The following is a 288,358-nucleotide window of genomic DNA, read 5'->3' on the forward strand; positions in this document are numbered from 1 at the left end:
GCTTAACACAACCGAACACCACTCAGTTCTCATCTGTCTTAGCATTCGCCTCTTTTGACTTTATTGGCAAAAAGACATTAAATTCTAAGCTTCCTTTTTTTCATCTTTTCAAATGTCACCTTTCACATTGCGGCATAACTAGAATGAAACACGTAAAAAGAACTAAGCCGGAGTTTTAGGTGCACATCATTCATCTTTTGACAAATTTTACTACCTTAAAAAAACGCTATATACTGTTTACTAAGAGACACAATATCTGAGATCAGCGCAATCAAATTAAACAGTAATTAAAAAGGGAACACAGTTTGGATATCAACAACAGTTATAAAATGATAAAGGACCTTTTATCAAATTACAGTTCTTTATAGACATAAATTGGAAACCTGTAATGCCAAATTACGACCAATGTTACCATCATTTAAGCCAGAGAATGTATATATTTTAACAAAGGGCGTAGCTTGGGAGAACAGCAACGGGCGCGAATAAGTTAAATACAGTTTTCCATTACCTTTGACAAGAAGGTTACAAACTTGCCCCACTGGGCAGACTCATCATTAAACAACCATGTAACTAAGGCGCAAAGGCCTGAATTTTAGAATGAACACTATGTACGCGCAGAATGTCAGGACTAGGCGCTGCCTCTATATCTTCAGCGGAAAATCCAGCGCTGTAGCTAACTTTAGAAATCAAAGAGTGAAGACACAAATTTTAATATGTGGCGCTGCAGCCTTTTCTTTCTCCTACATTTTTTTAAATAAGAAAAAGGTTCAGTATCAAGGAACTCCACACTCGCAAGACGGGTCACAGTTGACAACGCACGGGCAGAATGCTCGGCTAAGATAAATCCCTTAAGCACGAAGTTTAAGGCACGCAATGCAGATTATATGCTTTTCGTCTTACAAGATTTGACTGTAACACCAAACACAGTAAACATAACCCAACAGGGCGATGACCTGAAAAAATGAGAAACAACTAAAATCAATTCTTTCCATCTAGGCACCGCGTCCAAGAAATACGGTCAACTGTGGTCAAACCAAGAGCGAGATCCCCAAAACCAATGTCGTTACAGCCCCCAACAGTAAAAGAAAGGGGGGTGGGGGGAACTGCCACATTAAATAAACTACTAAACGAAAAGAACGAGGTGTTTCCAACAGGGGTAGCTTCCCACAGTAAATAAAGAAATCTTGGCCAAGTTTATACATATTACACTACTACTAAAACAGGGGGTACCAAACTAGCATAAAAATAACAGGCCGCTTGGACTCTTAGAATGAGAAAAACATCAGTTACATAAAAGAATTACTAGATTGAAATTACGTATGTTAGCGAGTGGCGATCTCCATTGGTCGTTTAGGCCTTTAGAACGAGGAAAACAGCAGTTACATGAAACAATTAATAGATTACAATTACGTAACTTGTCTACCAGCGACCTCCTCGGCAAAGACAGTGCAGGCCAGTGTATCGTGTAGAAGCACAGATGCGAAGGCACTACGATCCGAGGCGCTGGAACAGACTAAGTCTGGACTACCAATGCACACTCAACACTGCTGCAGTTACACAGCTCAGCGTGATGGCTAAACTGAACAAGCATTATAGTACACGCGCACTGTGGGAAATTTGGAAATTTGTGGTAAGAACTTATGAGACCAAACTGCTGAGGTCATCGGACCTGAAGCTTACACAGTACTGAATCTATCTTAAACTAACTTACGCTAAGGACAACACACACACCCATGCCCGAGGGAGGACTCGAACCTCCGACGCGGAGAGCCAGGTGACCCGTGACAGGACGCCTAAGACCACGCGGCTACCAAACGCGGCCGCACTGTGGGTATCACAAAAGATGGAGGAATAAAAAAAATAATTCCAAAAGTACTGCCAAGATGGACTTAGAAACCTAAACAGCCAGAATTAGCAACTCGGCTCGGCTGCTCTCCGAAGTACAAAGGCACCGTTAATGAGCCGGGATCGGTGAGCGGGGAAGGGGGGAGGGGGGGGGGGGGGGCTCTTACACGGCCGGAACAAACACGCTCACTTGTAAAAGTTCGATCTCCCCTTTCAGACAAGAAATGGGTTTCTTGGGGCCAAAATTCTCACTAGGCGAACAAGTAACAAGGAAGGGACTTAATTCCGCGGCCACGAATCAGCTACCATGCGCAACTAGATTACCACACGACAAATCGATCATTTCCGGAAGGCTTGAATAAGCTGTATTCTAAGAAAGTCGATGTACACACACGAACTTCCCAGTGCCCAAGGTCAATATGCCTCGCCACAGATTCGAGCCACATCACCCCTTTGATACCGAGAGAGGAGGGAGGACGTCTTCACCCAAGCACCACCGGTCCCAGTTCACTATTCCCTGCAGCAACACCTCGCTTCCCCTATAAGGACACCACCACTACGCCACTACGCCACGTAGGTAAATAGTGCACTCCATACCGCTGCTGCGAACTCATGCAGACGAGGCAGTCAATTTGTTTAAGGTAAGGCAGCCGTCATGGCTCAATTTTGACTGCATGTTACGTAGCTAGACTTCTGGTACAAGAAGCCATCATTTCTGCCAACAGCCTTATCGAAGAGGGCAGAGGAGGTGAAAGAGTTTCAGGGAACCCTCTTGCCATTGGGTGGGAAGCTATTCCTAAAAGTGAGAATAATTAGCAATAACCAATGCTATGGCGCTGCAGAAGGCTATGGAGACCATGACATGAAAGATGCATAATTGGTATCTACAAGAAAAGTGCCCTATTACAGGTGACGCGTCACGTAAAACCAGTCAGAAAACTGATGACTCCTCCCCCAAATAAGGTAATTTGAATCATTTACATAGAAGGCAACGTAGAAGACTGCTAGACGGAGGACTCTGGTTCGATCCTGTTCTTGGAAAACTGTTAACGCAGGTTGGAAGAGAGCCGTGGAACTACGTGGCGTCGTGCAGCACTCATATCCAGACTGCTTAAGCAGAGAATGAGGCTGCAGTCAGTGGCTATACCAGTGTCCTGTCGGACGAAATTGTTTGTTCCTGCGTCGATTTGTAAGTCTCCGTCCTTACACTCGCGTGTCATTGTGAGGGACATGGAATTGGTGTATGGCCTTCCTGACACATTTAACAAGAACTTATACGAAATACACTGAAACAAAAGTAATCACCTGGAAGACAAGGTCGGATGTTAGTGTAAATTCGTACTTGTACACACCTTCGGCATATATGCAAATGAGTAGAGTTGCAATTTTCTGTGACTGGTAGAACACTCACCAGAGTGCGTTTGGAGTGGGAAAAAAGAACAGCTGACGAATGGCGACGCACTGCGTTCAGCGATGAATCAAAGTTCTGCACTGTCTCTGATGACCATCGCCGACACGTATGACGCCTAACTGGGGAAAGCTCCAATTTTTTCAGTCTTTTGGAGAGGCACAGATGAGTTGCTCTATATCTACATTTACATTCATACTCCGCAAACCATTGTATGTGGTGGAGGGTACGTTGTACCACTGCTAGTCACTTCCATTCTTGTTCCACTCTCAAGCAGAGCGAGGGAAAACCGATTGCCTATACGCCTCTGCAGGAGGCCTAATTTCTATTATCTCCCTTTCGCGGTCCTTGTGCGAAATGTACTTTGCCGGCAGTAGAACTATTCTACAGTCAACTGCAAGAGACCGTTCTAAACGAGCATCTCCGAAACATCCGTTTGTTCATCGAACCGGCGATAACAAATATGACAGCACATGTCTGAATTGCTTCGATCTCTTCCTTCAATCTGACATGTTGGGGAGCCCAAACATTCTAGCAGTACTCAAAAATGGGCCCTGCAAGTATTCTAAGCGCGGTCACTTCCGTACATAGGCTACGGTTTCCTAAGATTCTCCCAGTAAACCGAGATCGATGATTTGCCTTCCCTGTTACAGTCCCTACCGGCTCGTTCCCTTTCATTTTGGTTTTCTATATCACGCCTAGATAGTTAGTCGACGTAACTGTGTCCAGTAGCATACCACTAATACCATATTCGAATATTACAGAACTCTTCCCGCGGATTTGCATTAATTTACATTTTAATGCGTTTAGAGCAAGCTGCCCTTCATCACACAGAACAGAAATTCTGTATAAGTCATCCTGTATCTTTCTACTCATTCAAAAACGACACTTTCCTATACAGTATAGTGTCATCAGCGAACAGTCGTAGATTGCGGCTCGCCCTATGCATGAGATAGTTTATGTATATAAAGAACAAAAACGGTCCTATGACATTTCCATAGGACAGTATTGTTGGCATCATCGTATCTGATGAACACTCTGCCGGCCGATGTGGCCGAGCGGTTCTAGGCGCTTCAGTCCAGAACCGCGCTGCTACTACGGTCGCAGGTTCGAATCCTGCCTCGGGCATGAATGTGTGTCATGTCCTTAGGTTAGTTAGGTTTAAGTAGTCCTAAGTCTATGGGACTGATGACCGCAGATGTTAAGACCCATAGTGCTTAGAGCCACTTGATGAACACTCTCTGACCAGGACAACAAGCTGGATTCTATTACTTTAGAGGTCTTCGAAGTACAAGAAGTCTGAGAACCTATTCCGCATGCTCAGTGGACTAACATTAATAGTCTTCAATGTGTCGTAGTGATAAACGCATTTCGGAAACATAAGAATATTGAATATGCCTGTTTCCCTTCATCCATGTTTTGCGGGATATCGTACGGAAAAAGGGCAAGCTGAGTTTCGCACGAGCAACGCTTTATGCATCCGCGGCGATTTGTGGACAGAAACTGTTGTAACTCAAGGAAAAGCTTTCCATTCGAACTTAGAATATGCTCAATAATTCCACAACAATCTCTAATTTAGAGGACCTCGTAGTGGAGAGAGACAGAGAGGGAATTAGAGAGAGAGACGCAAGATAGATGCCTACAGCCAAAGAATATAATGTATAGGAAAGTACAGAGGGTAAGAGGGGCTTTTACCTAACGTAAGTTGGATACGCATATCCAAGCACCATAGTGTTTGGGAAAGTACAGAGGGAGAGAGGGGCTTTTACCCGTCATGACCACGTTGTTGTTCTGGTATCCTGGCAATGCGCCTTTGAAGACCTGCTGAACAGTGTGGAAGTCGGTAATGGCCGATAGGCGGCACTGCAGCAACTGCGTGCGCTACGGTCGCCGGTGTGTATGCGCCACCGTTTGCCACCCACGCATGTCCGCTCGGCGTCTCAGGGCTTGCGATCGTCGTTAAAAGCCAGCAGCGAGGCCGTTTCGTACTTTATCTGTGATTTCACTGCGTTACCGTTTATAAAGATAAGCAAAATAATTGTGACCACCTACCTAAAAGTTTGTCGGTCAACTTCTGGAATTCGGTTCAACAGTCATTCTTCATCCCATGGATTCGACAAGTACTTGATAGGTTTCCAGAGGTTTGTGGCACCAGATGCCTAAGCACAGTTCACACACTTCCCGTATCTTACGTCCGGTTGGTTCGTGGACGCGGAGCTGGCGCCCGATAGCTTCCCAGGTGTGTTTCTTCAGATTCAGATAAGCTAACATCAACGTGAGTTCACTACCACCACCATTGCAGCACGGTTCTGGCCTTGTGGCACGAGTTATCCTGCTGGAAGATGCCATCGCTGTTCAGGAAGACGTCAAGCATAAGGGGTTACTGTTGGTCTCTAATAAAGTCGAAGTAGTCCACAGCTGTCATGGGCCATGAAAGCCCAGATGAACGTCCCCCACGACATAACATTGCTGCCAGTGGCCTGCGTCCCTGGCGGTGGCGAGTTGCAAGCCGTTGAGCAGCCGTTCGTCTGGATGACGGGGGTCATCCGATCAGGTGACACGATTCCAGTGACCCACGGTCTAAACTCGATGATCCCATGCCCACTGTGATCATAATTGACGATGTTGTTGGGTCAACTTGGGAACACGTAGGGGTCCTCTGCTGCGAAACACCATGTGCTCCTAATGGTGTGCTGCAAAACACTTTTTCCTGGGCCGGCGCTGTACTCTGTCGTCAGATCTCCCACAGATCGCCACTTCTTCTGCTTTTAGAAAGCGGTTTGCCTCCGATCCCTGTTCTCTGTGATGATGTGTGGATGTCCAACTTCTGGTCACCTACTCGTGGTTTCAGAATTTTTCAATCACTTTCCATAGATGCTCGCGACAATATCACGCGAACAGCCGACGAGCTTCGCCGTTTCCGAGATGCTCCTCCCAGACACTGGAACACAACAATCTGGGTTTCATCAAAATCGCTTAAGTCGGCTGATTGTCCCATTTGCACCACTTATCGTCGCTGGAATAATTTAACATTCGTCTATGCTCTACTCACATACTTCTCTAAACGCGTCTCCTGCCCTCAGCGCCACCAGGCAGCTTAAAACCTCTCGGTGAGCAGTCGTCATGAGTGTGGGTCTCGCTACGTCTTAGTCTTCAATCTTGGTCTGCCCTTTAGACTTGTTACTCTGTGATGCCATCTCCATTCTTTGTCGTTCTCTCTAGTTGCCTTCCTGTTGTACTCTTGATACTGACTGTCAACGCTATCAGCCAGTCAACCACCCATCATAGTTCTGAAGTCGGTCCAGGACCTGTCCGATTCTGGTCAGTGTAACTGGCGACGAAGTAAAAGAATAGCAGCATTCTATAGACGCCAAGCTAATGCAACTGGAACAGCAACAGCTTACAGTTTCAGGGTTCCTAACAGGTCCAATCTGTGTCACTTCCCACATGGAGACCCGCTTGCCCGCGTTACCAGCATTTACGATGCAAAAAAGGACTGGGTCACGCGTTTGCAGCTGCTAAAATAGCACTTCACCGCTTTTCAGGTTTCGGATGCCAGTCTCCAGCGATAGTTCTTCCTTTCTTGAGCTTCCTCGGATAATTTTTTTCTGCTAAAGATGTTTTCTCCACTTTCGAATGCAGCTGCCCTCACTTTCGAGGAGATATGTTCCTTGCTGTCCAATTATTATTAACTTCGATTCAATGTGATCGCATCGCGCTCGAGTTCCATCAATACCACTAGCAGCCTGGTAAGTCGTACTGCTCGCGGTTGGTGGATCTGCAAGGATTGAGTCGAAGTTACGATTTCATTTGCACAAACACGGTTTGCAAAAACTTCATATGCTGATTCATTGACCCAAGATGTTGTTGTCCAATTCGTTCATGGTCCTGAAGCTCATATTGTAGCCCTCAAAGTGGACAACCATTCTTTGGACGGTATTTTGAAAATCACGCACTCTTTTGGCTCGCACAGGCTCCAAACGAAAGCCTCCTGCTTAGGTAGAGAACTTCCAGCCTCCACCTTGTGGGGGGGGGGGGGGGGGGCGGAATTCTCGTAAGTCTTCCTCCCATTGGCGGTGTTGTGATTCATCGATTTTGGACATCTCAATGGCCTCTGAACAGCCTATCAAACCATGTCAATATAAGCAGCGGGATCTCCTGTCGTGTCCTGACTGTTTCGCGGCACACCAATGGGGGGACTGTTCGGATCACTGGGCACACTGCACAAGTTTTGCGAAAGATGGGCATCTCCATGCTATTTGTGACCTATCGACTCAGTCGGATGCCACCCCCCGACATGCATCATGGGATGGTGCATGAACTTCAGGCAGTTGTTTCTCATGGTGATTTTTCTACTTCTAAGTTGTTTATCACCATCACAATTGTAACCCAGAACATCCACTTCCAGGTGGAAGCAGCAGCTACTGTGATCTACCTCCACCTGTATGTTTGTCTTGGTTCTCCTGTCATGACGCCATGATCCCGTCCTCCTGTCCATTTGTCGCCTATGGTGACAGTATAAAATCAATAAAATAAAATAAAATATTAATTATTAATTATGTATGATAGTGATTGGATGTAATTAATATTTGCTTATCTGGAACGTGGACGTTTAATTATTCGGTATCAGACGCTTGACAATGGCTATTTCGTAAATGTAATGTTATTCGTAGTTGACCGTGAAATAAGACTCAAATAATCGGACTTCGTATTTAAATCGTTTCCAAAGACTGCTGCGGTAGGTGCGGACACAAATCTAAATCTCAATATTAGAATAATTTGCCAGCCATGTCAATACGTCGTACAGAGGTGACTGTCTACTAAACATAAAAAGTTTACACAGTTAGTTAAATCAGATATATTCAACGAATAAGCCTACAGTTAAGTAATTCTACTTACTATCATAAATATAAATTCTTTACAGAATCGAGTGCCTAGTAAGATTGCAACTCGCAGTGTTCTTATATAACATCAAATATGGCGGTGTGCCAGTCAATAAAATATACATGCTTCCCGCACCAGTTGTACAAGACCTCTCCTTCTTAATGAAACATAAGAGTATCGTAATTGTGTTTTGTTTTATCAGCGACACAGCGCTGCAGTTCTGTGCCATAGGCTTTATTTATTTGTCACAGATTAATTATTTAATTAAGATTTCGCGTTTCCGAGGAAACTCACGCACGGCATGCAAATGTGCCTTTATAACAGTTTGATTCCTCCTTGGGGTCCGTTCACAGACAATGCTACATACAGACAGGAAATCAGGCTGATAACTCTGATTGTTGCTGGTAAGCACACAGCTGTCAACAGTTTTGGTCTCAATGCCTACTCGCTGTTTAGATTTTCCATCACAGACGAAGTTTATTCGTCTCCAATATGGTTCCCTTCTAGGAGCTCGACGACCTCTGTACCGCCTTTGCTCCTATGTTTGAACCCAGCCTGGGATGCACCACAGATTTCCATAGCTCCTTACGTCAATATGCTGCGTCCCATTTCTGCTGATCGTGAAGTCTTTCTGCCTCTTTTATGTTTTGCCATTAAACAAGAACGCGATCACCTCCACGCATGTGGGGCAGTTGATCATGTCAAAACTAGTGCTTGGGCCACTCCCCTAGTGGTGGTCAAGAAATCCAACGGCTCTCTATCACTATGTGGAGTTTTTAAATTGACGATCAGTACCCAGATCCAGGTCCAAAACTACACCATCCCACATCCAGAACTTGGAGATGAATGTTTCTCTAAGACAGACCTTGGTGACACATATTTGCAGATTCCTCTGGATGAGCAATCGCATTGCATAATGGTCATCAACACTCTGTTTGGCTTATACAAATCCAGGTTCTTGCCCTTTGGGATCTCTTCCATTCCAGCGATTTTCCAGAGATACCTGGAACAGTTAACCATGTCCATTTCTCCTTATACTATCAAGACGACTTAATCGTAATGGGCACTATGTGTCAGGATCTCTACTACATTGTGTAAAGTAGGGTGCAAGGGCCACTTACGCAAATGTCAGATTCTTCAGGAGCAATGCCTTGGCCACTTGGTCAACAAAGATGGGATCAGCCCCACTGAACGCAATGTTTCTGCCTTTGTCTCTCCACATCACCCCCAAAACCTACAGAAACTGCAGGCATTTGTAGGGAAGGTAAATTATTATTCTAAGTTCCTTCCACAGACGGCCAACATTTTGCAACTGCTTAACCAGGTTGTGGAAGAAGGGTGTTCAGTACAGATGAACAGCTTCCTTTGAGCATGCTGTCACACAGCTGAAGTGCCTTTTGCGCTTAGCGCCCTGCCTTAAGCCCTCGACTTTGTCGCGTCCACTGGTTTTGATCGTGGATACTTACATCTACGGCATTGGCGCTGTGCTGGCGGGTAGGAACGATGACGGAATCGAGCTGCCAGTTGCCTATGCGTTAAAGACACGACTCCTTCAAAAGAACTGCTCGCAGGTCGAGAAGGACGGTTTGGCGATTCTTTTTGCCATTAAGAAGTTCCACGTTTACCTTTTTGGGACCAAGTGTATCCTCATTAAGCACCACAAGCCGCTAGTGGCTCTCTTTGGGCCCCACTCTCGGATTCCGGAGTGGACTGCACAACACTTCCAGCATTGGGCGCTCTTCCTAAACTCCTACACGTACACCATTAAATACGAGTCCACAGCACAACATGCAAATTAGGATGTCGTTTGTTATCTTCCCTCATGACAAGACCTGGCATTTGACTGACAGGATATCTCCTGTTTTCAAATCGATGAGGAACGACAGCACACCTTGTATGGATTTCGTATTACAGCCACTCACATCAGTGCAGACATACGCTGCAACACCATCTTGCACTGGATCATGCACTAGATGCTACATAGGTGGCCCACAACTTTTTCAAACTCTGCCGATTCTGAGCTCCATGCATGGGTTCGCATCTCCCACAGTTTGGCCACTATCTCTGACATTGTCCTGCTTGATGCAGAGTTAATACTCACTGTGTCGTCGTGCCAGCTATTCTGTGCCCCAATGTTCTGCACCTCCTCCATCATAGGCACTGGTGTATGTCTTAAATGAAGGCCCTTGTGAGAAGCCATATCTGCTCTCCGGGACAGAACAGAGATGTGGAGGCCATGGTGCACAGCTGTTCTGTTAATGCTCAGCACCAGGCAGCTTTGGCCCAGTCTTTCGCCCCCTGGCCCACCCTCCATCATCCCTGGGATTGCATTCATCTGAATATTGCTGCCCTTCGCTGAGATCTAATATCCCAGAATTGGTACTCGCACTGAGAGTGTCTCAAAAAATGGCTCTGAGCACTATGGGACTCAACTGCTGAGGTCATTAGTCCCCTAGAACTTAGAACTAGTTAAACCTAACTAACCTAAGGACATCACAAATATCCATGCCCGGGGCAGGATTCGAACCTGCGACCGTAGCGGTCTTGCGGTTCCAGACTGCAGCGCCTTTAACCGCACGGCCACTTCGGCCGGCGAGAGTGTCTCTCTATGTTCCGTGATGAAAGGGCGCCTTATGCACGAGTGTCGAAATTAAAGGGCCAACACATGCACCTGATGGAAAGAGTGCTGCTATGGACTGTGATGCCAATGGAGGGTCGTCACATGAAGACAAGAAGGCAGGACAGGGCAATCAAAGTGTGGAGAGCAGATTGCGGGTTTATGGGGAAGACACGCTAGAGAAACACACGAGGATTGTGGCTGACTTTGGTGTGTCTGGACGCTATCGTGCAAGTGTGTGTGTGTGTGTGTGTGTGTGTGTGTGTGTGTGTGTGTGTGTGTGTCTATTTCCTGTTGCTCGTCTGTGGGTGCACCAATATGTATGGACTTCAGTTTTAGAAACAGTGAGCATCCTTGTTAAATTGTGGTCCGAATTTCTTAACAGTGCAGTAACTGGTTATCGATTATGTGTGGTTGTGTGCCGTTACGCTAAATGACGTTGCCATTATTCCACCCTTGGTGGTAGTTAAAGTGCGCTAAGACGGGGTTATGAACTATTGAAGTTTATTAATGGTTTAGCCTTCTAAAAGGGGCTCTTTCATTACGTCCATTCAATGTGGTTGTTCCTTAAGTTTGTAAGATTCATTAATTTTCACCAGGTTCCATTTTCTCAATGAAAGTTAATGGTATTTATAAGGCAGGTTGTTTGCTAGTAATCAGTTTAATTACGAGGTGCATTCAAGTTCTAAGGCCTCCGATTTTTTTTTAATTAACTACTCACCCGAAATCGATGAAACTGACGTTACTTCTCGACGTAATCGCCCTGCAGACGTACACATTTTTCACAACGCTGACGCCATGATTCCATGGCAGCGGCGAAGGCTTCTTTAGGAGTCTGTTTTGACCACTGGAAAATCGCTGAGGCAATAGCAGCACGGCTGGTGAACGTGCAGCCATGGAGGGTGTCTTTCATTGTTGGAAAAAGCAATGGGTAAGGATTACGCCCTCGCTGTCCCAGAACATGGACACCATCATTTTTTCAGCACTGGCGGTTACCCGAAATTTTTTTGGTGGCGGTGAATCTGTGTGCTTCCATTGAGCTGACTGGCGCTTTGTTTCTGGATTGAAAAATGGCATCCACGTCTCATCCATTGTCACAACCGACGAAAAGAAAGTCCCATTCATGCTGTCATTGCGCGTCAACATTGCTTGGCAACATGCCACAAGGGCAGCCATGTGGTCGTCCGTCAGCATTCATGGCACCCACCTGGATGACACTTTTCGCATTTTCAGGTCGTCATGCAGGATTGTGCGCACAGAACCCACAGAAATGCTAACTCTGGAGGCGATCTGTTCAACAGTCATTCGACGATCCCCCAAAACAATTCTCTCCACTTTCTCGATCATGTCGTCAGACCGGCTTGTGCGAGGCCGAGGTTGTTTTGGTTTGTTGTCACACGATGTTCTGCCTTCATGAAACTGTCGCACCCACGAACGCACTTTTGACACATCCATAACTCCATCACCACATGTCTCCTTCAACTGTCGATGAATTTCAGTTGGTTTCACACCATGCAAATTCAGAAAACGAATGATTGCACACTGTTCAAGTAAGGAAAACTCGCCATTTTAAGTATTTAAAACAGTTCTCATTCTCGCCACTGGTGGTAAAATTCCATCTGCCATACGGTGCTGCCATCCCTGGGACGTATTGACAATGAACGCGGCCTCATTTTAAAACAATGCGCATGCTTCTATCTCTTTCCAGTCCAGAGAAAAAGAATCGGAGGCCTTAGAACTTGAATGCACCTCGTACATGGTACCTTTTGTGTGATGGATGACTGTGTTTTTGGGGTAATCAGGACTCACATTTTCTGAAAGAAAGAAGCTCATCTCTAGCAAAATTAACTGTGCAACATTTATTTTCGTACATTCAATAGTTGTACTCTTGTAACCAATGTTCTCTTTCAAGGCAAAGGCGAAGTACCAGCCGTTAGTAAAAGTAACTGTACATTAACTATCACTGTGCTTTATTGGTATATGTTAACTATAGTTGTACGTTAAAAGGCAAGCCTGTGAGGGCAGTATGCGTGAGCTTTCAGCCTCAAGCCTTTTAAGAGTGTTATCAGGCTTGAAACTGATTGGTGTTTCTCTGTTTTGGAAACTGTGTTTTTTTTTTTTTTTTCTTGTGGTGACATCCTCTTTGTACAGTGCCATCTTGTGGAGGGATAGGCTGAACACATGATTCTCAGTAACAAGGGTCAGTTGCTGGATCAGTATGTATTTGATGTTATTGTATGCTTTTTAAATGTTCAATGGATTCACCTTCATTCTTCATGAGATCTTAATTGGTTGCCTATGGTGCTCTTAGTGTGGGTAATTTTTTAGTGATGCTTGCGATTTTTTTATTTTAGAAGTTAAGATTAAGCACTGGATTCTGAATGTACTGCAGTTGCGTAAAGATTTAACTAAACAATTTTTCTAGTGGGCCCATTAAGTAACTGATGATTATGGGACTGCTTTATCAGAATGGATTAATTAGTTAATTAATATTTGTCTGTGTACACCAGGATATAAAATTTTGAGGCTGATTATGACTTGCTGTTTCCTCTGAGATATACGCTATTTCACCTTTACATGGTCGAGAGAACTTATTGCCAACGTGTATGTAATAACAGTTGTTAGAAATTTGTTACTGTATTTGCTTAGGTGGTATCAGTGGCTTCCTGGATCCCCATCTCCTGTTATCACATTTCATGATCCACGTGGCTCATTTTTCATGGACGCTTATTCTAACTACCGTCCGCCGCCGCAGTGTAGAGGTAGCATTACCAAAAAAAAAAAATGTTCAAATGTGTGTGAAATCTTATGGGACTTAACTACTAAGGTCATCAGTCCCTAAGCTTACACACTACTTAACCTAAATTATCCTAAGGACAAACACACTCACCCATGCCCGAGGGAGGACTCAAACCTCCGCCGGGACCAGCCGCACAGTCCATGACTGCAGGTAGCGTTACCGCTTACCACGCAGGGGTCTGGGTTCGATTCCTGGCAAGGGACTTGGTGTTGTGTGTCCTTCATCATCATTTTCATCATCATTGACTCGCAAGTCGCCGAAGTGACGTCAACTAAAAAGGACTTGCAAAACGGCGGCCGAACTCCCCGAATGAGGCCTCCCAGCCAACTATGCCATACGATCATTTCATTTCATTCTAACTACCTATGTGTGGTCAGCATGGGTCCACCACCACTGACACCACTCTTAATGCTCTCGTCCAGATTCTCTCCATTGAAGGGATTCCCCCCACACCATTGTATTAGATATTGCGTCCCATTTCATGGCAACAGCTTTTGGGTAGTTCTGGACCACCAGTGGCAACAAGCATTTGTTTAGTCCATTGTTTCATCGCTCCTCAAATGACGAAGTGGAGCATATGGTTGGTACATTTGAGCAATAAATGTTGAAAATGGAGGGTACTCCCATGACTGTAGCCCAGCAGAGCTCACCCATGGATGGCAGTCACATACACTCCTCCACCCCCTGGTTCCACAGTAGAAGGATCCCCACACCAGGCACATTCAGTGCTTTCTGCTGATTGCAGCTATATGGGCATGTTCATAAGGGCGAAATCCTCCTGGGTACCAGCCATGGTGGTTGCCACCTGCAGGCAGTTTCTTATAACAGTGGACACTCGAAGGGGTTTGGAGCACCAAAATACCAACCAGCTCTGTCTGTGCCTACCAACTGTCCCACCATCGCCACCGTCACCTCAATCGGTCCTTGAATGCTCACCCTTGCCGCTCCCGCGCCTGCTAAGGTACAATTTACACTCTAGGGCTCCATCAGTGGTTCCCAAGAATGTAGGTATGGAAGCGAAGGTCTCAGGGCGACCTCCACCCTCTTGGCCATCGTCACCCACATGGTCCTTGTCCATGCTGTTTGGCACTGCAGAGGTTTCCTCCCTACCAGCAGGCTTCTATGCTGGGCCTCAACATATGCCATCTCTTCACCTTTCTCAACATTGTTGGGGATGCTTCCAACCCCATGCACCCATTTCATAAGGGAGGAATGGTGTATCCCGGTCCGATGTATTTGAAGACCCGCTGGATGATATGGACATCAATGTTGGCTGCTAGGTAGTACTGCTACAGTTGTGGGCTCCGTGGTTGCCAATGTAAGCACCACCATTAGCCACGCCTGTCTAGCTAGCCTACCAGGTTCACAGCCACCTTTTAAAGCGAGCAGCATGGCCACTCCTTACGTTAGGTGTGATTTCTCTGTGTTACCATATAGAGCTCGCTACTCATCTTTGTCTTGGTTTTGAATTCGCTGTGTCTTAGTATTCGTTCTTGGTTTGCCCTTTGGACTTATTATTCTGCTGTGCCATCTCTATTGTCTGTCGTTGTCTTCGTGTTATCGACCCATTATTCTTTGGCTGCTCCCTGTTGACGCTCTTGGGCAGTCAGTCAGCCACCACTGGTTCTGAAATCGTTCCCAGACTTGTTCAGATCTTTTCACTATACTTACGATGAATCTATTGACATCATTCAATTCCGACAAATTATACGCCGCCCGACAAAAAAAAGTGAAGCACACAGGAGGGGAAGAGGAAACGTTGTGGGTTGAGAGGGTATATGAAGTTTTTTTTCAGTTATTACAAAATCGAGTAAGATTTACAAGCAATTTGGCAGTATGAGACCAATTATCATAATAATAATGCACCCCATATGGCCTAGACGCATGCACTGATTCAGGATTCGGCTGGGAAGGCTGCAATAATACCGTTGTATCCTCTCCTGAGGAGGAATGGCTCACAACTGTTGTATCTATTTACTCGAGTCAAAAGCTTTACGAAACTCTATACATCACTCGAATGTACAATATTAAGGGATACTACTTAAACAACAGTATCCACAACTTGCAGTTTGCATGGTTATCGTAACGAACTAAAAGATCTCATCAATCTTCATCACTGCATGATTCAGGGCAGCATGGACAGTGGCACAGGTGATCCTTTGTTGGTTCTCCTCCGCATTCATATTGTGTCAGTTCTTTGGAAACTCCCCATTTGACAAGGTTGTATGTAGATTGACTAACACATGATCTTAGCCTGTTCAATGATCTCCAGGTGGACTGTTCAATATTACCAGTTGGTCACACCTAGCTGCCCACAGTTGTTGTCTGGCATCATATGGCGACTAAGGAAACTACTTCTGGATTTAAATCTAGCTCTTGGTGGTTGACAGCTATGGAGAGAACGTAAATAATTTAGTTCAACCTTTTTACTTCCAATCTCTGCAGCTACTTAACAACATATATCAGTATGTATGATGCCTGCCGAGCAGTTAATCTTATCTGTAGATGTCGGTTTCACACAAGCAGTTGTCAGTCATGCAGCTTCATTTATTGTTACGAACACTTGCTTTACATGGTCAGAGCTTACCATATGCAGCACGCATAACCCCCTGTACAGAAACAGAGTGCCAAGACGGAGGTTCTGATGAAGTGACGTTGGTGTGGTATTGTACAAGGATTGTGGTGTCATAACAAAATCGGAAACCACAAAAATTATGGGGTTTTCGCTGCAATCGGCACTGACGAATGGGAGGCGCTGACAGAGCCTCACCCTCACTCCCAGCTCTGCATTCCTACGTCAACAAGGCCAATATATAGCCGAGTAGAGGAGTGCTCTGCATCAGCTTGTGACCCCCGATCAACAGTACATCGACTAGTTAAGACTCATGTGTTACTAATTTTCTTAGATGGAACTGTGCGTTGGAACAATGAGAACTTTGTACTTCAAGAGAAGAGTCTAATAAATATGTGCTCCAAATGATGCTTTAATATTCAAAGACAGTGTAAATATTAGGCACATTCCTGTGGCAATGTATTGTATAAAGTTACGTAAATCTTTTTGTCAGTATTATGAAAAGAATAGTTGCTACTCACCATGTAGCGGAGATGCTGGTCACAGTTAGGCACAACAAAAATACTGTTACAAAATGAGCTTTCGGCCAACAAGGCCTTTGTCAAAAACGACAAGTCACATACACACACACTCACACATATGCAACTCATTCACACATGACCACAGTTTCTGGCAGCTGACATCAGCATCTCCACTACATGGTGAGTAGCAACTAATCTTTTCACAATATCGTTACATTCCATCCTGGATTTCCCATTGTTTATAAATCTTTTATCATTTTTGTAATAGAGTGAACTATTATTTCATATTTTGTAGTTCCAATCAATCTTCTCCCACAGCAATCAAAGAAACCATAATGACGACTGGACGATGAAAGTTTCATCAGGTCATAACAAACGGCGACGAGAAAAGTCGCCTCCATTGGACGTCTTTAAAGCCGACTCGCCTGCTGCTGATTGTTTACGACTTGGACACTTGATTTATTCTTTTGAATTGGTGTGTTGTATTCCATCTTTCACCTTGTATGCGCCACCACAGGAAATATCTCTAATTTACCTTGCACAGTTTCAGGCGCTCACTGTCGGCCAGTTGACGTCATTCTTGAGTAAGCAAGCAGCTCCACAGTCGGCAATTGTCCCAAAATTTCGTCTATACCATAGCCAGAAAGAAAAATGATCGGACTACCAGGCGCAAATGAAGGCCCATTTCGCAGCCTACAGAATAACAAATATGGAGTGCAATGTTTATATTTTGGTTGATGGTTGGTCCCGACATCTACTGCCTAGATGTCAAGTTATGTCCAAATACTAGTCCCGAAAAAGTTGCATACAACGCTCTGGATCAAGCTTCTGATAGTTCCATGTAGCAGCTGCAAGGTTTAATTCTTTTTTACCTGGAGCAGCAACCCATTCAGACAATAAAACAGTGTGTCCAGAACTCAGGCATTGTAAGTTTAAGTGTTCCTGTGGAATTGACTATAGTGATGTCATGTTATATGATGAAATGAATGTATCGGACACATGCATTCAAGCTGCAGTCCTCAAACTGCCAAACCCGGATTTAAAAACAGTTCTGTCTATTACGGAATCTCAAACAACTGTGGACTCAACAGTGGTAGATTTAGAGATTCAATGTATTTCATTTGTTCATAGTGCACCAGACACTCTGTCTAAAGTACAGAATAATGTTAAAGTGATTAAAAATAGAGGTCAGACGAATAGTACGAATACAGCAAGTAGAAGTAAAAGCGAACACATTTAGTCTGCAGTGCTTCTCGAAACATGATCGGAAAGATGTGTCATAATGCACACTGCTTTTAATGCACACGAGAAGGTCACATACAAATGGTGTATGTACGTGGAAAGCAAGGCCAGGGCAATAGCCGCTCTCAAGTGGGTGCATGGCAACCGCAGCTAGGCTGTCAACAGCTTCTTACGATTTAGGCCTGATACTCACTCAGGTGTGAGCCAGATCGTCATTGGTTGGTTGGTTGGATGGCTGGCAGGGGAAGGGGATCAAACAGCGAGGTAATCGGTCCCATCAGATGAGTGAAGAATGGGGAAGGAAATCTGCCGTGCCCTTTATAAGGTGAGCCAGCCCTCACACTTCCACATTGTGGAAATCTTCTACGCTGCCATGAGAAAGCAGGTGAACTAACTTTTTGTTCAGTTATCAGTGGAATAAAAGACAATTTAGTTACAGCTGGACACTGTTGCTTCTGTTTCCCTGATTAATAAAGGCACGTATGACAGAATTGGTAGCCCACCACTACAGCAGTCTACATCTACTTTGTCTGCCCACAACAGACAAGTAATTACCATCCTTGGTGTGTGTCGTTTGGCAGCAACTTTTCACGGAATAACAAAGAGTGTTTCATTTCATATACTCAGTTCTAGAAACAGTGCAAACATTTTTAGGTTAGATTTATTTGATTTGTTCAACTTGTGCATTCAAGACAATGTGTTGCTAACCAGTATTTCAGTGTCCCATAATAATGTTTCTGTCTTGTGCAATAAGTACAGTGAACTATTTGAAGCAGGTTTAGAAAGGGCTAATGCTCTGAAGCGCACATTACAGTGAAAGATCCCGCACAGAAGCAATTTTTTCGTGCGCAGACTGTCCACCATTCACTACGTGAGAAAGTTGCTCAGGAACTGCAAAGGTGGAATGACAACAGCGTTATCCAATACGTTTCAACAAGCCATTGGGTGTCAAGCTTGGTATTTCTAAAGAAGCCGTCGAGTGGTTTATGTCTGTGTGCTGATTTTAAAGAAACAATATACCTACAAACTGTCGTGAGTTCGTTTCCTCTCCCACAACTGGAGGACTTGATGAACAGACTGGGTTAGGGCAAATGCTTCTCAACAACTGATTTGCTTGAGGCACATTTACCGTTACCAATGTTCTAGCAGTTCACACAATACTTTGTGACAAACACTCACCTAGGTTTTTTTTTCAGTTTCATAGGCTACCATCTGGAAGTGCTCAAGCTCCTGCAATTTTTTAACGGTTCCTGGAACAGTTAAGAGCATACGTCCCTTCCTGTACAAACCATTTGTGAGTAGGCTGTTTTGGTTTTTATGTTGCTAATACCGCGTAGCGCTCTGTATGAAAATCACTGACTGTGCTGTATGCAGTCTGTGGCTGGTTGGACTCATTCTTGGAATATTTGCTTGTGTAGTGCTGGGCAGTTGGATGGGAACAGCGCATAGCGTTGCGCAGTTGGAGGTGAGCCGCTAGCAGTGCTGGATGTGGAGAGAAAGATGCCAGAGTTTTGAGAGAGCAAACGATCTGGACATGTGTCCGCCAGAAAAAGGAAATTTGTAAAGATAGGTGACATGAATTGATAGATACATGTACGATGACTTTTGAACACTATTAAGGTCAATAAAATGTTTGTTCTCTATCAAAATCTTTCATTTGCTAACTATGCCTATCAGTAGTTAGAATCTTTTATTTAGCTGGCAGTATTGGCGTCGCTGTATTGCAGTAGTTCGAGTAAGGAAGATTTTTGTGAGGTAAGTGATACATGAAAGGTATAGGCTATTGTTAGTCAGGGCCATTATTTTGTAGGGATTATTGAAAGACAGACTGCGTTATGCTAATATATATATATATATATATTGTATGTCAGTTTAGTGATGATCAGAATAAGTAAAGAGAGAAATGTCTGAGTACGTTCAGTTTTGCTCAGTTGTTTGAAAATCAAATAACGTAGAAGTTTACCAGTACATTGCTCAGTTGTTTGAAAATCAAATAACGTAGAAGTTTACCAGTACAGTAATTCATAATTTTTCTAAGGGGACGTTACATATGTCGACCATTAGCTGAGGATACTTCACTGGAATCTTCTGATTTTTTCTTGTAGTTTGAGTTATTAGTGTAGTTATTGTTTATTGCTAGCGCGTAATTGTAGAGAGAATTTCGTTTGTAGTTGTAGTTTTTCATTGTTAGTACTGTAAAACAGTTGTGTCATGCATGTAGAAATGGTTCAAATGGCTCTGAGCACTATGAGACTCAACTGCTGTGGTCATAAGTCCCCTAGAACTTAGAACTACTTAAACCTAACTAACCTAAGGACATCACACACATCCATGCCCGAGGCAGGATTCGAACCTGCGACCGTAGCGGTCGTGCGGTTCCAGACTGTAGCACCTTTAACCGCTCGGCCACTCCCATGCATGTAGATTTGCACCAAAAAATTCGCGGTCGTGCTTGCAATTAATTAGATTTATTTTCAGTGCTATGTTAATGTGTTTCCTTGTTTTTGCTCTTTAAATTGTGCATTTCCTGTTATCGTGTGAAATACGTGACAATTACGGCGTGTGAAAAACGTAACACTAGGCTCCCAAGTAGATTGGGAAATGATAGTGACGTCGAGCGGAGCTTATCAGCACCACCGTGTAATTAAATTAACAGTCATTCAACGTAGTAATTTGGTAACTGTGCATAGGGAAGTGGACCAGACGGCAAATATCGGTGTAGACAGTGAGACAATTAGTGAACAGGGTAGTATTGTCGATCGATCGGTTGGCAACAGCTCGCCTAAGGAATCCGAAATAACAGGACAAAATTTTGCAAATACTTTAGATTCAGGTTTTGCGTCCTCACCCTTTTCCCATATAAGTCAAGATACGTTTTCTGTTTTTCAAAATACGAATGCTGCCGGTGCAAATGCACTGCCGATAGGCACAAAGGAACAAGTTCCAGACACTAATACGTTGTTTTTGCAAATAATGCAACAGCTTAAAAAGTTAGACGCAGTGGAACAAAATCAGAGACAAACACAGCAACAGCTTCAAAAGTTAGACTCAATGGAATAAACGCTTGAACAAATGTGAAGATTTAAATGCAGAGTTACTTAAAATTGAATGTAAATGTCAAAAGTCTGCAATGACGTAAAAACAAATTTGTGAGCATTTCAACCTATTTTTTCGCGTCATGAAAATGCATTACGGAATCACGAAGCAGCCATAAAAGAGCTGCAAACTATTGTTCATGAAAATCACACCTTGCAAGCTAAAATTGACTCAGTTGCATCTACCGATTCTGTTACGCAACTTGCAAAAACTCAGGAAAACTTAAAGGACACAGTAGATACGCTTTCAACACAAATGGACACTCTGAAACTTGGTTCAGAAAAACACACTGAGGAATTCAGTTCATTATCGGAAAAAGTAGCCGAACTTTCGGATCAGTTCACTAACTTATCTACAAAAGTAGATGATGATCTGAAAGACACAAGACCAGTACCCTTTACTGACACAGAAGGGTACGAACAAATTAGAAAATTCAAACAAAATCAGAATCAAATTAATACGCAACACAAAAGAGAAATCCGGGAAGTACAGCATCAGTTAGCACAAGGATTACAAGAATTATATATTTCAGAGGAGATTCACGCACCGACACGGGAAGAGGGATTCAGAAATAAGGAAAAGTCACAAACTAACAACACAGGGTATTTTGGAAATTATGAAAGAAATTGGTGTGGTGCACCGAATTTTGAGGTGGAACCGCCGACACGGCGTAACAATGACCGATATGCGACTCGCCGACACGATGACTTTGACTATAAGCTGTTCATTACTACAAATAAATTCAAAACATTTAAGAATTCCGGCAACGACATTCATCCACAAGCATGGCTTCATCAATTCTTTCATTGTTTTCCTCCCAGGTGGTCATTAGAGCACAGACTGAAATTTATGTGTGGCTATTTGGAAAATGAATCTGCTATAAGAATGCGTTCGCTCATTCACGATTGTCACAGTGAAGGAGAATTTTTATCATGCCTTCCTCTCAGCATATTGGTCTCAAGCTACTCAAGACCGAGTAAAACATAACCTCATAATGATGAAGCATTTTGAACAGTCTGAATTTTCGAGTCCGGCAAAATATTTTGAAGACATGTTGCACAAAAATCAGTACCTGTCAAACCCATACAGCCCCTCAGAACTCATCCGCATTTGCTTAATCAGTTTGCCTGAACATTTAAGACATATTATTTTGGCAGGACGTTGCAAAGACGACATTGAAGGTCTTCAGGGACTTTTACAAGAATTAGAAATTGACAAAGACAGTTGCGCAATACGAAAACAGGAAAATAATCATTACAGGTCGCGTCCGTCTCAATTTCGTGACGGCAGAAACAATAACTGGACACGACAAGGCTATTCTTACTACGCAAATCGTGACCAAAACAGACACCAGCCGTATGACAACCGTTGGCAGAGTAATAATAATTACCTGGAAAGATCACCTCTCCGCAGGAATGACTATGACAGAGACAATCAGAGAAACAGACAATATGGGAACCAAAATAATTATTATCAAGGGAGACAGAATAACTTCTGACGCAACAGCCCACCGCACAGTTACGACTCAGGGAGAAATTCTGCACCACTTAACCTACAGGAAAGAAACTACCGACTTGACGACAGACGATATAATCATAGCGACAGACCTGAATTTGATCAGAACTGGCGGGGTCCAAACAGGGCAGGTCCCTCTCGGCAAGGTGAATTTGTGGAAGTCAGGTCTCCTAATCCCAATAATGACGTGCACCAACAAAGAGACAGTAGACAATGACTCGCACCACAGGCAGCCGCATGCGCCGGCTGGCTCAGAGAAAAATAACATTGACGTTAACCTTGAGAAAAATTTTAGCATTCTTTGCAGATGTATACTACATGATAATTGCAGTTGAAACTCTGCGTACTAGGAAGAGTATAGGTTTACACCACATTTCACATGTAAAACCGTTTATTGAGAGACACTCTGCTTTTTAACTTAGTCTTTGCTATAAAAGTTTTCACTTCACGTTACTAGTACGCTTTGTCACTCTTAAAAACTGTTAACATGCAACAATGTTTTGAAGTTAACTATCCAGTCAAGAACCTAGGGAACTTATTTAGACAGTAATTACGAATGCATTTTTATAGTGAACAGACGACACAGTGTTATTGTGTGTACATTCTTGCTTGTTAGTTGCAGAGTTATGTAACGACTATAAGGCTTACATATTTGGAACATATACCACTAATGAGATTTTAATGCAACATTTTGGTTTACTTGAAAATACATGCTGGATTTAAAGTACTTTCTGTGAGTTTACAAATGACTTAGTATTTGGTTTATTTGACAGCTACATGATTATACACGACACTACTAATGAGTGACAAAATTTACATTGTTGCTTTTGTGCTGTATCTGTTTTATATCTGTACAATTTTTCTGTATTATTCTGGAAAGTTAAACTTGTTTTAGTCGTAACTTTGTGCTATAGCTTCAATGAGACAGCCTTTTCCGTAGCACAACAGTACGTAACAGTACAGTACTATCTTGATCACGGCAATATCTATACGCAAAGCATTTCACTTTTGTTTATGACAGGGTAAGTACATTGACTTCTGAAGAACTTTGCTTACAGACGACGATAACGATGACACTTGGCACATTTTTACCGTTAAGTAATGACAGAAATTTTCTTACAGCAAGGTGTACAGTTTAGCGCTACAGGAAACTCATTTGAGTGGTTAATTTTTGTACTTGGAACATTTTTTTGAATTATTAAGATACATAAAAAGGTTTTCGGTGACACATTTCATTCCATTGCTGTAATCTGTAACACCTGAGAGTATAATTACATTAATCCTCAGTGGGTACATGCCTACTTTGTGTACTAAGCGGATGGCAAGTCCTAGGAGCCCTAGCTAAAATGGTATCTGCTTATACAACTTTACATGTCGGTACCATATTTCTCTAACATAGAATTACACAGCTATCTGATCATTTAAAAGAGACAAACAATTTTTTGCCTACGTCAGTGAATTCACATTTACGAAATTGTATTTTGTCTATACTTTGTGAACTCTTCATATTTTTTTGGAACCAGTGTGATACTATGAGAGCTTTGAATGATGTATTTGGTATGGGATCATGACTTCTGAAGTATGTTTGAGGCAGATGACTTTACTGAAACGAGCAGAGAGCATTTCTTTAGGTTTTGAGATTAATGAAGAAAGCTAAGACGTTTTTGAGATTTGATTGAGGTGTTATGATGTTATTATTGCGACGACAATGTGTATTATGCTGTTGAGATATATTTATGATCAATAAGATGATGCTATACGAGGAATGTGACTATGTTTTTATATGTATATGAATAATGGAAAGAGGTTAGGGACACTGGTTTGTGAAAAGGGTGTTGGGAACCAAGAATCATACTTTAAGAGTTACGAAATGTGTGTACATGCGTGAATGTATCACATTGCCAACGGAAGTTTTTGGACACTGTTTTATTTATGAGATTTTGTTTCTACACATTTGTAATGTAAATAATCAACCTGTGAAATTTTTATACACATGAGACCGTCACTGTGGCAGAAACTGCTGTCATAAATATTTTAGTAAGGAAGGTAAGTGACCTTAATGTGCTGTAGGCACCCAGCTGCATGACAGTCACCTGGAAAAAAGCCATTAGTGTGGGCCTTTCAGAGTCACAACGAAAAAAAAAAGATATGCCATTAACCTCACTATTGACATTTCTTTGTAGAAAGCATCGTAAATACGACACGCTCATACTTGAAAACATATGATTACAGTTTGGAGCTCATAATTTCTGATATTTACTAAAATGTCTAATGAAGTGATGAGAAATATTTTACATCTATACGGTTGATTATGACTACTGTCTGGTTGAGAGATTTTTTTTTACTGCCTTATGAAATGCCATATGGTTAGTAAATGGCATTTCATGCTTTGCTTTATATATATATTTGCTCATTTTGTTTAATATCTAGTTTCTAGCTGCACTGCACCATTGGTTAAAATAAAATGTAATAGATGTACTAAAACATATATTTTATGCCTACAGATCCAGTAAATAATAATTTTATGATCTACTTTTTTAAAAAAATGGGGAGCACAAATCGACATTTCCCTTCACTGGAATTGCATATGTAATGTTTCCAATGACTCGGTAACTTGTATGGTAGAGTAAGTTATTGTGATGCATTACTCTAGTGTTAAGATGTGACATAGGTATTAGACATTTCCTATCTTTACTGTAACATTTTTTCTGCTTGAGCTTTGTTATGTTTAGGTATAGGTTACTGCATTTGCTGCTGCTGTTTGCCAGGCATAGTACTACTGAATTTCACTTTGTATTACTTTGTTAAGCCAGTTTTACTACTGATTTATTTTTCTTATTGCTGCACATTGGCTCATATTAGTTGTAATGTTGCATTTGCTTTGGTAATTTAGATATACTGCTGATTTCTTTGCCAATCTGCATTTTTTTCCATTGCTGTTGGTTTTGATTGTTTTGTGCTGCTGCATTGCCTCATCCCTTAGTTTATGCATCTGAGCTCAGTAGATTTAGTCAGCTTAAGCGAGGGTAGGCTATATAAGAGAATGAGTTGTGATGAATTGGAAGAAATGCATTAAGAAGCTATAAGAAAAAGGTTTGGCCAAACAAGCAGTGTACAATGAGGAATAATTATTTTGAAAGAGATTATGAACAAAAAAGTAGGGTTTATGGACAACAGGTTGAGGTAGGATTTGCTTGGAAACAAATGATGAGGTAAGATATGGAAAATACAGAAAGCATGCTTGGATAGGACTTTTTTTTTTTTTTTTTTTTTTTTTTTTTTTTTTTTTTTTTTTTTTTTGCAGGAACAAATGTTGAAACAAGAGGAAAGATCTATGAAACGAAGTTTTCGGTTGGACTGCAGTAGCAAATGTTACACTGGAAACAAACCCTGTCCTTTCCTTTCGTGTTACTCCACTATGTGTTTGTGTACCCTTGTGTATTTGTGTTCTTCCTATTTTTATGTGTTTAGCTGATAAGAGTTAAGTTGTAGAATTTTCTAATACTAAGCTACATTCACTATGATGAGGAATACAGTTATCCTCAAATATAATTTGCATTAATAATATGTTATTTACTTTGTAATATGTTATTTACATTATTTATTCTGCTCTGTTCTAATGCTAATGTGTGAAGCTCATGTTTCAAAAACTATTCTCATTATTTTCTTTATTTACTTACATCATAATTCCTGTAAAACTGATGTATATGTTTATTTCTATTCTTTTGTAAAGCCTGTATTACTACAAATGTTATCTGTATTATTATGTTCTTTAATTATGTATTTTGTACTTTTGTAATTGTATTCTCATGTCGTAAATTTGTAATTGTATAGATGCCAGTTCTTCAAATTAAGTTTCATTTCACTGCACACCTTTCTGTTGGTCTTAGTATATGCACAATATGTGACAAGTAAAAAAAAGAAAGAAAGGGGGCTGTTAGTGCTCTCACATGTGCTGATAATTCAGCAGTGGACTGGTTAACAGCATTGCTGGTTCTAAGGACATTCCAAAAAGTTTGTGAGTGCACAAGTAGTGGTTCATGGACTTGTTATATTGTCCTCAAGACTCTTCTATGGTGGTTGTGCAGCCGCACAGTTGTAGCAGATGGCTGCTGGCCATCTGTACAAGGACTACAGTGGGTCTGCACCTTTGGTGGCCCACCAGTACCATAATCTCTACCAGGACTACAGTGCGTCTGCTCTGTGATGACCTACCTACCAATATTCTTCAAAACTTCAACTGACACTGCTGTGGTTTTGCTCTGTTGTGGCCCATTACCTGTCTGCATGTCAAGTGTCAGCACTCTCTTTCCATTGGAAGGACAACACTACTTCTTCAAGACTGCATGGAAATCCACTACTTCTGTGTGTATTTTCTTTTACTGCTCAGACTTCGTACTACTGTGATGAATGATCAGGACTGTACTTATGGACTGTGAGAACAATTTTTGCTTTTGACCAACATTGTATCAATAAGTGTGTGCATTTTATACCTTTGTTATTGTAATCATGAAAAATTTTTTCAAATCAGTGTTGGGCACTTCCCAAAAGAATTTGTAAAATTTTTGTGGACAGCATGGGTGCTATGTAAGTAGGCTCTGTGTTAAAATCACTGACTCTGCTGTGCACAGTCAGTGGCTGGTTGGACTCATTGTTGGAATATTCGCTTGTGTAGTGTTGGGCAGTTGGATGGGAACAGCATGTAGAGTTGTGCAGTTGAAGGTGTGCCACCAGCAGTGATGGATGTGGAGTGAGAGATGCCAGAGTTTTGAGAAGTTGCTATAAGCGTACGATCCGGATGTGTGTCCGCCAGAAAAAGGAAATTTGTAAGGATGGATGTCATGAATTTATATATATATATATATATATATATATATATATATATATATATATATATATATATATATATATATATAAATGATTGAAGCGATTTCACAGCTGTACAATAACTTTATTATTTGAGATATTTTCACAATGCTTTGCACACACATACATAAACTCTAAAAGTTTTTTTAGGCATTCACAAATGTTCGATATGTGCCCCTTTAGTGATTCAGTAGACATCAAGCCGATAATCAAATTCCTCCCACACTCGGCACAGCATGTCCCCATCAATGAGTTCGAAAGCATCGTTGATTCGAGCTCGCAGTTCTGGCACGTTTCTTCGTAGAGGAGGTTTAAACACTGAATCTTTCACATAACCCCACAGAAAGAAATCGCATGGGGTTAAGTCGGGAGAGCGTGGAGGCCATGACATGAATTGTTGATCATGATCTCCACCACGACCGATCCATCGGTTTTCCAATCTCCTGTTTAAGAAATGCTTCTGCTTTAGCCTTTTCCGTAAGATTTTCCAAACCGTCGGCTGTGGTACGTTTAGCTCCCTGCTTGCTTTATTCGTCGACTTCCGCGGGCTACGCATGAAACTTGCCCGCACGCGTTCAACCGTTTCTTCGCTCACTGCAGGCCGACCCGTTGATTTCCGCTTACAGAGGCATCCAGAAGCTTTAAACTGCGCATACCATAGCCGAATGGAGTTAGTAGTTGGTGGATCTTTGTTGAACTTCGTCCTGAAGTGTCGTTGCACCGTTATGATTGACTGATGTGAGTGCATTTCAAGCACGACATACGCTTTCTCGGCTCCTGTCGCCATTTTGTCTCACAGCGCTCTAGAACGCTCTGGCGGCAGAAACCTGAAGTGCGGCTTCAGCCGAACAAAACTTTATGTGTTTTTCTACGTATCTGTAGTGTGTCGTGACCATATGTCAATGAATGGAGCTACAGTGAATTTATGAAATCGCTTCAATCATTTGTAATAGCCCTCTGTATATATATATATATATATATATATATATATATATATATATATATATATATATATATATATATATGATTTTTGAACACTATCAGTGTAAATACATTGTTTGTTCTCTATCAAAATATTTCATTTGCTAACTATGCCTATCAGTGGTTAGTGCCTTCAGTAGTTAGAATCTTTTATTTAGCTGGCAGTATTGGCGTCGCTGTATTGCAGCAGTTCGAGTAACGAAGATTTTTGTGAGGTAAGTGATTCATGAAAGATATAGGTTATTGTTATTCAGGGCCATTCTTTTGTAGAGATTATTGAAAGTCAGATTGCGTTGCGCTAAAAAAAATATTGTGTATCAGTTTAGTGATGATCAGAATAAGTAAAGAGAGACATGTCTGAGTATGTTCAGTTTTGCTCAGCTGTTTGATAATCAAATAATGTAAAAGTTTACGAGCACAGTGATTCATAATTTTTCTACGGGTACTTTACACATTTAGACACTACCGTGGGTGCGGGTCTTTCTGCGGCTGGCCTCAAGTGCAACAATGAAAAGTGCTCCTTCTTCCAAGAAGAACTGAACTGCTTAGGTCACATAATAAATGCACTGGGTATACACCCAGATATTTTGTATCTGTCTGCCATTAGAGATCTGTTGGCGCCCCATAACATTTGGGAGCTCCACCCAGTCTTGGGGAGTCTCACATATTATATCAAATTTATTCCTAACGGTGCTGAGATTACTGCACCGCTTAATCTGCTGTGCCGGAAAAATGTTCGAATTCCGCGGTCCAAGAAATGCCGGAACGCATTCCTGCAATTGTTTGATTCATTTTCACCCAGCGTCTTCTTATAGGATCAGAGCAGTGCTCTCCCATAAAATTCGTGCTTCAGAGGCACCTATTGCTTTTGCCTCGAAAACTCTGAGCAAACCGCAGTGTAACTACAGCCAGTTTGAAAAAGAGGCATTCGCCATTATTTACGGTGTTACGAAGTTCCACCAATATTTGTACGGTCGGAAGTTCTGTTTGCTGACGGATCATCAACCTTTGGTGGCCTTTTTAGTCCTGCCAATCCGATCCCACTTCGGACAGACCAAAAACTACAACGTTGGGCTCTGATATTGTCTGATTATCAGTGTGAGCTCTTGTATAGGCCCACTGTCCAACATTCGAACGCTGACTTGTCTCGATTACCGGTCGGTACCGATACAGCGTTTGATTCATCTGAGAAATCAAGTTTTCAAATCTATTCTCAGGAGTTTGAATATCTTCAAAACTTCGCCCTCGAATTTCGGTGTGTTGACAGAGCAACGGCTTCTGATGCAGTTGTTTTGCAATACGTGCGCCATAGGTGGCAACGTAGCTTGAAAGAAATTCACCACCCAGCGGTGCATCGCTACTCTTCGCAAACCACACGCTATCCGCACGATCAGGAGCGCTGCTGTAGCATACAGAGAACGACGATGCTGAGGTTGTGATTCCTCACTCCCTACAGCGGGAAGTTTTGTCTTTAACGCACCTAGACAATTGGGTCGTTGTCCGCAACTCGCCAGACGTCGTTGTATTTGGCAGGAAATGGAAGTTCAGTTTGAGCAAATTACCTCTCGTTGTAAAATCTGTGCGGAACGTCAGCTAGCTCTGTCGCAACGCCTGTTTGAGTAACCACGTCCGTCCGGACCGTGGTAACGCATTCATATTGATTTTGTGGGTCCATTCAGGAACACGCGATAGTTGTTAGCGATAGACGCTTATAGTAAGTTTCTTTTTGTTGTCCTAATAGCAGCCATTATTACTGCAAGTACAGTATCAGCTTTGTCTTCTATTTCCTGCCTTGAATTTAGTTCTCCCTAAACTGTATGATTAAATGATGATGGCATCCTCTTGGGTAAAATACTCCGGAGGTACAATAGTCCCCCATTCGGATCTCCGGGCGGGGACTACTCAAGAGGACGTCGTTATCAGGAGAAGTGAAACATGGACGATAAATAGCTTAGACAAGAAGAGAATAGAAGCTTTCGAAATGTGGTGCTACAGAAACCTGCTGAAGATTAGATGGGTAGATCACATAACTAATGAGGAGGTATTGAATAGAATTGAGGAGGAGTTTGTGGCACAACTAGACTAGAAGAAGGGATCGGTTGGTAGGACATGTTCTGAGGCATCAAGGGATCACCAATTTAGAACTGGAGGGCAGCGTGGAGGGTAAAAATCGTAGAGGGAGACCAAGAGATGAATACACTAAGCAGATTCAGAGGGATGTAGGCTGCAGTAGGTACTGGAAGATGAAGAAGCTAGCACAGGACAGAGTACCATGGAGAGCTGCACCAAACCAGTCTCAGGACTGAAGACCACAACAACAACAAGGCCATTGTCCCGGAAAATGGCCCACAATTTACATCAGCCGATTTCTGACTGTTTGTGTCACCAGCACCATAGCAGTACACCATGTAACCACTGCATCTTTTCGCCCTCAGTCTAACGGTGAAGGTGAACAGTTCGTTCGAAAGTTCAAAAGTCACATGGAGAATCTCAGTTCCTCCCACACATGGGAGCAGGAGTTGCAGCTGTTTCTGTCCTCTTACTGATCCTTCCCACATGACAGGAAGTGGCCGGGAGAATTGTTACAAGCTCGAAGGCATCATACTCAGTTGCATCTTCTGCAGCCATCATGGAAACAATTCATTCCCCAAGGGCCGGCCGGTGTGGCCGTGCAGTTAAAGGTGCTTCAGTCTGGAACCGCGTGACCGCTACGGTCGCAGGTTCGAATCCTGCCTTGGGCATGGATGTGTGTGATGTCCTTAGGTTAGTTAGGTTTAATTAGTTCTAAGTTCTAGGCGACTGATGACCTCAGAAGTTTAGTCGCATAGTGCTCAGAGCCATTTGAACCATTTGAACCATTCCCCAAGCCTAGACAAAGTTTCAGCCACAGAATGAAGTATTTTACAAAGTTTCCGGAAAGAAACAGCATTGGGAGCTTGGAATCATTACCAAAGCAATCGGACGTTCTTCTTCCGTCATCCTCACATGTGCTGGGCTACTGCGGCACCACCAGAATCAGCTATATCGCGCATACAACTATGTCAGCCATTTTGCCGTTGCTGCGCTTCCAGATGGAAGCCAGTCGTGGCCGGCACATTCCATTGTGGTGGTTCTAATGGCTCTGAACACTATGGGACTTTACTGCTGAGGTCATCAGTCCCCTAGAACTTAGAACTACTTAAACCTAACTAACCTAAGGACATCACACACATCCATGCCTGAAGCAAGATTCGAACCTGCGACCGTAGCGGTCGCGCGGTTCCAGACTGTAGCGCCTAGAACTGCTCGGGCATCCAATGTGGTGTTCATGGAGATCGACACCACATCGCTCCTGCCGCCGCCGCGGCTGAGGTCATTGGCACCCGGCTTGTAGTGTCTAGGAAGCCTGCATACTCGATTCGCTAGACAAACAATGAAACAAGTCGTATTAATGAGTTTTATTACAATAAGTAAATTACAATACTTAGCTTTGGCAATTACACAGATGTGCAAACGGCGACGTACAAAATAATAAATCTCCTTCAGTATAGACAATCCCAAGTCTGTGCTACATAGAGAGTACAAGGGAAGTGACTAGGTTTGACACTGCTATCGTAGTCGCTAATCTTGAAGCTGCTATTGAACTGGGCCGTCACCAGTCTGTTGTGGCGCTTATGTCCCTTTCACATAGGGGCTGCTGCTGTTGTGTTGACGCCCCGGGGAGGGGTCGGTCAGCGTGAAACTGGCTGACTTCTGCTTACAGGCGTCCCTTCTCTTTCGTTCCCGACTGGAGTGCCGACGCTTCACTTTACGCCTTAACATTCCTCCCCTGCAAAAGCGACGGTCCGTCGTCATAAAAGCAGCACAACAATGGGAAGGAGACAGGAGCGTGGACGATCTGAGGGACCGGAAGCTGTGGCTGCAGGGGACGTCAGACTTCCGGTCGTAACACGCCATCGGGGGGAAGAGATACAGAAGGATCAATGCACACATGACAGGGGCGAATTTGATTGTGATGTCGGCGCTACAGTCTGTCTGGGCCTGGAATGAGATACATGCATGCGCCAGGTCGGCGAAGGATCTCGTCTCGCGCCCACCGTCTGGAGCTGCTAAAAACCCTGAAAAACATCATGCGCCGCGAAGGGATACTTGCGGCCTTCCTTCGGCGCCGGATGCTGTGAAGGGTTGAGCAGTGTCTGATGGCGATGGCCGTGAAGCACTTCCGCCGGGAGTGGTCCATCTCGTGGATGCGAACGATAGGAGGCGAGAAACAGTTGCAATGCTTGATTCCTGGTGTGTGCGGTGCGAAGTTTGGCCATCTGCTGCTTGAAGGTTCTGACAAAACGTCCCACTTCGCTGTTTGACAGTGGATAGAATGATGCACTAGTTAGATGCTGCATGCCATTACATATACAGAATGTTTCAAATTCGTTGACGTGAACTGAGGGCCGTTGTCTGACACTATGACTTCAGGCAAACCTTCGAGGCAAAAAAATAGAGGACAATGCCTGAACTGTGCCACGTGACGTTGTCGATTTCATTGGCACAGCGAAAGGTAATTTGCTATAAGAGTCTACCACAATCAACCGACGAGTGTTCTAAAAAGGACCCGCAAAGTCCATGTGCACACGTTGCCATGGTGATTGCGACTTAGGCCAAGAAGAGAATGTTTGTGGCAGAGCGGACTGATTTCCCGCACATGCGTAACACAGTGACGTCATCTGTTCTATTTAGGAGCCCATATCCTGCCAAGTACAGAGTCGACGCGCCAACTGTTTCGTACGAACAATCTCCCAGTGTCCTTGGTGAAGTAACTGCAAAACTTCTTTTTTGAAAAAGCTTTAGGGATCAACACACGTGACTGTCCACTGTCATTTTAAACAAGAATCACACCTTGCTGTGTAGCGAGGGTATGCCGACGTGCAAAGTATCGGTGCACTACAGAGTCCTTTATGCTATGCAATGAGTGAGGCCAAGATGTGCGAGTGTATTTTAGCAAACGTTCAAATCTGAATCAGCTTCCGTGGCCTGTGCAATTTTCCTATATTTCAGAGGAAAGGTTTGAAGCAATTCAGAATCGTGAGCATCGATGTGACTAGAAGGTGCAACAGAAGCGTCAAAATCTGTATCAGGGCCAATCGGAAGACGTGAAAGTGTGTCTGCATTACCATGTTGGGCTATCGGACGATACACAATCTCGTACTGGTATTTAGACAACAAAGCCCATGTTTGCAGTTTTCGGGCAGTTCGTACAGGAATCGGCTTCATCGGGTGAAACAAGGACTACAGTAGCTTGTGATCCATTACTAAGTAGTAGGATTTTCTGCCATATAAGTAGTGGTGGAATTTGGTGACACCATACACAACAGCCAATGCTTCTTTCTCTGTTTGTGAATAGTTACTCTCAGCTTTGGACAACACTTTTGGCACGAAAGCAATAGACCTGTCTTTATCATCAATTCTGTGCGAAAGCACTGCACCGATTCCACAAGAAAAAGCGTCAACTTGCAACACAACTGGCTTGTCAGGATCAAAGTGAACCAAGCGTCGATCACTGAGCAATCCATTTTTTAGTCTTTGAAAAGCTTTTTGGCACTCATCTGTCCAAACAAAGAGGGCGTTCTTGCGACGTAAGCGATGCAATGGAGCTGCGATTTGTGCAGCATTCGGTATGAACCGAATATAATATGGTTCATTTTCCCTAAGACTGAGTGCAATTCTGTGACATTGCGAGGAACTGGCAGGTCACGTATGGCTAACAAATGTGACTGAAGAGGATGTACACCTTGACTGTTTATGATATGACCAAGATCCTGCAACTCAGGTTTTAAAAAATCACACTTGTCCAGTCAACACTTTAGTCTTACATTGGATAACACACGAAACAAACCATGCAAATTTGCAATGTATTCTTCAGGTGTACGACCTGCTACGATAGTATCGTCCAAATAGTTTCAACAGTTTGGTACTTGAGCAGTCAGGTGTTCCAGATACTGTTGGAAAATGGCGGGCGCGGAAGCACTGCCAAAAGGCAAACGCAAATATTTAAACGAGACCAAATGAGTGTTCACAACACATCTTCATCTTGTGGTATTTGAAGATATGCATCACGCAAATCAATTTTGTAAAAGTAGCGACCAGCGCCTAATGTGTCCATGAGATCCTCTGGGCGTGGCAGTGGATAAGTATCAATCACAGTTTGTGGGTTGACTGTAGACTTAAAGTCAACACAGAAGCGAATGCGACCTGAAGGTTTGTGGAGCAAAACCAGTGGGCTTGCCCACTGACTAGCTTGTATGGGCGCAATAGCTCCACTATCTTTCACTTCTTTAAGTTCAGCAGCCACTTTGTCCTGTGATGCAATGGGAATAGTTCTAGCCAAGCAAAATTTCGGGTAATCATTGTCTTTCATAGTAATATGAACAACAAAATTGTCAGCCTTGCTTAAACCTTCAGAAAAGAGCCCAAGTAATTCTTTCAGCAAGCTACACTGTCTTTGGCACTGAATGCAGTCATGGACAACACATTATCCTGAATTTTAAGCAAAAAAAAGAAAAAAAGTAGCATAGTGGAAGTCACAGTTCGTGTCTGCAAGCGATATATGGCAGGCAAAGTAAATTTTCCGAGAACGGGAATGCCTTATTCATTATAAGCCGTCAAGTGTGTGCTCGCTTTAGATGGGCATGGGAAGCCTAAAGTTTATGTGTGTTACGATTCAGTAATGTAACAGAGGCACCTGTGTCCAACTTAAATTTCACACATTTTCCACTAATAAGCAAGTGAACAAAAAGTTTGTTGGACTGGCGTAGCTTTGAAGAAACTGTTTGATTGTTAGTTTTGCGAATGCCTGCAGCAGCCTTTGAATACACTGCATTGATTACATGGACCTTGTGACTAGATTTTTGTGAATGAGCATAATTCTTACGTTCATTCCATTGCAAACATACGGATTGTATGTGACCTTTCCTTCCACAAGTTTAGCCCTGTGCTTGTCTGGACGGGCAGTCTTGGTGTTTGTGCTGTGAATACCACCGAGGGCATGACGTAATTCTAGCCGCCTGTTTAAAGAACTGTTCATGCGGCGTGACATGTGCGAGTTGTTGCTGCCTACTGGACAGATCGTGAACAAGGGCTGACTAAACCCGACAAATTGGTGGCTGCTCAAATTTATCGGCCGCTACAGCACCTGAATGATTCTGACACCACAGAAATAAACGATTTTTCACTGCAATCGCACTGACGAGTGTACGATGCTGACAGAAACACATTCTCACTCCCAGCTCTGCAGCATCACTGTAAGGAGTCGGCTATACAGTCGAGCATGTGAAGGTCCAGCCCCAGTTTGTGAAATTCCTTTCAAGCTTTCTCACTTTCTAATAATGTTGTCCACATGTATATGCAGCATCACCTTGTCCCCCACAATGATCACTTGACATATGACGATCTTCATGCCCCTAACACAGCCTATCTCCTCTTGCAACGACAGTAAACAAGAACAACACTAACGCATTCTGGTGACAATTCTAGCTGTCAAAGAGAATCATCTACATCCTGGCTGGTGATGCATACATACACATCCAGCTGTGTCTTCCACGTACTTCACTTTTTCTGTTAGCAGTGAATCTGAGTGATTTTCTTTTCTGTCCGGGTTTGATTTTATACTGGGCTGTTCAGTACCAGGAAAAGCCCAAGAGCAGGGGAATTCCGTCATAGCCATACAGAGAGTACCTATTACATCCAATTACGAGAAGAGCCGTGAAACAAACTCAGAGAAACAGTGGCCTTCATGTCTGAAAGTAATGTCTGATGACGTCTGATGAGATACAAATGAGAAAGATTTTCTTTCTTCATGCACGATGGTGCCTTAATGTATCCGTTCACTGTGAATGTCAGTGTTGAATGTGTGTGGAGTTCTAGGATCATCCTTATGTGTTAATAACGATGAGGGAGAAGTTGAGCTATATGTTCCCATTCGGATGGGCACTGTGGAGAGTTTTGTATTTTAACCCAGAACACTGGCGCAGAGCCTGGTGATGGGGACCTTCTGAAACAACTACCGTCTAGTCGAGCGCCACTGCAAAAGCGTTCGTTAGTAGTCTTGACTACAGAGTTCCTATTATGCGCTCTGTGTGATTTGTACCCTGATGGTACCTAGGCAAATGCACAGTTATCAATCCAAAAATCGCGTGAGCACCACCTTGGACTGGACGAGGCAGGAAAGAAATCGATAGTTCAAATGGTTCAGATGGCTCTGAGCACTATGGGACTTAACTGCTGAGATCATCAGTCCCCTAGAACTTAGATCTACTCAAACCTAACTAACCTAAGGACATCACACACATCCATGCCCGGGGCAGGATTCGAAACTGCGACCGTAGCGGTCGCGCGGTTCCAGACTGTAGTGCCTAGAACCGCTCGGCCACTCCGGCCGGCGAAATCGATAGTGACTTTTTCAAGAGAACCATCCCGCTTATAGCCAGGACCACTGGAATACAGAGCTTCGAATACTCGTACAGCCTTCCTGATTTCAATTTACATAAATCACTTCAAGCAAAGTCCACACATGTTCGATGGGATTTAAGTTGGGGGAGGAGGGGGGGGGGACGAGCTAGCCAGTCCAAAAGCTGCTTATCCTCTCTTTCCAAAAGCTTCTGCACCTGCACAGTTAGATGCGGTCGCACATTGTCATCCATAAAAATGAAATCAGGGCCAAATGCTCTCATGAAAAGACACACATGGGAAAGGAGTACACTGTCGAAATAACGTTGACTGGTGAGTGCACCATGTTCAAAGATTTGGGGGTCAGTAAACCAATGCAACATTATGCTTCTGCACAACATGACACTTGAACTACCAAAAGTATGAAGTTCGACAATGCTGGACATAACCTCATACGGCGAGAGATGGGCACAGGCAATGCGCCCAGGTGATTCAGGTGTCATGTTTTGGGAGGGCATAATGTTGCTTGAGTGTACTGTTCTTAAAATCTTTGAATACGGTACGGTTGCCAGTCAACGTTGTTGTGACACTATTCACATTCCCCATATGCATCTTTTCAGGGGTGCATTCGGCCATGACTTTATTTTTATGGATGACAATGCGCGACCGCTTCAAATAGCAAAGGCAGGGGTGCTCTTGGAATGAGAGTATATTTGGCGAATGGACTGACCTGCTCATTACCCTGACTTAAATCCCATCCAGAGCGTGTACACTATGTTGGGGAGACGTATTGCAGCAAATCCAGATGCACGATCAAACGTCCTGCAGTTGTCAACCACGCTGGTGGTGGAATGGAATGCCTTATCAAAAAAGCTCTTTTGCAGCATTGTGGCCATCATGGCAGCATGCTGAGAGCACGCATTGCCGTCCATGGTGATCACACACCCTACTAAAAAACAAGTTGTGCTTTTAGTAATATCCATGGGACCATCATGAGTCACAGTGACTTCAGTGTAACTATTGTCTTTGAATAAAAGCGTCATTGCTCTTCGCCTGACTGCGTATTAGTTTCAGTTACCTTATGTACTATGCTTGCAGACGTTCTTTCTATGTGTGGCCAAAGTTTAATGGAGCTACTTTACTTCACGGTGACACATCATGTTAAAGTTACTTTCGCCCTTAAGTTTTGCACATCAGTGTACATCCACAACACTACTCCACAAATCATTATCAAGTGTATAGTGAACGTTACTTCCCATTGTACCAGGTACTGGGGCTTCTTCTCAATCTATTCACATATGGGGTGTGGAAGAGTCATATCTAAAAATGTCTCTGTGCGAATTGCGGTAGTCTAATCTTGTCCTTGTGATCCCTACAGGAGCGACCCATAGGGGATCGTAGGATATTCCTAGGTTCCTCATCCTTCAAACTTTTCAAGTAGACTTCCGAAGAATAGTTGACATATTTCCAAGTGTCGTCCTGTTTGGGTTTTCAGCATTTATGAGATGCTCTCACGTGGATAAACCAAACCTATCACATTTGGTACTGTCTTTCTTTGTATACGTTCATATTCTCTGTCAGTCCTATTTCGTATAAGTATACAGTAGTATTCTGGATTGCTCACACGAGTTTTCACTAAGCACTGTCCATCGTGGACTGCATTTTCCCGGTATTCTATCAATGAATGGAAGTCGGCCACCTACCTTCCATTCCACTGAGATTATGTGACCATTCTGTTTCATATCCCAACAAACTGTTACAGACAGGTATTTGTATGACGTTAGTGATTGCAAAAATATACCCATACCTTTGTCGTTAGCAACCATTAAGGTTTCATCTGCCATTAGCGCAGATTTTTCAGAAATTCCGTGGCGCTCTTCAGTCGCAAACGGTTGTGTGACCAGTTGAGTCGCCCTCCTCTTTACGTCCAGTATCCCTCCTTAGGCTTATTTGGTGTGGGACCCATGCAGTCGAGCAATATTCTAGAATGGCTCGCAAGAGTGTTGTAGACTGACTGTATTATACCAGTGTACTACCAATGAACCAATGTCTGTCATCTGCTTTACCTAAGACTGGGTTTTGGAATGTTTCCATTTCGTATCCCCACAGATTGCTACAGCCAGGTATTTCCAATTTACTAGAAACTTTATCGTTAGCGATCATTACGAAAGTATTTGTCGTTAATGTTTGTGGCTACTCACACAGGAACTACAGGATAGGTGTCAACCACGACTTGATGACACTGTTTCCTTGGTAATTGGTACATGGAAAACAAATTAACGATAATATCACACAAAACAGATTATTTGTTACTGAACGGAAATGAAGATCGAGAAACCCTGAAATTAGAATAAATGACCAAGCTATGAAGAGAATACAAATGTATAGGTAATTCGTTATAAACATCGACGGGAATGAGAACTTTCTTACACATCGAAATCCCAGTACAGTAGCTACTGTAAGGGCACTATAAATTGGTCCTAGCCCCTTACTACTGATCGTTAAAAGTCGGCACAATTCGGAACACTTCGTGTCGACTATTCTCTTTTTCGTACTGCTGTCGACCTCAGCGATCCCAATGTTGTGACGCTGACGAAATGGTGCTGTGCTGTCTGCGTGGACGAACGATTAAATGATTAGTAACAGTTACTGTACTACATTTACAGGGTGTTTCAAAAATGACCGGTATATTTGAAACGGCAATAAAAACTAAACGAGCAGCGATAGAAATACACCGTTTGTTGCAATATGCTTGGGACAACAGTACATTTTCAGGCAGACAAACTTTCTAAATTACAGTAGTTACAATTTTCAACAACAGATGGCGCTGCGGTCTGGGAAACTCTATAGTACGATATTTTCCACATATCCACCATGCGTAGCAATAATATGGCGTAGTCTCTGAATGGAATTACCCGAAACCTTTGACAACGTGTCTGGCGGAATGGCTTCACATGCAGATGAGATGTACTGCTTCAGCTGTTCAATTGTTTCTGGATTCTGGCGGTACACCTGGTCTTTCAAGTGTCCCCACAGAAAGAAGTCACAGGGGTTCATGTCTGGCGAATAGGGAGGCCAATCCACGCCGCCTCCTGTATGTTTCGGATAGCCCAAAGCAATCACACGATCATCGAAATATTCATTCAGGAAATTAAAGACGTCGGCCGTGCGATGTGGCCGGGCACCATCTTGCATAAACCACGAGGTGTTCGCAGTGTCGTCTAAGGCAGTTTGTACCGCCACAAATTCACGAAGAATGTCCAGATAGTGTGATGCAGTAATCGTTTCGGATCTGAAAAATGGGCCAATGATTCATTTGGAAGAAATGGCGGCCCAGACCAGTACTTTTTGAGGATGCAGGGACGATGGGACTGCAACATGGGGCTTTTCGGTTCCCCATATGCGCCAGTTCTGTTTACTGACGAAGCCGTCAAGGTAAAAATATGCTTCGTCAGTAAACCAAATGCTGCCCACATGCATATCGCCGTCATCAATCCTGTGCACTATATCGTTAGCGAATGTCTCTCGTGCAGCAATGGTAGTGGCGCTGAGGGGTTGCCGCATTTGAATTTTGTATGGATAGAGGTGTAAACTCTGGCGCATGAGACGATACGTGGACGTTGGCGTCATTTGGACCGCAGCTGCAACACGGCGAACGGAAACCCGAGGCCGCTGTTGGATCACCTGCTGCACTAGCTGCGCGTTGCCCTCTGTGGTTGCCGTACGCGGTCGCCCTACCTTTCCAGCACGTTCATCCGTCACATTCCCAGTCCGTTGAAATTTTTCAAACAGATCCTTTATTGTATCGCTTTTCGGTCCTTTGGTTACATTAAACCACCATTGAAAACTTCGTCTTGTTGCAACAACACTGTGTTCTAGGCGGTGGAATTCCAACACCAGAAAAATCCTCTGTTCTAAGGAATAAACCATGTTGTCTACAGCAAACTTGCACGTTGTGAACAGCACACGCTTACAGCAGAAAGACGACGTACAGAATGGCGCACCCACAGACTGCGTTGTCTTCTATATCTTTCACATCACTTGCAGCGCCATCTGTTGTTGAAAATTGTAACTACTGTAATTTAGAAAGTTTGTCCGCCTGAAAATGTACTGTTGTCCCAAGCATATTGCAACAAACGGTGTATTTCTATCGCTGTTCGTTTAGTTTTTATTGCCGTTTCAAATATACCGGTCATTTTTGAAACACCCTGTAAATTCCTTATGCAATATGCGACACGATCGCAGATGTTTACTAGAAGTTTTGATTGTAATTTTTCTTCTACTCATTGCATTGTATTACAACAGCCTTAATTTAATTTCATATTCCTTGATACAAATATGAACAACAGTTGAAGGTGATCGTCTCTATAGTGCGCGTTCACGAATCCATGTTACTTCCATGTCAAAAAATATATCACAGCAGCTGCTTGGTACGTTCATGCACACCCATGCGTTGTCAGTATTGGAAGTAGTGGAACAGAAACAACAAAATATTCCCTATCTCACATCCTCTACCTTGCAGGAGCTGAGCTAAGTACCCGTTTATCTTGAGGTAGGCGGTCAAATACTCAGCTAACCGCCGAATGAACCAACATAAATTAAAATTAAGCACATCTTGAAATATTATTGTCTCTATAAGTTTTGTGGTTATTTACTGAGCATGAACATTACACTCAAGAAGTTCTCAACGTTAGTTGTCGTTTTCGTATTCGGCTGTTAGTTGCCAGAAGCATATTATTGCAAATTACGGCTGAGAGCCGCAGGACACAGTTTGACGATCATCCCGCGACTGACACTTTGTTCACATATTTTTGGAAGATAAGTTGTGAATACAGACCATAGAGGAATTTCTTCCATTTCAAATGTACTGTTCTGAAATATTCTCTACGGGGACATTACTACTTATTAGAGAAATTTCTTTGCTACGCCGACAACCTGCGAACCGGAAGTATAGTGAGACTCTGTCATTTGGGCCTACGAGAGTTAGTTTTTTTTGTTTGTTTTTTATGCCTAGATAACTGTACTAACATATCGTTGCATGTATTGTAATAATCATTATATATAATTATCCACATGCAACAATATCTCTACGCAAGTATCTAGGCATGGAAAACAAAACAAAACAAGCTAACCTGCAAATCTCGTACGTCTAAACGACAGAGTCTCACTGTACTTCTGGCCCGCCAACAGTTTCATTTTCTTCCTTATTTTCCCCCAGTACCAATGCAAGAATCTGAAGTGTGCTATGTATTTTCATAAGACATATTTCAGTTTGGGCTATGTGGATTTGCGAAAATAGAATACCAGTTGCAACTGTGGCAGTAGTGCTACCGTTGGGAAACAAGCGTAAGGATTTTTGTCGCCAGTAATAAGTGCCTCTGAGAACTACAGGAAAGAAACCACATGTCGTTGAGAGGTTAAAGTGTATCTTTATGTCTACAGTGCCCCGAAAATTATGGCTGCAGCAAGGGGCTTAATAAACTTGATTTGTATAAGAAGCGCTAATTTTTCCGGTTTACAATTGTTACACCCATTCCAGTGCCGTTTTATATTGACTTGTGCAGGATGTGGACGAAAATACGGCGAGGGATTGTTATCACTCCGCGTCGTACAACAACCAACGAAGTTTGTGCCGGGTAAGTCACATGCATGTTTTCTCATTAGGCGCATAATTTTACCCAGGTTACACATTGAACCAGGTTTATTTTTGTAGTAAAAAGGTTAGAATTTGTAACATTTATGTGTCCCATAAATATTAGAGAGTGTCGTCCCTGGGACTTCCAGATATAGGCATTGTCTTCTGCTTGAAGTGTAGCGTTATTCAGTACTGCAGTGTCTTCGTATTTTGCATATCGCTAGGAGCTATACCTGCAATTCTACTAACTCAATTGGATGTAACCCCATTGATGAAACTGTACAAGTGGAGGGGATGCTACACTGACATTTCGCGTATATTGACTTTGGGGCGGGTAGAAAATCTTCTATGTTAGAGTTATGTATGAGAATCACTACTATATTATTATATTGTTTCTATTGCTTGAGGTAGAGACTTATAGAGACTTATTCCAGTGTGCTTATAGTGAACATGCTGTGATATTAGGGAAATTAATGAAAATATTTACTAATAAATATTGTTAGCATTTTGAATGCACGCTATTCATATTGTACCGGCAGTTACAGTTACGTAAATTCCCGTCTGCGTTTAGCAATGAGAGAATACTATTTCAAGAAACATTTTTGATGTGAACAAGACCTTCGCTTTTGCTTGTAAACAGCTACTTTCTAGGATATTACAAAAGAAATCACAGCATGAGATAGTGAAGTGAAGTGATTTATTGTGAAAATTTATGTCAACAGAAAGCTGTCTGATTTTGTAAATGCGATTTATGATTTCCCTTGTCAGGTTACATGTTGCGCAACTCGTAATACAGTTCAAGTCAATATACTTACAAGCTATTTATCGTATCTGCACAATACAGCCACCAATATAGGGTAAAAAAATGCATAATAACTATAGTCAATTTAAGCTCCAATATCAGAACTAGCTTAGGAATTTAAAGTACATTACAGTGACACCTATTATTTCTTTTGTACATAACATCATAATTGCCTTTGGCTGTAAAAGCTATTTATTTACAGTATTGAGATTCAGGCCGTGTTGCAGCTGTCAGACTGTACAACTGTGTTTTAGCACATGTCAAAAATTAAGTCGTGTGATATGTATGCATGTCCTTGTCATATCTGTCTGATGGGTATTGTACTGTTTTTAATATATTTAAATGAATCACACCAAAATGTTTCTCGCATACAATGTCTGCACGACATTAGATTTTGACAAGTCTGAAAGCACAGTTATACCACTTGATAATGTTCTCAAATAGAGATTGCAATAATGCATATCAATCACTCTTACACTCAGAGGTGACTGTGATGTTATTTACAAAATTTTACATTTTATTTATTTATTTATGTATTTATTCTTTGCCCATGGACTCCAGCTGAAAATCCAGCTGAGAGTATTGGGTGTGTCATACAATAGGCTATTTACATCAAACTTGATTTCATTATATATAAATGAAACAAATAATTAAACAGAAATAGTCCATAAGCATACAAAGGTGTTACATGTTTCACATTAGCAGTTCGCCACTGTACCTCCGAGGATGTCTCCCGCAGTTGGAGACGAAATGCCAGAGGAGAGTTTTATACTTCGACCACAGCCTATCAGCCCGGAAGTTTTAAGTGAAGATTGTCAACAGTGTTTCATGAAAAGATCATCACCCTCTGTTTCGGGATTCCCATTTGAGTTCATAGAGCATATCTGTAATACTCAGGTGTTGACTGAACCTACCGGTAACAGATCTAGCAGCATACCTCCAAACTGATTCAATGCCTTCCTTTCATCTCACCTAGTCGGGATCCCAAACACCTGAGTAGAACTCAGGAAAAGTTTGCATGTGTTTCACATGCAGTCTCCTTTGTAGGTGATGTACATGTCCGTAGAGTTCTCCCAATAAACCAAAGGCAAACATTCACCTTCCCTAATGTCAAGCTTATTTGATCTTTCCATTTCATACCACTTTGCTAAATCACGCCTAGTCTTTTGATCGATGTGACTGTCAAGTAGCTCACCATCAAAACTATATTTGAATATTACAGGATTGTTTTTCCCACTCATTTATATTGAATTTTATATTAACTTACATTTTTCTACATGTACAGTAAGCTGCCATTCATCACAGAAATTACGTCTTCCTGTATCCTCCTACAGCCACTCAGTGATGACACTTTCCCATAAGTTACAGTATCGTCAGCAAACAGTCACAGATTGCTGATTAGCCATGGACAGTCCTACCACACTTCTCTCAGGCATCCTAATGTTACCCTTGGCTGTGACAAACACATACTGTTGGGGACAATGTATTGGGTTCTATTACTTAAAAAATCTTCTAGTCACTAACATATCTGAGAACCTAGTCCTTCAGCCCAGACCTTTCTTAACAGTCTGCTATGGGGTACTGAAGTAAATGTTTTCTGGAAATCTAGGAATATGGAATCTGCCTTTTACTCTTCATCCAAAGTTCACAGGCTATCACACGAGAAAAGGGCAAGCTGAATTTTGCATGAGTGATGTTTTCTAAATCCGTACTGGTTTTAGGACAGAAGCTTCTCCATCTCAAGGAAATAGTTATATTCAGACTTATAATATGCTCAAGAACTCTGCAACCAACTGAGATTTACAGATATTGGTCTGTAATTTTGTGGGTCCGTTCTTTTACCCTTCTTATACGCAGGAGTCACCTGTGCTTTTTTTAAAGTTGCTTTGGACTTTGGGTTGGGCAAAAGTTGTGCAATAAATGCAAGCTGAGTAATGGGAAATACTGAAGAGTACTCTCTGTAAAACCTAACTTGTATTCTTTCCAGATCTGGAGGCTTATTTGTTTTCAGTTCTTTCACTTGCTTCTTAGAACCAGGGATACCTATTTCTATATCCTCCATACGGGAGTCCGTGTGATGGTCAAACAATGTTATGCATGTGTGATATTCCTGTGATAAATTATTTTTTTAAATGCCAAATTTAAACACTGGCTTTCCTTTTGCTGTCTTCTATTGCAACACCCGACGGATCAACAAATGACTGAACAGAAGTGATTTGACATAGGACCGGAATTTTCTCGGGTTCTTAGCAAGACCTTTCACTAATGTCACAGTCAGTTCTTTTTATGGTTTGGCATCAATTTTCGTAGACAAATGCATTTCTACAACTGGGTCATTCCATGCCAAATCAACCAGTTGTACTACATGATTTGAACCATGACCCCTCAGATTTGGATGAATTTTTTTTTCAGTTAATGTACCCACAAACACTAGTTTAAATTTGAAATTTCAAATTTTTCTGACCTTTGGTTTTTGAGTTTCAAGGGTTTAAAAATAAAAAAAACCTCTGTTTTTGATCAGTCAATGATTGTTTTAAAATGCTGTAGCTCAAAAACTACACAACCCAGAGAGCTCAAACTTGCACCATTGTTTTCCTCTGAAAATTCCCTTCAATTTGATATGTAACATAACAATGCTACCTAAATCTGAAAATTTTGAACTACTCAAAAAAAATTTTTTTTTTAAATTTCCAAAATACGTACCCTCAGATTTCTTTATAAAAATTATATGTGTTGTCCACTCTGACTGACTACATCAATGCAAAATTTCAAGATGGGATCTCAATGGGTTCTTGTATAAAATAATATTTTACTACCGCAATAAACATTAGTGAGGCGAAATGCAGACTATTTCTAGGCTATAAATACTAAGGTAGGCCTATGTAATTCTAACAAATATAAATTATTATGTTAGCCTTTTAATGCAACATTACCCTCTTATTGTTTAATTCATTAAATGATATAGTGTTGTTTTAATTTAATGTTCATGATTCTTTTAACTATGCATCAGAAGGAAGTGAACACATTTTAATTGGTCATATCCGTGCTACAAGTTAAAATTTTTAATAAAGCCACTCATCTTCATCCTTAGTTGTAAATGACTGAGATTAACTTTTTCTTGGTTTTCCAGTGTTATTTGTAATCATTTACAACAAGTTCCTTATATTAGAAATTGGCATATAAGTAATTTCACTTGGGAAAAAGATTAACTTGTTGATATCTGCATGGATAGAACTGTATTTTTAATACCAATTGGTATTTACAAAGTTAATACACATGGTATTTATACAACTTAGTGTTTCGTGAGGGTAGGTGTAACAATTTGAATGTGCTTCTTTTATGATCTTTTAAGATATTTCTCCAAAGCAAGAGACGACAACTTCATTTCTTTAGCACTTAAAGTGTAGGTTCTTCCTGTAGCTGTTGTTGGATTCGCTGTTTGTAAAAGAGTATTTCCTGGGACATCTAATATATCTCTTGGTTGTGGATAGTAAAAAGACTGGGCTGGACCCTTTGAGTGTAAAAAATTTGTTCGGTACATGTCATTGTATTTTTCTTCAGTGCATCCTAGCCACCAAGAGTCATCATATGCTACTGTCACAAAACCAGCAGTAATATTTTCCATATGTGATTGTGTTATTTGGTTCAGTGTTATCACATATTCAAGAGACTCATCCAGACTAAAATGATTAGGCTTGACAGTAATTTGACACTCTGTGCAGGGTTTAAATGAGTGAAACTTTTGTGTTCCCACAATCGCTTTTGAGTCACTAAACCGAGGAAGTAAGTATTCTTTGGTCAGTTCATAGTACTCTGTTGTGCAATATTCAAAGTCAATGTTTTTTATGTTTTCCATGGCAAATACATAAGTGATTTGGGTGTTAAGATTTGTTGGTCATATTGCCTTTGTAAGCTGGCTTTGGCAGCTAGCTGCTTAACAGTTCCACCAAGGCCATTGCATGCGCTCTTGCCGTGGGATGTTGCAAGGAACTCCCACTCTGCCTCAACTTCAAAATCAGTTTTATTCAAACACAAATTAAGGAAGTTTTTCTTATTTTTATATTGTGCAGCGCTGCCATCAGAAAAGTAAGTAATCTTTTTAAGTGCAAAAGGCAAGTTTTGCTTTATGATTTCTATCAGTTTTTTCTGGAATACCTAGAAAGTGACTGTATTATGTTTCAGGCAATCTGATATGAAGACATACTGCAGATGTTTTAGTTTTCCCTCCCATTTATAATATATGCTGAAAGGATGGAGTGTAACTCCCCCGTTACATCAAGTTGGCCATAAGTGGGATAGTGGCCAAAACTAGAGCCTTGAGCCTACATGAAAATCTCACTTTTTTTTTTTAATAATAAAAAGTTAATGTACAAAATCGTAAGATTCTTAAGTTATTATTTTTTTATATATTTTATTCTCGCATTAAAATATTATTTAATGAATTAACAAACAATAAGAGGGTAATGTTGCATAAAAAGGCTAAAATAATAATTTAAGTTAGTTAGAATTACGTAGGCCTACCTCAGTATTCGTAGCCTAGAAATAGTCTGCTTTTCACCTCACTAGTGTGTATTGCGGTAGTAAAATATTATTTTATACAAGAACCCATTGAGATCCCATCTTGAAATTTTGCATGGATGTAGTCAGTTAGACTGGACAACACATACAGTTTTTATAAAAAAATCTGAGGGTACGTAGTTTGGAAATTTCAAAAATGTTTTTTTGGAATAGTTTAAAATTTTCAGATATAGGTAGCATAGTCATGTTACATATCAAATTGAAGGGACTTTTCAAAGGAAAACAATGGTACAAGTTTGAGCTCGCTAGGTTGTACAGTTTTTGAGCTAGAGCATTTTAAAACAATCATCGATTGATCAAAAACAGAGTTTTTTTTTTTATTTTTAAACCCTTGAAACGCAAAAACCAAAGATCAGAAAAATTTGAAATTTCAAATTTAAACTAGTGTTAGTGGGTACATTACCTGAAAAAAAATTCATCCGAATCTGAGATATCAAGGTTCAGACTGTTAGTTGATTTGAGATGGAATGACCCAACTTTTTCCTGTCAACATTTCTGCATTCTTTTTTAACCATGACAGCAACACACACTGTTTTCTCAGCATTTACTGAATTTTGTTACTAAACTAGTTTTACTCGACATATACTTCTCCAGGGCACAATTTACAATCAGTTCCAACTTTGCCCATAACTTCTCTAGGTTCATCAACTGGAACTATACCTTTGTAGATACCTGCAGATCTGCTCTATCAACATAAAAACTCTCCTAGCTTTCTAGATGGATTTATTAACTTGTGAACATTGCCGCTATCATATCACGATCACAGTCGATAAGGTCCCCTGTTTGTAGATACAAGTATAAAATTTTTTTCGTTGTGTGTGGATTGTCAAATTAGCTACTCAAAATGGCATCAGAAAATTTGTTCAGGACTACTTCACATGAATGTCTGTCCTACCACTTTCAACAAATTCACAGATGCCCCAGTCTATACTCAGAAGGTTAAAGAATCCTCCAACTAATAGTGCTCCAGAGTGTAAACATTTATTTGAATGATTCTACAACTGTTACACTAGAATCAGGTGCCTGGCAATAGCATCTAATGATTAACTGGAGTTCACCAAGGCCGGTTACTTGCATCCGTATCACTTCACAGTCAGACTTTGTTTCAGTTTTCATGTAATGAGCAAGGACTTCACAAGTACTCTTTTACAAAGAAGCTGCAGTCTCTGTGTAGCGTACCTTCAACATATCAAGGGGAATCCTAGAATTATCCACTACATAACACAGGTCCAGAGATCTGCAGGTAAGACAATCACATAGTTGCAGGAGCCTCTGGTTGAGACTCTCCACTAAGCTGCAAACCAAAGGACTTCAATCATTTCTGGGTACTTACAACTATGTAAATTTAAACTCTGCTTGGACCCCATGAACACGACTAGCAATCTTCACCACTGGTCAATGGAAGCGTCCAGTTCCAAATGTCTGCTATGACCCGTGACATAATGGTGTTGTGGTGTGTGATGTCACTATGGTGCAGAGTTTTTTAGTTGATTGTGTTTGCAGACGTCGTGTTGCTGTGTTTGTTGGTGCCTTTTGGTAGTGTATGTGTACGTGTATGTGCTGAGTTTAACGTGTCGCACTGGGTTCATTTGAGTCTTGGGTGTGATCGTGCAAATGTGGCTTTCAATTTAGGTAGTTGGTGCGGTAATGTGGGTTGTGGATGTGTTTTCAGGGTGTTATTACGGGTTTCTTTTTTGTTTGTGTGTTTTGCGTTTTTGTTAGGTCTTATTACTTTGGTGTTTATTGGGTGGAGAGATGTCTAATTTGTTTTATCGCTTTTTTGTTAGGTATGGATATGACCTCCCCCATGAACAACGGACCTTGCAATTGGTGGGGAGGTTTGCGTGACTTAGCGATACAGATAGCCATATTGGTTCCTGAAGAAATGTATGATGGGATATATGTAATTATTCAGATAGTTAAGGGAGCCGAAAATTTAATAGTCATGGTGGACTAGAATTCAATAGTAGGAAAAGGAAGAGAAGGAAAAGTAGTAGATGAATATGCACTCAGGGGGAAAGGGATGTAAGAGGAAGCCGCCTGGTAGAATTTTGCACAGAGCTTAATTTAATCATAACTAAGCCCTGATAATCATGAGAAAAGGTTGTGTATATGGAAGAGACCTGGAGGCACTGAAAGGTTTCAGATTAGGAGAATTGTAAGGATGTAGAAGCATATATCACTAAGATTTAGATAGATAGTACCTACAGGAAATTAAAGAGACATTTGGAGAAAAGAGAACCACCTGTACGAATATCAAGAGCCCAGTCCTAAACAAAGAAAAGGTGGAAGGAGTATATAGAGGCTCTATAGAAGGGTGATGTACATGAGGACAATATTATGGAAATGGAAGAGGACGTAGAGGAATATGAGAAGGGAGATGCATGAAGAATATGACAGAACACCGAAAGACTTAAGTTGAAAGTAGGCCCTAGGAGTAGACAACATTCCATTTATTTATTTATTGATTTATTTATTTGAGTCGTCAGTCTTCTAACTGGTCTAATGCAGTCCACCACGAATCACTCTTCTGCCAACCTCATCATTTCAGAGTAACACTTGCAATCTACATCCTCAGTTGCTTTCTGGATGTATTCCAATCTCTGTCTTCCTCTACAGTTTTTGACCTCTGCATTTCCCTCTAGTGTCATGGAAGTTATTCCCTGTTGTTTTAACATATGTCCTATCATCCTGTTCCTTCCCCTTGTTAGTGTTTTCCACATATTATTTTCCTCTCTGATTCTGTGCAGAACCTTCTGATTCCTTACCTTATCAGTCCACGTACTTTTCAACATCTGTCTGTAGCACCACACCTCAAATGCTTTTATTGTCTTCTGTTCTGGTATTCCAACAGTGCATGTTTCACTCCCATACAATGCTGTGCTGCAAACATAATTTCTCAGAAATTTCTTCCTTAAATAAAGACATATGTTTGACCCTAGTAGATTTCTCTTGGCAAGGGATGCCCGTTTTGCCAGTGCTAGTGTGTTTTTGAGGTCCTTGCTCCATCCGTCGCTCGTTATTTTGCTGCCTAGGTAGCAGAATTCCTCAACTTCATGTACTTCATGGCCATCAATGCCGATATTAAGTTTCTCGCTCTTCTCATTTCTGCTACGTCTCATTACTTTAGTATTTCTTTGATTTACTCTCAATCCTTGTTCCGTGCTCATTAGAATGTTCATTCTATTCAGTAGATCCTATAATTCTTCTTCACTTTCACTCAGGATAGTAATATCATCAGCAAATTGTATCACTGATATCCTTTAACTTCGAATTTTGATTCTACTCCTGACCCTTTCTTTTATTTCCATCATTGATTTTTCAATGTACAGATTGAACAGCAATCTGAGCACTTCGTTCTTGGGCGTCTGCCCTTATTACTCCCTCTTGGCTCTTGTACATATTGTATATTACCCATCTCTTCCTATAGCTTACCCCTATTTTTTCTCTGAATTTCTTACATTGTTGAACGCTTTTTTCAGGTCGACAAATCCCATTAATGTTTCTTGATTTTTCTTTAGTCTAGCTTCCATTATCAACCGCAATGTCAGATTCACTTCTCTCGTGCCTTTACCTTTCCTAAGACCAAACTGATCATCATGTAACACACACTCAATTTTCTTTTCCATTCTTCCGTATATTATTCTTGTAAGCAACTGTTGAGCTGATTGTGCGATAATTCTCGCACTTGTCAGCTCTTGCCGTCTTCGGAATTGTATGAATGATGCTTTTCCGAAAGTCAGTTCTACACACCAACGTGAACAGTCGTTTTGTTGCCACTTCTCCCAATGATTTTAGAAATTCTGATGGAATGTTATCTATCCCTTCTGCTTAATTTGATCTTAAGTTCTCCAAAGCTCTCTTGAATTCTGGCTCAGTACTGGATCTCTATCTCTTTCAAATCGATTCCTGGTACTTCTTCTATCACATTACATAAATCTCCCCCGTCATAGAGGCCTTCAACGTGCTCTTTCCACCTATACACTGTCGCCTCTGCATTTAATAATGGAATTCCCATTGCACTCTTAATGTTATCACCCTTGCTTTTAATTTCACTGAAAGTTGTTATGACTTTTCTGTATGCTGAGTCAGTTCTTCTGACAAGCATTTCTTTTTAGATTTCTTCAAATTTTTAATGCATCCATTCTGTCTTAGCTTCCCTGCACTTCCTGTTTATGTCATTCCTCGGCGACTAGTATTTCTGTATTCCTGAATTTCACTGAAAATTTTTATACTTCCTTCTTTCATTGATCAACTGAAGCATTTCTCCTGTTACTCATAGTTTCTTCACAGTTACCTTCTTTCTACCTATGTTTTCCATTAGAGCTGCTGATAGCCTTGGGAGAGCCAGCCATGGCAAAACTCTTCCACCTGGCGAACGAGATGTATGGGACAGGCGACATACCCTCAGACTCCAAGAAGAATATAATAATCCGAATTCCAAAGGACGCAGGTGCTGACAGGTGTGAAAATTACCGAACTATCAGTTTAATAAGTCACAGCTGCAAAATATTAACATGATTTCTATACAGAGGATGGAAAAACTGGTAGAAGCTGATGTTAGGGAAGATCAGTTTCGATTCTGGAGAAATGTGAGAACACACGAGGCAATACTTACCGTACGACTTCTCGTAGAAAATAGGTGGGGGACATGCGAGGCAATACTCACCCTACGACTTCTCATAGAAAATAGTTGAAGGAAAGGCAAACCTACGTTCATAGCATTTGTAGACTTAGAGAAAGTTTTTGACAATGTTGACTGGGATTCTCTCTTTCAAATTCTAAACACAGCAGGGGTAAAATACAGAGAGCGAAAGGCTATTTACAATTTCCACAGAAACCAGATGACAGTTATAAGAGTCAAGCGGCACTAAAGGGAAGCAGTGGTTGAGAAGGGAGTGAGACAGGGTTGCAGCCTATCCTCGATGTTATTCAATCTGTGTATTAAGCAAGCAGTAAAGGAAACAGTAGAAAAATTTGGAGTAGGTATTAAAATTCAGGGAGAAGAAATAAAAACCTTGAGGTTTGCTGGTGACATTGTAATTCTGTCTGAGACAGCAAAGGACTTGGAAGAGCAGTTGAACAGAATGTACGGCGTCTTGAAAGGAGGATATAAGATGAAGAGTAACAAAAGCAAAACAAGGATAATGGAATGTAGTCGAATTAAATCAGGTGATGCTGAGGGAAAGATTACAAAATGAGATACTTAAAGTAGTAGATGAGTTTTGCTATTTGGGGAGCAAAATAACTGATGATGGTCAAAGTAGAGAGGATATAAAGTGTAGTCTGGCAATGGCACGGAAAGCGTTTCTGAAGAAGAAAATTGTTAGCATCGAGCATAGATTTAAGTGTCTGAAAGTATTTGTATGGATTATAGTCATGTAAGGAAATGAAACATGGACAATAAACAGTTTAGACAAGAAGAGAATAGAAGCTTTTGAAATGTGGTGCTACAGAAGAATGCTGAAGATCAGATGGGGAGATCACAGAACTAATGAGGAGGTACTGAATAGAATTGGGGAGAAACCTGACTAAAAGAAGGGATCGGTTGGTAGGAGACATTCTGAGGCATCAAAGGATCATTAAATTAGTACTGGGGGGAAGCATGGAGGGGAAAAAATCTTAGAGGGAGACCAAGGGATGAATACACTAGGCAGATTCAGAGGGATGTAGGTTGCAGTAGTTACTCGGAGATGAAGAGGATAGAGTAGCTTGTAGAGCTGCATCAACCAATCTTTGGACTGAAGACCATAACACCACTACATCCTCAATCCTCAGGCACTCTCTCTCTCTCTCTCTCTCTCTCTCTCTCTCTCTCTCTCTCTCTCTCTCTATCTCTATATTCATCACCTACTTGCGACACTGCCACTGCTGAACTATCGCTGTCAGCATTGATTTGCTTTCAGTTCGGATGAGAACAACCTTATCACGGAAGTGTCACTGTAGCCCATTCTTTGCCCTACTTTCATATTTATAACAAATACTGCTCCCTTTGTACCATTTTTTGTTCATATATACTTATATAACAGAGGGAAATGTCTGCTTGTGCCTGTGTACGTGCGGATTGATATGTGCGTGTGCGCGCGAGTCTATACCTGACCTTTTTTCCCCCTAAGGTAAATCTTTCGTCTCGCGGGATTGGAATGACTCCTTACCCTCTCCCTTAAAACCCACATCCTTTCGTCTTTCCCTCTCCTTCCCTCTTTCGTGACGAAGCAACCGTTGGTTACGAAAGCTTGAATTTTGTGTGTATGTTTGTGTTTGTTTGTGTCTATCGACATGCCAGTGCTTTCGTTTGGTAAGTCACATCATAAACCCTGTATTCGTCAGACCAGAAATCCTTATCTTTCCATATTATTTTACTGACCCCCACTGTATCTAATTTGAGGCTTAGCATTTCCCTTTTCAGATTTTCTTGATTCCCTAGCACATTCAAACTTATGACAGTTCACACTCTGACACATAGAATTTTACCTTTCTGTTTGTTATTCAATCTTTTTTTCCATGGTTACCTCTCTCTTGGCAGATCCAAATGGTGGGCTAATTCAGAATCTTTTGCTAATGTAGTGATCATCAGGACAATATTTTAGTTACAGGCCACACGTCCTCTGTGTACATGTTACGTGTCTTTACTGCGTGATTTCCATAGCTGTCAGCATCCTAATGTCATTGAAACTGGCTGATTCTTCTGCATTGTATGGCAGATTTCTCAACACAACGGAAAGAGGGTGCCCTGAAACTCTGCCCCTCATTCCTGACTGACAAGGCCATTGGCAGAATGAGGGTGACTCCTTGTACTAGAAGTCCTCAGCAGCCATGGCTAATGATTTGTATTCAAAATTTAAACAGTGGCTGGCGTCAAACCCTGGACCCAAAACATTTTGATTACTAGTCAGATACTTGCTGCTAGACCACAGGTTGTACAGAGTGGTTAGAAACAGTCTGAAAAGCTGGTAAGGGTGTTGCAGGGGAGGTTATGCTGAGAAATAATTGATAAGGAAAGGAGTTTGATATATTGCACCATTTCAGAGTTATTTAGCATTGACGTTAGTCAATCAGATCATTGCACACTCAAATTAAAGTATTTTCACATCTTAAAATGTGATAATGTACAGACATCTTGTGGTCCTTGAGTTACCACTTGTTCAAGCTCTCATTACCAGTTAAAAGTGCCTTTTTGGAAGTGATAAATTTAAGCTAGGTGAACTAGGTTTCTTGAATTTGTCACCAAACATATTCTTTGTTTGGTTTCCTCTCAGTTTTTGATAGGCTGCCTGAATTTGTGTGCACAATAACCTGATTGGCGAACGTCAATGCTAAATATTAGGTTGGTGTATAAGTTCATAGCATTTTTGTTCTGCAAGTTGGTATTCTTGTTGCTATGGATTCATTTATCTATTAGCATTTTTTATTTGTAGTTCACTGTTGCTATTTGAGTTTACATTTTGTCATTTGGAAATATTGGGTGGCACTGTGGATACTAGAAAATGGAGTGCCAAGTGGAGAAATCAGAACATTTCTGCCATATTCTTCTGTTTGAGTTCAGTAGAGTGTGACAGCAGTGGAGGCAGCCAGAAACATTTGTGCCATATATGGTGATAATGCTACTCGACAGATCATAACTAGGAAATGGTTTTCTTGTTTTAAGTGGATTGTTTTGACATTAGTGACTCTCCATTATCAGGAAGATGCATGGGGTTTAATGAAGATCGATTAAATGCATTAATCCACAGTGATCCGTGTTAATGTTTGCACAAACTGGCAAATGTGATGAACTGTGATCATCCCGCCATCTTGCGACATTTGTGTGAAGTGGGAAGGTTAAAAAATTGCATGTTTGCGTACCACATTCTAAGCCAAAATCACAAAAATCGGCGGGTGACCATATGTGCAACTCTGTTTACTCGTCATTAGTTGGCTCATGAACAACATCGACCATTCCTGTCCTGTATCGTTACCGATGGTGAGAAATGACGTCTTTATGCTGACATAAGGAAAAGAAAGGAATGGTTGAGCCCAAACAAAGCAGCAAGTCCCCGTACAGAGACCTGCCCACATCCACAGAAGACAATGTTATGCATCTGGCGGAACAGCGATGGTGTGGTGTACTATGAATTGCTTCCCTGAGGTGTAACAATCACTGCTGACATTTATTGTCAACATCTGAGATGTCTTGCAGGTGCAGTCCAAGAACAATGACCAGGAAGAGTGTGTGAAATTGTGCTACTCTATGATTACATCCATGAGCATTCTGCTTGACTGAAAAAAAATGCTGTCAGGGAGTTGGTTTGGGAAGCCATTCTACACCCACCTTTTTCACTTGATCATGCTCTCTCAGATTTTCACATTTTCCGTTCTATATCGAACAATCTTCAGATAACTTACTTTCCATATGAAAATGTGCTCTGAACGTGGCTCAACGAGTTTTTTGCCTTAAAACCTTGTGATTTGTACAGTTGCGGAATCAAAAAGTTACCCCACCATTGGCAGACTGTTGGAAATAGTGAATGAGAATATATTATTGATGACTAAAGCATCTGTTGTGTGTATTTGTTGTGTTTATTAAACTTATGGAAAAATGCTACAAACTTGTGCACCAACCCAATAACTTGGAAACAGCACACCTTATTTATTATTTCTCAGCACAACATCCCCTGCAGCATCCTTACAATCTTTTCTCGCTGTTTAGTTTACACCATATGCAGTACAAATATATAGAATTAACAGTATATGTATAGTAATGTTAAACTCTAAGGGGGGGGGGGGATGAAAACGAAAAAAATGCCACTCCCACTGCACTAAATCATACGCAGTACACAACACGATTTTGTTTATTATTTAACAATCAGTTTTTAATGTACTAACAATTCTTCACTTGCATTTCTGTGCTTATGTTGCAGCATGTACTGTTTGGTAATGTGTATACATCATACTGCACTTCTCTCAAACAAAATTTATAGCGTTTCGATTTGTTTGTGTACTTCTGTACTCCCTTCATGGTCCTGAACCACTGAAGACTGTGACACACACAAGTCTATCAGCATTTACAGAATCATTATCCATTAGTTGTATCTGTTTGCTGTCAACAAGTTAGTTATTCTTTTTCCTTGTATTATAATCCTGTACGTCAACGGAAAAAAATCAATTTTTTGGGATTGGTGGTTTTGGGGAAAAATTATTTTTGCGCTCTGAGACGTCGTTTCAAACAGAAAGTTATTGTCTTACAGTTGTAGAGGTCACAATTCTCTGAATATTAAAGGCATTGAGTCATCAAAAGGCACTTTGCTTGCTTTTGGACAAAGATGCACACTGCCACATCTGTCCCCCTCTGGACCCCTTCCCCTCTCGCTGCCCCCCCCCCCCCTCCCCCGCCATACACACCTACTGGTATATGTATGGCTACACTGTGCTGGTTGAATACACTATGCCATGACTACATTTCTGCAACATGACTGGGGTGAGGGTTGTGTCGAATGGAGTAAGTGATGGGAGAAAGGAGGCGGGCAGAACGTAGGAGTGCTGGTTAAGGATAGCTGATGGCTTCCATTGAACAGTATTAACACCCAAATTTTAGAGAGACCTCATGTGGCTAGTACACTCGAGATTTCTTAGCAACATACCATCTCCTGTGGTGAATATTGTGTTTCGTTACTAAACTTGTGGAAGAAGCATTTGAAAAATTATCAACTTTGTACAATCACGAAGCATTAGAGGGACTTGCAGGGCAACATACATATATCAGGAGTTCTTGCTCAACAAATGAAAGTGACCCAATGAAACGAAAGTATTAAACACTAAATCACGTGAAGAGTAATCCATCAGTTATGAGCTCCTCACATCCTTAAATTGCTGTAATTAAGTTGTAAACTGTCTTGATGTAATGGAATGACAGATGCCAAAGATCTACAACAGGAATGGAAAAGTGGTCATGTCATCAAATTTAAGAATTTTTTGAAGAGTGTAAATGGTAACGTCTTGTAGATGTCAGCTCTTATTCTGATTTTCCACATACCAAAGTTGCCCATGTATATTAAAGGCTTTATTCGTCTTAAAGTTAGACCCTACATACCCACTTTGTGGGGTGTTAAAATGTCAACCCTTGCGGTCACATCTCTGTGGTTTGCAAAGGTCAGGCTATATGCAGAAGATGCTGTTCAGCTGATAGAAGTTAGGCACTCATTGCATTGGCTACACTTACATACCTGTGTGTAAATTTCTCCCAAAACCATCCAGTTTTGAGCAAAGATTATCGAGTATTCCAAGAAGATAAGAAAATCTGGGAGATAAAGGTTACACAACCCACCTTCTCTGAGGCGACGAAGATGTTTAATACCACATAGCCACCCACTTTCGTGAAATCATTCTCCTCAACATTGAAGCAGCTTGTATCAAAGACTAGTGCTGTTACCCAGACTCCTGAACAGAACACAACAACATGCAACTGTGAATGTACTTAAAACCCTGATGGTTGCACCAGCAACTGTGCAAACAACTGAAACAATGGTGACAGGAAGATGTGTTGTCAAGAAGAAAAAAATATACACACACTGTACACTGAAAAAGAGGAACAGAAAAATGTTGCTGTTGAAACAGTCTTACTGCTGTCTCCGACATCCTAGTTGGGAACGAAAAACGACAGGTCAAAAAGATCATATTCAAAACCATCAGACCATGAATTTGGTCCTGTCTTGCCAACCAAATGAAGACAATAGCTACAGTGGTATGGAGGTTGACATGAGGGAACTAGTACGTCCTTCAAGTAACTCCTTCCACCGTCGCTCCACCCCCAATACGCTGCAGTGGAACACAAATGGGTTCAGGAAATGTGGAGGATTGAAACTATATTACAATGGGTCTGTATTAACTCCTCTTCAGTTATTTGATTCATACGAATAGGGTGTGAAGAGCATGACTAGGACTTCATTCAACATGCATAAACAGGAAGGCACAACAACTCTCAATTATTTTCGAGAAAATTGAGTTTGAAAATTTTAGACATGCTTATATATGGTGCACGATTCTACAGCTGAGCAAAGAAGCACGTAGTTTGATAAGTGCAACATCTCTGGATCAAAACTCATTGTCGGTACTCTTCCCTGCCGCCCTGCCCCCCTCCCCTCCCCATTCTCACTTAACTCTTAACAGCAGATACATGTGGTATGCCATGAAATTGTGTGGTGACCGAGAACCATTTATGAAAGTAACGTTTTGTAATAGACACAAGAATTTGACTTTCATTAAAAATCCTGTATGTCACAATAATGCCCATATTTCTATGATCAGTATTGTCCTTATTCATAAGACATAATACCTGTCACAAATGTAGATACAATAATATAAATAATATGATTATACTGATTTGATTCAAAGTTTTTGTACTTCCTTTTTTTAATTTCCAATCCCCATATGAATTTTTTTCTCCTTTTTTCTGGTTAAAGATGTGAAAATAATTAAGTATGAATTAACTACTGATAATTTGCACAGTCATAAACTATTGCTAGAATTATATGGGAATGGAAAAAATAGGCAGCAGCAGGGAGTTCAATCTAAAGCCCTCATGCATTTAAAACTAAGCGCATACCCGCTCAGCTATGAATTATTGGAATATAAGCAACCATACAAAGTATATAAGTAGTCGTAAAATTTTCGAATTTGATTTTCTCAGAAATGGTTTAGAGCTGTGTCTTCCTGTGTACATATGTTGAGGTTCTAAGCATGGTCTACACACCCTGTCAATTTAAATCAAATTGGCAAGGGAAAGTTTGTACAGTCCCCTTGTCAGTGCCTCCAGTACGCAGATTTTGAATTGTCTTAAGCCCCTTAGCTGTATTGCTGCATCCTCCACAAAAAGTATGACTTAAGCGGAGAGAGAACTACAGGATATATGACTATTTTCATAAATAACGCATACCACTCCTCGCCTTTTCTGTACAAACAGTCACTGTCTCCGTGTGTAGGTTGACAGTATGTGCACTCTACTTGCCCCCACTTGAGGTTCTAGATGAAGAGGCTCTCACTGAACTCCTTGCTCATCTCTTCCACCCTTGCTTCCGTGTGGAGATTTTAATGCATTTAATGTACTTTGGGACACTGCAATCATATGCTCCAGGGGTAGAGCCATTTAAGGCCTATTAATCTGTTCAATAGGGGGAAGAGCACACACTTCATTACTGCAATAGGATTGTTAACTGTTATCAATCTCTGGGTGTGCAGTCAAGCCTTCACAAGCATTGCAGTGACTTGCACTCAAGTGATCACGTCTCAATCTGAATTGAAAATGCCATGATGGCTGTACAGTAAGGCAGACTGGATGCTGTGCAGCCAACTTTCTGTATTTGAATTCTGTGGCACTGTCTAAGAATGGGTGAATCATATTGTCAATACAATCCACCATGCTGCTGAAGTATCCATTCCACAATCCAAAGGACATCTAAAATCTCCCTTGGTAGAGTGACAAATGCTGCTACACAGCCAGAGACAGGCAGAAAGTTTGGTGTAGTGTAAGTACCTGTCAGCTGCAGAAAAGCTTCACAGTCTTTCGGGTAACAAGTGTGAAAATCACTAAATTATTAGATGAAGCAAGAAGAGTTTGTGACACCAAGTCCTGAACACCATAAACTGTTCCACCAAAAGTATAGTTGTATAGGTGCCCATCGGGAGAACTTCTGGAAGAAATGGTACATACCCAGTGGCTGCTGTAATGCGGAACAAAGTCTTCAGAGCACCCTGTGGGGCATTTCCCAGACAGTGGTGGGATATTTTGCCAGAGTTAACTGCCACTACCAATCAGAATCAGCCATGCAGTCTGAGGCGCCTTGCCAAGGTTTGCGCGGCTCCCCTGGTAGGAGGCCACTTAGAGGGATGGTTTGGACTTCATTCTCACCCATCTTTGATAATACAACTGCCTCTTGTTTGTAAGAAACCTGGATGTTTCATTATCTGCAACTGATGCTGCATCACCTGGTCACAATAGGGTCCAGTATATAGCTTCTTACAGCACCTCATAGGTCGAAGCAAAGAAATCCTCCTTGCCCTTTTTCACCTTATTTGGATGTCAGGTCACTTTCCCAACTTGCAGATAGGGGCCGTTTTAATTCCAGTCATAAAACGTGCAGAGGACTGTACTTTCCCAAGTAGGTGTCACATGGTTGCCCTCACTGGCTGTGTGGGGAACACCTCAGAGCAAATGATCAGTGATGCTTGTCTGGATCTTAGAATCCAGACAGCTTCTTAATAACTTTCAGTGTGTCTCAAGAGATATTATTCTCTCTCTGATAACTTAGTCCTCCTGGAAGCAACTATACAACAGGCTTTCCTCTACAGGCATCACTTAATATATTTTTTGACATCGAGAAGGGCTTGGATACTACTTGGAAGCAAAATAACCTCAAACAGATCCATGAGTGGGATGTCTTCCCATCTTTATGTGCCCCTTTCTCCCAACACATTTTTTTGAAATACTGAGTTGTTAACATCCTCTGTAATCACTTTAGACAAAATAATGGTGTTCCCCAAGATAGTGTTTTAAGGGTGACTATCTTTGCTATGGCTCGTAATAATATACATTCAACAATAAAAAGTTGTCTAGTGCTCTGTGTGTATGGAGGACTTCTTCATCTTTTGTTCTGTCTATTTTAGCAATTCACGTTGTGCTTTTAACTTTCCTCATCTGCGGGTGAGGGACACGGTTCTTGATTTTAAAAAAGACTGAGGTTTCTAGTCACGTATTTGATTTTAAACTTACCTCATTGCCACACCTAGCAACTTGAAGCACAGTCTCTAAAAGCTCTCAGTATTTTAAAATGTGTTAACCATAAGTTGTAGGGAGCAGACCGAACGTGGCTTGCTTATGAGTGCACGTTGGATGGGTCTGCAAGACCTTCCTACTTAAAAAAAACCAGTTGGCCTAGGTGCACCATGAAGGATTTAGACTGGCTGCTAGGCCTTAGAACCAGTCATATGAGAAAACTCTCTGATGATGCTGATGAACCACCGCTTAACTTCAGGCAGCGACTCCTCATGGTGTGACAATATCCACACCACAGTCATCCACATACCATACAGTTGCTTGCCCACCAATCAGAATACTTTAATAATAGACAGTGAGCAATGAGACCATGTGGGATATATGGAAAAGACTGCCATTTGGAGATGAGTGTGACTGATTTTAAAGTTTTACTTCAGGCTTGGAATAGATCTCTACTGTGGCTCCTGAAGTGGCTGAGAATTATTTTAGATTTTACTAATTGTAAGAACGATCACATTACAGATTTATCCTTTAAATCTACTTTATCTACTGTTTTCAAAAGGCATTACAGTTTTAAAGTAGTGTGCACTAATAATTCAGTGCAGGGAGACTTCTGAGGCTATTCAATAATGTTACCTGGCTGTGTCTACAGGACTCGCCACCAAAATGAATACACTGTATTTACTGCAGGGCTCCCTTGATGCTGAAGGCACTGGAGCAGATGAGTTTCTCATTTTCCACCCTTAGTGCTCCACAAGCATTGCAACAAATGTAACTAGTAGAGAAAATGATATAAACAATACAGGACAAACTACTACTTCTTTAGCAGAAGTAAGGGAAGTGCTGGATACCAGGGGCATTGGGAGAAGTTTGTGAAATGAGCAAACAGCCAGGAGTGAACATGACATGAAACAGTGTCCATTCCCGTGCATGATGTCATTTTGTTGTTGAGTAAGAGAGTTACAACTATGGCAGGAGGAGTGCCCGATCACGAGGGACAGTAAATTGTGGCTGGTGAAGCCAACTACCTGGCCATTGCATACCTCATACTGGTGTCTCCATTGGGATGAAGTAACCCTAACCTGTCTCGAAATAGGGCCCTGGCCCCCAGCAGCTCTGTCCCCTGACACATGGCTTCGTACTCTAATGAGTGGAGTGCACCCTCCCTCTGCCCCTCCCCCTCCCCTGCTCCCCATTTGTGATGTCTGTGACACACAACTCCTCATACACCACATTTTAACCAAGTGCATATATTGTGAGGGGAGGGCAGAAGTGAATTTAGGTGGAGATATGCCCTCTATTGTAGGTATGATGAGACAAGTGTGGTAACACTTTTAAAAATTTTGTGGTGTCTGGACTCCAGCCTAACCTTCCAGACTGAAGGTTTAGTATGTTGCATGGTGGCTGGCACATTCTTTTCATCCCAGCGATTAAACAGCCACAGGTATCTGAAGTACTATTTTAATTCTTTCTGCTGCTTTTACTTTTTTTATTGTAAGTTTTAGAACGGACAGTGTGTTTGATTTGTGTGTGTGTGTGTGTGTGTGTGTGTGTGTGTGTGTGTGTGTGTGATTCTTAGCAGTCTTTATTTTTTAAAATGCATTTGAAGTTTTATTATTCTGCCATTTTTATCTACTCTTTTGTCATAAAATTTTAGTACAGGTGCTAAAAGCTTTGCTTCTGTGCATGCTTTTGCTATCCACTGTTCGGTGGCATATTCTGGCAAACCCATGCCTCATCACAAGTCCTTGTTTAAAAGAAATAGTATTCCTTCGTACACAAAGTGATTTCAGGGTCACTGAGATGTCTTTCGTAACCTTCCTTTGTGCCTCACTAAGGGAATTGGACCATGCATAGCCAATGTGAGAATAATGTGAGCTATCCCTGCACTTAACTCATCGCCAATGAAGTCTCAAGGACAGCTAAATGCTGTGTACCTCCGCAGGCTTCCAAAGTGCTATAATGCCATCATTAGTAATGCTTTAATGTGCTTGAGGTTCATAAGGTTTGTTTCCAACAGCGTCATAACCACTGCAAAATGTTTGGTCCAGTCCAGACAATTGTGTTCCAGTCAGTATGTCATGTGCAAACATTCTTTACACTCTGGCCAAAATATTTTGAGTTTTGTAGCTTTAACTGGTCCGCTGCTCTTGGTCTTGCGGTAGTGTTCTCGCTTCCTGAGCATGGGGTCCCGGGTTCGAATCCCGGTGGGGTCAGTTATTTTCCCTGCCTTGAGATGACTGGATGTTGTTGTGTCATCATCATCATCATCATCATCATTCATCCCCATTATGGTCAGAGGAAGGCAATGGCAAACCACCTCCACTAGGATCTTGCCTAGTACGGCGGTGCAGGTCTCCCGCATCGTTCCCCTATGCTCTGTCACCAAGTATGGGACTTCATCATCATCAACTTTAACTGATAGTAAAACAAGTAAGGCATTGCTAAATGGAGGTATGTAAATTGCGCACACTCAATTTAGTTACTGACGATAAAACATCTGCTGGTGTACACCAAAAATGCTTGGCCAATTCCAGGTAATTGCTCACATCCTAAGAACCACGTATTTCTGATGTCTCTTTCCATGACCAAGCCATGCAAGTTCTTTTGAATTGTTCCTGTTGGTGACTTTTTCTAGATTATGTAGCATTTTTGAAAGTGCGAAGGGCACAGAAACTGTACTTATTGCTAAGTTATGTCTTTTGTATTAGGCAAACTGTACTCTAATTGTATTGCTAGCCTTTTGCATTGGACAGTGTTAAATACATTGTTAGATAAGGATATGAAACTGGTGGTGACATTTGTGTACACAACTAGACCCACATTAAAATTATGGACATTCCAGTATGAAAGCAATAAACAAAAGCAAAGAAAAGCAACCACAGTTTGTTGCTGATTGATGCACGGTGGATAATCACTTGATTGTGGCCACATATCAAACAGTTTAAGTTGAGTAGTTGCCTTTCCTCATTGTGTGTTGAACCAAACCCCTTACTTGGTCACCAAATTGCCATGGCCTCACAAAGTGAAAATTTTTCGTGCTGATCATGGTTGTGATAACTGATAATATTATTCACATTATGAAAAATGGTTCATATATTTAATTAAGGTAACCAGAATTAATGTTATTAGTTGTGAACGAGCGTATTGCTTCATGTAAAGTATAATTGACGATTCCAAAGAAGTGTAGTGGGTTGTGTGGTAATTATTGGGCTTTGTACTGTACCTTATTGAAGTTTTTGTAACTGTGTTGATATTGTTCTTGTAGTTCTGCAGCCTGCTGTACCAAGGGATATTCATACGTCTTCGGTGCTCAAACAAAAGAAAGACTATTATGAAATCTTAGGTGTTCCTCGAAATGCATCTTCAAGGGAAATTAAAGCAGCATATTACAAATTAGCGAAACGGTACCATCCAGATACGAACAAAACTGATCCTGATGCAGGAAAAAAATTCCATGAGGTATCAGAGGCATATGAGGTAAGACATTAAGTCACCATTATTTTTTAACAGATCTACTTATGATTGGCAATGATGACTTTTTAAATTAATGTGACTTTACTGTAAATCACTTTGTTCATTAACTGGTTCCATGTAACTCTTGTCTTTCATCATTTATTTATTCCTAAAGAAAATAACCTAACCAAGGATGTTTCAAATGTTACACAAATCAAATGTCTCCATGCTAAAGCTGTTTGATGGATACCATTTTTGCCATAACCTAAGGATGGCATTAATAGGTTACATTTTGGCAAAGAACAAAGAAACTAAGATTATAATAAAGTAAAATTATTTGAATTGTGATGTTTTTGCTGTGTGACAACTGCTCCATTAAATTTGGGACTGCAGCGACATACACTGTATTTTTTCTTCTAATATTTGGCCATATAGCCTGCCTTACAGCAGTCTTCAGACACTGAAGCTATAGCACTTACGTTCCATTGTTTTAAATGACAGTTACACAAGACCAGAGGTTGGTGCCAAAGAGTATGCAAAAACTAAACCTGAGGCTACACAGTTGATCCATCCTGGGATGTCATTGTATCATTATTAGCAGCACTTTAGTGATATCTTTGTGAGTTTATTAAAGAAAGCACCAGGTTCCATGATTTTTCAGGGTTGAAACTGCTATCCCTGTTAGTTAAATTGTTTACCAAACAAATTTCAGCTGTTTCTTTCACCATCAAAATGAAATTAACTCGGCACTAGAATTTAGTCATTACCATACTGCGTAGGGTGACTGGTGTTTGTGCAGTGCTCTGCCACAGCCAATTTACTTGGCTGTATAAGCTGGGTGTACCTATATTGTTCCATGCATCTTTCATACACTCTTGAGTCATCCGCCCAGAGAATGAAAGGCCACACTAGCAGGGGACCTTGTAAACCACTGTCTTTCATAGTCTTAAGTCATCTTTGATGGAACCCAAAAGTGCTTCTGTCTTCAGTGGAAGGTAAAAAGTCACTTTGTGTGTTTGGTGAGACTCTTAACCTATATTTAGTGACAGATTTCCCACATATGACTGGAATACCGTGGATTTAACTCACTCTCTCTCTCTCTCTCTCTCTCTCTCTCTCTCTCTCTCTCTCTCTCTCTCTCTCTCTCTGACTTCTTATTCCTTATGTTCACCTTAGGTTTCAACCTTGTTAAGACATTTTGTGGCATCAACATATGTTTTATTTAATAATGAATTTTGTGAACAAAGTGATGGTGTCACCATAGGTAGTCCCTTGTCGCCCTTGGTGGCCATTTGGTTTATGGAGGAGGACTTTGAGGGAAAGACACAGTATTTTGGAGATTGTTGATGATATGTTTGTATTGTGGCCCCTTGTAAGAGTAAGTTACAAGAATTTTTAAACCATCTAAATTCAGTTCATGAAAAAATTCAATTTGCAGTGGGTATCAAAAAAGGAGGGAATCTTCCATTTCTGAAAGTTAAGTTCATTGCAAAGTTGATGGTACCTTGGAACATGCAGCTTATCAGAAGCCAACTTGTGCAGTCTTATATTTACATGTAAATAGGTACCACTACCCTTTGTAGATGATGAGTGTCCTCAGAACTTTGATTCACAGAGCCCATAACATTGATGATGAGAGCAGACTGCAGGATGAGCGTCTACACTTAAAAAGAGTTTTTGAAGCAAGTGCAGATCTGTAACACACCATGAATAAGGTGGATACAGGAAACTAGGAACAAGACATAAGTTAAATCCATGGCTTTCCTGCTGTATATGGGAAACCATTAAAAATAGGTTGAATTCTCACCAAGGACAAAGTGAAAACGATTTTTCATCCTCCACTAAAGACAACAGCACTTTTTGGTTCTGTCAGAAATGACTTGAAGTTCAGTAGGGCTGGAGTTAACTAGTTTCCCTGTGAATGTGGGCTTTCTTACATAGGGCGAACAACTTGTACAGTCCATGCAAGACGCATAGAGCATGGTAGGTACTGCCAGCTCTTACGCCCCAGTAAATTGGCTGTGGCAGAGCACTGCATTGACACTGGTCACTCTGTGAAGTAGGAATATTTCAAAATTCTAATGTTGACTTCAACTGAGGTGCTCTTTCGCTTTCAGCTAATAAAATCAGTGTTAAAATTTGAGGTCAGAACAGCAGAGGGCTGGACAAATGTGCAACGTAGAAGACATTTTGGCTGGAACACATGTCTAAGGGGTGTTTATATATCGTTCCATTTATCACCCTTTGGCCAACTTGGCTGTAGAATTTTTAGGATTTTTTCTGAGTTTTCTAGCAATTGATGAGATTTTCAAAACAGGGCAACATTTGTAAATAAAATTAATAAAATAAGATGGTTGAGTAACCGAAGACAAGTATTTATCAAGATTGAACAAATGTTATTTTATTAAATGAAACTGAATTCACCTGAAAATGGTGGCCTCACAATAAAAGAAATAAGGCAAAGAGTTTTTACAAGAATATCCTGTCAGGAATGTTCATATAAGTGTAGTAAAGATAGCAGTACATTATATCTGATCAAAGCAAGCTCAACAAAGCATCCATCACAAGTGGTGACTCAGTTTCGAAGTCCAGAAGCACCTTAACTTCATGAGAATCGGAAATTAAAGATCATTAATTAATTCTGTAGTAATTGAAAAGCATTAATACAACTGCCCGAAAATATCTATTTAGTTTCTCATCAGTGCTTGTAGTTCATGAGAAATTAATTTAAGCAGGCTTTAGTTCACTGCAGCACATTGACACACTGCAAAATGTAATGCTTCAGTGTCAAACATCCATCAAAAATTAAAGCTCCGACAGTCTGTGAAGAGCTATCTGCCACAAATGATGAATCAGAAGAAGAGTTCAACACAGTCTAAAATTTGAAGTCTTTCACACTCTGTGGTTAATACGCTGCACAAAATCTCTCAGGAGCACTGGTTATTCTGAAGTCACCACCAAGACTGTTATCATGAGTGAGGCTCTAAATAAGCAATTGAAATTAATTTGACAAAGAATTTAATGAAAGGAGATACAAATTTCAACCTGGATAAATTGTGGCCTCCTGCACTTTCTTTAATAAACTCGCAGAGACATTGCTACAGTGTAGCTAGTAATACTTTTATTTGTGCAGCTGCCAGTGGCTCACGCCCATGTGCAGAGCTGAAGTTGCATTTGAGCAGTGCCGTCTCCTGCTTCTGGCTACTTGGAGTGTGGTTGTTAGCTGTTTATATGCAGTGAACATAAGCTGTCAGAATCTACCAGAAAATATTTTTCTGGCACCCCAACGTACATTAACGTAATTGTGGAAGGCTGCAATAATAGAGGGTGTCCCACTCAAACCTCCCTGATTTCAAAGACCCAATGGAAAATGCACCACATTGTAGAGCATCTCAAAGAATTTATTTATTTATCACCAATACATCTCTACATGTGAACTGTTTGTAGCACGAAGAATATCGAGTCTAAATTCAATTTCTTGCCAAGTTCTTTGTAACATTTCCTCTGTTACTGTTGCAATCGCATTAGTGATACGATGTCAAAATGTAGGAATCTTGTTCACTTTGGTCACGTACATGTGGTCCTCATGAGTCCCCACATGAAGAAATCAAGGGGCGTAATGTCGGGTGAGCGTCATGGCCAGGCAATGGGTCATCTGCGTCTGATCCAACGATTGGGAAATTTCTTATCTAGGAACTTTCAAACAGACGTTGACCAATGACGCGGAGCTCCATCTTGTTGAAAAATGATTTTGGGTTGCAAGTCTTGTATTTGAGGGTACGCAAACTGCTCCAATATGTCCAGATACACTGACCCATTTACTGTTTGTTCCGTAAAGAAGAATAGTCCAACAATCCTGTCGTGCATTAGCCTGCACCAGAAGTTTAGTTCAGGGCTATCGCGAACATGTTCAATGACAACATGCAGATTTTGCAAACCCCAAATCCAAACATTATGCCTTTTGACCCTTCCTGGTAGATGAAAGGTTGCCCCATTTGAGAATAAACATCTTTCCAGGAAGCTGACATCCATATCAATACGCTGCAGCATATCCGCAGCAAATTGTTGTCGGCGTGGTTTGTCGTTCGGCGTCAGATGTTGCAGGCTTTGTACTTTGTAAGCACACATACAAAGACGCTGGTGAACTACACAATGCAATGTTGATCAGGGTACATCAAGTTGCCTAGATGCTTGACGAATTGACTTATGTGGGCTTCTGAGAAATGTTTGTCTGATGTCCTCCACTGCCTCCTGTGAAACTCCGTAACATGCACCACCAGAATGTTTCAGAACACTCCCTGTTGCCAGAAACTTCCTTTTTACCATTCCTTAATTGTTTTCACACCAGGTGGATCATATTCATACACACGGCGATAATTTCTTTGCACAGAAATTGGCGATTTTGTTTCTGCAAATCACACTACTGCTAGTGGGCACTCTTGTGGAGTTGCCATTTTCACTTCATGCGACCATGCTGCACTCTGGTGACATTACTTGGCACTTCTGATGTGGGAATATAAATTCTATGAGATGCTCTACAATGTGGTGCATTTTTCACTGTCATATCTACTGTGGTTTTTTCCTCCTGGGTCCTTGAAATTGGGAGATTTAACTGGGACACCCTGTATGTTATTAGTTTGTTTCTAATTTGCTTTTATTTACAAGTTATTAGCAGTGTTAATCCTCTTGTAGAACATTGAGCTCTCTCTCTCTCTCTCTCTCTCTCTCTCTCTCTCTCTCTCTATCAAAACATACATTTTGACATCTGTCAGGTACCTTTTCTAGGCTTTGCATGATTTCTGCTTTAAATTTACAGAATGCCATCCCTTGGTAAATTGTAGACTGAGAGAATACTGTGTTTTGTCATTGTAATACATTTTCCTTTGTTGATACATATTATATTTTGTGAAAACTTATTTTACAGCCTTACATGCCTCACTTTTATCTTGAAATAATTATTTAATGAGATAGATAAAAAATCTATTCACCAAGCGATGGCAGAAGACACACATAAGACGGTTGTAATTGGCGGGGTTTTGGGGACAGTGGCTCCTTCTTCAGGCAGAAGGGCTGAAGGGGAAGGAAAAGGGATGAAGGAAAAGGACTGGAGAGGTCTAGGAAAAGGGGTAGATTTCGGGAAAGTCACCCAGAACTGCAGGTCGGGGTGGACTTACCGTACGGGGTGAGGAGGAGAGTCTTTCCTTCTCATCCTGTATGGTAAGTCTTCTCTGACCCGCAGTTGAGTTAAGCATTGCTTTTCTCAGTACTGGTATTCAGATTGTAACACTGAAACTGACAAACTCTGCAATTTAGTTTTGGAATGATGGAATACAGTAGGGCATAAAAATAAATTTGGGCTTGACAAGTAGTGCTACAGGTGGCTGAGTGATGGAATTCCAAGCAGAAGTGGGGGCAAGAAGTGTTTGAGCAGCACAGACACCAGGCAAGCATAGGGTTCATACGTCGTCATACCTGTGCACATGCAGTAACGCCTATTTTTTGTCACTTGAAAGGAGCTTTATGGCAGCCGCTCAAACAAACCTGATACTTCTTCATCACAGGATGTATTGACCATGTAACCGAAGATTCAATTGATGCACACTCTTTGCCATTGGTCAGCCCCTCTGGCACTTCTGTACGTGTGGTTTGAAACAAGTGCTGTAACTTCAGTCTGTCAGCTTGTTCTAAAGATGACCGAAAGGTGTCTGGCCAAAAAATTAGAACAAATAAAGAACTCCAAAAGAGATAATGTGACTGCAATCCCAAAATGTATGGTAGGGATGGAAGAGGAGTTTGTCAAAGTTCTAAGCAACTTGGTGAGAAATGGCCAGGTTTTATCTACAGATACTGAAGAGCTAAGAAGTGAGAAATAATATTTCATTACTATTAGACAAAAATTTGCCATGTATAAAGCAATCACAAGATAGGAGAAAGATAAACAAAAACAAAAACCGGACAAGTATGAGTAGTAACTTCTCGGGCACAATGGCCTGGTGCAGGTCTTTCTATTGGATGGCACTTCGGCGACTTGTGTGCTCCCGACCTATCCCAGTGGCTGGGGAAAGGGGATGTACAGTCTTTCTGAATATTGAAATATGTGAAATAGTTGGTCAAATCTTGCATTGACTTAGAAGTTTAACTTTTTTACACTACCAAGGGACCATAGACCTTAGTGTTTGACATGAATTTCTACTTGATATCTATATCTTTTTCTGGGAAAAAGGGGGTGACAACAAATGGACAAACAGATGGGCAACAAATGGCCAAATATGTCATACTTCAGGGATTTTCATGTATCACTGTATTATTTACTCAAAAGGACAATTTTAAAAATCTTGAAGCTGTGGAATAATTCTATTCTTGACATTCTGGAATATTGAGGATTAGCCTACATTAGCATAAATTTAGGTGAAACTATATTTTCTTTCCCCACTCCCTGTCTCCTAGGTCTACACAGTGGTATCAGTCTCTTCACCATTCCATAACCACAAAATTTTATGATTGGTTCTTTCCAAACACTCGTTAATGTATACAATCAGCTCAGGTCATTTTTAGAATGTTTTGGTGAATATATGGTAGAAGTTATTTGGTAATCTCGTTGCTCAATATAATGACCTGCATGATTAATTTTCATTTGTTAATTTTATGGTATTCTTAGCAAATCCTTGGAAAAGAGGGGGGGGGGGGGGGGGGGGAGAGAAGCCACTGTGAGTTTTGAAGCAAGCTTTGAGGTTTTTTAGCAGTATTGTAAAGTGTATGTCTGCAGTATCATGCAGTTCTTACAAAAATAAAAAAATCATCATTTATCAACGAACTGTTACACTTCTGTAGCACAGACATGCACTTAACTAGAACATGTAAGAAATTTGCAGCTGGTCATGTTACATTAAACACTGTACAAAATTGTTTCATTAAAGTCTGACTGACATTTTGTTTTCTGCACTGAAATCATGAGTGTTTAAATATGGACTCATTAGGGGCCGAAAATATTAACTGTCTTGCTATTGACAGTGATTGGACTTGACATAAACACAAGGCATTGTTATTAAGTAGTTCAGTACACCTAGAGCACAATGAGGGATGAACCACTGTGTTTTGGTTTGCAGCTTTATATTGGAGAGGTTTCAGATTTACTCTTGGTTTAATGCAATGGTTGCCAGTGTGTGAGCTAAACACAACCACAGAGGTGAAAATTTTTTTCTACATGTTTTTGTTTATATGCCTTCCTTTTTCCACATTTGCAGTTATACAAGGGTCATTCTATGTCAAATCACCCAGATGTTGCAGAATTTGTAACCCTCCATCTCAGATTTTCATGAAACTTTGTATATTAGCTTATAACCATAACATAAGAACTTCGGGAAATTCTTTTTTGTCTCAGATTAAAACTTTTTTTATTTTATTTTGAATTTTCATTATAGTTATGTTCTGATAATTTGGTTCTGTGAGAATGTCCATTCAAAGTGGTACATATACTCATAACTCAGGTGTGTATGAAGCTTTTGATTTTGAATTTTTTCAGAAGTTAAGAGAGGCTTTCATTTAAAAGAATGTATTTATTTAAGCAGTAAAGTTACAAAGAAAATTACAAAAAATATTAATGTACGATAGGTCCAATTCCTAAGCAAAAAGGAGGTAAAGATTGTCACTTATTTTTACCAAAATGATGGATGTACTCGAATGTTACCAAGAGCAAAAGATAAAGTTAGCACTCAATGTGTATGCCACCTAAGGAAACTATAATATTGTTTTAAATGAGAGAACCCAAACATTAACGTCGGTTTTTTAAAATTTTGTTCACTAAGATCAAAGTGGTTGTATTTTAGCTTGTGCTGCAGGCACTAATTCAGTGTGTGTCTGGTATCCACTTAAATGTAAAACTGCTTTTCGATGCGGACACATTCAAGAAACATATAAAGAACTTATAAAATTTCTTGTATGTGACTCAGTAAACTACGACTGCATTCTTAACCACTGTGATTATTGCTCCGATGATGAAAATTAGAATTTTTGACATATAGATGATGATGATGATGATGATGATGATGATATTGACTACAGAAAGTGGATTAACACGAATCATCGGACTGAATTCGTAAAGCAATCTGAAATTATTGATGAATACAGTGATTTTTCAGTAACAAAATGACGGGTGCTTAAACCACACTCATTTATCTCTAAGTGTCAAGCAAGTATCCTGAAAAATATGAAAGAAAAATCTAACCCCAGAAAAAGCAGTGCTGTTAGTTGACTGTCGAAAACTAGTTATGTAATTCAGAATGAAATCCAGAGTTACCACTGGGCAAGAAGCAGCTGTATAATCCATCCTGTTTGTGTTTATGTGATAAATGAGGAAAATAAATTGATAATAGCAAAACATTGCTTTATAAGTGATGATATGGACCACAATGTAGGATTTGTAAATACTGTTCAGAAAGAAATGGTTCGGTAGTTGCTTGAACATTGCCCACAAGTCAAGAAGCTGCATTATTTCACTGATGGGTGTGCTGCTCAATAAAAAAGTATTAAAAGCTTTAAAAACTTGTTTGAACAGAAAAAATTATTTTTCCAATGACACTAAACTTTCATTTTTGTTACTAGCCATCTGTGTATGATGGATTGGGAGGAATGGAAAAACGTATATTGAGAAAAGCTATTCTTCAATTAGAAGATTTGCCTTCATCTAGAATCTATTGAAGGAGGAGATGTTGAACTACTCTTTTTTCCACCCACCTGGACTGTCAGTGTCGTTCTTTTGGTCTGAGAAGGAAGACTCTTGTTTTGTGCCTTTGGTAAATATTTTTTGTACTGTTGGTGTACCTGAATCAAGCACATTATGAAGAATGCACTACTTCAGTATGAAGTTAACAGAGTCTAACTTCTCACATGGATTCGAAACAGAGATGTTATTTAAACTTTCACGTGAGAACTCCAAGGATCTTCACTGCTCAACGTTAACGTTTTAAGTTCAAACATTTGTCTGCATAGAATAAAGGTCATTTAAAAATGCTCAATTAATACTGCTAAATAAAGTTGATAATAGTAATGAAAATATTTCAATGAAAATTTTAACTTTTGGCTCTGTGCTTTTTTGTTGTAACAAAACGTGAGACATGTAATAAGGCTTAGCAGTCTACGTGATGTGCTTTAAAAGATCTTCTGATCATTGTTGCAAATACTTTAATATATAAATGAAAATACTATGTCTGTCAAAACCGTGCTGTTTTTTGTTTCTAATCATGTCGTATTTGAGTTTCAATAACAAACTGGGCAGATAACATTTCTGTCTAAAAGTGCTGTGAATATTGAAGAAGTCATTGTTTGGGCCATAACAATTTGAGTTGATTTTCTATATTATCAGAAGTTGAACGGAGTTATTAAATTCTTTTTCCGACCATGATGTGGAAAGTTAGCTAATAAATGCAATCAAACTGGGAGGCTTCAGATACAGTCTAAGCTTTCTGAAAACTTTACCATATTTTCCTTCAAAAACAGTTTAAAACATATGGAAGAAATTGTACACCAGTTATTACCATACCAAGAGTAATAAGTAAAAAAATTCATGAAAATCTGAGGCAGTGGGTGGCAGGCCCAGATGAACTTTGCTAGGGAGGAACCGTTGTTCATCAAAGTAAAAAGTTTTTTTATTTCTGATTTATTTGTGTGTCTATTCACAGCAAACCCACAAAAATTTTTATTTTATTAGATAGCCTACAACCTTGGGAATTATTTAAGACCAAAACTAGCGTCCCACCAGGTTGGAGGAGAAATATAAGTGTTTTTCAACATCTTCGTAATTTTTGTAGAAATTTGAAAGTGACTTATATGAATGTTTTTTGTAATTTTCTTTGTAACTTTACTGCTTAAATAAATACATTATTGTTATCTGTATGCCTCTCTTAACTCCTGAAAAAATTGCAAAACAAAAGCTTGATATACACCTGAGTTATGAGTATTCGTCTAGATAAGTACCTCTTTGCATGAACATTCTTGCAGAGGCAAATGATTACTATATTCAAAATTCAGTATAAAAAAGTTCTAGTCAGAGATGAAGTAAAATTTTTAGAGGTTCTTACGTTCAAAGTATAAACAAATATATGTTTAATGAAAATCTAAGATGGTGGATGATATGAACTGGGTGATTTAACATGGAATGACACACAAGTAATATAAGCTACAACTGGCTTTTGCGACTGTAATAAAAGTTTTAATACTTTTATTAGGTTCCTAAATCTTGGTTATAGCTTATGTTACCTTTTTCCGAATGGACTTTAACTCTGAGGACATGTTAAGGCATTTTGTGTCACGCACAAGTGCCGGTTTTGAGTAAACAAAGCCATATCTATGTAAAAGAGTGTTCTATTGGGAGTCATTCCTTATCAAGTTGCCTATTTTGGGACATTTCCATGATCAACCATCACAGATTTCAATGAAATTTTATATGGACATTCACACGTCCAAATAAACAGTAGTAAAGTTTAATGCTCATCAAAACAGTACTGGTTGAGATATAGTCACCTGTTTGACTCCATGCTCAACATTGTATGGTGTGAGAGTGAATTTCTGGCAGCTTTGAGCTGTAATATATTATCTTGAAGGAAATGAAATTTGACCATCTTATACAACTTTATGTATTGTCTTAAGGATAATAATGAAAAGAATTTTACAAGTCATATTAAGCCAGAAAATTTCGTGCAAAATTGACCAAAAAATTTAAGAGATTAGTATCTTTTATCTCAGGAACAAAAGGTATGATGAATGTGAAACTTGGCATATAGTAACCTAACAACACAAAGTCCTCAGATCAGATATAGAGTTTCATGTATGTACCACTTTCCAATACAGTAAAAATCAATTGCAAATTTGAAGATTTTTATAAAAACGTCAAAAATCCAGTATTTTAGACCTAGATTTTGCAAAAACTGTGATCTGTGAAACTTTTGAAACTGGGCTCATTAGAAAAACAGTGTTTTTAACAGCAATAAAAGTTTTTTTTATTATACAATGTGGGATAACAATGCTAGACTGAATCAAAGTTGGGTACGAAAATCAAGGCATGAAAAAATGTAACAGATTCTCATATCTCGTGGAGTAAATGCATGCTGAATGTGAAACTTAATACACAATAGGCTGGTAGGGCAAGGATGTAAAACACAAAATTTCGTTCACCTACTATTTTCCAGTAATCTACAAATTCATTAAAACTGTAATGATTTTTGTGAAAAGGTGAAAATAGGGTAAATTAGACATTTCATTTAGAAACATGGTTTTCTATCAAAGTTTAAAAATCGGTCTTATTGGAAACATATTTCAAGCACACCCCCACTCCCCCTTCCCCTCTCAGAACAGTGGATTTAATTTCTAACACGAGTTAACAATAAGTAATTAAATTAAGCAAATTAACCAGAAAAATCACATTGTAAATAAAGTTTTAACTTTGACTTCTTATATCTTGTTAATTAAAGGCATTATAAATGCTGTGGCCACCCATTTCAGACATCGTAGCGCCTACTGCATCGGCATCCCACTTCAGCAGTGACAAGTTGGTTTACAAGTTTCCCGTATTTGCTCAGTAGTTCTCTACTATGGCAGATGGTATTCCAGGTATTGATGAACCCTCAGTGTGAGTCACAGCGCTGTTGAAATGTATGCAACAAACGAAAAACGAACGAGCTCAATATTCAGCGTTTACAGGTGATGTTAACACCCCCCCCCCCCCCCCCCCCCCCCCCCCCCCCCGCCTGCTTTCCTCTCTTTAGGGTGCCTATGCAGGGGTCCCACCCAGCTTCCCTACTTCTGGGGCTCAGTGCCACGCCCCCTGCGTTTCCCAAGTTCGACAAATCCATTGAGCCATGGGGCAACTACATGGCTTGTATGGAGCAACACGTTATTGCTCATGATGTCACTGCTGATTTTCAGGTCATGCATTTTTTCTCACCTATGTGGGTCTGGAAGTTATTACCTTCTGCAACGGTTGCACCCCAATACAGAACCTTTAGACGTTGACTTGCAGCCTATTGGATTACTTAGACTCTCAGGTCCACATGGCTGCGGCACTTCTTAAGTTCTTCTGTTGTGAAAAGCTTCCCATGCATCCATAGAGGGAATGGATTGCTACGCTGCAAGGTCTATCCCGTGACTGTCGTTTTTTTCTGTGGCAACCCCCATTGCAAGCAATCTTTTGGTTCGGCACTCGTTTGTGATATGATTCTTGTCCATGCCCTGGATGATACTCTACAGACTGATCTTCTGAAGCTGAAATATCCCTCTTGAGACACCTGTTTATCTATCATCCATGCTCGTAAGTAGTCCTTTCGCTCTGCTTCCACGCTGCAGTCCCTGGTGCAGCTCTTTGCTGCCCGCTCCCCGCAACGCCAGTTCACGTCACTTCAGCCGATGCAGCACCACTGGGGGGGGGGCTCCCTCCTGAGGCCGCGCCCACCCTCCAGGACCAGGACCGGGGCACCAGTCTCCACTGGCACCAGTGGCGGCAGCAGCAGCAGCAGCAGCAACAACAACAACAACAACAACAACAACAACAACAACGGTTGCCCTTCTGTTGTCAATGCTTTGTCATACATCACAGGCAAGATTGCCGCTTCTGGAGGGTAACCTTTTCGGCATGCGGAAAACAGGGTCACAAAGTCAAGGTCTGTTGATTGGCATTGTTGATGTCCATGGACCACACTGCTTTGGATGCCTCCGACTCCGTGGTGGATGAGATGGACTCGCTGCCGCCAGTTTATTTTGTGCAGTTGGTTTTTCCGCACACAACGGCAGCGATCACTCTGACTGTACGGGTGGACGACACTCCTCTGCCTTTTCAAGCAGATACAGGGTCCTCTGCCACCTTCATCAGTGAGGATTCCTACCGTCAGTTGGGTTCAGCGCCTCTTCGTTTGTTTCATACTTCGCTGAAGAGCTACAGCAATGACATCATCTGACTACAGAGGTGGTTTTTGGCTCGGGTCCAGTACCTCACTCACAATGTCACAGCCCGGGTTTTGGTCATCGCTACCCCCAAGGCCACCAACTTATTGGGAATGGATCTTTTTCCCTTACTGGGCCTCGAGATACCTGACTTGGTCTGGCCGTCCAGTCGTTGTTGGCAGACGATCACTTGCAGCAGCTTCTAGATGACTTCACACAATTATTCTCTGCCACATCTCTGGGGGTCTCTGCCACATCTCCGGTGGTCCCGAAGTTCCCCAAGGCCCGCGGTACTATTCGCCCTCTGTAGCAGACTACAGAAGGAGCTTCTTCGCCTAGAGGTTCAGGGCATCCTGACCCCGGTTTCCCATAGTCTTTGGGCTACACCCATCATGGTCCGTGAGAAGTCGAAAGTCGAATGGATCTCTTCACTTTTGTGGGGATTTTAAGGCCACTGTCAATGCTCAGTCTGTTATTGACTCCTATCCCATACCCATGGTTGATGACATCCTGTCCAGTTTGGCTTGTTGCAAGATGTTTCCCAAAATTGACCTGCGGGAAGTCTACCTCCAGTTGTCTTTGGACGAGTCGTCGAAAATGATCTTGGTAATCAATACCCCTTTTGGGCTTTTCCGGGGTCGTCAGTGCTTTGCCCATCTTCCAGCACTATTTGGAAACATTGACAAGATACATTCTGGGGATGGCTAACTGCCTTGATGACATCTTACTCACTGGCATCTCCACCCCAGACTTAGCCTGGAACCTCTGGTGCCTCTTCCATGTTCTTCAGGGTGCCGGCAACAAGGATATATGTGTCCTTTTTTTTTGTTCCTCAGGTGACCTACCTCTGCCATGTTCTGAGCACTAATGGCATTTGACCGACACCCCAGTACATCGAGGCTATTCAGCAACTGCTGCCTCTGGAGGAACTCCTTCACCGCCTCCTGCCTAAGAATGTTACCTGGGACTGTTCGCCGGCTTGTGATAGTGCGTTCCACCATCTGAAATCTCTTCTGACGCTTTGCTTTGTCCCTTATGACCCCACCAAGCCTCTCACATTGGTTGCCAATGCGTCAGACTAAGGTAGGGGGGCCATCTTGTCTCACATCATCGATGGAGTCGAGCTCACAGTGGCCTTCATTTCCAAAGTGGCTCAGCGTAGCTATAGCCAAATTGAGGTGTTAGTTTTGGCCATCATCTTTGGGCTTAAGAAATTTCTTGATTTGATCTACGGCCATCGCTTCACCTTATACACCGATCACAAGCCTCTGGTCTCATTGTTCAGCGCTACATCTGCTGTCCCCACAAGGACTGCTTGCCGCCTCGACCGCTGGGCCATGTTTCTTGTGGACTGTTCCTACAGCATCCGTTTTCGGGCCACAGCTCTTCATGGCAACCCAGATCTCCTCTCTCGTCCCTGTGGGGGCCGACCATGAGTTTGATGCTGACTTTGTTGCCTGCTTCCACCTGAATGACACCGCTGCCGAGGCAGTGGCTGATTTGCTGCTGGATGCCATGCTAGTTGCATGGCAGACCTGACCCTCCAGGCGCTGATGCACCACTTTCAGCATGGGTGGCCGTCGGACTGTCGTGAGCTGCTGCAGCCAGAGGTCTGCCGCCAGGACCTGTCTGGGTGATAATGATCGGTGGTGAGTTGTGCTGCTGCCCTTCCTCCACCAGCAGGCCTAGGAGCTCCTGCACTTTGGTCATTGGGGGGTTGTCCTGACGAAGCAGCTTGCCTGCCAGGATGCCTACTGGAGGGGGATGAACACCGCCGTCACCCGCATGGTGGCGCCATGTCCCTCTTGTCAACCCCCTCGATGCCTGTTCCCGTTGTGTCCTGCTGCTTCTCCTTGGTCCCGTTTGCACTTCGATTTCGCGGGCCCGTTCCTCGGCTCCTCCTGGCTTATCCTTGTGAACACAGGCAGTGGTTTTCCTTATTTCTCTCGTATGTCCTCCACGATGTCTGCCAATACCATCCAAGCTCTTTCCTGCATCTTTGCCATTGAGGGCCTTCCAGAGACGTTGGTGACCAACGATGGCCCTCAATTTACATCTGCTGAATTTACCTCCTCCTGCACCATCCTGGGCATCCAGTTGATTCACACCGCTCCCTTTCATCCTGCTGCATGTAGCGGATTAGCCAAACGGTTTGTCCATATTTTCAAAGTCCAGAAATCAAAATTGTGTCCCCAACACTCCCTGGATGACGCCCTTACCATCTTTCTTTCCTCCTATCGGTCCACTTTACAGGATGGGTCATCCCCAGCTGAAAAACTTCATTTCCGCTCTTATCGGTCCCCCTCGTCTCACCTGTTTTGGTATTCTCCCCACCCAGCTCCTCCGCATTTGGCACGGCTCCGTTTTTCTATGCAGGATCCAGTCTCGGTGATGGTGTTCACATGGAATTATCTCCGGTGGGTCCCTGCCAGGGTCTCGTCACTCATAAACTGCACTTTGGCAGCACCTCCCCCTCCCCCCCCCCCCCCCCTCTTCCCGTGTGGTCCACAGCCGGCTCCTCCGCCATCTCCAGGGCTGTCTGCCCTCAGGGATGATGGTGCTTCTCTCCCTGCTCGACTGCCACCTCCGCCATTGCCGCCGGTCACACCGCAGGAGGTGGATCATGCGCCTGCCATCCACCCACCCCACCCCCTCCCCCCTGCCCGGTCTCCTGTCGCCAACGGCTACAGGGCCGACGGCAAGATGAGCCTTTCACTCACCCTGGTGGATGGCGTCGGGGGTTCTGCAGAGGCCACCCACTTCAGGCATCTTAGGGCCTATTGCATTGGCATTCCATGTCACGTCCAACCGACATGTCATGCCTGCATCACAAGATGTACATTCACCAGGCAAACCTACATCGTATGTGTTGTCAACACAAATATCTACCAATGGCCACAACACAACATAACTCAACACCAGGTCTCTAGCAGTGGCTGCCAAGGACTGCCACCTGTTCGCAGAGCCTGAAGAACAGCTTGACCACAAGTCGCAGCTAGCCCAGAAACTACTTGATACGCCAGGCATGTGATTGCAAATAGTTCCGGCAAATACATCCGCCAAATGGGCTTTATAAGGCGATGCACTACTTTCAAAGGGCAGTCCGACACACCGCTTGGAAGTATACGGAGCTGCCATCCCGGCCGCCACGGCTTGACCCCTCCTCTAGCTGTCCAATCTCTTGCTAATGGACTTGGTATAGTCAACGAACATCTTGACATTGTAGAATTGTTTGATTATGATCTGTCCCATTAAGATTCGGGTCTTTTCTATTATTATTCGTTATTTTACATTTGTGACGATCTGCAGTTTTGTTTTGGTGAGTCCAATAAATTGTTTTCGGACTTGTGTTTTCCGCATTTCTGTTCTGCTTCTGCAGATACTTCAGTAAAAATGAAACTTTGGACACAACTTAGCAACATAAGGTTTTCCAGTATAAAATATCTTTCATATATTGCTTTCCATATTTCTACAAAATCAGTTCAAATTTGGCTTTTGTGAAAATTACAAAAACAGATCACATTCTATTTTCTGTTAGAAATATATTTTCTGTAATTGTTTTTGAACTGATCATAATCAGAAGGAGCATGTTTTCATGCATTCAAAAAATCATGTTCAATTTTTCCATTGTGTGCTAACAATATCAGAAAATGATGGACAAATTTTAGGGAATGTATTAAGTGCAGCAAGCCACATTGCAGCAACTATCGACTATGTTTTGTTGCATATATTTTTTATTTGTATATTGATACATAATCGCTCGCAATATTGCATTGGTTGTCACTACGGGCTCAAGAACATAAATCGGCAAATCCATAGTCATAGGGATAACGCTGGATAGCTGTGCCATCCCAACCAAGGGTCGGTTTCTTCATTCAGGTTCTAAAGCCTGTAATTTGGTTTCTTCATTTAGGTTTCAAAGCCTTTTGGGGGTACCTGCCTGCTTACAAAGACATTTGTTAAGTACGTTATCTCCTCTGTTCATTGCTGGAAGACTATTGATGATTTAATTCAGCTGTTTCCATGGCAGGCAGCATGTAACATGTGATCAGGTGTATAATGTTAATGTTCTCTGTGGACCAGCACAATATGGTGAGATGTTACTAGTCAATATACAGATAAAAAAATATTCAACAAAACACAGTCAGCAGGTTACTGCAACGTGGGTTGTTGATGTGGTGCATTTCCTCGAATTTGTCCATCATTTTCTGGTGTTGTTTGCACATATTGGAAAATCAAATGTATTTTTCTGAATGCTTGAAAAAAGCTCGTTCTGACTTTGATTAGTTTGAAAACAATTGCAGGAACAGAATTTCTAAAAAAAAAAAAAAAAAAAAAAAAAAAAAATTGAACATTATCTGTTTTTGCAATTTTTGCGAAAGTCAAATTTGAGCTGATTTTGTAGAAATTTGGAAAGCGGTATGTGAATGGTATTTTATATTGAAGAACCTTATGTTGCTAAGTTGTGCCCAGAGTTTCACGTTAACCATGTCTTTAATTAATGAGATGTAAGAAGTCAAAGTTAAAACTTTATTCCAAGTGTGATTGTTCTTACAAATTTGCTTCATTTTATTCGAAGGGGGATTGGAGGGTGTTCCTGAAACATACATAAGACTGGTTTTTAAAATTTGGCAGAAAACTGTGTTTCTAAATGAAATGTCAAATATAAAGTATTTTCACCTTTTCACAAAAATTATTATATTTTTGATGAATTTGTAGATCATTGGAAAATAGTAGGTGAATGAAATTTTATATTCCACTTCCTTGAGCTACTGGCCTATTGTGTATTAAGTTTCATGTTCAGCATGCGTGTAAAAAATCTTCAACTTTTCATTTCATTTATTCAATATTGGAAAGTCTACATAAATGAAACTTTATATTTGAGAACCTTGTGTTGTTAGGTTACTATACGCCATGCTTCGTGTTCGTTGAGCCTTTAGTCCCAAACTTTGAAGTTTGTGGGCGATTTTGCCTGGAATTTTCTGGCTAAATACGGCTTGTAAAACTCTTTTCATTATTATTTGTAAGAGAACACAGGATGACAAAATTTCATTTCTTTCGATGTAATATTGCCCAAGATATAACAGCTCAAATTTATCAGTAATTCAGACTCGCTCTGTGCAAAGTCACACTTGGAGTCAAACAGGTGGCTGTATTTCAACCAGTATTGCTTGACAAACATTAAATTTACCAGTGTTCATTGTTGACATGTGAATGTTCACATAAAATTTCATCGAAATCCCCATTGGGAGCCCTATGTGGGTTGACGTGGAATAACGCTTGAGGAACCACTCATTCTTCTCTATATTTGTAGAGCAAATGGTCAACTTGTGTCCTCACTTTGTGTCAAAAAAATAGTTTTCTATTGAAACAGTTTGATTACTGAATAATACTTCCTGCACTCTACAGCAAGATATTCTCAGTTTACTTTAAGCCTTTTAATTATACGAATCTGATATTGGATGCACAGTTAACAATGGTGTATCAATGTTAGCTGAGTACACACTGATAGAAGGTGAGCGTATAACAAAACATATGCAGGTGTGCTATACTGTAGCAAAACTCAGTGTATGAAATTAAACACCAAGCAATAGTACTTCTATATCCATACTATCTGTAGCACACACATTGGCATTTATTTCAGTTTTCATGTTGGTGGTGGAGGCTATTTTGCCTCTTTATTGTTCAGTGTCAGTTGACACAAAGAGAGCACAACAAATATTATGTGAACAAATTGATAGTTTTTCATGTATATCAGGTTATAGAATGATATTAATATAATAGAGGGAAACATTCCACGTGGGAAAAATATATCTAAAAACAAAGATGATGTGACTTACCAAACGAAAGTGCTGGCAGGTCGATAGACACACAAACAAACACAAACATACACACAAAATTCAAGCTTTCGCAACAAACTGTTGCCTCATCAGGAAAGAGGGAAGGAGAGGGAAAGACGAAAGGATGTGGGTTTTAAGGGAGAGGGTAAGGAGTCATTCCAATCCCGGGAGCGGAATGAGTTTCAGAAGCAGATACGGACGTCCGCATGTAGACAACACCTCACTCTTGCCACTTAATCGAAACAGGAAAGAGATTTCAAGCATATATTGGTGGGCAGAGGGAGTGAAATTATTCTACCACAAAGTGTTGTGTGTCTTGTCTTGTCTGTCTCCATGCAGCTGAGATTGTACGCCTGTCTTATTACATGTACATCACTCTGATGTTTGAGATCTCTCTTTTTCTTGCATTGCTTGTTTTATTAGATGTACAGTAATCCTACCTTTCACTAAATAAATGTATGGTCTAATTCCTCCGAGGTCCTAAGAGCTCTACAGATAGATTTTGATCTTCAAGTTTTTTAAGGCTTTTTGTATAGTGTCAACTCTAATTAACACACACACACACACACACACACACACACACACACACACACACACACACGTACAAAACGATGAGGTACAACTGGCCATGTTTTCAGAACAACTAACTTTACTTTCCTTTAAAGTAATTTTTCAGACTCGGTTTAATACATTAGTGTCCTAATTGTTGAGGCAATTTTCCAATAAAACATTTAAAATACTTTTCCTGTGCTTGTCTTGGGTCATTTGCTGAAAATGTATAGCTGCCTGATTGAATATCTGGAACTCTGTAGTTTTGTCTTTGGCGTAATCTTAAAATTTGTGCATAAGGTTGTTGTTACTTTTTCCATAGTGATCTACTGAATGAGAAGAGGCAGATGACTTGACAGGAAACTGTTGCTATCGTTTTTAATCTGCTTGAGGTTGTTGACAGCACAGATAATATTACACCTAATATTTGCATTGCTTTCACTAGACATTGTTGAGTAAAAGTATGCCAGTTAGACTGGTATCCAAACTATTGTTCTAGCACTGCTCCTCTTTCAGCCGATTAATTTGTTTTTCATTTCTAAAACTTAACTGTGGAACCTAATTGTGAAAACTGCAGCAGTGTGTTTCTTTCACTTCATATGATATCAATAATGAGACAAATTTTATCAGTGTGTTGCTTATTTAGAAGAACCTATACTGAGGTGTTGAGTTTCATTACATTAACCATACATATTTATTATTTCAGGTACTCAGTGATGACACAAAAAGGAAACAATATGATTCATGGGGTGCAACTTCAGAACAAATGGGGATGGGTGGTGCAGGAGCGTCTGGTCGCCAGGGCTTTGAACAGCACTGGAATTTTCATTCAACAATAGACCCAGAGGAACTCTTTCGTAAAATATTTGGCCAAGCAGGGTTCAATACTGGTGCGTTTGGAGGTGAAGAAGATTTTGCAGAATCACAGTTTGGATTTGGTGCTGCCAGGGAGGTGTGTAAAATAAAACTTTCTGTTAGTTGATACTCATTGTTATTGTATCCTGTTTCAAAAAATATTTTTTTAGTATGGTGTATGTATGATGTTTGTTAATAACTCTCCTTCCAAATACTTGTATCCAAGTGTGGAAGTTCAGCTCATATTTTGCTTGTTTAAGTTCCCTTGAGGTATGGACTTGTGCAGTTTCCTGGTGAATAGTTTTTAGTGATTTTGAGTGTTCTTCTTCGGCATGCCAGTGTAGAAGTGTGCACAGAAATAGCCAAGTGAAAAATCTGTGCAGTACACGTTTATTTATGTATAAAGCCGGCGTCAGAATTTTCATTTGTGAGAGACCATGTGTAATTGCATTTGAAATTCTAGATTCACATATTTTACTGTCCATGTCACTCGTGCATAATCTTTCATTCATTGCATCTATACTCATTTGTTTTGTGATATATGGAACATTCATGAGCGCCGGGATAAACTCTTACAGTTATTGTCAATTGTAGGCTTAAATTTATTTGTACTCTTTTAAAATTTTGGAGAACAATAGGCCTATCATTGTGCAAATTGTTCTATAATTTTATTGTATAATTACGTGAGAAGTAGGTTATTTTTGAGAAGTTTTGGATGCTTACAAAACTTATTGGTATGAGTGTTTTGGAAACGTATCATATTTCATAGCAAATCAGCATTTGTGGTTCACAGTTACTGCCAAAGAATATATCACCACTGAATTTTATTGTATAAAAACACAAATAAAAATGTGTTTTTGAGAATTTTCAGAAACTACCATTGTTCTTTGCATAATCTGTGAGTAATTTATAGCAAATCAGCATTCATGATTTAGTTACTGTAGCAGTTGTTCTAGCTAACATATTGCACTACTTCTAGGTTTCCCTTACAGAGAATAGCCCTATATATTATCTACATTTATCCTTAATTAACTCTGTTTTCAAGTTTGTTAGCAACTATAATTAACCCCAAAACGTTTTAGGAAACTAGTAATTTTTACTATGGGTTTTTTGTTGCCTGAATAGAAATCTCTCTTTGTTTGTTTGCTTCAGTTCTAGTAGAAAACAAGCTGGGGTACGTGGCTTTGCTCAGGATTTTGATATCAGATTGTGTGGTAGTCGAAATAAAAGGATAACCTGTAAAGTATAAGAGGTAAAAAATTTTTATTCGAAACATATTCTAACTAGTTACAAGACTTCTTTATAAATAACATTTTTCATTTTCTTATCGGGGGTATATATGTACAAATTTCACTTCTATTTTTGCATACATACTACTAGGAGTTGCCGGAATTAACAGCGAGTGTTGAGAATGTCATTGTATGTTTCATTGTATCTGATCATTAAGTGGTAAATATAGAACTCCTTGGAAGTGACTTTTTCGTTTGTGTCTATGCCTGTTTCAGGTTGGATTTGTTTCACATTAAAATATCTGTCCCCTCAGTGTAGAATTATTAGTGGGTGTTGGAGGGCACCATATGAATGGTGTCTTCAATGCATTGCAGTCCTTCACTTCTTCATTGTACAGCTATGACACAGCTTATGTTTTCATTGGCTACAATTACAATGGCAACTTAATCTGTCTGAGATGCATTAAACCAATTTTCGTGTTACCCATGTAATCTCGCGGAGGTGCTTCCAGTAGTGGTAATAGAATTTTTCCATTCACGCAACAGAGTCCTGGTGTTTCTCTACTGAATTTTTTCACTTTGCAAAATTGCTAGGTGTTATCAGTTTCTTCAATTACAACATGTTTGTGTTTGTTATTTTGTTTTGTCGGGTTGTGGTGGAATGCTTCATTTGTTAGGTTGTGCTATTTCTTTGTCATCATCTGCGCTTGTTGTAAGGTGATATTTTCATGGGTGGTTAGAGTTCACAGTCTTATAATGTTATAGTAAAACACTGCGTTGCAATTCTTGACTATTCAATCCGTTCCTTTTGTTGCTCTTCAGTTTCGCTGCTTCTCATGGTGTTCATTCTCATTTGTTGGAAACTTAAATGTGCTTTGCACTCTTTCTCTGTTTATTTTTTTCTGTTCTTTTTGTTTTGTCTGTTTTGCTTCAGAATTGGCAAGATCTCCTCTTCTTTTACATCTGGGCATTGTTTAAAATGTAAACCAAATCAACTTTTTATTAAAAAAATACACTCAGTACACTTTTCACACTTCATTTTCCATTTGTCTACAGTCACTGTGTCACTTTGACTACTCACACTTCACTGTTTGTTTTTATTCACTTGCTGCACTACTCTTTTGGTTCCTCCGTTCATCACTGATAAGAAACTGAAATTTGAACCTATGACGGGTCTTGCTTTGTATACCCCTACCAATGGGTAGCCCATCTCTGGTGACTTACAGAACATACCAAAAAGGTTTTGAATAGTCCACTAAGTTCCAGAACATTCCACAACATTTTGAGAGTGTTCTGGAACGTTCCACTTTGATTTGGGATGCTCTGCGATGTTCTCAAACATTCTGGAATGTTATGAAATGCCCTCAAATGATCTGGAATGTTCTAGAAATTTCTAGGTGGTGAAACTTCTTAGCCCTTATATCTTCAAAAGCATGCCCTTCTTTTCTGAGTTTTAGCAGCACACACTATGTTCACTTACTTTTGTATTATGTATTGATGAGCAACTTTTCAGCTCAACAGATTAAAAGATAACAGTGGGCTTAATTTAAAGTTATTTGTTCACTGCTCTGTAATACATTGAACCAGCCAAAGTGCAGCCCCATTGTGATTGCTGTTCTCGAACACACTAGGAGTTAGTTGACATTCATAAGCAGCTGGAGATCGCCCTGACTACTGTCAAACTATTGACAGCTGCTGCGAATAGGTGTGTTGGAAAAGCTCCCGACAGCTGTGTACCTGTGATATTGTTAGCAGAGGTACCTCAAATACCATTCTTTCCTATGGAACTGTCTCCTCTGTAGAAAGTACAGGATCTGTCATAACTCATCCACTTGACTGCAAGTGGCATGTCACTGGTAGATCTGGGTGTCCTGTACAGGGTGGATGGGGACCAGGAAGGACTCAGGGTGTTAAACCAATTCCCCTCACCAAGTTTGAGGTGCCGATTTTCACTGAAACTGAGCCAGTGGGACTTACTTCACCTGTTTTGGGGAAACGTGTTGTCTGATGTCAAGAGAAGGCAAATACAAAAGGCTAGGGGTCTATTAATCATTAGCAGTTCAAACATATGGTGAGTGATGGTACCCCTTAGGAACATGGCAGTAAGGGACACGAGGTGCACTCGGTGTATGTGCATGGGGTTGAAGAGGCTATTATAATAGGCATTGAGGGAACATGGTGCAACCAACTGCAGATTGTGGTGCCCATTGGAATAAATTATGCCTGTCATCTGGGTTCTGAGTCATACTGTGGTCATTAGAGCGGCTGGCAGAGAAGGTAGAGAAGACCAGCATTGTGCATGGTGTTTCAACGAAGCTCACAATTTGCAGTGTTGGTCCCAGAATTGATTGTGGCCCTTTGGTCCAGAGTAAAGTGAATGGACTGAACTGGAGACTTCGAAGGTTCTGTGACAAGTTAGGCTGGGACTTCCTGGACTTCCACCATAGGATTGAGAACTGTAGAGTCCCCCTAAATGGGTCAGGTGTACACCACACACTAGAGGCTGCTAAATACGTTTGGGGTGCACACAGAGTTTTTTTTAGATTAGATGATTCTCCATCCAATCCAGATAATGATAGCTGGAGGAAACCTAGAAGCTTCCTTGTAAGATTGAATGAAACTCTCCCATAGACGAGTTTATTAAAATCCAAGTAGTTTAACTGCTGAAGCATTCACAACAAAATGCCAGAGTTTGAAGTGCTCCTGAAAAGCAGTGAAGCTCACATCATACTAAGTACAGAAAGCTGGTTGAAACCTGAAATTGATAGCAGTGAGATTTTTGGGAAAAATTTGAGTTTATGTTGAAAGGATAGGCAAATGGGAAATGGAGGTGGTGTATTTGTCACATTAGACAAAAAACACAGATCCAAATAGCTAGAAATTGGTACTGCCTGTGAGTTTGTTTCGGCAGGACTCAGGTTCATCAAGGGTGGACATAAAATTGTTGGATCCTTGTGTTACCCAGCAGACTCATCTCCTGATGTAACTGAACTTCAGAGAAAACCTCAGTTCACTTGTACATAAGTTTCACCCCCAGATAAGACATCCTGTGAAACATTGCTAAATGCCTTCTCTGAAAACTACCTAGAACAGATATGTAGGAACCCCACTCATGATGAAAATGTATTGGCTGTAATGGCATCAGTTGTGGGTAAGTCAGGTGTTGACTTTGGTTTATTAATAGAATATTGGGCAAGTGCAATCAGTCTACAAAGGAGATTGCTTTCAAATCACTCATGCAACCAATTATAGAATATTACACAAGTGTTTGGACCTGGAACAAAGAGGGATATTGAATGTATATAGAGAAGGCCAGGGCAAATAGTAACAGGTTTGTTTGATACAGAGATTCTGATGGAACTGAGCTGAAAGACTCTAGAAGGTACATGTAAACCATCCTAAGAAAGTATGTTAACAAAGTTTCAAGAACAGCTTTAACCCTCGCAATACTGGGGGGGGGGGGTACTTTATACCCACCTCTTGAAAATATTGAAATCTACCCAGGTACTTTATTTTTTAAAATGTTGGTAAGAATATTTATTGCCTTTAATGAAGTCTTCCTCCAGATTCTATGATTGTTTTACATTTTTCATTTAATCTGAATGGGAAAATTTAAGTTTCAGGGAGGTGGTCATAAAGTCTTCCTCACTTGGTAGCCGATGCGATTTCCCACAATGGTCGCCTTACTCCACAAATAATAGCATTACATGACCTTAGAACACATGGACATTATATTTCTCTGCATTGACAGCAACAATGGTCTCAACAAAGATTCATTTCTCTTTGGTTCTTTATCGTTTCCTGTTCAGTGACATTTAGTCCAGTGTTAGATGCAACGCGATTGAAAATGTATCGACAGTCACTTACTAACGGAGAAATACCACAGATTTTGGAAGAATCTACAGGGGTTCAAATTGAATTTGGAAACTGACAATGTAGTGAGTGAATCTGAAGAGGAATGTGTTGTGCGCTAGGACATGGACAGTGATAGGAGAGTACCTACAGATGCTGAAGATGAACTCTGGGCACCTGAAACTGATGACAACACACTTACAAGGTTAGTGACAAGTATATTACAAGCATTGGAAAAATTTATGGCTCCAAACCTCCTCGCATTAAAAGACGAGTAGCACAAAACATAGTGACAGGAAGGCAATTCATAAGAGACAAAGGTAAAGTAGGAACAATAAGAGAATCGTTTGAAAAGTTTTTGTCTCCAGAAATTGTCAACATCATAATAAAGCATACCAACGAAGAGGCATTAGGCAGAAAATACCCAAGACAGACAGACTTGAATTCATGGCATATATAGGGCTACTTATTAATATGGGGAAGGAAAACGACAGTAAGTTGTCTGCTACAAATTTATGGTACCACACATCAGGAATGTTTGTTTATACTGCTACCACGAGCCGAACCACATTCCAGCAGCGTGCTAAAATAGTAAGATTTGATGACAGAGTGTCATTAAGCGATTGCAGGAAACGTGATAAGTTTGCTGCAATATGAGAAGTTTTTGATTTTATTTAATCGTATGGCTAGGGCCCCCTGTTGGGCAGGCCATTCACTGGGTGCTGGTCTTTCAAGTTGAAGCCACATCGGCGGCCTGCAGTCGATGAGGATGATGATGATGATGATGATGATGATGACAGGACAGCACACAGTCCCTGGGCGGAGAAAATTCCCCGACTCTGCCGGGAATCGAACCCTGGCCCAGAGGATTGACAATCTGTCACACTGACCATTCAGCTACCGGGGGCGGACAGAAGTTTTTGATAAAGTGAATGAATTTTGGCAGGTGTCCCTTCACGGTCTTCATGAAGGAAAAACAGTATACTTATACACATGCTCACAGACACTAAAACCAGGTATGTTAACAGCCTGGAGTCTTACACTGGGAAAAGACATGATGGTACACAACAATCAAATACCACTGCAGTTATGGTCAAACACTTGGTGGTTCCTATACATAATTCAGGGCGAAATGTCACTACAGATAGATATTACAATTCACTTGATTTGGCCGAAGATCTATGGAGGAATCACAAGCTAACTCTTATGAGAACATTACAAGCTAATAGGACACATATACCTCAACAACTGAAAAAGTCTTAAGACGAGAATTATATTCTAGTAAATTTGCTTTCAATGATTCTAGTACTGGAAATACTCCAGTCACAATTGTTTCTTATAACCCCCGTGAAAAAAATAAGAGATCTGCTGTTTCTATCATCTGAACATTATGACGCTGCAGTTGGTTCACCTACTGATGTTAAGGAGGAAACAATTATAAATTTATATTATAATGAGACTAAAGGTGGAGTTGATACGATAGATCAAAGGGTGAGGAAATATTCAACTAAGAGGGCTACAAGATGGCGGCCGCTGTCTGTTTTCTATCCTGTTGTGGACATTGCAGCGTTAAATAGTTATACACTATTTTTGTTGAACTTCCCAGACTGGAGTAAGAAAGAACCTAATAAGCAATGACTTTTTCTTGAAGAACTGGGACTACAGCTCACAAAACCATACATTGAAGAAATGGCTACAAATATTACAGGACTGCCAAAGTCCGTAGTTTCAAGTGTCGAGGGTATTCTCGGATGGAAAATCAAGCAGAACTTTGGTGTAAAGGAAGCTCATGGAGGTAAAGGTAGAAGTCATTTGTGTGTTAGTAAAATCCGTTCAAAAGCAGAAATGCCCAGGAATGATATGGAAGTCATCTTGCACCTCTGCTGCAAGTTCAGGTACACTGATACACTTCAAGTCTCTTTATGTTGGCACAGTTTATTCCTTGCATATTTTAAGGAGTACATCATGAATATGATGTTGCGAGCTGATATTCCAGGTATGAATTTCTTCGCTTGTGGATTTCATAACCTTGGATTTACTGTCAAACTAACTCTTATTGCAAATATGCTCCTCCAAAGATCAGAAACACAAAGGGAAAAAATAAATATGCTCCCCCAAAGATGAGAAACCCAAAGGGAAAGCCTGCACCCTGGCTAATAGAAGAGCTAAAACAGTTCATTAATCTTGGAGACATTGCACATCGGACTTACAAATGAACTCCTACCCTTCAAAATAAAACTGATTACAAGCAGAAAGCAAACAGAGTCAATCAATGTGAGAGCAACGATTATGAACATATACTAATTCTTGATCTAAAACATAAAGGCCAGATGGTTTATGGAAAAGCTTGTGTGATCTAGGGAAGAGTAGGCAAAGTGGAAACTGCTGCTGATCTCATTGTCCCAACCAAGGAACTAAACCAGTACTTGATTTTGGTAATAATCTTCATTGAACCATAAACAAAACATAGGTTTACTGAGTATTTCGTGGAGGTAAATTCATTCTTGAGCTGACAACCCTGTCTGAGAAATCCTTCAGCTCAGAATTTACTGTACAGGACGGCATCACAGTCCAAGTGATCAGTCTCATTGTTGAGTAACCACTGCTCATAATAACTTCTGCTCCATAATCTTTGAAGCTCTTGCTGGACAACACAGCAGAAACACTCATTCCAATCAGAATACAAACATTAGCGATCCAATTGCTAAGAAGAATAGCTGGGTACATTCTGTCTGATGGGAGGGTGAATGTAGAATTGGAAAAGTGTTGTTGTTGTTTTTTTGGTCTTCAGTCCTGAGACTGGTTTGATGCAGCTCTCCATGCTACTCTATCCTGTGCAAGCTTCTTCATCTGCCAGTACTTACTGCAACCTACATCCTTCTGAATCTGGTTAGTGTATTCATCTCTTGGTCTCCTTCTACAATTTTTACCCTCCACGCTGCCCTCCAATGCTAAATTTGTGATCCCTTGATGCCTCAGAACATGTCCTACCAACCGATCCCTTATTCTAGTCAAGTTGTACCACAAACTTCTCCCCAGTTCTATTCAATACCTCCTCATTAGATATATGATCTACCCATCTAATCTTCAGCATTCTTCTGTAGCACCACATTTCGAAAGCTTCTATTCTCTTCTTGTCCAAACTAGTTATCGTCCATGTTTCACTTCCATACATCGCTACAGTCCATACAAATACTTTCAGAAAGGACTTCCTGACACTTAAATCTGTACTCGATGTTAACAAATTTCTCTTCTTCAGAAACGCTTTCCTTGCCATTGCCAGTCTACATTTTATATCCTCTCTACTTCGACCATCATCAGTTATTTTGCTCCCCAAATAGCAACACTCATCTACTACTTTAAGTGTCTCATTTCCTAATCTAATTCCCTCAGCATCATCCGACTTAATTCGACTACATTCCATTATCCTCGTTTTGCTTTTGTTGAAGTTCATCTTATATCCTCCTTTCAAGACACTGTCCATTCTGTTCAGCTGCTCTTCCAGGTCCTTTGCTGTCTCTGACAGAATTACAATGTCATCGGCGAACCTCAAAGTTTTTATTTCTTCTCCATGGATTTTAATACCTACTACGAATTTTTCTTTTTCTTTTTTTTTTTTTTTTTTTTTTTTTTTTTTTTTTTTTTTTTTTTTTTTTTTTTTTTTTTTTTAACTGCTTGCTCAATATACAGATTGAATAACATCGGGGAGGGGCTACAACCCTGTCTCACTCCCTTCCCAACCATTGCATCTCTTTCATGCCCCTCGACTCTTATAACTGCCATCTGGTTTCTGTACAAATTGTAAATCGCCTTTCGCTCCCTGTATTTTACCCCTGCCACCTTCAGAATTTGAAAGAGAGTATTCCAGTCAACATTGTCAAAAGCTTTCTCTAAGTCTACAAATGCTAGAAACGTAGGTTTGCCTTTCCTTAATCTTTCTTCTAAGATAAGTCGTAAGGTCATTATTGCCTCACATGTTCCAACATTTCTACGGAATCCAAATTGATCTTCTACCAGTTTACCAGATGGAAACCCAGTTCTAAGCAAAGAAGGGAAAGCAGAAAGGTGGAAGGAGTATATAGAGGGTCTATACAAGGGCGATGTACTAGAGGACAATATTATGGAAATGGAAGAGGATGTAGATGAAGATGAAATGGGAGATATGATACTGCGTGAAGAGTTTGACAGAACACTGAAAGACCTGAGTCGAAACAAAGCCCCCGGAGTAGACAATATTCCATTGGAACTACTGACGGCCGTGGGAGAGCCAGTCCTGACAAAACTCTACCATCTGGTGAGCACGATGTATGAGACAGGCGAAATACCCTCAGACTTCAAGAAGAATATAATAATTCCAATCCCAAAGAAAGCAGGTGTTGACAGATGTGAAAATTACCGAACTATCAGCTTAATAAGTCACAGCTGCAAAATACTAACACGAATTCTTTACAGACGAATGGAAAAACTAGTAGAAGCCAACCTCGGGGAAGATCAGTTTGGATTCCGTAGAAACACTGGAACACGTGAGGCAATACTGACCTTACGACTTATCTTAGAAGAAAGATTAAGGAAAGGCAAACCTACGTTTCTAGCATTTGTAGACTTAGAGAAAGCTTTTGACAATGTTGACTGGAATACTCTCTTTCAAATTCTAAAGGTGGCGGGGGTAAAATACAGGGAGCGAAAGGCTATTTACAATTTGTACAGAAACCAGATGGCAGTTATAAGAGTCGAGGGACATGAAAGGGAAGCAGTGGTTGGGAAGGGAGTAAGACAGGGTTGTAGCCTCTCCCCGATGTTGTTCAATCTGTATATTGAGCAAGCAGTAAAGGAAACAAAAGAAAAATTCGGAGTAGGTATTAAAATTCATGGAGAAGAAATAAAAACTTTGAGGTTCGCCGATGACATTGTAATTCTGTCAGAGACAGCAAAGGACTTGGAAGAGCAGTTGAATGGAATGGACAGTGTCTTGAAAGGAGGATATAAGATGAACATCAACAAAAGCAAAACAAGGATAATGGAATGTAGCCTAATTAAGTCGGGTGATGCTGAGGGAATTAGATTAGGAAATGAGGCACTTAAAGTAGTAAAGGAGTTTTGCTATTTGGGGAGCAAAATAACTGATAATGGTCGAAGTAGAGAGGATATAAAATGTAGGCTGGCAATGGCAAGGAAAGCGTTTCTGAAGAAGAGAAATTTGTTAACATCCAGTATTGATTTAAGTGTCAGGAAGTCATTTCTGAAAGTATTCGTATGGAGTGTAGCCATGTATGGAAGTGAAACATGGACGATAAATAGTTTGGACAAGAAGAGAATAGAAGCTTTCGAAATGTGGTGCTACAGAAGAATGCTGAAGATTAGATGGGTAGATCACATAACTAATGAGGAAGTATTGAATAGGATTGGGGAGAAGAGAAGTTTGTGGCACAACTTGACCAGAAGAAGGGATCGGTTGGTAGGACATGTTCTGAGGCATCAAGGGATCACCAATTTAGTATTGGAGGGCAGCGTGGAGGGTAAAAATCGTAGAGGGAGACCAAGAGATGAATACACTAAGCAGATTCAGAAGGATGTAGGTTGCAGTAGGTACTGGGAGATGAAAAAGCTTGCACAGGATAGAGTAGCATGGAGAGCTGCATCAAACCAGTCTCAGGACTGAAGACCACAACAACAACAACAACAACCAGTTTTTTCATTCGTCTGTAAAGAATTTGTGTTAGTATTTTGCAGCTGTGTCCTATTAAACTGATAGTTCGGTAATTTTCACATCTGTCAACACCTGCTTTCTTGGGGATTGGAATTATTATATTCTTCTTGAAGTCTGAGGGTATTTTGCCTGTCTCATACATCTTGCTCACCAGATGGAAGAGTTTTGTCAGGACTGGCCCTCCCAAGGCAGTCAGTAGTTCTAATGGAATGTTGTCTACTCCCGGGGCCTTGTTTCGACTCGTGTCTTTCAGTGCTCTGTCAAACTCTTCATGCAGTATTGTATCTCCCGTTTCATCTTCATCTACATTCTCTTCCATTTCCATATCGCCCTTGTATAGACCCTCTGAAAAGTACTGAGAGTGGAAAACATAAATGAGCAGATTAAAGAATACGGAAACAGCTGGAAGGATTATTTCAAAAGAATGGAAGACAACAGTTGAAAAAAATTGGTGATAATTATTACCCAGTGGGCAGAAGATATTTAAGACGACCGAAGAAAAGCAATAATTCCAACCAAAAGTGTATAACAATCAAATACCTAATACATGCAGAGAGAAGAGCAGCCTATCATATTAAAAATATTATGCTTTTTTAAAGTACCATCAAACGGGGTGATTTCGAACACCAGGGCGAATTCGGACAGTATGGCTTATTTGCTCTTTGCCACTGCATAGAAACAAAGAGTTACTTATTTCAACATCCGTGCGCCAGTTATTTTAAGTGCAAGATTGCATTTATAGCTTCCACAACTTTTATTTTGCGTCATTTGTTTCCCTAGGTGAATAACTGACAAACAGTCTCAGTGTTAAAAATCTACGCATTATCGTAAAGTGGAAACTTTCAATTGTTGCACCGAGCGGGAAGTTATTGTAACCGTAATTGTCTACGCGCTCAGTAGCTAACAGCATTGAGACAATTTCTGTACAAGTTTCTTGTGCAAGGTTATAAAATAACGATGGTTTTTATAAAAATTTTTACTGTGTGGGGTGATTTCGGACAATGCCAAGAATGTGTCAGACCAGGAGAGGTGCTACAGTATGGTGTAACTATGACCCGAAACTTTTAGATAAAACTGTTTGTGATATTCAGAGTGGTAAATTATCGTGTGATTTGTATGGTACACCTAAATCAACCCTACAAAATAAGGTGCTGGAAGCACATCCGAAAAAAATGGGAGGACAGCCAGTGCTAAATAAAGAAGAAGAAGAAGAAGAAGAATATTGAAGCAAGGTATCTTGAGGGCTGCACATTGGTGATTTCCCTTCACTAAATTGAATATTAGTATTTAGCTAAAGGGTACCTTGATAAATCTGGCCGAAATGAGAAGAAATTTCATAATAATTTGCCAGGAGAAGAATGGGTGCATTTACTCCTCAAACAACAGTCAGAAGGTATTTCCATTCACTTAAGCGAAAATATTAAACGAGCACGTGCAGAAGTGAACCAAGAGACTGTTAAGATGTTTTTCTCCAATATCAAGGCAAAGCTGGAAAATTTTCCACCTAGCAACATGATCAACTATGATGAAACCAACATGGCAGATGATCAAATAAAAAGCGTGTAGAATTAAAAAAAAAAGGCAGCAACTGTCTGAATTCGACCTCTATATGCTGTAACTTCGGACAGAGATTTAAAAAACACATGTGTGGATGTGGGGCAGGGTGCCATTGCAGCAGCCTAGAGTAGAATTTCCATCCCACTAATTACAGCCACCAGAGGCACATTTTGAAATTAGATGAGCTACCTTTCATTCTTTCTGAATCATCCCTCATCCACTCTTTAGAAAGATCTGGCTCTTTGAATCAATTCAGGAGCGGACTGCCCATCTCCATGCCTTACGCACACATGACCATCATTTCCAGCAGCTCGGACTGGAAAGTTTGGACATTCAGTTCAGTTGTCACAGTAAAGCTTTGAGTGATGAATGCAGATTAAAGGCACATGAAACACATGAATCATAAAATTACAAAGAGCAGTGCCGCAACCCAAATTCATACACAGAGTTAAGTGAAAATACTTGTACTTGCGAATGCTCTGAAGTCACAGTCTTCCAAACAAAATATGTCTCTAGAAACTAAAAAATTGACATCATTGTCCTTAAAGTCATGACCCCTTCTAAGTAAAGACAAAGGTTCTATGTCTGCATCTACATCTACACTCAACAAGCCATCTTACAGCCATCTTACTTGTAGTACTGCTATCTTCTGTCCCCTTCCCTCTTCTCTTCACAAGTGGTGAGTGGGAAGAATGAGTGTTGGTAAACACCTGTATGAGCTGTTATTTCCAACAGTAAACCTTTCCGCATCTGCCACTGGAATTTAGCATTTCTGTTGTGCCTTCATGCCTATTAAACAATCATGAAATTACCAGTACATCTGTCACCTTTGCTCTTTTTAGAATGATGTGTTGAGTTCTGTCTGCAAGGAAGTCCTGAAGCCATTCACAGATCTGGTTTGATACTTAAGCTCACATTTTGTTCACTTAATGATAGTACAGAACAACGTTGTATGCCTTTTGGGAGTCAAATGGTGGTACTCTGGAGATCATGGATGAATAGAGCAACCTGTTTTGCTGCTTTCTGTTTGCACATTTATGTGGAGTAGGTCATATCAGATGAGAGTTTCGTTCTCGGAGTGTGAGTACAGAAAATGTTCCATAATTCTACAACAGATTGGTTTCAGTGATGTAGGACTGTAATTATCTGACTCTGCCTGATTATCCTTTTCAAAAGCTGGGATGATCTAGTTTTTTTTTTCCAATTGCTTGGTACCCTCATTGCTCCACCAGCCTACAGTAGCTGCTAGAAGGGGAGCAATTGTTTTCACATAATCTGTACAATCTCACTGTTATCACATCTCCAGATTCCGCTCCACTGTTCAGCAGTTTTAGCTTTCTATTCTCACTCTCTGACCTCAATACCTGCCATTTTGACATTTCTGTGATTATTTAAAAGACAAACCGACTTCAGTATTTCAGGCTTCCCTATCATTGTTTTGGTGCCATCATGGTTACAAGTGACTGCATAGATGATTTCAGTCCATTTACTGATTTAGCGTTAAATTTTTGGTAAAAGTTTATTTTTGAATTCATTGCGTGATCTTACTCATTTTGGCTTCATTCATTTTGTATTTGTTGACTAGACTTTGCTTTAGCTTCAAAACATATTTAAATAATCTATTTGCTTTTATATCTGCTTTCTAACACTGCTATTGAACCACAGTCAGTCTTTTCCACCTGTCACACCCTTGCTCAGTAGATACTTATCTAAAGAGTATTGTGCAGTGCTTCTGAATTTTATCCATTTGCACTCAGCGTCTTGGCTCTTGGGGCTGAATGTTTGATATTCATATTGACTACTCGGATACTCTGCAGTTTGTTTCCTGTCACTGTTACTAAGCAAAAATATTTCCCTATCTTTATTAACATTCCTTATAACACATAAAGGCTAAGGCCATGTGAGTGGAGTGTTCCCACAGCGGAAAATGTACTATGGTGACACAGAGAATCCTGTAGCTATGCAGCTAGCTGCAGAACAAAATGCAGAGAGCCAAATATCAGTCATCTACTTTGCCTCTAAAAAAAAGGTGTTTTTTTTTTTTTTTTTTTTTTTTTAAATGAAGCAAAACTACATCAATCCATGGGCCATCTAGAGGAGACCTGCCTAGCCTCTCAAAACACCAACCCCTAGTCTGCCTAGTCTGGTTATTGATAACTTCATGATCTGGACCCAGGGCCAAGACACACTATCTTCGTTCCTTCACAGCCTCAACACCTTTTCTTCTGTCCACTTCATGTGATTCTCCTCAACCCAGCATGCTACCTTCTTAGATGTTGACCTCATCCTCTCTGTTGGCTCCATCCACACTTCCGTCCACATTAAATCCACCAACCACCATCAGGACCCGCATCTTGACAGCTGTCACTCTTTCACATCAAAAAATCCCTCCCATGTAGCCTGGCCACCCAGGGACAACTTATCTTCAGTGACAAAAACTCCCTTGCTAAGTATGCTGAGGGTCTCATCAAGGACTTCACAGACAGGCACTATCCCCCAGATCTACTCTGCAAACATATCTCCCGTGCCATTTCCCCTCACAACCCCAAACCTCCCACCACCCCTAAGAACCAACGACAAAGGAGTGTCCCATTCATCACTCAGTACCAGCCCAGACTGGAACAACTGAACCACATCTTTTGCCAGGGCTTTGTTTGCCTATCACTGTGCCCTGTTAAAAACAAACCCATGGGGTTCACATGTGTTCTGTGATATACAGTCTTTCTCGTTTGATTGTGAGGAAACTATTTAATTAAAAAATTTGATCCTTTCAAACCTTATAGTCATGTATCACAGCTTGATAATGAACTGGGTCGTAGTTATCATGATATTCTGCAAATAGGTAAACATTGTGCGTCTTTTGAAAAGCTTGCAGTGAAAAACATACTCGCTGGCCATTTTATGTTTGGTTAACTTGGATCCTCCCTTGTTGTATATGAAATGTAGCTAACACATCAAAATTGGTTTTAGCACCAGAAGGAGACCCATAATTGTTTCCAGTCCAGTAAATAAATGATATGTATTGGTAATCGGCCGCGATGAAGTACAACATGCCACACTCAAGGCTATGACCACTTGCTGTGCCGAATTATGCTTTGTGTGTCTCTTTCATATGAGGTTTATGAAGTCTGTCGCAATCACATTTTAAGTAAACATTGCATTAGTAGTTATTTTCAATTTAAAATTAGAGATAGACATTGGCAGATCAAGGGGCAGAGTTAGCTGTATACTGCATGCTTCTTCTTATTTGCACAAACAGTGAAACACTCAGTAGCTGTTACCGTTGACAAAGTTTAAAAAGACTAGCAAAGCCAACCAAATAAAAATTTAATTTGCAACTAAATGGCAATCGAAATTCAAGAGATAGAGAGAGAAAAAAAACACTGTTCATTTCAGTACAGTGGGAAACATTCTTAGAATGAACGTAGTTCGTCTTACAGCTGCGAGGAATCTACACAAGGAGATGGAACGTCCCCCCCCCCCCCCCTTTTTTTTGTCAGCTGGTAAACACAATGAATGCTCTGAAGTATGCAGTAGTGCTGTGGATAGGGCTGAAAGTTTTGAAACAGATAAAAATACACCAAAAGTACAGGGTGTGTCCAGTAATGAGTAGTCAGTTACTTCAAGGAACTTTTAATGTATTGTTTAATGAAGTATGAGGGGATGAACTGAAATTTTTCATCTATTTCAAAATGACTTTATTAAGCTTCAGTGAATTACATTACAGGCTAAGAAATGAATTACAGAAGCAAGGCGTCTACAAGAGACTAGCTATACCTTCAGTGGAAATGTTGGCTTTGACTTTAAGATAAATTCTAGTATATTAGTATTCTGTCTCAGTTGAAAATAAAATAACTCAGTAATATCTAGTGCTATTTTTAATAACACTTTCACATGTCAAATTTTTTTTTAAAAAAAAGAGAACAATAAGGTCATTAAATGAACAAGTTGAATTTTCTTATCTTAACTGATTTTAAATGAAAATTTACATGTGACTCTGTCTTTTCTGAAGATAAGATATATCAGTGAACTTTCACGAAAATTAACAGAATGGACATTCAAAAACAGAAGGAAATCAACACTTTTTTTAATTCGCTCTCCAGAAAATACAGTCTTGCGAAACAAAAGTGATTGTTCTATAGATGCCACAGTTTTTTCTGCTTGATACTGTTGACATTTCATCTACCCTAATTGAGGAGCTGCATCCTGATTGTAAATATTTCCTGGTGTATCTAACATTTGAAAAAGCTCTGGGCTTACTGTCTGGCTCAGTACCTATAGAAGGAATCGAAAAACAATTTATCTTCGTCCTCAGGGGATGGAGAAGGAATTAGAGGACTATACAGAAATTTGCAAATATTTAGCTTCCAGATCAGGTTTCACACTTCCTACTGCTATTTTCTTTTGTGGGATTGGTGGCCCAATTAAAGTCTGTTCAGATGTGAAAACGTCATCTGTTGTTATTGGAGTGCCGGTATTTTCTTCTGTCAGCAATGATTCAAAGGCTATTCTGTTTTCCTGTAGACGTGAAACTGAATCTCTGGTCAGCAAACATGCATTTCAGTCTGAAACCGGATGTCTTTATTTCCTTTGAATAGTTGCAATAATAGTCCCTAATGTTACACTACTTTTGTTGAGTCTCCTGACACACAGAAGAAGGGAGGGGGGAACAGAAAGCAAACTAAACACCAAATTTAAAATCTTCAACAACTTTAAACAATGACTATTGACCAATAATTATATAATTCTTTGGTTTTATCAAACAGTAGAAACTCCAGGTTGGAATATCAAAAGTATACGGTAAAAGGTAGAATGCTATTGACTGTAAAGATGACACATGGAGTTGTAGACAGGCATAATGGAAAGTCTGTTAAAGAAGGGGCAGTTAAAAAGAAATGAACTTGGGTCATAATTATAGAAACCAGTACCCGTGTGTTAGAAGTATTGACCCTGGCTGTTGAGATACTTGTCCCACTGTGACACAAGGCAGTGAATGGATGTCTCATAAAATTTTTGGGGCTGTGATGTTATCCAGTATCACACGTACAGCTGGATGTCGTCGGCCGAGGTGAATCGTTTGCCCCCTCAGAGCCTTTTTGAGGGGACCAAAAATGGCGTAATCACAGGGAGAGAGGCCAAGAACCTCCCATCTGAATTTCCACAGGAGTGCCGCTACTGTGTTGGCTGTATGAGGCTTTGCATTGTTGTGGAGAGAATGACCCCATGGATGAGATTGCCTGGTCATTTTGATTTGATCACTTGGTGAAGGGTGGTCAAGGTTTGCGAATAATGCTGGGCATTCATTGTTTGTCCCGTGCTGCAGGAAGTGAATCAGAAGGGGGCCATCTTGGTCAAAGAAGAATGTCAGCATATTTTCCTGCTCTCATGTGGATGGCCTTGGCTTTGTTTTTGTGGTGGTGACCCTGAATGCTTTCACTGGAGACTTTATCGTTTTGATTCTGATATGAAGTGATGACACCATGACTCATCTCCAGCCACCACTCGTGCCAGGAACGCATTCCCTTCCCAAGCAGAGCACTGCAGATGAGCAAGACAGTGGGCCATTCAACATGCTTCCTGGTGTGATTGAACACTGTGGGGCATCCATTGGGCAAACACTTTGTGCATGTGCAGTCGTTCCTTAATGCTGGTGTGAACACTTCGGGCACTCAAGCCGACCTCCGTGGCTGTGGTTTTCACTGTCACTTAGCAGTCCTGGGTAATGAGTGCATCCATCTGCTGGACGATGTCATTGGTAATGCAGCATGGTGCTCCAGACCGTGCATCATCGGCTAATGACAGCCGTCCCTCCCTGAAGTGCTTGTACACTTGCAAGGGACATGCAGTGTTCACTGTACAGTTGTGACATTTGTTGATGAATGTCCATTCCTCCTACCCCTTCCGTTGTCAGAAAACAAACAGCACCTCTTTGCTCTTCTTTTGATACCTCCATGTCACTATTTGCAATGCTACTGGCAACGTTGGACAATTGATGCATGCTGCTGCTAACTGTGTATAGTCAACGTGATGTGCACGCATGCACTCTAGTGACGGGCTGTGAACTTCCACACTTTGGTCGGAACCACACCTCGTCACACACTCCACAATATTACCCTCCTGTCACTGGTTTGCACTTTCCAGATCCTGGCTCATTTCTTTTTGAACGCCCCGTATACATTTAGCTTTCAGCCAGAGCCTTCTTGAGAAAAGCAAACACACACAAACTTTTTATTCACACAAGCAAGCACGCCTTATGCACACATGAATGCCCTCTCCGGCAGCCTGGGCTGGAATGCAACTGTCACTTGGAATGGATGTAGCAGTCTGGAGGAGGCAGGGAAGGGATAGCAGGGTACAGATGGGAGGGGAGAGAAGAGTGCTGTCTCGCAAGTGTGCAGAGATGGAAGGCGACATGACAAGACTGCCACCAAACACAGCCCACACCGTGGGTGGGGTGAGGGGTGGAAAAGGAGAGGAGCGGGGAAGGTGAAAGGCAGGCAGGTACATTGCATTGCATTGGCAGAGGATGGCACACAGGGTGGGTGAGGGGCACAAATAGGGAGGAGTTGGTAGGATAGAGGGGATAGAAACTGTTGGGTGAAGGGTATGGACGGTAGGTACCTTAGGTTGAGTCCAGGATAATTTCAGGAGCAGAGGATGTGTTGCAAGGATAACTCCCATCTGCACAGTTCAGAAAAACCGGTCGTGGAGGGGAGGATCCACATGGCTCAGGTTGTGAAGCAGCCACTGAAATTAAGCATGTTATACTCAGCTGCTTGTTGTGCCACTGGATGGTCTTCTTCGCTCTGGGCCACAGTGTGGCAGTGGTCATTCATCCTGGTGGACAGCTGATTGGTAGTTATATCAGTATAAAAAACTGTGCAATGATTGCAGCAGAGCTGGTATATGACATGCTGTGATTACATATTATCATGCCCTGAAATGAGGGACATATATCCCAAGATCCTTCCCACCCCTCCTAAAGTGGTGTTCTGTCATGCACCCAACCTCCACAACATCCTAGTCCATCGCTGTACAACACCCAAATTCTACCACTTTCCACAGGGATGTCCCTGTGGAAGACCCGGGTGCAAGACCAATCCATCCACCCAGCACTTCGTATTCCAGTCGTATCACAGGCTTATCTTTCCCCATGAGAGGCCGGGTCACAAAGGAGTTGGGCTCCAAGAACATGTACTATGAGAATTTGCTGTGCTGTCAAACAAGTTGTTATAACGTCAAGTTGAACACACATATTTCAAAAACGACACAACACATGTAAGTCTCAGGGCAAGTTGACCAAGCAAGACATGTGAACACGGTAACATTCAAATAAGCACTGAGTCCAAGTCTGGCGGATGCTGGCCAGCTAGCCGCTTAGGTGGTGTGGCTGCTGCATGGCAGGCAGACAGCACCGCATGTAGAGGACGCACGTAATTGCACGGCGGCACTTTGAATGAATGATTGGCGAGTCACAACACATGTAATGTGTTTTCCAGCAATTGATGAATGTTAAATAGGATTTTGTTGTTGATACAACTAAAGCAGGTTGTGTTCTCCATTTATTACATATGTGAGAGAGACAGTCACCAATTTGAATAAACAATTATTGTGAAAGGATTTGAGTGTGCCATGGTCTTTGCTGAAAGAAGAAGAAATGCGTCAGCCGTAAGAAATGGAAATGTAATGGCAAATTATTTTTTAAGAGCAGGTGCTAAAGTGCCTTGGCAGGACAGTAAAATCTGAGGATATGTAAGTCAGAATATGAGCTATCATATACAAGTACCACATTGATTGTTCTATATCAATTGTTATTTTCAGTAGCTGTACCTGTAAACTCATCTCATATGTAAAACAAACTAATTTGCTTCTATTGAATCACACTAGCCAAAAACCTGTTTTAGGTCAGTGCTTACTGAACGTGTTATGCTTCATGTTTTGTTTTTAGTAATGTATCACTCTTTCCAGTAATGTAATTGTCCGAGGCAATCATGCAGCTTAATTAATGTGGTACAAACTAATCAATACCTTTATTGCGGATTCCTCACAAAAGTAGTTTTGAGTATCTTCTGCCGCACCTTGTAAGAATTTATAATGCATGATGCCACCAAAGTTTCATTCTTACCTGTACTCATTGCGTTCTTATTTATATCCATTGCATTTTTCATACTTGTTTATAATAAAATAATTTAACAAATTAAATATTTATCCTTATAACAACTGTGAATTATATTAGACATGTTTCCAGACATCTAACCTTTGATCAGTAACACCGGGAATACTTCAGAAATCACATCATTGTGAATTTTCGTAAACTTTTGATCTGCCTTGTCCTTAGTTGCATGGCCTTTTTTTAACCTTGTTGTTGGATTCCATTGTAATTGCAGTTGAATTAATCTTTTTGATACATTGAGTCAGAGGAAGCAAAATGTAACATGTCAGCAATAAGATAAATGTAGGAGTTTTGAGAAACTTATCACTGGTAGCGAGTGTATGAACAGAAATACTTAATATCCTTGAGGGAAACTAAATTGTAAATTTTGTTGTAATTCTGAAATGAAAAGAGAAATTTACCAACAGATTCTCTCTCTCTCTCTCTCTCTCTCTCTCTCTCTCTCTCTCTCTCTCTCTCTCTCTCTCTCTCTCTCTCCCCCCCCCTCCCTCCCTCCCTCCCTCCCTCCCTCCTTGAATGCTTTGTGAAATCAAGAAATAATTCCCAGCAGACAGCAGATGTAATGCCATGCGGTATCTTTTTTTGTTTCTCTCATTAAAATCATTGGTCCTTACATTCCAAAAACAAGGCCTCTTCTCTACATCCATTATTAAAATCTGTTCGTCGATATTCCCTGTCTCTAGAGGATACATTGGGGAAGTCACTTTGTAGCTGCACACATGCAACATACACTGCTGTCACGTGACCATTCCACTCCCAGCACCAACAGCCATCAGCTAGCACCTCTTCTCACACCACTCATGTGAACTGTCAATAGCACTGCGGCTGCCACTGTGTGATTTCTGTCTCACTATGAGTGATGTGGCTGGTAAGCGGTGAAACGCCTCAGATGTTCCGTTCTGTGTGGACTGCTGCATGTACACCATAGCAGTATGTCCATCCACTGCACAGCTGACTTTACATAAATATTCCCCTTGTGCGAGTCCTGTCTTGGTCACGGATGCCACAAGAGCCTTTTGATCACTGGTGTCCTCTGTGTTAACTGATTAGAAAAGTTCAGTTCTGTTAGTCACTAGGAAGCCTAAGAAATTGCTCTTGTATATCCATCTGTTTGAAGTAGTTTCCAGACAAGACATTGAGATCAGTTTCACGCGAATTCCTGTCTCTTGCACCAGTTTTAATTGCCTGACTCTCCAAACGCATGACTCTTCAGAAAAAGAAAAAAAAACACAATTTACAACACCTCAAGTCATCCTGTATCACAAGAATTAGCAGTTTTCAGGAATGTAATCCAGAGAACAGTAACAGTGCCTGTGATGGGAGATATATACTTGCACAGAAATTCATATTATAAAGCTGTTTGCAACAACTAAATGGCAACGGAATTAAAATCACCAATGGAATGATAAAAAAAAAGGAAGGTAGAAAGTGGCAAAGCTAATTAGCGGAAAAAAACCATTGCACGCCATGTAGTGTTACCATCTCAGACTGGATAGCAAGAACCCTAAAGGAATAGGAGATAAACATCTGGTTCTCAACAAAAAATGAGTTCAGAATAACACCACAACATGTGAGAAATGAAAAAGATAAATTTGAGAAAACTGGAGCATATCAGATACTGTTTATTTCTGAAAGCTTCTATACTGGACAGACAATGAAAGCTTTTTACAACGGATTTTGTGAACACATGGCAACCATTCAGCTGAAGAATTACAGTAAGTCAGCTGTCACAACCCATTTGTATAAAACAGGACACAAAATGCAACATGACCATGACCACTCCGCCATGGAAAGACTGCCCCCCTTTTTTTTCCAGTTTTTAGATTTGGTATCACCTTTTATGTCTTCTAGTATGTGTGTTTTAACTTCATTATTTTGTAATTTGACCCCCCTGACGTGATCCGTACACTTTCAGTGGACCCTCTTTCTTCTGTGAGTATCTTCGGAATTGCGGGACTGATGACCTCACTGTTTGGTCCCATAAACCCTGTCAATTAATCAGTCAATCAAAATAAGACATGACTAAAGCACATATCATTTTGCATACTCAGCCAAAAGGCTTAAAGCTAAATATCCTGTAAACAGTGGAAATGTACAGAAACCTAAAGCTACACCCAGATGTAATTGTAAATTAAGAATGATAATGACTGCTCAAAAGTAATACAGAACCTTAGTGAGACGTGCCTTTTTCCTCAAAGGACCTCACATGGGGAGTACCCTTCTCTCAAACCACCTTGTATGCGGAGTATCCTACTTAATTTTGTTCGTTATAGATTCTCTCCTTGTGTATACAGTAGTGTATATTATTTTTCAAAATAGATCAAATTACAAACCTGTTTGTTTATACAGTAAAACGCAGAATTCAGATGAAGCAATACATATTATTTTTTTTTTTTTTTTTTTTTTTTTTTTATTATATGAATTACATATGTAACTAGGCATAGTATTTATTTATGTAGAAAGGTGTAAAAGTAATATCTACTGGTTGTAATAACCTTCACACATCATAATGCACAAAAACCTACAACATAAATACTGGAATTAGATTAGGAAATGAGACACTTAAAGTAGTAAAGGAGTTTTGCTATTTAGGGAGTAAAATAACTGATGATGGTCGAAGTAGAGAGGATATAAAATGTAGACTGGCAATGGCAAGGAAATCGTTTCTGAAGAAGAGAAATTTGTTAACATGAGTATAGATTTAAGTGTCAGGAAGTCCTTTCTGAAAGTATTTGTATGGAGTGTAGCCATGTATGGAAGTGAAACATGGACGATAACTAGTTTGGACAAGAAGAGAATAGAAGCTTTCGAAATGTGGTGCTACAGAAGAATGCTGAAGATAAGGTGGGTAGATCACGTAACTAATGAGGAGGTATTGAATAGGATTGGGGAGAAGAGAAGTTCGTGGCACAACTTGACTAGAAGAAGGGATCGGTTGGTAGGACATGTTCCGAGGCATCAAGGGATCACCAATTTAGTATTGGAGGGTAGCGTGGAGGGTAAAAATCGTAGAGGGAGACCGAGAGATGAATGCACTAAACAGATTCAGAAGGATGTAGGCTGCAGTAGGTACTGGGAGATGAAGAAGGTTGCACAGGATAGAGTAGCATGGAGAGCTGCATCAAACCAGCCTCAGGACTGAAGACCACAACAACAACAACAACAAATACTGGATCTGCCACTTGATGGTGAAGCCAAAGCCTTTGTAATACATTGTAAATAAAAACTTAAAGTTTAATGATTAGTTTTGTTGTAAATATGTATATTTATATAGACATTAAAGAAAGCACGCTACAACGTAAGCTTGCTGTACACAATGTTAGTCACTTACTTAAAAAGAGTACTATAAATACTGTAGAATTGGCACATGTTGTTCTTTTGACCTTCCACTGCTAACTATGAAATGGTGAATATGGTCCAATTTGGTGTATGGAACCAGCGCAGTGAGATAGCTTGACATGGAGATATGACGGAATACAGAAAGGAGATATCATGTTTGCCATATAACACAGTTTAAGAACAGGGTTGTAAAAAGATACTTATCAAAAGAGATTGGAAACAATCATTACACCTTATTAGTGGCAGTCAGTTTGAACCGGAAATAAATTCATTCTGTCAATGAATGCTGGTTCCTGTCAACCTTTTTCCGAGTGAAAATTGCAAAGGGAACTGCATGCAGTGGATTTTTGGAGTCAGGGTATCACACAAAAGGCCACCATTCTCATGTCTTTAAAAGGCCATACTACAGAAACTGGACACTAGCTGACTGCAAATGTGCATTGTGCTTTGATGAGTAAGTATTTTTCCTCTTTATGAATGATGCAAGCTTTCGAGTGCACCAATGGCCCAATTAGGTGTTTAACGAGCAGCATTTTTGAGGGTAATGGTTTGAGACAGTTTATTATATGATGACTTGGTCCCTCTTGTACAGATTCCTCTTAATGTGTTAGGATGTCTTCTGATTTGACAAACAGTCAGGTATCCTCCCACACCCCAATTGGTGTACTAAATCACCTGATCTTAACCCCACAGTAAATATATAGGACCGTTTAGAACAGCAGGTGAAACAGAGCAATACACATCCATCAGCATGATAGGTTTGTAGTGTGTATTCATCAATGAGAAGCTACAGTTGGATATGGAATGCCTGAAGAAACTTGTGGGCTCTCTTCCTCACCAGGTTGAAGCCATTATAAAGGTTTGAGGCCATGTTACATGGTGCAGTGCGATGTCTCCTGGTGGAGCAGGGACTACCGTATTTACTCGAATCTAAGCCGCACTCGAATCTAAGCCGCACCTGAAAAATGGGACTCGAAATAAAGGGAAAAAAAAATTTCCCGAATCTAAGCCGCACCTGAAATTTGAGACTCGAAATTCAAGGGGAGAGAAAAGTCTTAGGCCGCACCTCCAAATCGAAACAAAGTTCGTCCATTGTAATATGAGACACAGTTTAGGTGGAATGAATGACGATACAGCTACAGTAGTTTGGTTCGAGTCGTAAGCTTAGCAGTTAAGCTTTACCAGGTATCCTTAGCTATGCGTCAGGTGCTCCATCCGTATTTATACAGGTACCCTTCCTTTTTCACGTGCTTCGTCTGGTTTGAATCCATTGCTTATTTTGCTTTGATCTGATAAGTGCCGTTTTCTTTGTTATAGGCGTCATGCATTGTTTGTCGCATTCTGATAGTGTGTGTTTACGGCCTGTCGCCGATCGCGGCATGGCTCGCTTTTGTGCGCACTACCGCTGCTTACAATAAAAAAAGAGAGGAATTGTCTCATTAGCGAAACAATGGCAAGAGAGTGCTATTTGTTGTTACTTACACTGCTGCTTTCTTTGATAATGATCAACAAGAACCAAATAATAGACTGCGTATCATAGAATATGTTTTGAACGAGAGTTAGGCGAAAATTTTTCTTCGTTTGAAAATCTTTGCGGCCGCTTCTTTAATACATCAAATTCTGCACAGAAATTAGTCATCTTAGATTTAAAAATCTAGTCAGTTGCCGTGCTTCATTTCTGACTGTATCACTATTAGGCATAAGAATAATATGAATATAAACATGACACGATACGTATATTCTTCCGCGTTTGCTGTTGTCTCACCCTAGTTTCGTAGTTTATTAGGCAGACAGGATTTAAACGAGATAGCAGCAAACACGAAAGAATACATGGCAAAATGTTTATATTCGTGTTATTCTTATGGTGAAGAGAATACTGCATGTGATTCACATTTCATCAGGTTCCTATTAGCAACCATCTCTTCTCACAGGTAGGAAAAAATTCAGAACGTAGTGTTGGCCATATTGACAAACATCCCAAACAGTCTTGCCAGTTGGATTTTCGTAGTACATTGAAATTCTGCTACATTCGAAAATGAACAATAAGGAATTTGTATTTACTTCGTTGGATAACGTATGAAAATGCAGTGTTGGTGCTAGTATTTATCTTTGTGCCTACAAAGCATGCCTGTGTAGCGCTACATATATTCGACGGCAGAAGTTAGTTGTGGCGGCACCTACCAACATTTTTAAGAACTTCCACTTGCTTTACACTCGATTCTAAGCCGCAGGCGGTTTTTTGGATTACAAAAACTGGAAAAAAAGTGCGGCTTAGATTCGAGTAAATACGGTAACCATTTGGTCTCATTTGCTTATGTTTCTGTGTAATATTTTAAGACCTTTTTTTTATACAAGCTAGGGATGCATCAGTTCATAAAGAGTAGGTCTTTATTGTTTCCTCAAAGCTGTTTTTTTCCATTAGAAATTCATCCAAGGTTTTCTAATTTTTGCAAAATGTTTGCAGCTTCAGTGTCATCAGTTAGTAAAGTGGTGGCTGGCTGAAGTCGGATGAGTCTACTTTTCAAAATGTTTCTCATGAAAGATGTCTCACACTGTAACCACAGATGGAAACATTGGGAAAGTACATAATGTCATTGCACAATTTGCAATAAAATGTGAATGAAACAACTGAGGCCAAAGGCATGTCAGAAGGAAGTACATGGTAAATCTTACCTGAAAAGTAAAATATCAGAAAATGAATTATTCTGTAATGTTTGGGGTGATTTAAAGAGAATCGAATCGTTTTCTGTGTAGATTTGTTACAGAGATTGAGACTTCTGTTCAATATTTCACACCAAAACTAAATCAGTGCAGTGTGGAAAGCTGATAGGTCAGTTAATGGTGAACCTAATTTCATCTGCCAGAAGGGTTTGGTCAGACATTTTGGGATACAAAAATTATTCTTCCTATTGATTATTTTCAAACGTAAAACTGTAATTTACAAAAACTAGGTGAGGTTTTTGGCCCAACAATTGAACAAATATGGGAGAAAAGCTCAAGTTCGCAAAATATAGTCTTATAGGTGCAATTCATCTGCCTCAATTGTGTTTTGACTGTGGGAAAGAAATTTTGTAGCGTCTACTCACAGGGAAAGACACTAAGCCGAAAAATAAATTAATCTTTTATGTAAAAATACAGTCTGTAACATCTTGATTGAGACAGTTCACTTCTTTGCCCTTTACCTCTAGATATTTTGGGTCTTGTTGTAGTTTGATAAGTCATGGTCATGACATACAGTTAAAGTATTTTTTTAATTTATGCTAATGCCATTTCATATGATTTTGTCTGTATTGTCTGTTCCAGATAACATTGGATCTCACATTTGCACAAGCAGCTCGTGGTGTTAACAAAGAAGTTGTTTTGAACATGGTTGATACATGTCCTAAGTGTCATGGCAGCCGAGCAGAACCTGGAACAAAAGCAGCAAAATGTTCTTACTGTAATGGCACAGGGATGGAAACAATAACAACAGGTATTTCTATAGGAAGTTACATAAGTTATTGGCTCGTATTTGAGAAAGCTGCACAGGGTAGAAATCTATGCCATTAACAGTCTTAAAAATGTGCATTCTTTCCTTGGAAATGTATTCAAATGGGAATTGTCATTGCTACAGTGAGTTTTTTGAAAACATGTCTTACAAAATTTGTAATATCGCATTCTATGATATTGACAGAAAGTGTGTAAATTATATACAACAGGAGATGTAAAAGACTATGCTCACTGATAGTAAATATTTTTTTAAGAGCGGGAGAGGAGGGTGTGCTATTCTAATATGAAATAATGATGCCTGTGCAGTTGTGTAGTTTAATCAGTTGATGGTGAAGTATCATGGGTAACCTGCATATTGTGAGCACAGAAGAAATGTCGGAAATGAGGTGCAATGCTACATGAAAGTGGTTCTAGAATTACAAAAACATTAGAGATATACAGTAACAATGTAAGAATGAGTTTGGAACTGAACCACAAACACTTTAAACATTTCCAGTTTTACAGATAAACTTGAGTTTGACAGTCCTGTTTGCAGTGTCCATAAGCAATGATATAAAATGAACATCTCAAGATCACTCTACACTGGGGAGTGAGGATGACTCATATTTATGTGTGAGTACTGGAAGTAGGTTGAAGGAGTGAGGATGAGGAGTTTGGAGGAAAGTTGTCTGGTCTGTTATAATCCAATACTTAAGGAATGGTTGTGTAAAAACCAACAAGTAACAAGGCTCAATATGTTTGCATGGATAGGAAACTGAATCTACCATGTGTTTTTGTCTGGTCTTGTCTGTCACTGTGAGGATTAATCAGTTTGTCAACTGTAGCCTGATATACTTAAATATTAAATTTTCTATGTCATTCAAGAGCTGTTTGATAGGAGAGATCTTGCATACAGCGAGATAGTGTTACACTGCACAACCATCCAGATACGTGGGTGGTACTCTTCGTGGATGATGTATGTATGTGAAATGGGCAAAGAGATAACACTTAGTGCAAACAATCGTAACAAAATTGTTGTTAAAAACTACATGTTTCTGTCAGTATTTTCTAGGTAAGAACTGTGCATCCACAGTTGGATAAGTAATACCAGTTTACAAGTAATTAGTCACAACAGTACTTGATTTGTGGTGGTATGCACCAGTACACCGCACCAGTACCTCTGAGGAAAAAGATCAGAACTACAGATTTTGAGATGTGGCATGAGAGAACTTTTGCTGCTTTTGTAGCAGTATAAAACAAATGTTGTGGTCACACAAATGCTCAGAAAAGTGTTAAAATAATGTTTTAAGAAGTTTAAATTGAAAAAAATCCTGGAAGGCCACAGTACCGGACTTCTTCTTTTTACAAATCAAGCATCGAATCACAACCACAATTCTGATCAAGGTAAAGAACAGCAACCAAAGGCAGAGAGTAACATATATATCAAAGCAAAGAGATGATTAGCCACAACACCATTATTAAATACATTTAATGTATTTGCAATTGCAAATGTGGACAACCATCAGCTGTAGAATGGAATGATGACGATGAAAATTTGTGCTGGACAGGACCTCGAAACTGGATTTCCCGCTTATCGCAAGTGGTTGCCTTATCATTTGGCTGTTTGTGCACGACTCACAGCCAGACCGAAACTTCCATATGTTGTCAACCATGCGTCTACACCTTTACTGGAATTTACATAATGGATGTATATGTGCAGGTTGTAGATGCATGGTTGACAGCATATGGGAGTTTGGGTCTGGCCATGAGACGTGCACGGGTAGCCAAGTAGTAAAATGTTGCTTGCGATAAGCAGGAAATCTGGGTTCGAGTACCAGTCTGGCACAAATTTTCATTGTCGTCATTCCATTATACAGCTGATGGTTGTCCATACTCGCAGTAGGGAATACATTAAATATATTTCATAACGGCTGTAGTCACCACAGTGCCTTTTTGTTTTAACATGTGTGCATGTCCAGAGGAACTTTGCATCATAATTCAGAATAAAAGGCACTGCAATATCACAATAATTAAATTTTTCATACGTCAAAACAAATTAATGCCACTTTTATTGCACCAGACACATTGTGTTCATAGTTCCTCTTAACTGAAAATGTTTAGATGCTGGTGGCCCTTCCACATCCACATCTACATCTATGTGATTGCTCTGCTATTCACAATAAATTGCCTGGCAGAGGGTTCAGTTAACCACTTTCAAGCTTTCTGTCTACCATTCCACTCTCAAACTGCACGCGGGAAAAATGAGCACTTAAATTTTTCTGTGCGAGCCCTGATTTCTCTTATTTTATCATGATGATCATTTCTCCCTATGTAGATGGGTGCCTACAGAATGTTTTCTCAATCAGAGGAGAAAACTGGTGATTGAAAAAAAGCCTGTGTTTTAATGATTGCCACTCCAGTTCACGTATCATGTCTGTGGCAGTATCTCCCCTACTTCGCGACAATACAAAATGAGCTGCCCTTCTTTGTACTTTTCTGATGTCATCCATCAGTCCCATCTGATGCGGATCCCACACCGCACAGCAATATTCCAGAATAGGGTGGACAAGCGTGGTGTAAGCAGTCTCTTTAGTAGACCTGTTGCACCTTCTAAGTGTTCTGCCAGTGGATCACAGTCTTTGATTGGCCCTACCCACAACATTATGTGATCATTCCAATTTAGGGAATTTGTAATTGTAATCCCTAAGTATTTAGTTGGATTTACAGCCTTGAGGTTTGTGTGACTTATTGCGTAATCGAAATTTAGCGAATTTCGTTTAGTACTCATGTGAGTAACTTCACACTGTTCTTTATTCAGGGTCAATTGCCACTTTCTTCACCATACAGATATCTCATCTAAATCATTTTGTAATTCGTTTTGCTCATCTGATGACTTTAGAAGATGGTAAATGACAGCATCATCTGCAAACAATCTAAGACAGCTACTCAGATTGTCTCCTATGTCGTTAATATAGATCAGGAACAATAGAGAGCCTATAACACTTTCTTGGGGAACACCGGATATTACTTCTGTTTTACTCGATGACTTTCCATCTATTACTATGAACGTTGACCTTTCTGACAGGAAATCACAAATCCAGTCGCACAACTGAGGCAATATTCCATAAGCATGCAGTTTGGTTAGAAGATGCTTGTGAGGAACAGTGTCAAAAGCCTTCTGGAAATCTAAAAATATGGAATCCATTTGACATCCCCTGTCAATAGCACTCATTACTTCACGAGTATAAAGAGCTGGTTGTGTTTCGCAAGAACGATATTTTCTGAATCCGTGCTGACTGTGTCAGTAAATCGTTTTCTTCGAGGTACTTCATAATGATCGAATACAGTATATGTTCCAAAACCCTACTACTAAACGACGTGATTGATATGGGCCTGTAATTCAACGGATAACTCCTACTTCCCTTTTTAGGTATTGGTGTGACTTGAGCAATTTTCCAGTCTTTAGGTATGGATCTTTCTGTGAGTGAGTGAGTGGTTGTATATAATTGCTAAATATGGATCTATTGTATCAGCATACGCTGAGATGAAGCTGACTGGTATACATACTGGTGCAGAAGCCTTGCTTTTATTAAGTGATTTAAGCTGCTTTGTGACACCAAGGATATCTATTTCTATGTTTCTCATCTTGGCAGTTGTTCTTGATTGGAATTCAGGAATACTTACTTCTTCTTCTTTGGTGAAGGAGTTTTGGAAAATAGTGTTTAATAACTCTGCTTTAGTGTCACTGTCACCAGTGATTTCACTGTTGTCACTATGCAGTGAAGGTATTGATTGCGTTTTGCCACTGGTGTGCTTTATGTATGACCAGAATCTCTTTGAGTTTTCTGCCAGATTTCAAGACAGAATTTCGTTGTGGAAATTATTAAAAGCATCTTGCATTGAAGTCCGTGCTATATTTCAAACTTCTGTAAAACTTTGCCAGTGTTAGAGATTTTGCGTTCTTTTAAATTTGGCATGCTTTTTTTTGCTGTTTCTGCAACAGCAATCTGACCTGTTTTGTGCACCATGGGGGATCAGTACCTTCACTTATTAATTTATGTGGACTATATCTCTCAATTGCTTTTGTTACTATCTCTTTGAAATCATTCCACATCTTTTCTAGGCTTACATAATCAGATCGGAAGGAGTGCAGACTGTGTCTTAAAAAGGCATTAATAGCATTTTTATCAACTTTTTTGAGGAGTATACTTTTTGTTTCTTTTTGATGGTTGTATGAGTTTCGGTATTCAGCCTAGCAGCTACTGCCTTGTGTTCGCTAATCCCTGTATTTGTCACGATACTCACTATTTGCCCAGGATTATTTGTTGCTAAGAGGTCAAGTATGTTTTCACAAGCATTTATGCTTTGAGTGGGCTCATGAACTAATTGTTTAAAATAATTTTCTGAGAAAGCATTCAGTACAATTTCGGATGACATTTTATGCCCGCTTTAAAGGTATAACTTTTCCAGCATATCTAGGGTAGATTATAGTCACCACCGACTATAATTGTAAGAGTGGGGTACCTATTTGTAATGATACTCAAGTTTTCTGAGTGAGGTATCTATTTGAAATGAGACTCAAGTTTTCTTTGAACTGTTCAGCAACTTTATCTTCTGAGTTGGGGCTCAGTAAAACGACCCAATTAATAGTTTAGTCCGACTGTCAAGTATAACCTCTGCCCATACTGTTTTGCAGGAACTATCTACTTCAATTTCACTATAAGGCAAACTACTTCGGTCAGCAATAAATACTCCACTACCAATTGTATTTAATCTATCGTTTCTGAACACTATTAGATCCTTGGAAAAAATTTCTGCTGAACTTATTTCCAGCTTTAGCCAGCTCTCTGTACCTACAACTATTTGAGCATCAGTGCTTTCTATTAGGGCTTGGAGCTCTGGTTCTTTCTCAACACAGCTACGAAAAATTACAACTACAATACCGATGGTTTCTATGACTAACTTGCTGTGTTTTACCTGCCCTCTCTGTGGTTCCCTGAGGCCCTCTAACCTAAAAAAAATTGACAGTTGCCAAACTGTGGCAAGAGAATAGTAACTACATTTTGTTTTGTTCTAAAGACATTGTCTATTCAAGATTGGCACATTTTTTGGATCCTACCTCCTGTGTATGATCACAGTTTTCCATTTAACATTATATCAACAATTAAAAAGTGTAAATTTTACAGCTTTCACAGCTTATTTAAACTAATTTCATAATGACAAGGTACAGTAAGCAATTTATGAAGGTGTACAGGTTGTTTATTGCCAGACTATTCTAGAAAATGGAATGGAAGAAGAGATTAATAATTCTACAAAGTAACCTTGAACTTGGATGTAGTAACACTGTCAATATTTTTGGACATTTACTGCTCTAATGGACCTCAACAGTTTGGATTTATTTAAGTATTACTTTTCTGAAAATTACAAATTTTATTTTGGATGAAAACTGTGACTTATAAATACAATTAAGATGTACAGAAGACTGTTGTGTTTGTTTCATTGAAGAAAGTTAGTGTGGACAATCCAAATTATCTGTTAGTCTATTAAAGTACAGAAAAGAATATGTGCAGGACTTTTGACTTTTTGAGTGAATTAAATGAAACAGTTGGTGATGCAATTTATAATTGCAGATGTGCATATACAAAACTAATTTGCTTGTCTTCTCTGCAATCTCAATATTTTCTTCACACTGTGTATGCCATTACCAACATTTGAAATGGAGTGAGGTCGTCTCTGTAAAATACACTTATCAGTAACCACTCTTGAATTTCTTATAGAACCGTATAATCACTATAGTTGATGGGTTATTTCATGATGCATCATAATTTGTTAAGACATTTTAGACTTTCTTTTTTTAGGGGCCAGATTTAAGCCTTTTACTCATTTCAGTAAGAAAATTCTCCTAAAAAAACGTAGCATTAGAAGTAGACTAAATTTTTGGACAGTATTTGTCTTCGGGAGGTAAGATTCCAGTACAGTAAATAGACAAACACATGAGGTATAAAAATTATAGTAACCTTCAGAACTGTTGTTCCCTTCCTCGGGGTTGAAAGAGGGGTAGGTTGGTGAACATTAGAACAGAAGGTTAGGTCAGTCAAACCCTTTTTATTTAGCAGCATATATGGTTTTTTTTTCCCCTCAAGGTAAGATCTGCCATGAACAGTTGGGCTTGTTTAATTTGATTGTGTTACTGCAGGACCGTTTGTGATGCGATCAACTTGTCGGTACTGTCATGGTACGAGAATGCATATCAAATTTCCTTGCACAGAGTGTGAAGGGAAGGGAAGTACTGTGCAGAGGAAGAGGATAACAGTTCCTGTGCCTGCAGGTGAGCTTTAGCCATTAAATATCAGTATTATTGTGCATTTAATTTTACCTCACAGTTCTTATGCAGTCTTATTAATATTATTCTTGTCTGTAATAAAATGTAACTGATAATTCTCTTTCATGGGAGGAAGTTTTGTAGCTCTTCACTCCTTTGTGAAAGATTTTATCATTTCTGTGTCCTCTCAATTATCAGTTTTTTCTGTTTATTGGCATTTTATCATGTCTGAATCTTAGCAGTTACTGTTTTGCAGCATGGATCACAGAAATGACTAGGTAACATGAGAGAGTTTAAGCACCATGATTAGATTAGATTTACTTTCATTCCAATTGGTCCGTAGTGAGGAGATCCTCCAGGATGTAGAACATGAAGTATTCATATTGTTGTTCCTATTGTCACTAATGAAAAATTAATGATTTTGCTGTCTAAGCAGCTGAGTGATTGCTGTACCATATGTTCCATCCTTCAGCTGCTTCTGCTGGCTTGCTTTCCTTTCAGTGCATGAGGAAATATCCTGGCTCCTGATAGTCATAAATATTTGTAGCTTTTTTTCAGCTCTCAATTTCTTTTTATATAATACTAACTGAGTAACCAGTATTGCCGAAGTATGTATTTATTACAATCTTCTGTTGGTTCATGTTCTCCTCCCTCCTTTGTCCATCTGCTCCTCCTCACACTTTGTCCATCTCCTCCGGCCTTTCTCCCTGTCCATCTGCTTCTCTCCCCTCTCTGTCCACCACCGCCCCCCTCCCCCCCCCCCACCAAGTGCCCATCTTCTCCTTGCCCCCACCCCCGATCTATCTCCTCCTCCCCATCTGCTCCCATCTTCACCAAGTTAAGACCCCTACTCCAATCGCAGGCTTGTGGTTCTTACTGCCACAGTATTTCTTTTCAGGTAGTAAGTAATATGTGTATCAAGTTTGGCTGAAATCGATCCTCCGAGGGTTAGGAGGAGCTTTTTACCCCTGGATTTGACAGATTACGCAGATGTCACATATGTTTAACATATTTCACACATGAAACTTCCTGGCAGATTAAAACTGTGTGCCCGACCGGGACTCGAACTCGGGACCTTTGCCTTTCGCGGGCAAGTGCTCTACCAACTGAGCTACCGAAGCACGACTCACGCCCGGTACTCACAGCTTTACTTCTGCCAGTACCTCGTCTCCTACCTTCCAAACTTTACAGAAGCTCTCCTGCGAACCATGCAGAACTAGCACTCCTGAAAGAAAGGATATTGCGGAGACATGGCTTAGCCACAGCCTGGGGGATGTTTCCAGAATGAGATTTTCACTCTGCAGCGGAGTGTGCGCTGATATGAAACTTCCTGGCAGATTAAAACTGTGTGCCCGACCGGGACTCGAACTCATATCAGTGCACACTCCGCTGCAGAGTGAAAGTCTCATTCTGGAAACATCCCCCAGGCTATGGCTAAGCCAAGTCTCCGCAATATCCTTTCTTTCAGGAGTGCTAATTCTGCATGGTTCGCAGGAGAGCTTCTGTAAAGTTTGGAAGGTAGGAGACGAGGTACTGGCAGAAGTAAAGCTGTGAGTACCGGGCGTGAGTCGTGCTTCGGTAGCTCAGTTGGTAGAGCACTTGCCCGCGAAAGGCAAAGGTCCCGAGTTCGAGTCCCGGTCGGGCACACAGTTTTAATCTGCCAGGAAGTTTCATATCAGCGCACACTCCGCTGCAGAGTGAAAATCACATTCTGGATATTTCACACATGTGCGTACACACATTTCATCTGTATCTGTAGCGAATTTTGGCCTGCAGTTTCATTTTCATATATCTCAGTCTTTATGACTTTGCGTTTCCTCAGCAATGTGTCTTACACTTACATAATTAGTGTATAGTTGGATACTGTCTGTGAAATGTGTTGGGAATAGTATTAATAGTAAATAAGTTAAAAAATTAAAATGTAATGCATGATACAGCAGTTTTTCATGCATCAAAGTGTTTATGACATCATATTTCGTGAACTATTTGTCATACAGTGCCATAATTTTGCAAGTAAATTCTGTGCTATTTGCAAAATGTATCATGGATACAGTTAGTAGTAAAGAAGTAACAAATTAAAACATTGTGCCTAATGTGTCAGTTTGACTGCATGAACAGTGAAAATGTATTAAATAATAAACTTTTTTTCCTTTCATCATTTTATGGGCATTGTTCTGCAAGGAAGAGTCTCATAAAGGTTTGAAATAATGTGTAAATTGTTGCAACTCACTAAGTGTTCTCATTCTGAAATACTGGATGAAACTGGATATTCACATGTCATGAGTTATCTTTTTCACACCCACACCTTTGATGGGTACATGGTTTATACCTCCACAGCGATTCTTTCTGGACAATAAGTGGTATGTGTAGTAAGTTTGGTTGAAATCACTCTAGTGATTTAGCAGATGTGGAACATACAAGTGTAAATACATTTTTATAATATATATAAACAAAAATTGTTTACTCAAAATGTGCTGTTGTGTTTTCATCCTCACAATCAGTTTTCATAGAAAACAGAAAACTTGAATTTATGGCTTATCAACTTGTGATTAGAACACTAGTGTTGAATCTGAATTTGCAATAACAGTAAACAAGGCTCAAGATCAGTGAGGGGGGGAGGAGTAGATGGACAGAGAGAGGAAGGGAGGAAATGGACACAGAGAGGGGGAAGGAGGAGATGGACAGAGAGCGAGAGGGGGGGGGGGGGAGGAGATTATGACAAATATCCAATTCCCATACATATTTAGCAATTGCGAAGTGTTGCTAGGGTTGCTAGTTACTAATAGATAATGAAAAAAATCTGTGAGGTATTAGGTTCTCAGAGGGATTATTTCCATGTGTGTAAACCCCACCAAGCCATTTGTGAGAGCACTGCCTCACTTATTTTTGACACTTTTAAAAACAGTACTTTGAAACAGTTTAGCTATTGTAAAATATTTTATTTATATTCTTTGTCAAAACATATTATTGCCAAAAACTATTATTGGTTTATTGTAACAAAATCATGCTACAAGATTCAAATAAACCTTAAAGTTTTGTGAATGCTTCAATCTTGGACAACATTCCCTACTTGGGAATTACTGTTTGGTATTCTCATTGCCCTTCTTAGAAGGGCAGCCATAAAATTCAGTACGTTACATGGCTACCATTCGAATGTTTTGTGTTATCAACCACATCTGTAGACTTGACTGTAAAGACTATGTGCTGGTGTGCACACAAAAACGGGGAACTGTTAAACCTCATTGTTGAGCCCAGAGATGCTTAACCACGCTCTGTAAAATCTTTCAGAGTTTGTGTTTGTTCTCTTATTGAAAGAGATGCAGCAATGGTGACCTCATATTGCCACTTTGATGTGGGTGACACCACCTTGAAGATCGATATACAGACATCTGTGATGTGACTGTAGTGAAGTTTATTATGGTTTTGTTCATGGGTGGTTGTCAAAGACAGAGCATTACTTGTAGCAGCACACTTCTGACCATGTAATTCCTATTTAGGTACACTCTGTATATCAGTATTATTTCTCTCTACCAGTGTGATAGTCACCACTATAAATTGTGCTTTTTTTCTCATTGTTTTGTGCATTGGTATATGACTATGTACAGCACATGTTTTATTGTGTGTGTGTGTGTGTGTGTGTGTGTGTGTGTGTGTGTGTGTGTGTGTGTGTGTGTGTGTGTGTGTGTGTTTGGGGAGGGGGGGGGATGAGGTCTTCCTGGAGCGCTTACCATTGATTTTAGTCAAATTTGACACACTTCTGTCAGTTGATTCTAATGTTTTCATCATTGTGACAGTATACAGGTTGTTATAGTAGAAATGTACTATTTTCTGGGAGATGATGATACTGGTCATAATGTAAGACAGATTGATATCAATCTATTCATGAAAGTTGATATGCTATTGCGTACAAATTTATGTTTATTCCCCACTTGCATCCAGCTAACAGATATTATGGCACATGCTTAACAATAGCAGCCTTTGTTTTGCTATTGGCGATGTCATTATCATGCAGCTGGTGGAAGTATGTTTTGTAGTAGAAATATGATAAATTATTTTGAATTGTAATAGGAGGGAACTTGTGGGCTACTGGACTAATTACACTTAATGACGCTGTGGCACAGATCGTACTCAGTTTTGCAAAGTTGATGCTGTAAATGTGCTAGTTGTTTGCGGCTTCTGGTAATGCACTCAAATTTCGTCATAACCCTACGGTCAGCACTTGATGAATTATTATGCTTTCTATATTGTATGGATAAGTTCAGGTGAACACTGCATGTGAGGAAGGGCAGTATCATTTCATTGTCAGTATGTGCAATATCTGCATACAAAGCACTAAGCACAAATTTTGCCATTGGGTACAAACTGGTTATTTGATTCCAGTGACACATTTTGGGGACGAAACTATTAAGAAAACTGTAATTGTCATTTCTGGTTTTCCAGAAAATAATTTTGTAGATACACATTTTAATTTGTCTTTTTCCATCACCGTGTAAAAGGACTTAGGATATTAAAAGCTGCTGGTCTCATTATTTTGGATGAATGAGTATAAGTGTAATACTTGTTTGCTTTATAAAAAAACCTTTGTTCCTCAAGGGAATGTTACAGTGATCTTTGACAGTCAACACGTTGGTTTCTGAAAGTTAAAAATAAGTTTTAAGAAACTGGTGAACTTTTCTCAAGAAATTTGACATTTGATAATATCCATTTTACCAAAGAAATGTGCAAATATTGCTCACTTGAGTTCAGACAAATAAGTAGCATTGTATATTTTTTATATTCCAGCAGATAAATTTCAAGCAGTGCCAGTCAGTTTTTAATATGCTACTTGTCACACTTCTGGCAGTCTCATAATACTGTGTTAATGCCTTAGCCTAGTCCTAGAATTCTCAGCCTCAGTTGCAACTATTTGTTTAGTAACTTCAATTTTACATCAGGGAAGTTTGATATTCTGACATTTATTTGATCTGCTTAGTTGTTTGTAGGATTTTTGTTTATTACTACAACAGTGTGCTTAATGAGTACATAGTTTGCAAGTTAAAAACTGATGTATTAAAATGATAGAGCGAAGCAAACGTACCCAATCTGTGAACTAAATAATGTGTTTGTGAAGAACTAACAAACCCATTTGATGTTATTTTAGTACTTATATAAGGCCAAAGGCAATGTTGGAGGAACAAAATATTTTTGATCTTGACAGCCAGTTCTAAGAGTTGATGTATTTGACTAGTCAACGTAAATTAATTTTCAGTCTACATAAAGGATTGAGGAATATCGTTTATAGAAATTAAGTGAAAATAGAAGTTGAAATGTGATGATTTATACCTTTGTTTCACTGTCATCAGTTAATACAATTGTATTTGGGAAGTATGGAATGTGAAACCTCACCTTCTAACGTTTTCGGACGACAAGAGAGAGTGTGGTATTGGGTTGCAAGGCACACACATCTCTCAATTCAGTAGTTGTGTGTAGCCGATCCTCTTCTCTGGGTAGTCATCTACGACGATCTCCCACAAGCTGCTTCTTCGAAGACTATAGTGGGTTAACGGAATTTATTAAAATACTTCTCTATCCTTGAAATAATTTCGGTACTCGTATAATACTTTTCAGTTCCATCACTTTATATTTTCATCTTTCACAGATAATAACTTCTGCAAACTATTTTATTCCTTACACCTTAGACTTGTTTACACATATTCATACATGTGTCTTGTTTCCTTCATAGCCAATACATAAATTAATTTAAAAGTCTCTAGTCTCAAGCAAGTCCAATACATGAATGTGCATAGCACTCTATATTCAGCAGTTCAATAGTCTTATTTACAATCACCACAGACACTAACACATCAAAGAATACGACAAAATTATTCTTTGAGTTCTCCTCACGTCTTCTGTGGCGCTGGAGGCAAACACTTGTCGTTGTCAGTGACTCACCCCTTTTACAGTCTTGTAATAACAAACTTCCGACCTGCACGTAGAAACAGGTGGATCGGTAGAAATGTTCTCTCTCTCCTGCACTCATACTTAAAATAACGGGTGTTTGAGACGATTGAAGGCCGGGTGTTTCTAGAATTTACACCGAAATTCTTGAGGCGCTACAACATCTCCATTTAGGTTGAGGCTTTCTGTGATTTCCCAAAGTGGTTGGAATGGTATCTTTGATCAGGTTAAGCCAATACCATTCCCATCTTCGTCCTCTGTGCACATGCTCCATCTCTAATGACTGCACATTTGATGAGACATTAAACTCTAATCCTCCCATTCATTATCAGTAGCTCGTAAATGTCACCAATTCTTGTCTAACATTGTTAGTGGTGACAAAAATAAGATGCTTTTGGCAACATGAAGAAGGGAGTGGAAGTTGGGGTGTGAAGTGTGTTTAAATGGCTGATGATAAAACATTGCCTATAGTATCAATATTTGACTGTGAATCTAGGTCTGACACAATTTTAACCTGGCAGTAAGTTTCATAGCAGTTAACACTGGATTGCAGAGTGTGCTTCAGCTTTTTTTGATTGTCATGTACATCTACATGATTACTCTGCAATTCACATTTAAGTGCTTGGCAGAGGGTTAATCGAACCACAAACATACTATCTGTCTACCATTCCACTCCCGAACAGCGCGCGGGAAAAACAAATACCTAAACCTTCCTGTTCGAGCTCTGATTTCTCTTATTTTATTTTGATGATCATTCCTATCTATGTAGGTTGGGCTCAACAAAATATTTTCGCATTTGGAAGAGAAAGTTGGCGACTGAAATTTTGTAAATAGATCTCGCCGTGACGAAAAACGTCTTTGATTTAATGACTTCCATCCCAACTCGCGTATCATATCTGCCACACTCTCTCCCCTATTACGTGATAATACAAAACGAGCTGCCCTTTTTTGCACCCTTTCGATGTCCTCCGTCAATCCCACCTAGTAAGGATCTCACACTGCGCAGCAATATTCTAACAGAGGACGAACAAGTGTAGTGTAAGCTGTCTCTTTAGTGGACTTGTTGCATCTTCTAAGTGTCCTGCCAATGAAACGCAACCTTTGGCTTGCCTTCCCCACAACATTGTCTATGTGGTCTTTCCAACTGAAGTTGTTCGTAATTTTAACACCCAGGTACTTAGATGAATTGACAGCCTTGAGAATTATACTAGTAATCGAATTCCAACGGATTTCTTTTGGAACTCATGTGGATCACCTCACACTTTTCGTTATTTAGCGTCAGCTGCCACCTGCCACACCATACAGCAATCTTTTCTAAATCGCTTTGGAACTGATACTGGTCTTCGGACAACCTTACTAGACGGTAAATTACAGCATCATCTGCGAACAATCTAAGGAACTGCTCAGATTGTCAGCCAGGTCATTTACATAGATCAGGAACAGCAGAGGTCCCTGGGGAACACCTGACATCACTTTAGTTTTACTCGATGATTTGCCGTCTATTACTACGAACTGCGACCTTCCTGACGGGAAATCACAAATCCAGTGGCACAACTGAGACGATACCCCATAGGCTCGCAGCTTGATTAGAAGTCGCTTGTGAGGAACGGTGTCAAAAGCTTTCCGGAAATCTAGAAATACGGAATCAACTTGAGATCCCCTGTCGATAGCGGCCATTATTTCGTCAGTGTTTAATAGCAACTATTTAGCAGCACGGCATCAGTTGCCACTTCCCATTCAGCGGACATAATCAAACGCTTAAAAAAAGAAAGGAATTGCAGCATCAGTGTTCCATTAAACTTATTTATGTACCTACTGTATATCTAAATAATTTTATTGCTGATTTAATACAAGTGTGCACTGCCAGATCAATATTGTTTCAGATTATTAATTTAGACAAACAAAAAGCTCAAGATTTTCACCAGTTTCTTGTGAAATCTGTATATTATTATTTATTGCTACATTCCCTTACGATTTTGCGGTCTTGAAGCTTTTCAGTTAGACTGTCAGGTCTAATTGTCCATCATCATTTTAATTATCATATTACTGTTGATATTAAATTCTTCAGCTAATTGTGTACTGTTTCATTCACATAGTTTTTACTGTGCAGTTATTAGTATTCAGTATTTGATTTAATTTAGTAGTATGACTCATTGCATGGTGCAAGCTCTTCTTGTTGAAGCAGATAAAGCTCACCACTCTTATTTCCTTAAGTTCAACACGATTTCATGCACACTTCTGTATACAACAGGTTTTCTTGTCCCATGATAATAAATCTAACAAAATCAGTGACATTGATATACAGCCTTACAGTTAAAGATGTGCAACAGAACTCTACTGTACTTCACAATGAATATCAATCTTACACAATGTAATGAAGAAAAGGTCATCTTTCACAGTTTATTCCAAGTGTGTTCTTCAGAGTCCCTTATTAAGATGTCTGGTAATGACTGGCAGTCACAAATTGGTACATGCTGGGAGAAATTTTAAGGCTCCCTCTTTTAACTCTATTCAGGCACGTTATACTGTGTAAGTAACCACATGTTGAAAAAATCAGTTTCAAGAAATATTGTCTAAGTTGGCAAATATGAGGACACTTTGATAATCCTTTTAATTTATGTTACACAAATTTGACTTAGCCTTTATCGTTTAGATCTTATGTCCCCTCAGATTAGGTTTGTATTATACAGTATAGGCTAATGCGGTGATGTAATGTTGGGTGACACCTAGTGTCCGCGTATAGCCAACTCCTCTCAGATAGCACCAGGGAGAATTTTAAGCTTAACATTCCATTTTGGACAGACCAATATCAACAGTATGACATGGTTCATCCTGTGGAATACTACGGAGCTGATTGGAATTTAACACACAGTGGCTCAGAGTATAGTGGTCAGAATTCTTATGTCGCCATAATTCCCTTCCTTGCTGTTTAGATTCTGGTTGCTATGGATTTGAGAGAAATATTTAAGAGTTTTTCGCTGTAAATGTTAGTGTTTAACATATTTATTTTGAGGTAATATATATTGCTTTGTGTTTTTGCAGTACATATGTTTCTTGGAGGTTAAGAATAATGTCAGTGCTGTTTGGTAACTTTTTTAAAAAACACTCTGCTAGAGGTGTAACAGGAGTGAAAGAACAGCTGTTTCTAAGTAACCAATGATTTTCAGACAGATGACAAATTTCGTAGCACTGAATTTATTATAATGTCTCATGTCCCAAAATAACAATCACCTCAGACTGTCTTGTACATTCAAGATTTAAAAGTTTTTGATTTCACCCCTTAACACATGTTTTTCTTTTATCACCTTCTATTGATTACCTCAGACTATCCTCATATTGCCATGGGTAGCAGTAAACTTGCATTGGTCTTATTTTTAATTTTAGAGTGTGATTTGTGCCTGCCTCTTGTTCCACGATTTTTTATATAAGATTTTATACACACTAATTTTTGTTGCTTGATTCATGCTCATGTTGCATTTCAGTGTATAAGAATGTATTAATTGTGACTAAACCACATGTCATTATGGGATGTGTCTTATGTTTTAGGTGTTGAACATGGACAAACAGTACGAATGAATGTAGGTAACAAGGAATTATTTATAACATTTAGGGTAGAAAAATCTGATTATTTTCGAAGAGATGGTGCTGATGTCCATACAGATGCTACTATTTCCTTGGCACAAGCTGTACTTGGTGGTACTGTGCGTGTACAGGGTGTGTATGAAGATCACACTATTCAGGTGAGCTAATTTAATTTTAAAGTTTTGAACAACTTTGTCATCTGTGGTGGTGGTGGTGGTGGTGGTGGTTATACACTGAGGTGACAAATGTCATGGGAGAGCGTTATGCACATATACAGATGGTGGTAGTCTCACATACACAAGGTATAAAAGGGCAGTGTATTGGTGTTTACTCAGGTGATTCATTTGAAAATGTTTCTGAGTTGATTACAGCCGTGTAGTGGGAATTGATGGACTTTTAATGTGGAATGGTAATTGGAGCTAGACACATGGTACAGTCCATTTCAGAAACCATTAGGGAATCCAATATTCTGCGATCCACAGTGTCAGGAGTGAGCCAAGAATTCCAAATTTCAGGCATTACCTGTCACGACAGACAACACAGTGGCTGACGGGCCTCACTTAACATCTAAGAGCCACGATGTTTGCTTAGTGTTGTCAATGCTAATAGACAAGCAACACTGCATAAAATAACCCAAGAAGTCAATGTGGAATATACAGTGAACACATCTGTTACGACAGTGTAACAAAATTTGTGTTAATGGGCTACGGGAGCAGACAATCCATGTGAGTGCCTTTGCTAATAGCAAATCACCTGCAGTGTATCTCCTGGGCATGTGACCATATCATTTGGGCAGCAGATCACTGAAAAACCATGGTCTGGTCAGACAGATCCCAGTTTCAGTTGGTGGAGCTGACGGTAGGGTTAGAGTGTGGTGCAGATCTCATAAAGCCATGAACCCAAGTTGTAAACAAGGCTCTGTGCCAACTGGTGGTGGCTCCGTAATGGTGTGAGTCTTGTTTACATTGAATGAACTGGGTCTTCTGGTCCAACTGAACCTATCATTGACTGGAAATGGTTATGTCTGGCTAGTTGGAGACTGTTTGAAGCTATTCATGGACTTCATTATTATGGCTGACAGTGCCCCATGTCACTGGGCCACAGTTGTTCACGATTGCTTTGAAGAACATTCTGCATAATTGAGGAGAATGATTTGGCAATGCAGATCACTGGACATGAATCCCATTGAACATTTATGGAGCATAATCGAGAGGTCAGTTTGTGCACAAAATCTTGCACCGGCTGTAGTTTCACATTTATGGATGGCTGTAGAGGCAGCGTGGCTCAATATTTCTGTGAGGTATTTCCAATGACTTGTTGATTCCATGCCACGTCAAGTTGCTGCACTACGCCATGCTAAAGGAGGTCTGACATGATAATAGGAGGTGTCCTGTGATGTTTGTCACCTCACTATATACCTCCCATTTGCCTCTCTACGTGCTTCCTCTTGCCCTTTCCACCCCTTCTTTCTTTTTAATTTCATTACAGTCACAACCATGTCTTCTGCTGAAGCCTTTTTCATTGTCCGTTTATTTGTATTACTGTACTATCTCCACTAGCAATCCTGTCGTGTTTCTCCATTGTTCACTAAGCAATCATCAGTTTTTGAACAGTTTTCACATTCAAAGTCAGTGTCTCATTACCATTAGTTATAGCTGGTGACACTCATTGATTGTAATTTTGCCTTTCCAGAGAATTTGGTAGGTTGGCTCAGAAAAGCATATATTAGAAGCACTCCAAGCCACTTTTACTGTTCTGTAACTTTTTCTCCCTATACACGTGGCCATCCTCACCTATCCTAAGTATGTTTCATTTTTTAGGTGCTGATGCTCTAATTTAAACTTCAATTGATTTTAAGGCTTGCTTTCAGATTTACTTTATTTTCTTCTCCTATTCATTGTTTATCATAACTAGAGGCAAAGTGTACAATCTCGTCAGGAAAACAAGTCAGAAAAAAATGTTAATAAATACTCAAGGTGCAAAAGGGATGTTCACCTATGTGGTGCCTAAGCTGAAATAAGTGACACAAGGTCGACAGTCATAAGTGAAAAACATTGGTTCTCTAAACTTCAGAGCTGTTTAAAATGCATTCATTCTGTGAAAGGGAAATTTACAAAATAAGAAAAAATGATAACATGTACCTGACATACAGGAAGCAAGTTCCACAGAAGATTTTGGGATCAAGACACAGATCACACACCACAGATGGAGAAGTAATTATATTTTGTTCTGTAGAAGCAAAGTCACTCCTGCTCAGTAAAAATGTTATTTATTTTCTGACACAGTCGCAATTATCTTTCGAAATTATCGGTTTCGACCATCTCAAATGGCCATCTTCAGATCTAAAAATTAAAATTAAATTCTCTATGTAGTTTAACATGTTACATGTAAAATACGAGGTGTTCAAAAAGTCTCTCCACAGTGCCATATGATTGTTCACCTGCCTGGGTTACTTCCCTTAAAGTGGACTCTCCCAACATTCCACTGTTTCGTTTATCTCAGCCAGCATCAGTAGTATCATTGGTGTGTGTTGTTACGCGTTGATGTGAATGTTTAAGTTTAGTTCCTATGTTTGTTCTGTTTTTGTCACTGTTAAAAAGCTAGCCATTGAAGAACATGTTTTTAGTCGATATTTCATCCAACAAAATGGAAGGGATATTCTTAATGAAACGTTTTTCACTGATGAGGCATGGTTTCATTTATCCAGGTACATGAACTCACAAAATTCTTGTATGTAGAGTACTGCAAATCCATTGTGTATTCATGAGGAACCACTTCATTCTGTGAAAATATGAGTTTGGATTGCAATTTCTAGACATCCGATTGTGGGTCCCATATTTTTCAACGAAACAATAAACACACAATGATACTGCAGTGATATTCTGTACCCATTCATCGGAGAACTTGTGTTAAGTGAAATACTGAACCATTATTTTTTGGTGATCACGTAATTTCACAGGTATTTTGGCCTCCACGATCGCCTGACCTAACACCACCTGACTTTTTCTTATGTGGTGCAGCGAAAGCAGCTGTCTGTAAAAACCGTCCAGAATCCATCGATGAATTGAAAACTGCAATATCCACTTTCACTGCTTCTGTTACAGAAGAAATGTTACAGCTTGTGTTTGGAAAGATGATTAGACGAATTGAATTGTGTATTCAACAACAGGGGAGACACTTTCAACTTTTAATGTGGAAATTTGTTAGTAAAAATGAATATTCAATAAATTAATAACTTGTATTTCACTGAGTTTCATTTCGGCATATTCACTGCGGCATACGGCACGTGCGGCTAACAATCGTATGGCACTGCGGAGAGACTTTTAGAACACCCCGTACAATTTGTACTATAAAATAATGAAAAACAATGAAATAATAAAATTATCATATCCGGTAACGGCACAGGAAGGTCATGCATTTTCATTAACATAAAAGCATTCTGCAATATTTCCTATAGTAAAATTCAGAAATTAAAACCAAAATATCACTTTTGTAACCACCACCAGATATTGATAGTGGACGGATTTTTATTTTTCGATTCTACTATATAAAATGAAATCCTACCTGACTCTGTTTCAGTTTCCACTTTAAAACTGAATTACTCGCAAACTAGCACACACACATACCATCGTGCCAAAAGTCTTGCACATGACTGACATGAATTTCAACTTAATAATGCCAACGTAACGCTTGCGCAATCACAGTGTGCTTGACTTTTGAAATGACCCTCGTAGTTGACACTGCAGAAATTAAAAAAAAAAACTGTCAATATACATTACTGTAATCACATGCTTGAGATGGTGAACTTGCAGTTTCAAATTGCTCAGCATTTATAAAAATTGTAGAAGGCAGATGATCTTGAATCAGCACAAAAAATGAACTCTGAAATCTTGTGTTGTAGAATTGTTAATTTCAGATTACTTGACTGTGAACTAGGATCAGCTTATGTTAATAAAATTTTGCAGGTCACATAAAGTTCATTTGCAGCAGTCAGTCCACAACCACATGACACTACAAAGAATAGAGTTCATTTTGTGCAAATACAAATTGAGAAGAAGTAAATAATGAAGAAATTGTTGGTAAAACTCTCTCATTGCTGAAGTTTTAAATATTTTTTTCAGTCTGTAATGTTAGGTTAACAAGAATATCGATGTTATAAGTAATGAGTGCAGTTAATAATTGCGTAAAAAAAATCAAATAATAAATATGAAAATGTTTAAAACCATTTTGTAGATGGTTAGCTGTAGAGTAAAGTAGGGAGATTCCAAAACAGTAAACGAAAAGCACCAGTTTGCTTTTGTTCTACAATATTACTTTTATTGTTAACCGTTTTTCGGCTTACAAGGCCATCTTCAGACATTTACCAAGAACCAACAGAATATTCTGTTAACGTAAATTCCAACATGTATCAAAATTTCTATGATAATGCCATGCACATTAGTGAAAAAACCAGTAAGCATATGTGAATCAATTAGCAAAGTGATAACTAAATGTAGTGTGACTCTGTGGATTCATAGTTCAGAAATTCAATCCCAGGTAAGCCCTAAGACTTCTACCCGCTGCCTTGGGCAACGTTTGTTAATGTGCTAGATGCTGAATTGCATTGTGGTTTGGAACCCACATTACAAGGTAGGTGCTCTATGTATCTGGATGGGTAAGTATGTTCAAAGGTCTGAATAAGGCAAGGGTATGCCACATCCAAAAGGATCATGCTGATCAAATCACTGTTGTGGTCAAATCAATCTTTAGGTTGAAGAGAGCTCTACCTAAGCAAATGATAGAAATCTATACCACTGCCACTCTCAGCATTGATACTTTCTTTAATGTTGCATAATAATGACTTTAAAAGCTGTGAACTGTTGAAAATTTTGTCCACACAGAAAGCTACCTAAATCCATGGCCAATGATGTGTGTATGTATGTTTCGTCCTATTCAACAAGCTTCTGAAAGGTGGATACTATATCACGGTTGTCTACAGTTTGTGTTCCCAGTCGAATTGTCTGTGGCACTTAACAGCTGTCTCCAGATGGCTAGGATTATCATCTTACAAACAGTTCATTCTCTCGTCTTGAAGATTTTGATTATGTAGAAACCACATTGCTTGAATACACAATTCATGTTTTCGTAACATTCTAAGTAACTGTGGTGGAGAGCGTGCTGTGGTCAAGAGTCTTTAAGTGTTGAGAATCATATTGTTTCTTTTCATTTACTTTACAGATATCTGTTTTGATGTTGTTTGACTGTGGAGAAGTTTCTTGAAGTTAGAGAAGTTTCTTCTGCTTATTTTCCTTCTCCTCCACAACAAAAAACTTCCAGTAAAAAATACAGTGTGTCTGTTATGGTGTACAATTGATATCTGCAGTTGAAACATGATAATTATGTGTGTTTTGTGGCTGAGATTTGATTGAATGCTGCCAATGGCTCAAAAGAAATGCAACAATGCTGGACCACCAGTCAGGATCTGTCAACAGTGGATTGCTGAGTGCAGACACAAAATACAAACAACGAGGAAATTTACAAGTTTGGGTAGCAAATTCCAATGAGTAATCTGATGAAAGAAAACCTGAGACACCGTGAAAGCAGAGACCAAGAATGCATGGCACACTATGGCAACGAGACTGTAGTGAAGCAAATACATCACTGAGTTTTATGTTACTGCGCAACATAACTTATAGGGTGACCACAAGCTGTAATTGGCTGGCAGAATGGTGTGTGGCTCTGTGGCGGGTGATACTAGTGGTAGAGGTTTAAGTGCTCTGTCCAGATAGAGTTGATGCGCTCTGGTCAGCTTCTAAAGTCGCTGGGCTGGGATACCACAGAATTGATAGCTAATGTAATGCTGTTGTAGGCATGTGTCATGCTAATTTAGAGCAACACTGAATCTTGTTAAACTAAAAAAGAGTTCAGTGTAATAAAAGATAGTGAATTTGTGAATTGGGTCAGCAATGTTTATTCAGTTGGCCCTTGAGATTCACAGTGAATGTAACATAGTTCTAAGAGTGGCAATGTTAACACAGGTTTTTCACATTTATATTGCTGGACCAAGAATGAATTTCACTGCCTACGAACAGTAGTTATTATATCTTAGTGGTGACTAACGTTGACTGTCTGTAATGTTGCCTACCGTGCTAGCTCACAGACGTAGGTAGGATATTGTATATGTATTATTAACAAAAAAATAAAATACAGCTCAGCTACATATCAAATAGCAGTACTGAAAACAGGAATATTTACATACATTCAGAAATGAAGATATTTTGTTTAAATTTGGGTCAATATTCTTTAGTGATCTTTTATATGTAGTTTTACTTCTATGGACAGATTTTTAACCACACTGTTTTCTTATATATTTTATTTTAAAGTTCGCCAAGATTATTCCCGATACAAAATGTTATGCTTGAAATATTTAATAAACCATTACATGTTACCAGTATTTTTATATGCATTTCTAGAAAGAGAGAAAATTGAGGTTACAAAATGGTAATTCTGGATTTTTAATAGTTATGTTTTATGAGATGTACAACCCTGTATTTCTTGCATCAAAATTTTTACATAGTGGTCTTCCTTAAACTTCAAAATTTTCAAAGAACACAAATTGCTCTTTTAACTGAGGAAAAAGAAAGTCTTTGTAGTGAGATGTATTGATCCTGTAGCATACACTTATTAGCAGAGACAAACTATTGAATGCACAAGATGACATTGAAAATTGGTTATTTAGATAAAATATGTATAGAAAGATTTTTTGTGTCATGGTAATCCACTAAATGTAAATTCTACTTTGAACAATAAGACTCAGAAAGCTGTACTTCATAAAAGGATTTTGCTGTGTGTGAGACCAAGGCTTGACTACTTTAAGCAGGTTCGAATGGATGTAGGTTGCAGTAGCTGTTATCAGAAGAAGGGACTTGCATAGATAGGTGTAGTCTTTGAACTGCAGCCCATGACAACAAAAAATTATACAGTGTGTCCCAGGATGAATGGACAATGTTCAGGAATATTACAGGAACTATTATTTGAAATATAATGTCTAGTAAACATGGGCTCTAAGACACACACCTCAAGAGCTACGAGCACTTCATGTTTGATACTGTCAAACAAATCTCTTCTACTGCAACCTCTTTGCTTTCCGTATTTTGGGAGGGGTTAGTGTGGACCAAAACAAGAAAAAAAGGGTCTCTTAAACATGGAGTATAAAATACATATCATATTGTTATAAGCAGCACTTGTTAAATAGACATGATGGTTCACAGTATTGAAGATAAAATAGTTTCACTGTATTGAAGATAAAGTAGTGTTCGTAGCTCTTAATATATGCACTTTAGATCACATATTTACTAGATATAATGTATGCACTTTAGATCACATATTTACTAGACACTTTTGCTTCGAATGATCATTACTGTCACATCCATGAATCTTTCCTCCTTGAACACCCTGTATAACACAAAGGAAAGGAGAAAATAATATTCTTGCTACATTTCTACATTTATTGTGATTTGGATGTTGTCAGACCTTGTTGTAGTCATCACCGTGATAAGAGAGCAGCATGGGTGAGACATGATATCAGCTCTTTTTATCGTAGGTGCCTGAAACCTGGAGTACCGCATCCACAAGGGTTTGCTGGTAGTTGACTTTTCACTTGCCACATTGTCAAGGTTGTATCAAGAATACCTCTGTGCCAAAGGAAACTGCTGTTGGCAGTTGATGATGTCACAATAGATTTTTGCAAATAATAGCAGCATATGGACAGGCTACAATACAGCTTATCACTTGCCAACGTAATACGGGAAAACAACCACCAGTGGACAGTGATACCAGCCAGAACTACTGCTTTCGATTGGGCTACACAAGCCACCACCATGTCCCTGCCTTTGCCCATCGCATGTCACAATATACAGGGATTAACATGGATGCAGGAGCACTGCCATTGGGCACCTGAAATACTGAAAAAGATGCCCTATATTGATAGTCTCATCACATGTTTGTACATATTTCTTATGGGTATGAGTACATGAAACCCATATGAGGTGATGCAGTTTTACAGCCTTGGCACATGCAGCCAAGCTATTTTTTAACTCTGTTGTTTCTGGCAAATGGGCTACAGTAGCGAGCACAATTGTAAGGGCCGTAGTCTTCACCTTTTAGTAGTTGAGTCCTCACCTTCTTCTTCAGAATGTTGTTCCTCTTGGTCACTTAACAAATGGTCTGTGATTCCTAGTTTGGAATCAGAGTACTGTAGGATACTCCTTTTTTGGCTCATCATTCTTAATTTGCTCAAGCCTACTGTGAAGTGAAAAATAATTTTTGCTGTCCACTTTCTGGTTCTGGTGCAGTTCCCCTAGAAACCCATTGTCCTGTCAAACAGGTGTATGCTAACCATACATTTATTGTAGCAGCTGATTACAGGTGAACGAGGAGCCTGAATGTATGTCGCATTTTTCTTTGACTATTTTTTACATTGATCCAATGGCTGCTTCCAAATCTTGGTTGAAGTAGTTAGGTTGGATTTTGGCCCAACCATTGTACAATAGAAATTAGTCTTCTCTCATTGTCTGGTCAACAGACCCGCATCCTTGATTTGTAAGAATCTTGTCTGCTATCTGATGGACTGCTCTGGGTATCCATGACTTCATTATTGTTCCAGAAAATGACTTTGCATGCAAAAAATAATAACAATGTGACAGGTAGTGCCTTTTAGAAACAATCATGAAAAGAAATGTATTGTAAATTATCGAAGATAATCATCACTGATACCTAGGAACTACTGCTCGAAAATGTGGCACTAAGTCCGAGTGTCTGTTATGGCGGGCATCACTATCTTGTAACCATAATTAAAGAATCATGCAGTCCTACCAAAACTTATTACACAGCAAAGCCACAAAAACAGCATTTATAGATATTGTCTACAGCAGGTACATATTTTTCTGAAGTAAGTTTTGAAAAATACACAGTATTGGAGTAATACGCACCTACCACGCTAACAAGTCATAAACAACGCTGCTTATCAACTAGTATGAAGTGATGATATACACAAAATTCCAAAACAAAATGGTGTTTACACAGTCTTGTTCACATTGTAGATAATAGGTGTCATGTCTTAGGACAACCAGCCATTAAATAATGTGGTGGTAAGTGTGAAAGACTTTTTGAATTATTTCTTTCATTACAAACAGAAGGTTTACTGTGTAAAGCATGAGTGTTGACTGCATGGTTATAGTAAGGAAAATCTTGCAACTGCAAAGGCATTTCATTGACATGATGTCTAGTTTCACTGATTTGATGCTAATTGTTTGTTTCCTGTTTATATTGTCTCACCTTTCCAATCCTCACTAACCATGAAGTGTTTGAATTGTTGGGAAAATTCATTTCTTGTGGTAATGCTCTTTCATGGGATTATGAAAGACTTACAATTTCAAAGGAATTCATCCAATATCATCTGTACCTCAGGAAAGAGACGTCAAATAATATTCTAATTTCAAATCTAGTGTCAAATAAAAAAAATGATTCACTTAGATATGTACATTGGAAATTACTCCAATTACTTTGGGATCATATAACGCTCACGTGGAATTTGTGTGTCAGCCCTTATGGTAAAATGGTCACTGTTGAACATCACTGTCCTAAGTAGACAGTGGAATGTTGCTGTTAAGATGGATGTTATTATCAGTCATTACTAACATAAAATGACAAAGGATCCTTCATGTCATAGGGAGGGGGGATAGCAAATTCATCCAACTAGTGCAATCTAAGCTATTCTCGACCCGAGTTATTCGCCACCAGGTAATTTTCATTACCTTCTGGATGCCCTTGCCCAGGCGCAGCTCGTAATTAAAGGCACTGAGGCAGAGCTACCACAAAATATATATTAAAATAAATTTCTCAGAAACATATTACAGAATTTAAATTATCAGAAAGCAGAATGAAATTTGTTCTCTGCAGTGGAGTGTGTGCTGATATGAAACTTCCTGGCAATTTAAAACTGTATACTGGACCAAGACTTGAACTTGGGATGTTTGCTATACTGTGATGTATAACAGTACAAGTCAAAGAACTTCTTCTGTATTGTTATACATCACATGTTGTCCTTTTGTCATTGGGTCATTGTATTGTAATCTTGCTACGATCTTTCACTCTTATTAGCAATTATGGTTTTCAGTAGTAACTTATGTCAAAGCATGTATGACATGTGATAAATTTGCAATATCGTTATCACATATAACACAGTGTTAAGCATTTTGTAAAATTCGTATATGTTGTTGATCAGCACCTAAACAAGATGTTCAGTTTCACAAACGGTTAGAGGAAAAAGCGCACGAAATATGTACTGTGCATGGAATATTCCCTGTTACTTTAGTTTCCTTGCTTGCTGACTGTGAGTAAGATGCGTTATTAGCAAGCTTCAATTTTTGAGTGTATTATGCATGAGTTTAGTGATACAAGCTACGATACGGTTGCAAATGGAACAGTGATCTGAAAATGTAGAGTAATTTACTTTTATTTCACGTAAATGGACACAAACTTGCAGGTCCTCAGACTAGCGGTTTTGGTCACAAATGACCAACATAAGATCTGTTGTGCAAGAACTTGTCCTAATGTCCTGTAAAACAGATCTGAAGATGGTCATTGCTGACTGAAACCAGTAGTCTGAAGATCTCCAAATTTGTGACCATAGACATAAAATAAAAGAAATTTATTCTGAGTTTAATGAGTTATATTTTGTTGTGAATAACAGCAGCATACCATGAGTTCGAAAAGAAAACCATATGAATTCAGTGTGCAATTTATCCAGTATTTTTTGGAACATGCGATTAGGATGAAAGTGAAGGAACCAGATTCAATGAAAACAGGGTATACACACAATTTTAACACAGCAGTGTACAATGCAGCTGAGTGGTTGTGTGCACTGTATCACTTAAAATGCATATTTTTGTAATATACAAGTGTAAATACGGCATGTACATTTCCATGGCAGCAGTTGCTCAGGTTGCTCATGTCAGCCAGTCACATGACAGGATTGGTGACGTCATGGAAACATCACTGTTTCATCACACAAACTCATAAACACTGTGATTTGAATGCACACAACATTAAACATCTAAAGGTTAGAAACAATAATACCAGAACCTGTAAGCATGCAATGAAGTTAATATACACGAGGTTAAAGATCTCTCCAAAATGCATCTTTTAGTGTGATTTATTGTGGAAACTATTGGAAAATGTAATGTAAGCCACCTATGGATTTTATCTTGGAGTTAGCTTTATTTGTTATTTAGTAGCCAATTATGAAACAGAAAGAAGATGCCGTAGGTAAACATTTGGCTAGAGTGTTACATTGCCCTCCACCCTCCTGAAATCGTGGTTGTCATGACAGACTGATCTGTAGCGTAGCCTGAGGTCTGGGTTAGTTCAGACTGATAAATGTCGCAGTCTTCCCCAGTACGGAAACCATGGGCTGCACCTCCCTTTGCCCCATTAGACTGGTGTCCTCAGAGTCTTCCATCTGGTTGTTTTTCAATTATTCCATTGTAACATCAGTTGTGCCCACCTCTTCTCTTCACTTTTTACTTGGCTTAAAGGCAATAAATCTTAATCACCAGTTCTGTTTCACCGGTGAATTAGTGATCATTCATATGAATCGATCTTTGATAACTGCCTGTGGATATTTGACGTCAGGTCTGTGCAGAGATCAGGTCTCAACAGCTTTGTTTCAGTAATGACTTAGTGGCTGCTGCCCTGTGTCATATCCTCATTTTATCCCCAGGGATTTAGTCTCTCATATCATCTTTGGTCCCCCAGTCTTCCATCTAAAAACAGTAAAGTAAAGCTGTCTGCCAAGGAAATATTGGTTTGAACTCTGCAGTACTTTACAGGTGAGGTCCTGTTGGAGGCACCCTTGACATGTTGCGACCTTTTTAAAAGACATGTCTAACCAGTTTAACGTGGACTCTGAACTCTGATGCAACTTGATATTTTTCATGAACTTTGAAAAATTCACATGTAATGGCAGTCTCTCTTTTCAGTTTTATTGTATAGATTTGGAAGAATTATGATTTTTTTATATTTTTGTTGTACACTGTGAGATGCAAAATTACAATAGAAGTCCAATAATATCTAACTTGTGTATCTAATGTCAGGCTTCAGTATTATGAAAAGGATAGTTGTTACTCACCTTATAGCAGAGTTGCTGATTCGCAGATAGGCACAACAAAAAGACTGTCAGAAACTGAGCTTTCAGCCAACAAGGCATTCGTTGAAAACTCAAACACACACACACACACACACACACACACACACACACACACACACACACAGTCTCTGGATGTTGAGGCTAGACTGTCTGACCACAGCAGCCAGAGACTGTGGTCGTGCGTGTGTGTGTGTGTGTGTGTTGTGTATTTTCAATGACGGCCTTGCTGGCCAACAGCTACTTTCTGACAGCTACTTAGCATCTCTGCTATATGGTGAGTAGCAACTATCCTTTTTCATAATATTGTTACATTCCATCTTGGATTTTCCATTGTGTAATGACAAGTTTCCTGTTTTTAGATTCCACCAGGCAGTTCCTCTCACACACGCATTAGACTTAGTGGGAAAGGCTTGAAGAAAATGAATACATTTGGTGGTTACGGTGATCATTATGTTCACATTAAAATAGGAATTCCGAAAAAGTTAAATGATAGACAAAAAGCCCTATTGCTTGCATATGCTGAACTGGAGGAAGATACACCTGGAACAGTAAGAGGTCTTACTTATAAAAATGATGGTAAGTTCTGTTCAGTACTTAGCAGCATTATATTGCATGTGCATTATTTCTTTGGCTATGATTTCAACAGGTATACTATGTCTGTTAATAAATGGATAACCCTGATATGGCTGGTATCAGATTTCGAAGTTCCATATTTCAGATATTAATTTGTGTTAATGAATGTCCAGTGTTAAGTTCAACAATGAAGTAGAATGCTACTCACCGTGGAGAGGTGGTGTTGAGTGGCAGACAGGCCCATTTAAATGCAGACTAACTTATCTGACAAATTGCTTCGTCAGAAACAGAAAAACCACACACTTACATGTCTACTGATGTTACCAGGCACTGAGACCCAAATTCCATACTGTGATAGACTTTGGCCATGTTGTGTGTGTGTGAGCTTTGTGTGGACGAATATGTGTGTGTGTGTGTCCAATAGCTTGGTCTGCCTTTAAATGTGCCTGTCTGCTGCTCAATGCCTCCTGTGAGGTATTTCAATTTCATTGTTGTTTTTCAATTGTGGATGTTCCATTGTTTGATTTTGCTGTTTGTACAGAATGTAGATATAGACATTAATTCTGTATTTTAAAGTAATGACAGACATTATTCTCATTTCATGAAATTATATGTGAAAGTAGTTTTACAAGCACATCAAAAGATGATATATTAATTACTTCAAGTGTGTCAAAACATGATACATGCATGATTTACACGCCAAATATTCCTTGAAAGTTATGGAACATGTTTGGATAAAACATAAAGATAATTATGTTAAATAAATTAGAACTCCCATTTATGGCCTGGAGCAATTTTTATTTCCTTCTGTTGGTATGCTGATGGAAAGAAAGAGTTGCTTTAAAATGTAAATCAGCGTGCTGATGGATTTGAAATAAGTTGCTCCAAACTTTAAATGAGAGTTCTATGTTATTCAACATAATTATATTTATACTTCATATTGACACTTCTTATAACCCATCTGTTCCTTCCTTCTCATAAAGAAACTTGTAAAAAAATTCTTAAGTCTAGCTACTGAGCTGTATTTGATTATATTATCACATGCACTTGCCAGTTTGTTTGCAGACTTATTTGTGTCAGATATACTTTCTCACTAGTTTGTATGTGCACTTAGCCACAAGACATTGCCTGTTTAAGGTTTTATTGCAATGTGAAGATTGTGGTAGAACATCATTAATTAGATAGTACACACTAAGTTGTTTAGTTATGAGAAGAGATAATTCTCATTATTATTGAAGTTTTGGTAGCTGTAACTTTGTACACATTATGGTTACACTTTCATTCTGCTTGCAAGAATGTAATTTGGGACCTGAACTGCAAGTTATTAATTTTATGTATTATGGCCATTCTCCTTAAGTTGTTTCAGTTGAGTTTTTTCTTTGCCCAGCCATTTCCAAAGTCAGTCACAGGAATATAGTTTCTGCTGTAACAGATGTAAATTGACTTCAGAATTGATTAGTTATGCCACTAACTGATGGTAACATGAATAATCTACTTCTTCACCAGTGGTCATAACATATTGCATTGCATACCTTTACTGAGTCACTATGTTGGGTGATAGGAAGTGGACATTCTAACAGATAATCTTTTTGGATGTCTACCTCACCTTCTGTTTGAAATAAATCAAGGCATAACTCATTTATTTTTTGTAACCATTATTTGGCCATGTTGCATCATCTGAACATCATGTTTGTGTTTGATAATCTGTGAGTTGGAAGTTGTCATCCAGTTCTGGTTGTCAAATCTGTGCACTGATTGTTAAGTCTGTGCAGCATATTTTATGGAAATATATTATAGAGTTGCTGATTGCATTTCACTTCCGTTGCATAGGCTATGTCAGTCTGTGGAAATTCCAGCCATTATGTTATCAGCTGACTAGCACTCACTGTTTTCACATTAGATACTGCTGCTCCCAGTGCTGTGAATACACAGTTTGTCTTTGTTTGTGTTCAGGCATTTCTCTTATCTGCAGCAGCATTTTCTGCCTGGTCTATGTCTAGCAATTCACAGTGGCACAGTGCTTAATAATATGCAGACTAGTGTTCTTCACTACAACAACAAATGAGTCAAAGCCCATATTTGGTCGATGCAAACACTTGATTCAAGATACTATCTTCCAAAGTGTCATTGTTTCCATTATTCTGATGAAAATTTGTATCTTCAGCATGATGTCTCAGATAGACTTTGTTGACAACATGGTTTTTGTCTGTGCAGGGTCAAAGAAAAAAGATGCTATGGCAGGCTCAGAAAAAACTCAATTGAAAGAAGATGAGTCTGGCCTCCTTGGAAAGATTAAAAGAGCCATTTTTGGATAGCGCAAATGTTCCAGTGTACAACATGTAAGTTAAATATTGCTATTTTTTCAGGTTTTCTAAAATGTTTCTATAAAGCACCTATTAACCGTGTCCCACGTCTGTCATACTGAACAACTGGCCTTGCAGTATGTTTATTCGAAAGAATGCTACAAAAATTTATGATGCACAACGTCTCACACATTTGAATTTTTTTGTAGACAATAATGATGATGATGCTGATGACAGTAAAGAAATTTGTATATGTTTTGTCCAGTTTATTTTTATTGGCAGCAATTCAAAGACTCCCCTCTCCACAGTGAAGTAAAAACTGAGATTCTATTTGTATTACCTTTATTAACTTCACAGTTGTAAACATAGCTGAGCTGATGGGTAGAAAGCATTGAGGGAAAGAATTGTTAGTACATAGAGAACCTTAAATCATCTTTGTGAAACTTGAACCATATCATTGTTGAACAATGACCACCAAAAAATTACATTTTTCTAGTTACGTCAGTTATTTCTCCTTGTCTCATCTGTCCTTCACATGAAACATTTTAGCTTGCAAGGGCCACAAGTGTTATCAGTGCCTGAATGACATTAGAACACTCTGAATGAAATAAAAGCAGTAAATAATTGATCACTTGCTCCTTAACGAATATATAAATTTTTTTTTAAACTGAATCCTTATGAAGTAATCCGTTACTTTGACCTTTTAACCCTTGCTTTTGTTTGAAAACGTAATGATGGAAGACACAAGCAGTCTGCTCTTTGAATAACTCAGTGGTTCATTAAGCCATTTTATGTCCAGAGGGCAAGACTCTTGTCTTTTAATTTCATCACAAATGTGAATGTTTCATCCTTCATAGTAGTGTAAGGTGAGTTACCAAACAACTGTAAGAAAATAACCAAAATAAATAATTTATAACAAATTTGCTTTGTTAGTATAAAGAAATTTAACTGTAATTTAGGAGACATTGCAACAACAGTATGCTGGTAGGGACATTTGTTATAATTCTTTTTTAATTTTTGTATTCTTTGTTTGTCCAGTTATTGTAGTTTTTGCTCTTTATTTACTTGGCCAAGAATAACATGAGAGTCCCAGCACTTAATTTACTTATGTCATCTATTTTTCATCATATTGTACTTACGCCTTTCTGAAGTGACATGTGTATACATTATTTAGATTTATACACAGCGACAGATAACCAGCAATCACATGTACAAGACACTGAGTAGCAGTCAGGCAAGTAAGAAAAGGCATAAATGGCAAAGCTTTCACTGATCATCCTGCATCGGAGTGCAGGCATGCACACTACTCAGTATGAAACACATTCCTCCATTGTCATTACATGGAGTTTCTTTGTCAGAGTATGTGTATTATTTTGGTTAGTAAACAAAGTCGCCAGATGTATGGCAGAAAAGGTAAGATAGACAGTGGATGGAATATTTCTGTCCGCAAATCTGTGTCTGATGATTCAAACATGGAGCTCCTGCCATCTGTGAGATATCTGACTACTACTACTACTACTACTACTACTACTATTTGTCTAATAGCAGCAGCAGCAGCAGCAGCAGTAATATTAATAACAAGAATAGGTGCTAATTAAAACGTTAGAGCAGACAATTTCAAAAGGCATGCATGACAAAAAGGATACGACATCTGCAGCAAAATAAGTACAAAACACACCAACCAACTTCATCATTGTCTGCCAGAGAATACTAGTACTCTTTTGTGGTGTATATGCTGTGCAGATTCCATCTCGCAGTTTAAATCCGTGTCAGACTCTTAACTCAACTCTGGATTTATTCGATGTACTTGCCACAAACTTCTCCTCCTTTCTTCTAAGCTTTACAGAATCTCTTCTACAAAGGTGTGGGACTAGCACCTTGGTAAGAATGCATATAATGGGTAACATGGCTTCTGCACATCCTCAGGGCTACTGCTAAGTGGGGTTTTCTTATTACTGTTTATTAAGTATTCAGGTCAACACTGTATACACTTAATAAAAGCATAGAATAAATTAATCTCATTACAAGCACTGAGACAGAATAATTCATTCTTCCACATCGTAATGAGAGAGCCTTTGTGGAATTAGAGGGTAATATAGGTAATGATCAGAAGTTGAAGGGGAGAGATTTTCAAACTTTCGGGGCCCACACTACTTTGACCGAAACATAACCCACAGCTCCTCTCGCATATGAATCTGATATGAAGTGTGGGCTAAACTTAAGCTCTGAAGAGAAAAAAAGAATAGTAGTAGTTATTTCTCTATTAACTGTTGACATAACATTTTAATCAACATTCAGTGTTATTACATCTTATTCTTGCAACAAAATCAATGCAAAGGATGAGCTTGCTTCTCCACCATCAGTTCTTCAAGTCCCTGCACAAAATTGGAAATTACGACTCTCTTTCTCGATATTCTTTCGTAATCTATATTTTATGTTGCTGGCTGCCAATGCTGAAAAACATACATCATGTAAGTAGGGCGTTGCGAAAGATCTCAAAACTTGTAGGGGCTTGTTCCCTGTGTGCAGATACTCATGCTTCACCATGCTCCAAAACTCAAGCAGTGAGAAGGAAACAAAGTTCAATTTCAGTGAGGTGTCTGAAGAAATATCAGTAATTGCTCTTGTTTGTCAGTGGAAGTTCTGTATTGAAAGGTTCTTTGTGGTCCAGTTGTGCTGATCAGCTTCTTCTGGAAAGTACTTTAGAAAGTAACCACTGATTTCATTGAAATTATCCACAAACATAATTTCAGTTTCTCCCATAAATGAGTCATTGTCTTCAAAAACTGTTTGAAGAGCAGGTTAAACATAATGTATATCTTTATCAACATCATCTACTAATATGAAGGAAAGGTATGTAAACATATCCTCAGCACAGCCATGGGCACCCTTCTATGTCAACCTTTTCATGGGCCACCTAGAGGAGACCATCCTAGCCTCCTGAAACACCAAACCCCTAGTCTGGTTCAGGTTCATTGATAATATCTTCATGATCTGTACCCAGGGCCAAGACACCGTATCTTCATTCCTTCACAGCCTCAACATCTTCTCTCCCACCTTCTTCACGTGGTCCTTCCACCCCAGCATGCCACTTTCCTAGATGTTGACCTCCTGCTCTCTGTTGGCTCCATCCACACCTCTGTCCACATTAAACACACCAGCTACCAACAGTACCTGCATTTTGACAGCTGTCATCCCTTTCACACCAAAAAGTCTTTCCCATGTAGCCTGGTTACCCAGGGACAGTGTATCTGCAGTGACAAACACTTCCTTGCTCAGTTTGCTGAAGGCCTCACCAAGGCCTTCACAGATGGGCACTATCCCCCAGACCTAGCATGCAAACAGATCTCGCATGCCATTTCCCCTAACAATCCCAATCCTCCCACCACCCCCAAAACCAGCCACAAAGGAATGTCCTCGTTGACACCCAGTTCCACAACGGACTGGAAGAGCTGAACCAAATCCTTCACCAGGGCTCTGATACCTACCATCATGCCCTGAAATGAGGGACTTCCTACCTGAGATACTTCCCACCCCTCCTAAAGCGGTGTTCCACTGCCCACCCAACTTCCACAATATCCTGGTCCATCCCTATGCCACTCCCAATCCCAACCCGAACACCATGCCACAAGGATCATATCCCGGATCATATCCCTGTGGAAGACCAAGGCACAAAACCTGCCCAATCCACCCACCCAGCACTTCCTATTCCAGTCCTGTCACAGCTTTATCCTACTCCATCAGGGGCCAGGCCACCTGTGAAAGCAGCCATGTCATATACCACTTCTGGTGCAATCATTGCATAGCTTTTTATTTTGGTATGAGTACCAATCAGCTGTCCACCAGGATGAATGCCCAATGCCAAATTGTTCCCAAGACCACCCTGTGACAGAACATGCAGCTGAACAGAACACAGTTGATTTTAATGGCTGCTTCACTACCCGAGCCATCTGAATTCTTCCCTCCACCACCAACGTTTCTGAACTGCACAGAGGGAGTATCCTTAGAACACATTCTCCACTCCCGTAATCATCCTGGCCTCAACCTATGGTAACATACAATACCCACACTCTCCACGCAACGGTTTCCACCCCTTCTGTCCTATCATCCCCCCCCCCCCCCCCACCCTATTCTCGTCTCCCACCCTGTTTATTTGCAGCCCTCTGCCAATGCATCTGTCTGTCTTTACCCGCTCCTCTCCTTTTTATGTTCCTTTTTCCCCTGCACCTCCCAGCTCCACAACCACCTGACGCTGCGCCTGTCGACAGTGTAGTCCCTGTACATGCTACCAGCATTCATCTCTCTCCCCACCCGTACACTACTAACCCTTCCCCACCCCCACCCCCTCCATCTCCCTCCACCTCTAGATTGCTGCTTGCATCCCACGTGATGTTGCATTTCGGCCTGAGGTGCTGGAATTGGCAGTGGTGTGTGTGTGTGTGTGTGTGTGTGAGAGAGAGAGAGAGAGAGAGAGAGAGAGAGAGAGAGAGAGACGGGGGTCGTGGCCAAAAGCTATACGTGAGTGTGTTTGATTTTTGCTGAACATCTTTCTTCCATCTTATAACCCTGTGATGTTTTCCTTTGTTACTCTTCTCTATAGCATTACTCTTCTCAGTGTTCATGCTTTCTCTTCTTTCCTGTGTTTATTCACTGCTTTCCAAACTGCATCTACCTCCGACGCGCACTGTATCAATGACAGTCCGCGCACAACATAGACTCTGTGAACGTGCAGATTGTTGATGCAGCATATAATTCCCCAGATTCTTTCCTCAGATAGTTAACTGCATTTATTCCTGTTCCTATTGATCCCACTTCATCTCTCGTCCTGACTTACTTTGTTTTTGTTTTCCCCACCTGCCCGTGGCACATGAACTTGCGATCCTGGATCTAACTGTTCCCCTCTCCCTCTCTTTTCGCTTATCACAACAAACACACATACACTACCATATTTCATCATTTTTTTCACCATTTTTCTTTACGTTTTTAATGTATTTGTGCTTGGTTTTATGTGGTTTCATATATTTTTACGTATTTATATATATTTTTACATATCTGTGCCTGGTTCTGCGTGCCTACATATTTTTTAGGCATATTTACACGCCTTTTTGCTTATACAGTTCCTCTCACAATTAACAACTCATTCTGCCCATTTCTGCGTCATTCCAATTTCCTGTGCATTTTTCCTGCCACAATGGTCCCTTCCTCCATTTTTCTGTACCAATTCAGAAAAGTATCTTTCCTGTCTAAAACCCAGTCCCACATCCTGTTTCTCAAATGCAGCCTAAACCATGGCATCCCCCCCCCCCCCCCAAAACGGCCTAACTGTAAAAATTGCTTTCTCTGGATCCCACCCCTCCTTTCACAGTGACCTACACCTTTTCAGATCCCACCAATTGCTGGTTCTCATAAACCTGGTACTGCAAAAACACTTCTCTATGACACAGGCATCCTAGAACCACCTCTGCTTCCTCCGCAAGATACCACTACTCTGCAATCTGTACTTCACACATCACATCTCTGAAATTGAATCCCTTGCTCTCTAGCAGCTGGAGGAGCATTCGAGACACCAACTCCATAAATCATCCAATCTGATGACATGCTACTGCCACCTCGGGGCACCACTCTCCAACCCCAATAGTACCCATAGTGTTTCTCCTCGTGCACCCCTCATAGCAGCTAAACCCTGCCTAGTTGACCTTTTCAACTTGCCACATCCCCTGAAACTCCCTACCAACTGTCCACCAAATCTAGAGCCAAAACATTCCTGTAACAGTGATGACCTTTCCACCAAAACCCTCAGCTCCCCAAGTTCAATCCCATCCAAAGGCCTCACCTGTAGCCCTACACCCAAATTTAGCCATGCTGGACTTGAGAAAGACCTACTTTCCTTCTCCTGATCGCTGCAATGGAAGCACATCTTTGCTGACAATCCTTCCAACCAAAACCACCCTAACTCCAACATTGAACCTTGCCTCTTCCAATGCGTGCCACCGTCCAACCGTGATACTCACCCCCTCCCACCTAACCACCCGCTGATTACCTTCCAGAAATTCCTTACCTTCAACTTAGCCTCATCTTCCTTCTCAAGGCCACCAACCTTTCAGTAGAAGAAAGAACATCTATACACAGCCTCAAAACAAATCATGAGCTAATCATCCTACTTGCAGACAAAGGTTCCACCACTGTTATGAATCACAGTGACTACCTGGCAGAATGCCTCTGTCAGACTCCTACACCCATGAACTTTGCCAGAGTGAGGTACTGGCAGAAATAAAGCTGTGAGGACGGGGCGTGAGCCGTGCTTGGGTAGCTCACTTGGTAGAGCACTTGCCCGCGAAAGGCAAAGGTCCCGAGTTCGAGTCTTGGTCTGGCACACAGTTTTAATCTGCCAGGAAGTTTCATATCAGCGCACACTCCGCTGCAGAGTGAAAATCTCATTCTGGATATCACAAAGATTCTCCAGCTTCAGAACAGTCACTGTCTACGACTTCGTTCCTGAGTTCATACACCCTTTCCTGTTTCAAGATATTCTCAGTGAAAGCCATTGAGAGTTACTGTAATGAATTATAGACACATTGTTGAAAACCCCTTGACTTAAGTGACAGGCTTTCAATGGAATTTATCACTTCAATAACCGATTGAATGAACCTAATGAAGCACAGGCTCATGCTTTATAATGCCACTGCTTCTCAGTGAGTAAAACGTGTGTCGAAATAGCATGAGGAGCCATCAGAGCTAGCAATCCAGTGCAGCGGCCAACCGTACTGCAACCTTCATCTGTACACAAGCCTACAATTTGCCTAATTGATGATGTTTCTTCTTTAAAAGAGTGTAGTATTACAAAGGGATATGTCGCTTTTGCTCTAACAGTTATTTTTGTACAGAAAAGAAAATCTTTATGAAATTTGTTATTCATAAACTGCACGTAACAAATTAGATGTGCATCACTGTAGTTGTCTGTAGCTCCATCCAACTGAACAGTGACAACGCCTTTTCCTCTTGATTTTTTTTTTTCTTCATTTTTATGGGCATAGTGTCCGTAGTTGCTTTATAATTGATGAGGATTTTTGGTCTGTCGTTGCAATGATGGATCAAAAATACCCCATGCTTTACCTTTGGGTTTGTCAGTTAATTGATCATTAACACTGCCATTTGTATCCAGTTTATGAAGATTAGTGGCGTTGTCTGACAAAATACACTTTATTGTAGCTTTGCAACTGGCTCACTTATCATAATAGGTACTATTTCCAGAGCAATTGATGAAATAAGGGCTTCCGATGTGCTGTGAGGTTTGTTGCTCTTTGCTACACTGTATACAAGTTTGTTGGATGAAAGAAGAAACCTCTATATGGCTTCACTTGTTTATTGAAAGTTTCTTTTTTGTTCTCTTATTTCTTTAAACCTGTGGGTAAAGTATTTTCAATGTTTGTTTATCAACCTTCTGTAATTTGACTCCAGATATCATGTCAGCATTAGCTTGTGAGTGAAATCAAAATTTTATTCATATAAGCAAGTAAGGCAATCTTGTACAAGGTTCTGTTACTAGACCTTTAAGTTACATGCAGCTAGAGGAGACGGACTGGAGGAAAATCATTCAAAAGTGAAGATAAGTGCACCATACATTGGCACTGTACATAATCACCTATGCACATGTCTTTTGGGAAGATTGGTATCCTTCCAGTTTGACATTTAATGGATGACATTCATAAAAATATGGGCTCTGTTGACACTCAGGGAGGTGATGTGTTGGGTTCAAGAGGACCATGTGAAGCAGATATGAGGGGAGGTTTTGAGATTGTGAAGGAATGACGATAAATATCTTGGCCCTGAATCCATATCATGAAAGTATCATCAATAAATCTGAACCGTCAAGAGATTTAGGATTGAGTTACTAGGAAGGTTTCCTCTGTATGAGATGAGACAGTAGGTTTGGATCAGTAGGACATTGAGAAAAGTAAAGTTCAACAGTGGCAAGGCAGTGGACGTAGGAGATGTTAGTATGCAAGGAAATCATGTCAGTAGTGACAAGTAGAATTTGGACGGTAATGTGATGGGAATGTTTGAGTGGTGGTAAAGGAAGTGTTTGGTATGGGAAGCCAGGCGGTGGGTGATGGATTGGAGCTGTTGGTCAACAAGGGAAGTAGACAATGGAAACCGATACAGTTTTGATTGGAGTGAAGGTGATTTTAAGAAATAATTTTGAAAAATATAGTACAGGCTTTTCTTCCAGAACTGTTGTGATAGTTTAACTTTGTTCCAGTTCTATAATTATGTGATGCAATGAGTAATGACAGGTTTTGTTACATTGCATTGATTTTCATTAATTTCATGTATAAGCCATTGTTCTCTAAGTTCTGATAAGTGATCTTTTTTTCTCCAGGGAAAAAAGAATATACTCTGGAGCCTCATCGTATTTTGCTGCTGATTCGAATGGCGTTGGAGGGAAAAAATCCAGTCAGTCACACTAGTGAAGTGTCAAAGCAGAATCAGAGGAAGCCTCGCACTGATGATGAAGGAAAAGAATCGTCAGACAGCAATTCCAGGAGTACAGAGGAACCTAAGAAGAAACTGGGGGCACAGAGATGAAATACGTAGTCAAATTCAGAAGTCTATTACTGAGTTGGTTATAGATGCCACTTGCATAATACCTGTGTATAGCCTCCTTTGTTGCTATAAATACAGAAATTGATATTTTTATTTTACAAGATTTATTTGTTTTGTACATATATATGGCAACAGTGGTGTTAATAAATACTTGTTATGATACACTGCTATCTTTTGTTGCAAATCATTGGTAGTGTATTAGTACATTGTTTACCTGAAACCGCGTCAACAACAAGACAATATTTTTGGCATGTGGAGAAATCAAAGAATTTAATGGCTGTTGAAATAGTGGGAGGCTGGAGGAATAACACTTTGGACATAAAAACAGCATTTTTTCTGAGTAATACTGCCTCACTGGCTGTCGTTGTTTGGGATTTAAATGTCCTTGCATTTTGTATTTTTCATTTCTGCTGTGTAGCCATTTTCAAGTGTCTGTGCCCTGATGAATCAAGCTTATTTCCATATGGTACATATATGCTTGTGGAAATAACCTTGAGTCTTCAAGATGCAGGCAGTTGAAAATGGTTACACAGCTGAAACTGTACAATTGTGAAGAGCACAAAATAAGCACAAAATAAAATGAGTGCAACATATTAGTGTCATTTAGATTTTTTCTGTGGATTACATTGCAGCTTAAATTCAAAAAGAGCAGATTTGAGGGACTAGTGTCAGTGAATGCACTGCTGCAGAATAGCCGGCCACTCAACAGAATGATGTTCAGTACAACTACTTATCCCAAAATCCCTTGCGCTACACATGTGGTCTGTTCCTACAGATATGCACTGTGTCACACATGCCTCTTTAATTCATCATTGGGGGGGGGGGGGGGGGGAGGTTGGTGAAACAGGTATATTTATTAGCTAATTTACAACTGGGAAAACGTTGTTTTTATGATCTATTTTGTGGATTAATATATTTGCATTTCATCAAATGATGTTATGAAACAATTTTGCTGGCCAGCAGTGGCAGTTTTGTTGTGTAGAGCATATTACATGGCATTAGATCTGGTGGTGAAATACACAACATTAAAATGGTTCTTTAATCATTTGTGTTATATGAATGACTGTCTTAAAGAGAACATCTGAAACACAGTAGTATACCAGAGATTGTATCAGTAAGAAAGACTAATCTAGATGGCTAGTTGAAGTTATTAGTGTGTCAGGGCGGTGCAGCCTTGGATTGAAAACATTCTGGTAGATGTCAGTAGTGAAATAGAGATGAGTTCTAGCTACTAGAGTACCATTGACTGCCAATACAGGAGATTTTATTCAGTTGTGACAATTTGCAGCTTAGGTACAACAGGGTTTTGAAGAGGTGCATGCAGGAAGATTGCACACCTCAAAAGTTGGGTAGAATCAGAAGCTTCAGTAAACCTTTGAAAAAGTTACGCTTCACAGTTTATTTCTTATCAAACAATGGAAAATCCAGGATGGAATGTAACAATATTATGAAAAGGGAAGTTGCTACTCGCCATACAGCAGAGATGCTGACCTGCAGATAGGCACAACAAAAAAGACTATCCTATTATAAGCTTTCGGCCATCAAGGCCTTTGTCGAAAATAGCCCCCCTCACCCTCCATACACACACACAACCACACACGCGTGCAAATGCAACTCATGCACACATGACTGCAGCCCCTGGCAGCTGAAGCCACACTCAAGCCTCTTTTACAAAATTTTATGATTATACTTGGGCTACCCTCCAGTTTGGTTCTGCTCTATGCAAAAATGTGTAGGATAAAATTTGGGCTCTGTAAGATATGAGGAAGGGGTTGCCACTGTGCCTTCAAGAGAAATCCATAAAAATAATAACTTAACTTCACAAAATATTACTTCTGCATGACAAATTCATTCATTATCTAACTTGGACAGTTGTTCACTATGGCCTCTTGAACTGAATGTGGTCTCATGTCACAGACTGCCTTGATTGGGTGATGTGTTAGTCACCCCTAGACAGGCAGGCAGTGGGTCAAGAAAGCCAGTGTGTTCCCTTTTACAAAACTAAAGGAGGTGGTGCAGTGGTCAGCACACTGGACTAACATTTTGGAGGACAATGGTTCAAATTCCTGCCTGACCATCCAGGTTTGGGTTTTCCATGGTTTCCCATAATCGCTTAAGGAAAATGCTGGGATAGTATCTGTGTAAAGGGCATGGCTGCTGCTGAGACTCACAGAAAACAGATGCCAAGGCTGGAAACAATCATCCTACAAGGCCCCCCTGTTGTATGTGGCACATGCTCTGCCCATCACAGGTGCTGCTCCCAAGATGGGGCTTTTGGCACCACTTGTAATGGAAAACTGGTGCCGTTATGTAGTACACGTGAGGACTGTCCTCAGACACACAGGCCGGCCACACCAAAGAAAGTTGTGTTTAGATATTATGAGATTGTGTACTGTTTATTAATCAAGTTGTCTGCCAAACCATATTTCAGTTGCCTCCTTATAAATAGTCACAAAAAGCAGACATACAGCCACCTATCAGAGTCTCGTCAAATTTCATCTTGAGTCCTTCATTTGAACAATGTTTTCAGGCTGATGGGGCCTTGTGTGATGGCAGTGGTTTCACTCACCATTTTTGGACTGTGCAAATAGACTGGCCTTCCCACATTGACAGGTTTCCTAAGTCCCAAATCATTCTTAACAGAGATGAGTAGTATCCTAATCTTGGCAGGTGCACAGAACACAAACTTAATGTCGAATCTCCTTAAAATTCTTCCAGTTGTTAGGGATAAGCTCCCAGTGTAAGGAATAAAGGCCACAGATCCATGCTGCTCTTCATTCATCTATGGAGATGGTCCACAATCTATTATTAACAAATTTGCCTCTTGGAGTATTCATTTTCCTTAAACATAGATGCCAAGTATGCAAGTTCTTGATTTAGACTATCCATATTGGAAATAGTGTATTCTCTTGTGTACCAAGAGTACTATAGATATGTTCCAGATTACCATCATGTTTTATGTAAACCATTACATCCAAAACTGGAAGCTTGCAAACTTTTTCAGCTGCCGCGTTAATTTAATTGTGGGATGAGCAAAGCTGAAGTAGTCCAAAAACTGCTTGTGAGCATGGTGCCAGGCAAAAAATATGTTGTTGATGAATCTCCAGAAACATCTTGGTTACAAAGCTAAAGTCCTCAGTTCCTTATCCTCAAAAGTCCTCCATGAATAAATCGGCAACTATGGGCGTAGCCTCTCCATCAGTCCGTTAAAAACTATTATTAAATGAATAATTGGATGTCAGCACATAACAACAAAGCTTAACAACATTTCATCTGGTTTCTTGCTAATCAAACTCTAGAACTATCCAAATGATACAAACTCAAAGATTTCAGCTATTGAATAAAATCCACATAATTATAAATATGATGCTTGCACTTGGCAATAAATGGGCAAAGAACAGGTATTGAGTACTTCACTAGGTTGTAAGTGGGCACATCCAAATGACTTACAATAGGGCTTAAGGGCAATCCTTCATACTGAGTCTTTGATAGGCCATGCAATCGTGGTGGAACATAAGCACCACAATGAAGTTTCTTGCACAAATCCTCCAAAAATGTGCACTCTGTTTTTAAAAGTGAAAGAGTCTTGTATTTAATCCTTGCTGTGGGGTTATTACATAATCTTTTGTAAGCCAGCTCATTGAGTAGTGAATCCCTCTCAAGGACCTAAGTATCCCATGTTCAAATAACTGTGGCATTCCCCTTATCAGCTGGTAAAACTACTACCAATAACTCGTCATTCATAAAGGAGTGAATAGCTGCCCTCTCCACAGGAGAGGTGTTAATCTACAATTGTGACATAATAAATGTATCTTAAATACAGTTGTAATGATTCTTAAGGCTACTAAATGCATAAGTTTTCAGCCAGAAGGCCTTCTTCTGAAAAAGGCAATATAACACACACACACATTCACGCAAACGCAGCCCTTACACACCTGTGACCACAGTCTCTGGCTGCTGGGACCAGACTAAGTAACTGCGCAATATGGGTGTTGGGGATAGCTGGGGTGGGGAGGGGGAGGTAGAGCATGGTATAGGTGGGGTACAGTAAAATGCTCTCCGTGGGAGCATACAGGGTTGAGATGGAGAGAGGGTAGGGCTGTTAGGTGAAGTCAGGTTAGATGGTGGGGGGGTGGAAAAGGAAGGAAGTAAAAAGACTGTGGGTGTGCTTCTGGAACAGAAGGCTGTGGCTTGGGAATGGGGAAGGGAACAGGTGGGTGAAGGACAATGACTATTGAAGGTTGAGGTCAGGAGGGTTACGGGAATATAGGATATATTGCAGGGATAGTTCCCACATGCACAATTCAGAAAAGCTGGTTTTGGTAGGAAGGATCCAGATGGCATAGGCTGTGAAGCAGTTATTAAAATGACAAATGTTGTGTTGGCCAGTGTGCTCAGCAACTGGTCTAGCTGTTTGTTGCTCAGCAACTGGTCTAGCTGCTTGTTGCTCAGCAACTGGTCTAGCTGTTTGTTGCTCAGCAACTGGTCTAGCTGTTTGCTGGCCACAGTTTGTCTGTGACCATTTATGCAGACAGACAGCTTATTGGTTGTCGTGCCCATGTAGAATGAAGCATAGTGGTTGCAGCTTAGCTTATAGATCACACGACTAGTTTCACAGGTAGCCCTGCCATTGATGGGATAGGTGATGCTTTCGGCCGAACTGGAGTAGGTGGTGGTGGGAGAATGTATGGGACAGGTCTTACATCTGTGTCTTATTATAGGGCTATGAACCATGAAGCAAGGGGTTGGGAGCAGTGGTTGTGTAGGTTCAGCAGGTGGCAAAATACCACTGTGGGAGGGATGTGGAGGATAGTGGGTTGGACATTCCTCATTTCAGGGCATGAGGAGAGAGTCAAAACCCTGGCAGAGAATGTGATTCAGTTGCTCCAGTCCTTGGCAGTACTGAGTCACAAGGGGGGGGGGGGAGATGCTGCTCTGCGGCCAGAAGCGAGACTTTGGGAGGTGATGGGTGACTGGAAAGATAAGGTATAGGATATCATCTATTCCTGTACAAGGTTAGGAGTGTTATTATGGTCTGTGAAGGCCTCAGTGAGACCCTTGGTATATTTCGAGAGGGATACTCATCACTACAGATACAAAAGCCATGGGTGGATAGGCTGCATGGAAGGGATTTTTTGTATGGAATGGGCGGCAGCTTTGCAGTGAAGGTGTTGCTGGTGGTTGGTAGGTTTGATATTACAGAGGTAGTGATGTCGCTATCTTAGAGGTAGAGGTCAGCATCAAGGAAGGTGGCTTGCTGGACTGAGGAGGACCAGGTGGAGTGGGGGAGAAGGTGTTGAGGTTCTGGAGGAATGTGGATAGGGTGTCCCCACCCTCAGTCCAGATCACGAAAATGTCATCAATGAATCTTAAACAGGTGGGGGTTTGGGATTCTGGGTGGTTAGAAAGGATTCCTCTAACAGGTTGGTATAGGATGGTGCCACCATGCTGTTGTCCATTGCCATACTCCCAGATTTGTTTGTAGGTGATTCCTTCAAAGGGGAAGTAATTGTGGGTGAGGTTGTAGTTGGACATGGTGACCAGGAAGGGGGTTGTAGGTTTGCAATATGTAGGCTGTTGGGAAAGGTGGTGTTCAGTAGCGGCTAGGCCATGGGCATTAGGGATACTGGTGTAAAGGGAGGTGGCATCAAGAGTGATGAGCAGGGCACAATGTGGTAAAGGAACAAGAACTGTGGAGAGTCGGTGGGAAATGGTTGGTATCTTTTATAGAGGGTAGGCTTCCATGTGTGTGTGTATGTTGTATCCTCCTTCCAGGCTCACTTGAGGGTGTCTTTTTCATACCCCATCCAGTTTAGAACTTGCAGGTAAGTTCTGTATGCATGATGTTGAACTGGTCCTTTTTTGGAGGTAGGTGTGCCAAATTGAATTTGGTGTTTGTAGCAGCTTTAAGAAAGCAAAGATATACAGCTAATCTATAGAAGTTTTGGAGATGGGTCCATGAAGTGCCACTATGAAATTTTCAGTTGCTTCCACAATCTTCTCTTTTACTGCAGCTGGATCTTTGAAAATCAGAACATTTTTATCATGGAAAGCATCATTGTCAGGTGTGGCACAAAATATAGTTTTCCACTGTCCAAACAGAGCAGAGATGCTATTTCAACCACTTATTGCATGGAGAAATAATGCTCTCCATAATATATTTATATTTGAAGGATGTTTGGAACACAGTGTATCTTATGTTACCCATTCCAGGTTTGCAAAAGAATACATTGTTTTGCATTAAAGCCATCACCAAAATCACAAGCTCAATGTCTTCCCCACTAATAACAGAATCATGTTCAGGGGACAATGAAATGGAATTTCTCACAATTAACAGATCTGTATCTTCTATTGCCTGCTTGGTGTCCACTTGTGCTCAATGAAATTCGTTCTGAAGCAATGAGATGGAGCGAGACTTTTTTTTCCAATCACAATTTATCCTTTGGCATCTGTGGAAACATGGTACTATCAAAGTGAACTTCTGCACAAGATTGTAACCTGCAACAACAAGCTCCTTTGGTGTTTTTCATGCTCTATTTATTTTCTTCTGTGGAGTACCTGTAGTGACGTAACAAGACTGTTACGCCACTTGACGTAGCCGAAAGAAAGGCACGCGTACACACACGCCGACGGGCGTTAATTCTGGAACAGGATAACTATTGAATGGTAGCAAGAAAAGTACGTAGCTGCTTTATACTTAACTTTACTGATCCTTGTGATACATCTCTCTTGACTATACAATTGCGACTCGTAAGATACGTGCACTGTTACAATTGGCGCCTTGCTAGGTCGTAGCCATGGACTTAGCAGAAGGCTATTCTAACTGTCTCTCGGCAAATGAGAGGAAGGCTTCGTCCGTATTGTCGCTAGCAATGTCGTCGTACAACTGGGGCGAGTGCTCGTCCGTATCTCGAGACCTGCCTTGTGGTGGCGCTAGGTCTGCGATCACACAGTGGCGACAGGCGGGTCCGACATGTACTAAATGGACCGCGGCCGATTTAAGCTACCACCTAGCAAGTGTGGTGTCTGGCGGTGACACCACAGTACCCATCAAAGACTACCACAGAATTTTGACCATGATGTCACTGTACTTAGGTCACATCTTTTAAAAATAGCAGAAAAACATTCACTCTGATTCCAGTAAACTCTTGTGTAGGAAATAGCCACCATCTACTACATCAACTTTGGTGTTTGCCATTTCTGTGGTAAGGGCAAGAAGGCAGAGTGAAATGTGGTCTTTGTCCCTTTGCAAGTGTGCTCCCTACTACACGTAGAGATTACATACATAATGGTATAAAGATGATATAACATTTGGGAATACTATTTTTGAGTGAGAATGGTATTTTCAGTTTCGAGTCCACTTTCACTAAAATTTGTACATAACGAGGTGGCACAGCAGTTAGCACACTGGACTCGCATCCAAGAGACGGTCGTTCAAAGCAGCATCCAGCCATCCTGATTTAGGTTTCCCATGATTTTCCTAAATTGCTTCAGGCAAATGATGGTATGGTTCCCTTGAAAGGGCATGGCCAACTTCCTTTCCCATCCTTCTCTAATCCAATGGGAATAATGACATCGATGTTGGGTCCCCTCCAATCAATCAATCAATCAACCAGCCAACCAAAATTGTTCATACAATGTTTCTCAGCATGTATAAGGGAGTAATTACAAATATTTTGTATGAATCTTGATGAAAATTAAATACTCTACAACACTGGTTATATGCACAAAACCGCAATAATAAAGTTAAGGCAAAACATCTGACATATCTGACTTTCTGCAATTTCTTGACATTTTTGCAGGTTTCCATAGCCTTGTGCCTCAGTAGCTGTTCCATATTTTCAAATATGTTATATACAAAACTTGCAAGAAGTTTCATGCTCTTTGAAATGGATAATAGCATATTTTTGCCTAAACTGCACTGGAAGGGAGTTACTGAGGAAAAAATGAAATAAGTGACTTTTCTTAGTGGATTTTTCAAGATGACAAGTAACACACATTAAGGGGAGGTGGTCTAAAACTTGGATTTTTCCCGAGATGGGTAATATATGAAACATACCTGAAAATCAAAATTACTCCATCCTTTGCAACCCAACCCCTTTTTCAGAGCTCTCTCTACTGGGCTATAAACAAACCTTGAAATCATAATAATAAAACTTTGTTTGAATTACCAAATGTTATAATAAAGTATCAACAAAATAACAATACACATACACCATAAGAAATTATTTCATTTTTCAAATCTTAGGGAACTCAAGTTACAAATAAAAAAAAAACAGTTCTCAGTTACCCCTGTATTTTCTTCTGGCACTTAAAATGAACCTGATGTCTTTTATTGTTCAACAAAGATAAAATGCCTGAATTCAGATTTTTTTCACTAAAGAATAAATAAAATAGCAATTAACACGCTGATTGGCACAAGGCCACAGCAGAGCCTTAGCCTGATGCATACACCCACCAGCGGCCACAGTAGTCTTGTGACTGATGCCGTGGCCTGGCCTGGCAGTGGAACATCCATCGCTATGAATGCAACAGTCAATGTGTTAAGCAAATAAGAGAAGACGATATTAGGGACACAAGAAGTATCAGTTTCATAACAATATTTTGTGGATGAAGTGCACTTGAACACCCTAAGATTACAAAATGGAACAACATAATTGCCTTACAGTGTGCATTATTTTGTGATTTAAGTGCATTAATAAACAATTGGTTAACTGTGTCTAACTATTTCCCAAATATAGTTAGTTTATGATTAAAAAGAAGCTAGTTTTTTAGCTGCCAAAAGTTCAGATATCTTTGTGTTTGCTACTCTAATACTTTTTTCCCACACTGTTGTGATTTACGGATTAATGCCTTGTCCAAAAGTGTCTAATGTACAGAACACACTCGGGTCCATGAAAATTTCAGAGAAATTTTGTGTACTCAGTTCATTTCAGCAGAAAGTTGCCATCTCATTACTTTTCTGTTATTTTTATTTTCACAGTGATTTGAATCTAAGACAAAACTTAAGAGTTTTGTTTTTATTTCAGGAGTGTGGGAAGGGACTACTGAATAAATAATGTACTACACTGAGTGAAAACTGTTTATTGTCAGAAGTGATCACAGAAAGATGAGTTAAAATATAAATTACAAATGTACAAAAAAAAATGATAGCTAGCTATTGAACAGAACATGTTACAACAAGACTGCATTGCTTTTGGAAGCATGCTTTAACACCACGTTAATGATTTCATGAATATTATAATGTGGATTTTCACCAATTACAGATTACTCAATAATGATAACCGTAAAATAATTGCAAAGAAGCTTTGGCTAAATACAAAGGGCTGTTCTATAGGAAAGTGTAGAACAGTCATTAGAATGGGTAGACACACAGGAGGCCTTCTGGTTATAGTGATCTTTGCAGGTGCCAGAACTTAATTTAATGATGCTGCTTTTATCATAATTTGAACAACAGTTTTATGCTGGGATGTATATGTATGCCTTTCTGTTTTACTAATTACATATCAGTTACCTCCTTGGAGCCTTTCATGGTGGCATACTTCAATTTCCTGTTGTTTAAATGAATTATCTTGGTGTGTATCACGCAATTAACAAAAATATATTTGTAATACAAAATTAATGACAAAATTGCTCTCTGTGTGATATTTCCTCATTTAGTACTTTGATTTCCATTTTTATTTTGAGGTACTGCTTCAATTCTCACAGCTTTGTGGAGTATTGTGGGTAGTTTTACAATAGGAAGAATGCCAGTGTATTGAATCAAAAGGGACACGCACACAGGAAAATTATAAAGTCGTGAGACAGGATTTCTGGCCAATACTTACATTCAGGATATGAAATTTCAGTACTGCTGATATAAAAAAGAACACATGGTTTATAATGTGCGTGTAAAAGTATATACTGTTGTAGAACCGTGGACCATGAGCCAGGGACTGTGACAAGACGAAGTGGCTTGCTTGCCTCAATGACGTGGATTGCTGTACTGCAGGTGCAAGTATAATGGGAGAACACAAACTAGCCAGTGGTTCCTGGTGAAAGGCTGCAAACTTTTCAGTAATTGCAGGGGCAGCAATTTGGATCATTTACTGATACGATTTCGTAACATTAGCCAACATGGCTTTGTTCTGGTGCACTGGCACCGCAAGTGGCTGTATGCCAGGAGAAACTACAGAAGATTTTTATTTTTGCCACAAGGGGATGCAAGTCTACTGTATGGCATAATAATGATGGCATCCTCATTTGTAAAATATTCCAGAAGTAAAATAGGCCCTAATTTGGATCTCTGATTGGGGACTACTTAGAATGATGTCATCAGGAATAACAAAACTGGTAGTCCATGGGTCTGAGTATGAAATACTAGATCCCTTAATCAGGTAGATAGGTTAGAACTAGTAATGAATAAGAAAACAAGAATGCTGGTAGACTACTATGAACAGCATATTGAACACATCATCATAGCCAAGACATGAAGCCAACACCCACCACAGCAGTACAAGTTAATATAATGTTTATAAAGAATCTGCCTCAATTGCAAATTGAAATCGGAGGTTGACTTAGGTTTCGGCACAGATAACCACGCCTTCTTTAGAAATCACAAACTAAAAACTGCCTAAAGAGGCATGGTCCAACTTCCTCTTTAGGCAGCTTGTAGTTTTAGTGTGTTCCGAAGAAGGCGTGGTTATCTGCACCAAAACCTAGGTCAACCTCCCATTTCAATTTGCAACGGATTCTTTGTAATCATTAAATTATTCTTGATTGCTGACGTGCTGCAATGTTAAAAGTTCACAAGTTAATATGCCAACCAGACTCAATGATGGCGAAGAGATTGAAAAAAAAATGATTAAGTAAATGAATTTATTCTGATAGTTAAGGGAGGCAAAAGTTAATTGTGGTAGGAGACTAGAATTTGGTAGTAGCAAAAGGAAGAGAAGAAAAAATAATAAGAGGACATGGAATGAGGATAAGGAATGAAACAGGAACCCACCTGGCAGAATTTTGTACAGGGCATAATTAAATTATTGTTAATATTTGGTTTAAGATTCGTGAAAGAAGGTTGTATACATGGAAGAGATCTGGGGAAACTGGAGTGTTACAGATTGATTATATAATGGTAAGACAGAAATTTCTAAACCAGATTTTAAACTATAAGGCATTTCGAGGGACAGATGAAGACTCTGGCCCCAATTTATTGATTATGAGCTGTAGATTACAAGTGAAGAAATTGCAAAAATGTAGGCAGTTATGTAGATCCGTATAAATTTGAAGGAACCAGAGGTAGTAGAGAGTTTCAGAGCATTCATTAGGCAACATTTGACTGAATCAGGGTGAAGGAACACTATAGAAGACAAATGGGTTGCTTTGTGAGTGACGTAGTGAAAACAGCAAAGAATCACATAGATAAAAAGGCAAGGCCTACTAGAAGTCCCTGGATATCAAGGGGAAATTGAATTTAATTGATGAAAATAGAAAATATAAAAATTCAGCCAACAAAACAGGCAAAAGAGAAAACAAAACCCTAAAAAAAGTGAGACTGGCAGATAGTGCAAAGGGACTAAGCAGAAATGGCTAGAAGACAAATGTGAGGCTGTAGAAGAACATGTATCTGTGGGAAGGTTAGATGCAGCTGATAGAAAAATTATCGAGACCTTTGGAGAAAATAGAACCAACTGTACGAATGTGTGTGTGTGTGTGTGTGAGAGATAGAGAGAGAGATATTTGTGTGGAGTGTACCCTTGTACAGAGATGAAACAGACAAGAAGAGAATAAAAGCTTTTAAAATGCAGTACTATAGAAGAATGCTGAAGATTAGATAGATAGACCAAATAAAATAAATGAGGAGCTACTACATCGAATTTGGGGGGGGGGGGGGGGGGGGGGGAGGGAATCTTGGCACCATTTGACTGAAATAAGGGCTCAGTTGACAGGACACATCCTGAGGCATCAAACAATTGTCTGTCTGGTAATAGAAGAAAGTGGAAGTGGGAGGAATAAAAGATGTAGAGGGCGACCAAAGTTTGAATACAGTAAGCAGATTCAAATGGATGTAGGTTGCAGTAGTTATGCAGAGAGGAAGAAGCTTGCACAGGATAGGTTAAAATTCTCTTGGGTAAGTCAAAAGGATGGGTTGGTCACCCAGAATGCAGGATGAGGACTCACCTCATACAATGTCAAGGTGGAAGTACTAGCTCCATAAGCTAGGCTAGTGTATCCACTTTTGTGTGTGTTATCACCAGTACTGAAATTTTGCCACCTGGTAGTAAGTAACGGTAGCAATTCTGTTTCATAATTTTATAGTGATTTGAATTGCATGAAATCACAAATAAATGGTTGAGTACTGTCAGTATTAAAGTATATTTTGGTTGTAAGCTGGAAGTTTTCATAAGACAAAGTCTGCGTATTTAACAGAACATTGTGCCACAGTGTCTTATAATTTAGGAATACTTTTATATATTCACATTTATAAATTAAATACATAATGTTGTTGCCAGTTGTAATAGATGAGCAAGGGCTAATAAATTGATTGCACTGAATCAGTTGTGACACTGAAATGTCAAAAACTGTTTTCTTGTGAACTTCATAACCTAAATTCTGCAGCTAAAGACAACATCTATTAAGTACATGACCTCGACTTAAGTATTTGTGCCAATCTTTCTGGAAGAGAAATAAAAAGCCTGGTGGGTTTCATAATATCCTGCTGTACTTATTTGTGTTTCTGAGCCTTTTAGTAATTGGAATGTATGAGATTTTTATGGTTTTCTCAGAATGATTGATTGATGGTATGTTTTGGCTTCCTTAAATTGAAACCTCCATCCTTATTTATAAGGTTGTATGATATGCTGCTTCTTTATAGACTTGTTGGTTATGCAATCCCAAATGCTTATACAACAATACTTGGGATCTGGTACTCACTGTATTAAGATCTCACTCGTCATCTCTTTCACTAGAGCTAACGAATGTGCATTCTATGAAATAATGACACAGAAAAACAAAAGCACACCAATTCAAAATATTGTGCAGAAAACCGAATTTTCACTTCAGCTATAAATGTGGAAACAAATCAATAATGGGAATAAACATAATATTCCTCTGGAATGTTGGACACAGATGTAATATCATAGTAATTGATTTAAAACTGAAATACACCCATTTTTCCATTATTATAGGTATTTGTACAAGCTATTAAGATGAGATAGAAATCTGAAGTGGTTTTCCAAATTTTTTTCATATGACAGGCTTCAGGGTCTTATGATGTACTTGTAACATGCCAAAAAAACTATGGGATATTACACTGCACCAGAAGAACATGGAAAAAAGTTTTCAGTTCTCAGAAACAAATTTACTGATTCAGATGATTCCATACTTACATAGCAAAAACAACAGACAAATAAATTGTATGCTAAAATATTATGAGAAATGGCCTCAAACAGAAAATTAATGTGTAACTCTCATAAATTAATTTTTTGCTGGGCCCAAAAAAGAACATTTGCACAATGTCTTAATTTTATCAGAAAGACACTACCAAATACATAATTTCTGTGGCATATACCAGGAGCTTGGACTAAATAACAAGAGATACAATCATTTTTATCTGTTTGTATCATTATAATGATCTCCATTTACTATCTATGTCCAGTTCAGAACTCAAGTGAGGTGGTACAATTTTTATAGGGCTAGAGTCATTTGCAGAAAGAGTGCAGGTGAAATTCCCTGTGGCTATCATATTTTAAGTTTTCTGTTGTTTCCTCACACTAGCTGACAAATATCATGCATTTGCATTAAAGAAAAGAGTGTTCAGTTCATCTTTCCGTATTTGTACAACTTAGTTTTTGTTTCACACCCGCAATGTTGCTGCAGCAAGACAGTCTTAAGTTTTTTCCTCCCATTGATGTCTTAATCGAATTCAAGACTTGTTACTCAACTGGATTTTGCAACACCAACATTGATCTCCTCCCAAAAAATTCACACTTAAGTTTACTAACCATCAATGTTTTACTATTGTATAGAGTAAACTAATCCATTATGATTCTAGAGTGATCAAATTTCTTCAACATCTCAAGTCTGCTTGATAAGGACCCCAAACAATGCAGCAGGACTCTCATATAGGCCACACTAGTGTCTAGCAGGCAGTTTTCTCAAAATATGCACTCATTTTTCCAAGAAATTTGCTGACAGATCCATTGACCTTCCTTATAACTGTCCTCATCAATTCATTCCATTTCATATTGTATAGTAGCGTTACCCACATACATTTATATGAACTCTCTCACAAGCACATGCACCCCGGTTAATTCAAAAGTAAGGTAACAAGATTTATTTCATAAAGTGGATTACTGAATAAAATATACAGGGTGATTTTTCTTTCTTTTCTTTTCTTTTCTTTTTTTTAAAAAAAAGACATATTGCAATTCATTATCTTCCTAACGAACAAAGTTATATGAAAAACAATAAAGCTGGTTAATGTCCCCCTGTTGCTAAACATCATTTGCTATGGAACAAAAAGTTGTGTTCACAAAAGATATTTTTATTTATAAACCAATAATGTTAGACTGACACTGAAAACTAAAAATCTAAATGTGCAAAGAGAGGAACTGATAAAATCCTGTTGGATATCAATAAAAGTAAGCAATAAAAATGCAGTTAATTAATAGCCCTTGAACTGTAGAGACAAGAAATACACATTAAAACATTTGTTCAGTGTTGGAGTCATGTGTAACACTTTCTTGCTTACAAGACTTCACATTTGATCATGTTAAAGGATTATTTTTATGACTTCTAAATTTTAACATTGACTGGCACAATTAAAGGTTACTAAAATGTGTTTTGGAAGCTGCTTTTTGGGTTATTTGTGTAAAGTGTAATCCAGGACCAGCATTTTATAAGATGAATGTAGGAAACAGAGGTCCACATCTGACATTTATGTTTGCTCAAATTTCTTGGTGCATGTAGTTTTGCTGAGTCTGGCAGATGTCAATACAGTGCTTTGGATGCAGGGAGCAAATGCACTCAATTTCCTCTGTGCTCATTGGAGCATCTCATGGCTGAATGGACATATGTCTACTGTAGTTACCCAAGTGCTGGCCAGTAGATGTCTGTATGATCATGGCACTTGAAAGTGAGATGAAGGAGACAGTGAAACAGAAACTTGATTCAAAAGAATATACCCTGAGTGCAGAAGACAGTGGCCATAACAATGTTTGGGAGAAATTTTCATTAGTCAACTGATAAGGATTTTGCCTGTGTGTACTGTGTCAAGTGCTCTGTTCTCCTGTCTCTCAGATCTGCCACCACACATCTGAAGACATACGTCTACAGAACATGACAAAGTGTAAGGTCTGCAACATTACCAACCTCCGTGAATGTGAAAGGTATGGTAATTAAGAAGGTGCATAGAAATGTGGCCAGATGTCTTCATCCATTTACATTAATATCAGGTGTAGGATTTTGTATTTTATGTCAGTGATTTGCAAATGTTGGTTCAGAATTGGAACATGTAGGTGTCTGTAACATTTTGCCTTGTCCTACAACAGTACCACAAAACACTGAGCCATGCCAATGAAATGTGAGCGAGTTTGTCATCCAGCATTATCCATGCCATAGAGATGAATGTGTGTGGATGTGCAGTGGATATATGGACCAATAAATATCTAAAAATGTGTTGTTTATTGATTGTGCACTCTTTGTTTATCAAGACTAGCCACTGCAAAATATGGTACTGGTGACAACTCACTTTTCTGAGAAAAAAGTCTGGGGAATTTGATTAAGAACTACATAGAAGAAACATTATTCAACTTATGAGTGAATCCTGAGCATTTTAATAAGATTTCATTTGTTACTGACTGAGGTGACAATATAAGCAAGGTACTGCAATGCTTTCAACATCATGCATCTATTACCCATGTTTTAAACTCAGTCCCTTACACACAGTTTGGATAATAATAATGTGAAAAATGAGGTTCCAGTGGTTTATTCCATGACCTGTGCTGCCAAAAATACTGTCCAATTCATGAAGAAAGCTGGTGGTATGAATTCGATACAGACAAGCTTGAAGCATGAAATAGAAACTTGTTGGAACAGATTGTTTTTAATGTTAGTCTGTAGTCAGGCAGTATAATACAATCATGGAAATGCTTCTGGAGAGAGGTATCCCTGAAAAACATACTGGTTGTGACAACAACACTGCAAAAGAACTCTTGATATTTTGAACCATTCAGAGATGCAATTGAAGTGTTGGAAGGCTAGAAGTTTCTAACAGTCCATTTTTTTGGGGGGAGGGGTAGGGGGGTGGGGAGGGGGTATGGGTGCACAAACAGAAAAATCATTCTAATACAGCACCTGAAGTAAAATGATTGACTGCTGGGGTTGGCCAGGTTTTCCACATACATAGCCTGATTGCAGCCTCAGAGATTGGTGCCAAAGACCACAATCATTGCTACGTAAGCGGAAAAGCTGCGCTAGCCCCAGTAGTCAGTGGTTTTACTCCTAATGATGATGTCCATCGAACGCTCAAGAATTTTATTCGAATTTATTAGGCTTCAAAACTGAGAAGGTTTTATTCACATAATTATAACATGACAATAATATGTTAATCTGTTTTTGTGGTAACTAAATATTTCAGGCTACCAGGAGAGTGTCAGTCACACCCGCAAAAAAAAAAAAAAAAAAAAAAAAAAAAAAAAAAAAAAAAAAAAAAACCACTTGAGAGATGGAAGCATAACAGTTGTCTCTTTCCCAGGCTAATTTAGTGTGAAAAATGTTTTGTATTTCAGCCTCAGATGTGACAAGTGACAGACATTTCAGTGTGTTAGGGAACCCTATCTCAGACAGACGAGGCAGGGTTAACCCAAAACGAGTTGCTTCATTGTAATTATGCTAACAGAGAATAATTTGGAGACAGTTTTGTTTTTGTAGCTTCTAAAAATGGTTGTAATGAAACGTATGGTCTGTAGGACAATAAAAACCTTTGTGTTCTGCCTTACGGCAGGTCTTGTCACGGGGGAAGCCTCGTCAGCGAGGTCCACTGTATAAGCGTCTAGGGAAGCAATTCCAGTGGTGGTTTCCCGTTGCCCTCCACTGGTGATGATGAACTGGTAATGAGAACAACACAACACCCAGTACCTGATCGAAGAAAATCTCTGACCCAGCCGGGAATCGAATCCGGCCGCCTTGGCGTGACAGACCGCCGCACTGAACACTAAGCTATCGGGGTGGACTGTAGGACAGTAACAAGCTTTAATATTATTTATTAATCATGCGTTCAGCTGATTTTGACATTTATGTCATTTTCAAGCACATATGGGTAAATTGTGATGGTTAACCACATGTGCTTGAAATGACATAAACGTCAAAATTGGCCAGTCGCACAATTAATTATCAATATTACAGTGTAATATGGACCATGTTTCCCTTTATAAAATTTTGTTCATTTTAGATTTTTAATTCCTTAGGTGATCAAGTGCAAATTTGAACCAATAAAGCAGATGGTGCTACAAAGAACAGCAATGTGATTTTTCATCATTACAAACGTGGATAATTACATAGTTTTCGTGTGAAACTCCCGACTGTTTCCAAGTTTTTGTTATTGTGTCAAGCAAGCTATTTTCTCTTGTGGATCACAGTGATACTGCAATTAGACCCTACCACCCAGGAATATATGTCTACAGCATAACTAAACTGATCTGAGTTTAATTCCGTCAGCTGATGAGAGAGTGTCAGAAGTGACAACAGCTCACAGACACACAAAGCTGCTACTAAAAGAGTCACAACAGCAGCACAGCAAGCGCACCAGACCAGGGGCCTCTACCTTCCCTCACAGTGTACATGCACAGGAGGGAGGGGAATGAGGAAGGGGAGAGGGAGAGGGGGGAGGGGGAGTGGGAGCAGGGGAGACTGACTACCAGTGACAGGGGTTTGTGTAACATAGCTCTGAATAGGGACTTTGTCTAAAAACTGAACAAGTTGTTATACTTTTTGTACATCTTATCACAGATGAGCACTTCTTATATTTTCATCATCATCATCATACACATAACTGCAGTCCATTGTGAATTTCTCACTGAAACTGGAACTTTGATAATCAAGTTGTGCTTTGAAAAACTAACAGAATTAGGGGATGAATGTAAGGAAAGTAATTGGAAAGCCAGTTGCAACAAATAATGAGATGAGACTGTTATTATTCATATTTTGTAGGTGGATGTTACATTAATGAGACAAAGAATCTAAAGATGGTATAAAAGTTAAAGAAAAGAAATACCACCACCATTGAAATTGCAGCTTTCAGAGTCCATGGTGTTCCAGTATGTTATACATAATATTAATGAACAGGTATGAACAAGATGTCCACACTGGACGTATTAAGAGTGGATATGACAGTTTCTGCAAAGAAAAAATGGTATTAAGAAAAGACAAACTAAACAACAAATCAAATAACCACAAAATAGTAAAAAAAAGCATAGAATTATAATTACGGACAAATAGCAAAAAGAGAATTTTCTTGAAAATTATGTAGGTCAGAGACTCATTTTATCAAATATAGGTAACCTATCACATGCGCATGCTGGTATAGTCTGAAGTATCATTACTGAAACACTTGTATTTTGTTTTCTGAAATTTATTTCATGTCCCTTTTACAGCATCCATGATTGTCCATATGTCCAGTCTTTCATTTATACCTACTAAAACCAAATGAATACTTTTGTCCAGTGTTGATATAGATATATTAATTACTGAAAATTATATAGTTTTAATTTACATGATTTTCTTAATAAATATGTGCAACAATGTAGAATCAGAGTGTTCTCAAGTATCTATCAGAAAAGGGGAAGGTTGATCAAGGAAGTTTGAGAAGAGAAGCAGGAGAAAAAAAAATATATAACACAGTTTCATTTGTTAGAAAGTATACAAGAAATGACAAATTTGTGATCTGCTGCAATTAGTATTTTTAGTAATGACAGCAGTAGTATCTCCAAAAATATAGCCTCATTAGCCTCGGTGTAAATGAGATTTACAATGCATTGTGGCAATAACTTTTATTACTGATTTATGGTAAAAATCCTGTCAACATTTGATGTGCATTACATGAAGATTCAGTTTATATTCATCAAACTCTGTGATTAATGAAGACTGTAACAGCACAAGTGATAAATTGTCACTCAAAGATACAAGTAATGGTTCTGATGATGATAATATTTAAAACTAAAACCATGGAAATAGGACTGCAGAAATATTGTTCAACTTTAGCACAGTACCCTGAGGAATTCTACATATTTATGATGGGAAACTGCACAAATAATACATAAAGATTACATTTTAAGTTCATGTAACAGCAATAGTAACTGTACACTGGCATACTTACAAAAGTTTTTAAATCACTATAAACAAATAAAATCCTTTATATTATCAGCCAATGAAATGTTTACTTTGAATAACTGAGTAGAAATGGTCCATAATCAAGTACTGCAAAATGAAATTTTCTTCAGCAACTTTCAAGCTACCATTGCTACACTGTGATGCACTAATCAGATAACCCGTGACAAATTTTAGAATATTGCCTTTCTTTCTCTTAAATGATCAGAATCAGTAGTTCAAAACAAGTATCACATTTACAACATATTTAAACAACATATAAATATATAAATACTATATTACTTCTTAAAATCTTCAAATATTTTAACTTGTTTCAAAAATATCACAAAAATAGTTTGATATTGTTACTCTCCTTTGCATTCAGTACCATGCTGTTTGCTGATCTGCAGTGTGCTTTGCTTGGTCAAGAGTTAGTAAGCAGCCCCAACTTTAGACCAAGGTTTGTTAGTCCCTTTGTTGCAGAAACCTGCCACACTGCTACTGCGCTAGCTGCTAGTACAACTGCTCCTTCCAGGTAAATAGCATAACATGTACGAACTGTACTTGATGTGAGTCCCACACCTCCAGAGGCTGTAAAATCCAATGGGAACAGGAGGCAGTCAGAAAATGGGCGTGACCTGGCGGCGCCAAACACAATCACCCCAAAAATATAATAAGTTGCAATTGCAGCAGCAGGGAACAACTTCATCCATCGAGGAGCAGTGAAATGAGTTTCTCGATGTATGGTGCAATCCATACCATCTCGATGACTTGGAGTGCAGCGGCCCTCTTGATGCACTGTAATATAAAGTTTCTTAGCTACAAATCACATACAAGCACAGGAACAATTATGAAAGTGAACTGTTAAATAAACTGCCCATCTATACATATAATTAGTGTGGACAGCAAATGAATTGTCACTGTCTCCTCCTCTCCTACACACACACACACACACACACACACACACACACACACACACACACACACAGGGGTGGACAAAAATATGGTACCAGTACGGCTTGAACATAAATGCACATGCTACCCAGTCTGCAAGTTGCACCTGTGCAATGTCCTCAATATATTGCAAGTGTTAGTGGTCAGAAGAGTGTCCTGTGTAGTTGGGAGGGAATTTTGTTGGAGCTCAGTGCATTTGAATGTTGGCAAATTGTTGGTGATCATATGGTGGATGCTTCCATAATCACAGCAGCTGAAGTGTTTGATGTTTGAAGAGGCACTGTATCAAAGCTTTATACTGCATACAGGTAATGCAGAAGATCATCATTTGCTAAGTTACAACGAGGAAGAAATTATGCTGAGAAATCATAACAGCTGGTCATTGAACAGGATTGTGACAAAAAAATAAGTGAACAACAGCTGTAAAAGTAAAAATTCACTGTAGAACTGAACATCACACTCGCGAACCTTGTCAACACCAAAACAACACAAAAGGAGCTCCATAAGCAGGGAATTGCAGGATGAGCTAGAATTCCAAAACCACTCATCTCAGTGAGGCAAATCCCCCTAAGGGGGAAACATGGTGCTGAAGCCATAAAACCTGGACTATGAAGCAGAAGAAGAGTCTTGTTCCAAATTTTGGTCAAGTTTACATCCCAGGAGTGAAGCATGGTGGGGGTTCATTGATAATTTGGGCAGCCACATTATGGAATACCATGAGCCCCAAGGTTACACTCTAAGGTCACATTACTTCCAAGGACTATATGACCATTCTGGCTCATCAGGCCCATCCTGTGGTACAATATCTGTTCCTCAATGGAGATGCTGTGCTCCTTGACAACAGGGTTGCTGTTCACACAGCTTGCATTGTCCAGGGCTTGTTGTGTAAGCACAAGGATGAATTATTGTTCCCTGGCCTTCACAGTCACCATATTTCAACATTACTGAGCCTTTGTGGTCTACCTCGATGTGAATGCTGTGAGATTGCTATCCACCTCCACTGCCACTACCTAAACTAGTCATTATTTTGTGGGAAGAACGGTATAAGATTCCCTTGTAAACCATACAGGACCTGTATTTATCCACTGCGAGACAAATGGAAGCTGTTTTGAATGCTAACAGTTTTACTACTCTGCATCAGGCATGGTAATGTACTGCATCTTGGCCCACACCCAGAGGGAAAAGAGGGGGAGGGGCAGGGAGAGGAAGAGGACAACAGATAGGGAGAGGCAAGGGGGAGGGGACAGGTGGGTCAGGAGGAGAGGGTAGGTGGAGGGGGTAAAGGAAGGGGCGAGGGGGAGGTGGTGAGGGAGAGGGTGTAGAGGGAGGGTCGAGAACAAGAGGGGGAGGGGGAAGGAGAGAGAGTGAGGGTGGGGGGGAGGGGGATGGAGGAGGGGAAGGGGGTGAGGAGAAGGTGGAGGAGATGGAAGGGGTGGGTGTGGGGATGGGGACTGAGAGGGGGCAGGGGTGGAGGAGGGGAGGGTGAGGGGAAGGGGAGGGTGAGGGGAAGGGGAGGTGTTGGGATGGGGGAGGATGAAGGGGAGGGGACACAGGGGTGGGAGAGATAATTTAGTAAATAGTTGTGAAAAAGAGTACACAACTGTGTAACTTAAGTGGAAAATCCAGGATGGAATGTAACAATACGAGAAAAGGAAAGTTGCTATGCACCATATAGCGGAGATGCTGAGCTGTGATAGGCACAATAAAAAGATTCACACAGTCATAGCTTTTTGCCATTAAGGCCTTTGTCAGCAGTACACACACACACACACACACACACACACACACACACACTCACTTGCGCGCGCGCGCAGACTGTAGGTAGGTGTGTGTGTGTGTGTGTGTGTGTGTGTGTGTGTGTGTGTGTGTGTGTCTACTGCTGACAAAGGCCTTAATGGCCGAAAGCTATGACTGTGTGAATCTTTTTATTGTGCCTATCGCGGCTCAGCATCTCTGCTATATGGTGAGTAGCAACTTTCCTTCTCTTGTATTGTAACTTTTAAATGGTGCATTATTGTTTTAGCACTTCATTTCTGTTTACGGATATTAAAGCTTTCAGTGAAAAGATAACAGTGCTTTAACCTGAAATAGCAACTACTGAAAATATTGCACTAAAATGTCTATTTTCTCCATTTTCATATAGACCCTCATATAGACCCTCTATACACAGTCAGCGTGACAGGTACTGGTACTTAGAATAGATATTTTACTCAGCAGTAGAATATACACTGCAATGAAACTTCTTGACAAATTCAAACCATCATTTGTGTCAGGAACTGAACTTGCAGAACTTGTGTCTTTATTTGCTTGCTAATTATGTGCACAGACCTCAAGTTTTGCCCTGCCAGTAGCTGCCTCCCATTTTTTCAAACTTTATAGAAGGTATTAAGTGTGGGAGAGTGGGAGAAACACTCTTCCAGATTGGAATCTGTGTCATACTTTGAGATCTGTTTAATGCCTACAAAAATCTGTGTACATAGATTAAATGCTTCCAAAATAAGGAGCGCAAATGAAATCAGAATATCATGCAAAACTATGAGACGACTACTTAGCATCGAGGAGGCCAGATGATACCAGAATTAAATCGTATTATAAAATTCTAGGTAAAGTCAACAGAGCATAAATTACGAGGAAGATAAGCTCCTCTAGCAACAAATGAAGACCTATTGGGAACATAGTAAATATGTGACAGGGAAAACAAATCAGGAAAAGGGAAATTTTATTAAAGGTAAATTATGAACTGATCAATGATACTCTCAGAATTACAGGTACCTTTAATAACTTTTTCTCTGTCAATAATTGGTAATTTAAGACTGACCACTTTAGTGGTAGGTAGCCTACAGATTGTAAGAAAACATCCTGAAACAATATTGATAAAGTTTAATTACATCCTACATCTAAAAAGCTTTTGATACTGCTGGCTCTCTTAAAAATAAATATTTAAGTGGTTATGAAATTATTAGTAAAACAATCAACTGATGTTCAACTCAGCTTTGTAATATACTAAGTTACTTATGTAAACAATCATTTCAGAGCAATATTTTTCAAACAGGGTTTTAGTTACCAACACATCTCATTATTGGCAGTATTTTAAAATGTTGAATAGATAATTTAAAACAGAATTTACAAACACATAGAAAAAAAATTCTTAGCAGCAAACAGCTTGGATTTTGAAAAGTACTGTAAGTAATCAGACTACCTTTATCTTGACACACAATGTGCTAGAGGTAATCATAAAATTTTGTCACCTCAAAACATCAAGGTGTGATTATGAAACTCGGTGATGGTGTTAGTCCTCCTCTAGATATTCACTCCACAGTGTGGTAAAGTGTCTCCGAAGATGGATGGTGAAGTGGAGACCTTGATTGTAGAAGTTTGTCAAAATGGCTGCCACACAATGGTTTCTTCATCTGAGGAAAGTGGAAGAAGTTACTGGGTGCTATACAGGGTGAATATTTTGGTGGGGAGAGGGGGGGAAGGCCAAATTTTGGAAGCACAAAGAAGAAACACGTGTGACTGGATTCTGTGCAGTCACACATGCTGTAGAGCAAAAACATCCTCTTGGACAGCTCCTGCATTACTTCTTGTTGACAGCCTCCCATGATTTTGTCAGAAGGTTTTGAGAGTATGCTCTGGTGATAGTTTGCCCCTTTAAGAGCATAATCTCTCAGCACCACACCATGGCAGTCCAAGAAACACTCAGCTCCAGCTTGCCTGATGATGGGTAGGTCATCATCTGTTTTGACAGAGGTGAATCTACATTTCCATGCTTGCTTTGCTCCTTTACCTTGGGGTCACATTGATACATCCAGTACCTGTCCATGGTGATTAGGCAACTGAAGAACTAATCTGAATAGGCTTGACACAACCACAACACTTCTGTTGCTGCCTATGACTTTTTGAATGGATGTGAGCAGTCACAGAACCCACTACTTAATGAACTTTATCATAATAAATAAAACTCTTCTGGGTCCATGATGCATTGTCAGTGTGTAAAACTTCTGACATTTTCGCCACTATTGTAAGTGGCCTTCCTCAGGGTGTTTCTTTTGCTAATTGTTGATTGAGAAAAGTTTGGTTCTTATATACTGGTGGAAGAGACTGTTACTGATCTCCAATAAGGTACATGTGATTATATATTGATTACAATTTTAATTTAAAAACCCACAGTTTTATATTCTTGTGTGAAAGTCTACAAAATGTTACTGCATCAAAAAGAAATTTCACTCAAAAATTATGACACAAATTGCTGTTCATTACTTACCTTCAAGAGGCAAAATAACACAATCATTGACAGACACAGTAAAAACATATGACACTATCATGACTTTCAGAACCAATACTTCCTTGCTTGGAGGTGGAGAGAGGGATAGATCTGGGAATGTTAAAAATGAAGGGCAGATCCGTTAGGGGATGAGAGGACAGGGGGAGACAAAGAGGAAAATTAGAAGAGGAGGAGGAGTGGCTCTTTTGAAAGAAGCCAGTTTTCTTCGAATTTACATGATGTATGTGTGTTCAGCATCTCTTTCTAAACCACTGGACTGATTTTTAGCAGCTTTGGTATGAGAATCAGCACTGTGGCAGTTGGAATCTTCTAGCTCCTGTAGGAACAGAGGTATGGGCTAAAAGGCTGCCTTCCACAACAAGTGTGTTGTGCAGGTAGTATCAGAAAGCCTCCTAGGGGTATACACTTGCAGATGTGCAGGGGAAGGGGATTGTCAGAAAGAGAGGGAGGAGGAGATGGATAGAGAACGGGTGTAGGACAGGTAGATACAGGAGGTAGATGGCACATGTAGAGAAATAGTGGCCAGGTTGAAAAGGAAGAGGGGAGGGGGAGGAGATGGACAGAGGAAAGGGAAGGAGGAGGTAGCCAGAGGGAGCAGGGTGTAAAATATGGTCAGAGAGAGGGGCAGAGGAGATGCAAGAAGAGAGGAGTGGGAGGAGATGAAGAGACAGAGCTTGTGGAGAGGAGATAGACAAATAGAGGTGGGAGGATGATGTGGACAGAGAGGCAGTAGGAGGAAGAAGTGGACACAGAAACGCAAAGGAGGGAATGTGTGCAATATATGTGTTGAACACATACATGGGCAAAGCCTTGGGCTTTGTGAATAGATTAGCACTAGTCATAATCTGTTGTTACTATATTTTACAAAAGCAGGCCGCAGTAGCTGCCTGTTAATTTATAATTTGATGGTTCCACATCACTGAAGGCTCTCTTTCATTATGGGGTTTATGAAACAATACATCTATCTGAACGAATGAATGAAGGAATGAATGAACAGTTCTAAAGAAGTTTTGTTTAAGTGTACACTCAGCTGCAAATGAAAGGACAGGGTTCATGGTAAAACTTCATATATACATTAATTGAAAAACAACTTACTGATCATGACAAAATCACATTTAAGAGGACTAATATAACTCGTGAGCATATTGAAAGTAACTGTTGAGTGATGAATATGTCTAGAGAACACAATATCAGTAAAGACAGTGTGGTAAGAACTGCTGAAACAAAACACTGATGTTTTAACTGCTATTCTCAAACTGTTTTCAAAGTAAGTGAATGATAAATGAACTTTCAGTGGTGCAAGGAATATAAAATCTCTACTACTAGCAACAAAAACTTGATTGACCAGATTACTTTTACACTGTTCTGTATTGCAATACATGTTTGGATCTGAAGGGCATTGTGGGTATTGTCCTCTTCCAAGCATTGAAGCTTCTGTATTGGTCTAGGATGTCATATCATGAGTTTCAATAGTACCTATAGTCATATTAATGGAAAGGTAAATGGTAATGTGTATATATGTGTATTAGGTGACATCATTCATTCAGAGGTACAGGCGTTGTTCCCTGTAGGGCATCACATCTTCTAAGATAATTATGTCAACACTCACATAGCTGGTTAAACATTGGTTTGAAAATCAAATAACAAACCTTTCTTGAATTCCACAACTGAGCTAGTGTGATATGTGTTGGAAATACAATTATGTATCCATTTTCCTCCTTTAACATCCCTCAAGGAGTAGTACAAAATCTCACTGATCATCTTTCATAATTTATATGAAGTGATCCCCAAGAGGAGTCAAGGTTTTGTGGATGAAACAAATGACCATACACTACAGTAATTGACTCTGCTTTAATGGGTATGTTGGTAAGAGCACTGACTAAAAAAGGAAAATATGATGGTGTGAAAATATAGTGCATTTCTCATGAAGCTTTAAAATGAACATTGCTTCTTGACATGCAGCTAACAGAATTTTTCGGTTCTTGGAAACAATATTCACATAACTTCGAGGAAGAGAGGCTACTGAGATAAATTTTTAATTTAATTTTGAAATGACACAGATTTCCAATTTCTTGCTTTATGTAGGATGGTAACTAGCTGAATACTTTTTGCCAAAGTACATAACTACCATTCAAAATACAGGAAAGAAGGCAAAGTCTACCCCAAAATTTTTATGTGCCATGTATAGTGATTGTGCCCACTACAATTCAGCTAGAACTGATTATTGTTGCCAAAAAAAGGCCATTAAGGAGTAAATGTATTAAGAAGCATATGTAAGAATTCTGAGCCACTTAAAAACACTTTGGGGCAAGGTGTAGAGTTATCTGTTTTTACCATTCATTTCTGCTGAATAAGCACACTCTTTTTGCTTGAGGTACACTGCTCCAGACTAATTCTGTAGAACAACAAGAAATTAAAATATCTAGAACAAGCCGACATTAGTCTTCAGATCAATACAATGAGAGCTACTTTTAAGGACAAAACATAGTGAACTGAGGCTTGCTGATTAGTTTATCTATGTGTTTGATTCCATTTTACCTTGTTATTCAATTGGACTTTAAGGGGAGATTGTACCTTATATACTTACAATGTTAAGTTTGTCAATTTTAGATGCATTTATCTTATGAATGGTTCTTGATAATGTTATGAAATTTTAATGGCTGGAGGAGCAAGAGTCTTTCTCCATTGACCTGTTTTTGTAGATAAGTCGCTTGCACAGTTTATTTTTTAGAGAATTTTTTGCAAGTTGTAAAATTTTTTCCTCATATTTAAGCTTCTAAAATATTAAAATGAACTTCTCTTAAAAATGCATCATTGATGTTCACCCCAGTTTCTGTAGGTTGTGTGAGTTTCACTGTTCTATGATGATAAGTTCCTGAAGAAAATGTAACTAATCATTAAAAAAAATAAAATCTCAGGAATCCAGCTTTAAAGATGAACATAGCTTGATAGTTTGTTACTGATGTTAGAACAGTACTGCACCATACCCTGGGTCATCTGCATTTTCTTCATCCTCCCTGGCTCTCTTAGTATTCCTTGAGTGCATTCCTGCCTTCCTAGCTACTGTAGTCATTTCATAATCTTCTTTCTTCACATGGACAGCATCCAATTTGGAACATGCCATCACCATATTTTCCCCAGGTTATAAGCCTCTGCATCATAAACACCCAAATTCAATGTATCTTTACCCACAAATACTGTTCTAGGAATTCTAGACCATATGTCACTGTTAAATGATTCATTTGGGTACTTGAAGGACAAGGAACAAGTGAATGCAGAACACAAACAGGGCAGCCAACTGCGAGCAAGAAATATTTTCACAAATCAGCCAATTAGGTTTCTGAAGTTCAAGAAGTTGACAGAAGGCAAAAGGGAGACATGGCAACATGTGCTGCCCTTAAAGTAAATGAATATTTAAAACCTTTAATGGCTAAAATGCCCTTAGAAAACATGTTTCTCTAGTAAAATACACTCCCAGGAATGTTTATGCGCAAGAAAATATTTTTTTTTCCTATTTTGTCCCCTACAAAGGTACAATCTCCCCTTAAGGAATGCAGTGGGTTCACACAGCATATGACCACCAATGCCTACAATTTGAGTCTTTATGAGATTAAAACTTTAACCATTAACTGTGAATCATTTGAAACCTGTTCAGCTATAATCTGAACTGTGTATGGTAAGGTTTTGTTTGTGTCCTTGATTAATATGCTTGTGTTTTATCAGCAAACATTACAGTTTGTACACCACTCTTTGAACTAATTGGTAGATCATTTATGTTGGTTAAGGGCAAGAGTGGGGGTATTACCAACGTTTGTGGGACTCCACATGTTATGTTTCCCATTCTGAGGTGGGCATCATGCCTGTGATAAAATCTGTCAGTGATACCTTCTGATTTCTGCTGTGAAGATAAGACTCCACTCACACAAGAGGAATGCCTTTAATGCCACAACAATTTAGTTTGCAAAGTATAAGTTTTTTATTCACACATTCCAAGGCTTTAGCTAGACCACAAAATATTTAGTTCTGTCAGGACTTTATTTGTGAGGTCTTGTTGTCTCTGTAGACAATCCTTTATCAAAATCAAAGTTAAACTGAAGGTCAGTTAATAAGTTCTGCCCAGATAACTGAGTCAGTTTTCCATTATAGGCTACTTTCTCAAAAAGTCTTGAGAAGACACAAAGGAGTGAGATGGGTCTTTCAATATGGGTGTTTGACATATCTCCAGCTCTATAGGTGAATGTTACTATAGTACTGATTAATGATGAAGGTAACATAAGGGGAAGGCTATGCACGAGATTTTAATAGTCTGCTAGAAACACAATAATAGACATTAAAATTAGTAATTTTTAATGACCTGGTGAATTCTGATGCAGTGTCTGCTCAAGTAAGCCTAATGCATATGTATTTGGTTGCTTATTTGTAGGTGCAATGTTTCCTGCCATGATGAGGAGATAATCACTGAATTTAGTGGCAAGTGAATTGAATATATTAAAATTTCTACTAAACCTTTTTTTTTTTTTTTTTTTTTTTTTTTTTGTGGTCTCAGTTTCATTTGGATCCCTAGCTTTGCTTGCTTCTTTTTTTAATAAAAGTCCCAAACTATTTTTGCATTATTCTTGGAATTTTTTGAACATAGTACTCATGTTTTGATTTTTTTAAGAACAGAGAGGAGTAGTTTACAACAATGGTGGTAATGTAGTTTTGGCTATTGGCATGGTTCGCCCTCTGTATTTGGTAGAGCTCTCGCTTACCAGTGAGAAGTGAGAAATGATACTCCATTCCCCAGAGTTATCCAACTATTATCCTTGCTTATCCTCAAGTCTATACTTTTTTGTGTTAGGGAAAACAAGACTCAGAGCGCTGCAAAAAAAAAAAAAAGGTTATTCGAGTTAAATGTTCCATTTACACGTGTCTTAAATTTTTCCCCAGAGTTCTTCTTATAATTTATCTCTAAATGCTGTGAACCAGTCACTATTTATGATTTAGTGATATAATACATTTCTTTATGATTTGTCCCAACTGTTCAGCATACATGTATTTCATTTTTAACATTTGATTATCATGATTAGATAAACTATACTGGCAACTGTTTAACAGTTAAAAAATTTCATGAAATGTATTGACAGTTGCAAATACAGACAACAATCGGCTGTATAATGAAATGACAATAATGAAAATTTGTGCCAGACTGGGACTTGAACCCAGATTTCCCGCTTTATGCAACCAGTCACCTCAACTGCTCTGGTTATCTGTGCATGACTCATGGCCAGACCCAAACTCCCATATGTCTGTTGATGTTTTACCTCTCCCCTTGCCCACATTTTAATTAATAACACTCTTAACTTGTTTTTAACCTTCTATGTAGGCCCAGGACATGAGAAGTATAGTTAATATTTATAGTATCTACTGCAGTAGCATCAATATGAAATGTCACAGCCATACATGGGAGACCATCCTGCTCTGTGTTCGTTTCTTAAACAGCGGATTTAACAGTCCTACAAGTTATCAGCAAAAGCCACAATGTGTGTCATACAGCTACTCTTCCTTTCTTTATGTGATACCTTGCACTATTCATAGTTACATCTAATCCAGGTTATTTCCAAGTGCTAAAATATTCTCTTTGTATCAAATGGAAAATTCTCTCAGAAAGCTATGAGAGACTATATTATGAGACAGAATATCTGGCCATTACTAATCTTCAGGAAAAATGTCAGTATTGCCTTTACGCCCTTATAAAATTCCAACAGCATTTTTTTTACTAATAATTACTTCCTCAGGAACTACTGAACAAGGTTAAAAAGGAAGGGCAAGTCACTCAGGCACTTGGATGAGAGGGGCCTTACAACAGATAGGAGCTATTACTTCCAAAATCTACAGTTGTGTACTTTTATAGATGTACATCAGCAGTACTGACATATCTCCTGAAGGTAAGTTCTGTCTCATAATTTTAGATTTTTCAACTTCTCTCTTTGACAGAAGTGGACGATAAGGGTAAAATTTTTGTGGTTCAGAGTGACAGATACATACTCTATGTGATCAAAAGTATTTGGACACACAGCTGAAAAGGACTTAAAAGTTCGTGGCACCCTCCATCACTAATCATGGAATTCAGTATGGTGTTGACCCACCCTTAGCCTTGATGACAGCTTCCACTCTCGCAGGCATATGTTCAATCAGGTGCTGGAAGGTTTCTTGGGGAATGGCAGCCCATTCTTCATGGAGTGCTGCACTGAGGAGAGGGATCGATATTGGTTGGTGATGCCTGGCACGAAGTTGGCATTCCAAAACATCCCAGAGGTGTTCTATAGGATCCAGGTCAGCACTCTGTGGGGCCAGTCCATTACAGGGATGTTTTTGTTGTGTAACCGCTCCACCACAGGTCGTGCATTATGAACAGGTGCTTGATCGTGTTGAAAGATGCAATCACCATCCCCGAATTGCTCTTCAACAATGGGAAGCAAGAAGGTGCTTAAAACATCAACGTAGGCCTGTGCTGTGATAGTGCCATGCAAATCAACAGAAAGTGCAAGTCCCGTCCATGAAAAACACACCCACACCATAACATCACTGCCTCCAAATTTTACTGTTGGCACTGAATTTTACTGTTGGCACTTCACACACTGGCAGATGATGTTCACTGGGCATTCTCCATACCCATACCCTGTCATTGGATCACCACATTGTGTACTGTAATTTGTCACTCCACACATTTTTCCACTGTTCAATCGTCCAATTTTTATGCTCCTTACATCAAGTGAGGTGCCGTTTGGCAGTTATCGGTGTGATGTGTGGCTTATGAGCAGCCACTCAACCATGAAATCCAAGTTTTCTCACCTCCTGCCTAATGGTCATAGTACTTGCAGTGGATCCTGATGCAATTTGGAGTTCCTGTGTGATGGTCTGGATAGATGTCTGCCTATTTCACATTATGACCCTCTTCAACTGTTGGCAGTCTCTGTCAGTCAACAGACAAGGAAGGTTGGCCCGTATGCTTTTGTGCTGTACATGTCCCTTCACGTTTCCACTTCACTATCACATTAAAAGCAGTGGCCTTAGGGATGTTTAGGAGTGTGGAAATATCGTGTACAGACATATGACCCAAGTGACACCCAATCACCTGACCATGTTCAAAGTCTGTGATTTCTGCGGAGCACCCCATTCTGCTCTCTCAAGATGTCTAATAACTACTGAGGTTGCTGATATGGAGTACCTGGCAGCACAATGTACCTAATACGAAAAACGTATGTTTTTGGCGGTGTCTGGATACTTTTGATCACATACTGTATGATGAGTTGGGTACCTGCTATGTCCCCATATTCAGTATGGTGTAGCTCTGGCACGTGGTGATCCATTATAAAATTGGATGTCTTGGAGGTTTCCCTTAGAGATAGCTACAACGTGAGCATGTAATGTCTTCCATTGACTTTGAGAGATCTTTTCTGATACTGGTATAACCTTACACAATGATGCTGCAAGGTGTATGGGACACTCACTGCATGGATATGGGGCTTTGGTCTGGCCATATGCAAATCAACTGTGAGGCCACAGTGGCCCAAAGTTGCACTACTTATTGCCTTAGGGTCCTCCTGGAGATTCCAGTGAAGTGGCAGTTCTCATGCGGGTGGTTTTTAAGTAAATTTTTTTTGACAGTTCTGTACAAGTCTTGCAGAAAAGAACTTTTCATTAAATGAAATTTTGACCACTGATGTCATACATTTGGTATCATTTTAGCCAATGCATACAGGTGCAGTTCTCAGTCCTTCGATTTCCAACAGACTAGTTATCACACCTTGTTGAACAACTGATGGTTGACATGTTATTTATATCTATTGTGACCAGATAGCACAATAAAGTCACTATATGCACTGAATGCTGAGTAAAATTTTAGTGTGACTGCTTACTTGAAGTGGTACTGCATCAGCAAACCAATTCGTCTGAGCAAGTATTGATTTGTAACCAACCTGACAAGATTTCCACAGTTCCAAAGTTGACAGAAAGAACCAGTTCCTTTACAGTGGTTCAATTTCCAAGATGTTTGTTACTTCCCATCCATCTAAAGAGATGGGAAGATTTCATTTTAACTATTATTCATCTGGGTACCATGGAATTTTGTGTGTTAATCTGTACATGGAAAATATCAGTCTTTGGAAGCCAAATCATTACTATTTGTTTCTGAAATTACATTATAAAGATTTTTTGTAAGAATAAGAGATAGCAATAACATATCTGCACAGCTGCTTAACTACTGAATTAGCTGTCAATGGGATTTTTTCAGACCCATGTCCAAACTACTCATCAGAAAAAAAACATGACATTATTATGTGTGTAGATATCACTTACATAGGTTACACAGAGATGGACACCAAGTATCAATTCTTGATGGATTCCATTTTTTATGATTCCCTTTTAGACTTACTCTCAAGCCCAGACTATAGAATGTTAAAGTTTCTCTGCTTTCTGTTAGGTAAGATTCTTGCCTCCACAAGGTATGTGAAAAAAATCCAATGATGGTGTATGCTTTGAGTATGGTAAAAAATGGCCGCTATTGAGAAGCATGATGAGAAAGCAAAGAATTTTGGAATATTGCAACATTACGATATTAGTGATGAATTTAAGTTTTTGGTAACAAATATAGTTCAGTAATTATTAATAAAATTGTAACATATGTGTATAGGGTTAATGTTAGGATTGAAAGACTAACTCTTGATGATAAAGCTAACAAGAAGATATTTGAAGATTAGGGTGCATTGGAGAAAGTGCTTATAGCATGTAGTAATAAAATGGGTGCTTTTGAGTTGAATCCCCAGAAAGCATCTGGGGTACCTTGGCATAAATATACTAGAAGGAATAGGTTTAAGTTTGTAATGTATTCTAAACCAGAACAAAGTGCAGATATAACTAAAGTTAAGTCTTGGACAGATCTTGAAAAAGAGTGTAAAGTTAAAAATAGGTTGTTTCAAGGGAGAAATCCATTTTATATTAGTCTGCAGATTGCTGGTGATGAACCTGAAGAAAATGATAATGTACAGAGTGAAGTTAAATATGTGACATTTATTGTAAGAAATAGAGTGTATATGGCATTTTGTAAGAGGAAAGGTAATGTAGCGTTACAATGATATTTTATTCTGACAGTCCCTAAAAAATTTCTTTTTGGGGGTCTTTGACTATCCCAACAATGATCTGTTATACAGAAATAAAATGAGTACACTCTGTGGGCTGTCTTTTCATAGAATTAGAACTTATCTAGTAAGCAGAAGACATAATTGTGTTTTAGTTTCCAGAGCCTACACTGAGAACACATGATACTACTGAAACTTCCCGGTAGATTGAAACTGTGTGGCAGCCTGAGACTGGAAGTGGGGCCTTTGCCTTTCACAGACAAGTGGACTTGCTGATGAAAGACAAAGATCCTGAGTTCAAGTTTCAGTCTGGTACACAGGTTTCACGTGCCAGGAAATTTTATATCACCTCACACACTACTGCAAAGTTAAAAATCATTCCAGATATGACAGACCCACTTCTGTAATCAAAGTCTAAAATAAAACTTCAGAAAAGCCCTATGTGATGAAGTCTCGCCTGTCTTGTAAGTTTCTGATCACATTTAAGTGACTCGTCTAATGGTACAGAGTCAATGGCATGCAATCATTCATTTAAAAATTATTAACATTATTTTTAGATGCATACCATTATAGGTGAAGCAGCAGACAATCATGGCAGCAATAAATGATGTCCCACGCTGCCAAGTCATAGACAAATGTTGCAATTTCACAGCAACCAACATTCCAATATTAAGCACTAGGAGTAAATGTAAAGGAATGCCAATAGCAGAGAAGATAACTGCAGCAATTCTCCCAAGCGTTGTTCTAGGAACAGGTGCTCCAAAACCTGGAATAAAAAGCATAGTCAATATAATGTGAAGAAGTACACTTTTTTAGTATTTACAGAAAATCCATTACAGACAGTGAAATAGATCATTTTATGCATTACTAATGCAAAGAAACAGTATTAGTCTTTTGCAAAAAAAAAAAAAAAAAAAAAAAAAAAAAAAAAAAAAAAAAAAAAAAAAACACACTACATCAGCACGGCCAAATTACAATAGAACCCAGCTACTGTTGATAATACATCAAGTATTTTAGTATTTTGTGTATTAAACAATGCATAGCAAAATAAGATGCACTTATGGGTATTGCAGCAATTGTCAACATTCTCAGAATCTTTTGCAAGATGATGTTTTCAATAAAACTTCTTCCTTCTCTTACAATTCAAAGTAGTCTTGTTTTATTCAAGTACTAGATTTCACATGTATGTAATGAGCCATGTTTCACATAAGATAATTGAAAGTATGACGATGAATATGAAAGGTTTTTAGGGTGCTTGACATCTGGGGCTTTAGGCTTATCCACTATAAATGGAAGTGAGGCTGTGATTACGATGTAAGCCTATCCTGAAGATGAGAGCTTGTTTCTCTCAAAATGTGATGACTGAAATGTGATTCCCATCTCCTAAACCATTGGACTGAGTTCCACTGCATTTGGTACACATACTACTTATTGTCTGGAAGAAAGTACTGTGTGGTGGTTGGGGGAGGCTATGTACCACCTAGGGGGCCATTGGGCTGGGGTGGGGGTGGGGGAGAAAAGAGTTGGTAGTGACTGACATCTAGGCTGCCCTGCACATCTGACATGTTATCTTGTTAGTATCTGAATGTGTTGCAGGGGGTATATCTGCGAATGGGGACAGCTAGGCATAAAGATGGGGTAGGAGGAGATGTATAGTTAAAGGGGGATGATGAGATTCACAGACAAAAAAAAAGGAGATGGACAGATAGTACTAGTAGGAGATGGGCAGGGAGGAGGGGGAGGGGGTGGGGGCAGAGATAGGGGTAGGTGGAGTTGGACCATATTCATATGCTGTCAAAGCTCCAGTTAAAAGGCTACGTTCATAAATCTGAGCCTTTAGCTCCTACACTTAAGTACCGCAAGTACACTAAAGTGTGATTAACAAGGTAAAACATTAAGAGGCTCATTTCTAACTTAGGGTGGAGTTAGGGTGGAGTCTAGCAATACACAAAATTTTAAAATGAATATCACATTCATGCAGCTTTACTGTATGATTAAATGAAGATGGCATCCTCTTGGGTAAAATATTCCAGAGGTAAAATAGTCCCCCATTCGGATCTCTGGGCGGGGACTACTCAAGAGGTCGTCGTTATCAGGAGAAAGAAAACTTGCTTTCTACAGATCAGAGCGTAGAATATCAGGTCCCTTAATCGGGCAGGTAGGTTAGAAAATTTAAAAAGGGAAATGGATAGGTTAAAGTTAGATATAGTGGGAATTAGTGAAGTTCAGTGGCAGGAGGAACAAGACTTTTGGTCAGGTGAATACAGGGTTATAAATACAAAATCAAATAGGGGTAATGCAGGAGTAGGTTTAATAATGAATTAAAAAAAAAAAAAAAAAAAATAGGAGTGCGGGTAAGCTACTACAAACAGCATAGTGAACGCATTATTGTGGCCAAGATAGACACGAAGCCCACGCCTCCTACAGTGGTACAAGTTTATATGCCAACTAGCTCTGCAGATGAAGAAGAAGTTGATGAAGTGTATGGTAAGATAAAAGAAATTATTCAGGTAGTGAAGGGAGATGAAAATTTAATAGTCATGGGTGACTGGAATTCGATAGTAGGAAAAGGGAGCAAAGGAAACATAGTAGTTGAATATGGATTGGGGGTAAGAAATGAAAGAGGAAGCTGCCTGATAGAATTTTGCACTGAGCGTAACTTAATCATAGCAAACAATTGGTTCAAGAATCATAAAAGAAGGCTGTATACATGGAAGAGGCCTGGAGTTACTCGAAGGTTTCAGACAGATTACATAATGGTAAGACAGAGATTTAGGAACCAGGTTTTAAATTGTAAGACATTTCCAGGGGCAGATGTGGACTCTGACCACAATCTATTTGTGATGAACTGTAGATTAAAACTGAAGAAAGGTGGGAATTTAAGGAGATGGGATCTGGATAAACTGACAGAACCAGAGATTGTAGAGAGTTTCAGGGTGAGCATAAGGGAACAATTGACAGGAACTGGGGAAAGAAATACAGTAGTAGAAAAATGGGTAGCTTTCAGGGATGAAATAGTGAAGACAGCAGAGGGTCAAGTAGGTAAAAAGACGAGGGCTAGTAGAAATCCTTGGGTATCAGACGAGATATTGAATTTAATTGATGAAAGGAGAAAATATAAAATGAAGCAGGCAAAAAGGAAGACAAACGTCTCAAAAGAGGCTTATCTCACTAGGGGTAAGATAGATACTGCCTACAGGAAAATTAAAGAGACCTTTGGAGAGAAGAGAACCACTTGTATGAATATCAAGAGCTCAGATGGAAACCCAGTTCTAAGCAAAGAAGGTAAAGCAGAAAGGTGGAAGGAGTATGTAGAGGGTCTATACAAGGGCGATGTACTTGCGGACAATATTATGGAAATGGAAGAGGATGAAGATGAAATGGCAGATACGATACTGCGTGAAGAGTTTGACAGAGCACTGAAAGACCTGAGTCGAAACAAGGCCCCTGGAGTAAACAACATTCCATTAGAACTACTGACGGCCTTGGGAGAGCCAGTCCTGACAAAACTCCTCCATCTGGTGAGCAAGATGTATGAGACAGGCGAAATACCCTCAGACTTCAAGAAGAATATAATAATTCCAATCCCAAAGAAAGCAGGTGTTGACAGATGTGAAAATTACAGAACTATCAGTTTAATAAGTCACAGCTGCAAAATACTAACGTGAATTCTATACAGATGAATGGAAAAACTGGTAGAAGCTGACCTCAGAGAAGATCAGTTAGGATTCCGTAGAGATAATGGAACACGTGAGGCAATACTGACCTTACGACTCACCTTAGAAGAAAGATTAAGGAAAGGCAAACCTACGTTCCTAGCATTTGTAGACTTAGAGAAAGCTTTTGACAATGTTGACTGGAATACTCTCTTGCAAATTCTGAAGGTGGCAGGGGTAAAATACAGGTAGCGAAAGGCTATTTACAATTTGTACAGAAACCAGATGGCAGTTATAAGAGTTGAGGGGCATGAAAGAGATGCAGTGGTTGGGAAGGGAGTGAGACAGGGTTGTAGCCCCTCCCCGATGTTATTCAAACTGTATATTGAGCAAGCAGTTAAAAAAAAAAAAGAAAAATTCGGAGTAGGTATTAAAATCCATGGAGAAGAAATAAAAGCTTTGAGGTTCATCGATGACATTGTAATTCTGTCAGAGACAGCAAGGGACCTGGAAGAGCAGCTGAACGGAATGGACAGTCTCTTGAAAGGAGGATATAAGATGAACATCAACAAAAGCAAAACGAGGATAATGGAATGTAGTCAAATTAAGTCGGGTGATGCTGAGGGAATTAGATTTGGAAATGAGACACTTAAAGTAGTAAAGGAGTTTTGCTATTTGGGGAGCAAAATAACTGATGATGGTCGAAGTAGAGGGGATATAAAATGTAGACTGTCAATGGCAAGGAAAGCGTTTCTGAAGAAGAGGAATTTGTTAACATCGAGTATAGATTTATGTGTCAAGAAGTCGTTTCTGAAAGTATTTGTATGGAGTGTAGCCATGTATGGAAGTGAAACGTGGACGATAAATAGTTTGGACAAGAAGAGAATAGAAGCTTTCGAAATGTGGTGCTACAGAAGAATACTGAAGATTAGATGGGTAGATCACATAACTAATGAGGAGGCATTGAATAGAATTGCGGAGAAGAGGAGTTTGTGGCACAACTTGCAAGAAGAAGGGATCAGTTGGTAGGACATATTCTGAAGCATCAAGGGATCACCAATTTAGTATTGGAGGCAGCGTGGAGGGTAAAAATCGTAGAGGAAGACCAAGAGATGAATACACTAAGCAGATTCAGAAGGATGTAGGTTGCAGAAGGTACTGGGAGATGAAGAAGCTTGCACAGGATAGAGTAGCATGGAGAGCTGCATCAAACCAGTCTCAGTACTGAAGACAACAACAACAACAACAACAACAACAACAACAACATCTCATTCACCTCATCATCAGCTAAAATGAGGCATATTCCTACTTAAACTTGCTTTTATCCTGTTGTGCTAAAATGAAATAAGCACTTGAAATGAGTCATTCAGGCTATTTCTGTTGTCTTTGGAACAGTAGAATATTGCCATGTTTGTACATAATCAATAATTGCTCAGAACCGTATGTTCATCTTAGATAACACATCTCAAGTAAGCAGATCACACTACAACTTAAATTAGCAATCACAGTGAAATGTATGTGCTACAGGCACCACAAAGAAGAGGTTTCTCTTACCATAGAAGAGAGTTGTGCGGAATAGGGCAATGCGACAAACAGAAGAGGTCAGTGTCAGATTGTCTCACCTCTGTGCCTGAAGGAGGAATACCGTAGCTGAAGTGCTGGCTTCCCAATCTTCACTAAAAGCAACTTCCTGCCTGCCAATCATGCTTGCTGATTTCCCTGAATCCTCACGTGTCCTTGTACCCAGAATAATGCTACATTCTTCCTGAACAATTTGTTAGCGGGAGAAGAAAGAAACAATGTATCATTTGAATCACTTTCTCTGCTAGATAGATCTATTAAATAGCTTGGATGATAAAGTCTAAGAAATAGAATTGTGTGACATTTCTGTTTATCCATACTGTCATAATAAAACATATCCATCCAAGTGTAAGATAAGAGTACAAAAGGAATGGACTATTTATGTAAATGAATAAATTCAGATAGATTTATAGATATGTAAAAAAACTTTCTATCAGTTGTCAAACAGTAGAAGTTTGTTGAGGGAAAAGCTCCTTGTTGAACAGTCTAGCTTGTTCTGCCTTGCAGCACAGACAATGGTATGTGTAAGGGTCAAATCTTGTACTTCATATAGTTCTGTAGCAATGTCACTGCATAAGGTGGTTTTAGCATGAGTTTGCAGCAGATGTACCTGTATGTCAGGTGTGGGCTTGTTAATAATAACTTTGTGCAACACGAAGTAGCAAGGTATGTTAGGCTGACATGGGTGTAAGAGTTGCCAAAACAGCTTGCTCAGCAGTATTGGAAGTAACACTTGCCATAAGCTGCTGTCAAAACCTAATGCGGTCCTGTACATGACTTGAAGAGATGCATTTGCAAAATATATGCACACTGCCAAGTATAAATAGGTGACAGTCAAGTAATAGGGCCAGCCAGCAGCAGGCCAGACCAGGCCTTCCAGCAACAAGGTCAACTCCTGTCCGGAGGCATGGGATCGCATACTGGCTACTGCAGAGGACTTCTTCCCACCAGCATCTGCCTTCTGCTGTCATGAGGAATGGGTCAGCATGATGTGAGTGCTACTTGCCACAACTGTCTGCAAAATCATAGAAAACATTGAACTTACAACAACATCAGGAGACAAGAAGAATCGCATTCCAGTGAAGAGTGTTGCAGCTAATGCCCTCATCGATGGACCCTGTGTATTTCTTGGATGTTCTCTTAAGTTCAGCTTGGATATAAATGACACTTTCTCACATGGAAATGGATGGTTCACCATTGCCATAGTAAGAGGTGGTAGCGGAGTTCCTAGTATACCTGGTTTTGAAAGTTTTAATGATAGAGATGTAATTGCCTATCGTACCTATCATATGTTTGAAATTGGTAGTAAAGACTTTGGTAAATCAGCTTATGACTCAACCTCTCCACTTGTCTTGTATACTCGTAGCAAAAGAGTTCACTCGTAGCAAGAGAGTTCACTGCTGGGGTAACATCCTCATTGTGGCTGTTGCTACCGAGCCAAGGGCAATGGGGCTGCATCCTCAGCAAAGCAGAGTGACCAAATTGCCAAGTGAGAGGAATTTGATGTGAGTGAGATGACAGACACCTGTCATGCCTGAGGCAGAGGAGAATAAAATGTTTACAGATTGCCACAGGATTTCTCTGTAGCTGTGAGCTGCCGTGTGCCTTCCCCACAGCCCCTACTCCAGCATTCCAGCACCTCTGGTGGCTTCATCTGGTGTCATAGTAGTGAGCATCATCTTTGAAGTATGGTGTTTGGATCCACCACCTACATAATCTGCAAGAGCCATCTGCATGCAGCAGTTACAACAGATGGTGAGTGATGAGTAGTTTCGTTTTTGAATGTGTAGGAGGAATGAGAGATTGGGAGATGCAGATTACAAATTTTTTGAAGTGATATGTTGGTTATTAAGGAAGGGTGTCAAGAAACATTTACTATTGTTTTATTATGAAATGAGATTTGTAGTATTAGAAACCTGTTGTTGCACTTCTCAAAAGGGGCATTAATTGTACTCTTTGGTATGTGTAAGATGCAGCCAGTGTAATTTTTTGGGACTTTCTGCACCTTGTACTGAGTTTGCAGCTCTAGAGTGTTATATTTGTCACCATTTCTGCCAATATGGAAGTCAATGTTTTGAGTCTAAGTGGTACGTCGTAGGAATTAATGTTGTTTTGTTCTGTGTTGTATTTGAGTGGTTTACTATAATAAGCAATAAAGGAGTTTTTCATTTTGTGGTTGTGTGATTTGAGATTTGGGTTGAAGGGTGAAAGCTACACAATGCTTGAGTCAGGAATGCAAGGTCTATTGGAACCTGAGGCAGCATGGATTTTATTGAAAAAGGTAGCTCAATCAACACCAGATAATATGCATTTACGTAATAGTAGCCAGGGATGAGCCGTTGTCATTGGCTCAAGTGCAACAACAGGAGAGAGATCTGGCTGCCATGGGGTTGATTGTGTTGTTTTTGGGTTGAGCTTCTGAAGATGTGTGTTCTTTTGTAGTGGATCTAGAGATGTTGGACTGATAATCAGCTATTGCACCTGGCTAAGTTGCAGTTGTGGGAGAAGCTGAAACATATGTGAGGTGTTCTGAGGCCTTAAGAAAGGTGACAGAGTTTGAACAGTTGAAGGAATGATTGTTGCAGAGATATAAGAATAGTGCAGTGTACTTTCAGGAAAGGCTGAGAACGATGGTAAAGAGGAAATGGTGGAGATATTAAAATTCAGGAAAAGAGAGATGGATGAGTGCACATGAATTGGGACAAAGTGATGAGGCGAATAAGGTCCTGGTACAAGAGGCCAAGAAGAGGGCACTTGATGTCTTTTTGATGGGGTTACTGGCAAATATGCCTAGAAAGATGCATGAATGTATGCTGAGGAATTTGTATTCTACTATTCAGTTGGCAGTTGAGTATGAGGAAATAGACATAGAAACTGCAGTATGTGATAAGTGTTTTCAATTAGCATAAGGTGTTATAAGAGTAATCATATAGGACATGTGCAAAAGCAGTGTCCCCAGCCACAAGAGAATAGGGGTAGAGGTGGTAATCAGCAACACAGAAGATGGAGAAGCAGGCACAGTACCGTTAATTAAATGACAGAGGGAGCCCAAGGTCAACCTAAAGGAGTTCCCATTTGATTCCAATGCTACAAGCACATATGCAGAGGTGGAAGTTCAGTGGCAGGATTTATAGGAACCAGGAAATTTAAGTTTTGTCTGACACAGGGGTGCATGAGTATAGTGTGTGTTATAGAAGAAAATGGCATGTTGTGATACATACAGGAGGGAACAGTGGGTGAGTAATATGCACGAACGTGGATAATTATAGCATAATGGAAGTGAATCTGAGGAAAGAGAGATTGACAGCAAATTTAGATGTTCTGGATGAGGAGGATCAGTGCACAAGAGGCGCCCATACTGAACAACTACAAGCCACCAACAGAACTGCATTATGTAAGGAAACTGAGAATTTGAAAGGAGTGGAGAAGGAGTGGATGGAGGAATTGTTAAGAAATTTGAGGATTTGTTCCCCCCCTGGCCCCCCTTAGGGGCCATTGCCAGCAACTCCAATAGTTTAGCACAGAATATCAACAGGGAATGAAGTGCCAGTATACTGTAACCCATATTATATACCAAGGTATTTGCAACTGACAGTGGAGGATTTAATTAACCAACAGCTAGCTGATGGTACAAAAAAACATAGTATTAGTGCCTGGGGAGCTGGGATCATGGTTGTGCCAAATTAGTAATACAGGTTCTGCTGTGACTATCATTGTCTCAACAGCAAGGCAGTAATGGATGCATTCCCTATTCTAAACATATCTGAGACTTTGGATCATTCGGGACAAGCCAGTACTTTACAACCATGGATCTGAAAAGCAGTTATCATCTGTTAGAAGTGGCTGTGGAGGATCATCTGAAACCTGCATTGTCCATGCCCAGAGGCCACTACAAATTCAGTCCAAAGAATGCTTCTGCAACTTTTCAGAGATTGTTGGACAGTGTGTTGAAGGGTTTGAAACCACGGCAGTAACTCATATACCTAGATGACATTTTAGTATTTTCAAGTAGCATGGAACAGCACAGGCAGCATCTAAGGGAAGTTTTTAAGAGGTTGTGAATGGCACATTTCACATCGTGCCGGGGGAAGTGGCATTCTGAATTAGAGGAGGTGAGATTTTTGGGCCATGTTATTAGTAAGCATGGAATGCAGATGGACCAAAGGTTGGTACAGGCAGTGTGGGATTTTCGAGAATGAAAAACAATTACAGAAGTTCAGTCTTTCCTCAGGATGTTGAATTTCTATAGAAAATTTGTGACATAACTTGGCCATTGATACAGTTATGACGTTTGAGTGGACAGGGGAGTGTGAGGAAGCATATGACAGATTAACGGAAATGTTGACATTGAGTGCAGTTAACAGATTTTGAGAATGAGTTTATTCTGGAATGTGATGCATCTAATGAGGCACTGAAATGTGTTCTTAGCCAGGAAATTGACGGGAAGGAGCGATCTGTGGCCTGTGTGTAAAGACAATTTAATACGGCAGAGAGGAATTACTTGCTGACAGAGAGGGAAATGGTTAGTGTGATTTATGGGGTTATGCATTTTAATGTTATTTGCACAGGAAAAAATTTCGTGTGGTAACAGACCAAGCTGCTGTGGGGCTTCAACGCATAGTGAGCTTGACTATGAAGTCATACACAAGCCATGGAAAAAGTATAGTAATGCTGACGCACTAAGTAGAAAAGTGGCAATGGTGGAAGTCCTGTGTCACGATGTTGAGGTATGGCAGAAAATGCAGGACACTGAAGGTAATTGTAAGCAATACTAGAAACAGTGGCAGTTTAGTAGCACATATGAGAGTCTTTTGTGCAAAGAAATGAGGTTAGGACTATAAGTAGTGGTACCAGCAAAGTTGAAGGAGGAAGTATTAAGGGAAGCACATAATTATGTATTGTCTAATCATGGGGGATGTAGGTCGACCAGTAGGAGAGTGATGGAGGAATGATGTAGACCAGTATGTGAGGAGATATATACAGAGTGTGCAAAGGGCCAATATGAGTCACTGCAGAGGTTGCCAGGAATGTCAAATCCATTTTCTACGTAGGGAACTGATGTCACAGGACTGTACAGTTGAACTCATTCTGATGATAATAGACCATTTTTTTGAGGTGCATAGAAATGGGAGCCATGCCAAATCAGCAGGTGATGATGGTTGTGCAGGAGTTGGTGAACAACTGGATTCTGAAGTTGGTGTACCTGAAACTGACCAGGTCACCAATTTTATGTCAGAGTTACTGAAGTAAATTTGTCGCTTGCTGAATATAAAGAAGTTGAGAGCAAGCATACTGCATCCACAGGCAAATGGGAGGATGGAGCATGTGCACAGAATGATTGATAAGATAGTGGGCTACTATGTAAACTCACTAGTTCAGGACTGGGATTAATATCTGGAGTATGTCATCTGCACTTACAGATCAAAAGTCCACATGAGAACTGGTTTGTTTTCATATGAGATAGTATATAGATGGAAAATGCCATCTTCTTTTGAACTGATAGATGTAGGAAAGGGAAGACATGGGGAATCAGTGCATGAGTTAATGAAATTGGTTCAGGAGGTATGGAAATGAATGCAAAAAGCAAACAGAAGATCTTTGGAAACACAGGAGTAGGCAGTGAGATGAACAACGAGTTTGCCACAGTATAGAATGACACAATGGGTGATGCTGTTGAGCCCATATATGCCAAAAGGGAAGACCAAGAAAGTCATCACCAGGTGTCAAGGGCCATGTCAGATAGTAGAAAATCACCTCACCTGTCAAATTTAAATTTCAATTGTCCAGAAGAATGAAAATTGCGCACATTGGGCTTCTGCAGCTGTTTAAGGGTTGTCCAGATGTAATTCCAGTTATTTTGAAGGGGAAAAAAAAGAAAGAAGAAAAAGGTAGAGTGAAGGGAGGAACAGAGATATGTGATTTGTCCATAGCATGAAGTGCCATAAGTGTTGTGCAATTTTTTCTATTACGTAGTAGCTAATGACCATTCCATTTTGTTGTAATTTAGTTATGTTGTTTGAATTTATGTGTACTACAGACCTGTAATGGGCAGCAGTCTTTTGAAAAGGGAGGAAGTTTGATCGTGATCCTCGTCCTCAGGTTACTGAAAATGAGAACTTGGTGGTGGTGCATCTCATCATCCTCATCGGCATAGATGCCTTGCTGGTCCATCACATGGATGGAGGAATAGAGTACTCAAGGAAGGAGGATGTGGTGGTGATGAATCATCAGTATATATTAAGGTTAGTATTGAATGCGTGGGAGATGTGGAATGAAGTGAGGGGACTGGAGCAGACATTTGATTAGCATAAATGGGTTGTAAAAAGCAAAGGAGTTCTTAGCGAAGTAGCAGGGGAATATGAGAAATGCATCAGGCATATGGAATACTACAGGAATGTATGGTACCAGTGGTGGAAGCCACACCACATGCAAGGCGAAAAAGGGGTTGCTTGAACACAGGTGGACAGTGTTTGGAAAGGCAGAGGAGAGCAATGTTAGTGAATTGAACAGCACAGTGGAAACTGCAAAGAAATTGGCAGAGGGGAGTATAGCAATAGAGGTGTGGTACATGACCCACATAGAGTTGGGGAGGGTGGGGGTGGGTGGTTCCTGAACAACATGTTAATACGTTTGTTTGTGTGGCCATCTTCCACAGCAGCTGTTAACATCCGTTATTATAAGTTATCTGTCTTGAGTTGACTGCAATGTAATCAAAAAGAATTACACCAGACACACTTTGCTTTTATTTACAAAGCATCTTCTGTGGTATTCTGTAAATTGGATACACACGTTTGTACATTTATTTTGTATTTTTTGAGTCTTTAAAGTTAGGAACAGCGTTTTCTTTATAAAGTTGGTCTGCAAGCTACTTGCGATGTTTCTTTACGTAATCTGCTCCTTCCCCTCTTGCTAGCAGTGGTTGGTATCGACAGGCTTCATTTCACATCTGCAGTTTTTGGCATTTTGCGTTATTTCCTATGCTGCACTATTTACAGTTGATTTACTTAATTGTTTCTCATGCATCACTGCCACAGTGTTTATGCCTAATCGTTTGTTTGAGTGAGTGTTGCCAACCTATGAAACTATATTGTGTGTGTGTGTGGGGGGGGGGGGGGTGGAAGAGGGGGAGAGGGGGAGAGGGGGAGAGGGGGAGAGGGGGAGAGGGGGAGAGGGGGAGAGGGGGAGAGGGGGAGAGGGGGAGAGGGGGAGAGGGGGAGAGGGGGAGAGGGGGAGAGGGGGAGAGGGGGAGAGGGGGAGAGGGGGAGAGGGGGAGAGGGGGAGAGGGGGAGAGGGGGAGAGGGGGAGAGGGGGAGAGGGGGAGAGGGGGAGAGGGGGAGAGGGGGAGAGGGGGAGAGGGGGAGAGGGGGAGAGGGGGAGAGGGGGAGAGGGGGAGGGGGGAGGGGGGAGGGGGGAGGGGGGAGGGGGGAGGGGGGAGGGGGGAGGGGGGAGGGGGGAGGGGGGGAGGGGGGAGGGGGGGAGGGGGGAGGGGGGGAGGGAGGGAGGGAGGGAGGGAGGGAGGGAGGGAGGGAGGGAGGGAGGGAGGGAGAGGGAGAGGGAGAGGGGGAGGGAGGGAGGGAGAGGGAGAGGGAGAGGGAGAGGGGAGAGGGAGAGGGAGAGGGAGAGGGAGAGGGAGAGGGAGAGGGAGAGGGAGAGGGAGAGGGAGAGGGAGAGGGAGAGGGAGAGGGAGAGGGAGAGGGAGAGGGAGAGGGAGAGGGAGAGGGAGAGGGAGAGGGAGAGGGAGAGGGAGAGGGAGAGGGAGAGGGAGAGGGAGAGGGAGAGGGAGAGGAGAGGGAGAGGGAGAGGGAGAGGGAGAGGGAGAGGGAGAGGGAGAGGGAGAGGGAGAGGGAGAGGGAGAGGGAGAGGGAGAGGGAGAGGGAGAGGGAGAGGGAGAGGGAGAGGGAGAGGGAGAGGGAGAGGGAGAGGGAGAGGGAGAGGGAGAGGGAGAGGGAGAGGGAGAGAGTTAGTGAAATTGTCTTGTATGTAGGTAGAGGAGTGGTGATTTTTTTTCCTTTCTTCTTCTTCTTTTTCTTCCTCCTCCTCCTCCTCTTGCTTTTTGCAAGGGGGGGGGGGTGGAATGACAGGGACAGTCTGGACAGTGATTTTGGGAGAGATCTGGGAGGAAATGGTAGTGTTAAATGGAGCCTGTGGTTATATGTGTACTTTTAATATTATGTTAAGTGGTCAATCAGTTTAAATAGTGTGTGGTTTGCCAAGTTGATCTGATCATTTATGTGTTGTTTCTTTTCTGTTACGGTTTTTTTGATGTGGTAGTTTTCTTGTAAGGTGAAGAGGTGTTTTTTGTTGTTGTTTATGCTTATGATTTCCATGTCTGCATCTCTGGTTGTAATTTTATGTTGCTGTTGGGGTAAGTGTTCTGTAAAAGTTGAATGATTTGTCCTATATTTCCATGCTCTTACATGTTCCTTGTATCTGGTGTCAAATGTCCTCCTGATTTATTGTTTCAGTTATTGGTATATTGGAATACATATTCTCTACATCAAATGACTTGAGGGAGGCTGTGTCTGGAACTTGTATGTCTTCTATGTACTGAATCAATTGTGTGGTGCTTCTTACAGTCCTGTCTTCTTGTAATTTGTAGTTTTCTGATAAGATTTTCAAAATGTATCTTGGAAGTGGGAGAGTTTCTATAATTCACAATAGTTCTGATGGGGGAGATCTTTCTTGTCTAGCTTTGGTTGGTGACAGAGGGAAGGTGCACTGGGATTTGTTTGTATGAGCTTTCCTTTTTGATTGTTTTGTATTGTATGTTCAATCTCTTTCAGAGTGTACCAACTGAAATGCAATACATGTGATGGAAGATACATAGGTCAAATCAGGAGGACATTTGACACCAGATACAAGGAACATGTAAGAGCATGGAAGTATACAACAAATCATTCAACTTTTACAGAACACTTACCCCAACAGCAACATAAAATTACAACCAGAGACGCAGACATGAAAATCATAAGCATAAACAACAACAAAAAAACACCTCTTCACCTTACAAGAAAACTACCACATCTAAAAAAACCATAACAGAAAAGAAACAACACATAAATGATCAGATCAACTTGGCAAACCACACACTATTTAAACTGATTGACCACTTAACATAATATTAAAAGTACACATATAACCACAGGCTCCATTTAACACTACATTTCCTCCCAGATCTCTCCCAAAATCACTGTCCAGACTGTCCCTGTCATTCCACCCCCCCCCCCCCCCTTGCAAAAAGCAAAAGGAAGAAGAAGAAGAAGAAAGAAAGGAAAAAAAATCACCACTCCTCTACCTACATACAAGAGAATTTCACTAACACACTCTCTCTCTCTCTCTCTCTCTCTCTCTCTCTCTCTCTCTCTCTCTCTCTCTCTCTCTCTCTCCCCCCCCCCATACACACACACACACACACACACACACACACACACACACACACAAAAAATATCGTTTCATAGGTTGGCAACACTCACAACACGAATGTAAACAAACGATTCGGCATAAACACTGTGGCAGTGATGCATGAGAAACAATTAAGTAAGTCAACTGTAAATAGTGCAGCACAGGAAAAAGCGCAAAATGCCAAAAACTGCAGATGTGAAATGAAGCCTGTCAACACCAACCACTGCTAGCAAGAGGGGAAGGAGTAGATTATTGTAAAGAAACACTGTAAGTAGATTGCAGACCAAATTTATAAAGAAAACACTGTTTTTAACCTAAAAGAATCAAAAAATACAAAATAAATGTACAAACATGTGTATCCAATTTACAGAATACCATAGAAGATGCTTTGTAAATAAAAGTGAAACATGTTTGGTGCAATTCTTTTTAATTACATTGCAGTCAGGTCAAGACAGATAACCTATAACAACAGAATACGTAGTTACTTTGTAAGCTGGTGCTAAAGGTGGTGAAGTACGCTAAAACATCAGAAGACATTGTAAACCAAAGTCTAGGATCCTTACAGGGATGTTTGGAAGTGCTGGATGCTAGCATTGTGTTGATAAGACTTTTGTAAGGAGTAGCTGACAGTGTATAGAATGTGCAGGGAGTAGTCATGACCCTGCAGGAAGCTTTGCATCACATCTTATGTGGGCACCTGAGTACTAATTTGTTACCGCTGGGACAGTACTTGCTGGAATCTTGTAAAGTGCAGAAAGAGCTGCCACCAGGATTTAGTTTGATAATGGAACCTGGCAAGCAAAACCAACCATTTTTCCTATCATCTGGCATTGGTGTAAGTAAAGACTGGCCAAGCACAAGTATACATTCTGTTTTAATTAAAAGTAATTGGGAAGCATGCAAAATTCCAGTGCTATACAATCCATCCATACCCAGTAAAGGGGGGGGGGGGGGGGGCTTTGCGGAAGTTTGTGGAAGCAACAGTTGAGGAGATGTTGCTAATCTTGGCAGATAGAGGCAGGGAAGAATTTCAAAATTGCCTTGGAGAAAGAGTGCATGTGTGGTGCAGTTGTATCTAGCCAGGCAGAAGGAGATACACTGCCTAAGGGATATAATAAAACTCAAGCTGAGTCTACAGTGAGTCATGTTGCTTTGTGTTTGCTCCACCTACAAAAGTCTGGTGGTGGTAGTAGTAAGCTATTATGAGCAGGGTGGATTCAGGAAGCTAGACACATAGAACTTGGAATAAGTGGAATACTGATTAAGGGGACCGTTTGCAACATAACAGGACCAACTTTCCATCTGCCACCATCAATTTCATGGGTCACACAATTGAACATAACCCAGCCACAGCTGTACTGGCTGGAGGCATAGGATTTTTGCAAAAAAAAAAAAAAAAAAAAAGTGAAACAGGCGTGCATCTCAGCTGAGCAGCTGATGCAGCATGTCACATGTTACAGAGAGGGACAGCAGCAGGGGACAGTCCTGAGTGGCATCTTACCAAGGGTCGTAGTGGTTGTGGCCCTGGCCCTGTTATATTTTGCGTTCATTCTTATGAGTCAGAAAGCCAGCAAACAAAAGGAACAATCAGTGGTACAAATCCCAATGAACTGAATACCAAGAAAGTGAGAAGGTAAGTGAACTCCAGAATTCTCAGTGTCTGGTGCTTAAGTAACAGTGTAACATTAGGATTCATGTGCTTGTGGGTGAGTCAAAATGCCTGAAGTAACATGAAATGATCTATGTTATTATGAACACTTGTAGAAGATGTGTAATAGATTAGACTGTGCTTAAAAGAAACCGATGTAACTGAGGAGTATGTTACAGCAGTTTAAGATTGTCTCAGGGACCAGGTCTTCCCATGGGGGAAAATAATGTAGTGACATCACCACATAAGATAGTTGTGGTGTGAAGTTGCAGCAGTGGTTTGCACCTGTACCAGTAAGTCAGGCACAGGCTTGTTAATAATAACTTTGAGCAACATGAAGTAGCAAAGTATGTCACGCTGACATGGGCACAAGAGTTGCCGAAACGGCGTGCTCAGTGGGACAGCAAGTAACTCTTGTTGCAAGCCATGACTGAAACCAATGCACTGATGCCAATCTAATTTGTGTCAGTATGTGACTTGAACAGGTGCATTTGCAAAACCATATACACTGCCGAATATAAAAAAGGGGCAGTCAAGTAATACCAGTCAGTGTCTTTAGTGTCACAGCTCTCTTGGATGACAGTGCTGTGCTACATGGGTGACTACATGAAGCTTCCAATGGAGGACCACAGTTCCAGTCTGTGGTATGGTCATTGTTTGACCCTTTGAGTACACAAGGGACTTGGAGACAGCCAGTTGCGGACCAGACCAGGCCTTCCAGCAGCGTGGTTGACTCCTGTCCAAAGGCAGTGTGGGGTCGCATCGCAGCTCCTGCAGAGAACTTCCTCCCAGTGGCATCCACTTTACAGTCATGCAGAGCAGGCTGGCATGGCATGAGTGCCACTTATCACCAGATGATGGCGTGCAGCCGTCGTTGAAGATTTCACTGCTGGAGCAGCATACCTCACCATGGCTGTCACAACTGGGCCATGGAGAATATGGCTGCATCCTCAGCAAAGCAGTATGACCAAACCACTGAGAGATTGGAATTTGATTCGAGGAGGAAGGCAGACACCTGTACCAACTGAGGCAAAGGAAAATAAAATGTTTACCGATTTCTGCAGTGACACACACACACACACACACACACACACACACACACACACACACACACACACGACCACTCTCTCTCTCTCTCACCACAGACTGAGTAATGGCGCATGGTGGGAAAAGCAATCTGGGTGGTGGGGACAAAGAGGAGGCTGGGATGTGAAAGTGGGGGGGGGGGGGGGGGGGAGCTAGTAGTGTAGGGGTGTAGAGGATAGTAAAGTAGGGACGTGATGGGGACGGGGTAGGGCAGCTAGGTGCAGTCTGGTGGTTAGAAAGGGGGGCGAGGAGAGCAGAAAAGGAGAGAAGTAGAGGAGGGAGTTGGGGTGGAAAGAGAGAGAGAGAGAGAGAGAGAGAGAGAGAGAGAGAGAGAGAGAGAGAGAGTGGTGTGTGTGTGTGTGTGTGTGTGTGTGTGTGTGTGTGTGTGTGTGTGTGTGTGTGTGTGTGTGAACATCTTTGAGCAGAATTTCACTAGAAATATATTTTGTCATAATAGTTGGTACATTAGTGAAATAGAAGGCATTGAAGTGAAGAATGTTGTGTTGGGCAGCATGCTCAGCAACTCAGTCATCCAACTGTCTCTTTTGTTGGTGGCCATTGATGAGGACAGACAACTTGTTGGCTGTCATGCCCAAGTAGAATGCAGCACAGAGGTTGCAGCTTATGTGGGCATTACAACCAACAAGCTAACTCTCCAGATGAATAGCCACCAACAGACTGTGGCAAAAAGACAGCTGGACCACCAAGTTGCAGAGAATGTTGCCCAACACAACCTTATTCACTTCAATGACTGCATCACAGCCTACACCATCTGGATCCCTACTACCAACACCAGTTTTTCTGAACTCCACAGGAAGGAACTCTCGCTCAATATATCCACATTCCTATAAAAACCCCCTGGCCTCAAATTTTATTAGTCCCTGTCCTTCTTCCACCTATCCTTCCCCTGCTCTCACTTCAGCACTACAAAGCCTTCTGTTCCACTAACACAGCCCCTACTCTCTCTCTCTCTCTCTCTCTCTCTCTCTCTCTCTCTCTCTCTCTCTCTCTCTCTGTCTTTCTGGAGGACATGGACAGGGACTGCAGACAAGTGCTAGGTGAAAATATGAGTCAGCCAGGTGTGCCAAGATAGTCCATTTATGATGAACACTGTCTCTGAGTGGTGCCGTGGTTAACCCAACTGCCTAGTAAGGAAAGATTTTGGGTTTGGGTCCCAGCCTGGCACTTATTTTCACTCACTGCTGCTCATCCCGCATAAAGTCCCAATGCAGCTTATGTCATTAGTTCCTTTCCTTTCTATTTCCTGCCCCTTCAAATTACATAATAGGCTGAATGCAAATTTAGACATAATGACAACAAACACAGTGTCACTAAACTAAACAATCTAAAAATATAGTGCAAGTTACACTCCATGAAGAAAAAGCCAAGGGATCAAGCACCTCTTGACAATATTTTGGTCAATTTCAAAATTACACAAGAATCATGTGATGTGACAGAGTTTCCCTTTTAAGATCATAATTCAATATCTTCACATTATATTACTTCTTCATAATAGTAATATAATTAGAGCTATCCTGAAATCTGTGATCACCAGACCTGTTTCTAGTAATAAAATTGTCAGATTTTGTAAGTCTCTTGCTGACAGGAACCGGTATGGCCAATTTATGGTGACACATTACAGTTTTATGTAGTGATTTATCAGCAAAGATAATATTTCATTGGTTTGCTAAAGCATTTTTGATACAATTTAAGAACAGTATGCCCATAAAGAAATCCATAGTAACGGACAAAGGCTTCAATACTATATATTAAACAATTGCCAGATTTGAAAAATCAATTTATGTTGTATACAATATTACAGGGTGTCGCAGGAGGAATGGTCAATATTCAGAGATATGACAAGAACTATAATTCAGAGCAAAAAGGTCTAGTAAACATGGGCCCTAAAATGCAAAACTTATAAGCTATGAGTACTACTTCATCTTTGATACTGTGAAAGAAATCTCTTCTACTGCAAGCTCTTTCTTTTCATATTTTGAGAGGTGGTAGTATGGACCAAAAAATAAAAAGATGTCCAGTAAACATAGGCTCTAAAGACCATACCGTAAGAGCTATGAGCACTTTTTCATTTTCATTATTGTGAAACACTTCTCTTCTACTGAACAAGAGCTCATAGCTCTTAAGATATGCATTTTAGAGCCCATTTTGAGAAAAAAATTTTCTTGTTTTGCTCCATGTGACCACCTCTCGAAATATGGAAAACAATGAACTTGCAGTAGAAGATTTGTTTCACAGTATCAAAGATGAAGAAGTGCTCACAGACCTTAATGTATGCAATTAGAGCCCATGTTTATGGAACTTTTATGCTTCAAGTGATATTTCCTCTCATACTGCTGAATACTGACCATTCCTCACGGGACATGCTGTATAACTGCCTGAAGGCTGACCATGCTATGCTATCTTACGTTAAATTTAGTAATGAGTATGAGAAGCCTTTGTGGAAGCCACAAAAGCACATGCTGTTAATAGTATTGTGATTTCACCAATAAGTGCAAAACTGCATGGAAACTAACAAATAGTGTTGCTAAAGATGCAAGAAAAATAAATCTGTCCCCAAAAACTCAATTTTTTTTATTAAATCAGTTGAAGAAGTAGGAAATGCTATTATAAAACCGATATTAGTTCATGAAAGCTACTTTCAAAAATTTTTTATGGATTATCAGCAAATAGAAGTACATTTACCTTCTCTGAGGTCAGACAGTGTAAGTATACATGACATAAATTGCAACTTACTAAAGAAAGTAGCAGATTGTATTGTGCATCCCTTAATGTATAATATAAACAAGTGTAAATTGGAGGGATATTTTCCTGGAGAGCTTAAAGTATTTATGGTAGTTCCAAGAAAATAAAGAAGGAGATAAAACAAGGCTCCATGTTATGGGTCACTTTCCGGACTCCCAGTTTCTTCTAAAGCATTTCAATGTATAATTTACTAACAGTTATCTGTTTACTTTAAAAATCTAGGAATAATTAGTGGATCACAATGTGAAAGCAAGGGGAAACTACAGCCGTAATTTTTCCCGAGGACATGCAGCTTTACTGTATGATTAAATGATGATGGCGTCCTCTTGAGTAAAATATTCCGGAGGTAAAATAGTCCCCCATTCGGATCTCCAGGCGGGGACTACTCAAGAGGACGTCGTTATCAGGAGAAAGAAAACTGGCGTTCTACGGATCGGAGTGTGGAATGTCAGATCCCTTAATCGGGCAGGTAGGTTAGAAAATTTAAAAAGGGAAATGGATAGGTTAAAGTTAGATATAGTGGGAATTAGTGAAGTTCGGTGGCAGGAGGAACAAGACTTTTGGTCAGGTGATTACAGGGTTATAAATACAAAATCAAATAGGGGTAATGCAGGAGTAGGTTTAATAATGAATAAAAAAATAGGAGTGCAGGTTAGCTACTACAAACGGCATAGTGAACACATTATTGTGGCGAAGATAGACACAAAGCCCATGCCTACTACAGTAGTACAAGTTTATATGCCAACTAGCTCTGCAGATGATGAAGAAATAGATGAAATGTATGACGAGATAAAAGAAATTATTCAGGTAGTGAAGGGAGACAAAAATTTAATAGTCATGGGTGACTGGAATTCGTCAGTAGGAAAAGGGAGAGAAGGAAACATAGTAGGTGAATATGGACTGGGGGGAAGAAATGAAAGAGGAAGCCGCCCTGTAGAATTTTGCACAGAGCATAACTTAATCATAGCTTACCCTTTGTTCAAGAATCATGAAAGAAGGTTGGATACATGGAAGAAGCCTGGAGATACTAAAAGGTATCAGATAGATTATATAATGGTAAGACAGAGATTTAGGAACCAGGTTTTAAATTGTAAGACATTTCCAGGGGCAGATGTGGATTCTGACCACAATCTATTGGTTATGAACTGCAGATTGAAACTGAAGAAACTGCAAAAAGGTGGGAATTTAAGGAGATGGGACCTGGATAAACTGAAAGAACCACAGGTTGTAGAGAGTTTCAGGGAGAGCATAAGGGAACAATTGACAGGAATGGGGGAAGGAACTACAGTAGAAGAAGAATGGGTAGCTCTGAGGGATGAAGTAGTGAAGGCAGCAGAGGATCAAGTAGGTAAAAAGACGAGGGCTGGTAGAAATCCTTGGGTAACAGAAGATATATTGAATTTAATTGATGAAAGGAGAAAATATAAAAATGCAGTAAATGAAACAGGCAAAAAGGAATACAAACGTCTCAAAAATGAGATCGACAGGAAGTGCAAAATGGCTAAGCAGGGACGGCTAGAGGACAAATGTAAGGATGTAGAGGCTTGTCTCACTAGGGGTAAGATAGATACTGCCTACAGGAAAATTAAAGAGACCTTTGGAGAGAAGAGAACCACTTGTATGAATATCAAGAGCTCAGATGGCAACCCAGTTCTAAGCAAAGAAGGGAAGGCAGAAAGGTGGAAGGAGTATATAGAGGGTCTATACAAGGGCGATGTACTTGAGGACAATATTATGGAAATGGAAGAGGATGTAGATGAAGACGAAATGGGAGATAAGATACTGCGTGAAGAGTTTGACAGAGCACTGAAAGACCTGAGTCGAAACAAGGCCCCGGGAGTAGACAACATTCCATTAGAACTACTGATGGCCTTGGGAAAGCCAGTCATGACAAAACTCTACCATCTGGTGAGCAATATGTATGAGACAGGCGAAATACCCTCAGACTTCAAGAAGAATATAATAATTCCAATCCCAAAGAAAGCAGGTGTTGACAGATGTGAAAATTACAGAACTATCAGTTTAATAAGTCACAGCTGCAAGATACTAACGTGAATTCTTTACAGACGAATGGAAAAACTGGTAGAAGCGGACCTCGGGGAAGATCAGTTTGGATTCCGTAGAAATGTTGGAACACGTGAGGCAATACTAACCTTACGACTTATCTTAGAAGAAAGATTAAGAAAAGGCAAATCTACGTTTCTAGCATTTGTAGACTTAGAGAAAGCTTTTGACAATGTTACCTGGAATACTCTCTTTCAAATTCTGAAGGTGGCAGGGGTAAAATACAGGGAGCGAAAGGCTATTTACAATTTGTACAGAAACCAGATGGCAGTTATAAGAGTCGAAGGGCATGAAAGGGAAGCAGTGGTTGGGAAAGGAGTGAGACAGGGTTGTAGCCCCTCCCCGATTTAATTCAATCTGTATATTGAGCAAGCAGTAAAGGAAACAAAAGAAAAATTTGGAGTAGGTATTAAAATCCATGGAGAAGAAATAAAAACTTTGAGGTTCGCCGATGACATTGTAATTCTGTCAGAGACAGCAAAGGACTTGGAAGAGCAGTTGAACGGAATGGACAGTGTCTTGAAAGGAGGATATAAGATGAACATCAACAAAAGCAAAACGAGGATAATGGAATGTAGTCAAATTAAATCGAGTGATCCTGAGGGAATTAGATTAGGAAATGAGACACTTAAAGTAGTAAAGGAGTTTTGCTATTTAGGGAGTAAAATAACTGATGATGGTCGAAGTAGAGAGGATATAAAATGTAGACCGGCAATGACAAGGAAATCGTTTCTGAAGAAGAGAAATTTGTTAACATCGAGTATAGATTTAAGTGTCAGGAAGTCGTTTCTGAAAGTATTTGTATTAAGTGTAGCCATGTATGGAAGTGAAACATGGACGATAAATAGTTTGGACAAGAAGAGAATAGAAGCTTTCGAAATGTGTTGCTACAGAAGAATGCTGAAGATAAGGTGGGTAGATCACATAACTAATGAGGAGGTATTGAATAGGATTGGGGAGAAGAGAAGTTTGTGGCACAACTTGACTAGAAGAAGGGATCGGTTGGTAGGACATGTTTTGAGGCATCAAGGGATCACAAATTTAGCATTGGAGGGCAGCGTGGAGGGTAAAAATCGTAGAGGGAGACCGAGAGATGAATACACTAAGCAGATTCAGAAGGATGTAGGTTGCAGTAAGTACTGGGAGATGAAGGTTGCACAGGATAGAGTAGCATGGAGAGCTGCATCAAACCAGTCTCAGGACTGAAGACCACAACAACAACAACAACAACAACAACAATGTGATTCTAGGAAAATTTGTTAACTGTTGATGCTATAGACTCTGTAACCTGATACCTACTTCATGTGTTTGAGGACAAAGGCTTTGCTCAAGTCACTTTTTGTGATCTATGCAAAGCCTTCGATTTTGCATAGCATTAACCACTTCTAAAAGTCTTCTAAGGCATTAGAAAGAACAGCCTATTAAAATCATATCTACAGAACCATAAGCAAGTTGTCTCCATTGGCAAAGGAGTTTCCAATACAGGCCAAGTTAAAGTATGTGTTCCAAAAGGATCTGAACTGGCCTCTTTCTTGTCACTAATAATAATTAATGACCTTTTGTCATGTACGTAGCTGTAGATATAAAATCCAATAATTTTCCACAAACTGTACAAGATTTACCAGGACAAGCATTGAAAGAAACACTGCATTACTTGTTTGTTTTACCACCCATTCTACAATGCAAAGGAATTTATGGATTATAATATAATAATGTAATGCTAATAACTAGTCAGTTGTTTCTTTTAAATTATAAATTCTATTGTGCTATGTGTGTACTATTGCCTATTGCTGTAATGGCATAATGATAACAAAATTATTATTATTATTATTATTATTATTATTATTATTATTATTAATTATTATTATTATTATTATTATTATTTAATTGCCCACATCTTGTGAATGACTAATTGTGTGGCAGTAGGAAAAAATTGCTATCAAAAGTGAAGCTCAGAAACACTACTGAGTCTATAAAATTTAAAGTGGTGTCATTCATTTTACTTAAAATGAGAAAAGAATGGCTATGAAGAACATTACAGATTCCTCAGTAGAAAATTTAAAAGCTATATTTTTTTATCCATTCCTAAAGACTTCGTGGGAACATGAGCTCTATGGACTTCCATCCCCAAGAATATTGCAACGAAAACAGTATCTCTGGATCTTGGGTAATGTGTTCTGAGATGCCAAGTGTTCAAGTTGTATCTCTCTGTGTAATGTTTATAAATAAATGTGGATCAGTAACGTTGACAGTCATTACACTTTATGAACATTGTTTTCGTTACCCAAATGCCGCAAGCGTATGGGACACACAACAGTTTAGTGGTCTAAATTTTTCTTCTGTGTTGCAAAGGATAATGGGAATCTGCAAAGGGAACAACAAAACATGTACAGAGAATGAGCAGGTACGCAGCTGCCTTCCCGAACTGGACAGTCAACTGCAATGAATCCAGCAGCAACTATGGACAGCCCGGTGCACCCAAGAGCCACAGGATAACTGTACAACCACTAGCACAGATACACAGGGTAGTACAGACCACCGAAAAGGCTAAAGGCTACCAATGCAGACAGATCAGACAACAGGATTCCACCCCCTGGACCACCCTAACCAAACAAAACAGTTAGCACAGTTACAGGCGGCAGCATCCACAGAATGAATACGACTCCAGGACCACCCGTGTGCAGCCGCCCCCCACCTCCTAGCCTCTCACAGACTCAAGGTGGCCAAGGCAGCCATTGAAGAATTTCTCCAGGAAGGTATAATCAGACCTTTGGACCGTGCATGGGCTTCATATATCACTGTGTGGCCAAAGAAAGACAGTACATGGTACCTCTGAGGCGACTACTAGTACCTCAATGCCAGAATGATTATAGGTAGCTACCCTGTCTCGAATATCCAAGATTTAACACACGAGTTGGCAGGGACAACCATCTTTAGCATACTGGACTGTAAAAGAGCGTGCTACCAAATACCTATGGCCCCACAGGACGTTCAAAAAATGGCCATTATCACTCCATTTGGTCTATATGAATTCTTATTCCTGCCATTTGAGTTGAAAAATGCTGCACAGGCAAGGCAAAGATTCATTGATGGGTTGCTTTTCAATGTGCCACACTGTTACTGCTATTTATATGATTTAATTATATCCTCAAAATCCACAGAGGAACATGAACGACACCTGCATGGAGTATACGACAAGCTGTCAGAACACAAGGTGGAAATTAATACAGACAAATGCCAACTGTGACAGCCTTGTGTCACTTTCATGCACCACCTAGTTGACGCAACAGGCATATGGCTCACACAGGACAAAATTTAGCAGTTACTAACTGGTCACCTCTCACAGAATACCAAGAACTATGTAAATTTCTCGGCGTTGTCAATTTCTAGTGATGACACCTACCCCATGCAGAGCTCTTTGTATGATCTAAAGAAGTGCTGATACACTCTGTAAACAAAGAAAGAAAAAATTTAACTCTAGAGAGACTATTAACTTATCAATTTTTCATTTTAATTAAATAACCACTGTATGCTTTCTTATGACAGTTCTGTGGAATGGAATTGTTTTTGCACTCATGCCTTGTGATTAGTGCCTGCAGTCTTCAAAATTTGTGGTGAATATTTCCACTCTTTAAAAGCAAAATACAATACACATATGACTGGTCATTAGAGTGCAAAGGTACTGTTTTGTACCAACCTTGTATCATGCAGCTGGCCGCAGAATTTCATAATGGCAAGACCTCATTCACTTTGCGTTCCTTGCAGGAGTGTCAACAAGCATGAAACGAAATTGGAGCACCTCATCACGTCAGCAGGTCAGGTGGAAAGCACGGCATCAGTGCTCTGTGCAAACTGGGTAGCTAGCATCAGCAGGAGCTTAGTAAAGCAATACGATTGAGAAGTATCATGTTACCTTGTTATGTGAAGTAAGGGGCCACATTGCTGACGCAAGAAGGTGTACTGAGTTCTGTTACTGACCAGTCTGTTGGTATAACAAATGTTTTAAGCAAATAGGGCACAATATGAATCACTGATACATTCATATTAGGAAAGCCTAAGCGGTCTTCATGACACCAGCTGATATTTCACACTATAAATACTCCAGCATTTGAGTTCAGATGGTCAGAAAGTTTGATGGTTACAGGACACGCGTACTCTATTCCCTGACATGGGATTAATGCAGAGTATGAGTCTGTTGTAGATTTCTGCTCATACTAAACACTGCCAACAGCCGCTGGAGAGATGTCTTCCTCTCCATAAGCACCAGCCACAAGTTTGGCACTGCTGACAGCTTCCAACGCAGATGTGAAGGCCTGGGGGTCTTCCGTGTCGACTTGGGCAAAGACACCAGTGTCCCTGACACTTCAGAGGAGCCACGGGGCCTACCTGCACGGCAGGTCAGGGTCGGTGCACTTCTTGACCACACAACAACTATCATCATGGTTTAGAGGGCAGAGATGAGCCACAGTTATGGGAGGGGATTGAGGACCTCCTACACCGGCGTGTGTAAGACACATATGCACATCCCACCTTCTTTGAGTGTGGAGGTTGGAGACGCAGCATCCACTTCTTGAGTAGCTGCCAGGTGCTTGCGGCATACCTGGATAAGCAGTGGCAGAGGATTGCCATAGCATCAATAGGGAGAGATGTATTTGGGGAAATAAAGGGTTAAAAGTTATCCTCCTTTTACTGGGCCCACTGGTGTACACAGGTAACCATCACCTTCTCTTCCATGAGAAACCGGCAAGTGGCGAACTGGGAGAGTGCCTCCTGACACACCCCCCATCAGCCACACCACCCAATAGTTGCCACCTGCAAAAGTGGTGTCAGAAGTGTTTCTTCTGATGCCTACCACATCAGCATCAGGAGCCTGTACGAGTGTATCATACCAGAGCCATGCAGCAGTAGTAGCGCTTGTGGGGTGAGTTGCTGAACAACTTTCTTCCTCACACAAATATTTGTTTTGGTTGTGATCATGTCCGGAGTAGGAAACATAGTGAACCGGCTAACATGTCTGAGTTTAAGGGAATTGTAGGGAACTGAACTTAGTACCAGTAGTGTGTAAAATGGTTAACTTGTCTGGCCATAGTGTGCCATGTGATAGATATGTTCCTGTTTTGTGTTCCACATGTGGAAATTATGGTCTTGTGAAAGAGGATTGTAATAAGTAATTTTTTAAATGTTTTGTGTGGTCTTGTGTAGCAAGTAGAGCTTATTTTGAGAAGGAAATTGCACAAATATGGCACAAATATGGGCAGCTGCTACTGCAGCTACAATTTCCACTCTAATGGAGCAGGTTAAGCTATTGCAGGAGCAGAATGATCAGATGGCTCAAGAACTGTGAAATTTAATGGTGCATTTGATACAGTCAGAGTCTGATATGCCTAAAGCAGTACTACCAGTTCCATTAGCATCTGCAGATCCTACAGCCATAGGCTTTATTCCCACTTTTTCTAGCAAAACATCGGAGAATGTCACTATTTTTATACAGGACAGCTAGGTTGTACAACTGGTCTGAGCAGATGGCCAAATAGCGCTTGTTGGGTAAGGCAAAGGCGTACATTATGTACCACAAGGTTTGGGTAAGGTTACTACATTTACAGAATTGGCAGACGAGTTAAGGCATCATTACAGTAAACAGAATAGTGTGTAATTTGAGGCAGATGTCAAATGAGACAATGGAAGTGTTTTCAGATAGAATACACAAGTTGAAAGGGCAAACTTATGAGTTGACTGGCAAACTGGATGCAGACACAGTATTATTGAAAGAAGCAGAGGATAGGGCACTAGACGTGTTCCTAAGGGGGATTTCTCCAGAATTTTCAATCAGGGTAAGGATGGAGAACCCACAAGAGGTAGCTGGGGTACTGAGAATAGCTATGTATCTGCAAGAGGCAGATAGCGCTACTAGGCCTTGAAATGAGCAGAGACTGTTTATGTCAAATAAAGTATGTCACTGCTGTAGAAAAGATCATGTAAAAACCCAGTGTCGTCAGCCGCAATGTTTTAATTGCCAGCAGTTTGGACAAAGCACGTGACTGTGGGTTGAGGAAGCAGAATGACAATGAAGGGGAAAAGAAACTGTTAAACAGCAACAGGGGTCTTCTGGCCATCGGGAAGCATTCCCAGTAAAGAGAAGAGTATGTAAACCGCATGCAGAGACAGATTGTTCATTAGTGGCTTGGGTAAATGGGCAAACAGTGTGTGTTTTTGGTGGACACAGGGGCAAACATATTGGTTGTGAGTCTGGATCTTGTGGTTAAGTGCAGACTACAGGAACCAAGGTATACATTGCTCACAGTGGGCGGCAATGCAGTAGATGCAATTGGGACAACACGGCTTGTGTTTAAGGTAGGAAATGTAAGGTTTCATGAGCAAATGGAGGTTTTGCCAATTGTTGAACAAGGTGTTGCTGAGATACTGGGGTTGGATTTTCTGGTTAGGCATTGTGCTAGAATCGATCTTTCACAACGAATGGTTGAACTCTATGGTAAGCTATTTCTGTTGAGGACTACAGTTGCAAATTTTTCTGTATCACAAGATGTGCCTATTGCAAAGGTAGCTTCAAATAAACTGTTTATAAGTGCATTGAAGATTGATTTGTATGACAGAGGTTGGGTGGTTTAAAAGAGGAGGGAAGGGACCAAACTACAAGGTCATCAGTCCCTTGTTCCTAATAAAACAACGCCACAAGTGTGAGAATAAAACAAATGAGACATATAACACAAAACAGAAAAAAAGGAAAAACCACAGGAGTGAAGGAAAGGCAACGAACACTAAAAGGAATAAAATGAGGACAAGAAAACAACAGAGAGATGCTAGAAACAGAATAGAGTAAAACAAGAAAGCAGATTACAGTGGCTGGCCAATCACGAGAATAAAAAGGAAAAGCCAGCCACTCTGCAACACATTAAAACCTCCACCCTAAAAGCACTAGGGTGGAGGACACAGAGTGACAAAGGACATGCAATAAAATCCACCCTCACAAATAAAACGTATAACTAAATCAGCCAATGAGGCGTTCTCAGATAAAATGAGCAGCAATGAGTCCGGCAACCCGAGATTTCGTCGCTGGGTAGTTGAAGTGGGACAGTGCACCAGAATATGGGCCACTGTCAAGCAGGCACTGCACCGACACTGAGGTGTGTCTTCACAGTACAAGAGGTAACTGTGGGCTGCCCAAGTGTGGCCAATGAAGAGCCAGCAGAGGACAACTGATTCCCTGTGAGAGGCCCACATGGAAGACTTCCACACATTCATAGTCTCCTTAATGACACACAGCTTGTTGTGCATATTGTTATGCTATTCTGTCTCCCAAAGCCAAAAAACCCTGTGGCATAAGTCAGAATGCAGATCAGGTTCAGAGATGCCCATCTCCAGAAGCGGTTTCCACATAGCCTGTTTGGCCGGCCTGTCGGCAAGTTCATTGCCTGGGATGCCAATGTGTCCTGGGGTCCACACAAACACCACTGAATGGCGGGACCTGTCCAGGGTATAGATGGACTCCTGGATGGATGCCACCAAAGGATGGCGAGGGTATCACTAGTTGATAGCTTGTAGGCTGCTCAGGGACTCAGTACACAGAAGAAACGATTCCTCGGGGCATGAACGGATATCCTGAAGTGCACGAGATATGGCCACCAGCTCTGCAGTGAATACACTGCAGCCATCGGGCAAAGAATGCTGTTCAGTATGGCCTCTTGGACAAAGGTGAAACCAACATTACTATCAGCCTTTGAGCCATTGGTGTTAACCACTTCAGAGCCCTGGAACACAAGGAATTGAGAGGAAGTGACAGCGGAGAGCTGCAGGATTAACAGAGTCCTTAGGGCCACGCGAAAGTTCTAGGTGAAGCTTTGGCCTACAGCTACACCATGGAGGTGTATGTGAATGGACCTCGAGGACAGGTGGTGAAGGGAGGGACTCCACTTCAGACAGAAGCGATCATACGTGAACCGCAAACTTTAGCCCTGACCTGGGCCACCTATGCAGGCGGTGAACCACCATGGTTCGGAAAAGATGGTAATTAGGATTTTCAGGAGAGCTATGAATGTGTTCAACGTAACTGGTGAGCAGTTGTGCATGTCTGATCTCCAATGGAGGGACTCCAGCCTCCACCGGTAAGCTTGTCACCAGACTCGTCCTAAAAGCTCTTGTCGCTAGTCGAACTCCGCAATATTGCATTGGGTCAAGCAGATACAATGCTGAGGGGCCGCCAAACCATAAATCACACTCCCATAGCCAAGGCAGGATTGAACAAGGGCTCTGTAAATCTGCAGCAGTGTGGAGCAATCTGCACCCCAGTTGGTGGTGCTCAGGGACACACGTCTTCATAGCGGAAAACTGGAAGCCATGGGCTAGAGCCAATGACTACACCTTGTGGATGGCTCCCTGTAGGCGATGCTTAGCAACACCAGTACTGAAGCAGCAGTACAAAATGTAGAAGTCGTCTGCATACAGAGAAGGTGAGACGGAGGGCCCAACAGCTGCTACTAGACCGTTAATGGCCACTAAAAATACAGAGACACTCAATACAGAGCCCTGCAGGACTCCATTCTCCTGGATATGGGTGGAACTATGGAAGACACCAACTTGGACACAGAAAGTACAGAGCAACAGGAAGTTTCGGATAAAAATTGGGAGAGGGCCCCGGAGACCTCACTCGTACAGTGTGGCAAGAATATGATGTGGCCAGGTCATGTTGTATGCTTTATGTAAGTCAAAAAAAGATGGCAACCAGGTGTTGGATCTGGAAAAGACTGATCAGATGGCAGACTCGAGGGACACAAGATTATCAGTGGTAGAGCGACCCTGGTGGAAGCTGCCCTGACATGGAGCCAGTAGGCCATGTGACTCCAGGACCCAACCCAACTGCCGACACACCATACATTCCAGCAGCTTACAAAGAACGTTGGTGAGGCTGATGGGCTGATAGCCATCCACAGCAAGTAGGTTTTTACCAGGTTTGAGCACCAGAATGATGGTGCTTTCCCACCACTGTGATGGAAAGATGCCATCACACCAGATCCGGTTGAAGATGACGAGGATATGTCGCCTGTGGTCAGATGAGAGATGTTTAATCATCTGGCTGTGGATGCGATCAGGCCCAGGAGCTGTATCAGGGCAATGTGCAAGGGCACTGAGGAGCTCCAGCTCTGTACAGGGGGCGTTATAGGATTCACTGTGGTATGTAGTGAATGAGAGGACGTTCCCTTCCAGCCGCTGTTTGAGAGTGTGAAAGGCTGGGGGGAGGGAGAGGGGGGAATTCTCCAACGCAGAGGCTCAAGCAAAGTGCTCAGCAATTGCGTTTGCATCCGTAGATTTATGGTAACACAGGGAACATTTGATCTTTACCCATACTTGGGAAGGTGATGTATGGCAGCCAATGGTTTAGATGTATTTCTCCCAACGCTCCTGCTTCCTTCATTTGATAAGTTGGCAAACAGAGGGAATGGAGCTGCTTAAAGGTTATGAGGTGCTCCATGGAAGGGTGCCACTTATGCTGCTGTAGAGCTAGCTAATGCATCTTAATTGCTTCAGTGACTTCCGGTGACCAACGAGGGTCTGCCTTATGCCGGGGGCACTCTAAAGAGCGAGGGATCATGTTTTCTGCTGCAGAAACAATTGTTGTAGTCACCTGCTCAACCATGACATTGATGTTACCGTGTGGGGGAGATTCAACGGTGACAGCAGAGATGAAAGTTTCCCAGTCCACCTTGTTTAAAGCCCATCTGGGCAGGCGTCCATGAGCCTGACACTGGGGCAGTGACAGGAAGATGGGGAAATGGTCACTACCATGCAGGTCATCATGTGCTCTCCAGTGGACAGATGGGAGAAGTCCTGGGCTGCACATTGACAAATCAATGGCCGAGTAACTACCATGAGCCACACTGAAATGTGTGGTGGCCCCAGTATTTAAGAGGCAGAGGTCGAACTGAGACAGTAAAGTTTCAACATCTCTGCCTTGGCCAGTAAGCACTGTGCCACACCACAAGGGGTGTTCGGCATTGAAATCCCCCAAAAGTAGGAAAGGTTAGGGAGTTGATCAATCAGTGCAGCTAATACATTCAGGGGCATTGCACCATTTGGAGGAAGACATACATTGCAGACAATTATTTTGTGCATTGTCCATATTCTGACAGCCAGAGCTTCAAGAGGGGTTTGAAGGGGCACAGTGTCACCGCAGACTGAGTTTAGGACATAAACGCAAACTCCATGTGACACTCGATTATAGTCGCTACAGTTCCTGTAATATCCCTTATAGCCACGGAGGGCAGGGGTCCACATTACCAGGAACCAGGTTTCCTGGAGGGCAATGCAGATAGCAGGTGCAAAGCTTAACAGTTGCCGTAGCTCAGCCAGGTGGTGGAAAAAACCATCGCAATTCCACTGGAGGATGATGTAATCGTGAGACTGGCAAGGCATGGAACATTCAACGGGACAGTTTAAGCCTCAGAGTCACCTGCTGTCACTGACTTTTTGCCTGAGCAGTCTATATCCATTATGTCTGTGGGTCTGGCGGGATCTAGGTCCTCAGCGGATGCCAGAATCTCCACCCCATCCTCAGAGACAGAGCTTGCATGTAGCGGTGGTTCTCTCGCTGCTTCTTGGGTTTCCGTGGCTGGGAGGACTTCACTGGCTCAGTCTCTGGGACTGAGGATGAGTGTGAAGTCCTACGACCAGCTACTTTTGAGCTCTTCAGCCACTGGTGGGTGTCATCTTTCTCACTGTCAGAAACCTGGGAAGGGAGTGACTCAAGGGACCCCTTCCTAGCAAGAGAAGCTGAAGAAGACTTACACTTCTCTGGCTTAGAAGTGGGGATGGGTGTCCCTGATGGTTGGGGGTGTTGCTCCTGAAGTAGATTGTGTGGGAGCAACAGGGAAGGAAATGTCCCCCCCCCCTCCCCCCACCATCAAGGGGGCAGATGTAGTCTTCCAGCTCTGAAAGGTGACTGGGGTTGGCGGAGTTGATGGTGCCCACACTGTTGTAGTGGCGGCGTAAGACGATGTCATATGTACAGGATGCAGGTGTTCAATTTTTCTCTTAGCATCAATGTAGGTCAGTCGGTCCAGGTTCTTGTACTCCATTATTTTCCTTTCTTTCAGGAGAATCCTGCAGTCTGGTGAGCAAGGTGAATGGTGCTCTGCGCAGGTGACACAGATGGTAGGCGGGGCACATGGAGTATAGGGATGTGATGGGCATCCACAATTTCGACATGTGATGCTGGAAGTACAGTGGGAAGACATATGGCTCACTTTCCAGCACAAAGCACCGCATCGGGGGAGAGATGTAGGGCTTTACATCACAGTGGTAGACCACCACCTTGACCTTCTCAGGTAATGTATCACCCTCAAAGGTCAAGATGAAGGCAACGGTGGCAACCTGATTATCCCTCGGACCCTGGTGGACACGCCGGACAAAATGTACACTTTGCCAATCTAAATTGGCGTGCAGCTCATCGTCAGACTGCAAAAGAAGATCCCTGTGAAATATGATACCCTGGACCATATTTAAGCTCTTATGGGGCATGATCATTACAGAAACATCCCCCAGCTTGTCACAAGTGAGTAACGTCCATTACTGGGCAGAGGATACTGTTTTGATCAAGACTGACCCAGATCTCATTTTGGACAATCCCTCCACCTCCCCAAACATGTTCTCTATAGGCTTGGAAAAAAACTGAGGCTTTATCATCATGAAAGATTCCCCATCAGCTCTCGATCATACAAGGTACTGGGGTGAATAAGATCCAATGCCATCCTTAGCCTGACATTCCTCCCTTGGTGTGGCCAGGGACGGGAGTGATTTGGGGTCGTACTTCTGTGGGCTGAATTGAGCTCATGAATGCTTAGAGACTGCTGGTGTTTCACCACCAGCAAGAGATGATGGACTATGCTTCATCACGTGTCATCTGCCCTGATGCCACCCTATCCAATCAGGAGCCCTCCCCGAGGGTGCCACCCAGCCGTAGCAAAGGCCACTTGCCAGGATGGCCATTGCTGGGAGTCCCAATGCCACAGGGATATGGGCATCTACCCCTTGGCATATGTGGAGAGTTAACAATGCAGGCATCAGCAGAGCAATACCTGTGTGTTCAGGGGCTACAACCAACAGGGTACATGACGGCCCCACCACAACAGACTGGCTACCGTGATGGATATCAGGTGCGAAGAAGTCCGCACCATGTAAGGCAGCCTTCCGCAATTGACTCACTCTTCAGGAAAATTTTGAAGAATCGAGGTCAGACCCTACAGGTGACCATCACATAAAGGCCGAAATGTGTGAATCTCCTTTTAGTCACCTCTTATGACAGGCAGGAATACCTCGGGCCTATTCTTACCTCCAGATCCACAGGGGGTGCATGTCAGAGTACCTGCAGGTACAGGAAAACTAATCTGGGTACCAGTTGATGTTGATGTTCTGAAAGATTTAGTGTGTTTGGTATAACTACTAGTGAGTAATGATGTGTTGGATGAGCAACATTGTTTTGTATGTAGGTGTATTACATGTACAAGGGACATTAGAGGTCAGGTTATGGTGCCAATAAGCATGGATAATTTTGGGGAGTATGAAGTTACTCTCTCAAAGGGGTTGCTTGTAGTCAGTTAGAAGTTTTTGAGGATGAGGATATGGAGGATTATGAGTTTCAGAGTGAAACAGAATGAACCGTCAGTTTGTCTGTGTTTCAAGAGAAGGTGAAGCACCTGAAGGGTGAGGATAGACCATTGACAGAAATGTTGCTAGTAAGGTATAAGGATTTGTTCAATACACAGGGATTATTACTGGCTACACTGGTCACACAGCATAGGACACCAACGGGGAATCATCCTCCAGTGTTTAGGAAACAATATTGAGTACCAAAGCATTTACAGCCTTTGACAGAACAGTTTGTAGATCAGCAGTTGTCAGATGGAATCATACAACATAGCAACAGTGCATGGTCCAGCAGCATGGTCCTGGCGCCTAAAATGAGCAGATGGGACAAAGAAATATTGATTTTGCTGTGATTATAGATTTTTGAATCAGTAAACAGTCTCAGATGGAATCCAATACCTAATATTACGGTCACATTGGATAATTTGGGTCAATGCAAGTTCTTTTCGACTCTGAATTTGAGAAATGGGTACCACCAAATTGAAGTTGATCCTGATGATAGACATAAACAGCATTTACCACAACATCTCATCATTACAAATATTGTAGGATGCCTTTTGGGTTGAAGAATGCACCAGCCACGTTTCAACAGTTGTTGGATGGAGTCTTCAGAGGCTTAAGACACAGTAAATGTGTGTTCTACTTGGATGACATAATTGTCTTTGCAAAAAATCTAGAGGAGCATGTTCAATGTTTGGAATCAGTATTTGACAATATGACTACAAAGTCTTGCACTATTTGACAAATTAGAGAAAGCTCAACTGACACTTAGTGTTGAAAAATGTCACTTTGCACAGTCACAAGTAAACTGTCTGGGGCATATAATTAGTCAGGATGGGGTAAGGACAGATCCGCACCTTACATTGGCAGTATGTGACTTTCCAGTCCCTTAGACTGTTTAGTGATTACAATCATTTATGGGATTATCAAATTATTATCATTAATTCATGAAGGGGTTTGCTGGAATAGCACAACCATTGATGAAAAAAGGGGTTACGTTTAGATGGATGCCCGAGTGTCAGACAGCATTTTAAAATTTAAAGGACATATTAACTTCAGATTCAGTTTTGGCATTTGCAAATTTCACAAAAGAGTTTATACTGTCCTGCAACACTAGTTCTATGGCTTTGGGTGATTGAGGGGAAAGAGCATATATTCGCAGATGCCTCATGCCAGCTTAATAAGGCCGAAAAAAATTATTCTACCATGGAGAAGGAGATACTAGCTAGCTTTGATCTATGGTGTTTTTTTTATTTCAGATGTTACCTATGTGGGCATAAATTCACTGTTGTTACTGATCAGGCAGCATTAAAATGGCTGCTTAGACTAAAGATTCTGCAAGTCATCTTATGAGAAGGGCTTTGAAGTTAAGCAAATTTGAGTATTATGTAAAACACAAACCAGGGGTTAAACATGAAAATGCTGATGCGCTTAGTAGGAAGATAGGAGCGATACAGGTTTCAGGGTTTGATTCCCTAAAGAGGGAGCAAGTGAAGGATAGAGTGTGTCAAGTGTATTGTAAACAGCCACTGTTTGTCATGCAAGGTAACATATTGTGTAGATCAACTAAGTGTGGACCACGCGTGGTAGTTCCAGTAGCTTTACGGATAGAGGTACTACAGCAAGCTCGTGATCATACGCTGTCAGGTCATGGAGGTAGGGAACAATGGACTGAAGTGTATCTGAGAGATTCTGGTGGAGAACAAGAAGAACTGTTGTGGAACAGTTTGTAAAGAACTGTATTCCGTATGCACAATGTGCTGATTTGAGTCACCAGAAGGTGCATTTTGCAAAGGTTACCATAGTCTGATTATCCATTTCAAATGATAGAAGCTGAAGTCCTAGGACTGTTTCACAAGAGTCAGTCAGGTAACAAATATATGTTGACAATGATTGACCATTTTTTGAGGTATTTGGTTATGGTAGCAATACCGGATCAGGAGGCAAGTATGGTAGCGAATGCTATGGTGAATCACTGGATTCTTAAGTTTAGGGTACTGCAAACAGTTATCACAGGCCATGGGTCTGATTTCATGTCCAATCTCATTAAGCAATTGTGTCGCTCACTGAAAGTTAGGAAAATGCGTATGAGTCCATTTCACCCACAGGCAAATGATCGTACAGAAAGAGTGCATAGGACTATAGCAAAAATGCTGAGTCACTTCATGGGGTCACAATGTTTGGACTGGGATACATACCTAGATTTCATCGATTGTGCTTACAATGCAAAAACTCATACAGGGATGGGATTATCACCTTATGAGGTTGTGTATGGACATAAAATGCCATTTCCATTTGGTGTAATGAAACCCAAATTAGGGAAAGATGGGGAAAATGTCAAGGTGTTTGCTGGAACGCTAAGGGATGTCTGGCAGAAAGTCAAGAAGGCAAACAAAAAAGCATTGGAATGCCAAAAATGAACAGGGCTGAGTAGGAGGAAGTTGCCACAGTACCAAAAATGTCAGTGGGTATTACTTGTGAACCCGCACACTCTGAAGGGTAAGACCAAGCAGTTTTTAATGAAGTTTCGGGGTCCTTACAAAGTAATTGAAGTAATGTCACCTGTAAATGTGAAGTTGCAGTTACTAGGACTAACTTCAGTAGTGCATGTGGGTAGAGTTACACCTTTTCAGGGAGCAGTAGATTTTTTCCCCTTAAGTACTGGTGGCAGTAGTACCACATATGCAGAACAAAAAACTGAAGGGTAATCAAAGATCTGGGGATATATCTTATGGATTAAGATCAAGGAATAAGTAGTGTAGATATGAACCACAAGTGTAATTGTAGAATTTCTGCTTTCTTTTTTAATTGTATTTGCATTTTTGAGTTTTTTTTGTTTTTGTTTCTCTTCAGAATGGGAAGGATTTGTATGTACACTATTTTCTTTAGGTGATGGCAAAGATGATGCCTACACGGGCTGTATTGTGTGGGACGATATTGATCAGCATAGGGGCCCAGGGATTTATCGATCAGCCATTGGGCAGTGGGTACTACGGTAATAAATAGTGTGATCAACCAATGTTGTATTGGCCGGGGAATTCAACTAGCATTTTACTAGTCAGAATGTTTCTTTCCTACATTATACTCTAGACACTACAGTACTGATAAGTTTAAATAAATTGATTGATGAGGGGAAGAGACAAATTGCCATGGATCAGATGTTAAGATATATACAGGAGTTTCATCGTAAACAGAAGCAAAGTACAATTACCATTCGTGTAACAGGCACTAGCATAACCACAATACTAGCAACCATTTGTGCAGTTTATCTTTTCCTGGGGTGTAGAATGATGCAAGCAGAATGTAAACCTGCACACAAGATTCCTCTGGAATGGATTACACCACGTGGGATGGACTGCAAGTGAAGTACAAGGGCAAAATTAGTAAAGATTTTGTAAATAGTACCGTAATTAATAGGAGTGAGAATTCTTGGATGGTTCTTAAAATTTGGATTGAATTTTTCTAAATGGGGGTGGGGGGTGGGCGAGGGGGAAGAAGGTGTTACATACAAACACTGTATCACACAGCTGGTCGCAGAATTACATAACAGCGAGACCTCATTCACTTTGTATTCCTTGCAGGAGTGTCAACAAGATCAAAATGAAATGGTAGCATTTCATCATATTAGCAGGTCAGGCAGAAAGCAGGACATCGGCACTTTGTGCGAACTGGGTTGCTAGCATCAGCAGCAGCTTAGTAAAGCCATAAGACTGAGAAGTATCACATCATCTTGTTACATGAAGTAAGGTGATGATGCAAGAAGGCATACTAATATTGTTAAGGATCAGTCTGTTGGTATAACAAATGTGCTAAGCAAATAGGGCATGATACAAATCGCTGATACATTCATATTAGGAAAGCCTATGTGGGCATTACAAGTGACATTGGGCCAACACCAGCCAATATTTCACACTATAAATGCTTCAGCATTTGAGTTCAGATGGAAGTTGGTCAGAAGGATTGATGATATACAGGACATACATACTCGATTCCCTGACATGGTATTAACGCTGGGTATAAAGCTGTTGTAAATTTCCTTGTCATACTCAATACCGCCAACAGCCGCTGGAGAGATGTCTACCTCTCTGTAAGCACCAGTCACAAGTTCGGGGCTGCTGACAGCTTCCAACACAGATGGGAGGGCCTGAAGGTCTTCCATGTCGACTTGGGCCAGGATCCAGCATTCCTGACACTTCAGTGGAGCCATGGGGCATACCTGCACGGCAGGCCAGGGTCGGTGCACTTTTCGACCACACGACAACCATAATCACAGTTCAAAGGGCAGAGATGAGCCACAGTTACGGGAGGGGATTGAGGACCTCCTAGGTCAGCATATGTAAGCCACATATGCATGTGCCACCTTCTTTGAGTGCAGAGGGTAGAGACGCAGCATCTACTTCCTGAGTTTATGCCAGGTGCTTGCAGTGCACCTGGACAAGCAGCAGCAGAGGACCACTGTAGCATTGATAAAGGAGAGAGGTATTGGCAGAAATAAAGGATTAAAAGTCGCTCTTCTTTTACTGCACCCACTGGTGTACACAGGTCACAACCACCGCCTCTTCCCTGAGGGACAGGCAAGTGGCAAACTGAGAGAGTGCCTCCTGAGATACCACCCATCTGCCACGCCTCCCACTAGAGACCACCTGCAATATCATACACTTCATTATGTGCAATACTTATCCAGTCATAGAAGCACTCTGTCTTATGTTATTCCATTTTTTCTGTGTAAATGATACTGTAACATTTATGAATCATAGTCACAGTGTACCACATCTATAATGGATTACTGTCTAGTATTATTATGCGTCCAAGTAGAATCATACATGTTCTGAAGTTACTATCATCTGATGCCAGATTAGGAAAGCCTTTCATGTAGCTCCCTCCAGTAGGATACGGTTATCAATGATGGAATGATATCTCCTGAACACACATTAAGAACGATTAAGGAGCTGTCCTGATTTCACAGCCCAGCTACCCTATGATACCAAGTCTGGCATCTTTGAGGATGGAACAAAAATAGTTTCATTCTAGGAGTTAGGAAATTTCTTCATTTTTATATTAAATTAAAGAAGATTGAAGGAGACATTATTTAACAATTCCAATGAGGTGCTGCAATTCGAATGAGGTGCTATGGTGTTTGTGAGTCACCCATCTCTTCCCCTTTCTGCCCTCTTCATCTATTTCAGTAAATGACGTAAAAGCCATGGCATCCCAGATGCTCTTTGTTCTGTTGGACATGTCCTGTAGAATAGACAACATTCAGTTACATTAATATAATCAAATGTGATGGCTTTATGACACATATTTCAGTGTAGATGGACAAATATCATTCGAACTCCTACTGGAATCAAGAATTTGAGATTGGGTGGTGTAATAGGTGAGGGATACTGCAATACAGTGTGTGATAAGTTGAGAATTTAGGTCAGACGGGAATCACACCCAGGTGGCTGAGACGCTTAAGACAACTGTTCTAGAGAAGTGGAACATCTGGGTTCAAATCCTGATCTGGCACAAATTTATAACTTTTCCCACTGCAATACCACAATGCCCTGTATGGCCAAATCATGATTTCCCACCTGTTCCTTTCCTTTTCATCCCCCTTCCTCTATTTCAGTAAATCAAAATTCTTTATCAGGCAGAAGATACCTTTTGTAAATCTTTGATTCTTACCACTGTATATATAACTAAAGTTATTTAATCATTCTGAAGTTTTGTTTTGGATATTGGTGCTGCTACCACTAATCTGCATTTTTTAAAAGCTCTGGTCATTGAGCTTGGTGTTCAAACAATTGTTAAGTCACCTTTAAATTCTTTACAGGTTTAGTTAAATCACTTGTGAGTCTGGTTTTTAAGCTATTAATGTGTTTGATCTTGTTTAACCTCTCACTTTGTAGAGACGTTCTAAAGATTGATGTGTCAAGTTATTGTAATTAAAGCTGTGAGGTTGGGCTGCGAGTTGTGCTTGGGTAGCTCAGATGGGACAGCACTTGCCCACAAAAGGCAAAGGTGCCAAGTTTGAGTCTTGGTCTAGCACATAGTTTTTGCCAAGTTCAAGTCTCGATCTGGCACACAGTTTTAATCTGCCAGGAATTTTCATATTGTAATAAGGTTTGTATGTTTAAGGAGTTGTTAAATATATGTATCAATTGTTGCATTTGTAACTCAACTCAGTAAATCAGTTCCATCTGCCTTTCCCACTGTCCATTACTGCCACAAACAGTTGTAACAGAATACGCTTGATTGGAATTAAATTTTGGCTGCTGTATTGTATCCGCTTCATATTTTTCAGAATACTTGGTAATGCAAAGGACCCAGCTTTTCTATGTAGAAGTGAGCTAGTTTACGACTTGTAAATAAGGAAGATAGAATTGAAAGGAACTCTTTGGGATCTAGTTGAGCAAGTACATCACAAAAGTCACTTTACTGTTGCACACACGATTACAGAGCCAAGTAAAGTTTGGATGCTTTCACAGTTTGTGAAACATTTCAGAAAGTTTTAGAGAAGACTGTATTAGAAGGGAGTTGTGCACCAAACCAAGTATGGAGGTTGCAGGCCCATTTTAACCACTACATAGATAGAAATAATGATTTGTTGGGTGTGGATGGAGACCAGGAAGAATGTTTAGAAACTTATAGTAAAACTATTAGTGAACAGTTTCAGATTTGTGATAAGAAGTTCAGTGAATCTGGAAATGAAGCCAATCAGAAAAATCAAAGTCATCATGATGAGTGAGTCCCTGAAACTCTGTTCCTGAAAATTCAAAATTCATTACAGTGAATTATGAGTGAATATATGGATCTGTCTTTGAATTCAGTAGACCCTATAGTTTAGTTTTTGTATTTTACTGTTGAATTTCAGAACAGAGTGCGGGCTAAGGAACTAAGAGATTTGGATGTATTAGGCTTTATGAAAGAGGTACTACAGGCCATACAGGAAAAGAACATTTTAAAGCAATTTTGGCTTAGCTTTTGATGAATAATTCCTCCCAGTGTTGCAGGAGCTGCTTCAGTGGTAAATGATATAGAATGAATTAAAAAGAGTGTGGTAGCTTTGGATCTACTGTGCAATGAAGAACAAGAAATACACCATATTTTATGCACTTAACACTTGATCATAGAAAATATGCAGTATTTTTGTGTCCCCAAAACTCTAGTTCAATTAGATGAGGTAGTCTGCAAAATTCAGGCTATTGATCTTGTGGATTCATGAAAGAATAGGGATAATAAGGGAAGGCTGCCCTAGTAATAGAAGTTTAGATGGGAGAATAAGAAGGGAGGTTTTCAACAAAGAAAGAATGTTGGAAGGATTAGTTCACAGGGTTGTAGAGAAAAAGGCTATAATAAAATAACTTGTTGAAGCCTTGGGGAGTCAGGGTACATAAAGAGAGTAGTAGAGTAGTGCATAGGAAAAAGAGTGGCATGCAAGAATTATGACAGTTGCACTGCCTGGGAATGGTAAAGTAATTGCATCTATTAGAGATAAAGGAACACCACCTTTGCTGTTTGTTTCTGCTTCACTAAATAATGAACCAGAGAGAACATTCCTTGACTTGGGTGTACTATTTCCAAGGTCAATTACAAATGTTTTGTCACTAATTGGGGTGTTTGGAAGTAGGGAAGGTTACAGTTAGCTACCAGACAATATTTTATTGCTAACATAGCAAGACTGAGTGCAAAGGGGTGTTTGAAGGTCAGGGTGACCACAGGTGATTTTGTGGGGATGTTTGGTATAAGAGTGGTTGAGAATTTAGGGTGCCAATTTTATCATCAATGTTGGTTTGCTTCCTGATTGTTCTGGACAAAAATTTTATTTTAAATTTAGCCCACAATTTCGGATTCCTTTTTGCCAGCATGGGCAAAGGAATATTTTAATAGATGCTTACATTAATCCTTGGACTAGGACAACTAGTGTGGAGGACCCAAATTCCTTAAACAAGCACTTAATACATTTTAATGAATTTGTTAAGATGCAGGTGTGCAGGAACTGGGATCACCAATCTGTTAAAATATTGGTCTGAGTTGACCTTTTATGATGTCCCATTTAAGACAGCCCCATATAGACTCTCTACCACTGGATAAATTATTAAAGGGGCTGGTGGATAATATGTTACAACAAGGATTAATTCAGCCTTCAAAGTAAGCTTACCCTGTGCCAGTTTTTCTAGTTCTGATATCTAATGGCGAGTATCAGCCTGCGGCACACTACCAGGAATTACCCAAAAGGATAGTGTTAAAAACTGTTCCACTGCTCAATCTGCATCCTGTCTTTGATGGTTTAAGGAAGTGCATGTCTTTATTATCTTTGACCTTAATCAAGCAAATAATCAGATACTGCTGGAGGGAGGCCCAAAGATTCTTATGAAATTTGTAACAAACTGGAACATGTTGATTCAACTGTGTCCCCTTCAGTTTGGCAAGAGGTGAGTGGTACTCTCTCGGGTAATGGTCAGACTGTTTTCTGAAATTAAATTTTGGTATGTGTGTCACTATCTTGATTACTTGGTCATATATAGCAGTCCAGTCAAGAGCATATACAATGTTTCTGGGAGGTTTTTGGGCAGCTGAGGAAGGCTGGTCCGAAAGTCAGTCTGCAGAAGGTAGTTTTCGCCTGTTCACCCATGATGTTTTTGTGCGACCAATGAAAATGTTAAACAAGTTGCCAGGCTATTGGGGTCCCTCACAGGAAGCCTCAGTCCTGGCACTGAGAGAAGCCTTAAAATCAGCACCCATGTTAGCCCTACTGGACTTTAATCCCAAATTTATCTTTCAAAGTGATGCATCAGCATTGGGAGTAAGAGCTGTTTTACTTTAGGAACAAGAAGGTGGTTGATTATCCCTCAATGGCAATGAACAATTTAGAAAAGAAATACTCCCTTTATGAGCTACACGAATTAGCAGGTTTTATCTGAAGTGGAGAAATTTCACTATTATGTAAACACCAAAAATTTAATTTAGAAACAGATAGCCAAGCTCTCAGCTGGGCACCAGCTAAAGCAATAAAAACTGAGTTTATTGCCCAGTGGGCAACCCTTATTCTGACTTTCAAATGTGAGGTGTGCAATATAAAGGAGTTGGATAATTTAGTGGCCACACTGTCATTCAGGGTGAGGACAACCATACAAGATGGATGTCAGCTTTCTCTAATAAGTCCAGTTTTGATGTATATTCCTCAATTATTCCATAATACCAGGGAATTTCAAGATCAGGATAACTGATTGAGGGAAGTAAACAAAAAATTAGAGAAAGGTGAAGCCTTATCTTTTATGAGAAAAGGTCATCTGTTGTAAGCCCTGTCCTGATAATAAGTGTAATGTAGTTTTTCTCAAAGAACTGTTTCCTTTGCTCTTTCAGTATTTTCATGGGTCATTTGTAGCAGAACATTTGGGCAAATAAATTCATGAAAAAATTTGCCAGCATTTTATTTGGCTGTGTGTGGGTAACAACATCAAAAAGAGAGTATCCCAATTACAGTATTTGTGCTGTTAGTAAGTTAGCCCAGAGTAGGGCGACAGGTTCTTTAGCTCCCAAGCCAGTGGATAGGGGCTTTCAGAAAATGTTTGTGGATTTTGTAGGCCATTTTCCTGGATCAAAGCTGGATAATTGTCATATTTTGGAACGATTTACCATGTTTACACATTTTACATGGCTGCAACCAACTAAGGCTGCAACTGTTCAAATGTAGTAAAAAATTTGCATGGTATTTTTGGAACCTTTGGACAACCACAGTGTTTGGTAATGGGTAATGCTACATCTTTTATGGCTCATAGTTCTAAAAAATTCTTCTTAGGTATGGGAATTCAACATATAACAGCTACACCTTACTATCCAAATCCCTTGTATTCCATTAATAGGAACCTGAAGTCCTTATGTAACTAAATATTGTAGCAGTGTTCAAAGTGACTGAGATCTATCACCTCCGCTAGTTTACTCTTGGGTTACCAAGTAACTATTCCATAGTGTAGCTTATGATCAACTGATGACTTTTTGTGTTAGAAGATCAGTGCTCAAAAGGGAGTTGCTCAGTGGAGAAGGACTAAGAGGAACATTAAGAAAATGTATCAAAGGGAGGAACAAGACTTCTGGTCAGGTGAATACAGGGTTATAAACACAAAATCAAATAGGGGTAATGCAGGAGTAGGTTTAATAATGAATAGGAAAATAGGAATGCAGGTAAGCTACTACAAACAGCATAGTGAACGCATTATTGTGGCCAAGACAGACACGAAGCCCACACCTACGACATTAGTACAAGTCTATATGCCAACTAGCTCTGCAGATGACGAAGAAATTGAAGGAATTTATGATGAAATAAAAGAAATTATTCAGATAGTGAAGGGTGATGAAAATTTAATAGTCATGGGTGACTGGAATTTGGTAGTAGGAAAAGGGAGAGAAGGAAACGTAGTAGGTGAATATGGATTTGGGCTAAGAAACGAAAGAGGAAGCCGCCTGGTAGAATTTTGCACAGAGCACAACTTAATCATAGCTAACACTTGGTTCAAGAGTCATGAAAGAAGGTTGTATACATGGAAGAAGCCTGGAGATACTGACAGGTTTCAGATAGATTATATAATGGTAAGACAGAGATTTAGGAACCAGGTCTTAAATTGTAAGACGTTTCCAGGGGCAGATGTGGACTCTGACCACAGTCTATTGGTTATGACCTGTAGATTAAAACTGAAGAAACTGCAAAAAGGTGGGGATTTAAGGAGATGGGATCTGGATAAACTTAATAAACCAGAGGTCGTACAGAGTTTCAGGGAGAGCATAGGGGAACAATTGACGGGAATGGGGGAAAGAAATACAGTAGAAGAAGAATGGGTAGCTTTGAGGGATGAAGTAGTGAAGGCAGCAGAGGATCAAGTAGGTAAAAAGACGAGGGCTGGTAGAAATCCTTGGGTAACAGAAGATATATTGAATTTAATTGATGAAAGGAGAAAATATAAAAATGCAGTAAATGAAGCAGGCAAAAAGGAATTCAAACGTCTCAAAAATGAGATCGACAGGAAGTGCAAAATGGCTAAGCAGGGATGGCTAGAGGACAAATGTAAGGATGTAGAGGCTTATCTCACTAGGGGTAAGATAGATACTGCATACAGGAAAATTAAAGAGACCTTTGGAGATAAGAGAACCACTTGCACGAACATCAAGAGCTCAGATGGAAACCCAGTTCTAAGCAAAGAAGGGAAAGCAGAAAGGTGGAAGGAGTATATAGAGGGTCTATACAAGGGCGATGTACTTGAGGACAATATTATGGAAATGGAAGAGGATGTAGATGGAGATGAAATGGGAGATACGATACTGCATGAAGAGTTTGACAGAGCACTGAAAGACCTGAGTCGAAACAAGGCCCCCGGAGTAGACAACATTCCATTAGAACTACTGACGGCCTTGGGAGAGCCAGTCCTGACAAAACTCTACCATCTGGTGAGCAAGATGTATGAAACAGGTGAAATACCCTCAGACTTCAAGAAGAATATAATAATTCCAGTCCCAAAGGAAGCAGGTGTTGATAGATGTGAAAATTACCGAACTATCAGTTTAATAAGTCACAGCTGCAAAATACTAACGCAAATTCTTTACAGATAAATGGAAAAACTAGTAGAAGCCGACCTCGGGGAAGATCAGTTTGGATTCTGTAGAAATGTTGGAACACATGAGGCAACACTGACCCTATGACTTATCTTAGAAGCTAGATTAAGGAAGGGCAAACCTACATTTCTAGCATTTGTAGACTTAGAGAAAGCTTTTGACAATGTTGACTGGAATACTCTCTTTCAAATTCTGATGGTGGCAGGAGTAAAATACAGGGAGCGAAAGGCTATTTACAATTTGTACAGAAACCAGATGGCAGTTATAAGAGTCGAGGGACATGAAAGGGAAGCAGTGGTTGGGAAGGGAGTGAGACAGGGTTGTAATCTCTCCCCGGTGTTATTCAATCTGTATATTGAGCAAGCAGTGAAGGAAACAAAAGAAAAATTCAGAGTAGGTATTAAAATCCATGGAGAAGAAATAAAAACTTTGAGGTTCGCCGATGACATTGTAATTCTGTCAGAGACAGCAAAGGACTTGGAAGAGCAGTTGAATGGAATGGATAGTGTTTTGAAAGGAGGATATAAGATAAAGATCAACAAAAGCAAAACAAGGATAATGGAATGTAGTCGAATTAAATCGGGTGATGCTGAGGGAAGTAGATTAGGAAATGAGACACTTAAAGTAGTAAAGGAGTTTTGCTATTTGGGCAGTAAAATAACTGATGATGGTTGAAGTAGAGAGGATATAAACTGTAGACTGGCAATGGCAAGGAAAGCGTTTCTGAAGAAGAGAAATTTGTTAACAATGAGTATAGATTTAAGTGTCAGGAAGTAATTTCTGAAAGTATTTGTATGGAGTGTAGCCATGTATGGAAGTGAAACATGGACGATAAATAGTTTGGACAAGAAGAGAATAGAAGCTTTTGAAATGTGGTGCTACAGAAGAATACTGAAGATTAGATGGGTAGATCACATAACTAATGAGGTGGTATTGAATAGGATTGGGGAGAAGAGACGTTTGTGGCACAACTTGACTAGAAGAAAGGATAGGTTGGTAGGGCATATTCTGAGGCATCAAGGGATCACCAATTTAGTACTGGAGGGCAGTGTGGTGGGTAAAAATCGTAGAGGGAGACCAAGAGATGAATACACTAAGCAGATTCAGAAGGATGTAGGTTGCGGTAGGTATTGGGAGATGAAGAAGCTTGCACAGGATAGAGTAGCATGGAGAGCTGCATCAAACCAGTCTCAGGACTGAAGACCACAACAACAACAACATCAAAGGGAAACTAAGCAGTACAATATGGGGCAGCAGCTGAATAACTGAGATGAGAATAAAGTCTTCCTTATGAACTTTCACGCTATCTGTAAAGCCACTGATAAAATTAGTTGAAAAACTTTTGCCCAGGTTTAGGGGTCCCATCCGAATTATTAAGTTTTTAACTCCAGTAACAGTTTTGTTGATTGATATTCATACTGGAAGAGAAGTGAGAGCTCGCCTCTTCCAGGTAAATTGGGTCTCAAGACTGATATGTTTGTTTAACAACATGTAACTAAATTTGTAGGAGGAGAGGAGGGGGGGGGGGGGGGGAGGTAGGGGTAGTAATATGTGCCAAGGGTGGCACTAGTTTTCATTTTTGTAACAAGGTTGGTACCATTGTGGGTCCTGTGTTTCTGGGAAGAGATGGCAAATGGGTGATACCACAGCTCCAAACCATGTAAAGATCAGTTTGCTATGAGGCAAGTTCTCGTTCGTTGACTGCAGACTGTGCAAAGCGATACATGAGAGCAGCAGAGACATCCCCATGTCCTATAGGGCAGAGTACACACTTAACATTTCAGAATGTGTGTTTTGCTCTCATTGTGATTTCTGACATTTTGGACATGGTACTTTGGCTGTGGCACACAAGTAGATGTGATTGGCATGCACCTAAAATATAGCACTTTTCGATTAGGTACTGTAAGCTGATGTTTTGATAATCTTGCCCTCGTTTGGCCACAGTGATTGAAATGTTTTAGTTTGCTAGAAATTCTTGTAACTTGTTTTCTTTGATGTACAGGCTATTAGTAGCCAGGTTACATGCCACAGTGAATGATTGTGTTGATTCATGTAAATTGGTGTTAACTTCTTGTGTCTTGTGTCTAATACTGAATTGTTTCAGATAAACATTTGAGTGATGGTTGATTTTGTTCAAAACTGTTTGTGCATGTGAGGATTGACTCTTTACCCAAAGTGATGATATACCAGCCTACATGTGTAATGGAACCAAGCAGATATCAATAGCAGTCAGGTTTGAGCAAACCCTCAAAGTTCTTTATAAAATGGAAGATACCTTTTGTAACACTGATTTTTCACATTGTAAATATAACTGAAGTTCTTTAATCTTTTTCAGGTTTTTCACATATTGCCATTAGTATTACTAAGCTGTATTTTTAAAAAGCTTTGGTTGTTAAGCATGATTTTTAAACAGTTGTTAACTTATAATGCAGAGTCTCTTGGCAGTAACATTGAATTAAAAGTTCTTAGGCTTCCAATCAAATCAAGTGGTTAAAATGTCACGAGTTTTTGATGAAGCACTCCTTGGCCATTGTCAAGTGGTATGACTGCTGATGGGCTGCTGGTACAGGCTTATATTCACTATCTGCTGGCTGGATCATCACTGGTGCACATAGTATCACCTCATATGGGCATAGCTGGACTTGGCATTTGATAGTCCTGCTTCAGCCTTGCGACAGCTGGATCCTGCACTGCACTGAGCTGCAGGCCTCTCTCTGTCAAGGATGTTATCAGTGATTTTTATTTCAATTACTTCTTTAACTACACAGTCCCAGAAGCTGTTAGTGGGAGCCAAAACAAAGGTTTGACCATATTTGATCCAATGACCATCTTCTAGAGCATGCTGAGCTACAGCAGATTTTTTGGAGTAGTCCAGGCAATAAAACCTCTCATGCTCCTTCCCACATTGTTCTGCAATGTGCACTGTTTGTCCATCATAATGTTGGCCACACTCACTATGTATCTTGTGTTGTGAACCCTGCCACATCTTTAACTAGTCTTAGTAATTGATGGATTGTAGCCAGAGGCCTGAAGACTGATTTGGTTTTGTGTCCTTTCAGCAGGTGGCTTATATTACCCAACATGGAGCATTGTGTCTAAGGCAATACCTTAGGAATTATTCATAAAGATATTGGCAACAGCTGGAGGTAATGGGCTTCCCATTGAAATGCCATCTGTCTGATCATAAGACTGGCTGTTGTCAAAATATGATGATACAGTATGCCTAAATAGTTCGACCAAATAACTTATAGAAAACTAGTATACTAGGCCCAAAGAGTTTTTGACAGACACATTTGTAAACAGCACCACCCAATCAAAACTGACCATACTTTAACTCCAAGTTGAAGACTTCAGTGAAACATAAGCAGTTAGTGGTCTATTTGATGAGGGGAGAAGATTCTTGACCACACAGTCTTCCACTGAAGGGTGTTCAAGAAGCTAAGATGTCTTGCTTATTATTTCACAGACAGGGATGTCCTGCAGCAAAGGTGAAAAGTTAATCCTTTCTTAAGTGACAAAATTGCAGGTGGTCTATGTCTGTCACCATCACGATGAATGATAGTGCATTCTGAGAATCTGTGACCTGCACCATGATGTTGTGAAAGCTGGCTGAACTTACCTTTCTGCAATGACACTTATTGGAAAACTGTAGCAAAAGAATTTTAACCACTTAACATGGATGGAAGCCTGAGAAAATTTTATTCTGTTGTTAAGTTACTTTAAATTTTTGAGAAGTTGATGTAAATTCCTAGTGAGCCTGATGTTAATGTGTTTGATCTAGTTTAACATCTTACTTGAGCTCAAGTTAACTGTGTTTACTGAAAAGTTCCTTGGAGTGAGCTGTCAAGTTCTTTTAACGTGTTCTGTATTTTGAATGTTGTTGTTAAATATATGTATCAGTTCTCACATTTGTATATCAACTCAGTCAATAAGTCCCACCCTTCCTTGCCACTGCCCAGTACTGCCAAAATGCATGATGATGGAGGGTCCCTCCCAGCATGAACTGTTCTCTTAGGAACATATCTAGTTAAACAAATATTAACAAAGAGATAGAGGGGCTGGCCAGTACTTACGTCAGCTCAGTACAGCCGATAGATACACATAAAACAGAACCGAAAATTTACGTTCCTAGCTTTCGGAACAAATGTTCCTTCATCAGGGAGGAGAGAGGGGAAAGAAAGGGAAGAAGGGAAAGGAGATTCAGTTACTCACAACCCAGGTTATGAAGCAACAGGGAAAGGAAAATAGGGAGGGTAGCAAGGATGGAGGCATGGTTGTCAGAGGGAAGCCAAAGATATTCTACTGTAAGTACTGTGCCAGCTTCAAACCAAAGACGATGCATACAGAAGTAAAGAGGTATATAGTATAAAGATAAACACAACTATGTAGGATGAAAAGATGTGTGAATGGCTAAAGAGGAAAGGGAAAGAGGAGAAGACTGAAGAGTAAATGGGAGTGAGGTTGTTTAACGTAGGTTCAGTCCAGGGGGATGGCGGGATGAAAGGATGTGTTGGAGTGCAAGTTCCCATCTCCGCAGTTCAGAGGGACTGGTGTTGGGTGGGAGGAGCCAAATGACACATACGGTGTAGCAGGTTCCTAGGTCCCTAGAATTATGCTGGAGGGCATGCTCCGCTACTGGGTATTGGGCATCTCCTAGGCGGACAGTTCGTCTGTGTCCGTTCATGCGCTCAGCCAGTTTAGTTGTTGTCATGCCGATGTAAAAGGCTGTGCAGTGCAGGCATGTCAGTTGATAAATAACATGTGTAGTTTCACACGTGGCCCTGCCTTGAATTGTGTATGTTTTACCAGTAGCGGGGCTGGAGTAGGTGGTTGTGGGGGGATGCATGGGGCGGTTACAGGGGTAGGAACCGCTGGGTAGAGAAGGTAGTCTGGGAATATTGTACGGTTTAACAAGGATGTTACGGAGGTTAGGGGGGTGATGAAAGGCAACTCTGGGTGGTGTGGGGAGAATTTTGTCAAGGGATGATCTCATTTCAGGGGTTGACTTGAGAAAGTCATATCCCTGGCAGAGTAATTTGTTGATGTTTTCGAGGCCTAAATTCAACCACACTGCCCTGGTTAAAAATCTCCTCTCATTCACCCGGAACCTCAACTGGAAATATCACTTCACTACCCAAACACAGCCCCCAAATACTAGACCCAGTGTTGAACCCTGTCCAGAACAGTTCCGACTGCCTTCTCAAAGGGATCCTCCTCCCCTCCCCCAAAACCATCCCTTGCAGACATTTCAGGAATTCCTCACATCCAGTGTTGCCTCCCAGTCCTTCTTGAAGAACATCCTGACAACCCCCAACATCACCCCAGCTGAATCCCGTGCCATTAAGGAGCTGAAAATAGATCACTCTATTGTCATCCTCCTGGCGGATAAAGGCTCCACAACTGTCATACTTGACCATGTGGAGTATGTGGCAGAAGGACTGCGTCAACTCTCCGACACCTCAACCTACAAAGCTATTACCCAGGATCCCATTCCCTCCATCCAGACTGAGTTGCAAAAAATCCTACAAATCCAAGGTCCCTCACAAGGCCTCACAACGGCTTCCATAGACTTACTCACTCCACCTGAGCCACGTACCCCTACCTTCTACCTATTACCCAATATCCACAAAGAGAACCATCCTGGCTGTACCATTGTAGCAGGCTTCAAAGCCCCAACCGAACGTATCTCAGCTCTGGTAGACCAGCACCTCCAACCTATCAGACGCAGACTCCCATCCTACATCAAAGACACAAACCACTTCCTAGAATGCCTCAAATCCATTCCCACTCCTCTCCCACCCGAAACCTTTCTTGTCACCATAGATGCTACATCTCTTTACACAAACATCCCACATACCTATGGTCTCTCTGCCCTTGAGCACTACCTCTCCCAACGCCCACCCGAAGATCTTCCAAAAACCTTGTTCCTTATCACACTTATGAACTTCATCCTCACCCATAATTACTTCACTTTTGAAGGCCAGACCTACAAACAAATCAGGGGAACGGCCATGGAAACCAGGATGGCTCTGTCCTATGCCAACCTCTTCATGGGCCGCATGGAGGAGGCTTTCCTAGAGACGCAACAGCTGCTTCCCCTGGCCTGGTATAGGTTTATAGATGACATCCTTGTGGTCTGGACTCATGGTGAAGAAACACTCCTTAATTTCCTCCATAACCTCAACTCCTTTTCGAATCTGAATTTCACCTGGTCCTTCTCCAAAACCCAAGCCACCTTCCTGGATGTTGACCTTCATCTTGTTGAAGCTCACATCCACACCTCTGTCCATATCAAACCCACAAACAAACAACAGTACCTTCACTTTGATAGCTGCCATCCTTTCCACATCAAACGCTCCCTTCCCTACAGCCTAGGTATTCGTGGCAAACGTATCTGCTCCAGTGACGAATCCCTAACCAGTGCTTTCCTGTCCCACAGCTATCCTGCAGACCTTGTCCACAAACAGATTTCCCGAGCCAACAACAATGTTCCTACCCCCAGACCACACAGAAGCATCCCCCTTGTCACCCAATATTATCCTGGCCTCGAAAACATCAACAAATTACTCCGCCAGGGATATGACTTTCTCAAGTCAACCCCTGAAATGAGATCATCCCTTGACAAAATTCTCTCCACACCACCCAGAGTTGCCTTTCGTCGCCCCCCTAACCTCCGTAACATCCTTGTTAAACCGTACAATATTCCCAAACTACCTTCTCTACCCAGCGGTTCCTACCCCTGTAACCGACCCCGCTGCAAAACCTGCCCCATGCATCCCCCCACAACCACCTACTCCAGCCCCGCTACTGGTAAAACATACACAATTCAAGGCAGGGCCACATGTGAAACTACACATGTTATTTATCAACTGACATGCCTGCACTGCACAGCCTTTTACATCGGCATGACAACAACTAAACTGGCTGAGCGCATGAACGGACACAGACGAACTGTCCGCCTAGGAGATGCCCAATACCCAGTAGCGGAGCATGCCCTCCAGCATAATTCTAGGGACCTAGGAACCTGCTACACCGTATGTGCCATTTGGCTCCTCCCACCCAACACCAGTCCCTCTGAACTGCGGAGATGGGAACTTGCACTCCAACACATCCTTTCATCCCGCCATCCCCCTGGACTGAACCTACGTTAAACAACCTCACTCCCATTTACTCTTCAGTCTTCTCCTCTTTCCCTTTCCTCTTTAGCCATTCACGCATCTTTTCATCCTACATAGTTGTGTTTGTCTTTATACTATATACCTCTTTACTTCTGTATGCATCGTCTTTGGTTTGAAGCTGGCACAGTACTTACAGTAGAATATCTTTGGCTTCCCTCTGACAACCATGCTTCCATCCTTGCTACCCTCCCTATTTTCCTTTCCCTGTTGCTTCATAACCTGGGTTGTGAGTAACTGAATCTCCTTTCCCTTCTTCCCTTTCTTTCCCCTCTCTCCTCCCTGATGAAGGAACATTTGTTCCGAAAGCTAGGAACGTAAATTTTCGGTTCTGTTTTATGTGTATCTATCGGCTGTACTGAGCTGACGTAAGTACTGGCCAGCCCCTCTATCTCTTTGTTAGTATTTGTTTCACATCTTTATATGAGATTTTCCATTAATCATTTAGAACATATCTAGTTAGTTGTTTGCATGTTCCATGGGTCACAATTGCAATTACTGTGATGTGGAATGAGACAATTTTACAATTATAGTACATCTTTTAAGTGGAAAATATGGCAGTTTGTGTTTGATGTTAATTTTGTTATCCGTTTAATTCTTTATATCACCAGGTAGTTGCTCAAAGATTTTTATGGCTGAATACTCCACTTATTTCTGTTGCACACTCAGGTTGAGTGGTGAATAGTGACAATCATTTCTCCTTCTACTATTATGTTTAAGAATGTTACTGTTTTTTCTAACTGTGATTGACTGTTGACAAAAACTTCATGAGGGAGTAAATTGTAATAAGAAGCTGTTGTCAGTATGCCTGAGAGGTTCAAGAGAGGACATTACACATTATCATTATTAACCCATCTGCACAACAAATACAAGGCTGAATTAATGGTGTGCTTCTGGGTGTTCTTCTGAGTAGTTGTTTCTATTTTATGCACAATATTTCAAAGACCAGTCTGGCTGGAGCAATACTAAACTCACAACCATTTCAGAGGACGGCTGTGTCGGCTGACAAAATATTGTGTATAAAATGGAAACAACAACTTGACAGAACACCCAGAAAACAGCATTAATCAGTTGTATGAAGAAAACCTTAGAGATTACAATGATGAATTACTCCAAAATATGGTGCCATAAGATATTAGCAAATGTAAATGGGAAAAGACTCAACTTTTCAACTTTTTTACTTTTCATCTCCAGAATCTATTATCTGTTACACAAAAGTTGCTGAGTTAAGTCTCTTAACAAGATCTGTAACATGTGACTACGAGTGCAGGTTCTAATCAGTACAAGCACCTAAGAATTTAAAATATTCTGTTTCATATACTGATTTACCATCACACATTATTTCTAATAGTGTGGTCAGCCTTGTGCAGTACTGAATTTTTTGTACTAGTATTATGTTATATCTAAATTCAGTGATATTCCATTTGCAGAGAACCAGTTAATAATTTTTAAGAAAGTATTATTTACATTTTCAGGTGTTGAAGTTACCTCACAGGATTTGGATTATAATACTTGCATCATCAGAATTATTTTTACTTCTTGGATATATGACGGAAGAACATTTTCACATAAAAAAAAAGACAAGAGTGGGTCCAATATCCACTCCTGTTGGAGTGGATATTTCCTATTTTGAAAATGCTGTTTCACTGCATACACTCCCTTAGTTTCTTAATGCAACAGTTTACAGCCTTTTAGTTAGATGGAATGAAAACCACTTACCAGCATGGTCTCTGACACCATAATATTTTAGCTTCTCTGAGAGAATACAGTGAACTACACAATCAATTGCATTTGTTCAATCACGGAAGATAACAGTTGGCAATATTTTGTCATTTGTTGTCTAACTTGTGAACTGAAAAATAGTACGTTCTGTGGAGGGACCCTCTTGTATCCATACCTTGTACGCCTGGAAACATGACTGTTCCACAATATAATTGGATCACTGGCAACAGTCTTGCCACAACTTGACTGATAGTAATAAGCATGGGATTAACAGAAGACTTCATGTTGCATCCACTGCCAGAAAAACAAAAAAAGTTAACAGCAGGCTTACATAAATCTCCACACAACACAGATGTACCATTGTCATGCGATGTGGTGCCACAATTGCAGAACTGTTTTCTGGCACTGGTCACATGCTACTTGGAAATTGATCATGTAATCTTCTACCCAGTATGTATGTAACTATAGCTGGTCCATTTCAGCTGAGCTCTAGCCTGGGTGTCAACTGTTCTTATGAGCAGTCAAGGTGTCACCTGATGCATCCACAGCACCTCCGACCACAGCCTCATAGGACTCACCCTGCAGCACACTCTTGAGCCATCTTGCCATTGCCTCTGCAGTCACCACTTGCCACTGACCACAACCTCATTGGTTTCAGCATCTCTGTAAGCGTCATGAGCCACTACACTGTTGGCTGCTGCATGTCTTTGTTAGCACTGCCTGCTATACACTTTTTGAACCACCCAGCCACCACTGTTTCATGAAATTTGGCATTTATAGATGCTGAGAGACCTGTGTGGAGATGCTAGTCTCCCATTGGGTGCCTCCCCAGGTGGTGGATAGGGGAATGTTCATCAGATATGGTGGACACTTGGAAAATAAAACAACTGGGTTGGACCAAAACTAACAAACTGCTGCCTTGCAGCTAGGAGTTGGGTCTCCAAAGTCTAAGGGAAGAAAACCCTGAATAATAATTACCTATCCTCCCACGGAGATTGGATTTAGGGTTGACAGTTCAAGTGGCTCTAAGCTCTATGGGACTTAACATCTGAGGTCAATAGTCCCCTAGACTTAGAACTACTTAAACCTAACTGACCTAAGGACATCACACACATCCATGCCCGAGGCAGTATTTGAACCTGCAACCATAGCAGCAGCGCGGTTCTAGACTGAAGTGGCTAGAACCACTTTGCCACAGTGGCCGGCTAGGGTTGACAGCCCTCTCTGTAAAAAAATACCTGTTACAAAACTTCGACAAAGAAAAGCCAAATGGATAAAGGATGATGGATATGGCACGGACAAGATTATGGAGGATGGGCAATCAAATGATGGAAACAAGACAAGTAAGAAGAGAAAGAAAAACAATATAAAGTGTAAATTGGATTTATTCATTGGTACTTGGAATGTGAGGTCACTGTACCACCCAAGGATTGTGGAAGTGATGCTAGACCAAATAAAAAACCTGAAACAGAGCATCATAGCATTACAAGAAGTAGGGTGGACCAGGAGTAGAATCCTAGCAAAGAAAGGAGCAAACATATTTTCTAGCTGTAGCTAAAGTAACCACGAGTTCAGGACAGGATTTGTGGTGCATCACCAACTAATGATTTTAGTAACAGGGTTTAATCCCATAAACCCATAACTATTGACACTTAGGATAAAAGGGAAATTCTTCAATTACTCCATAATTAATGCCTATGCACCAACTCAAGAATCAGATGATGATGACAAAGAAGTTTTCTACGAATCTCTGGAAATATGATATGTTGAATGCCCAGGCAGGACAACAGATCTGTAGACCAGCAATCGCTACCTATAGTAAACATGCTGTAAGTAATGACAAAGGACAAATCCGATACTGTCTACAGCATCTAGAAAGGTTGTGGCTCAACATTGTTCCCACACAAGGAAATATATAAGGGAACATGGACAGCACCAGATAGAAATACAATAAATCAGATCAACCATGTGCTAATTGACACAAGGTACAAGTCAGACTTATGGATGTAAGGAGTTTAAGAGGTCCAAGTATTGACATGGATCACTTCCTAGTTTGGGCAAGGGTGAGGGCAAGAATATCTAACACAGTGAAAGGAACCCAGTCCGGGACACAGAAATATAGCATCACAGCTTTAAAACCAGAGGAAGCAAGGGAATGATACCAGGAGAGAATAACTCAGGTCTTTGAAAATGCTGGAGAATATAACAACCTTGAAGATCAATGGGAGAATATAAAAATAAAGACAGTGCAAATAGCAGCAAGTGAGATGGGAACAGAGTAAGGAAAACAAGAACTTCTTGGTTCAATACCAAATGTGAAACAGTAACAAATGAAAAAAATGAACACAAATTACCAGGACGATAATCGAAGAATATAAAGAAAAATGGAGAATTGAAAAAAGGACCCACCAGAGGACAAAGAGAGAGTAGATAAAGGCAAATATTGAAGAAATGGAAGTTTTGAGAAGTGCAAACAAGGCAAGGCAATTTTAGAGAGAGGTGAATAAGGCACAAAAACCTTTCAGGGGCAGAACAAGTTTAATTAAAGATGATAAGGAAATATGCTAGAGATGGTGTCACTACTTTGATAAACTCCTTAATGCAAGACTATAAACTGAAAAAAAAAAAAAACATTTCATAGTTGTAAAGTCGATAAAAGCAATACATTAGTTGTGATGAAAGAGAAAGAATACACAGACAAAACAATTGAATTTTTTGCTGCTATTAATATTCACACATTGAAAAAGACCCAACCAAACAATTTCAAAGTAAAATTAAGGAACAATTAAAGAACATTGACAGAAACTGAAAAGAAATACCTTACATGCAAGAATCCAAAAGCACCATACCTAAGAGCACAGCCAAAAATACACAAAGATGGAAATCCAATACATCCCATGGTCACCTCTATAAATAGCCCAACATACAAACCATCACAAAAACTGAATAACATACTGATGAAAAATTATATATATGAAACAACATATTCCATAAAAAACAGCACGATACTAGCTAAAGAAGTAAGAACCAGAAAGCTCCCCCAAGATGTGCAGTTTATATCACTTGACATCACCAACCTTTACTTAAACATACCCATACAAGAAGCTCTAACAGTAATACAAAAGAACCTTATGCAACACAGAGACTGTCGAATTTATGGAACTCCTTCAGCTAACCCTAAGTTACAACTACTTTACCTTTAATGGCAACATTTATAAACAAACAGACGGCCTTGCAATAGGATCATGTATATCTGGTACCATAGCTGACATATATATAAATCACTTAGAACAAAAATTATTTAATAGCCAAGAACCTTGCCTAAAGAAAATAGAATTTTATAGTAGATGTGTAGATGACACACTACTCTTAGTGAAAGGGGATACTAAAGACATCGCAGACATTCTAAATTATTTCAATAATCTACATGAAAAAAACAAATTTACAGTGGAGCATGAGCAAAATAATAGCCTCAAGTTTCTGGACCTAAATATTACAAGACACAACAACACATGTGTTGTGACAGTGCCACGACATTTAACAGTGCCGCCACGACAGTACACGCAAACAGAGATAGAGGCACTCCGCAACTCGGCTGAGCGCGGGAGCACCACCTAGCTACGAATGGCGCCGGCCGCATGTCACAGCACGGCAGTTGAATAAGAGATACTGAGTTGTTATCATGTAACCAGCTATTGTTTCTAAGTGAGTGTGTGAGTATCCACGCAATTATTGGTGATTAAAGGTTATAACACTTTTTGGCGATGAGGATGGGATATTTTCACTGCGTTGTGGATTTGTGTGTTCGTGACAGGGCAGACATGGAACAGCTTATGCAAGCGCTCATTGAACAACAAACACATCTGACGGCTGCTATTCAGGCACAACAAACACAGCTGACGGCTGCTATTCAGGCATTGTCGACATCGCTTACTCATTGTCTGTCTTCCTCTTCTCCGCCTCCATTCCCTCCTTACGATGAGGCCGCTGAAGACTGGGAGGATTATGAGAAGTGTTTGCGGCAACACTTCTTGGCTTTCGGTGTTGTCGATGCTCCTATGTGTAAGTCGTTATTTCTATCTTGGATTTCCCCATGGATCTATCAGCTGCTATCTCAGTTAGCCCCTCTGCGAGAACCTGCCTCTCTGTCCTTCCAAGAAATGTGTGACTTATTGTCTATTACCAAAAAAACACCCATGTCATTGCCGCCTGCGTGACATTCTACCGGTGTCGTAAACAGCCCCATCAATCTTACCAGGCTTGGGAGGCGGAACTACACAGTCTGAGTAGGAAATGTCAGTTTGTCACGGACACTCATCATGAGTCTTATGCTGATTCAATGGTGAGGGATGCTATTCTACGCCTTGCTCCTGATAAAGAAGTTCGGCAACGTGCCCTACAACTGCCAAACCCATCGTTGTCGGAAGTTCTAAGCATCGCTCAATCTTTGAAGTGTCTCACGCTGCTGGCGCGCAAATAGACACGTGGTGTGATATAGGCACTGTACGGTCAACTTTCGATACGGACAATTTGCCTGTTTCACAGGAGAACAAAGATGTGGTGGCAGTTCACTCGCGTAAACAACGTCGCATTGGGCCGCAATGCTTGCAGCGAAAACCGCAACCACAGAAGCAGGTTCGTTCCGCACTTCCTTCTTGTCCACGTTGTTTCGTACAGCATGATAGGGCCGTGTGTCCAAAACGTTGGGCCACGTGTAATTCATGTAGGAAAAAAGGCCACATTGCTTCTGTGTGTCAGTCCCCTAAAGTTCCTGTCGATGAGGACGAGGCATCGGACATGGATGTTAACTGTGTGCTTTCTCAAACAAATAAGTTGTTTGTTACTGTTCGTGTTCTGGATAAAGACATTCGCATGCAAGTGGACACTGGCTCTGCAGTAACTCTCATTAATTCTCGCACGTATTTGGAGTTGGGCTCCCCTCCCTTGTCTCCAGTTACACGAAATCTGAGAACTTATAATAAACAGAAAATTCCTATCATTGGCCAGTTTGATGCTTTCACTGCCTGTTGTTAGGCCCCTCACGTTTTATGTGGTGGATCATGCGGGCACTGAAAACCTGTTCGGTTATGATGCTTTCCAGTTGTTTGGGTTCTCCATTGATGATGAGGTGCACCTCATATCTGAGGATATTCCATATCAACAGCTGGATGGATTGTGTTCTGAATTTTCGTCTGTGTTCTCTGCTGGTCTGGGTCATGCCAAGGATTTTGAAGCCCACATTACTCTTAAACCTACAGCTCGCCCTAAGTTTTTCCGGGCACGCCCTATTCCGGTGGCGTTGCGTGCACCTGTCAAGGCTGAGATAGACAGGTTAACAGCTTCAGGGATTCTCCTTCCTGTTACCTCCAGCGAATGGGCATCGCCAATCGTGGTGGTTTCTAAACCAAACGGGAGTCTGCAATTGTGTGGCGATTTTAAAGCCACTGTCAACGCTCAGAGCCTCATTGACACTTATCCTCTTCCCCGTCCTGAGGAGTTATTTACCAAGCTCACTGGGGGCCAATTCTTTTCCAAACTTGACTTATCGGAGGCGTACCATCAGTTGCCATTGGATGCTTCTTCCAAGGAATTTCTCGTCATCAACACTCCTTGTGGGTTGTATCAGTACCAGCGATTGCCATTTGGTGTCGCTAGTGTGCCGGCCATTTTTCAGCAGTTTTTGGAACAGCTCACGGCTTCCGTTCCCGGCTGCATCAACTATCTGGATGACATCGTTGTCACGGGGGCCTCCACTGAGGAGCACCTTTGTAATTTGCGTTCACTGTTTTGGGTTTTGCATTCGGCTGGGTTGAGGTGCAATCTGGACAAGTCACAGTTCTTCCAACCCTCCATTGTGTATCTTGGTTTCCACTTGTCCCGTGAGGGTATACGTCCTCTACGTCAGCACGTTGCGGCCATTAACGCTCTACCCCGGCCGTCTACGGTCAAAGACCTTCAGGCATTTCTAGGCAAGATTGCTTATTATCACAAATTCATTCCATCCGTGGCGGCGGTAGCTCATCCTCTGCATCAGCTGTTATGCAAAACATCCCTTTCTGTTGGTCCGACGAGTGTGAGCAGGCTTTTGTCCGCCTGAAGGCTCATTTGCAGTCGGCGCCTTGTCTTGCCACATTCCGCCCAGGTCAGCACTTGGTTGTGGCGACTGATGCGTCACAGTGTGGCCTAGGGGCTGGTCTCACCCATCGGTATGAGGATGGGTCGGAATGACCCATCGCCTATGCTTACAAGACCCACAACGATGCGCAACGGCATTACTCTCAAATCTAAAAGGAGGCACTCGCTATCATTTATGCTCTAAAAAAGTTCAGCATTTTTTTGTATGGTTCTAAGTTTCACCTCATCACTGACCACAAACCACTGGTCTCTCTGTTCAGCCCATCGCTGTCACTTCTGGATAGGGCAGCTCACCACCTGCAACGTTGGGCCTTATACTTGTCTCGTTTTCACGTTGAGATTCACTATCGCCCCACGGCCCAGCACGCCAACGCTGACGCATTGTCGCGTTTGCCGATGGGCCCCAACCCAGTTTTCGATCGTGATGAACCACTCTGTTTCCACATTGATGAGGAAGAACGTCGTGCGGTCGAGGGTTTTCCACTTACAGGTTCGCAGGTCGCATTGGCTACTGCGCGGGAACCGGTCCTGCGTCAGGTGATCAGTTTTGTTCAACGGGGTTGGCCGGACAGGACCAAGGGCTAGGCATCGGATTCCCTTCGCAACTACCATGCCTTGCTCCTTTGTCTGTCTGTTCGTGATGGTGTTGTTCTTCTGGCCACGGATGGTGCATCTCCATGGGTCGTGGTGTCAGCCTCTCTTCGCAAAGATGTTCTCAAACTGTTGCATGAAGGCCATTGGGGTATTTCTCGGACTAAGTCCCTGGCCCGCAGGCACGTTTATTGGCTCGGTATTGATTCGGACATCGTCCACATGGTTGCTGCGTGTGGCCACTGTGCTCAACAACTGGCTGCACCTCATACAATGCCCTCTCTGTGGCCTGATCCGGCGCAGCCATGGGAACGGGTGCACGTTGACTTTGCCGGCCCCTTCCTTGGTACTTATTGGCTACTGTTGATTGACGCCTTCTCGAAGTTTCCGTTTGTTGTTCGATGTCTGTCACCCACCACTGTGGTGACAACGCTGGCTTTGTCCAAAATCTTTGCGCTAGAAGGTCTTCCATCCACGATCGTCACGGACAATGGCCCTCAGTTCTCTTCACAGGCCTTCTGTGATTTTTGTACTGGACACGGGATTCATCATGTTACAGCACAATCGAATGGGGAGGTCAGGCGCCTTGTCTGCACTTTCAAAAGCCAGATGAAAAAATTCCTTAGTGATTTTTCCACAGATGACGCTCTGCAGCAATTTCCGAGTTCTTATCGCTTCACGCCTCTGGGTGATTGCAGCCCTGCTGAACTCTTGCATGGCCACCAACCGCGCACTCTACTGCACCTGCTTCACCCTGTCAGGCCTTGTGCTGTGTCCCCTAGTGCGGGAAAATACTCGGCGGGCGCCGACATGTGGGCACGAGGGTATGGATCTCGCCTTAAATGGATTCCAGGGGTGGTCAAGGCTCTTCGCGGCCGCCAGCTTTGTGAAATACGTACGGACGACGGCATGGTTGTTTGCCATTATGACCAGATGCGCCCACAAGTGGTGGCCACGCCAGTGGCACTGCCCCTTCCTTCGCCTCCACCAGCCCAAGAAGCCAGTCCTGTCACTGCTGCCGATCTACCGTCCGTGTTAATGCAGCCGACGTCGCTACTGCTTCCGCGTACGCCGGAACTGGCCCCAGTCGCGACGCTGCCTTCTCCGGGACCCATCTCGCTGGAGCACGCCCCCAGGTCCACGACACCTATGGATGCTGCTCCGGAGTTTTCACCCATCATCTCTCGTGTCTCTCCACGGGATCTTATCGGGGCCTCACAAGAGGCCATGGATGTCTGCGCACTGTCCATGTCTCCAAGGAAGTGAGTGTTTTTTTTTTTCAAGGGGGGAAAAGTGTTGTGACAGTGCCACGACATTTAACAGTGCCGCCACGACAGTATGTGCAAACAGTGATAGAGCCGCTCCGCAACTCGGCTGAGCGCGGGAGCGCCACCTAGCTACGAATGGTGCCGGCCGCATGTCACGGCTCGGCAGTCGAATAAGAGATACTGAGTTGTTATCATGTAACCAGCTATTGTTTCTAAGTGAGTGTGTTTGAATATCCACGCAATTATTGGTGATTAAAGGTTATAACAACATGCACATTCAAAATTTATAGGAAAACACAATGGCTGACACCACAGTCCCTGCAACTTCATGTCACCCAGTATCCATAAACAGGCAGCATACAGGTCAGTGCTACATAGGGCAACAAAAATACCACTGAACCAAGAAAACATGCAACATGAAATAAACGCTGTGAAAAAAATTGCAGTTGCCAATGGTTATAATGTTTCCATGGTTGACACAATCCTAGACAAAGTGAAGAAAGACCCAGGTGCAAACTGCACCACAGGATAAAAAAAGAGAAACAAATGTATAACTAGTATCCCATGCATAGGCAATGTATCACACAAGATTGCAAATATTTTCAAAAATCACAAAGTAAAAATTCGGTTTCCTTCATCTAATAAACTACAACAAAAACTAATACATAATATAAAGTGTAGTAATGATCCATATTCAGACACTGTAATATACAAGGTAACATGCCAGGAATGTTCCATGTTCTACCTAGGACAAACAGACCGAAATTTCAACACCAGGTACACAGAGCACATTAAAGCGTACACACACAACAAACACACTACGTCAGCAATAGCAACACACATAATACAGGACACCCATTTTGAAAAATAGAGTAAAATGTCAAAGTACTCCACTGACTAAATAAAGGACATAACATGGATTTGTTAGAAGAACTGGAGATATATTCACATTACAGAAAATTTGAAGATAAAATATTGGACAAAAACTTGAAAGTGAATCAGTGAATTTCTTCAGGTGTTTCAATAGTATACTTAAATAAAAATAGTGAAAGATAGAAATAAGCACAATTGTAAAATTGATATAAGTAATTTATGAGCCAAATTGTTAAGATAAATAACCTCTGTACAAAAGCATATCATAATCTATGAAAGACCTGAAATGTTATCTATGTGGACTACTTGTAGGAAGATCTTTGTAACTATTTGTTTCTATAAGCTATTTTTGATGTTTGAGTGTACAACAAGCTGTGTGTGATATTTAGTGTGTGTGAGACTCTGCACAAATGGACCATTAAAAAACTGTATGTGCAAATTCTCCTAAATTTCGCCACTAACTTCACCAATAGAATCGATAACCAACTAAAAAAAAATCGCGCGTTTCTTATATATTGCAGTAAAAGTCAATGAAATGAAGCAGACTCTCACACATTGACAAAATCAATAGAAATAGCTTAATACACACAAAAAAAAAAAAACACTTGAAAATGGGAATCATTTTCTGAAATGCATCGTGCAAAAAGTAAATTAAGAAAAAAAACACTGGTAGCAGAAGATTTATTTATAAACAAACAATTGTTTTCACAGTCACAGGCTTTCAAAAACCATTTATAATGGATCAAATCAAAATCCGAGACCAGTTGTACCAAGGGACCAAACAGAAATGCAGGAGAAAGAGGAACTGAATAACAATGCGGACCCACCTAACTTAGAGGAGGTGAGAACTGCAACGAGGAAATTAAAGAACAACATGTCGGAAGGAACAGATGGCATCCCAGCAGAATTTTTCAAGCAAGGAGGCTCTGAATTGGTAAGGAACATCCCGAAACTGGTTAATTTAGTATGAGAAGAAGAGGAAAATACTCAAACATGGAAAGAGGAAATTGCACGCCCTATATATAAGAAAGGAGACGAGACGGAATGCAGTGACTATAGTGCAATCACACTGCATAATCTAGGATGTAACATCCTTTCTAACATAATGTACAAATGACTCCTTCCAACAATACAGAGGGAAACAGGGCCACACCAGTGTGGATTCATCCCTGGTAAGTCAACTACTGACCACATATTTACCCTAAGGCAATTTTGAAACAAAAAAAATCAAAGGAATATGGGGTCAGAACATATAATCTATTTATTGATTTTAAAGCAGTGTACAATAGTGTACACAGAGAGCAGCTATATCAAACTGTAGGTGAAGTGAGTATTCCAGAAAAACTGAAAAGGATACTAAGATGACAATGACACGAATGCAAGGTAGCCTACAAACTGGATGAATGTTGTCCAATACTCTGGGAATTAAAAATGGATTACGGCAGGGTGATGCACTGGCATGCCTCCTATTCAGTGCAGTGATGCAGAAGGTGATGAGAGAAGCGAATATCTTCAATAGAGGAACAATTTTTTATAAATCTGTGTAGATGCTGTCCTATGCGGATGACATCAATGTAATAGCAAGACCTCTGATGGCAATGGAAGAGACATTCACCACACTTGAACGGGCCAGCAGGACTATAGAACTAAATACCAACAAGCAGAAAACAAAATATGTAGCTGCTGGGAAAGTGCGCAGGGATAACACGCCAGCCAAAATGATGATGGGTAGTTATACCTTTGAAAGAGTCAATCATTTCAAGTATGTGGGTTTGATTGTAACCAATCCAAATGATACCTCCTATGAAACAAAGCAGAGACTAATTGCAGCCAATGAAGCTTATTTCACCTTAAAAAGCTTTATGTTCAAGGCTCCTGACTAGAATCCCAAAACTATCTATAAAACATTGATCAGAGAATGACTTTGGCTCCTGCACCATCAATGACATCATCTCTACCAGTTCTGGCTGAGCCCATCTATTGCTTGCCAACAAACTACTGGGCCATTACCATCCAGCTGAGCCTGTTGATGCCCTGGGAATGTCCCATCTGACTTTCTCCGATCATTGTACCAGTTCAGCCAGCCCGGCCCCCTCCGAGTCCCTGCCACGCCTATCCGCCTCCCCTGTTCCACATACATTTCCCAGCACTCCTCTATCGTCTAACTGATCATTATCAATGTTCCCCACCTCTGTGCCAGTCCTTCAGCCTTGTGAGTGCATCTGCAGCTCATTATACTTTCCACTCAGTTCTGTGCTTATGGTCCCATGACCCAACTATTGGATTTCCCATAAGCAGCTTCCTACCACCTGACAGCCTTGTTAGACCACATCATGTCATTCCTCTGGTGACCACCATTGGTTGAGCCAATCTCTCATTAGCTGCTAACACACAATGTCCCAGAGGCACTGTCATCCCACTGGTGGCTGCCATAGGTCAAGCCATGCTTCCTCTGGTTGCCGATACCTGACGTCCCAGAGGCACTATCATCCCACTGGCAGCTGGCGTTGATCAAGCCACACTCCCATCAGTCACTGATTACTGACGTTGACACTGTTGTCTTCAAGGCTACATCCTCATTACCCATCTCACTGGAATGTCTTCTGCCATCCCCTTGGTAGCCACCATTGGGTGAGCCCTGTTCCCATTGACCACCAATGCCTGACATTACGCAGGCACTGCCATCCTTGAGTTCACATCGGGCCCTCATCAGGCTGCTTCCCATGGCCCCACATCACCTTCCTTGTGCTTCTGGCCTTGTTCCTGCAGATAGTGCACATTAACTGGGTGCTTACATCTTACGTCTCATGTCCATGCAATGATTTCAGGGGGAGGGCTTCGTGTGACGCAGACTATCAACAGCCGGTCTCGGGCCAGCACTGCCGATATTCAACAAGCTACCATTTAACAAAGTACGCAATTGGAAATTCCTATCACTTCAAAAGAAACTTAAAATTAGCTGAGCTTTGAACAAACTATCTTAATATTTTGATTGAGAGACAGAGAAGTTTTGCTACATGGCAAGTAGCCATGTTTGTTATAAAGCAGTATGACAAGTAAAATAGGACTCTGTTATTACATATGCAAAAAGTATTTTATTTAAATATACTATTGTAATCAATTAAATGTTAGGCCATTAATATCAGATAATAAGCAGCCATGTGATAAAATTGAGGAGGTAGCAGCTGTTTCCAAGATAGCAGCTTTCTTATTAATTTACTCGATTGACTTTATATGACATAAATATGAAGAACATGAAGCAGCACAGTGATATAATTGTTAGTGCAGTATATTTCTATGATGTCTTTATCTTATCGTAATGCACCTTGACTCATTCCACATTCCTGAAGGCTCTCCTTGATGAGATCAACGGAACGAGATGAATGAGTGAACAAATGAATGAACAGGTGAATAAATGAATAAAATACTTTCTGAAAGTCTTCCCATGCACCATTTCCTAATGAAACACGGAAAGGGGGAAATGGTTATGGTACCAAAAGTACCCTCTACCACACAACATTATATGATGATGTCTTTAGTGTCCATCACAACATTAGGTTACATTTGGAGTATAGACATAGTACATGTATATTCATAGACAAAAAGAGGAAAGAAAAACCTCATGGCACAACTTTACTAAAAGAAGGGATAGGTTGATATACACCCTTAGGCATCACAGTAAATTAATTTGGTAGTAGAGAGAGAGAGAGAGAGAGAGAGAGAGAGAGAGAGAGAGAGAGTTTTTAGGATGAGGTGATAAAAATGTACAAGGAGACAAAGGTGTGAATACAGCCACTAAGGGGAGTTCCAGTGGATCTAGGTTGCAGTAGTTACACAGAGATGAAGAGACCTCTACACGAGAGCTACATCAAACCAGTCTTCGAACTGAAGATCAAAGCAACAACAGAACGAAGTTTACACAATTCACAGCCTGATGATGTATGTTACTTCTTCCTTAAGTCAGCTGACAATTGTGATAACAGGAAGGCAATTTGGCTTCAAAGCTAAAATAAACAGATAACCAAATCACGAACTAGCAGACTCCATCTGACAAAACAAATGCTGACTATGGGACAATGACCAAGAAACAGGAAGAAGAGTGCCTGAAATGGATAACGTTACAGAGATGAGAAGATTAAAAGAAATCAAGCAAGAGTAAAATACACTCTTGCCATTCAATTGAAGAGAGGTATAAAGCAGCTCTCCACACTGGTCCATCCTGTGCAAGTCTCTTCATCTCTATATAACTACAACAATTTCCATCCATTTGGAACACGACTGTTGTATTCGAGCCTTGGTCTCTTTCTCACTCTCACTCCCTCACTCTAAAATTTTAAAAAAGAAGTATAGGAAAACAATAAGAGAAGCCAAAGCAAGAGCAATTGCCACCACCATAACGAACTCAAAAAACAAGGCAAAGGCAGCATGGAATGCAATCAGTGCTGAAAGAAAGGAAAAAGATGGGTCAAACAAAGAAGAAGGTATTAGGTCAATTAAAATAGACAACACAGTGGTCACAGATGGTATGGAAATAGCAAACATACTGAATAATAACTATATCAGTGTAGTAGAAAACTTAAAATTGGAAAGAAATAATCAAAAACAGAAGGGCATTAAGGTACCAAAAAGATCATACAGTACTATGTTCTAAGACCAGTCACAGAAGACGAATTGCGGAAAACCATACAGAAACTGAAGTCCAAGAAATCAGCTGGTGATGATGAAATATCAAATCATGTAATAAAGCTGGTAAGTGAGGAGATAACAACACCACTGCTGAACATAGCAAACTGTTCTTTCAGAGATGCAATTTTTCCAGAAGAACTGAAGATAACGAAGGTAGTGCCAGTGTACAAGAAAGGGTATAAGGATGATCCCAACAACTACAGACCAGTTCCACTGATATCAGGTTTCTCAAAAATCCTAGAAATGCTTATGTATACCAGATTAGTTAACTATTTGAACAAACATAACATTCTCATACCCTCACAACATGGCTTCAGAAAGGGTAAATCTACAGAATCAGCAATTGCCAGTCTAACAGAATACATTTTACAGTCCTTAGATGAGAAAAAGGTTGTCTCTGCAATGTTTCTGGATATTTCAAAGGCATTTGACACCATTGACCATGAAATGCTGATACAAAAATTAAGCAACTATGGCATTCAAGGGCAACCAGTTGAATGGATAAAATCATACCTGTGCAACCGCAAGCAGTATGTATAATTAGGAAACTCATACCAATCTGAAACCAAACCCATCAAATATGGAGTGCCACAGGGTTCGGTAATGGGGCCATTGTTATTTAATGTGTTTGTTAATGATATAGGTGTTGAGGAGGAAGAAAAGAAAATATTGTTTGCTGATGACATGACAATACTAAATAGTGACCAAAATACGGAACAGCTTGAGAGAAGAGCATACATATCTGCAAATGTCACAGCTCAATGGCTGTTGGAAAATGAACTGGTTATAAATCGAAAAAAGACTATGTATGCAGCGTTTAAAACCAAGGAAAAGGCTCTAGATATGGATTTAGAGGTTGATGGAACGAGGCTGGAAGAAGTAGAATCTGCTAGATTCTTAGGTATTCTTGTGGATAATGAACTGAAATGGAAAAAAATATCAATAATATCTGTAAGAAACTGAGCTCTGTCATATTCTTAATGATGTAGCTATCACAGTATTCAGACAAAAGCCTTCTGTGTACAGTGCATCATGGACTTTTCGAACCATACTTACAGTATGGAGTGACTGTGTGGGGAAACTCAAACAAACAAGAGACAAAACGAGTGTTCATATAAAAAAAAGCAATTAGGACCATTTAAAGAAGAAAGACCTCTGAAACGTGCAGAAACTGTTTCAAGAATTTGGGTATCTTAACTTTTTCATCGTTGTATATATACAAAACAATAATGTACATCACAAAAGGTAGTGAGGAATGGATTACAAATGCTAGTGTACACACCCACAATACAAGAAGGAAGAATGAATTTCAGAGCATACCCCACAGACTGGCAATGCTAGAAAAAGGACCCCAGTACTCTGGTATCAGACTACTAAGAAGTCTGCCTAAAAACCGGCAAGATAGTGTACTTCACAATGACTTTTCAAGGAAACTTAAAGACTATCTCATTGAAAAAGAGTTTTACAGTGTTGCAGAATACTTATGCCATTAAATTTGTATATATTGTTATTCATTATCAATGATGTAAAAATGTAAGCTAAAGGTGTAGAAAAATAAGTGATAATGAATGTTAATACTTTGACATGTCCTATATTACACGTACATTTACTGTAAACAATGTAATCTTACAGGATCAAATAAAATTCAATTCAATTCAAATTCAATTCCCTTCCATTACTGAATGAGTCCTTGGTGCCTAAGGATATTTGCTATCAACTGATCTCTTCCTCTACTCAAGTTGTGCCATGAAATTCTTTTTCTCCCAATTGGGTTCAGTAACTCCTCATTAGATCTACAATCCAGCCATTTTGTCTGAACTGTTTATTGTCCACATTTCTCTCCTGTACAAGGCTGCACTCCAGACAAATACTTTCAGAAAAGACTTCCCGAAATTTACATTTATATTCAATGTTAACAAATTTCTCCTTCAGTAATGCTTTTCTTGTTGTTGTCAGTCTGCATTTTATAACAATTTTTTTTATTCACATGTCTATTAATTATGCACACAACAGTTTGCATTATGTGTTTCTTGTGTGGTCAAGTTCATTTCCACTATCTATGAGTGTTCATCTCTGAGCACTGAATATCTTCCTGTCCACTAAGACATCTAAGCAATCAGCAATACAGGTAACTGCAGCTAAAAGTTTCGTTTGTAATTATGTACTGACAACTTTCTTTTCTTAACTAGATAGCTGTATATCAGTATAATTATTACAATACACTGTTATATCTTGTTTATTGTCTTTATTTCCCCATTCAGTTATTAATATTGTCTGTTGTGTTGTATATTTAATATGTTATGTACAAGGTGTGGAGAAAAGTTATCAGATAGACAACACTGGGCAATGGTGTGTTTTTCTACTTGAGTAAATCAAAGTGTTCATTCCTTCCAGATGCTAAGTCTGAGTTTCAGCTCCGCACAGCCATCTAGTTATTTTTGAGTGCACCATCAGCGAAGTTGTGTTTTTGTTATGTGGAACAGTAGACTTTAGAGCAGTGCTGTGCCATCAAGTTTTGTCATAACTTGGGGAACCCACAAGTGTGAACTTCAAAAGTTGAAACAGGTCAATGGGGAACACTTCTTATCAAGAGCACTAGTTTTTTGGCAGCACAAATCATTTTTGGAAGGCTGAGAATGCTTTTAAGATGAACCTCACTCTGGGAGGCCTTCATCTTCGAAAAATGTCAACAAATGTGTCCATGTTTTTGTGAGATCAAACTGATATTAAAAATCTCACACCTGAGCACAAGAAAAATCGAAGAAACATGTGTTGATCTGCTTAAGAGGAATGTCAGTGACCATGAATGGTTCAGTCGTGTATCACAGGTGATGAATTCTGGATTTTGGAGTACAGTCTTGAGAGAAAGTGGCAAAGTGAGGAGTGGCCCACTGAGACATCTCCTTGACTGACACAAGCTTGAAAGAACAAATCAAAGATAAAACATTGCTGATTTGGTTTTTTATCAGTAGGGGTACTGTACATAGAGAATTTGATCCTCCAGGACAAATTGTCAATCAAATGTTTTACAAAGATGTCCTTGAAAGGCTCAGGAAGATGGTGAATCAAGTGAGACTGGACACTGGAGGCAGGTGGATGCTGCATCAGGACAATGCCTTATGTCACATAGCCACTTCCATCACAGAATTTTTGGACCTCAAAAGGCATTCCTGTTCTGTTGTTCTACAGCCTTCCGCACGCCCCCCCCCCTCCACCCCCCTCCCCCTCCCGTGTCTCCCTCTATTCACCTAGTATGAGGCCTTGTGACTTTTTTCTTTCCCCAAAATTGAAAAATGTCTTAAAAGGACATCATTTTCAGATTCTGGAGGTCATTCAGAAGAACATGACTGACTTGTTAAAGACCCTACCAATTGAAGCTTTCCAGCATTGTTACCAAGACTGGAACAATGACTCTGCTGGTGTATAGCAACTGATGTGAACTACTTTCAAGGTGACAACATTATTGTTTGAAAAAATTAAAAAACTTTAGGAGATTAAAAAATCAGTCTCATTACTTTTTTCACACACCTCATATTTATCATTTGTGTATGCAAATTTGTTTACTTGTTATGTGTATATACTTGATGAAACCCATATGATGTACATGATCAATGGTTTATTTGTAAATGCTAATAATACATCTGTAATCTGTGACAAAAAAGACAGGGAGCTTCACTGGAGCAGGTACTAAGTAGACAACGGAAATAATCAAACTCTTCAAAAGAAGTAATCCTGGTGGCTACAAATGTTTCTACCACCTTATTTAAACCTTCCTTTATATTTACAACCAGTCTATAACTCAAAGATATAAGCGCATATCAAATAAGAATCGAAATTAAATCTGGTGGCTGTGGTAGTGGATGAAAACGTATAGTGATGGGGATGTCTGGAATAGCATTGTGACGCCACAATTAGTGTGACATTAACGCTCAAGTCAGACCACCACGTGTGAGTAAGAGGTACAAGTCTATTGGAAATTGCATAGTCATCAAATTTCTCATGAAAGAAAGCACCAAATCAGTGGAAATTTTTAGGAGACTCCATGCACAGTTTGGGAAAGAAGCACTTTCAAAGACACCCAAGTGTATGAATGGCATGAAACTTATGTGGCAGGAAGGGTAACTGTGGAAAATGTAGCCTATCAAAGAAGACCATGGACAAGCATCATGGCAGACATCATCATGATGCATAGGGTCTTACTGCAGATCAGCCCATAAATGATTTCAAAATAATTTCAGTGAAAGGAATAAGCTATGGAAATCCTAAAGCCATCTTCACTGAAGAACTCAACTACTACTGTGATTCTTTTGTGTGACAATGCACAGTCACACTTTGCTGCTTTAACAAGGGAAAAATGTGAGGAAATACAGTGAGCAATTCTGGAACACCCTCCTTGCTGCACTGACTATGAAACTTCCAATTTTAATCTATTCTAAGTTCTTGAGTAAATGCCATTTCCTCTGAGATACTCTCTCAGATGTTTCACTAGACAATTTGCATTAAAATTTTGTGCTGGTATTGTTTCATTAAAATTTCTGAAAAATCAGACCTTACAGTCTCAAATTCTAATCTGTGCACAGTGCTTTTCTTAGTTCTCCTGTATATCTCCAAAGTAAAATATATTCTCATCATTTCATGCCACAACTTAATAATAAATATTACTGAGACTTCCTAAGTTAGTCTTTCATAGACAACTAATACATTGGGATCTTTTATTTTTTGCCCTCATCCACATGCAAAGACTTTTCATTTGAAATAATAAGTAACTTACCCAAAGTTGTCAGAAGGGATACAGCAAAAAGCAGGCAACCAGCATAGCTCCAAATCCTGCCACCACCACCTCCTTCTCCATAGCCCTCTTTCACTGCTGCTAGCATACGATTTTCATATGATTTGAAGGAAGCACTAATAGTTTCCTGCCAAGCAGGATCCAATGGCTGGTCAGTGCCAGCCATTGCTTTGACTGTATGTTTTGCTCCCACCAAGTGCTGTAGCTCTGTAGATAGCTGTCTTTCATAGCAACTACGTGCTGCAATCAGGTCCAGTGCCTGTTGCTCTTCATGCGGACCTTCAGTACTGTGGAATGCAGCTGCCCCTAACAATGCCCATATCACTAATAATATTCCCAAACCACACTGGGAGAATGCCCACCGACCCACCAGTCTAATGATGAAACAACACTGGCAAAACTCCCATTCACTCTCATCAGCAGTACAACCACAGATTGGTAGAAACCTTAAGCGGTACTGTGGTGAAGGGGATACCTGGACTTCAACAGAACGAGTACTTGTGTAGTGTCCACTTTTCAAACTTGCATTGTCAGTGCTGTATGCCTCTACTTCAAGCTGTGCGTCACCCTCTTCATCTTTTGCCAAGTCTTCTACTGAACTTCTGACCATGATATGTTTTTCTGTTTTTGTGTGATGTGTTATCTGTGGCTTGTCTCCATATTCAGTCATTGTGCTACCAGGTTCAGTTACCATTTCATCATGCAGATCTGCTCTCATGTGTTGTTCTTTTACGAATGGTGGTTCTGCTTCTTCTCTTTCACATTTTTGAGGTACCACAGTTTCTTTTTGAAAAATGTGGCATTTAGAAGTTCTTTCTTCTTGTAGGGTGTAGTCATCATCTTTAGGATATATCTGCCGATGTCTCTTATCACTTGTACTCCTGGTGTTGCATTTTGCAAACCTACTGGCATTCACCTAAAAGTGATAAAAACAAAAACATGTTTGTCAGTGAGAATGGTGATTATTGGTAAAGATACAAAATATGTAATATATATTGAGTCTTAATTGCCAATAAAACAGGTATTCACTAGAGTATAAAGAGTCACAATTTAATGCTAAAAATATTCTAAGGACATGTGAATATACAGGGCATAGATGATAACTGCTTACAATGTATCATGTAGGTGTAAGTCAAGATGAGAGGGACAATTTGATACAATACCACTTGTCCATCAAGCCAGCAAACAACCTCAAGAGTCACCTAAGTTACAGCACAAGTGCAGAGTGCAAAATTTTTAATATCCTCCTGCTATCTTATGCCACCGGTTTTTGATTAACATAAACCTTTCTTGTAATGGTAACAAAAGGAAAAGGCTTTTGAACATGCTATGCAAGAGCTAATTACTTAAACTCAGAGGAGACACTGCAAAAAGCCAAGATCACCAATAAAGCATTTATTTTAACAACTGGTTTTGCTAAAAGTACATTGTCATCTTTGGATCTGCAATGGATAGAACCAAGATGACAGGGTTATAGGTTTACAAGTCAAGTATAACAATGTACAAAATTAATTTTCCACACACTTGGAAAAGTAACACACTTTATGCTCTACAAATTTACATAATCTCCTCTATCTATGCTGCATATTGTATCACATCACAGATACACAAGTGAACATCATGAAAATAACTGGATACTGGCATGCCAAATTGAAAATGAACAGTATGTACAAACAAAAGAATAATGTCCTGAACACAAGTGCTCATGCTCACACAACATCTGGCTACAGTCTGAGATGCAGGGTAATACAGTTATTCCATAAGCCCACCAGGCAGCACTGTGGTAGTACAATTTGGAAGCATTGTGTGTAAAGCCCAGGCATGAATATCTAATACCAAGTAACTGTTAACATGCTAACTGCAAAAAAGAGCTTTCAAAAAACCATATTTATGTACAAAGCATATTCTGAATCAGAAACCATAGTAATCATGCAACAAACAAATTTTTATAAAAAGTTTTAGGGAAATCTTGAGAGACTCCATTATATAATAAGTAAAACTGGTTTATATAATAAGTTTATGACATATACAGTAAGTAATCAACCCAAACATTTTTCAAATTCTTCAACATACATTTATAAGCACACTCTAAATCGTCAAATTTGTGTTTAGAACGACAATCTCAGAAACTAAATCTACTAACTATTCAGATTCCATGTGAAGAAATGACAGTATATACTCTTATTATATCTTATATAGTACACGACTATCAGTAGAGTATAATGTCTAGATACATGACAGTGTGTCGCCCAATGTCTAGGTGAATCTATATTAATAAATTGGAGTCTTTTAAGATCCTTCTAAAACTTTTTATAAAATTTTGTTATTTTAAGACCACTGTTGTTTCTGATTTGGATTATGCTTTGTATATAAAATAATTGTTTTTTGAAAGCTTTTTTTTTCAATTAGTATATTAACAATTACTTGGTATTGTATATTCATACCTGGGCTTTACACACAATGATTCCAAACTGTACTACCACAGTGCCACCTGTGGGCTTATGTAATAGTTGCTGCTTTTGTTCTGCATCTGAGGCTGTAGTCAGCTGCTGTGTGAGCACGGGCACTCTTTATTCAGTGCAGTAGCCTTATGTTTGTACATATTGTTTATTTTAAATATGATATGCTAATATTCAATAGTTTTCATTTGTTGACATGCGTATTAATGATGTGGCATGATACATAGCACAGACAGAGGAGACTATGTGAATATGTAGAGCATAAGATATGTTATTGGTCCAAGTGTATAGACAATTAATTTTGTACATTGCTATACTTGATTTGTAGACCTATTTCACTGTCAGCTTGGTTATGTCCATTGCAGATCCAAAGATGGTAACATAGTCTTACTGAAACCGGTTATCAAAATAAATGCTTTTCTCGAGATCTTGGCTTTTGAAGTTTTTCTTGTGAGTTTATTACACTGCAGATGGCCCAAATTCCGGCACAATGTCAGGAATATATAACTAATTACTTTCCAAATTCTATCTAAACTCAACTGTTACAAGCACAGTAGCTTTATAACAAGAGGGCCAGAGAACAAGATGATTTAATTGTTAATTTTACTGTTAAAATTCACAAAACTGCAAGGTAAAATTTATACAAATGTTAATTTTACAGTTTGAAAATGCCTGATTAACCCGGTGGCATAAGAAAGTGAGAGGACAGTACAGTATCTCGCAAAGTGTGCTTGTTCTGTAGCACAAGAGGCTTTTGCAAGTCAATTTGACCTGGTTTCATGGCTTGAAAGATCACAATTGTCCTATATCAAATTGTTTGTCTTGACGTCCCCTACAATACTATGGTATGTTGAAAACAGTTATTATTTGCACTCTGTACATTACACATGCTTTTAGAAGGGGAACAGCAAAATCACTGAATACAGACCTGAAAATGCACACAGTCCAAAACATTTTGTGCTGTGCAAGCAAATTGGGTTATGAATAAGAGCTGTTTCTCCTGTGTACAGATTTAATTCCTATTCCTTTCCAGAAGTGTGATTTTATATGTATAAAAGTATTTTCTAATCATCATGTGGACTCTACAGAAGAAAGTTATATGAGGACCATGTTGATCTCAGAAATTTAGGCAACTTCCAACTCTGATTAGCTCTAAAAATAACTTTTGAGATATCTGTATTACATCTTCTGCTCCAACATTACAGGGAAAAACTCTTGCAAAAGGTATGGTCAGAACTTCAAAAGCATAGGTGATACTGAGTGATACAGAGACTGGTACTCAGTGGCTAAACAGCAATGGCATTATGGCAATGAATGGCATTATAGATCTGTATATGGACTAGTAGGATGGAACATTGTTTGCTGTTCAGGCCATGGCAAGCTTGTCAGCATATCTCAATACCTACTACCCTACATTGCAGACACACCATTCTCTGGTCTCCTGATACTGAATAATTGGCTACTCTCAGATTGGCAGTACTGTTACAGATTAATGGGTTTCATACGGTCATGAGTTTTATGGAGTCATCAGAGATAGGAATAAAGTGCAACAAGGTAGCATCCTGACCTGAGAAGCCCCAGGTTAATCAGGTTTGAGAGTATGTACTGAAGTGCCTTTGGAAAGAGCAGAGGTTATCAGACCTGTATGTCCGGATCACAAAGAGGTCATCAATGAATCTGAACAAGACAAGGGACAGTAAGTACAAAAGAGCATATGGTGCCTTTTGTAAACATGTTTCCATGGATCACTATGTCTCCTCATCTGCCATTAATTGGTTACAAGGTCTTTGAAAGATTGCGCTCCCACACTATCACTATAATCTGGCCATCTCAGCATTGCAGTGTTGCCAGCCACTGCCAGAGAATTGCAATTAGGACTCGGAAGGGCCACAATATTTGATTATACTATAACGAACAGGTTACAAGAAATAAACTTATGATATAAACTTTCTGTCCATGTGACCTGCTTAGGATGACAGATATTCAAAGTTCTCTCCCTGTTAGTCTATTGCCAAATCAACATGCACCTCCACTGCTTCAGTGTTCTTCAATGATGGGTCAAAATTTCCTATGATGTGAAACAGTGGATGAGTAATTTTCATAGACGATGGGTGAGTGGTACACATCAAATATTCTCCACCAAGTCAACAGATGCAGGCAAAGTTCTATGATGCCAACTGCATAAATTCGCTGAAATGCATTGACATAAAATGATATCAGGAAAATCTGCTTAGTAATAAACATACCGAGAGAGAGAGAGAGAGAGAGAGAGAGAGAGAGAAGGAAAAAGAAAGCACCACTATCACTGACCTTTCTTGTCAGTGACACTTAAAATTTTAGCCAGGCTTGCAGGTGTGCATGGAAAGCCTGATGATTAAAGCAACTGTGCATGATAAACAAGATATGTGGGTTTCAATCTCACTCTGATACAAATTTTAATTTCTCATCACATTACATTAGAGATGGATACATAGGATGTGGAAAGAAGACAATAATATACACTTTATATAAGTGCAATTTAATGACATAACATTGTGAAACATGATTGTATTTCATGTTATTATTAATTATACTACAACCCAAATATATATATATTTTTAAGACTTTCTGCAAAGAGCTCTTCAAGGGAGTTGCCTATTAGAAAGTTCTTTGAGCCTTAAGGTCCCACACATGGCCCACACTTTATAGTTCTTCAGCAGGTTCATGAAGGACCAGTATCTGACTCCTTTCCATATTGATATTAAGCCCTTGAAGCCTTTGTAGGGGTTGTTTTTCATTCTAGTATTATATTCATGCTTTGGATGATCTTTAACGGATACTTTCTAGTATTTCAGGAATCAACTGTCAGCATACCAAGTTCTTCAAAGAGATATCGGCAGGATTCTTTTAGCACATACTGAATTCTGAAAATATTACGCCTGTAATACAAGTCATTTCCAACCCCCCTACCCTTTTCCCCATTGGAAAAAAGAAAAAATATATATACAGGCAGCACCTGTACTGGCTGAGTTATACAGGTACAACTCAAGGCTTAGGAGTTTCTAAACAGAGCATACTTAGCTGTAGAGAGAAAAATTCATTCTATAAACTAGCTATTTCTCTACACTACTGTTTCTTCCATGCACGTCAGTCTCACAAAGTATGTAGGAAGTTAATAAAGTAGGGAAGAGCCACGGACATCATTAACGGTGTGAGGGGTATCATGAATCATGCCTTGAGGGTTCCTTCAGTAAAAGTGTTGCCCTTATAAGGCAAGACTCCGGGTTTAGTTTCTGGTCCAGCACACAATCTTAATCTAGCAGGAACTTGCACCCACTTATGTTTCATTGTTTAGGTTGACTATTTTTTGAGTTTTTAAGTTTAATGAGTAGTTCTGTATTTTATGCTATGTTCTGAATCTTATCAACATTTAATGATGATCCATTTCCCTTGAACTTGCTATTGATGTCTTCAAATATTTCATTAGCTGTCGTTTTATCGAGAGAACTGGTATTTTTTTATGCCTTTACTAGTCTGCAAAAAATTACAAAATTTTTACATTCTCTGACAGTTAAATTGAAAGGTCATTTATATATATCAGAACGTGTATCAGCCCAAAATAAAATCCTGCAGTACAACATGTTTTGCTGTTCCAAGTGCCTATTGCTATGTGATCCAATCTGGAACTGATACACGTTGCTTTCAGTCATGCATATAAGATAAAAACCACGAACCTGTATCTACTATTCCATAATGTTTAAACTTTTGCACGAGGATATCCAAGTTCACGTAATCGAAAGCCTTAGTCAAGTCATAACAGTTTCCAATGGTAATAATTTCTGGGTTATTGATTCTAGTATACCATCTGTCAAAATAAATACAGCCTGTTTAGTGGTGAATAAAGATTCTTCATTCAGTCTCAGGAACAATTCTTTGCTTATGTGAAGGTTATAGTGTTCTGCTCACCAGTGACAAAATCTAATTTAACAAAAAGCAAAATTTAAGCCTTTAAAAAAGTGTAAACAATAAAAAAAAACATACAACACAAAAAAGAATAATTCTACAAAAGGAAAGTATATATGGCACAGAATACATACAGAAAACAGTAAGGAACAACATTAATTTAGATAAATAATGACACGACTATGATTTTTTTATATATCAGTTGTCACTTTTTTTACATTAAAGCAGCTGATAGTGATATGGTCCATACATGATACTGAGGCATAAAAGATGGATGACAGACATTTCTCTGAAGGCCAAAGTCAGAGACTTGAAGAAGACAGTGCTTATTCAAACTATCAAGTAATGAAATGTGGTAAGGAAGAGCAAACACAAGTGGAATGACAAGATTTTGTATTCAGTATACGATGTAGAAAGCAAACATGAAGCTAAATGGTGCCAGCAGAACAAAAATAATTTAAGGAAGGGTGTTCAGGTCTATGTAGTTGTGCTGCATGTTGAAAATGATGATAATATGTGTGATGTTTGATTGCGTGTGTTTGAGGATGGAGGTAGAGAGAAAATGCAAGAAAGTAGTGGGGGGAGGAGGGGGGGGGGGTGGAAAGTTTCACTTATCATGTCAATGAAATTCAAATTCACTCAAAGGTTTCTTTGCAAGCAGTAAATTTTCCAGGTGAGAAGACGTCAAGGTGTAGGAGAAAGTATCAGAAGTAGAAGGAAAAGAATTATGTTAATGTGGAAAGTGCCTTAAACAAATGATACTACAGCCTTAGAAAAGAAAAAAGTCGCAAAATAACATCACTTACATATTAGCTAAATAAATCAGCAAAGCTGCACATCAGACGACGGACAAAATATTTTGATACTGTTGGCAATACACATTTTTTGAAAAGCATATAAACTTCATATGAAACACGAAATAGAAGAGAAATGCGAAAAACGCGCAACAAATACCTTGACGAAGAACTGGTCATCATTGTGAGTAGTGTCAACTGTAATTATATTCCGATCTTCGACATGTATGACGTTTCCACTAGAGGGCGCACTGTAGTAGTTATCTTTAACTGCGACGATCCTAGAATTGGCGCTGTTTCTCGCTCGGATGGCCCAGTGGTCTGACTGCTTTCCGTACGGGTAGAAGTCGCAATCGTTGAGCAGCGGCAACTTTGCCCTGTTGATAGGAGGACTCGACTTGTGCCTGATGTGTCGCCTGAAGGCGGACTGTTTGGTCCTGGGCGCGTGAGGACTAGTTGGGGCGGAAGAACAACTGAGGTCCGACCTGTCTGCCGCCCCGTGCAACGGGGGCATAAGGGGTTGCGGCACGACCGAATACGCGTGATTCATGTCGGCCGCGCTTATTTTTAACTCGCACTTTGCATGTGATCGATATGAAACCGTACGCTTTTGCGGGGCGGAACGGCGTTCCGCGCGCTATGTCGCGGCGCGCCGCCGGCAGTCAGCTGTTCGGCACATTTTACCGTCGACTGCAGTAGCGCAGTTATTCGCGTTCAGCTGGCCGCGGTTGGTCCTGTCAGACAGCGACGGTGCGAAGCCATAATGAAGCAGGATGCGCCCCGACCCCCTCCGACGCCTCCCCTAAGCTGTCAGAGCATTTCGCGTGCCGCTCGCGACGCTTCGTTCCCCCATTTCGCGCCCTCGCGCCGCCGTATTAATAAATCGATAGGGCGGTAAGCGGCCCCAGGGCGCAGCTACTCCGTGCGCAGGGGAACACTGATTCGTCCGTCAGGTCCAATGTCACGCAATTCGAGGTCCGAGGCGGGACACTTCGCACGTGTGGCGCATTGTGCTCGGTAGAGATGTCGGCAACACGGAATTTAACACTGAGAAATGACTTCGTACACATGTAAAAAATAGCTGTCTTTATGTTCCAAGGTAAACTTGTACGAGCAAAATCACAGTTTAATCTTAGTTTAACTGAACAACCACAAAATAAAATTATACGTGTAAAGAATAGTTGTCTTTAAGTTAGCAAGGTAAACTTGTATCAGCAAAATCAGTTTAGTCTTAGTATAACTGAACATTGAACAACGATAAAATAAATTCATATTATATGAACTAAATCACGGTTTAATTAAACAATAATAAAACAAAGTTTCATTGTATTACCATCTTGCCACGTACAAGCGTTACCCCACAGTAATGAGCTGCTCGGAGCATTAAACAGCGTAGTTGCATCAGATCCCGGCCAAACATTTATCAGACTGATAATTATCTCGTAGAAAACGTCTCATTGAGGGATTGTGCTGCCAGCTCGGAATCTGGGATATTTTCTTCCACGGATCGTAAATTTTTTCTCACTTCGCCGGATGTTTACTTTATATTACTGTTGCTCACGTGGACGTATGACAACACAATTATTGCTATGTTAACTGAAGCAATAATGAACAGCTACGGGCTCCCAGTTGTAAAACAATGGATCGGTAAAAGGTAATGTTATTTGCGATTGGCGCACATTATACATGGGCGCCCGCTCGAGCAAAAAGAGATGGCGACAGGAATTCAGAATAACTCAGGTAATGGAAAGCACTAAACTTTATTGGAGGCATACGTAATTTATTACATCCCTGATATTCGATGGCTACCCACGTAGCAGGACTGCTCAGAGAGGCCCATGTATCACGAATTTATTGGATTTTTTAAGGGTGAATGTAAGAAGGGCGAGTTTAATTAACAGAAGTTTCAATTTATGGTGCAAAGTATATACTTTCTGTCAAAAAATAATGAGAAAGGGTAAACATGGTCACTCGATTGCGGAGCTCATTTCAGTCCTCTTGAATCAGTCCCCTTTGAATGATTTTGTGCTCGCTGAAGTACCGGGCCGTCGTTCTGTGCAACAAAGGCAGGCCGAGAGAAGAGCAGCACTTTCTGTGAAGCCGACTTCCGTTATTGCTTTCTTCGACATTCTGTCGTTAACTGGCTACAAGGCACTGGATCTATAACAAGTGAGGGACAAGAGGGGGCACTTGCCCACGTTCCTGTAATCTAGAGTGCATCAATTCTTTGGGATATAGCAAGTTTTTGTGTCACCTGCAAAATTTAGTTCCTATGGCATGTCATGTTTTGAAACTGACCTACTTATTTACATCAGATACAGCAATTTTAGAACTTTGCTCCCCCCTCCCCCCCCTCCTCAAAAATTTATACAGACGCCCATGGATACACTGCCTTAGCGATCACTTGAAGTTTCTGTGTAATCAAGGGCGTAACGCTATAGCCAGCTATGAGGGCAGGCCTGGTACTTTTGGGGGCCCACAGAAAAGCAAATAAAATACCATTATTATTAGGATTAAAAGTGAATATAAAACATTAAAATATATACACATATAAATAAAGAAATACGTATAATATAAACGGTCAAGTCAAATACAAGTCTGCACGGAAATACATCAAAACGATTTCGAAGAAGCAGTTAACGCTGAGCTGAGTTTTGCACAGCTGTGTGTGAACAATGCTTATACTTGTCTCTCGTAACATAGGTCTACAGCATGATCTTTGGTCTACACAAAAGAGTGGGGTATATTAATTATTACAAGACACTGACAACAATGAAAATTTGTGCCAAAATATCAAGTTTAGGTAGAAAATAATTCTTCCTTGTTACTTGACATGATATTATGCAGAGTTTTGCTAAACATTTCACTTTTGTCACACCTTTATTAGACTACAGTGTCAATTATCTGGTAAGATGTGGTGTAGTGACTACCAGTCAACGGCCAACTCAGGTTCAGACGAGCTATTCGCGGGAAGTTAGCGGTAGGTGCATCGTTAAGTTGTGTGAAGTCTTTCAAACTTGACTTGAACCGTTTAAACTTCAACATTTTTTTCCTTTTTATCTAGGTACTTTTACAGAAAAATGAAACCTTTGAAAGTTAAGTACGAACATCTAAGCGGTGCACAAAAAAGAAAGAAAATGCGAGTGTTAGTAAAAGAAACATACATATTAGTGAAAATAAGTAATTTTTTCTCTTCCAAGTGGTAGTACTAGCTCAATGGTTACAGAAATTTGCAGTATCACAAATGAGCGCGCTTCTGAAGCGAAGTGATAACAGTAATTGTGAAAGCGAAAAATATGAGTGTAATAAAATCGCCATAAATATAATGAGGCCTATTAATATCACAGACTATTCAAATGATCTTGCAGATTATCAGTTAGATGTAAACGATGAAATTAAAAACTTATTTGTGAGGCAAATCCTTATAAGCTAGCAGGTCCATTTTTCAAAGATTCTAAGCAGGGAAACAGGTCTTTGTCCACTAAATATTACGAAAAGTTCACGTTGAGGAGACAGAGAATAGTTAGGTTATTCACCAAAAAATGACTGCTTATTGTAAACCGTTATGGCTCTTCGGAGAACAGAGGTCGTCGTCGCTTGGCGAAAAGAGGTTCGAGATTGGAGTTGGCTAACCAAAAGTGTAGTGTGACACGAAACTAACCATGCACATTTGAATGCATGCGTTATTTTCAATTCGTGGCGTAAGAAAAAAACGATAGACGCGGGTATAGATTCAGTCCAGTAATGTGGCTTTTCGGGGTATATCGAAGAAATAGGAAAATCAAGCAGTGGAAACCTTTTAGCAAGTGTCAAACTTCTCACGAAGTACGATCCGATATTACGGATCTAATAAATAAACCAAAGTACATGCAAAATAACCCCACCCTCCAATTCAAACGTTAAAGCTACCCAGTCATTTCTATTACTACAAATGCAACACAGGACATTACAAAAAGAAATCAGTTAACAAAGAGAGTTTGATATGTTACAGTTTGAATGGTGTCGCTAGAATGCCTTGTGACGTAAGGATAAATGAAAGCTTTTGAGGTTATCGTCAAATAAAATATGAAAGTGCATTAGGAATAGAAAAGTAAATTCTAAGTGCAATAGACGAAAAGGGAGTCTTGTTAACTAAATGCCGTGGTCAGGGTTATGACGGTTGTGCCAATATGTCAGGCATATACAAAGTTCTTAGAACAAGAATTCAACAATGACAAAGAACTGAAAAATGTGTGCTCTGTGCAGCATTTAATTTAAATCTAGTACTTAACGATGTTGCTTGTGGAATTCAAGAAGTCAGGTGCTTTTATGACACAATAGAAACGTTGTATCTTTTCTTCAGTCACAGTAAAAGACTGGAACTTCTAGTGCCTTCTTGTACTTAAAAAAAAAAAAGCTTTGCCCAACACGTTGGTCTTCGAGATACCAGTCTGTTAAAGCACTTCGTTATTCTTATGTCGATGTACTTGGTCTCTGTCAAAAATAATACTGATATCTAAGAAAAGGGAACAAAGAGGACAAGCTGTTGTTTTTAAAATCCAATAAGAGAAATTTGAATTCATTGTTCAGATAGTGCTGCAATCAAAGATTCTAGAATATACTAATTTAGCAACTCAGATTACGCAGTGGGGGAAATGTAGAACTCGATAAACCATGTTCTTTTGTTCAGAATGTATTTGATAATTTACGTTGCTATCGAAACAATTTTGAAGAAGCGATGTCATCAGCTACGTCTTTGACAAAGAAATTGGACGTTTCATCACAAATTGAAACTAAAAGAATTCGAAAACTGAAACAAAGTTGTGTTGAATTGTGTGAAGGTGAGCGGCTAATGTATCAAAACATACCTTTCACAACCATTGTTTTAATGGCTGTTTGGACATTTTGTAGCCCATTTAAAGAGCAGATTTGGGGATATGTACAATGTTAACCTTTTCTTCAAATTTGTTTCCCAGAATTTCTATATTCTGCTTCTGATGAAGAGATTGACAGTGGGCCAGTAATTCTTCTAAAAGAATATAAGGACGGTTTATCCAGGGAATTTCCAGACAAGATAATAGGATTGGAAAACGCTCTGAGAAGAGAAATAGCCTTATTAAACTCTGTAATTGACTTAACAAAACTGTCATCAATAGAGAATTCGATCTTAGCTGCTAGCGTTCCAGACTTAAGAACAGAATCTGGCCTGTTTTTAACTATTCCTGTTACTGTTTTTTCGGATGAACTCTCATTTTCGTAGCTCAAGCTATCTGCGGAGTTCTGTGACCAAGACAGGTTTAGTACACTCAGCCTCCTCAGTATTGAAAGTGAAAGAGCTAGAACCACTGTTGTCAGGAAATTGTCAAGTACCTTCGCATCTGAGAAAGCATGTTCCCTTTTCAATAGAGATCAGTGTGAGTACTGTGAGGTTTAATAAGTACAAGTACATCAAACAACAGCTATAAGTACAGGCCTGTGCTTATTGCTACTGAGTGTCAGTCACTATAATGTATTTAATTTTAGTAATATTTACCAGTATTAATAATTTTGTGATTATTCAATTTCTCCAGGCGTATTTTATGACGAATTAATCTCGGTTGAACAGCCTGGTATGAGTGTGCATAGGACACAGTATTTCGGCAATCGACCACGTTGCCATCATCAGGTGCACTGATGCAGTACATCAGCGCACCTGGTGATGGCAACGTGGTCGATTGCCGAAATATTGTGTCCTATGCACACTCATACCAAGCTGTTCACCCGAGATGTATTTCGTCATTAATAACTTTATTTCATACTTTGAAAACTGTGAACAAATACGCCTAATCCCTTTGTTTATAGCACACGGGATTGTACAATACACTGCAATAAATTTCTACTTTCACCTGGTGGTTTTAAAGTTACGTAAGTAACTGATAGGTTATACACTTTATTTTAGGGGAGTCGGATTTTTATTTTCGCGGGTGGGCTCCTATCGCATACGCTACATCTCTGTGTGTAATAATTGATTTTGGAATCATTTATTGACATGTTAGACTCATTGAACACAGTGCTGTCTAAAGCTGGTAGCGATCGGAACGGAGTCGACACCGGTTGCGGTGTTCAATATTCCCATTAGTCATCTCGCACAAGAGTCTTCTTAAGAGTGTACAAATACATTTGTTTTACTCGAACGTAATAAACAGAGCTTCTTTTGTTTAAATTGTTTCTCAAACCTACTTGCAGACTTCCAAAAAATATTAATTAAAATTTGGAGTACTTTTTGTAGTCTAGCCAGAGGGCACGATAAGACCTATTCCACAATCCATTGGCCCCCGCCTGTCTAATTGAATACGCAAAACATAAAAACCTGATTATGCTCACTGGGGAAAAAATTTTAAAAATCTAGAAAATTGTAATAATTTGCGTTGTTTCGAAATAAGGATTTTTCTGAAAATGTAAACAAATCACAGCATTAGTACAAGTTCGCTAATGTCGGGCATGCTATGGTCTGTGAGCTAGATGAAAACGGTTATATTAGTGTTTCAGGAAACGTCATACCTTTCAGGAAGCTGGCAGTTTTGCATAGTGGCTCTGCTGCGATTGAAACAAGCACGCCTACTGTACAACACGACCGCGTTCCTCAGGTGCCAGTCCAGCGATGTCCATGTAAAAGTAGTTTCCACACGCCGTCTCTGTGATCAGCAATTGCGAATGCGGGGAACTGACAGAAAAGAGATCGGAGGCTAGTGAGCTCCATTCTGCCTTGAGTTCAGGTCAGCGCAAAAACGCAGCTGCGTCAAAGAAAACGGCGTAATTTTCCATGAACGGCGGGACAACGAAAAAAAAAAAAAAAGCCATTGGTAGTGTAGTGATTGCTAATACTTCACAAAATAAGGGAAGCACTAATAACGGGAAGAGGAAACGAAATGAAACTTTGCAGGTTGAGAGGTTATGTGATGTTGTTTCAGTTCTTAGAACATCGAGTCAACTTTACAAACAACTTGGCAGTATGAGCCCACTTGTGAGTATGATGATGTATCTCATCTGGCATAGATGCATGCACTGATTCTGTTGGAATGTATGTCATAAGACCATTGTGTCCTCCTCTGAGACAAGCTGGCCTGCAACTGTTTTAACTGCTCCTAGACATCCTGATACGGAGTTGATGTCCAAGCTGGTCCCATATATGTTCTATTGCAGACAGAATTGGGGCCTTGCTGGTCACAGTTATACGTCAACATCACATAGCCAGTCTATAGGGACGCTGCCATTTGTGGACAGATGTTGTCCTGTTGAAAAATGGCACCACAATATATGGCATCAGAGGTAACACATGAGAATGTAGGATGTCTGTGATGTACTGTTCCGGCATCAGAGTCCTCTCAGTCATTACCAGCCATGACCTGCAGTCATACTCAAAGCTTCCCAAAGGACGCTGTCATGAGTAATGCTTCTCTCCAAAATATTGGAAGAATGAGACCTATCCCCCGACCATCCCCATACTCGCTGACGATGGTTATACAGGGTATTGCAGAACCGCTATTCATCGCTGGTCACAATGTGATGCCATTCATTGGCACGTTCCCCAGTCAGAGCATCACTCCAACCGTTCGTGTTGTGGTGTTAAAGGTGGATTACACATGCGACAGTCCAGTTGCTGCTAATCAGATCAATGATGTGGAATGGCAAAGAATGTTGCAGGGAACCCATTACTTGATGGCAGCTGCAGATGTCAAGGGGTTACAATGTGCTTGATGCACAATATGGTGACCCTCCCCTGTGGTGGTTAGATGTGGTCACCAAGAACCTTGATGATACTCATGCTCCCAAGCAGTCCAACAGTTGGCCACTGTCACATCCAAATGCCCCACAAATGTGGATGCTGCATGTTTCGGCCAAATGGACACTCAGAATGAGGCCCCTTTCAAACTCTGTCAGGTGCTGATAACGCTGTCTCACACAGGTATGCAACGTCACCATGTCCTTCACTGTGATCTGACACCAGCACCTGACCTCGGGTGATCACTGTCTCGTGTGTTTGTAGTACTGGTACATTTAATGCTAATTTGTTCTTTTGTTTATTTGTCTGCTCGTTTTTGTTTGTCAGCTCTAGTTGTCATCATTTTTTATTTTATCTTCAATTGCTAAATGCTTTTACACATGTAGGTCCATCCACTGCGTGGTCGGACGTCAGTGTTGCTGGTTGCCCAGATTGGCAATAATTGGATTATCTGACCACTGCATCAGTTCATAGAATTGGCGAGTGGTCTGCTTGATGTGGTCCTTCAACATGGGGACGCCAGTCTGATCCCCTAGGGGGGAAGCATCTAGGCAAGTTCAGAGCCAGTCGTAGTGCTTTATTCTGCACTTTCTGCAGTTATTTTAACTTGGGCAGCATTTCCCCAGGCCACAGACACATACTAGTCTCATGAGTTCCAGGTGTGGTGTAATTCCACACTGTGTGAATAGCGTTGAGTTCGGGTTTAAAAGCGGGTAAAGATTGAGTAGATGACCCAACACTTCACCTACCACTTCATGGATGTGCAGACCCCAGGCCAATGTCTGTCTAGGGTCACACTGAGGTATTTCCCAACATGTGAGAATAGAATGGTGCCTCCTGTGATACGAAATTGCATTAGATCTGCTGGAAATCTTCTCCTGGTAATAATCAGGAGCTGGCTTACTGCAGCATTCATCTTGAGCCTCCACTTGGTGGCCTAAGATCCTAGGTTATCACAAGATTCTTGCAAACAGTGTCTCATTATATGCACACTTAAGCTGCATGCTAAGAGCACAGTGTTGTCTGCATAAAGCACTAGCTCCACGCTTGGGGTTTTTTGTATATCAGACATATGTAATATGTACAGCAAGGGCCTTAGTACAGACTCCTGTGACACACTCACCCTGATTTGCCTCACTGTGGACTGTCCTCCATCTGTTCGTGCATGAAACATACACTATGTGATCAAAAGTATCCGGACACCCCCAAAAACATACGTTTTTCATATTAAGTGCATTGTGCTGTCACCTACTGCCAGGTACTCCATACCAGCGACCTGTGTAGTCATTAGACATTGTGAGAGAGCAGAATGGGGCGCTACATGGATCTCACGGACTTTGAACGTGGTCAGGTGATTGGGTGTCACTTGTGTCATACATCTGTACGCGAGATTTCCAGACTTCTAAACATCCTGGGGTCCACTGTTTCCGATGTGAGAGTGAAGTGGAAACATGAAGGAACATATACAGAACAAAAGTGTTTAGGCCAACCTCGTCTGTTGACTGACAGAGACCGCCGGCAGTTGAAGAGTTTCGGAATGTGTAATAGGCAGACATCTGTCCCGACCATCACACAGGAATTCCAAACTGTATCAGGATCCACTGCAAGTGTTATGGCAGGTGGGAGGTGAGGTCGTCATAAACCACACATCACGCCGGTAAATGCCAAACGACGCCTCGCTTGGTGTAAGGAGCGTAAACATTGGACGATTGAACAATGGAAAAACGTTGTGTGAGGTACGCAATGTGGCGATCCGATGGCAGGGCGTGGGTATGGCGAATGCCCAGTGAATGTCATCTACCAAAGTGTGTAGCGACAATAGTAAAATTTGGAGACGGTGGTGTTATGCACCCTTTGTTTTGCGTGGCACTATGACAGCACAGGTCTACATTGATGTTTTAAGCACCATCTTGCTTCCCACTGTTGAAGAGCAATTCGGGGATGGTGATTGCATCGTTCAACACGATCGAGCACGTGTTCATAAGGCACGGCCTGTGGCGGAGTGGTTACACAATAACACCCCTGTAATGGATTGGACTGCACAGAGTTCTGACCTGAATCCTATAGAATACCTTTGGGATGTTTTGGAACGCCGACTTCGTGCCAGGCCTCACCGACCGTCATCGATACCTCTCCTCAGTGCAGCACTCCGTGAAGAATGGGCTGCCATTCCCCAAGAATCCTTCCAGCACCTGATTGAACATCTGCTTACCGATGCAGGGCGCAACGAACTTGTAAATCATTTTCAGCCAGGTGTCCAGTTACGTTTGATCACATAGTTTATGTCCCTTAGGTAGGATAGAAGCAACTTGACGTGTAATGCCGGCACCCCTAGTACAAATAGCTTGTATAGGAGTCCGTCATGCTACGCATTGTCGAATGGCATTGACACATCCAGGAGTGCTGTCACAAGGTATTCCCGACTGTCCAGCGTTCCCATACTTGCTCCACTAGACTCAGGAGTTACTGTTAGGTTGAGTGCTCTTTTTTGGAATCCAAACTGCTCATCCAGTAGGAGACTTTCATCCCTAACATGTCTGGTCAGTCGTTTACCACACAACCTTTTAAATTCTTTCGGAAGGGCCAGCAGATGTCTTATTGGCCTATAGTTATGAACAAGCCTTGGATCCTCTCTTGGTTTAGGAATGGCGATCAGTTCCATATGCTTCCACGTGGAGGGAAATTTGCCAGTACATTAAACTTGTTAAATAACTGCTTCTGGTGGTATTTGTTTAATGATGGTGTTCTGCCAACAGCACCTGGCTTATGGGGATTGAGGTAGGAGAGGTATGTCTCTACTTATTCTTCTAACATTTCATTTATAAAACCAATTTCATCCTAGTACCCCGCAAAAACAGGTAATCACTCGTCCACAAACCTACAACACGTCGTCTATACGTGTGAAGTTCTTCATGAACGCATCCATCAAGGCATTTACCTTCGTCTCTGGCTCGCAGAATGTTACACACCTAACTTGCAGTGGTGGAATATGATGTTTCTTCTGCATAAATTGTTTCGTCATGCACTACGCACTGTTATCGTCCAGTGGCGATTTTGCACTTCCAGTCACGATTCCTATGCCGATCGACAACGATCTTTATTTTGCAGCAAAGGCTATTTAGTCGCCGTTTCATCGAAGGCTGACGTGTCAGTTATCATTAATAGTAAGGTACTGGGGCTCCTGGTGTAATTTTGATAACATATTGATACGCAAATTAATTAAATTGATCAGTTAATTACCCTCCACTCCTGGATGACTTGATGTGGCTTCCTCAGTCTGCACGTGGGTCCCTCCCCATCCCTCCCCCTCCACAACCCTCCTCTTTTGGTGGGAATCTCGAATTTTGGCGGGAATTTCTTTGTCCCAGGGCTGTGCTGATGTCCCACCCCACCCCCTACCCGAGAATTAGCGGGAAATTAATAATGACAGTGCCCTTTCCAGGACCTGAGCTCCGGTCCTTCTGGAAGGAAAGCCCAAGTGCACCCTCCACCACTGTCCAGATGCGGGAGAGGAAGATTGGTTTAGTGTGCGTTATTTATTTTGGTTGGGAAATTGAAGATCGGTCCTAATTACACAACTAATCATGATCAGGCCTAATTACACAACTATGTGCTTAGGGCTGCACAAGGAGTGTCTAAAACCGCAATACAGATCAAAAATTGATGATGCCGTACAACTGATGTTATCCTGCTGGTAAAAAAGTTTACAATGCCACTCGAAACTAACGGCAGACGTATTCAAACTCTACATAGGATGATCCCTTCACCTACACACTAGCGGGAAAAAGGTTGGAATGTGAACTACTATCTTTATTTTTGGCGATAACTGAGTTCAACTGACGAGATGCTGGTATTGGACAGAGAGGAATTTAATAAGTGTATTACCTTCAACCATACATCTGAGGACTGTATCTATCTCTGTTTGACGTCAGAGTTCGCTACAGACGCCTCCCCCTGCATTGCTCGACAATCACCCTCCAGCAGTCCGCCCCCGGTAGCTGAGTGGTCAGCGAGACAGGATGTCAATCCTAAGGGCCCGGGTTGAATTCCCGGCTGGGTTGGAGATTTTCTCCCCTCAGGGACTGGGTGTTGTGTTGTCCTAGTCATCATCATTTCATCCCCCATCGACGCGCAAGTCGCCGAAGTGGCGTCAAATCGAAAGACTTGCACCCGGCGAATAGTCTACACGATGGGAGGCCCTAGTCACATGACATTTGTTTACTTACCCCGCAACCCAGTGATCTAACCCAATACACACTACTACAGCTGATGGAAAATGCTTCTCTGTTATAATTACACATCGTAATCAAAGAGTCATAATGCAACACAAGTACTGGCGAAAATCGTTGTCCCGAAAGATTGCAACAGGAGAGAGGGCTGGCAGTTGAACGTGCATTCTCTTCGATGTATGGGCAGGAACTAGCGAAATTATAGGCACTCTTACCCCTCTCATTCCTCCCTCTCCCTCCCTCACTCTACCCACAGGCCAATTGCTACTGCGTGCCGCACATTTCTTTATGGCATAGCGCCCTCCCTCCAGCGGACGAGTGCACGGTTGCCAGCTGCACTCGGCCCATCCTGGGGCGACGGTCCAGGCAGTGGTTCTCCACCAACACAAAAGGATGTAATGCCCACTAAACAGTGCGAGATAAATGATGTTAAAATGTAGCTGTGCCCTAGACAGAGCAGGATCACCCCAGTGCCTCCAGAAGCCTAGCATTCTGCAAGGAAAAAGGCTTCACTGTAACAATTGCATTTAACATAAACACATCTCTTATAAGCGAGCATCTATTAAAAAAAGAAAACACAATCAATATGATAATAAATGTCCTGTTCCCATGAAAATAGGTGCAGTTCATTTTCTTTTGCGGTTTTTGAGCAAAATCGCTATAGTTTGAGAGCATTCACCATGTTCAAATTATAAATAGTCGTGCATGAGGGCATTACATTCTTTTCAGATTGTTGAATTATCAATATAGAACGGCATCTATACGGTCATTCTTTTATGTTCAACTGCAGGATACAATATGCATCTCTCTCTCCCCCCACCTCACATTATTTTGCGACATCCAACGAAGTGAAAAAGAAAGAACTACAGCAACGTGCCGATTACAGACGACCAAATTGCAGACGTCGGGGTACACACCCCCTATACATGTCCACCCTGTGTAAAATCGAAAAAAAACTTCCACTATTTTGCTCCGAAAATTACCGATCACTGCAGACTGTCCTTGTTATTTCGAAACTGTCATGAGAGTAAAAAGAAAAAGCGAGAATTCAAACTACGAATAAAAAAACATCTATGTTAAGCGATTTCTTTCAGCTTGATGGACAAAGTAAATGGTTTCAGAGCATCCCTCATGTTATAATCAGTGTCTGTAAATAAACTGTCATGCATGTATGTATTACAAACATTTCAGGCACGTGAAAAAACATTACAGAATATAGCCTTTCACACCATTTGCTCACATTTCGGAAAGAAACACAGTCACTTTACTTTCGAAAACAACAAGCTATAATTCAAGAGGTTGTTTCTGTTTTGTACACTATGGCAGGTCCTGTTTTACCAATGCATTGCTGTATTACAGTGGCATTTATGAAACAAATCGTGAGAGCCGCCTTGTAACAGAACCTACTATAACATTTTACTACATCACTTCCTTCTGATACATCGAAATCAAATAGCACATGTGTGCTTGCATACGACATTTTTACTCCATAACTTCCATGTCCTCCCCCCATGAACCATGGACCTGGTCGTTGGTGGGGAGGCTTGCGTGCCTCAGCGATACAGATAGCCGTATCGTAGGTGCAACCACAACGAAGGGGTATCTGTTGAGAGGCCAGACAAACGTGTGGCTCCTGAAGAGAGGCAGCAGCCTTTTCAGTAGTTGCAGGGGCAACAGTCTGGATGATTGACTGATCTGGCCTTGTAACACTAACCAAAACGGCCTTGCTGTGCTGGTATTGCGAACGGCTGAAAGCAAGGGGAAACTACATCCGTAATTTTTCCCGAGAGCATGCAGCTTTACTGTATGACTAAATGATGATGACGTCCTCTTGGGTAAAATATTCCGGAGGTAAAATAGTCCCCCATTCGGATCTCCGGGCGTGGACTACCCAAGAGGACGTCGTTATAAGGAGAAAGAAAACTGGCGTTATACGGATCGGAGCGTGGAATGTTAGATCCCTTAACCGGGCAGGTAGGTTAGAAAATTTATAAACGGAAATGGATAGGTTAAAGTTAGATATAGTGGGAATTAGTGAAGTTCGGTGGCAGGAGGAACAAGACTTCTGGTCAGGTGAATACAGGGTTATAAATACAAAATCAAATAGGGTAGGTTTAATAATGAATAAAAAATAGGAGTGCGGGTAACCTACTACAAACAGCATAGTGAACGCATTATTGTGGCCAAGATAGACACGAAGCCCACGCCTACTACAGTAGTACAAGTTTATTTGCCAACTAGCTCTGCAGATGACGAAGAAATTGAAGAAATGTGTGATGAGATAAAAGAAATTATTCAGACAGTGAAGGGAGAGGAAAATTTAATAGTCATGGGTGACTGGAATTCGATAGTGGAAAAAGGAAGAGAAGGAGACGTAGTAGGTCAATATGGATTGGGGGGTACGAAATGAAAGAGGAAGCCGCTTGGTAGAATTTTGCACAGAGTATAACTTAATCATAGCTTACACTTTGCTCAAGAATCATGAAAGAAGGTTGGATACATGGAAGAAGCCTGGAGATACTAAAAGGTATCAGATAGATTATATAATGGTAAGACAGAGATTTAGGAACCAGGTTTTAAATTGTAAGACATTTCCAGGGGCAGATGTGGACTCTGACCACAATCTATTGGTTATGAACCGTAGATTAAAACTGAAGAAACTGCAAAAAGGTGGGAATTTAAGGAGATGGGACCTGGATAAACTGACTAAACCAGAGGTTGTACAGAGTTTCAGGGAGAGTATAAGGGAACAATTGACAGGAACTGGGGAAAGAAATAGAGTGGAAGAAGAATGGGTAGCTTTGAGGGATGAAGTTGTGAAGGCAGCAGAGCTTCAAGTAGGTGAAAAGACGAGGGCTAGTAGAAATCCTTGGGTAACAGAAGAAATATTGAATTTAATTGATGAAAGGAGAAAATATAAAAATGCAGTAAATGAAGAAGACAAAAAGGAATACAAACGCCTCAAAAATGAGATCGACAGGAAGTGCAAAATGGCTAACAAGGGAACCTCCCCATCGCACCCCCCTCAGATTTAGTTATAAGTTGGCACAGTGGATAGGCCTTGAAAAACTGAACACAGATCAATCAAGAAAACAGGAAGAAGTTATGTGGAACTATAAAAAAAAGCAAAATATACAAACTGAGTAGTTCATGGGCAAGATAGGCAACATTAAGGAGAACGCGAGCACAGGAGTGCTGTGGTGCCGTGGTTAGTGTGATCAGCTGCGGAACGCGAGGACATTGGTTCAAGTCTCCCCTCCAGCGAAAATTTTACTTTTTATTCTCAGACAATTATTAAAGTTCAGGCATTCACACATAATCAACTTCGCTCTCCAAAATTCCAGGACATGTTCAGATTTGCTTGGACATATGCAGGATTTGACGATCTACACACGGAAAAATTTGAAAACGTTACAAACATATGTTTTGACAGAGCACAGGGAAAACTGTGCGACTGTGAAACTGTTGCATTCATTTGTTGCAGTTTATGTGACAAACTCTTATGTTTTCATCACTTTTTTGGGAGCGATTATCACATCCACAAGAAAACCTAAATCGGGCAAGGTAGAAGAATAATTTCACCCATTCGCCAAGTGTACAAGTTAGGTGGGTCGACAACATATTCCTGTCATGTGACGCACATGCTGTCACCAGTGTCGTGTAGAATATATCAGACGTGTTTTCCTGTGGAGGAATCGGTTAACCTATGACCTTGCGATCAAATGTTTTCGATTCCCATTGGAGCGGCACGTGCTTTCGTCTTCTAATCGCACGGTTTTGCGGCGAGGTCGCAAAACACAGACACTAAACTTATTACAGTGAATAGAGACGTCAATAAACGAACGGACAGATCATAACTCTGCGAAAATAAAGAAATTATCTTTTCACTCGAGGGAAGACTTGAACCATGAACCTCTCGTTCCGCAGCTGCTCACGCTAACCACGGGACCACGGCGCTCCTTCGCACAGACTTTCCTTGCATTACGTATCTTCCGCATGGACTACTCAGTTTGTATATTTTGCTTATTTTTTTCATAGTTCCACACAACTTCTTCCTGTGTCCTCGATTGATCTGTGTTCAGTTTTTCAAGGCCTATCCACTGTGCCAACTGATAACTAAATCTGAGGGGGTGCGATGGGGAGGTTCCCTTGTAAGCAGGGATGGCTAGAGGACAGATATAAGGATGTAGAGGCTTATCTCACTAGGGGTAAGATAGATACTGCCTACAGGAAAATTAAAAGAGACCTTTGGAGAAAAGAGAACCACTTGTACGAATATCAAGAGCTCAGATGGAAACCCAAAGCAGGGAAGGGAAAGCAGAAAGGTGGAAGGAGTATATAGAGGGTCTATACAAGGGCGATGTGCTTGAAGACAATATTATAGAAATGGAAGAGGATGTAGATAAAGATGAAATAGGAGATATGATACTGCGTGAAGAGTTTGACAGAGCACTGAAAGACCTAAGCCAAAACAAGGCGCCGGGAGTAGACAACATTCCATTAGAACTACTGACAGCCTTGGGAGAGCCAGACCTAACAAAACTCTACAATCTAGTGAGCAAGATGTATGAGACAGGCAAAATACCCTCAGACTTCAAGAAGAATATAATAATTCCAATCCCAAAGAAAGCAGGTGTTGACAGATGTGAAAATTACCGAACTATTAGTTTAATAAGTCACGGCTGCAAAGTACTAACACGAATTCTTTACAGACGAATGGAAAAACTGATAGAAGCGGACCTCGGGGAAGATCAGTTTGGATTCCGTAGAAATAGTGGAACACGTGAGGCAATACTGACCTTACGACTCACCTTGGAAGAAAGATTAAGGAAAGGCAAACCTACGTTCATAGCATTTGTAGACTTAGAGAAAAAATTTGACAATGTTGACTGGAATACTCTCTTTCAAATTCTGAAGGTGGCGGGGGTAAAATACAGGGAGCGAAAGGCTATTTACAATTTGTATAGAAACCAGATGGCAGTTATAAGAGTCGAGGGGCATGAAAGGGAAGCAGTGGTTGGGAAGGGAGTGAGACAGGGTTGTAGCCTCTCCCCGATGTTATTCAATCTGTATATTGAGCAAGCAGCATAGGAAACAAAAACAATAAATTCGGAGTAGGTATTAAAATCCATGAAGAAGAAATAAAAACTTTGAGGTTCGCCGATGACTTTGTAATTGTGTCAGAGACAGCAAAGGACTTGGAAGAGCAGTTGAACGGAATGGACAGTGTCTTGAAAGGAGGATATAAGATGAACATCAACAAAAGCAAAACGAGGATAATGGAATGTAGTCGAATTAAGTCTGTTGATGCTGAGGGTATTAGATTAGAAAATGAGACACTTAAAGTAGTAAAGGAGGTTTGCTATTTGGGGAGCCAAATAACTGATGATGGTCGAAGTAGAGAGGATATAAATTGTAGACAGGCATTGGCAAGGAAAGCGTTTCTGAAGAAGTGGAATTTGTTAACATCGAGTATAGATTTAAGTGTCAGGAAGTCGTTTCTGGAAGTATTTGTATGGTATGTAGCCATGTATGGAAGTGAAACATGGACGATAACTAGTTTGGACAAGAAGAGAATAGAAGCTTTCGAAATGTGGTGCTACAGAAGAATGCTGAAGATGAGGTGGGTAGATCACATAACTAACGAGGAGGTATTGAATAGGATTGGGGAGAAGAGGAGTTTGTGGCACAACTTGAATAGAAGAAGGGATCGGTTGGTAGGACATGTTCTGAGGCATCCAGGGATCACCAATTTGGTATTGGAGGGCAGCGTGGAGGGTAAAAATCGTAGAGGGAGACCAAGAGGTGGATACACTAAGCAGATTCAGAAGGATGTAGGTTGCAGTAGGTACTGGGAAATGAAGAAGCTTGTACAGGATAGAATAGCATGGAGAGCTGCATCAAACCAGTCTCAGGACTGAAGACGACAACAACAACAACAACAACAACAACAACAACAACTTCCCTGTACTGACCTGCCTGCAAAGTTTCTGTCTTCCAGCAGACAATCATTCGCAATAGCCACAGATTCTTGCATTCTAGTTTTGTAAGCGGTTTGATCATCACAGCCTGTTTCACGGAAACTACTCACATGTTGGGAAAACCACTATCATTTCTAGGTTCCACGAAGAGCTATAACTGAAGTGGTGTCTACTTTGTAATTAGAGGTTATGAAGTAGGAGATAACACATGAGGTGCGGTAACACGTATTTTTAGACACGCAATCACGACGATAATAATAAAAACAGTCATGATTCAATAGATTAGATACAGCCGATTTCCATTAGTTTTATGAACAAAATCGGTGTAGTTTTGAGAGAACTATCTGCATTTAAACTTTAACCATTTATACCACTCCTTCTAACAGAACATCCTATAAGATTTTACCGTATCTCTCTCTTTCAATATATCGAAAAATACTGTCTGCGTGTCGACATCGACCATATTACATACACATTACATGTATCACTCCATTGAAGCAGGTGACCAGTGGTCAAAGTCATTTGCAAAGACCTGTGTAAAGTTTTGTCGACTCTACTGGAGGAATACCATATCCAATAGACTATCAATCACAAGAGAGGGTTCTTGTATTGTTCTTTTATAAGCAGTTGAATACACTTTTTTTTTCAACTGTAACACATTCAAGCACTGTATGAATACAGCTTTGTACACTGCCATACACTTCGTTTTTCTACCATTACTTCATGGTATGTGTCAGGTGCTAAACCACATTAACACTTTTCGATTCATTGGCTTTCACAGAAAGCTGCACGTCGCATAGTGTAAACTCTGCAGTTCCTGCAACGAACAAGATGTTTCTCCAGAATGAGATTTTCACTCTGCAGCGGAATGTGCGCTGATATAAAACTTCCTGGCAGATTAAAACTGTGTGCCGGACCGAGACTCGAACTCAGAACCTTTGCCTTTCGCGGGCAAGTGCTCTACAATCTGAGCTACCCAAGCACGACTCACGCCCCGTCCTCACAGGCAAAGGTCCTGAGTTTGAGTCTCGGTCCGGCACACAGTTTTAATCTGCCAGGAAGTTTCAGGACGTTTATCATTGAAAAATATGGAAAACATCGCAACAGTTAGGTGTCGGAGATCGCAGGAACTTCTGTAGGCTACCACCACCAATTGTCTTCTCGTGCCCGTCTCATGGAATCCATATGCCGGCTGCACCAGATGCTCAGAGAGACTGTCACTGTGACTGCCAAGCAGTCAACCGATCAATTTACATGGGGGAGGGGAGGGAATAACCGTCCAGTGCAAATACTGGTCGCATTGAATCTTCTCAGACTTCTACCTAAAAATCGGAGAATACTCACAACACACGCAATCGTGAAGGCTGCGCAACACATATCGAGTATTAGTTCGCTATTCACACGCGCAAAGGGCGACGCGTTTAGGTCTACTGCACTCTGGTACTCCGCTTGACCGGTTTGGGAGGCTCATTGGCGGCTTGCGCCTTAAGACAGAAATATCTGTTCACGGACACTAAGCAGAGTCGTTCTAGGAAACACTGACATGTGTATCAGTGTAATTACAATTAAATATTATGATCGCAGTGCCCATCTGGTGACATTCGACAATGAGCAAAGTATCAGAGATACTCCTTTATGATGAGTGTGACTCTCGAAATATCAGTTTCCCACGTAAATCTATATCCTCCTAATGACAGGACATGATTTTCCATGTAAAATCTTTCATACCCCTATGGCTGTACATGCCTTGAAATCACGATTTTCCATGTAAAAATCCGATAATCTGTACCTCCTTTACGACCAGACATAGTATGTTCACTTCCCACCCACATCATTTTCTTTGCATGTGTCTGAACACTGACCACAGTAACAGTACGCTCCAACACATACCCACTTCAGACAAACAGTGCAATTATCGTTTATACATTTATAGCGTCCGAAAAAATTACGGTACGTCCACACTCACACTGGCCAGGTGTCTCCATTCTCCTAAGTTCTAGGAAATTATTTGACATTTAGGTCTTCCAGCCAATCAGATTCGAGAACAGACTGCAGGTATTTTCAATCAGCGCTTTCGGAAGATGCTGCATCCCGCCAACCACTTTCTCAAACAAGTGTTGTAAAGCACAGGCCTCTGGCACTATGAGATAATCAACAGCTTCCTATGGACAAAAGGGGTGGAAAGACTTCACCGATATGGGTTGATGTACTGTAACAAACATCGCAGTCGATAGTGCGACAAAGAATATGTAAGAATCTGCTTGGGGGAGCCGATGAGAGGACGTTCTGTGTATCAATGATGTTACAGCCGTGTTGCGTGCCATGTTTGTACACTATAGCAGATCCAGTTGAACCCCTGCATTGGTATATTGTGGAGGTGTTTACGAAATGAATCTATCACTCCTTACAGTCGGATATTCTCGTCACTGCGCTGTAATAACAATTTCCCACATCAAACATATCCTCTCTCACAGCTGGACACACGTAACCTTTTACAGGAATAGTAGTCTGATCACTTCCCACACACGTCTGGTGATATGTAGGAACACCAAACACAGTAACTTTACGTTCCAACTGCAGAACATTCCCGACAAGTAGCGTTATTACCATTTATAGGTGTATAGCACCTGAAAAATAATTGTGTGTCCACACTCACACCAGCTGGAAGTTACGCATGGCCTACCACAGCTTACCAGTAGCAAAACTCCGATCTAGAGTCTTATATTTGTGTCACGTTCGTTCTTGCACGATAGGTGGCATATGCCGGAGTAGGAAGAACTGACACCTAATGTAGAAAGTGTAACTTAGAAGATTCTAGTGAACTTCGAAAATTCACCTCATCCTCACAAGATGTCTCGAATTCGTCATTCAACAAAATGATTTAACGTATTGGTCTTTCAGCCAGTCAGATTCGACACAGACTGTAGGTATGCTGATCTTAGGACGTAAATAAATGGATTGGTCTCCAGATTTCCCCATGAGTGCTCCGGAACCATACACTGATGTGATAGTAGCTGTTGGTACATTCCCATCCAGATTCTGTCCTTGCGGTATCGTTGGAATGGTCCATTGTTCAATGAATGGCGCTTATGTTGGAGTCCTGTACTGACGTGTATCATGCTGTTTGAAAACCTCGGTGCACTTCCATTACTCAGAACAACCATCACAGGGAGAGGAATGGAATGGAATGATTTTCATATACCAAAACAAACATGTAACTACCCTCATTCATCCACATTTTTGTCGTATTTTCCTCAATTGTAGGTATTTTTCATGAACTTCTCAGTTTTACCGGTTTTTTCCGTAATTTCAAAACATTTCACCCAATTACTCGAGGTCAAAACCACTGCTATCTACGACTTCTCACGCCAACAAAACGTCATATCGCGTCGTTCTCGTGATGCTACCACTCAGTTGCATTGCAGCAAGGTTCTCAGTTTTGTATCATTGTTAAACCACCACGTCCATTATTTTGTGAGTGCTATATGCATGTGCACATATCGTGAACTCTATTAAATTGCCCATATCACATGACACAAATACTCTTTTGCAGGGCGAGAAATAACCAGCTGCATAGAGGAGGTGCAAAAACTACTTTCCTGAGCCGAAACACTTCATAAATTCGGTAAGATTGTATTACAATTGGCCGTTTGCCCCATGTCACAAAGTGTTCTCGCATTCGTACAATAAGTTCGGAGACTGATAGATCTCACCAGCACTTTGATGATTACCACCCCATGAAATGAACCAGATCCAGAGCAGCACTCTGTCCTCTATTTCGAAACAAGCTACCCATTCGTTGAACCTATTGGCTAAGGATTCTGAGCAAAACTCT

At 40.5% G+C, this 288,358-nt stretch overlaps 2 protein-coding genes across 6 annotated transcripts; one reads left to right on the forward strand and one right to left on the reverse strand.

The window, feature by feature from the left end:
* The first annotated feature begins 42,026 nt into the window (after positions 1 to 42,026).
* On the forward strand, positions 42,027 to 152,152 carry LOC124789544 (protein tumorous imaginal discs, mitochondrial-like). 3 transcript variants are annotated; one of them, XM_047256942.1, is made up of 9 exons: positions 42,032 to 42,401; positions 64,796 to 65,007; positions 85,009 to 85,254; positions 112,318 to 112,486; positions 118,679 to 118,810; positions 128,288 to 128,481; positions 140,870 to 141,086; positions 143,298 to 143,422; positions 151,767 to 151,906. In XM_047256942.1, the coding sequence occupies exons 1-8, from the start codon at positions 42,221 to 42,223 to the stop codon at positions 143,396 to 143,398; spliced, it is 1,452 nt and encodes a 483-aa protein (XP_047112898.1). In that variant the 5' UTR covers positions 42,032 to 42,220; the 3' UTR covers positions 143,399 to 143,422; positions 151,767 to 151,906. The 3 variants fall into 3 exon arrangements, with proteins under 3 accessions (XP_047112899.1, XP_047112897.1, XP_047112898.1); XM_047256943.1 differs by lacking the exon at positions 151,767 to 151,906 and having other exon boundaries at positions 42,027 to 42,401; positions 143,298 to 143,423; XM_047256941.1 differs by lacking the exon at positions 143,298 to 143,422 and having other exon boundaries at positions 42,030 to 42,401; positions 151,767 to 152,152.
* Positions 152,153 to 170,670: 18,518 nt separating this feature from the next.
* Positions 170,671 to 267,285, reverse strand: LOC124789639. Of its 3 annotated transcripts, none has more exons than XM_047257067.1 (4): positions 266,733 to 267,285; positions 259,360 to 260,293; positions 186,258 to 186,458; positions 170,671 to 172,132 (listed from the first exon to the last, which is right to left on the reverse strand). In XM_047257067.1, exons 1-4 carry the CDS (start codon positions 267,120 to 267,122, stop codon positions 171,759 to 171,761), a joined length of 1,899 nt encoding a protein of 632 aa, XP_047113023.1. In that variant the 5' UTR covers positions 267,123 to 267,285; the 3' UTR covers positions 170,671 to 171,758. The 3 variants fall into 3 exon arrangements, with proteins under 3 accessions (XP_047113023.1, XP_047113024.1, XP_047113025.1); XM_047257068.1 differs by lacking the exon at positions 170,671 to 172,132 and adding an exon at positions 175,543 to 175,698; XM_047257069.1 differs by lacking the exon at positions 170,671 to 172,132 and adding an exon at positions 184,582 to 184,694.
* Between the last annotated feature and the right edge of the window lie 21,073 nt (positions 267,286 to 288,358).

Source organism: Schistocerca piceifrons, chromosome 3 (genome assembly GCF_021461385.2).
Source record: "Schistocerca piceifrons isolate TAMUIC-IGC-003096 chromosome 3, iqSchPice1.1, whole genome shotgun sequence".
Taxonomy (NCBI): Eukaryota; Metazoa; Arthropoda; class Insecta; order Orthoptera; family Acrididae; genus Schistocerca; species Schistocerca piceifrons.

Coding starts and splice junctions, on each gene's coding strand:
- LOC124789544 (XM_047256941.1), top strand. CDS start 42,221: ATGGCTGCAGCAAGGGGCTTAATAAACTTGATTTGTATAAGAAGCGCT. Junction 128,482..140,869: donor ATGAAGATCACACTATTCAG/GTGAGCTAATTT, acceptor TCCTGTTTTTAG/ATTCCACCAGGCAGTTCCTC. Junction 141,087..151,766: donor TCTTACTTATAAAAATGATG/GTAAGTTCTGTT, acceptor TTTTTTCTCCAG/GGAAAAAAGAATATACTCTG.
- LOC124789639 (XM_047257067.1), bottom strand. CDS start 267,122: ATGAATCACGCGTATTCGGTCGTGCCGCAACCCCTTATGCCCCCGTTG. Junction 260,294..266,732: donor ATGACCAGTTCTTCGTCAAG/GTATTTGTTGCG, acceptor TATCACTTTTAG/GTGAATGCCAGTAGGTTTGC. Junction 186,459..259,359: donor ATCCCTTCTGACAACTTTGG/GTAAGTTACTTA, acceptor TTTTTATTCCAG/GTTTTGGAGCACCTGTTCCT.